This window comes from Pieris brassicae, chromosome 7 (assembly GCF_905147105.1).
Source record: "Pieris brassicae chromosome 7, ilPieBrab1.1, whole genome shotgun sequence".
In the NCBI taxonomy this organism is placed as follows: Eukaryota; Metazoa; Arthropoda; class Insecta; order Lepidoptera; family Pieridae; genus Pieris; species Pieris brassicae.
In genome coordinates this window covers 20,416,241-20,660,033 of record NC_059671.1, presented here as the reverse complement: position 1 = coordinate 20,660,033, position 243,793 = coordinate 20,416,241, and the positions used below count along the sequence as shown (strand labels likewise).

The window sequence follows — 243,793 nt, the reverse complement described above, 5'->3', positions numbered from 1 at the left end:
CATTATAATATTATTTGACTTAAGTCATACTTGACGATGAAAAAGAGTGGCAGAGTTTCTTGCCAGTTCTTGCCCGCTGTACGTCCTTGACTTGCGAACTGGTAGTTAATGTAAGTTTAGAATCAATCAAAAGTTCCGTTGACGTTCGTAAGTGTACTTACCTATGCGAAGAAAGTTAAACAATAGCAGTTAAACGTAACAATTAAAAATGAAACTCCAGTATAATCACGCATATAATTTTATTAGATCAGTAGCTAGGCTCTTCTATGATCAATTAGTTAAACATTAATTGACATTTAATATAAATTATACTTACATTACGGGTATAAAAATAAAACGTAAAAAATTGCTATCTACACAATTATTACAATCAATACGTATGCGCTATTAGGTCACTCAATTGTGATTAACTTTGTTCTTCAATCATATTATAATTGAAAATGAAAATACTTAGCTTATGGGCAACGATAAACGTTTTTATGTCATGCAGTCCTTTCAGATGCATTCAATTTGTATTCTAAATTGCACGGAAGTAAAATCAAATAGTTTTTACTCGATATTGAATAAAAAACGATCTACGTTTCTCTTGAAAATGTTCTCTATGGGGGAATGTATAACGGATTTTGAAACGATGCCATATTTTGTTTGCTTGCGATTTGTCAACAGCACTGCAATCATAGCAAGTCCACCTTTCCGGTTGACTTTGTTTTTTAAATGTGTTCATCGTTCATATGGACCTGAAAGCCTTGAAGTATATTTAAGATTTTTTAATATTTCATTTATTAACGTATCTGTTTTATGACATATACTGAAATAAATACATTTGTATTGTGTTATTTGTTTGTGCACAGGCATATCTGTCTTTTAATACTGAACACATTGAATCATTTACGTCGGTGCAAGGACTTATTGCAAATACACCGGTATAAGTGACAAAGGTCTGTTTGAAACGTTTGTGTATTAAACGCAATGAACTCGAACACGTATTTAGTCATGAAATGATTTGTTTTGCGTTGAGAACAATTTTATGTGCTTAATGAATTATTTAAGTTTTCAATAGAGATGGTTTTCCTTTTTTTACTTAACTTGGTTAATCTACTTCCTTTGTCGTCGCGAAATGAAGTTCTTTATAAAAAATGAAAATTCATTCAATTAGATTCTGGTTCGAAATTTGGATTTCTAAACTAGAATCTCAGTGTAGATATAACCTTTTATTTTTGCTCGGCCATAAGTATACACTATATTATTATAAACGTGCCACTATTAGTTATAAAGGTCACGTTAATTATTTTAGTATCATAAGTGGGATACGGCCAAAACTTTAGAGCTTTTATCGATTTAGTTTTTTGCAAAAAAAAATCATACTTATAAGTTTTTTAATCGTATTAAACATAACGTTGCTTTTAGTTCCGAATAATACACTATCCATAAGTTATATAAAACCAAATAGCTATTACGTGTAAAGAAATTACTTAATAAAACCATCTTAAGGTTTATTGTGACTTTATGAATAAGACCGTCGAGATGACGATGTAGAACAAATGACGAAACAATGGTGATTAGCCGAACGGAGTCGCGTGTCTGTGATTGGACAAGACTCTGTTGGCCAATCATAATTAAACGAATTGCTTTCGTCTTTTGTTTGAAAATTCCACGTCCAATTATTTATTGACAACGATTCTTAAGTGCATTTTATATAAACTGACATTGAAGAAATGCTTATTTTACAAGGCCAAAAACGAAATAATATAATAATAATAATACTTATTTTATAAACGCTTCTCGATATATTATTTACATAATTTGAATTATACAGCTAATCTTTTTAACCATACGTTTTTGGATATACCTTTGGGGACGTAGCTATAAGAGTTATCCAGCTTAGGGTTTTTGTGATGAAAAATATTTAGATTTCTCTCACTCAAAGACTCAAAGTTATCCGATAAACTTAAATGAAAATCCGTGCTCTTGATTGAGTTAAATGTATTATATTTCTGAATAACACGATATTAATAGAGTAAATTTCACTTTCATGGCTAATTTTTCTTACCTATCGAATAGCATAACGACTTCCTTCCTCCTTAAGATTTTATAAGTAGGTTAGGTAGGGCAAAGATTTTAATAGACGTCTTAAAATATTTCAGCACTGAAACTCAAAGCTGGGATACCCATAGCAATTATAATTTATCGTTCATTTAACATCTATAAAACGCTATCAGTCTGACTTCAACAACAATATAAAATTACCTAGATATTTAATTACATATATTTCGTAACTATATCGTTGACAATTCATTAGTAGTAATCATTTAACTATATACTAATTATGTTTTATTGTAATTAGAATAAACAAAATTTTTAATTTTGCCATTAAATTAATACAAAAAAATTAATTTATTACAGTTAGATATTAAACAATACAATATATTCAATATACCATATACGCATGAGCTTATAAAGGAAACATACAAGAGAGGAATTACAATAACATCGAAAGTGAAAAAACATTGGCGTTATCCTTGCCTCAAACGGTTCACCTTTATATGTAAATACTTACCTTCGGTGTACACACGAGGTTAATTGGGTCTCAAATTGACTACTTTGCCAACGTTATCAACTTATAATACAAAGGTCAAAGTAAAATATATACAGTAATTTATGATATAAGTAACAGGACGTATTTCTATCATATTTTACAGCAGTTTTATCATCCAATTTCCGTGTCGCGTTTCTATTTTGAAAAATATAGTGCAATACAATTCAAAATGATATATTTTTGGGAGATTTTAGCAGCGAAGATAGTTTGTTGGCTTTTATCCAAACCGAAATGCAGTCGACGATATCTGGTGGAGCTAATTTATAAAAAGCTATTGTTTCAATTCTGAATTTTATAAAACGTTACAAATTTCAATGAATATACAGATTTAACAATTTTCCATCCAACTCGAATTGAGATTGACTTGTTGTAGTTGCTTATTAAATACATACTTATATAACAGTATTTATTGTATTGGCATACATCATATTATATACTAGATAGATTCTATAAATAAATATATCAGTGGCGCTACAGCCTTTTTAGGCCTGGGCCTCAGATTACTGTATCTGATTCTTCACCATCTAATCAAATAAGAGAGTAGGTGATCAGGCTTCTGTGCTTGAAACAGTCGACTATTTGGATCTAAGGCAAGCCGGTTTCCTCAAGATGTTTTCCTTCACGTTCGAGCGAATCTTAAATGTAGACATTGAAATAAATTCCATTGTTGCACAGCCGGAATCGAACCTGCGACCTCAGGGATGAGATTAGCATCCTGAAGCCAATAGGCCAACACTGCTAAATAATATAATTTAGAAAAAGGTTTTTTTGCAAAGAATTTATTGTTTACAGAAATACATATATTTAGAATTTTTTCCATCATTACATTAGTTCTAAGCTGCCGCACGTCTTCCTCGTCTGATCTAATCGCGCCTGGAAATCATAAGGAGAGAGACTTTGGAATATCACATTACTGCGTCATTGTTATCCACGAGTCAGGTTACATGAGATAATTGTTTTACCCAAATTCAATCACTCATGTGGATTCAAAGAGTATACTTACCTTAAACTCTCAGCATTTTTTTTTCTGTATTGGGTTGCCTGAAAGAGATTGTCGCTTGTTAGCGATAATGGAACCCGTTCCACCCCTAACCCTTGTTTTTCAACAAAGTTTACAAAATATTTAATTTAAACAAAACAGATTTCAGGTGTGTAATTGTTATCCAACATATTTAAGACATTTTGCAATTTCCTAATACAATAGTAATATATAATTCTATACATTAATCTTATATACTATATATAACCACCACATAAGCTCAATACTGCACAATATACACAGCTATATTTGAGCCCTTAATTATTTATACAATTATTGTTCATATCTATAGAACATTAAAGTCATAAGAAGATTTAGACGTAATTTTACTTTTATTTATACATGTGTTGCGAAAGTGTTCGTAATTTTTGCCAATCTCGTAAAACCTATAACAGTGTTAACCTAAGACAGTTAAGCGGTAATTGAAAATGCACCGCAATTGGAATACGACAAGCATTTTTATTACAATTGTCCCATTAGTTGGTAGGTTCATGTTATATTTTCACCCCTAAAAAAGATTTCACTCTTAGCGCTAAACTAGCTCTAATGTTGCTGCATGTTGCCATGGCAACCGTTGTACAAACTATTGCTTAGATTTTAGTGTTCCTGCACTAGAAACGGGTTATGCACTAAATAGTCTTAGTCACAATGCTGCTGGGACTTTCACTGGGGCTCGAACTGTCATCTAGACGAATGTTTCTTAAATCCTGTAACAAAATAGAATTACCTTCTAACTATACGGTATTTACAATATTCGTAGACTACAAAGTAATAATTAAAAATTTATTATAAAAAAATTAAAACAAAATTAATTCATGTGACTTTTATGTTTTTGAAAAAAAAAATACGGGTTTAGTAAAATTCTAATAGTTGAGGCGGTACATATTGGACTCATGAAATTATTGCATCTCATTTTTCATGTTCAATTCTTAAAGTATTTCTTGGCACACGTCATCGGGATTGTTGGATATAGACGTACAATTGGTGTATCGCCGGCATTCAAACGTAGGACAACAGAACAGTTGTTCGCTGACAAGTTATCAATGAAATATATTTAAGGCCTAAATAAAATATTAGGTCCTTACATATGAAATTGGCGTTTTGTCGTACTGGCCACTTTGACCTCAAATACCTACTCTTTGGTTAGGAATTTCAAATTCAAATTTGTACAGCTATTTACTTATATATTTGTGCTTTGATGACCGTCATTTGTTTTTTTGTTCTGTTTTTTTCTGTTTGCGTCACTCATTTTACAAAATGGAAAACTTAAAGTATCGCATTATTTACGAGTACGAGTTCCGCCGTGGCACTAGTGCTGCGGAAACGACTCGAAGGGTGAATGATGTGTATGGCGGTCATGTTGCAAAAGAAAACACAGTTCGTTTTTGGTTCCAACGTTTTCGTTCTGGAAATTTCGACCTGCAGAACAAGCCCCGTGGACGGCCTGAGACCCAAGTTGATAATGAAGTATTGAAGGCTATTGTGGAAGCGGATCCATCGCAAACCACGTCCAAGATAGCTGCAGGCTGCGGTGATAGTGTTAAAACTGTTTTAATTCACTTGAAGCAAATTGGGAAGATTACCAGTAAGACTTCTGCGTTAACTTACTGAACCGGCACAATAATGAAGGTATTTTAAACCGAATCATTACCTGTGATGAAAAATGGATTCTTTACGATAATCGAAAGCGCTCAGCGCAATGGTTGGATCCTGGCCAGCCAGCCAAATCCTGCCCCAAGCGAAAATTAGCCCCAAAAAAGTTACTTGTAAGCGTTTGTTGGACTAGTGCCGCTATTGTTCATTGCAGCGTTCACAAATCTGGCCAGACTATTACGGCTGATGTCTATTGTCAGCAATTGAAATCCATGATGGAAAAGCTAGCGGCTAAACAACCTAGGCTGGTCAATCGCTCCACGCCACTGCTACTTCACGAGAACGCTAGACCACGCACTGCACAACAGACGGCTACCAAATTAGAAGAGCTTCAATTGACATTCCAATAAGACATCTTCCGTACTCCCCGGACCTTGCTCCAGCAGATTACCATTTTTTTCGAAATTTGGACAACTTCTTACAAGGGAAAAAAATTTACTCTGATGGGGCAGTCCAAATCGCCTTCACAGATTTTATTGATTTCCGTCCGACTGTTTTTTTAGTAAAGGGATCAATGAACTATCTATGAGATGGCAAAAGTGCATAGAAAACAATGGTACATACTTTGATTAATTCAATATATTATATTTAAAAATATTCGACTTTTTGTTCCTCCCATACAAAACGCCAATTTCATATGTAAGGACCTAAAAATACAAAAAGGGTAGTACAACTGGTGGTTTGAACTAAGTTACTTTTTTTCAAATATAATAGGAAGCAAAGGGGCAGCTTTTAAGAATTGGTACACTATTGAAAGGTTCACGTACATTTACACATGAACGTCAATATTAGATAAAGACGAAAAGTACGGTAAGAAAATAGTATAATGGCCAAGTTTGAATTTCAGAGTATTAGCCATGAATTCGAGTAACCAATATTCTACAAAATATATAGTTTTTGTTCTTATGTCATTGTAGTATGTTAAAAAAAGAACAGTTGGCCTAGAGGTTTACACTTTTTTTTTGTGTGCAACTGTCTATCCTGAGCTCGTTTGTTAGAATCACGACTTGTACTAATACAGAATGTCTTGCTCTATTAACCTCTCTTCTTATGGATGCTTTTCCTCTTTAAACTCTTTTAAAAGTCTCCTTGTCTCTCTTTAAATTTTTTTTTACAATATCCTGTCTTGTTCATATATTTTCTTTTGTATTTAATGAACCGTAAGATTTAGTTTTTAGTTTAAATTTTATTTTATTTTTCTAAAATGTATAAATTTTTAAAGAAATACAAATAATGTTTAACTTAAAATAATTTGTTTAGAAAAATCAGGGAATAAAAAATTAATATGGGCAACCGAAATGACTGAGATCAAAACGGTAACGTCCCAATAATTGCTTTCCGAAATGCGTTAGGCAATCGTACGTAAAAAGGTTTCTCTTTGAGACGATATTAAATATTTTCCAACTAATAAATTGAACTGGTTTTGCACATACAATGCTATGTCATCGAAAAAAGATATTTACTTCTGTTGGATATTCTCCGTTTAACCAAATAGTTAGGTGTAGTATTAGGCAGTCGCGTCCACATAGATTCAAATCCAATAGATACTATCAACTCATATTTTATTACAACACATATTTAGAGCTTTAAACGGAAACTACAGCCTAGATTTAAAAAGGCTGTTATAGATATAACCATTCTCCCATTCTCCCTGTATGTTTACGGAAAGGATGGAGTCGAAGCTTAAGTCAAAGATTCATAAAAATATTCATAACTCGAAGTTATGAAAATAACAATAACTAACGTAAACTAAGTGTATAAAATCAAAACTAATAGACATCTGATTTGTAATTTTTATAGTCTAGAATTAATTATTATTATTATTACCATGTAAATCTCGCGTTAACCACGACTTATACTCGATATGCTCAACAGGGGCTGAAAATAAAGCAAAAGACGCAAGGTAAAACGTTGTATGCGATTGTGTTTTACAAACCTGTGTCAACCCTGTTTTTATATCTCAGTTGCTACAAATAAAGTTCTATGAGACGACAGACTTATTTTATTATTATAATCAATCTTTTCGCCGTAATTTTATTTTTTATTTTTATGTAATAGCAGGCAAACGGGCAAGAGGCTCACCTGATGTGAAGCGATACCCATGGACACTCACATTGCCAGAAGGCTCGCAAGTGCGTTGCCGGCCTTTCAAGAATTGGTACGTTCTTTTCTTGAAGGACCCTAAGTCGAATTGGTTCGGAAATACTTCAGTGGGCAGCTGGTTCTAACCTAACACTATATATAGAAAGGATTTCTTCATGTATATTTAATTTAGATAATCTGAACGGTTAGACTTTCTATCTTCTATCTATTTCCTGATATCAGGAAATATAGTAGGTACTCAAGGTAAGATTTAGAATTTGGAATAAGCACGAACTACAGCTTTCATATTGTACAACGTTTTGTCATACAACAGTTACGCTCAGCACAACTTGTTACCCTCATTGTTAAAAGCAAATAATTTAATAAGTTTTGTAAGTGTGTAAATAAATGTACAGCTGTGTCGTGTTGTTGTTTAACGTAGAACAAATTACGTTCAAATATACAGAAAAGGTTTGAAACTATAACTAAAACAAACATTTGTCTGTTATGTTAAACGTACTTAATAATTAAAACCGGACGCCTGTAAAATATTGCAATGCTGATAAATCCATAGCAATTTTAAATTGCCACATTTTTGGGTGTCACGTAATATCCAATCAACACACGTTGTACAGTATCCAATCTGTTTATTGATTCACCATAATTGCACAAATCATTGTATGTAACAATAACTCTTCGTGTAATATTTTGCGGAATTGAGTAAAAGCAACAAAACAAACATTGGTTCAGGTCGGCTTCAGATTTTTATATGTTGTCTAATAGACAAGGTCCTATCTTCTTGTGAACGTGAACTATCTTGGCTCGATAACGGCAAAGAATTGATGCCTTTGAGATGTGGTGCTGGAGGCGAATGCTAAGAATAACGTAGAATAACTCGCATCAATACATCGCTCCTGAACCATTTCCGTATACAGACTCGCGTGTCTACCGTATTCCGACAGCGAGTTGTATCTTATTTCGGCCATACAACGCATAGAGGCGTTGAGAACTTGGAGAAACTGATCGTGGTCTGTGTTACCAAAACAGAGGGTAAAAAAATCATATGAACGTTGCAGATGGACCGATCAAGTGACGACTCATTGTCCTCAAAACTATACACTGTCAAACATGAGCCGCCGACTAAGAGAGAGTAGACAAGTAGGTGATCAGCCTTCTGTGCCTTACACATATCGATATTTGTGCTTAGGACGTGCCGATCACGATGTTTTCACAGCTTGTCACTGCCAGTTAGTAAGGCGCCACTGAAAGACAGTTTTGCTGATGGCAGCAACTAAAAGCTGATTTGGGCCCATTTTTGAATGGACTGATTATATATATATGTCAGAGATTACGTAATAAACGAACCTGATGCAATTCGTTTTATTAGAATGGGAACATCACGAAATCTTACAGGTTGTAAGTTGTCAATGTGTTAAAGTCAATTTGTCAGTAGTGCGTAGAATCGATCGTTGAGTTCAGACGGTAGTAGCTCTCTGATCGGCGCCTGCGCCTGTGTTTAAATATTAAGTTATAATGTCGGACGACGGTAGTAACACCAATGCGACACATATATGTGCTTTAATCACATAAATATTAAACTTATCTAAAAATCAATGGTGCACAATGTACTGCCTAGATATGAATGCACGACCTCTTGGTTAAAATCATGCTTAAATTATAGTCCAACCCTGCTTTTACCACTGCGTAATTGAATAAAACTCTTACCCGTGAAGTTGCTAGCCGTTGCACGACAATTTCTAATCGGTCACCCGCAGAGGCAATCAAAGGCACAGTCAAGCAGCAGTCATAATCGACCGTTCGTGTACCATTCACCTGTTCAGAAATAAATAATTAAAAATGGCATTTTTTCGTAAAAATCAGATAGCATTGCGCAAATTACATGTTTTGTTGTAATTTTATTGTATGATTAACTGTTTCTTTACGCCCCTCCCCTATAACTACTTGTGTTTATAAAACCTAAAAGAAACAGTGGTGCTACAACATATTTTAGGTCTAGGCCTCAGATTTATGTATCTGTCTTATCATCAATCTATTAAGCAAGTAGGTGTCATCAATCAGTCTCCTCTGCTTGACGCCGTCGACTTTTTAGTTCTAAAGCCGGTTTCCTCACTATGTTTTCCTTCACCGTTCGAGCGAATGTTAAATTTGGAGTGGTTCGGGGAGTGAACCTACGACTACTACGACTGTATTGTAACATTGCTCTATTTAAAATGAAATCAGTCGTAGTTCACAGCTTAATATCTCTTATTACCTAATTATTGGGGTTGTATAATTAAGTTTTTAGCTTGTAAACAGGAATGAGTAAGCAATGTATTTTCATTTCAAAGATAATAGATAAAAGAAAACAATATCGCCTAGCTCTTCAGGGCCTTACGAAGTACGCTCATAATTAGAACGTCAACTATGGTGATTGGTTTTGATCACTAATATGTGACATATAAACACTTCGAACGTTTATAACATAATATATAAAGAACACGTTTTATATTGTAGTAGAGTTTGGGGGCGTTAGGTATTTTTTGATATTTCATAACGACTCCCTTTGACAAACGGTATGGAACGGAGTTCAGCGAATACCGTTGTTGAAAAAACCGTACGAAATATTAACCTGACGTTCAGTTATTAAAACTCGCCGGCAGAGCATGTAAAAGAATTTTAATTTATTTTATCTATGACAATTTAAAATATTATATTTAATTTAATATATATAAATATAATATTTATATTTTCATATGACCATTTCGTTCCTAAATGCGTTCCTTCAGGTCATAGTTTTGATCCTCGGTTCTGCACCAATGGTCTGTCTTTCTATGTGCATTAACATTTTCTCGAACGTTGAAGGAAAACTTCGTGAGAAAACTTAGACTTACTCAAGTCGTCGGCTTGTTAGGCACAATGAAACAGATACAAGGCCCAAATATATTTTAGGTGATCAAAACCGCGTAATTTGCAAACCTATGTTTTCATCAGTTATCTATATATTTTTTAACAATAAAACAATATTTTTAACATCTACAAACCTCACCTTTAAACATATTTAAAATTTCAATATTTTTAATAGGCTTTTTGCAGTATTCATTTCCGATAGGAGCAAAGATTATAAATATAATTCAGGTCATGAGAACGATTGATGTAATTAATAACGGCTGACGAGTCATGGAAAAATAAAGCAACAATTTCAACGCATTAATTATTGAAGATAAATTCTATAATGATATTAAAAATGCGTAATTACATTTAAATGTTATGGCATAGTAGCGATCCTGACTAAAAGAATTTCTTGTCCTCATAGTTCTGTATCTGTTTCATGATCATTTGTCAATCTAATAGGCAAGTAGGTGCTTGGACACGCCGTCGACTTCTTGGATCTAAGGCTTGCCGGTTTCCTCATGATGTTCTCTTTCACCATTCGAGCGAATGTTAAATGTAATAGAATGAAATTCCATTGGTGCTTAGCCGGGTATCGAAGCTACGCCCTCAAGGATGAGTGTCGCACGCTGAAGCCACAAGGCCAACACTGCTCATATATATGACTCTCTCTCTTGAATCTCTTGTCTTCTATAAAAATATAGATAGTATATAATCCTCGCTATGAATGACCACTGACCTGTAAAATCCTGTCATACGGACGTAACAGCCCAACGATATCTGCTGGTCCACCTTTACGTATCCTATTGATGTAGACCCCCCTTTCATATAGACCATCGGAGACGGAGAACCCATAATCATCGTATATTGCATCCTTATATAGTATAACGTGATGAACAGAACCCCGAGCTGGTGATAGCGTATCGCTGCTGTAGAGACCTTAAATGTTTAACAATCATATTAGACTGAGGTGGTATACTTAGGTAGTAGGATAATGGAAACCCTTGCGTCCACATAAGGACAGGATGAACCTGAGTGTCTATAGACTAAGGACAAGGAATGATGGACTCGAGCCCCCTGTCATTGCAAGTGTCCATAGGCCGCGGCATCATTTAACATGAAAAAATGAAAGGGAATGACGAACCTAGATAAAAACCTATTCTAAAAAGGCCAGCAACGCACTCGAGTCCTCTGTCATTGCAAGTGTCAATAGGTGGCGGGATCACTTAACCTGTATTACGGACAAGGAATGTCGAAACTAAACAAAAACCTATTATAAAAAAGCCAGCATCACAGTCGCTAGCATTGTGTCATTGCGAGTATCCAAGGCTGGCCGGACCTAACATAAACTACGGACAAGGAATGACGAACCTAAAAAAAAACAAAATGGCCACCAACGTACTCGCGAGAGTATCACATAACCTCAAGTTAGCCCTAAGTCATTCTAAGCAAAATCGGCAAACTTTCAGAACGTCGCACAATAACTTCTAATTTCAATATTAAGTTTCCACGTAAGCATTAGATATTTATTTTGTTGATTGGCAATTGTTTAAAAGGTCAACAACGAAACTTGAAACTCGAACTTGGAACCTAATTTTCTTAGTTTCGTGGTAGAGATACAATTAGGTAATGTATCGTATTTCATATCCAATAATTATTATCGGATGTTATTTTAGTTGCGTGATCTGCCATATTTAATTACTTCAGTGGTCAATATTTACCAAACAATATTGTGTACTCTACATTGATATCAATTTCTATAAGCGGTCATGTTTTGTTAGTTTATACATAATCAAAATTAATTTCTATAAAAAGCATTAAAATTTGAACTATTATTGTATATAATATATACATTATATTATATATCACCGCTATGAATGTCGTCAGTTCGGTGGGCGGAGAAATTGTGACCAATTAAATAAAAATAAAAAGGCAAGATGTACTGTTTCTCTTTTTATAATTAATTAATAAATATTTGTGTACGAGTTGTCATGAAAATGCTATTTGTGAAGAAAAACATTGGAACAGATGTAAAATTGTATATATTTAAAGGTGATCAATATGTGTATGTTCAATAAAATATAATATAATTAGATTACTAAAAACGCTTACTAATTATCAAAATATTATATTTTCAAATACAGAGACTTATTATTAAAATAAAGTTACTGGTTTTGTAAACCAGAAGTATATAATCACAGTCATTCATTATGATGAAACAGAAGATTTAATAACTGTTACTCTGTAACACACCCACTCGCCCACACATACACACACACGCACGCGCATACACACACACAGACACAAACACACACCAAATTTATTTTTACGACTCCGTTTCCATTTTTTTTTCCTTTAGCACTTGCTTATTTTCTTCTATTGTATCTTATGACAATGACCTGATTGTACGTGTTCCGGTCCGGTGGTGGAGAGCCTCTCCATCACTCAGGCTATCTATCACTCAGGTCTCCTGTTACAGAGACCAGTCTCTCACATACACTTCCAAATGTTATCATCTTAGTTTAATCATAATAATCTGATATGTATGTATATGTGAGAGAAGAAATAAAGATTATTATTATTATTCACTTGTGATGATATACTTCTGTGATTGATGTGTACAAACGTTTTAACTATATAAACCTGTATTTTTACTTTAGTAATAAGTCTTAGTCGTCTTTTTTCTTTAACAGTTGGGAGAGCGGAGGATCCTGCCTACTCAACCATACCCTCTGCTGTGGTCTCTGGCAGAATGACCAGCGCTGTGGAACAACTCTGCTCCTCAGCATAATGCTGAGCCAGGGCCAATTACAACCACAGAACACACGCATTACACGATTGAACCTTTCTCTTTAAAAAAAATTGTTATTTCTCTATTATTATTATTTTTTATTTATTTTTATTTTATGTGTATCTCTGTGTGTTTTTTTAGTAATAAATGTTATGTCTATGTCTAAAATAATGAAAGAAAAAAAAAATAGTGAACACATACCTGGGACATCGTTCTCATAAATAGGACTATTCGAAAATTGAAAGCTGGATCCCGCCATGGGTTTCAACGGCGACTTTTGCGGGGTCGTCACAGTATATATACCGTTGTAGTCGTTATCCCAGTTACGCCGGTTCGGGGAGACTATACTATAAGGACCCATCTGCACATAGTCACATTTGCATGACGACCTCTCCATGTTGTGCAGCTGGCAATCCTTCATATTCGAAGTTAAAATTTCAATTTGCTGAACATCGTCCTCTCTTGTATTCGTTTTCTTCAAAGTCTCGGGGATAATGCACGTATTCTCGTAGTGAAACGTCTTGAGTGAATTATTGAGTGAATAATTCGGCAAGGGTAAGTCTTGAATGAACGAATTGAAATTGGAGGCCATAAGTTTATCTTCGTCTGTCGGTGAGTACGGCTGTTTATCTATTATTCGGGACTTGTCTGGTACAGCGTACTCTATTACTTCGGAATTGCCTGAAAATTGGATAAATGAGAAATGAAGGTACGTGAGACGTTACAAATAAATATGAGCTTTTATCAGACTATAATTTACTATTGCTAAGATATTGTTTCTGTCTATTATTTATTTCGATATATACAAATACTGTTTAAGTATTAAAATTATGAAATAAAATTTATTAGAGATGGGACATTTAATTATTAACAGTTCGTTACCTTAAACATACATGTTATTGAAGTTATTGCGCAACATGCGGCATTATCGCTAACGAGCGAAGTACAAGAGGTAGATTCAAAATTCAAAAAATTCAAAATTCTTTATTTGTTCAGATATATGTACAATACAATTCAGATAGAGGCCTCCCTAGTAAGTCAGAGACCTGTGACAGGGAAGCTTCGCTCTTCTTTAAATCAACCAACACAATTGGTTTAAAAAAAAAGAAAAATAAATAAATAAAAATAAACAAATATATGAATATATTATGATGACTATGTAATGTGTTTGTGAAAGACGAAACAAATGTGTGCGCGTGTTGCATGAAAAGATGGATTAAGGAAAAAATTATATTAGATGATTTAACAATGCTTCTGTTTTGTTGTAGTTGAGTGTACCGAGCCAATGGTTTAAAGTTATTTTACATTTATGGTATGTAAGATTATGAAAGCTAAGGGTTTTATTTAAACTATTATAGAGATAAGCTGAGCGATTGTTGTATTGCTTACGTGCAAAGATTGTCTTGCAAATTGTGTAGCTTATTATATTATGTTGGGTCCTTTTTTGAGGTGTGTCTGTTCTATGTGGAGAGGTTGCGTGTCTCCTAAGGACACAACGGAGAATATAGAGCTGGCGTATGATCAGTAGTTTGCAAGACTTGTACAACTCTTCAGTTAGAAAACTTTTATTTTTTAGTAACATTATTTTTATAATTGCTCTCTGAGCTCTTTCAAGTGCTAGAACTTTGGTTTTCGCACAACCACCCCACACTGTGATACAGTAGGTGATAACAGATTGAACTAATGTTTTATACACGGTATATATGATGTTTGGTTCCGCTACATGACGTAGATTGCAAAAAATCGAGCTTAACCTACGTATCCTTTTTATTACTGCATCAACATGCGCGTGCCAATTTAGATTTTGGTCAATAATCACACCTCAGTATTTAATCTGTTTCACCCTAAGCAGCGTACATAAATTATAAACAAAAAAGCCAAATAATCACACTAACTATTTAAAATATTAAAGAAATAAGTCTGAATAATCGAATCAATTAATGCCATCTACTCGGAAGCGTTGAGAATATGAAAATGGTTTACGTTATAAATATAATTAAACACTTAAAATATTAGTTTCGGTATAATTCTAATAAATTTCAAAGAAAATTAAATACACTTACAGCTAGAAGTATTTAGGGCGATATGTCCAGTAGCGGTAGAAGTATTAACTCCTATTTAAACCTAAAATATTAAAGTACTAACCACAATTACCACTCGTCCTCACGGGCGTATTCTGGTCCCAGGACTCCACAGCACTGTCGTTTGAGAGCCCTGGACTTGACGTGGAATGGCTAGAATCCCTTGCACTCGATTCACCGCAGTCCAAATGACCTATCAATACCGTACATAATGCAAATATAATTTTTAATTATGAAAATGTTGCTGTAAACAGTTAAACTAAAAATATTATAGATTTTTCTCCGTCATTTCATAAAAAAATACTATGATGTTGATTGAAATTGAATTGCAATATGAATGAGACAAATTATATCGCGAATACTTTTCCGATAAATCTGCACTATTGTAAATCCTTTTTGTAGAAAATCGCATACAAGCCGGGGCAGCCATCGTAGCCAATGGACCCACTTTTGTGAGTGCGTTGCCGGGTTTTGATGGAGGGGTACACACTTTCTTTGAACAATTGGCGATCATATCTCCAGGTAAGATCCCAACTGGAAATCGATTCCCCAGTTCGCTAGTTCGCAAATGAAGATGTTTTAAGAAGCTGACCGTGGAAGACTTCCAGCCATCAAGGTGATGCTGATGAAATGTTTAGTTAAAATGCCTTAAGAAGCGCTATTACTACACTCACCAGTGACTTTCCTACACATTTGCAGCTGAATTCTTTGCCCACTTTGTTGTAACAACTTGATTGCTTCCGATAAAGGTTTGTTTAGGACGCTCTCGCCATTTATACTGAGCAGCTCATCTCCAATGGCCAGTTTCCCACACTTTTCAGCCAAGCCACCTATAATTAAACTCTATTAGAAATCTTAATTAATATTCGGAATCAGAGCAGTGCTGGCCTAGTGGCTTCAGCGTGCGACTCTCATTCCTGAGGTCGTCGAGGTTCACTCCCCGGCTGTGCACCAATGGGCTTTCTATCTATGCGCATATAACATTCGTTTGAACGGTGAAAGAAAAGATCGTGAGGAAACCGGTATGCCTTACTAAAAAGTCAACGGCGTGTGTCAGGCACAGAAGGCTGATCTAGGTGATCAGCCTTGCCTATTAGATTGACCATGATACCGAGACAGAAATTTGGGGCCCAGATCTAAAAAGCTTGTGCCGCCACTGACTCATTTTTATCTTATTATTTTTATTGCAGATTTATGGGACAACTGATAGATTTTTTCGATTCAGTCGTGTGACATCCGTTTGATTTTTAAATAACTTATATTTTGGATTCATTTTTTACTCATAAAATTTACACATATCGTGCTCGACTCTTGTTTTTATGTAGCCTAGAATTTCGTATTTTAATATATACTTGCTTTTTAAAACAGATACACAACAAAGTATGTTAAATTAGTTACTTGTCCATGTCATTATCACTTCGTATTCATATTTAAATTTCGACAGTAATTGACAGTGAATGCATAAATAATTTTCTATAAAATTATATTAATTTTGCGGATATGTTTTAACTGGCATTTAATAATAACACAGTTATATCACCTACCAATACTAATTCATCAAAGAAAACTTCTAACGGTAAGACTGTTATAATTAAAAATTTCGTATTTTGATACAACGCAAACATACAAGGTACTAAACAAAAAGCAGTCTTTATCTTCACTTTCAGAGGTTTTTTTATAACCACTTTCTTAAAAACAAAATTTTCACTATCGATTCAAAACTTTATATATATTCACTAAACATCTTAAGCAGTATCTGGCACATGGTGACACGAAATAATCTAACAATTATAACTAATTATACAATGTAAGTGTTATCTAGAAATTATTATCTGAAGTACGGTTAACATGTCAACAGGAAGAGACTGACTTTACTATCCACAACATAGGAAACCTAGTGTGGGGTATAGTGCACTTTCTCTTTTAACTGTACATGTATTTTTTTTAATACAGTTTTTTGGCTGGTAACACTATATAGAGTGTTGTTAGGACCAGTATATTTCTATCTCTGTATAAAAGTCATGTAGGTGATCGGAATATCACATAATGTCAAACTTTTGGGTAAGATAATTCAGTTCCGTGATGTTATCCAATCGTGCAAAAATCAAATAAGCTTAACGAACAAAATTCCTGTTAGTATTGTCTTTTGTTTGACCACACACGCTGAAAAGCACGCGAAACGTTGGAAAAAAATTAAGTTTTAGAATTATGTAAATAATTATAAGTGTTTTTCTTAAAATTCCTGTTCCGAAATTAAATACTCCTTTTAAGATTTTTATTTTTATGGAACAGGAGGCTTAGCTGATGCTTAGTGATACCGCAATCTCAACGCCAGAGTGCTTGCATGTGCGTTGCTGATCTTTTAAGAATTGGTACGCTCTTTTCTTGAAAATATATTTTGGGAAATTCTTCAGTTTTCCAGTTCACAAAATCTTAATGATTATGATTAAGAAAATCCTAAGCTCACAAATATAGCTCACTAAGCATAATGCCAATCCATTTTTAAATCAAAACACCAATCAATAGGTTTTCAGCCTAAAAAATTATATTGGGTGTGTAACTGGTAACGGTGACTTGATTCCGCTTAAGCATTTTCATTCTTATATAATTTAATGTAAAATTTACTATCACTATCTACTACTATCTTATGCTAAGAAGGAGTATTAAGAATATCTATGACGCTAGATCACCTGCATCATGAGCACACCCCACATACACACCCTTACGTACATATCATCACTTTCACACCATCACACAGCACAGCAGAATTAGTATTGCTTAGTTAAATTTGTTTAATATTTTTTATTGATTATTTCCTTTTGTAAATGTTTGACCCTTTTTGTATCATATGAGTCTTTGGCTATATTATTAGTATAATTGTTTTATCTTAGTTGTAAGATTACGAAATTTGTAAAGACATACGTACCTTCAATAAGCCCGCTCAGTAGTATAGGCTGCGTTACATCCTCGCTTCCAGCTATTGTTAATCCCAGCGGCCCACTGTCTGGTCTTATGATTTCTACCATAAAAACCGCGTCATGTCTGTCCTTCCCGCTATTATTAGGACTGTCGGTATGCCCGGAGTCCTCTTCACTGTGTATAACAGCTTTTGTTTCCACGCTACTAAAGCTTTGCAAAGTGAGTTTTGCATTTTGCTTGTGTATGTTCGCCCAGTCGTCAGTCAAATCGCGTTTGCGGATTTTTAATGTTATTATATCTTCAGGTGAGTTTTGAAGGATGTTGAATGCTGTGTCCTGATAAATAATAATTTAATTTTAATACAGATTTTTCGTGTTTTAAAAGATCGCGCGCGCGTTCGCATTTTTGGCAATTTTTGATTACCTCCCCCCCCATGTAACGCGTCGTAACGTTTTACTGAACCTACCTACCCTCTACTGAAACATTTCTTGAACACCAATTTTTATCTAAGTCACAATGATGTGAGCGTAAGGAACCGAAAAGTCGCTAATATACATTTGTTAGTATTTAAATCGCGTATTAATATTATTAAAAATCTCCTTTCCGCCCCTGTAACACATCGAAAAGGTATTACAAGGTAAACGCTGCCTAAGCAGATACTATTTATATATGAGGATTAATTTATTAAATCAATACATACTGAAGATAATATAATCTTCCCTCTTTAAACTCTTTTAAAAACAGGTTGCATAATTTCTACATGTCCGCAAATACGCGTTATTAAGCTGCTAGTGTGTTTATCTACATAATAATAGTAAGTTAATATAATATCAAAACGATACAAAAATTCAGTACATATATTTAAAATAAATGGTGACTTTCACCAGTATAATCCTCGAAACCGAACCAATCTAAGCGTAGGTCAAACCAGGCTCCAGAAGATAAATCACTCCTATGGAAGTTGGTTTTTACAACAAGCTCCGATGTCGTTAAACGTAAATTATTCAATAAAGCTTTTTATACATTTGACTGATTGATTAGCTCCAGTTCAAACAATTTGTATAAACTTGGCGATTAAAAGAGAGTTTCTTGCCCGCTCTATGCCATTGACTTGCGAACTTGTAGTTAATGTAAATTAAGAATCAATTTAAAGTCTTTTCTGTTGACGTTCATAAGTTACGTATATGAAGAATGTTATTCTGAGTTTGAGTATAAATAAAAACTTTTAAACACTCTGCCATGCAATTTTTCAATTATTTTTCTCGTATAAAGTAAATATATGTTCTTGTCTGATAAACAGAATAATTAATTCTATTCTATGTCATTACTCTACAGTCTACCACATGACAATTAATAGCATAAATAATGTTTGTGCAAAATTTAACGTATTATTATGTAAATATTAAGGATTAATAAGGCAGTCATTTCGATTAATATATTACCAGTGACAAATTATGTAAAGGCTGTCCATTAATAGCCAGGAGATGATCCCCCGGAGCCAATGCGCCACTTCGATGGGCCACTGAACCTGGTTTGATATCTGATATCACCATTGGTTCCTCATTACTTAATAGCTTCTGTTTGCAACCTGCAAATATGTTTATTATTCAGAACACAGTAAATAACTTTTAATGAAGGACATTTCTTAAATACTCAAAGGCGATGAGAACTTGGAGAAATTCATCGAGGTTGCTAATCACGGCAAATCACGTGGTTCAATGATCAGATGGACCGATCAAGTCTAAGATAGTTGGCTCCAGATGTTTCATCGCTGACCACGACTGAGCTACCAACTGAAAGGATTTGGCATGGTAATAAAAATATATAAATAAATATCTTAACTGACAAGAAAAGAATATTGTTAGTATACCTATATATTGAGTGACATTGATGGAATAAGATAAAATTTGATAATCTGGGTTTAATTGGTGTATAATTATGTTTATATATTAAGATTATAAATCGATTCAGTAGTTTTTGATATAACTAATTGATATATATGTATATATATAATGGATCACAATTCTGGATATGTATAAAGCCGGGTATCCACTATGTTCGCGAACCTTCGAGACGGTAACGCGTATCTCCATAAAAACACGCCTGCTCGCGTCCACGAACAGACTGAGCTCCCCTTTGTGTTCGCCCAATTTACCGCCACCCGTTGGAGCGATGAGCACGGAGCGCGCACCGTTCACCCTCCACGTTCGCAAAGTAGCAATAACGCAACAGCTCCGCGTAGTGGCGTATCCACTACGCGGAGCTGTTGCAAGTGCGCGGAGCGCAATGTGTATACAATATATATACATTGTACGCGTTAATGTGTTGTAGCGACAACAATCTTCCGACTGCTAAAGATATATACCACTTCTACCATAACGATTGGGGCCTTTGGCCTGCCAGTCAGAGTGGTCAAAGTTCCATCCATTAGGACGTAGGAACTGTTCATCTGTTCCTCCACAGATTTTTTCTTTTCATAGGTATTTGAACTTGTTTTTACCTGTGATCGTAACTCCAAGACCTGCCGTGGTCTTCGCAAGCTTTACAGTAAAGACCCCACTCGACGCCTCAATAGTATTGGGCATACTGAATTCAACGTTCAAGGTCAGATATTTTGGGTTATGCGAATCATTTCTTCGCTGAAGAATTTCGTTTGCCACATCAAGAGTTAGATTCTCGTGACCGTTTATAGACATCACTCGATCCCGCACTTGGAGACATCCCGATCTATAATAGTAAATTTAAATTATTCGTTGTTTGATTTGTTGATTAAGGTTCTGTCATATTTTGGCTGATTGTGCCCGGGGTATAATAACATTAGCATTGTCTCTCTCTGCAAATTAATACAAGTACAAGATAGAGTGTTTTCGGAAAGAAAACGTTCGTGGTGGTTACGTAAACTAATATGATTTTTTAAATACAAAACAGGATAGACGTTTGGCCAAATTCCACTTGATGTTAAGTGAGTACTGTTTCAGGAAGATGGAAAGAGTGCCACTCCTTTGCTGTTTTTACAAGAATCAACAACCCAAATCTTTCCCCAACGTAGGGGAAAAACAAAACTTAGAACTTATACAAAATACAAGGACATAAAAATTCAAACAAGCAAAGAACGAAACATATCTACGCGTCCTTTTTTTATTCACAAAAGTTATTTTAATTTTATGTATCGAGATTCATGTCAAACTACGTAATAGTGGTGTCAAAATAATAACAAAAATAGCACAGGTCAAACCCTAAATACCACGACAGTTCTCTTTCTACACAGACTAACTGTTGACATTTTGGGTACGTTTTGGGACACTAGTACAAAATTTATAAACGTAATTGCTGAGCAAAGGTCTTTTTATTATAATATACAAAAAATTAAAAATGCTCTCTATTTCTGGTTCGAGAAAGTTAAGGATGACTGGTGAGGCTGCTGAAAGCCAGCCATTGGCGGGAAGTGGCAAAGCTTTGGATTTTTCACGTTTTGGAGCACATTTTGGATCCCAGAGTCCGCGAAGTAAGACTTATACTAAAAATCTTAAAATCTAATTAGAAATATAGCAATTGTAGCATAACTTAGAACGAAAAAACTTCTTCAATTTCTATACAAAAAAAATTACCAACTTTGAATACTTGTCATTTAGTATTGTCTTTTGTTAACATAGCTTTTACACATTAAGAAAACACTTTTTAAACGTATTGAAGCTATGTATTATTACGATAAACTTATAATTATTTACATAATTTTAAATTTTTCCGACGTTGACCACGCACGCTGTAAAGCATGCGAAACTATATAAGTTTATAATAATAATACATAGCTTCAATCCGTTTAATAAGTGTTTTCTTACTTGTCATTTGCTTTGTTTAATATCTGCCATAATACCTATAGTTGGGGAACAGGAAATAAAACTTTTAGCTGCTAGAAGTAAAAAGTACAACGAAAATGTTTGAATCTACTTAAAAACGAACCTGTAGGCTGGTGACTGTGGCGCAACATGTGATATGACTAACGTAGCATTATCTTCGTGTACTAGGAGTCCGCTGCTCTGCCCCGGAGGCACTTCCAACTGTATGTTCAGAGATTCCGTTCTACACACGCCCATGCTCATGTAGTTTTGCTGGTTGTCTGGAAAAATATTATCTTATATTCATATACAGGAAGTGAGTAAAGCATCTAAAAGCGTTTTAAAGACACTGGTACTTTGTAATTTGGTATTTAAAATTAAAAGTTAGTGAAATATATTCTTGAACAGTGTTGGCCTAGTGGCTTCAGCGTGTGACTCTCATCCCTGAGGTCGTAGCTTCGATTCACGGCTGTGAACCAATGGAGTTTCTTTCTATATCCGAATTTAACATTCACTCCAACGGTGAAGGACCCTTTCCCTGCGACCCAGAATGTCAACGGCGTGTGTCAGGCACAGGAGGATGATCAACTACTTGTCTATGAGATAGACAAATGATTATAAAACAGATACAAAAATCTGAGGCCATGAGCTAAAACACCTAGAAAACTAAATTGGGAAGACACTATTTGACCAAATTTAAACAGATATAATTAAAACAAAAGACGAATTATGCCGCGGTTTTGTTTATTGTGATTGGTGATAAAATATGGATATATATATATATCGTATATTTTCGATTGTATTCGAAATCAAAGTAAAAGTAAAAAAAACAACCTCAAAAACGATTAACTTTGATACGATTTGCGCTAACATTAAATACGCTTGGACGACTCAATCTCCATTACAAAGGTGTCGTAAAACATTTACAAAGTATTCCCAAACATTACCAAGTTTTTGTTCGAGGTTTGGACTTCACAATAAACAACCCCATAGTACGATTATGGGCCTAAACAAATATTGGGGGCGTGAAATCTCAAAGTTGGTTCACAAAAAATTGTTTGAACGCTTTTTGCTACAAAACGTTGGTGAAATTGTTATTCTTGGCAATAAATTTTCTAAATTATTCCTGGTTTTCCTGTTCTTTATTTAAGCGTATTTTTATTGTGATTTATAGTGATATGCAGTTAGATATTACATGGAAATTTCATTTTAATAATATTTACCAGAACTTACACGAAAACGGCTTTTGTTTTGAATTAACTTAGATAAGATAACTTAGAGAAGAAGCTTAATCTTATTGATTAGCATACTCTTATCGAAGAGTAATCATGCCTCTTACACAGTATTGGCCTAGGTTCGATTCCCGGCATATATATAGGTATATAGAAAGAAATTATTTCTATATACGCATTTAACATTCGCTCGAACGTGAAGGAAAACATCGTGAGGAAACCGGCTTGCCTAAGACTCGGTCGACGGGGTGTGCAGGCACAGATGGCTCCTAGTTACTTTTTAGATTTAAAAGATCATGAAACAGTAACAGAATTCCAGACCTTAAAAGGTTATAACGCGTGCTTTATCATGCCTCTATTAATAAAAGGGCAGTGTTAGCTTAGTGGTAAGCCACGCCAGCACTGATGTCGTCCATTCGACTCCAGCTGTGCACGAGATTAATACTTGCTTAAAACTGGTAAGGTACAAAAATGAACGGCACGTTCAGGTCCGGCCCAGAAGGATGAGGAAGCAGAAATGATAAGCTAAGATATAAGCTATACTGTTTTTTTATCCATCTTGGACTTAGATTAGACTTCCTTTAGAGAATCTTTTATGCATAACATATTATCAGTATCGTTAATAATTTATTTTATTTAATGTATTATAGTATACTCTGCTTGATAAAGTCTTATTATTATCTGGGTATCTATTTAAAAGCACTTAAACCATGCATTTTTTTACTCAACTCGGGGTAAAGTGACTAGAGAAGTGTTTCACAACCTATTTGTGTCATGGCCTTAGCCATTCCAAAATTATTATGCCCCAAACTCATAATTTGTAATGTATAAAAAATATTGATCACTTGTTTAGTGATAGGTTTTAGAAAGAAATTGTTAACTAAACACGGTAAGTACAATTTCAAAACATATAATGAAAATCTTTCAGTTTTTCAAATTACAAATAATTTTAATGAACTTTCAAAGGACCCCGTATTAAAAAAATTGCCCCGTAGTGGCACGTGGGCCTCACGATGGGATACACTGAGGTAGAGGCTCACCTAATGTTAAGTGAGTTCCATGGACTCAATGCTAGACGGCTCGCGAGTTCGTGGCCTTTAAAAGGTTGATGCATGATTTGAGCTTTCACCCCTTTCCCGACAAAAAGGGCTCGTAGGAGGCCCCGACACATTCTAACGGATCCGGACGATCCAATTACTGTAGCAAACAATAAATTAAATGCCGCCCGCGCGGCCAATAATAAAAATAGAAATTCACAGATTAGGGTAAAAAACCGCCTTCACCGGGGAAGGCGAGGACCTTTACTTCGCACTTCGCTCACTCCAGTGACCTTCCGTCCTGCCCTTCAGGCGATTGACCACCCCGCGACGGCCCAAGCCGAGGTTCGAGTCTCACAGGAGACGCCCTTGCGCTAGCCGCGGTATAAAACGCCATTCTGGCCGAGCTACGCTCGCCAAAACAGCCCGAGCTGAGCTGTAAAGGCCCTTAAGGTCAACAGCGAGATTCCAAAAGAGCTTTCAACTCAATATTAGAACATAAGAACTATGAAAAGGTTTTTTCTTTCCAATATATGGAGCAGTTCTTTATTATTCTTTTTTAATTATTGATAAAGATTTACAGCTTAATCTGGTACACATCCAGGTAACAAAAAATAATTTTAATCTAAACATCAATATCTATAAAAGAAAGAAAAATAAATTTGTAACTAAAATTTGTTGATTAAATAAATTAATTTAATGAAATATTATTTAGAAGATAGTACTCACCAAAATCATCCTGACCACCCAGTTTAGGCATGGAACTTTGTCTATATCTTTGGCGTTGTTTCTTAGGATTCAGCGTACCGGATATTGAATTTTCTGAAACAAAACATTTTCTAATGGCACGAAAATGTCATATCCTGACATGTGACATTGTAATAAAATTATAATATGGCTTATCAGTAGACATGTATTAATACTTGCTTTATAAAATTACATTTAAAAATACATTACATTACATGTATATATATATATATGTAATATAATGAAAGCTATTTTGAAAATAATTGATTTTTGCTTCATCTTATTAGACTAAAGAGCAAAAGCGTTTTACGATTGTTTCAGTGTTTAAACATAATTACAGATGACACAGCAACGGCACATTACGACAGTAATTTTGACGAATGTCTAGAACGTAATAATGTATTACCACTATTTTCGCGGTATTATTAGTGAATCGGTGATATATTATGACCACTTATATGAGTATTTGGTAGAATAACGTTGTTGCGATCTATTTTAGGAAAGTAAAATGAAGTAAACTAGTATTACTGACACTGTTAATAAAATAATTTCCTTAAAATAAAGAAATCCTCGTGTTTCTTTACGTTTTGCAAATATTCTGATATTCAGTTATAGTTAGGAAGTCAAAAATGAGAAAACATTAAAACAGTCGTAATAGAACTCTAGGACTTTGTTTCCCGGGGCAAAAGATATGGATTATACGGTCGTGCGTTTGAACTCGGCTGTGGTAAAGGAAAACATCGTATAGAATTTATTTCTAATTATTATTGACGAGGGTCATATGAAATAAGGTATTGTTAATTTTTAAATATGATTTGTGAATGAATTAAGTTTTCTCAAAATAATTAAATTAGAAAATGACATTAACATTCATAGGATTGCTTTAACGTAAAAACAAATTATAATTAAAGTGACAAGTACATTGTAAGTCTCTGTTTTTATAAGATAAGACAACTTATGTATGTATTTTATTTTTTATTCGTCCGATTGAAACCTTAGATTTAAGCCTTATTCCCAAAAGTTCCCAAAAGGATTTATGGTCGGATTCTAATGTAGAGCATTCCCTTAGTTTCCGTGTCTATGGTGAACTTAAAAGTGTACTAGGTTTTAGGCCATAATCGTAGGTTATTTACCTACACTATTTATTTATTACGTAATCCTACAGGTAACAAAAATAATATTTAATAACAAACAATTATACTAAAAACATAGCCAAAGATGGAATACATAATATTTACAAAAATGTCAAAACATTTGCAAAAGCGAAGAAACAATAAAAATTATTACAATACATTTAAATATACGTATGTAATACCTAATTTGGCTATTCATAATTTGTGGCGTACGTGGACGAAAGGTGACTCCTATGGTATTATTACGACTCCCGTATGTCAACAACCAACAAATTTTTGATGTACAGTTCATACTTAGTTTATGTCTTTTCAGACAAACCGATCGCAGGTTTTGTTTGATAGTAATTTTCTTGTTCAAAATGTTTTATCATCTTCTTCGTAGTCTTCATTACTGAAGTGTCTGTCTTGAAAAGCTCTAACCGATACACGTTGACTTGCTGTCTCCAATCTATTACCAGCTTGTGTTAGTGCAGGGATGTAGGGTCTTTATTTTGTAGGCGTATCGACCCCGATCCTGCCATAACTCCTCCCCGCCATTACCAACTTGTCGAGACTATTTTGTAGGTAACCTCCTGGCAACATGGCTAAATTTATTGTAAATGATTATTGACAGTCTAATTGTGGTGATCTTTAGTTGGTTGAGAATGGCCTCATTATAACTAACTAGTTTTGCAGTCCATGGTATTCGCAACATTCTCCTCCAGCACCTGATCTCAAATCCCTCTAATTTTTTTCGATCCGCTGCATGATTTCACCAGCACTCTGAGTCGAAAATACAATAGTTCTAAAGAGCTTGCTTATAGTACTTGACACGTTTCAGTTGTGCCATATTCTGGTCAGTTTGCTCACTGCTGAAGCCATCTGTGTTCGCCTACGGATTTCACCGTCACATCCTCCTTTATGAGTGATCATAAATATACAAATTTGTCCACAAATTAAAAGTCTGCCAGTTCGCCAGAACGTGTGTGGAGTCCAACCCGTACGAATAACATGACTTTTGTCTTTACCCTATTAATATTTTTTTTTATAAAACAAACGGGCAGGAGGCTCACCTGATGTTAAGTGATACCGCCGCCCATGGACACTCTAAATGCCAGAGGGCTCGCGAGTGTGTTGCCGACCCTTTAAGAATTGATTCGCTCTTTACTTGAAGGACCCTAAGTCGAATTGGGTTGGAAATACTTCTGTGGGCAGCTGGTTCCACATAGCGGTGGTGCGCGGTTCTATTCCATTAAAAAAAAATTAAATATTAAATAACATACCTCTAGGAAATCTTCCACCATGTGCCAGGATATGTCGCGGAGCTATATGAAGTCTCGTAAAACCAGGTTCACAGTTCTCCAAGTAACACATCACTTCTTCCGCTGTGTAGGTATTGCCATCAATGACGTGGTCGTCAAATGCTAACAGCTGGTCGCCAGGATGGAGGGCACCACATCTAAAATAGGGTAGAAGTAGTACATACTTGTTTATATTTTTTCTTTTTCACTTTTTTTACTCATGTAACCTATTTGTATAGAATAAACATTATATTCCAGGCTAAAAGTTGATGTTTAGTTCATATAATTTAAATAGACTGTATGAAATCAAATTTAATAAATAAACTAAACACCGACTAATATTACATATACATATTTAAATAAAAACAAAACTTTAATATCACGCCATTATTTATTATTAACTAGCAGTTGATTATTTATTTTATTTTTTATTTAACAGGTCGCAAACTTAATATTAAGTGATACCGCCGCCGATTGACACTCACATTGGCTCAAAGCTCGCTCGCATGTTCTTTTTTTGAAGGACAATAAATCGAGTTGGTTCCGAAATACTTCAGTGGGTAGCTGGTTCCACATGATAGAGGTGTGTGACAAAAACTGCTTAAAAAAATGACGGATGTCTGACATAGTCGCCAAATTTGTTTAAATTTACATTAAAAAAGCACCACTAAAGGTAGCACTTCGTCGTAGTTTCCATTTTAACAATGGTAACGAATAAAATATTTTAACTGTTTTATATTTTAACTATGAATTTATAGTATGAATAGAACAATAATTGTTCAGTTATTAAAAATTGGTAAACTTTTATCACAAAACAAATATAAGCAAAAGTTAAAAATGTCACGAGCGTACGTACCCGCGAACACAGGAAAAAGTCAAAAGCTAATGTTAAAAGCTCTACAACAAACTTTCTTGCTAATTACAGAATAAGTAAGTGCGCATTGTTTTTTTTTTCATATTGAACTTTAAAAAATAAAAGTTTTATAAATATTATTTTTTAATCACTATTACCAAACTCATACTCAAAATAACTTTATTCATATTGGGAAACAAGTACACTTATCAACATCAGAAAAGAAGTTAAATTAATTGTAAATTTACATTTACTACCAGTTCGCAAGTCAAAGGCAAGAAGAACTGGCAAAAAACTTTCCGCCACTCTTTTTAATCGCTAAGTTTTGAGTCATACAAATTGTTTGAACTGCAGCAAATACATGCACACCTTGATTATATTACGATCATTTTGGTTAACAGATTTCGTTTAAGCATTTTTAATATTAAAAAAATGATACTTTAGATTCTCGATGAATCTATACGATATAATGCTACTAATATGACATTTCAAATGTGTTTTTTATGTCCCTCACACTAACTATGCAAAAAACTCAGTTTTGTATCGCCCGGCCTGGACATACAACGACCATTATTCTAGTCTCGACTTGATGCGAAATATGCTTAATTTAATGTATTAAGAATATTTATAGAGCACACTCCACACACACGCCCTTACTTACGGTATGTACTGTCACACACCACAGCCGAATTAGATATTACTTAGTTAAATGTATTTAACAATTTTTACAGATTATTTCCTTTTGTAAATATTATTTGGAACCTTTTTGTATATATTATGTATTCCATCTTAAGCTATATCTATAGTTTTTTTTGTTATTTATAATATTTGTTAGTGATAGGAATACGAAATAAATAAATATATGCTTGAACAAAATTAACACCACTATATATAGATGATTTATGATTTCTATTTAAAAAATATTCACCTACCTGTCACTAATACTCGCAGGTAATATACTGTCAATGTAAATTGCGTTACACGTCCCAACCCTTTGGTACGTGTCAGATCCAGAACTATATACATCGTCAGAATACCGCTGATTACTCAAGAAAAGCCCCAAGTCCTCGTTACACGGCCTTTCAATCTCGATAAGTAAGGGCCCACTCGCCAACTTAACAGATTCCATGATAGATACATCATACTCGATAGTTAGGCTCGTCACTTGCGGGCAATTCTGGAGTATTTGATGGACTTCTGATAGTGTTTTGTTTGTTAGGGATATCTGGAATAAAGATAATAAGTCAAAGTCTTCTCTATATAAAGGTTTTTAGGTATTTTTTGAGAGCGATGCTTTGATACTGTATAGTATAGAAGTTTGTATAAAAAAATATTCTTTCGCAAGGAACCGATTCGAGTTGTAAGGAAATTCCCCGCAGGAACCCATCGCGATTATCTTTTTTATCAGTCTAAGAAAACAGCTGAGCTTGACTCACTAAGATTAAAGGTAATCTGTTTTGTTCAGGGTAAAAGGCATGTTGGTTGAAGGACAAAATATTATGAAATGGGTTAAGAACGTTAGAACGTCCACTCCGGACGGATACTGCGACTGCGAAAGAGTTTCTGCATCTGGCACAGGTCAAGACACGCTTCACTAGATGGCCAACCTCTAGTAATGGAGAGGCACCAAAAGAAGAAGAATATGTTTGTTTACTCACATGATCAACTTTCAACAGCCGATCACCAGGTTTTATTCGAGATGTATTGTACGCTGCCCCGCCAGGTCTGACATGAGTAATGACCAACGGTTGCGCATCCAGAGATCTGCTGTTCAACACCAGATCAGCAGTTGGAGCCGCGTTTTCCGGAAGTCCTCCACGTATTGTCACTCCTAGCGATCCACCAACTTTCTCAACTGGCACTTCTGCTAGCTTCGTTGTGATGTACAGGGAATTTTGTGATGCTGAAAAAAGTATTCTCAGGTTAAAAGTATACTAGTGGTTGTCTAAGCAAAGTAAAAGTCTGTTATAGCCGCGGTACAATGCAAGAGCAACCTCGGAGCCTTTGCCACGCGGCTTTGTAGGAACTGCAGGTGGTTTTAGTGTGTATTGCTCACCAGGTCACTGAATAGCAGATTCTGTGGGTCCCACATCCCCTGCAACGAGGACAGGGGATGCACAAATGAATTTACACCTCGGATATAAAATAAAACAGGTGTATGTTATAACTTGGTAAGAAGATTTAAATTCAATTAAGTTGTTTAAAGCTAGAAATCCAGGATAGCTGCCCTCTTGTGTAATATAATTGTTAAGAAAAACACTTTTTGAACGGATTAAAGCTATGTATTATTATTAAAAACTTATAATTATTTACGTAATTCTAAATTTTTTCCGATGTGACGTTTCGCGTGCTTCACAGCGTGCGTGGTCACGGTGACTAAAGACAAAAGGTGTTAAATGTCAAAAGTATCACAGCTGCAGAGAAAGTTGTGTTATCTGTATTTAGTTGTTATAATTGTTGTTAATGGTTGTGGTATCTTTGGATTATATAGATGATAATCTTTATTTTAATTAGTTAAATCGATGTACGATAGTTTGAGATGAAGCGGCTGTGGTAGCCGGTTAGGTTAGTAATGTTATATTTTACTTTTTTTATACAGTTACTAACAAAATACCAACGCGCGGTTACTTAATAATTAACATGGAAGTTTGTTGTGGTAGAGTTTTTAACATTAGCTTGTTGACTTGTTGTCTGAGAACTGTTGTTGTTGTTTTCTTGTGTTACCTACGCTCGTGACAATTTTAACTTTTTAAAGTTACTTTTTAACTTTCCCTTATATTTGTATTGTAATAGGAGTTAATCAATTTGGTCTAGTATTATCACACTGTTTCAGATGTTTTATGTTTTTAAATTTAATTAAATTTAACCTATAAAACAGAGTGAAATGATAGAAAATGATTTTATTTATGTTAAAAACACTAACACAGCATACTCCACTCTCAGCCACACAAATCCATCAGTGAAACAAACTGAATTACAGAAAAGCTGAAATGGCGGCAAAGGTCCCGTACAGAACAAAACGACTGTGGTCCATCGTTATGCTAGTGAAGCCTCGGACATGAAAACAAATGTCAAATAGAGAATTAAAATTATGTGATCAATATTATTTGTTTAGATATAAAATAATAACGTGTACTGGTTTTATTACAATAAAAACTATTTTACTTATTTGACAAAGCTGACTCTATAGTGTATAGTTATTTGTAATTCATCAATTATCTCACTAGGCAAATAAATAATTAACTTTTTTTTTTATGTAATAGGAGGCAAACGGGCAAGAGGCTCACCTGATGTGAATCGATACCGCCGCCCATGGACACTTACATTGCCAGAAGGCTCGCAAGTGCATTGCTGGCCTTTCAAGAATTGGTACGCTCTTTTCTTGAAGGACCCTAAGTCGAATTGGTTTGGAAATACTTTAGTGGGCAGCTGGTTCCACATAGTGGTGGTGCGCGGCAAAAACTGCCTTAGAAAACGTTCAGTTGTGGAACGACGGACGTCGAGGTGATACGGATGGTATTTTGTATTTTGCCTTGACGTCCGATAATGAAACTCAGCTGCGGGTATTAGACCGATATTAATTGAATATAAATAGTAACCATGTAATATGTGCGGTCTTAAAAAAAGTTGTATATTAAATATCTTACCATAGTTAGGCATATAGTATTCAACTTCCAGAGATGCCCTCTCTTCAACATTGTCCAATAATCGTAGAACTTCTTCATTAGTAAGCCTGGCAGTGGAGATGCCATTGACGCTGCAGATTCTATCTCCGGGAGCCAGCCGGTCGGATTCATGGGCTACTGAGTCCTTGGTAAATCCAACAATCGAAGGTATTACACCTGGTTCTGAACGACCTGAAAACAAAATAGCTTTTAAAACGAATCCTAATAACGAAATTATTTCAATATTTGTTACTTTCTGACAAGTGGTGTTTACGCTATGATAAAAAGAGACAAAACTGGTTAAAACATTAAATTGTAATTCATTTAGTTTTGATGAATAAAGTCAATTCGTTATAGAATATCGAAGGTCCCTACGTACAAAGCGACATGTCGAGTAGAGGAAGATAATGAATGTTTGAATCTCTATAGAAATTAATCTATTCAGTTTTCGATATTATTTTTTTCTTAAATGATTTATAAGATATTTGAAATTTATTATTCTACTAGCTGCCTCCGCAAATTTCGTTTCTCCTTAATGTGGTTTTAGTTAGCCTTAATACCGTGACACGAAATAATAATTTCACTGTATTATCGTCACTATAATTTGAATTTGATTTTCACTTCGGTCTAAGTAACACGTGGTTGGCTATGCTAACACCAGAATTTTAAAAAGTAGAAAGAATTGAATTTCACGGTATTTCCTTAACTACAAAATAAATTTAATTTATACTTAGCCTCAATAACACGTGATAATCATGATATTGAATTGTAGCTTATATGACACGTTTGTCGGTTTACCATAGCAGTGCCATCTATTGATTACTTACTCAATCCAGTCGAAAAGTATCTACATCTCTTAGAATGTTTTGGAGTTAACAGATAATTGTGACTGTCAATTAATTATAGACAAATAATTTGCAATAAAAATAAAATTGCGACTATAATTAAAGATCTAAGCTATCCTATCTCTTAAGTTGAAGTCTTAACCGATTTAATTTAAAATCGGTTAAGTAGTTTAGGAGTCCATCGCGGATAAACATCGTGACAGGAGATTTATATATATTAAGATTAACCATTTGTATATTTATACATGTTTTCATGAAAAACTCGATATATATATATATAGTTATATACTATATATTTTAGACGTAGGTGATATCAAATCAATAATATCAACCAGTTTTTCTTTATATTTATTTTTAAATGTATACTTATGTTATTATAATGAATGAATATAATATTTTGAGATTTTAATCCTATAAAGTAAAAAATATACTTCTCTAGACATATCTCTTTATACGTGGTAATTTTTTATTAGAGTACGGGGATGATATAACGACTATAATTTTATCTACTTTTAAACAGACAATAAAAGTGAAACTTTATATAGATAATAACGGTGGATTTAATGCTTAACAATCAACTATTTTAAAAAGAGATTATATAAAAATAAACTGTTATAATATTTTAACTATCTGAAAATATAACTAATCTCATTATAATTAAAGATTCATTCAGACTGATTAGGATTATTATTTAATTTATGTACTAGTTATTTTTTCAACATAAAAATAAAAATAGTTCATTTCTAAGTTTTCTAATTTATCATCTTCGTCATCACCCTGGCTTAGTAAGATTAAGGTTTTTATAAATTCATGATACTTTTGTGATCATATCTTGTCACATAATGTAATCAAGTCCTTGTACTTTGCTACAGAATATACATTATAAAATAACAAAAAAATGTATATCAACTTCTCATAAATACAACATGCACAGCGAGTGTAGTCGAAAATACGTATTATAAATTCCTTATATGGAGGTCTCTTTAACAATCTAAAGGCCTCTAATTAAAGTTCACTTGCCAACCGATGTATTATGCACAATGGAACACGTGAATGTTGTTAACAGCCCAATACATGAATCAATAATTCATCTACTAAGAGGTATATTGGTGATTAGTACAGGCTATAAAGGATTTTTTATAAAGGTGTTTCTTGCCATGATAACCATCCTTACGAATTAACTGATCGCTACCAATACTCTAGGTGTCAGTTCCTTTACGACAGGTTCGTATGAGCACTCAGGACCCTTTTATCTACTAATATAGCTCTCAAAAGATATGTGTTATGATAAAACTGAATTATTCAAATTATTACAAATGCTATAGTATTGCAATTTTACAATAAAAGTTTGTTTCTGGATAGATATTTAACAAATGAATCGAATTAGTACCTTGTATATAAGTTATCATACTAATATGACGAGTGCATATTAGTTTAAAGTATTAAATCAATTAAATCTTCAAAATGTGCCATTAATCGACGTCATGGCAAAAGCTGTTGGCAATGAACGAGGGTACTTCAACGAAGATTTAATATTTTTTTCATTTTATAAAGAAATAAAAAAGCACAAAAAAATCCTTCGAAATTTCTGCATATTATTTTTAATGCAGATTATGCATTGTAATTTACTATCTGTAAATGCCTTTACCGATAAATAATTCGCTTCTATTCACTAATAACTATATTATAATTGTCTCATTCAGTTACTCAGTTTTTTTTTAGAATTATTTAAACTCTTGTCAATTCTCTTCAATTAGGTTAAACGTAATGAAACATCACATCAATAAACCTTATTTCATTACGTCAATAAAATGTGTAATAAGATGTAAGAAATGCGCCATCTGGTGGCACAAATATGCATTTTTTCTGAGTTTTCCGTTTGCCGCTGTTACCAATAGTTTTATAATAACAATGGTTGATTACTGGTTTTGTGTTGTAATCGTTTTTTATGATAGCTTCATTCAATCTTGAATATATATAATGAGATTCACAAAATTTTAAATAGATTCCAAATATTGTAAAATACTATATTTGAAAAGTGTTTCCACTGATATCAAATCAAAATTTATTTATTCATATTGTCACGGTCACATATGTTAATTTAAAACGACAATATTAAAAATTTAATGAAGAATTGTTGCTTGAAACAATAAGATAAATAGGCCAGGCACTGTAAATTTGTATCAGAATAAAGCTCATGTTATTTTATTTGGCTCTGGATGGCTTATAATTCTCTCAAGCATAGACAACGATTATTGAGCTACGAAGGCGGTCCTATTTGAACGTACTTTCCTCATCCATAGACAATAATATAAATAATTTATATAAAACCTAACAGCAATTCTTGATGTGGGTAATGGTTGCTTAGCGATTTTAAATAAATAACATATTCAGTTCCAGTTCAGCAAAGATAATAAAACATTATGGCATTTTTTTCAACGGCAACCCCGCGCATTGTCATCCTAGTTCGGTTAATTTAAAATAACACCGACGGCCGAGACGTATGTCTCTATAAATATTATCGCTATGTTCACTTGTTTCGCAATCATAACTCATTAAAAAGAAAAGAGCAAGAAAAGACTTAATTGGGCGCATGAACGAATTTCATAACCAATTTCAGTTATGGTTACAAAATACAAATCGACTGAGGTCAAAAGGTAAGTTGGCAGGGACGAGAATAGCGCCCGCGCAGCCGCGCAGCACAAAAAGGTAACGTCGCATGAAAAAAATGTCCATACATTGTATTTTAACTACATACAAAATGTCATTTGTAATAAAACTAATAAAAATTATTGTGACGAAACGGCTTACTATAACTGAAGTTTTGCAAATAACTTAAGATAGTTGAACACTAAAATTTTATCATGGCAATGGTATAAACTACTAATTAGTAGCTTAAAAACTTTTGTTATTTTATAATCAATCTTAGAAAATACAATAATCAGATCTAATAAAAAGACTTTTAGCTTGGAGCTTGAATGTGATTGGTGCAAAGAGGCAATAATACGATTGTGTTAAGTCTTGACCTAACTATACCCTGCCCAGAGCCGAACAGCAGAGCAGAACATTACAATTCGCAATTTAGTTTCATAAATATTTTCTCCATTCATTTTTATGTAAATGTACAAAATTGTTAAGTTTTCAAGAACCATGATTTCTGTACGCCTTATACGTTAACAATTAACAATAGTTTTAATTATTTAAAATAAATGTAGTGTATTTTCCAGCTTTTAAGGAAACGGGTTTCTGAAATTCCATTTAAGCTCTATGAATAATTTGTAGATTCTAAGAAATGAGGAATAACTAAACACCTCGTTGTCCTTCTACCTATTGCATGAATAAACGAATTAGTACATAAACGAATTAGTACATAAACGAATTAGTACATAAACGAATTAGTACATAAACGAGTAATATTTAATCAGCAGAATTCTCATTTACAAATTGTATATTTGTGAACATTGGCATCTGATATTTTATAGAAGTGAAACTACTTTTTCGTCGTTGTCAAAACATTTACCGTCACATTTTTCGGTTACGCGTCACATTTTTGGGTTACGTGTCACATTTCTCCGTTACGCGCCATCTTTTCCTTGTCCCACCAGGGTTGATGCAAAGAGATTCAAAGCCATTAATAACAAAGATATATAATAACGATACTAATAATTTTATTACAATTAATGAAATTCTGTAATAATCTTAGTAGTAAGAAGGTAAAATGAAATTATTGTATTATTTGTATTCATGTCTATGATAATAAAAGCCTTTTGTTAAACATTATCTAATTTTATTTTATTGAACCAATTTCTTTAAAGTTGCATTTAGTCAATCATTTTTTGAAAAATAAGGCCATAATGAAGTCTCACTTCTTACGTGTGTACACTAGTACACGCACACATTTTTTTCTGTTTCATTTATTGGCACTCACTCCAATGACTCTGCGACACAAAAAATGTCTTGGCCTCCGAAATGACTGACTTCCGCTAAATGATTAACTTTTAGCTGCACAGTGCTTCCGTCACTCTGTTGATCCAGCAGCACCTAGATCGACATTCTCTTACCATTTATTGACAAGGGCCTATTATTAATTATCTACTTAGATAGTCAGACTTGGCTTTAGACACAATCGTTGGGTCTAGGGCTGAGATTGTGAGACTTTATCGTCAGGCGGTCGGGTCCGTCCAAGTCAAAAGCCAAGTTTACATAATGGTAATGAGTTACATTGTTCTTGACGGTTATCCCTAAGTCTTGTTTCTATTGTTTTTAGTATGATTACAAAGAAAATATTTATTTTAGATATAATATCTATAATAACGGAATAGGAACAATTAGTAAAAATGCTATTAATATCATCCAAAACTGCAAGAATAATTATTTTTTAGAGTAGAACTGTAACGAGAAAATAATTTCAAGTAGTTGTAATGTTTGTACCAGACGGGCATTAGAACGTTGTAGTTCATCAAGTCAAGTTACAGTATCAATATATACCATCTTTATATACAGTGTAACCTCTATATAACACTGAAGATACTGTGCATTTCATGGCTTTGGAGAGTTGTCACTAAATGGAGGGACTAAATCCAAAGCGTTTACCAACATCACTTATCTTCTCTTCCGTTTCTATAGCGCATATCAGCAAAGCAACAAAACAACATACACAGCTGCGCAGTTTTTACTAATATTAACTTAAAAAGTACTTTATTGGTATATTCTTTATTCGATCTTCGTTATTGAGATTGGGTGTATGCTGTGAATTGTGTATTGGGGCTATGTAGAGTGTATCATTGTATGGGATGGAGTGTATCAAGCTAAACCAACCAAAGCCGAGAGATTTTTCGTTCGTTGATAAATCGAGTGACGATACATGGAATTTGGTCACTGAACTTCTTAAACGGCCGATTTGTATGAATTTTTTTGTATGCTTTTTGATGGTGCCTTGGGTGGTTAGTTTCAAATCAGCCCGGCAGATGGCGCTACAGTAAATAAACAGTCGGTATGTATATAAATCTTCTGTGCATGTGTTTGTAATTAAACTTCTAAACGGGTGGACTGATTTTGATAAATAATTTTGTATGTATAAGTGGAGTCTAGAATTATATACATTATTAGATTTTTTTACACTTAAGACGAGTGTACATGACAACGTCTTTCGGGTCCGCTAGTCTATATAAATTAATACCATCCAATTATTGTTTATTTTGTACATTTTACTCTTAAGGATAATCGCATCTTATAAAAATAGGTACAAACATAACCGTACACTGCTTGTCGTACAAGCCATCATCAATATAACGATGCTATTAAGCGAGCGTTGGACCTAGACCAAACTGCACTTCTCGACCAAGCGTGAAGCCATTAAGAATAGTATGTTTATTCAGATATTTTTTTTTCAAATAATTTTTTTTAAAATCCTTTAAAAGTATTTGATTTTGTGTTTCCGTCGAAGTAACCAAAGTTTCCAAAATTCTATCGAATTAAATACTTAAAAAAAAAAATTCCATTTGGTATTATGGAATTCATATAATAAGACTTTGAGATGGACCTTTGAATAAAACAGAAAGGAGACGGATGATTTTAAGCAAATATTTACCACTGAGGTACCTATTTGCTTTTCGGCATATTGACTTATACATTTATAAGTTTCAAAATCATATAAGGAAGGTACGGTACGGACCAAAGTATACGTATGGATTTACGCAAATATAAAAAAATTTCAGCTGTCCTTGTGTATCCACTTTTCTACTTAATAAATACGAAATACGCGTTACGAAACTATTTATTCTTTTATAACAGAAAGCTAAAGTATGTTCAAGTCAATGGCATCGCCAATTAGCGTTATCAAACAGTTCCTGAAGCAATAAAAACTATTGGAATTATATAACTGGTATCAGTTCACAATAAGACAATAGAACAAAGAGAAAGTTATTTTATAAGTCGCGTGTTTCCTGGAAAGCAATGAGAATAACGAACAGTGGCATTTCAATACAATTACAACACTTATAAAATCTGTTAACTGTTGTTATATACTCGACTCTCATCCCTGTGGTCGTAGGTTCGATTCCCGGCTGTGCACCAATGGACATTCTGCATATGTGGTTACATTGCTCGAACAGTGAAATAAAATATCATGGGAAAACCGACTTGCCTTAGGCCCAGAATGTCGAATGTGTCTGTTAGCCATAGGTGGCTGATTCTGGCTTATAAAATTGATTTTATCACTAACCCGATACAGAAATCTAAGGCCCAGACTTAAAAAGGTTGTAGCGCCACTGATTTTTTATAGAACATAATGAAAACGGCAGGAGTCTCACTCGATATTAAACGATACTGCCATCCATGGAGGCTACACCATAAAATTCGTAAGCGTTTAAGAATTGGTACGCTCTTCCCTTGAAGGATCCTAAGGCAAATTAGTTCGGATAACATATGATTTGTACTTAAACATGTGTTGTTTAATATACAAAATATAATTAAAAAAATATAACTCCATACTACCACTCAACTATTATTGTATGAGAGTTAGCTATAGAGCTTTTGGTTTTGTTCAACTGTCAACATGACAGTTATGTGACAATTGGAAAGAGCAAAACATTTAATAGCATTCATTAATCTTTTCTAAGTATTTTATGTATAAATTATGTTTACATTAAACAATAGTGAGAATATTGATCACATCATCTCACCTGATGTTAAGTGATACCGCCCATGGAAGCTCACATTGCCAAGGCTCGAAAATGCATTCCCGCCCTTAATATAATATTTTTTTATACATTTGTCTTTATTAGACATCATGGAACATTACGATCCAGCCTAACTCAATACTAATATGGAATCTAAGTCAACCTAACTAATAAGGATTAAAAATTATTTAATTTTAACAAAATTAAATGTCAAATACCTGAATTAAATGTCAATAACCTACCAATACTTATAGTCGCTATTAAATAGAAGATATTCTGGTCTTGTGTCCTATTTTTTAAAATATCATTCACTAATTCAAATGTTTTTGTCCTTTTCTAGATATAGGAATAGTTTTTAGTTAATGAAAATGGACATATAGATTACCAGAAACTAGGATTCCATTGATGATTTAAATCGTACTCGAATGCGACAAAATATTCAAATCTCCCGCGCATTTACATACGAAACGAAGATCTACATATACACTGATTATTCCATTCGGTTGTAATTAAAACATGTACTGGAAATACGAAAACAGCGAATTTACTATTGCATGTGATAATTTATGAAACGTTTCTAGACTTTGGAATTGGAAGCCTGGTGTTGCCTATTACTGTTGAAATACAATTAATGATGGAACGTCATTGAAATAAGGCCCACATTGGTATAACGGGAAATGAGAGAGCGGAATCCTTAGTAAAAGAGGCGCAGGATACATTGGGGACGAAAATGGTATACGTAAAGATACCACTTTCTTACAGAAGAAAGAAGAAAGAAAGTTATTCAGAAAACGATAACAAACGTTACAAAAAAAAACCGCTAAAACAAAAAAATATTAGAAAAATATCTAACCGACAAATGACTCAGATCTTAACGGGACACGGGGCGTTTACTGAATACGTGCACAGGTTTGGCTTGAAATCAGATTTGTGATGTACGTGCGACCTTCAAACAAGTCAGACATTGATGCATCTCATTATAGGAGACCAGTATTTGGAGCCTCCAAGTGCGATCTGGAGTGACAAATCGATATAATGGCAAATACTGAGCATTTACCCGAAATATTAAGAAGCTTCAGAACGCGCTTACAAGAACAGGATTAGTAATATATATATATATATATGTCGGAGAATGAATATTTTAAAATTCCCGCCACTCTGAAGTTAGTAGTGGTATGGTAAGGTAGAAAGTCAACGTTGACAATTGACAATGCCTAGTCTGTGTGATCTACCAAATGTCAGTGGCGTGACTATTTCGTGGCAGTAAGTGAATTCTCTAGTCACTTGAGTTTCGAACGTCGCCTGCACCGGAGGTGCGCACTGACTGTGTTATGTCGGACGACGGTAGTAACACCAATTTTGCAATTATTAATCGCGTTGAATCTGCGACATATATGTGAAGTTTCTTACTATGTATATATATACAAAATATGTGTATAAAATAATGCCCGACGTCAGGGATATTAGGAAATTTATACAAAAAAACAATCATTCCAATCAACTTTGGTTGATTTAAGCGACACGTTAATCATCAGCGCTAAGTCATCGCGACTATTTTTTTTGTCTGTCTCTTTACAAACACAGTGTAAACTTAATGAGGCAAAAAGAAAAGAGTAGTGTATATTAGTTAAAATTTTAAAATACTAAGTTTTGTATGAAAATTTAAATATATTAGGGTTATAATTGGCGTTGGACCTGTAGACCATTTCACGAACTAGGTATTTTGACAGTACCAAATTTATATATCATTGAAGCGGGAATTTTTAAAGACCAGGTGCCTTTATAGTTTCGCGAGTAATATAAGTTCGACAGTAACTTATAATTATGACATTGTGTTGATGTTTTTATGACATATGAGTTTATGAAAATTATATGACATATGCATGCCTATTTTTATATGGCTAATTGTGCGGATTTTTATAATTGATGGATCTAAATGTACCACTATCAAAATGAATAAATCATTTATTTGCAATATAAAGAGGGCCGCCAGTTGCCCTTCTTTACATTTAATTATGTCCAATGTTATGTTTGTGCAACGTTACAAAAAATAAATAAATACATTTATTTCTTATTTAAATAAAGAGGAAAGATTGTGATATTTGTAACGAATAAGTTCAAAAGTAAAAACCGATTTAAAAATTAGATACACCATTAAAATCTTACAATATGAGTAATAATGTTAGTTTTAAAATATTATACGTCTAGATTTACGAAGTCGGCTCAGACAGTATTGTGAATTAGTATGTACTAACATAAAAATAATCGATATTAAATTTAATATATACATACACTAGGAATAATGTCAAACTGTGTTGACTATAACTATATTGGGTCTGTGAACGAAGGATTGTGTAGGCACACCGAACTACAGTCTAACCACTGAGTGACCCAAAGGCTCCAGGCTAAAGGCCAGAAGTTATGTATATGCTTAGCGGTTGGAAATACTTCGTTAGTGCGATTCAGGGTATGACATCGTCATATTATCAGTTGAAATTCAACAGAATTAGTAACATCTATCTTCAATAATATGATTCATTAATGAAAAAAACAACTTATTCATAAATTCTTTTTTATTATTCAATAGTAAGTGGCATATAGTTATAGTAGGGGATCCCAAGAGGGGATTTCGGGATTTACTACAGCGTGGCAGATTAATATACAGGAGGATACCTTGTACCCAGTGAAGTACCTCCACCAAATATGAGCCTCATATATATGGTCGCCCGTCACGGATAAATGATCAGATTAGTAAAAAAATATTAATCATCAGTTATTCTCGAGCGCGTCAGATTAAAGTAGGTTAAGTTAATTACATGCTGTAAAGTGTATATTTCACTAATCTGACCATTTACAAGTGACGTAAAGAAAGGGGAGGGCTGCAAAGTTGTAAAAAATACGTCATTTTCGAGCTGAGCCGATCCTTTTTTTTTTTTTTTGAAGAAAATATTCAAGGATGACGAAAAATATATAACATGACGGTTTCCTCAAGCGTAAGAACGATTCGTCGATAAAGTTTAATACGTGAGGCTGCATGATGCCTATTTTCTTTTTAAAATATTAATTATGAGTAATATTAACACTAATATCGATCTTTCTTCGCACTCCTCTACTGCTTCATTTAAGAATAGGTTAAAACAACTATTCGAGTAGTAAACCTTGTACCTTTCTTCTTATTTTGGCTACTAGTATATCTGTCGTTCTACCGATTTATAAACTTTGTATTGTCTACTTAAATATTTTGTTTTGCTTTATATCCTTTTTTTTATCAGTGAAACTTTTTGTGGATATATCCAATGCTTAAATTCTTATGTTTATATTTCTTTTCTGACTTATACTTTTAGAGATGTATCTGTCTGTTTCCCAAATGAATAAATGAATAAATAAATGAAGTATGTATTTTGTGGTGAGACTACTTTGCAAAAATCAATAAAATTTACATTACAAACATTAGAAAAATATTTTTAAATATCGTCGGTTTTTCCAAGTAATGATTTTTAAAGCATTTTTAAAATTATTATATAACAGATTCTACTTGAACAACATACACTTTTAGCTATTTCCTGAGCTTATCAATCAAGTTCAATGATTATTTTTTTTTAATTATCAGATTAGGTGAATCCCAAGAGATGATCGTCATATTATGAGATATCACGTCTAGGATATATATGGTCTAGGACATAAAGATGAACCATATATATCTTAATCTGACGCGCTTGAGTAACTATAACGGCCGCGACTTCAGATTATTAGATGAGATCGTTTTTTTAGGTTCACTTAACGTCACTTTATAAAATCTGACGCGCTCGATTATTTTTTTTTATCATTACTCGGTACTCAGCAGTAACGTAAGGGTTCAATCCTTACGTACGAGCCCCATGCAAACAATCAGATTAACATACGTAAATTATTATAAATATGTGGGACATGGATGCTTTAAATACCTGACGCGCTCGAGTACGTCCATGGCACAGTTTTTTTTACATTTTTGAAAATCCCCACCGATGAAAAGGCATAACTTATATTTAAAAAATCCTATTATTATCTAAGCTTCGCAGCCCAATAGGTCTTTATGACGCTCGAGTAAATCCCCATTTAGCATCGTAGGCATAGTAGGGGGGGGGGAGTACTATTACGCACGAGATAAAAACTTTTTTGTGAAGCGACAAAAAAAAGAAACATCACGTCAGCCATAATCTTAATATATACATATCTCCTGTCACGATGTTTGTCCGCGATGGACTCCTAAACTACTTAACCGATTTTAAATTAAATTGGCACACCGTGAGCAGTCTGGTCCAACTTAAGAGATATGATAGCTTGGATCTGTAATTGACAGTCACAATTATCTGTTAACTCCAAAAGATTCTAACAGATGTCGATACTTTTCGACTGGATTGAGTAAGTAATCAATAGATGGCACTGCTATGGTAAACCGACAAACGTGTCATATAAGCTACAATTCAATATCATGATTACCACGTGTAATTGAGGCTAAATAATAAATTAAGTTTATTTTGTAGTAAACGAAATACCGTAAAATTCAATTTTTTGGTGTTAGCATAGCCAACCACGTGTTACTTAGACCGAAGTGTAAATCAAATTCAAATGATACTGACGATAATAAATTGCAATTATTCTTTCGTGTCACGGTATTAAGGCTAACTAAAACCACATTAAGGAGAAACGAAGTTCGCGGGGGCAGCCAGTTTTATTATAGTTTTCTAATTCCTTCATCATGTTAGACATGCATTTTTATAACTTTGTAACCCGCTCGCCCAATACGAATGTTCGGCCTTATATCGTGTATATGACGTGTAACCTACGTGCCTATAACTGTACAGTACAAACTTATTGATGATATTTAAGACTCTAAAATTATTAAATAGAAATCTATTAAAATGGTTTATTTATTTCATTGCGTACCAGTCTCTAGCAATTAATTACGATAAAATTCGTTCATTAATTAGTAAACAGAATTGACCAATGTAGAAAAATTAATTAATGACCTGGTATTTCACCTTCTTTGATAATAATTCTCTACTATTTTTGTTCATTAATTATTAAATATTCCAGTTTTGTAGCCTCGGTGGCATGTTTTCTGTCGTGATACATATCCATTGCACCTCTGACTCAACAGCATCATAAAAGGAAGCGGACAACAAACATCTGGATGGACAAAGAGATGGACCGGTCAAATGTCATATTAGTAGTAACTCTAAAATATAGATTATTGATCGTGTTCCTCATATCGGGCCGATTCAATTGTCATATTTAATTAAGTTCAATAATTATTTGATTTAAATATAATTTGTTTTTTTTTTGGGATTCATTTCTGGCCACACTTTTTTTATAGAACAGGGGCAAACAGGCTCACATGATGTTAAGTGATGCCGCCGCCCAGGAACACTGAATGCCAGAGGGCTCACGAGTGTGTTGCCGGCCTTTTAAGAATTGGTAGGCTCTTTTCTTGAAGGACCCTAAGTCAAATAAAGTATTGGTGATAACCGTCGATAAAGTTTATTCGATAGTTTAGAATTTATCACGTAAATAAAATTAAAATAAATCAATGACGCTACGTTTCATGAGCATTTGTCAATCTAATAGGCAAGAAGGTGATCAGCCTCCAGTGCCTGTCGCACGCCATCGACTTTTTGAGTCTAAGGCAAGCCGTTTTTCTTACATGTGTTTCCTTCACCGTTTGAGCAAATATCATCATATAAAGAAAGTCCATTGGTGCACACCCGGGGATCGAACCTATGATCTCAGGGATGAGAGTCGTACGCTGAATCCACTAGCCCAAAACCTTATAACGTAAATACATTTTATAATATTGTTACGAAGACGGGTCGACTGCAATGTTTCTAGATTTTTCTCTAGTTAGAGAACTTTTCAGCAGGCTGTAATATGATTTCTGACCGTTTCAGGAGAGGGTCAATCACATATTAGAAAATTGTAATTTCCATAATGTTACCCTAGTTTTCAGGAAGCTGAAACCTTTTTTCAGTCAGTTTCAGAACATGTGTAGTCGATTGGTGCAGTTTTCAGGAGACGCCTTTTCAGGCGTTTTCAGGCCTAGGTATACCCCTTTGATGAAGGAATATTCTAGACCAAACTTTCTAGGTGTGAGACAAGGACGAAATGATACGAGAGAGAGAGAGAGAGAAGATCAGAACTTTCTCGAAACTAGACTGAGCACTCTAGAACGCCGTACGACAAGGACGGAGCAACGTGCGAAAGAGACAAAGAGTGCGGACGTTCTAGAATTGTGCAATCGCTACTCAGTAGCAAGCCCGCCTAGAAAGTTCTCGAATATTGTTTAGAATTATTCCCAGGGATATATAAGCGAGCCGAAACGCGACTAGTCACCTTTAGTTTTGAATGCGATTACACGAGAGGAACACCGAAGCGATAAAGTGAATACAAGTGATAAAGTACTGTGTGAAGTGTGGATTAGTGAAGTAATAGGTGATTGTTTTTGTGTGTGTAATTAGTGCATCTCTGCAATTAATTTGTGCCCATAAATTCCTCATTGATTACCAAGAAATAAACCCTTGAATAAATCTACGGCATTTTCTATCCGATCCCCTAGCTCGTAACAATATGTAAGGATTTTTGTTTGCTGACTTTAGATTTTCGAAATATTGTCGTTTATCAAAAGAATTTAGACGTTATTAAATTCTGTAAAATATCAGTACATTTTATTCAAAGGCAACAATACCCCGCGCAGCGTCGTTGGCGCTGATACTTTTAAAGTCGTTTAACTTCTATTGTAAACGTGTAGCGCTTAAAGAGCTGGTGTGGTGAGATCTTTTGAATTAAAGATAGATCACGTTCCAGCCCCGGGGTGTCGATTTATTTTTAAGTTGACGCTTTAGTAAATGCTGAAATTTAAGCTTGAAATAGCATGAAATTCCAGGAAATCGTATAACCACTTTTATCTCACGTGATGAATCAGATATTGTCACTATATATGTCATAGGAAAGTAGTTAAATCAGAGAGTTAATTGAATCTCTAGACAGTTAATTAAATGTTAACTCTCTGATTTAACTATTTTACTGCGAATAAAAAATAAAATTATGTAGGAATAATTCAGTGGCGCTACTGTCTAAGATCTTGGCCACAGATAATAATATTTTTTTATTGACAAGTCATTGATCAGCTATCGTCGCTTGACATTTTTTTTATATAACAGGAGACTCGTTATGTTAAGTGATACAGCCATCCTAATTACAAGCACACTAACGTAGGTCACCAGGCGGAGTGTGGACAGAATGCTACTGGCGATATAAAGAACAAGACTAAATACTGAAAAAAAAGAATGGGAACCTGAAATGTCAGAGGCATGATTCGGCCCGGAAGAAAATACCCTGAAGGGTCTTACCATCCCATAGGCACAGAGGCCGAAGGAAGGTGAGAGTGGAGAAAGTTGTACGGCGCCATTAACACGGCCTTCAGAAATGAAGAGTGCGACTGAAAAGGACGAATTCGAGTTGACGTGGACAATAGTCAGTTGTGGAACGACGGTTGTCGGGGTGATACGATTGATTCGTTTCTGTGATATGTCGGTTTCCTCACGATGTTTGCCATTATCATATGAGTTCATTGTGCACATATAAAGAGCAGCCGTAATTCGAACTCACGACCTCAGTAATACTGCTTTATTTGTAGTAGCCTACGACATTGACAAATAGTTTTAAGACATTTAAATCCAATTAATATTATTATAAATTTATTTTAAATATTTCTTGTAAAGATTACATTTATTTTACAAAATAAGTTAACATTACAGATTATTGAATGCGCTAACTATTTACATCACATACAAAACGAGACAACATCAAACACTAATAAACTAAAATATTTACAAAAAGACAAACTATTTCTTACAGTATAGAAACTGAAGTGAAGTTTTATCAGTTCACTTAACGGACAATTAAAAACGTTTGTTATCTATGCAGTTCATTGTTTCCATACATTGTCATGTGTGGCCTTTTTGGGAGGCTAGTTTTCATTATGGTACGAATAGTAACGGCGGCCCATGTCACCTCCTAATGTCATTCATTCATTCATCAGGCATTCTGAGAGACATAAAACAGTTAACTTAGTAACAAGCAGAAAACAAAGAGCATCTCAAAATAGTAGACACACCACAGACATTTTCGTACCTATATGAAAATGAAAGATAGGTTATAACTAGAAGAAATAGGACATGATAAATTTTAGAAATACTGTTACTAGGGCAACTGACAGCTTTATTGCTTTCGAGCGATAGCTCTTCCAGGTTAACACTGTGAGAAGAGATAAAGATAAATGAACGTAAAAAGCGCCGGAATGACTTCCTATGACAAAAGATGGGAAAATGATATAAGTGGAACCGCTGGACCTATGTGGCTACGTAAAGCTAGACACCGAGAGGAGTGGAAGCTGTAAGAGGACAATGTAAAGCACAAGCTGTAAAATTGAAATTGACCGGCTTGCCGGTATGTTATTGGTGTTTATAGTACTTCACAATTTTATGTACATGGATAAGTATTTTACAGCAATAAAGACTATTGTTATGATTATTATAATAACTTAGTAATACTGCAAACACTCGTTAATCTTTAATTTACATAAAATTGGGACTAATTTTACAACGCCACAACTCATAACGCAAAGTAATTAAACCCTAGCCATAATTAGATTTTCAACACGGGAACTAAAAACTGCAAAAGTTGACTCATAACTCCTGGAATTGCGTGACTTGTATGAATCAGATTGGGGTTCTAAAATACTTTGATTATTTGTACCACAAGGAACGGTTCGGAGTTGACACACCATTTATTTATTTAATGTGATTAAATGTATAAAGGCAAGGTACTGTTATAGTGAAGAATTAAGAACATAAGTTCAAAAAATTATTATAAATAACTTAAAGATTATTATTATTATGACATTATAATAAACATGTTTATTATTTTTGAGAAGTATGTTGGAGTGTAACTCGTCTGTTTGGGCTCCGCAAGAAGCTAAATACTGCCTTATGTTGGATCGCATATGCAATAAATTTGCACGACACCTCTATAACAGACTGTATGGCGTCTATCCATACTACCCGTTAATGTATCCAACATTATTTATCTAAGGGATGGTGGGGTACACTAATTTGGAAAACAGACGGGACTTACAGTTGGCCTACTACGTATTAAAAGTCTTGAGTAGTGTGTAGTGTGTAGTGGGTGTAGTGTGCAACCAAAGTGTACTCCAAGAACTGGGTTTCTTAGGCCAAGGCCTAGGCCTAGGTTATTTGTGATACCAAGGGCAAAGACCAGTCTGTTGCACAGATCCCTGTTATCCAGGACGTTGTGACTACTGAACGCTGTCTCCGACGTTATCGATATATTTATATGTTCGCATAGTGAATTCACAGTAGCGATATTGTGTAAATTATGTGTTTAATATTATATATGTACTTTATTATATTTTTATTTAATGCTTCTCGGCATAGTCTGTAAGGATAATGTATGTACTTCTGTTAAAATAAATAAATAATATGACATACATACATACACAAGAAATATTAATACAAGAATGGTTAGACTGTTATTTTATACTTTTCCTTTCAGTACAGATACAAAAAGTTCACAGCATGCAAAAAACACTCACGAAATATTGTATTCGTCGTTAATAACGCCTCGACTCTGGTATATTCGAAGGAAATAGGAAATTGATCTTTAAAAATATATAAGCACACACACTTCCACACATTACACAATCCCAAATTATTAGTACATTGTCTTTGTTACTATACACACTCCTGTATAGTAGAAGCAATCCGTTTTGACAATATTTTACTCTCTTGTTAAAGATAATTTACAAATTGTTAATCTTTAAAACCTGTGTAAATAAATAAGTAATAAAATAGTGTTTGGTAAATATCAAAACAATTGCGTGCGTCTAAATAAGCGATTAAAAAAAAGCTATAGATTATGAAAAGTGACATGACGATCAAACAAAATTATTTAAAAAAACATTACGAATATTAAACCTGTTTTCTATTTTCTTATAAATTATAATTCGAACAATATATGTTTACGAAACAATAAAAATGTTTATTCGTAATTATAAAAACAGATAGACTTTCTTTATTTAAAGCACGTTGACTTTTGCACAGCACTATGTATAATCATGAGTGAAGCTTCTAGGTTACATGGCTTTGTTTGGAGAAATCGTAAAGTTTTCAAGAATGCTTCAGCCACAAAATGTTTATATTTGCAGTTATAAAAATGTTATTTCCAATATATTATGTTCACCTATGTCATATCAACTGAATCGAGTCGGTTAAAAAACATTCCTGTTTCTATAAGCAGTGCCCGAGAAACAATTAAAATAGCTTTTACTAACACCAGGTCGCGTTATCGTTGATTGTTTTTTGTTTAGGGTTCTAAAACCAGGGTCTGCGAAAAAGTGTCAGTCTGTTATTTATCCAGCACATTTTCCTGGTAGTGCAAAATATGTTAAGGTGCATATGTATTGGCTGACCTATAAAAACCTTAACCTATAATATATATAATAAATGTATGAACGACTGTGTTAGAATACATAACATAAAATAGGAGTTTGGAAGAGTTGGTCTAGTTGTTTCAACGTGCAACCTTAATTCCTTGGGATCGTAGGTTCCAACCCCCGACTGTGCACCACCAATTTATATGTGCATAACACTCGCTCGTACAGCGAAGGAAAACATAACGAAGAAATCGAAATGCCTTCTTAAACATAATAAAAAAGATACAGAAACCTGAATTCCAGGCTTAACAGGTTGTAGCACCATTGGTATATATAGGAGTTTAGATATAGATACATGAAAATAAGTATTTTAAACTATAATTTAAACTAATTTATTTAAATTTATTGCTGTCATTTCATCAAATATCCAATACCAAATAGTTTACAATAAAAATGCTATTTTAACAAAATGCCGCAATGCAATTTTGTTTACTGTGTATATATAAACAATCTGAATGACCCAGGTAATGTAAATACTGTTATATAATAATAATGTTAATGTGACTGTTGTTTAACAGATAAGTCATATATAATTTTACTTTCTCACATAAATTATTTAGACAAAGGAACAACTGCGATGCAGATCCTCTCTCTTCAGTCGTTAGTTCATGTCTGACCGACGTGGTCAGCAGGAAACATTTGGAGCGGACCATCTGTTTCCACCTCTTATAACGTCGTTTTGGGAACGGCGAGGCTTTCACGTGTTCTGTAAATCTTGTTCGTGAACGGTTACCCGATCTTTTGCCTTCTGTATTACAAATCAGATTCTCCAAGTTCTATATTTTGTTGACATAGCTGTTACATATTAAGAAATACACTTTTTGAACGGATTGAAGCTATGTATTATTATTAAAAACTTATAATTATTTACATCATTCTAAATTTTAATATTTTTCCGACGTTTCACGTGCTTTTCAGTGTGCGTGGTCACGGTGAATGAAGACAAAAGGTGTTAAATGTCAAAAGTATCACAGCTGCAGAGAAAGGAACCACAAGACAAACAATCCGCGAAAATAGAGGACACCGTGAGTCATTTTTGCAAAAACCCGTCATCTTTTAGTCGATATCAACTTCGGGGCAATAAATACAGATAACACAACTTTCTCTGCAGCTGTGATACTTTTGACATTTAACACCTTTTGTCTTCAGTCACCGTGACCACGCACACTGAAAAGCACGTGAAACGTCGGAAAAAATTTAAAATTATGTAAATAATTATAAGTTTTTAATAATAATATATAGCTTCAATTCGTTCAAAAAGTGTTTTTCTTACCAAGTTCTTCTAGACTATATAATTGAAAAAGTATAAGGCATATAAAACATGCAAATTAATATATTAAATGGGCGAGTAGTAATTGCAATAATTATTGTTGACCCTACGAAACACAGATGTGTTGGACGTAGGACGATGCCTAGCTTAACATTAGAGCAATTTGAGTCTAATTGCAACTAGCAAAGATACAAATTAGTTTGTTATTTTATTATTTGCTGTAAAACTTAGGAATGTTAATTAATAGCCAATTGTATAAAGAGAAAGTGTAGCTGATAAATTCAATTATTACAATGCGAATGGCAACATAGGTGTCGTTTTATTGTTGTGGTTCTATTAAGGGATTAAATATTGAGCATTATTTATTGGCTATAGTGGGTTTTACATTACGCCTTTCTTAGAAACAATCTTATTGGTGTAATAAAAACATTAAAGCCTTTTTGCATCTAAACATTATAACATTGCAGCATCTCCTTGATGGCTGAAAGTCTTCCACGGCTCGCTTGACAAGATCTCTTTTCCGAATTAGGGAACTGTGGAATTGACTCCTGGTGGGGAGAAACTACCCCCAATTGCTTGTAGAAACAGTATACTCCTCCCCAAAGGCCGGCAACGGACCCACTAAAAGGGGTGTCCATGGACTGCCCGTTTTGGGAGTCCCGTAGGCTAGTTTGCCCCCCCCCCCTATTACATATAAAAAAAATTCTATATGCTGCACTATAACTATTAAAAAAACGAAATGTTTTAGTAAACAACAAATAGACATTTTTTTTATAAATTACGTAGACAAGAGTAAAATTAAAAGGCAGTCACACTTGAACTACAATGTTCTGCCTTTTACCATTATAGGATAGAAAAAGACAAATATTTCATAAAATACAAATCTAGTGGTAGGAACTGCCCCAGGACCAGGAGCGAAAAGTTTCTCCTTTTCGACATTTTACTGGAGTAAAAAGAGTAGTATTTTTTTATACAACAGCAGGCAAACGGCACGAGAATCATCTGATGTTAAGTGATGGACATCATGGACACTCTCAATGCCAGGCTCGTGAGGTTGCCGGCCTTTTATAATTTGATACGCTCTTCTTGATGGACTTGTAGAATTGGTTTGTAAATTTTTCAGTAGGTGGTTCTAAATAATTGTGGAAATAATTATTTTAGTAATTAATAAATATCCTTACCTGTATGTGCATTTAACAACACCTCAACTATTTCATACGTGTGTTAAGTATTTACTGTACTCATAAACAACTTTAATCGTTAATATATTTAATCTTGTGTCTTGACGATTTATAGGTAGCAAAAGTTTGTCTATCATAAGATATTATTAATTTAACTTTCTACAGTTAATCTGGTTGGCATTACTGTGACTTATAAACAAAAATTACACATATTCGTTGGTCAACCTGGCCGTGAAATTCCAAAACCAAATACGGTTACGGTACGGTACCCATACATTTCTTATACTAGCTATTTAGCTATGTATGGGTACCCAAACTATAAAAATTACGGTAGGACCTAGGATGCAATGTAACAATGTATCAATAAAGTAGTAAGCTGTATCTCCCTTTCTGGTTTGTTCTATATATTGTTACGAGCTAGGGGATCGGATATAAAATGCCGTTCAAGGGTTTATTTTTTGAAAAATCAATGAGGAATTTATGAGCACAAATTAATTGCAGAAATGCACTTATAGCACACAAAAACAATCACTTATTACTCCACTTATGCACACTTCACACAGTACTTTATCACTTTATTCGCACTTTATCGCTTCGGTGTTTCTCTCTTGTTATCGCATTCAAAACTAAAGGCGACTAGTCGCGTTTCGGCTCGCTTATATCCCTGGGAATAATTCTAAACAATATTCGAGAACTCTCTAGGCGAGCTTGCTACTGAGTAGCGATTGCACAATTCTAGAACGTCCGCACTCTTTGTCTCTTTCGCACGTTACTCCGTCCTTGTCGTACGGCGTTCTAGAGTGCTCAGTCTAGTTTCGAGAAAGTTCTGATCTTCTCTCTCTCTCTCTCTCTCTCTCTCTCTCTCTCTCGTATCATTGCGTCCTTGTATCACACCTAGAAAGTTTAGTCTAGAATATTCCTTCATCAAAGGGGTATAACTAGGCCTGAAAACGCCTGAAAACGGGTCTCCTGAAAACTGCACCACTCGACTACACATGTTCTGAAACCGACTGAAAAAAGGTTTCAGCTTCTTGAAAACTAGAGTAACATTATGGAAATTACAATTTTCTAATATGTGATTAACCCTCTTCTGAAACGGTCAGAAATCATATTAAAGCCTGCTGAAAAGTTCTCTAAGTAATGGAAAAATCTAGAAACATTGCAGTCGACCCGTAACGATATGTTTGACATAGACATTTTGTATGAAGATTTGATATTTTAAAAAGTACCGAGAGTTTTTACGCCGGCTTTATGTTTCGGCTTTTTAATGAGTAGGTATGTCTGCGACACAAATTTAATGACGTGGAATAAGTGATACCTGTATCTTATATTCCATAATAAACATATTATATTTTATTTTTATCACCTCATCAATAGAGCACTTCATCGATATGACTTTTAGTTTCTCATGTATTTATTTCTTTAAGTTCATACATACGTACATACATATAACATTAAATTTAAAAGTAAATATAGTAAAAATATTAAACTTCCAATTTTAGATTTTTCTTTAGAAGAAGATAGCGGATTAGTTATCTGATAGGACATTTAACAATGCTTCTGAGTTATTTGTGGACTGGCAACCTAATGTTTATATTATCATCGGATATCACATAACCTAGTACGAGAATATCTAACATAGTTTTCATAATAAAAACAACTTTCACTTCAGTGACATAAGTCCCCAGTGGCTATTTCATTTATTATATTCAAAGCGTCAGAATATTATGGTTTAGTATGCTCATCACGCCTTCATTAAATAATTATAGCACTAGTTAGTCGAATAATTAAACTTATTGTACACAGCGTAGAAATCTAAGACAAATATATTTATTAAGTAACTTTGATTAGTGAACGTCGAAAACGTGAAGTGTCTACAAATTTACATTTAATCTTGAGGCTACGAGCGACTATCTCTGCTCTTCGTAATTATAACTTGCTATATTTGCCGTGGATACTCTCTCTACTAAAAGTAGTAGTAGTAGTCTAAGCTAACTTTTTTTTATGAAGGAGGTAAAAATGCACAACTGCAGGCCTGCGAGCGCATGCAGTCGCTATCGCGGGGACTGTGGGGATGGTTAACTCTTATCCCTCTGCTAATCAGAGGGGAGAAACCTAACCCACTAAAATTTCCTCCTGAACCCTCCATATCGCCTGCTATGCCGGACACATTCATTCTGAATGAATGACGTCCGGCACCGCATTGAGTCCCCCGGGGGTCGCACTAGGCATTCAACCCAAGGAGCTCAGGCAAATATGACTGCATACGGGCTCAGCGAGGGCGCAGCGGGACGCTGTTGGGCAAACGCTCCTCCCGTCTTGCCTCCTCCCAGGGGGGAGTCCCCGCCACGCACGCCGCCTCGAACGAGACGGTCAGTCTAAGCTAACTAACCCGACAGACGTTGTCCTGTCTTAACTATGAATATTGATTTCAAATTAGTATAATTAACTAAAAATGCTTTATGATATACAACATTGAAACTGGCCATGTGCAAAACATGGATTTTCAAGATTAATTCCACAAACAATCAGCCACTGTAATTATTTTATGTGTCTTTTATAAATATAATTACTCCGATCGAAGCATTTGTTTTAAAAGAAATTCATTTTTCTTACGATATTTGCAGCATGCATTCTGTCAATGTTATGTCAAACGCCATTTACGTCAAAAAAGTTTGAATTGTAAAAGCGCTATGCACTGAAAAAAAAATTGCTATCGTAACAAAAGTCATGATTACTTAATATGGTGGTTAAAATTCTTAAATTTTCTAAGTTTCCGCCAAATTTACTTATTTTTTTCTTTGATATGAATATCCTTCTTTTGAAGATAACAAACACAACAATAAAAGAATTAGCGAAATCGGTCTAGCCGTTCACGCGTGATGCCGTGACCTAGGGAAATATGGATTCATTCATATATATATATATATATGAATGAATCCATATTCTTGTGTGTATATATATATATATATATACACACAAGAATTGCATTATTTATAATATATATATATATATATATTGTGAATTGAGCCAGTGTGCTACTAATATATCTGTCTCACTTGCAATATTATCCAGGGTGCGCTAGACACGCGTAAATGGCGCTTTCCTTATATTTACGAGATATGTTAGAATAGATAGATATATTTTCTTGATTTTCTAATAGTAAAAGCTAAATATTTCCGCATATACGACCCAATTCGAAAATAAAAATAATTGACTGAAGTTAGCCGCAAAGTTAAATATATTTCTACGACACGTTGCCCTCTAGGAACTTTGATAAATTAAAATTGTTTAAGTGCCTTTTATTAATATAACTAATTGTACAACATTCGAGTAGTGTTGGCCTAGTGGCTTCAGCGTGCGACTCTCCTTGAGGTAGTAGTTTCGATTCCCGGCTGTGCACCGATGGTCTTTCTTTCTATGTGCGCATTTAACATTCGCTCGAACAGTGAAGGAAAACATCGTGAGGAAACCGGCTTGCCTAAGACCTAAAAAGTCGACGGCATGCGTCAGGCACAGAAGGCTGATCACGTACTAGTTTATTAGTTTTACAAATGATCATGAAACTGAGGCCCAGACCTAAATAGGTTGTAGCGCAACAAAAACAACTGCAACTGTAGAACACATACCTAATTATTAAAATTAAAAATCCGTTCTTGGCTTATAAATTGTATACGGCAAACAGAACTGGAAAGAAAACAGACGCAATGCATTTACGAGCTTTTCTACGTTATGATGTAAACGTATAATTCGGATATTATATCTAGTTAATTACAAGCATAACAACTGGGCGTGGCTCAGTTCAATCTTAATTTGTTTTTAAGCTAAAATGATAATCGTTTACACAAAAGGCCTCTTTATCTAGTTCTCGTGTATTTTGGCAATATTTTTTGCGAACCGTAAAATCTGTTTTTTTAGCTTATCGCGTTTAAACAGATACACGCAGCCGGAGAAGTACATCCGTAACCGTATCAGGATTGTAGACCTTTTACGGATGTATAGGAAGAAAGAAACACAAAGTTATTCCATAGTTATATTACTTAATAAGATGACAATTCACAGGTCACACACAAAACTCCGAATGTGAATACGCTCGGAAGGGACAAAAGTCACAATGTCAAGCAAGCCTTCGACTGGAATCTTAAGGCAAAAAGATACGTGGCCAAACAGACTTGGAAACGAAGCATTATTGCAGAGGCAGAGGACTCTGGAATGACGTGGTGTGATATTAAAAAAAGCCGCCCAGGACTGCACATGCACATTTTCTAGGTTGAATATCCTATGCCATACTTGAGAGACTTTATTTCAAGTCAGTCGTTTAGCTACAGGAGTATAAACAAAAATAAATTCACCATTTCTAAAGTAACATTTCCCCTCACACAACTTTGTGTCTATTATATTTAGTTATGTTGGCCTGTAGTGACCAGCTGTTACTGAGTTTAAGTACTCTCACTTATTTTCAACTAAAGCTTTCCTACAAGTTCTCGGGTAGATGGCTCAATGGTTAAGTATTTAAAAAATACTTTTATTCCTACAGGTGCTTTGTAAATTGTCCATACATTTTGTATGTTAGATTGTGAATCAGATAAAAACTTTTCAATGTTTTGTCCAAACGACCAGTGTTATATTAGAAATGATTATGAATAAAATGTTAAAAACCCTTAGACCACAATAAAACGTAAAAAATGGTTCTATAAAAGTCTATGAATAGTTGAAAATAATAAATAAAAGAGACATTGAAAAAAGAATGTTAATACTTTAAACTATTTTTTAGCAGACACCAAATATATTTTGTTGCGGTTGGCGAACAAAAATAGTCAATCAATTCGCCAAACCAGCAATTAATACAACACGATCTTTTCTTTAAAGAACTTAACTCTTATAGTTGCAGAGATATGTATATGTAGACGCAGGAAAAGTCTTAAAATGCAACGATAAATGTAAATGTGGTGATTAAAATCAGTGAGCAGTGTTGGCCTAGTGGCGGTGGTATCACTTAACACCAGATAACACTCCTGCCTGTTTGGCTCCAATAAAAAAAAAACAGAAATGTCAGGTCTAAAAATGTTGTAGCGCCACATTTTTTTAAAAATTCTCTTCAAATCTTCAATTCATCTTATTAGTGTAATAATAATTGGTCTAAAAGCAAATCATAACGAAATTAAGTTTAAAGACATCTAGGTCAAGCTAGCTCCAATTAGGCACAGCTGGCGAATTGGGTCTAGACTTTATTTATTATGTTAGGTTAGGACAAGAATGTCCGTACTAATTAATCATTTATCAAAACTAATTTTATTTCGTATTTTTCTTAGAAATGTTTAGTTTAATTAATTAGAAAAAGGAATTTTCTTCCCAAAAACTAGGTCGCTGGTTAGTCCATTCAATAGTTTGTAGATAAAAATTAAAGAATGCTTAAAAAAATTATCAGTCTAATTGCACTATTTTAAACAAGCCACTGTGCATTACAGTGAAAGGATTCAACTATCTCTATAAAATGTTTCATATATATTTCAATAAATTTCTGTAAACGCTGTTATTAAATGGAAATGTGTATCTCTATACTACATTATTTTCTCACTTCCGACTTAACCGTGAAGCTATGAATGTAGCTGAGTGAGTAATGTAATTAGTGTTTGATTACTCGCGAGTAATATATATATATTATGACAGTTTTTTAGCTGTGTTCAAAAGCATGAACTCAGGGTTAAGTCCTCATCAATCACTAACATTCCATTTTTATACACGCTTTAGGCATTGAATACTGATCTCACTTACATCTATACATATTAACATATTTACATGCTTTATCTTTACAGTACTAAGCCAATACGATAATGTCGAAATTATAAATAAAATATATAATATTAAATACATACGATACTCAATATCGCTACTGTGAACTCATGCGAACACAATTAATTTTCTAGGCCAACGTATTTCATCTAGAATAAAAAAAACTATTTTTAAAAATAATTCATTGCTAGTAAAATGTTCTTTAAATGTGAATATTCAAAAGACGTATTCAATAACTCGATAAAAAGGTTTTCCTCTGAACCAAAAATTAGATTCCTTCGCTTCGATAACCAAATGAATAATCCATTTACAGCGTGGAGGTGCCCGCGCGAATCAGTGAAGAAATTCGGAATCGAAGTGGGTAAATTATAAACAGTAAAGGTATGTATGTGTGGACTCTGTTTCCGCACTTAGACGCTCAATAGGTCCATTGTCCGTAAACAGTAAAGGTATTGTTGTTGATACGGCTGCCAATCGTGGACTTACACCACAAAAATAAAAAATAAAAAACTAGTAGCATGACAGAAACCAATGAGAAGGAGCGTACTAAAAATAAGAAAAATACATAAACTAAAAAGCGTAAAAATAAGTGAAAAAAAAAGTGATAGATGCCTTACAATATGGCCTAAAACAGGAGTGGCAATGGGCAGGCCATATAGCAAGATACACAGATAAAAGCTGGACTTTAAAGACAACTGTATCGAAAGGACCAAGGGAATAGGAGAAAACGGCGTCCCAAAAAAAGGAGGATAGAAGAAATAGAAGCGGTAACAGGAAGCGAATGGAGAAAGAAAGCCATAGACAGGGTCAGAAGGAAAAAGCTAGAGAAGGCCTTCACCCGTGAATGGATTCCCATCAACGGTACTGAAGGTAGCTAAGATATAGGATATGTAAGATAATAAGATAAATAAAATGTAAAAAATATAAGCTGTATATTATCTTTTTTGTCATGATTGGAAATGGAACGGGCTTCATTATTTTTTTTTATGTAATAGCAGGCAAACGGGCAAAAGGCTCACCTGATGTGAAGCGATACCGCCGCCCACTCACATTGCCAGAAGAATTATTATAGATGTTGTTGTATACTAAGTGGTCAAATTATAATAAAAACAATATTTAATTATTATTATATTTGTCTTTACAACCTTTTTTGTTACATCTGCCTTCACTGAGACATACTGAGGCATCATGGAACATTACGATAACCTAATTAAAGATTAATAAGTCATTTAAGCCATACTTGATTTACTAATAAGGGAAGACACTTTTTGTGTTAACTCTGTTCTTGTGTCCATTTTTTCATGTACAATTGTTTAATACTTAAGACCAATGTTCACTTACACTAATTCAAATAATTTTGTTTTCAATCTTCAAACTAGGCCCGTGGTATCAACTTGGTAAATACTCTTACAATTCACGTGATAAAGTTCTAACAATATTTCTAAATTGACAAAATAATTGTATTCATTATGTATAAAACAGATTCAAATAATACATGTGTGTGCAAAATACATACAATATTTCTTAGGCAAGCTTTTTTTATTGTATTTACTTTTTATACATTAAAAATCTCGTGTTTTTCACGGAGTCCATTAGGAAAGGTGAGATTGAGTGTCACGAGGAATTTTTAATGCTGGCAAGAATGTTCGGTTCGTGACTCCTACTTGAATATTTAAGTGTCTGAGGCGACTGGGAAAATGTTTTCGCAGGGTTGCTAGATGCAATTCCTTTTTTGAAATAAGATAATTTACATGAAATAGGGGTAACGAAACTGTCAAAATGTTAAGATATGTTTATACTTTTAATATTACACGTCATGTTCCTCACGTGACATGACCGGGCATGCCAAAAGAGTTGTTCTTCATCATATATTCAATTCAATCGTACCATTTCTTAAAAGCCCTCTGGCAGTCATAGTTTCCAATTGCGGTGATATTACTCAATATCAGGCGAGCCTCCGGTCCGTTTGCCCCCAGTTCCATGAAAAAAAAACTTCAACAAAAACGTGTAGATTGCTAAACTAGTATTGGTAAAACTTGACACACCAGTTAATGCAGACCACAGCCAAAATCTATTTACATATAACCAAAAAAACATGGTCCTGAGATATCTAAATATATATATCGATATGGGTTTTATGATAATTTTTAACGGGCAAGTAAAAGCGTTGATGGGGTTTCGGTGCCTGACTGACACCGTCAATTTTTCGGTCTGACACATGCCGGCGTCCTCATGATGTTCATACGAGCGTGTTTCAAAGCCGTGATTCAAACGTACAACCTAATGATCGTATGTACTATATGCTAGGGCAGTAATTAACGAATCCAATAATATTTACATAATTGTAAACAGTTGCTGGAGCCTTATATCAAGATATACTTGAGTTTAATCTACACCCAAATGCTTTAGATATAATTTATATCATTATACTCTTTTATTTTTGACTCACAATGTGTCAGTGAATAGGTTTAGTTATTTTAATGTCTTGTACGAAAAAACATGCATGATATACAAACATTTTAATATTTCCGAATTTCTGAAACGACGTTGTTAAGAAATTACTTCCTTAATTATAGAAACAAAAGCTAAATTACTTTCGTCTCTTTTTATTAAATTGCTTTTATCCTATGATAAAAAGAGATACCCATTTATAAATGATAAAGATTACCTTCACGACAGACTTGGTAGGTAATCTAGCGTAAAGTACGTTATATACTTTTTCTAATTAATTCAATAAACAATCCTTTTAAAAAAACTTGCTGTATGTATCAAAGTAATATTTTACGCGTTATGATCGGTTTATATTCTTTCAGATTTATCAGAAATGTTGACGAAGTGGTGACCCTGTTTCGTGTAGACGTTTAATTTTAAACTTGGAATGCTTGTGTCTAGGACAAGGTGATGTAAGATGCAGTAATTTTTATTTATGACGGCTTTAATATTCTTAATGAAGTTATATTATACAGAAATTATTTACTAAACGGAACAGGGATGTGTCTACAATATTTTTAACTGAATTCAAAAAGCACGCTCTCAGTATGTGCTGTATGTGTGAAAGCGCTACAGCCTTTTTAGGTCTGGGCCTCAGATTTTTGTGTCTATTTGCTTGCTGTGTGCTTGACACACGCCATCTACTTTTTGGGTCTAAAGCAAGCCGGTTTCATCACAATGTTTTCAGCATTCGAGCTATTATTAAATGCGCACACAGATAGAAAGTCCATCCATGTCGGGAACTTGTGTTAACTTTAAGATAATTGCGGTTTTTATGAAGATAGTGTATTGTAGCGTCACTGTTTACTATTATTAGTTTTAACTTAATATTCCGATTTATATTATATCAACTTTAAGCTAACAGCGTTTAAGGATTTGCATCAACTAATGAATCAATTTAACTCCTGTTCATTCTTGGGCTTCAATTGCACAAGATATAAATAAAAAATTCAGTCGGAGCCTGGTATCGGTGACCTTAGAGAGCTTTCCTCGTTCAACGAATAATTATCGCAATACATCGAGGAACTGCTGCCAGCGATAAAGGTACACTGCCACAGGGACCAAATTTTTAAATTTGTTTGTGTCTTTTTTTATTTTTTTATTATTTTTATTATTACTATGTAAGAAAATGGTAAATAATGTATATTTGTAATATAAAATCTGTAAAATATAGAATATGTCGAGGTTCTCGCTGGACACGATACGTGGAGTTATGCAAAGTATTAGATTCGGGAATGTATCCGTTAAACAGTTTTTATTTAACTGCGAGATTATATACAATATTGGAATATTAAGTATAAGTAGTTCCAACTATAACATAATTTAAAACTAAAACTATATTTTGCTATTTAAAGTACATAGGTTGCTAAGTACATCCGATGTACAAGTACAATACAACACAAAGCCGGTAAAACTTCATACAGCGAATGACCTGAATCACCAAGCTTAAAAGTAGGGCTGTAAAAGAGGACCTGAGTACCTCATCATAAACCCAATTAAATAACCCAACTGATTTACCGACTCACTGAAGTAGTAATAATTTGAATCCACAATGCGTTCATCCAATTACTTAGTACGAATAAGCTCATTCTTAATTCCACATTTTTCAACAAGCAGACTTTTTTATAATTAAACCTTTAAGGACTAACAACAAACATTAGTTTTATGAAATATTATGTAACACAGTTTGGTTTAACTCATGGTATTTACCAAACATAACTTTTAAATGGAAAATTTAATATTATTATGATCAAGCAACCAAACTTTTAAATTTATTTTAGTGATATTATCCATTTTATATAGTATAATGTAGATTTCAATTGTTAATAATTTAATTAGAACTGTATCAGTATCGGACTAAAGCCAAACTAAAATTTCACACCCCAAAGGATCCTGCAGGGGAGTTTCATCATTGGACTTCGAAGTAGAATACAAAATTTCTCCCGTATCACCTCGTCCTCTTTACCATTAAAGATCATTTTTAAGGTGTTAATTCCGCACACCAAGACTATGTGGTACCACTGAAGAACTTCCGAACCAATTCGACTAAGGGGGCTTCAAGAAAAGAGATAACCAATGCTTAAAAGGATGGCAACGCACTCGCGAACCCTCTAGCATTGTGGGTGGCCGTCTTTTTTAACATCAGACGAGTCTCCGTCAGCCCCAGGGGACATAAATACGTCATGCAAGCAAGTTAATGATTATCTATTTTTTTCAAAATCCCATATTCAAATAACTGGGTAGCCCGACAGTATGCTTTCAAGAAAACAATATTGAAAACACAGTGTTAGAATCAGAAACATCAAGATATTTTCCATTTTTGAATTCGAGTAAAATATAACGGGTTGAAGTCCCATCTTAGAAATTCGTGACAAAATAGATTTTCAAAGGATCCCTACGAATGTTTGTTCACTCGCCTGATAATCGTTTTATCCACTCTTCACTTGCTTCAGGAATTGCGCGAATTTATCTTGCAACGTGCTCATATGTCAGATCTATTTGTAATTTCCTTTTCATTTCCTTTTTTAGATAGAGAAACCCAGTTAGAAGGGTAACATCTGGTTAGTTGGAAGTTAAATAAAAGTAACTTTAACGGCTTGAAATAAATGTAAACATTTATACCAATAACCTTTTAGGTCTGGTCCTCTGATTATTGTATCTGTTCCGTGATCATTTCTAGCAGCCATCTGTACCATCAACTTTTTTTTAAAAGATTCCGGTACCTTGCAACGTTTTCCTTCTCTGTACTAGCGAGTGTTAAATGCGAACATACACAGTAAGTCTATTGTTGCAGGTGGGGATCGAATCTACGCCCCAAGGATGAGAGTTGTATGTTGAAACCACTAGGACAACCCTGCTTTGTAAAGACTTACGCACTTCATTCCAAATTTCAAAAACTGCATTATCGATTTTGTTGAAACGTGGACTGGTTCGAATATATAATTAAGAACTATCGCTTCTATATGATAATGGTAACTTAATTTCCGAGAAATTTGTGGACTAAAATACACATGCTAAAGTTAGCACACGTGCTAGGATACCCACACATATTCAATTATTATCAAATTCAAACAACTTCACATGCAGGTCGTACGTATTTAGTGTTTAGTCTATATGTTAGGTATTAAATAAATATTACAAAAAATACAGAATTGTTATAGTTTTTGTTTGTTCCAGCTATTAATATAACGTCTAGTAAACTAATAATGACGATATCACTCAACAGTAAGAACTATAGATATCACTCCTATCGTATGCCAAGTGCGTCAGGTCATAAAAAATATTTTCCACACTTCTAAAGTTTCCTATTTTTGTCACAGTTTCAAGAAATTAGGCCCGTGAATAAATAAATGTATGCCAGCGACGGTCACTGAATTATTTTTAATCCTCATTTCATAGATAGCCTTGTGTAGGCGTGTGTTTCTTAACTCTAAGTTGTGCCACGGTACCACGATTGTAGACTAATGCATTTTCTATGTGTATATGTTTTTACATAGTATCATAAAGAACGGTTTTGTGGCCGTTGTTAACTTAAAATACACATTTGGTACAAACCTCGCTTTGACATTATAAGACGAAGAAAGGCACACAATTGTCAGACGTAAGGATAAGGATAAAATTAGTATGGGAATAATAGATTAGAGTGATAATATGCTAACTAATAATTTGCCTTTAAATAGTTTACAAACACTCACTAAAAATACTAAAATTAAGGACGTAAGTAATAAATAATATTGGGAAAAATAAAATAAAATTTAAACTTAACCCAAACAAACCAAAAATAAGAAATCAAGTGTGACGATCGGCTTATTAAACAATTATGTATCACCCTCATCAAATTTATTAAATAAAAATATGTTTTTTGAACAATAATAATTAATTGTATGCTTTCCTTGTTAGTATTTTATCGAATCAATCATTATAATGGTGATGATTGATTCGAATGATGACAAATGGGTATATGGAAGTGCAAGCGGTAAGCAGGTATTAAAAATATCGCCACTATTTTGGAGCTGATGAAAAAAAACTACAAAATTTTGTAGTTTGTTAGTAGTTGCAGAGCATACGGCAGAGCGATGTCTCATCGGACGGATATTTCCAAAAAATCTGTTCTCAAAGTCTGACGTTTTGTATTGAACAAAGAAAACACATCCAACCTTCAATGCTTAATAGGTCATCTTATACGAACTTATTTAATTGAAAACTACTACACTCTAACTCTGTGCCTCGGCCAAGGTATTATAGTATGGTATAATAGTATGGATGGATAGCCATTATCAAGGTATTATAGTATGGAATAATAGTATGGATGGATAGCCATTATCAAGGTATTATAGTATGGTATAATAGTATGGATGGATAGCCAATATCAAGGTATTATAGTATGGAATAATACCTTGATATTTATATTACAACAGTTTTAAATTATGTGCGCTAATTTCTCTTTTGTTAACTAGGATGGATTAAGTAATCTGTTTTTAATATATTTTATTATTAATATCTATGTGGAGTGTAATCTGAACGTTTTAATTCTTTATCGGCGTAAAAAAAATTACGGTCACATTTTTCGGTTACGTGTCACATTTCTCCGTTACGCGCCATCTTTTTCTTGTCCCACCACGGTTGATGCACAGAGATTCAAAGCCATTAATAACAAAAATCTATAATAACGATAACCACGATAGTAATAATTTTATTACAATTAATGAAATTCTGTAATAATCTTAGTAGTAATAAGGTAAAATGAAATAATTGTTTTATTTGTATTCACGTCTTTAATAATAAAAGCATCTTGTTAAACTTTATCTAATTTAACTTTATTTAACCAATTTTTGTAAAGTTGCATATAGTAGATCATTTTTCGAAATATAAGGTCGTGAAGAAGTTTTTCTTCTTACATGTGTACACTACACATTTTATTTAAACTTCGTTACATTAAAATAAAAACAAATAACATAAATTATTAGAGCAAGAAGTGCCTAACCAAAACAACTAAAATAAAATTACAAGATTGAAAAACTATACAATTAGCAAACTTAATCTAAATTAAAATAAACGCTATTTAATCTAAGTAAATTTTCTAACGAATTAAAATTTGTTTCAGTACACAATTATATAATATGTATACTATATCATATAATTGTGTAATATAAATTAAACATGCTTTGCGCCTTTTGTACAATACTTTGGTAAGAAAAGTTATTATAAAAATATAAATTTTATAATAAGCATCTGTCTCACTGATCTAGACATGCGAAATCATGGCAAGATCAATAAAATAGGAATGACGCGGCGGTCTTGGTAAATTGAACATTGCATTTGTCGCAACTTTAACTCTGATATGGTATATATTTTATTGTTTAAATTTGTGTAATATACCATCTCAAATATTTATACATTTTTTAAATAAATTTTAATAATAATAATGGAATCTCTATTACAATAAACAATCAAATAGTTGTTAATTTAGAGATATAGTCATATTGGCAAATCGAATAAGCCGTTTATCAGCCACTTTGAACGAATTTGACTTTGACATTGTAATTGATCAGCTCTTTGACATATAATGACAATGACAGCTGACAGTAACGCCATTGCTCAAAATATTCAGTATAGAATTCGAATTACATTCAAATTTCTTTCGTCAAAACAATTATGACTAAATAGTTTCTTCCCGTTTTTTATATCTATTTTTTTTAAATAGATTCGATTCAATCATCCAAAACACCAAGCGTTTAGTAACCACGTATTGAGTCCAACTCTCTGCCATCAAACATAAATCCATCCAAAGGTGATGTCTAATCTAAAATAAGCCCCTGATCCAGCGGTCGGTAATGGACGTCGCTGGTTTCTTTCAGTTTCATCCCATTAAGTTGATATTTGAAATCTCGGTTATAAATATGATAATGTGTTTCTATCGGGGAACGATTTTTCTCAGAAAACTTCGCCGACAGCGTATATACATATAAATGTGAGATTATTGGATAGGGCTGAGACTTGTTTGATTTATTTTTCGTTTCTTATATAATACAGGACTGCTTACTTATACTTGTTAATGATATATTATTCAGGCGAAGTCAAAAATAAAAGGGTAGATATATAACTATAGGTTGCCTGCTGTTTCTACAATATTTCGACGACTCATGTTTGCATTTATCGCGCAAGTAATTGCAGATATTGAAATTTATGGCTCGCAAGTGCGTTGCAAGCCTTTTAAAAATTTGTACGCTCTTTGTTCGGTAATACTTAAGTCGGCAGCTTGCCTTGTTGGTACTTGGGTTAGACGTTGATTTATGGAAGCGTGCATAGTATACAAAATAATATAATCTAAATGAAATCCAAAATTAAAATCAGTTATTAAAATGCAAAGATTTTCCACAAAGTAAATTAATGAAAGAAATGAATCGCCCTAAATTCTTTATGAAGTACGATAAATTGTCTAATTTATCAACACGCCAATTAATTACTTAGATGGCTTAAAATATTTTCATAATTTTCTTTTAGAAAAACTTTTGATAATTTCTTTTGATTAATTTTTCATCTAGATGTGAAAGTTGTTTATCGTTTGGCGACGAAAATCACAAAATATAACTTGAAAATGGCACAGTTACTAATCTTTGAATGATCGTTATTGAAATGGCTATTGTAAATTTACTTTGTTTAAAGCAATTGACAAAAATAAAACCGACTTCAAATACAAATGTAGGTAATATTATACATGTACCTCCAGAAATGCGTGTATACGTTATTATACTAACTACTGAACTGATTTTGAAGGTCTTTGGTTGAATTTCTCCTGAAGTTGGAAAATGACTCTAATAAAATATGAGGTCGATGATATGGTCTATGAACTTTGAAAATGCAGACTGTAAATGAATTTTATGAGGCCGAGGAAGCTTGGCTTATATAGATATAAAAAAAATCCACAATAGATAGAGTATTTTCAGTAAAACTTGAATAGTAGTTTTAGAATTAAACAGTAAGGAAAGAAAAAGGTAATATTTCGATATTTTTTTTTTTAGTTTCGATGCCATAAGGCTAACAATTCCGTTCACTCTTTTCTTGGACACTTAGTAGAAATTGTTTCAAAAAATCTTGACGGTCAGCTGGTACCACTTTTGGCAAAAGTGAATTATAATCATCAATTATGATTTTTATGTAGAACAGGGGGCAGAAGGCTCACCTGAAGTTATGTGATATAGCCAGTTGTCGGTAAAAAACTATTAGTTGTGGAATGATACAGGTGGTTTGTATTACCGCTTGACGTTCGATCAAGAAACTCACCTATAGGCATAAACGAGAACAACTTCTCTGAACACTCTCCTAAGTAATGCGGTAGAAGATGCAGAGAGGCCCCATATCTTTACGCCAAGGGATCAAGATAATAAAATTGTATTAAAGTATAGTTATATAATAGTTCTTTAAGTATATAAAATGGAAGAAGACGCCTGGGAAGATGCAAGAATTTGGAAGACTCCACTCCCTCGGAAGTCATGTACTAATATTAAACATAATGACATGAAATCAATGTAATCCGCATTATGTATTACTCGAATTAAGGATATTTTTATTTATATTCTTTTAATTAAGAGTCAATGAACAATAAAATTAATATATTCGGTCTGTCCAAACAGCGGAAGCGGCATACGCTCTAATAAAACAGACGTGCTTACAAATACACGCTATTTATAACTAGTTAGTATTTGAAAACCATTCACTGTTCTTAGCTACTGATACGAGATAGCTTCAGATACTATTTTCTAGTGAATTGCCATCTCGTTGTTACGTTTATAAATATTGCTCTGAAATTAGTACGAACCTTACGATAATTTTTCCCACACAACTTGTATATTATGTATTATATTCGTACGTTGCAAGGATCAATTTAGTTTCACAAGCTGGGGCAGCCGCAGAGCAGGTAGAAAATTATAATCGGCTCAAATATAAGAGTCATTCCTCCAACTTCGATTTTGTTCCATTTGGAGTAGAGACTCTTGGGCCATGGGGTTCAAGTGCATTAAATATTATTAAATATTTAAGTTGGTGCCTGGTGGGTAGTACCAGTGAACCTAGAGCTGGTGCAGCGAGGATATTCTGCCAGCGTTAAAGGTACACTGCAACAGGGATCATACTTTTTAATTTTCTTTTTATTAATTTTGTTATATTATTATTTACGTTACGAAAATTGTAAATACTGTATATTTGATTGTTCTGTTCCGGTTTTAAGAAACTACTAGTACTAAACAACCATAATAACATATATGATACCATCTTTACTGTATCATCATGACGTTAAGATGTTATATGAATCATAATTAAATAATAATTTAAGTAGTACATTATTCTGGTAAAGTAATCAACAGTCGCTGTTTTTTAATCTGCGGTTGACCATGGTGGGCTTTCTGCGACCTCTTCAACAAGTCGTTATATTTCAGTGAATTTATATAAAACCATAATGAATTATATATTTAAACTTTCCTCAAGATTCATACAATGTGTTGGTGAAAATCATTCACAAATCTGTTCGGCAAGTTTTGAGTTCATCGCGTTCATAGAAACAAAGATGCGACAGGGAAGTTCTTCATAATGGGTATTGATTTAGCTGGAATTTGTACTTCCTACCAAACCTATAAGGTATATCAAACCCAAATTCCGACTTTGATATACTTCTTCCAACATAGTGTTGACGTCGCTAATAAGAATGGAATTGGAAAGGCTATAATAAAATATGTGGTAGCCTGACTAAAGTCTAAAGGAATGAAATACTAACACATTTTAAAGCAGAGAAACCATATCTTGTAAATACTTGTGTCAAAAGGACTTCATTAGTTCATTACCTATAAACTGCATGGTATACGTGGTAAGCCTAAAATGTTCATATGTAAAGCCATGTAAAGCCTTGGAGGCGGTTCTAAACTTGAACAAGCCTTCATTAAGCTGAATTTACACTTGTGCCTTTGATGTTTCGCGATTTAAACTTAGAATACAATATTATCCGTGGGGTACATTTCAATTGATTGACTCAGTGTATGGCATAATATATAGTATACAGAGCCATACAAAATGAGTAATCATCGAAACTTATTTGTCTTTATATCAATATATCTATGACTTTATGTTTTGATATTTCTAAGTAACTGGTAATATTTTGTAAACATAATGAGTGGCGCTACAACCCTTTTTAAGTCTGAGCCTCAGATTTCTGTATCTGTTTCATGATCCATTGTAAATCTAATAGGCAAATCCACTGTGCCTGCCGACTATTTGTGACTAACGCCGGTTACCTCACGTTTTCCTTCAGCATTCCAGCGAATTTTAAATGTGCACATAGTAAATTCCATTGGAACATAGCCGGGGATCGAACCTACAACTTCAGGGATGAGAGTCGCATGTTGAAGCCACTAGGCCAACACTGCTGTCAATATCTTGTTACAGCAAGTGTTCTAACGATACTGATACATGAATGACCTACAAGTTTATTAGTTGGATATATTTGCGGTTTAGTTATCTATTTTATTTTGAAATCGAGATACGAAATATCGTTTGTTCGTGACATGATAAAAGAGGTCTAACCCTTTATCTATAAAGGCTAAATCAGTTATATTATCAGATTTAATATTTCATGTTTTCTGTCAAGCAGTTGGTGTTATGAAGGTCCATCGATATCATTTCCCTCTTATTATGCAAAAACCCGACCAGTCTTACAAAAGTATTTATTATTTTTACTTCTAATCAATCACACTAAAATATTACTCATTCATTAAACAATATAATAACATCGTCAAACTTACGTCTTTGATGCTTCGAGGGTACTTTCGGAGGTTTTCTAAAACCATAACAATGCACATCTTTCTCTTTATGTTTCACTTTGAAATTAAACATCGCACGATTCACATCACGGCCGCCATTTCAACATACGTGCGTACGCGCAGGCGTCTAGCGTGGGACTTTAGATCTATGATATATATAGATCGCGTCTGTCCCGTTTCAGTTTGGGATATTATGGTGAAATTTTATGATAGCATGGTTTTTCTTGTAAATACGCTATTGAAAAATCGCCATGAACTAGGTTTTGGTGGACCACCACCGAATGCTGAATGTGTCTTTGGTGGACACCTAATGTGGGATGTTACAAATTGTTCAAACCTACCTTCAAACTTTTAGTGGGGGGAGGGGTAACAACTCCTTAACAAACGAACCTATAATGATTAAGTTTTTTTTAAAGTTTACGTTATCAATATAATCGATAGGTATAAATTATGAAGATCTGTTCAGATATTTCTAGCAGTGTTGGTCTAGTGGCTTTAGTATGCGACTTTCATTCCTGAGTAGGTTCAATCCCTGGCTGTGCACCAATGGAGTTTTATACTATGTGTGCATTTAACATTTGCTTGAAGGGTGAAGAAAACCATCGTGACGAAACCGGCTTGCCTTGGACCCAAAAATTCGACTGCCTGTGACAGGCACAGGATTATCTACATGGGCGGCGGTTTCACTTAACATCGAATGAGCCTTCTACCCGTTTCTTTGTTGTATAAAAATATTACTTTTTAACGTTTAACATTTTTAATATGAAGGACTTAGTTTCTGGTGAGCGAAAGCTAAAAGAAGTGCAAGTTAAACAGCTCTGACGTAGCTTATTTCGGGAGCGCTATAAAATCTCCATTAAGCTCAAACTTTAAGCTTTAAACTAAACGCAATGTTTCGTGCATGATTTACGAACATCAACAAAGTTTTGCTTAACTCTTCATATGTGTACACGATAACTGTGTCTCCAACTTTCACTATTAAATAGGCCAAAGGAACTGTTTATATCATTTAGTCCCTATGGGACTTCGTACATGTTCGATAGATCTACTAATGGCGCGGGCTAGTGAATATATATACGTTTATATTAAAATTGTGTGGCTGATTTTATGAATACATAATATTTTCGTAATAGTTGTTCAAAATATCCTATCACAATATTTAAGGTACTTTCAATTGATGTCCGGTAGTCTTGGGACGGCCCTGTATAGAGTATACTGAAATTATTGTAAAATTGGAGTAACTATAAATAACAAACTGTATTTATTAGACCATAGCGCAAAAGCATCAAGAGATAAAATTGTATAAACCCAAAAATTTATAACCTATCAATCAAACTAACAATCAGTTCAATTACACCGTTTCAACAAAAGCACTCGTCTGTGTCATTTCATCACAAAGTTTAGACGGAAAGACATTGACGGCAATGTATTTCCGTCAAACGTGAAAAAAAAGAGTAAAATCACTCTGACTGAGTAACATAATCTATATTGTTAGTATTTTAATAATCTTTGTGATTTTGTACTCATTTTCAGTTATTGTTGAGTGAAGAGTGAATGATGATGGAACCCCAGTACAATATGTCAAAAGTCAGATCGAAATCATTCATTTCACACGTGACTACGAATTATTACCAAACCATTTAAAAAATCTCCTAACTGAGTGAACGGGGCCTAGTGGCCCTAGCTCTGGCCTAGTAGTTTTTTTCTACATTCTATTTTATGAAACACGAGTGCTATAAAAGAAAACAAATAACTTGGCGTTAGCGTAAATAACAATTTGTAACAAGGCCGTTACCGTGTAACGAAACGTAATTTGCCATATACGGGAATCTACTTCCGGGTGACTTCCGTCTTTAATTGGGGACAGGAAGAGACTATTCCAACCAAAAAAAAAAAACACAAAAAATATTGCTTCTGTTGTTTCGTGGTTAACAAATATAAAACAATAAAATTAAGTGTATACTAAAAAAAGGAAATATCTCTAACACCACAGTCTGCCTGATTCTATTAGTAGGAGGTTCCAGCTTCCTTACGTCATGAATGTGTATATACGAGTACGATAGACACATATTATATAGATTGGCGAAAAAGTCGTGAATCAAACGCACTTAGGGGTTAGATGGATCATTAGCTGCAAAAAAAATTTCTAGACGAGGTCCTTAAGCTCAACGCCTGCAGTTACCATTTAATTTGGGTTTTTTATAAGAAATTTGACTTTTTTTACTAATTTTTATTAGAATTCTATAAAAATCCTGTATTTTTTCCATACTATATACTAGATTGGTACTGGTGACTCCTAGCGTTAGACATGCTATTTATGGTTGTTTATTGGGTATATTGAAGATGATATTAAGTTATACGATACAAAAAAATCTCAAATAGAAAAAATTACCCCGTATTACAAGTTTTTGGTGCATTTAAGAGGGTTTCTGAAAAATCATTACATTAATTATACTAATATCTCTCTAAGACGGAAAAACAAAACAACGAATGTGAAATAATTGTTTTAAACGACAAATAAAACTTAATATTTCAAAGAAAAAACTAGTTTGTTATTGTTAAGCAAAGATGAAGTCTTTCCTTACTTCAAATATTTCCTTGGTGATGACCAAAGATGATATGGTGAGGTGAAAATATCGACATCCTCATAATTAGTTTAAACAATTCTTAGTTAGATAAAACCCGAAATATTGGCAAATTATGCACGTATTTTAGTTTCGTACGATGCACATGGAATAGTTGTAGAGGGGAATTAACGACAGCAATTATCATACGCTGAAAAGTTTAAATTGAATAAAAACATCGCAATTGCCAGGTTTTATTTGCTACTATAAATTTATTTTAATTCTAATTTTGTGTACTTCATAGAAATACTATTGCAACATAAACCTAATTACGCTTCAAGTATTATTTGTAAACATTGATTACGAAATCGGTCAAGTTGATTTGTTTCGAAACAAAATCTAAAATGTACCGCGGCCTGACTCCGTGATTCACTCAGGAAACAGGCGAAAATAGATTTGAAGTCTATAAGTCAAAATAAATTACGGTTGCCAAGCGGTTCGGAAGCTTTGAGAACAGCGGTTTTATCGTGAGGTTTTCAAAGTATTACAATGGGACTGCGTAATATAATTGAAAAATAAATTTTAGTTTCCGTTGGAATATACCTATTAATCGGTACCTCGTCACATGACGAGAGATAGCAGCTTGAAATGGACAAAAATAATTACAGAATCGCAACCACGAGATGGAAAAGAGAAAAGAAGAAGACAGAGAAAGAGATGGGCAGACAATATAAAGAAAATAGGAAGCACAACTTCGATAAGAACCGCTAACATTAGAAAAGTCCGATGCATCTTATGAATTAGATTAAGTTAGGTTATGTAACTTAAACAAGTGTTTGTATATATAATACTGGGTGTCAGTAATAAAGGCTTGATACTAATAATGATCTTTTATGGATTGGCTATTTATTGTCTTCAACGTGAGACTCCAACAATGAACTTTCTTTCTATGTACACAATTAACATTCACTCAAACGGTGAAGGAAAACATCGTGAGGATAGCGGCTTGCCTTCGACCCTTAAACTCAACAGCGACAGTCAGGCACAGGTGGCTGATGACCTTGCCTATTAGATTGACAAATAATCATGACACAGGCACAGAAATCTAAGGTCCAGACTTATAAAGGTTATAGCATCGCGGATTATTATAATTATATTTGTGGATAAAATAAGATTATTGCTTACTATAATATGTTTTATAAATTCAACATGTATAATGTTCAAAGATAATATAGCTAGAAAGTGGTTGTCCAAGTCGAATTATTTAAGAAACAACAATCAAAAACTGGTACTAGCTTAAGCAAAAACGTGTTTTAAAAAAAATAGTCTTCGGATAACGAACGGTATTGTAGGTAAAGCAACTTTACCACAACTTGAAATACGACACCGCCCGCCCAAACTATATGGGCGGAATGGCTCATGGGCAATGCGTCCATTAAGTACGTAATTAAAGTCTACCACACGTCCGGTCATTCTACGTCCCAGAGCATTGAGTAAAGGTTTCAACTTTGGAACATACAGCTCTTTAATGCACTTTAAACAAAGCGTTTTAATTCAATGTATTTATAATATATTTTATTTTGATATTACATAAATATAGGCAAATCCTATTTTTTACACCTTCTTTGATAATTAACTCAAACTCAAAATAACTTTTTTAATATAGGTAACCAAGTTCACGAATGAAAGTCAACAGAAAAGATGTTAAATTTATTCTAAATTAATATTAACTACCAGTTCTCATGTCAATGGCGTAAAGAGGGCAAGAAGAACTGGTAATAAACTCTCCGCCACTTTTTACTCGCCATGTTTGAAGTCATACAAATTGTTTGAACTCCAGCAAATCAATCCAAGGATTAGGATAAGATTAGGATAGGAGAATTTACGTATAACGTTTTGAATTTATTCAGTGCTAATTTTCTAATTTCGCTTAGGAGTTTGTTTTAAAAACGAATACAATTTCCTTATGGAGTGGTTTATCTTCTGAACTCCGGCTCATCATACCCTTTAGATTAGTATTGTTTCGAGTATTATACTGGTGAAAGCCACCATTTGTTCTAAAAATACTATTGGATTTAACCATCCGTTAATATTTATATAAGAAAGCTTTAAATAATACTTTACCATAAAAATATGTTTGATTTTTCTTGAATAGATTTAGCTTTAGATTACCTGAAAAGAAAGTTAACATGAGTATGTTAATAAAAAAATTAAAAAATATTTCTTGCAAACCTAATCCTTAAATAAATTACACTAATTTTATATCTATTTCCTAATTATTTTGCGGAAGGACCAGGTATCTCAGTTTTGGATGAGTTGCATCCAGCTTTATTAATTCATTAATAATCTAAACATTTTATTATCTTGCACTGACTGAAATAAACATAGGTATTTAAAATCAGAACAATCTTTTAATGGACAATTTTTCACGTCATACAACGCTTCGGTATCGTTCAAAATTTGCTCCTGTATATTTCCGCACGATACCTGTCCAACCGGCATAATGTTACCTCAACCGCGACTACAGGTCTTGTGTTACGGGTAATAGCGGCGTTGTTACCGTCAACTATGTGCCCATATAAGTGAAATGGCTCTGAATAATGCACTTAAACAATGCTTTTGACTTCTGTAGAGCTAAATGAACGGCTCTAGCTCGACCTTTGTTTTTGCAATTACTTTCTTTTATGACTAGCAAAGTACTTGGGCTCTTTAGTTGGGATAAAATAATACAAAGTTGTATTGCGTTAAGGAAAATGTTTTTGTTATTCTTTATGTTCTTGTGATTCCACGTACGGGCTAGGTGGACTTGGATAATGTTTGAACATTATTTCCAAGTCTCATATATGCGATAAGACAATAATAAAGTTCACCGTTAGGTATGTTATTTTTTATATAGATTGAATTTATGATTATTTGTTTTAACTGTAGGCAAATTAAATTATTTTAAACTAAATTAATAACAAGCTGTAATGTCCAAGATTAATTCCTGCAAATGCTTAGATCTCGCTGGGCCTAGCTGAGCGTGTCAGTTGATTAAACCTTTGGAGCAGAAACTTTTGCGCTGTGGGGTTCAAGAGAACAGGCGTTAATTAAAGATCTAAGTTGGCCTAGAACATAGAACCGGTAACCTCAGCTGCCCATACTCTATAACTTCCAATTGTGATTCTAACTTCAATATTCAGTTTTGTACCACGAGTTCACAAGTGTCCGTTAAGTTACCTACATTCATAAATTATATTTTGATTGTTTGTGACCTCAACGAGCAGCGTTCAGCAACTTTAGGACCGCTGCCGAGAAAGCCCGATTAGAATGCAGATCAGTAAGTGGAAATGGATAGGCCATACACTCCGAGGAGATTGGAAGCCGCAAGAAAAGCGTCAGCATGGCTGTCCCAAGTAAACCTGGCGTTGTACAGTTGTATAAAAGGCGAAGATAGACGAAGTACTTGGAGCTAAGTGAAATAAGAGGCTCAAGACGGAACGCGATGGATACTCATTTTGGACGCCCTATGCCCCATCTAGGGGTTATAGAACAATAAGTCATATTAGTACCATTTTATCTATTAACAAAATCAATGAAAATATGGTCAAATGTAGCTACGGATTGTCCGAACGACCAATCAGAATGATACAAATACCTTTAGTCTTTCATTTTATATTTTGAATATACTGAATTTGAAATAATAATGATTGGTAATTACTTATTACAAATCTTTTCTTATTACAACACGCACTGCAAGGATGTCCAGTTACACTGGTTATTGGGTTGCCTAATCCCAGTCACAGCCCAATCACAGTTTTGATATTAAATCGCATACACGTGAGCATGATGTAGATTAAAAATTGCAAAACATTGTAACCACGGAATGTATAAACAACTCTTTCTTGCTACAAAGCCTCAAGAGGCTAACCATTAAGTGCTCAACTCAGATCGATTCACTTGAGGCACAGTATAGTGTTGAACAGTTGGGCTATAAAACTACAATAATTTTAATACCATGTTTTTATATTCAATCGCTGCTACCAATAAAATAAGTGTGTATAATGAATTGATATCATTGGTATCATATCATGATGAAGTTGATAGGAGAACTAGGATGTCATGGAACAAATTCTGGGGATACAGAGATGTACTGAAGGCAGACATGTGTATATTACCATGTATTTCTTACGGTAGCCAATCATGGAAATTTGACTCGAACAGACATAGAAAAATAAAAACTTGTCAACGAAGAATGGAACGCAGTGTACTAAATTTAAAACTGAAGGACAAGATTAGAAGTACAAAAATTAGACCCGCCCTCTTCGCCCTCGATGGGCTCACGAGCTTTAGAAAGTTGGTGGAGAGGATTGGGATAAAAATGCTCAAAACAGAGAGAGATGGAGCCAATTGGAGTAGGCCTATACTCAATAAGAGATCCTTGAAAAAAAATATATAGATATATATTTTAAATGTGTGTATATTTTGTAAATTTTTCAAGGAGTAAATGAGGCTTAATTATTATTATTATTATCTATCACGTTTTTAATATATATGTCAATTAATGTTATTATTATCAAGAAATGTTTTGATGTTAGGACCCAGTCCGACTTGACCGTTCATTTGTACCGTTGCTTTGGTTAATCATTGTGATTTCTTCTATTACTTTATAGAATCATAATTTGATTTGATTTTTTTCGTTATTATGTTTAATAGATGGAAATAATGACTTAACTACTAATATTGTTACGCTCAAATAGAGCAGTGTAGAATGGGACAGACAGCGTACAGCGAACGTACTGATTCCGTATTCAGAGGAGCATCGTGGTGATGAGACGTTGGATCGACAGAATCTGGTAGATTGTGATTAAAAGTAAACTGCTTGTGCATTAAACCTGCTGCTCGTTATAATTTTAGCTAGTGACAAAAGGAATCAGTCTAAAGTAGGATCATTATTCGTGTCTCTTTTGTTCTTTACCCACATGGCGGCCATTAAACTGGCAAATTACGATGTCAATATCGATGGAGATATTTGTCCGACATATATAAACTTATTTAAAAACGACACTGTGCGTTTTTAAGGCTGTAATATTAGTAATGATTATGTATGTTGACGATGAGAGTAACGTAATCCGTTGCGGGTAAAAAATATTGGATATCTCCAAGTATTACAACTAGGCGACGCTTATAAACTAAGAAAAGTCTCATGAGAAATAACACTAGAAATGACAGAGCCTTGGGTCGTGTAGGCGTTTTTTTTAAGAATTACTATTCACTTTTCATCTGTGGCCTTTGTATTCATACCATTCAAGATACAAGCATTGTGACTGGGTATTACAGCGAACATGACGACTGTCCTTTGAAAAATCTAGGCCATTGTGTATCGAGGGGATACTTAATAACCTAGATTAATTAACTAGGGTTCTAAATGAGCTTAAATTATGTTTGCGTATCTAGCAAAGTAGGTGACCCATTTGGATGGGTTTTGTTATTTTTATAGCCAGCAGCATATAAATGATAGATTTTCAGTGTTGTTGTGTATATCTTGATAATGACTGTGTTAGACTAAATCTAGTCCAATTTAGCCCCAAGAAGACTCAAGTCGCTAAAAACACCATTTGTCGCTCGCTTAACATCGGAGTACTGGGCGTTGACATATCGAATGAAGCTTCCAAAAAGCTTGGTGTGATCAGCAAGGCGAGACGGTACTTGTCTCCGGGTCACTGCTTGCAACTCTATAAAGCCAGTTCCTTCCACTTGGCCGTATTCAACGAAGAGCGATTCGAATCGTCGACGACCAATCACGTTCCGTGCGGCTTGATCCCTTTGCTCTGGCTCCCGATGGCTTCGCGTAGAGAAGTCGGGTTTCTCTGCATCTTCTACCGCATTTACCATGGTGATTGTTCAAAGGAGTTGTTCGGTCTAACACCTGCAGCTGAGTTTCATCCTCGACGGCCGCCGTTCCTCAACTGAGCGGTTTTAAAGGAAGTTTCTGCCACTATGGGGAACCAGCTGCCCATTATGTATTACCGAACTAATTCAACTAAGGGTCTTTCGAGAAATATGCGTACTAATTCTTTCGAAGCCGGCAATTAGCTCGCGAGCCTTATAGCATTGAGAGTACGCGGGTATCCCACCCGATGAATCGGGGCTTAACATCAGATGAATCGGGGCAGACTATGAAAAAAAAAATAGTTTTGGGGAGAATTGAAGTAATTTACCTATGTTAACCACCGCTAAGCTATGGTCTGTATAAAATTAGATTAGATAGATTTATAATTTTGTTCAAAACCTCTCTTGTTGTTTAAAACCTCTCTTAAAATATGTGAATATGTGTGGCTTCTGACATATTTTAAGACTATGAAGTTCAAGACTTAATAAACTTGTCTGAAATGATTTACCGGCTGTTAGGCTGCCATAAGTTTGTAAATTAATTAATATGTGATAACTAATTATTTTAAAATGTTCTATAATATTTATTAATTACGCAGCACTATGAGCACAACGTATTATTTTATAAGAAGGGTTTTATTTATTTAACTTTACACTTAGTGTTAAGTATTGGTTTAAAAAACAATATGGAGGAGGGTTTTACCCTAAAACCATACAATACTAGATTTAACTTATTTTTTTTTCCCAATTTATACTCAACCAATAGTCATATTAACAGTTAACTAACCAATTTTTTTCATGGATTTTATTTGTTCAAAATGTGTTGGACACATGTACCTTACCTACTCTCACATATGTTTGCCAAACGTTGACCTACAATACAAAAATTAAAAACAAACTAGTAGCGAGCCAGAAGGCGAAAAGCAAAAGTTATTGAAGCCTTACGTTATGCCCTAAAACTGAAGTGACAATGGGCGAATGGGTAGAAACGAAACTGGGCGAACTATGAGTCCCGTATGTGAAAATCCTATACATTATTGACGTACCAGAGCCTGACTAGGAACGAACAGGGAATACATATGTATACCCTTAGTACCATTACTTGTCTCTTATCTCGTACTGCCCATGAAATACTATATACATTTTAAGCAAAGAGCGAAGCCCAAAACGTTTACAAACATAAAACTTAAACGCCAATAAAATTAAAACGATGAATAAAACTTACAAATTTATAGTCACAATACGGTCATAAGTCGATCATAAGGCAAAAGTTGCTATCGAATAATTTATCATACATAATATTGCTGCACGATTTTGACCCTTTTGCTTTTACAATAAAGCCCAGGGCTTACTAAAGGAGCTGTCACTGGCAAAAGCCATAAATTTTTTCCTGCCTTTTGAACCGACTCGTGTAAACAACGTCAATTCTGTTTGTTCCAAGTTGAAGCTTTTATAATATTTTTATGAAAATGGAATATTTAATTTGAATAACAATTTTACAGCGCTCAACATAAAGTTGATGTTTTTGACAATTCCGGGAAGTTTAATGCCCAATTACATGTTATAGCATTCCACAAGGCACCCGTCTAGTGCCATTATTATTTATGAGTTTCGAGTTTCATATAAACACTAGATAAAGGTAGGCAAATTCAATGTCCCAGTTCAAAGCCTTGAAAGTTAAACGCGTAAAGAACTTAAAGCAACAAACGCGAATGTCATAAAAACCAAATGTAACATGAAAAGCATTAAAAGATCAAAGCGGGTTATATTAGGGGGGCGTCAAAGGTTGCGTTATCGGAATAACAAGTATACAAAACGGTCGCTTATTATACATACTTTTATATTTTTATTTACTATATAGAGAAGAAGAGATGTCAAGACGAAAACTTTTAAGAGAATTACACAAAAGTATGAACGTCAAAGTTTATTAATGTAAATATTACTACACTAACTATCCTTTCACAACAAAAAATGAAATAATCTCGATTTGAATAAATAATTGATTTTTCGATGTCTTTACTCGGATGTAATAGACCCAAAAATAAATACAGAAAGCTAAGTGAATACTAAACCCATAAAGAAAAAATAATTATGCAACGCCGTTGAAAATAAAATATTTTTTCCCTTGTGACAAATACGTTGTTTAATGCTAATGAAATCATAAAAAAATATATTATTTAATTGTCAATTATTAATGTGTACAATCGTAACTATAAAAGTATTACGTACGAGTCATTAAATTCTATATTTGGTGTTTGTTTTTAATTCGTCTCACTCACAGTACACATTATCGACATATCTTTTAATCTTTACACAGAGAATGTGTGCTTAAAACGAGAGAACACAGAACTCATAAGTAACGTGCACCATTAAACAAAGCTCTCCTCCAAAAACGTATCCCCTCGAATTTTTCACGCGTTTTCCCCTAAGCTGATACTCTTGATAATTCAATGCATTAAGTAAATACCATTAGATATGTGTAAAGGCTTTTCCCATACAACGTTTAATGAGCAGTGTTTTAATAATAATAATTTATTTTTCTTTAAAATATTAAGTATTAACTGTCGTTTTTTTAAAGGTTCATTTCAGTTTTTTTTTGTCTATTATTGTACTTATGTTTTCTGGTTTATCAATGTTCATCTGAATCAATGAATGAATCAATCAGCTTTGGCTTTGTATATTATCTAAGTTTTTTCTTTTCTAATATGGACATGTGTTAGCTGTAAGATTACTTATAAATAAATAAGTAGTTATGTGTGATGAATATCGTATATGTGAAACGTCAATGTGATATACTTCAACACCCGTAACTAATCTAATTCCTGAATAGTGTTCAAAGTTCAATATTAATTACGTCTTAAAGCATATTAAATAACATTTATTTATAACATATTATGTTGCTATGACAGATATTAGTACAGAACGAAACGATTGTAAATTCTCTGTAAAAAAAATATACAATAGTGACACGATTGCTATTGAAGTTAACTAGGCGTTAAAGAATCGTTGGCCGAGTATTGGTTAACTTTTGAAAGCTATCTTTGATAAACTTAATTATTGTAGTAAATTGATTGAATTGTACAGATTGAGAGAGATGGAAAATGTAGTGGTGATACGATATTGTTCCGTTGAATTCGTGTATATTTATCCTTAAACGCTTACGTCTGATTTATGGTTGTGTCGAGCCAACTTTAGTCCATTTACATACTCGCATAGAACACAAATGTGTAACAACATTACTTTTTTTCTTTGAAATATTCGTAAGAGTATAAGACAATTTGTTAAGGAAAAACATTGTTGTGATAGTTGAGTTGTAATTTATCTCAAAAAGAGAATCAAGAGAATATTTTTAACTTCAAAAACCTAATAGAGATGTTTACCAATTTTAATTCTACACGTTTATATATTTTACAATTTTTAAGGACCGAGGCTGATCTACTACACTCTGGATCAATCAAATAAAGGCCTTGCAGGTCTTACCATGAACCATGCGTAGAGAAAGAAAGACAGGGTAAAGTGGAGGAAGTGTGTGGCGCCACTAGCAAGACCTTCAGAAATGAAGAGTGGGACTGAAGAAGAAGAATAATTATTAATAGATAACTTGAACGTCAGTCGTACAGCAAATGATAGGCGTAGAATGCATAAGAAGAGCTAACTCCTTTCAAACATTTATCAGCAGGGAGCATAGCGAAATAGAAGGATTAGCATTAAAGTCAGAACAAAATGCAAACACAGGGTTCAACGTGAAAGTGTATGGCGGTTGAAACATTTTTTTTAATGCACCAGGAGGCGAGTCTTTTTGAAACAAGTGATAATTGCCGCCCATAGACACCCGGAACGCTACGCTCTTTTATTCAAGCTCTTAAGTCGTATTGGTGTATACTCTACTGGTACCTGGTTTCACAGAAAGGCACAGAAAGTGCCTTAAAAGCTGCGTTGTAGATCTCTCGACGTCTACGACGAATTATTAGAAATTAACTTTTATGATTTTATTTCTGAAATAATTATGAGGATGTTAATATATTTCACTTTACCAAAGGAAAAAATAAAGTATGTAAGGAAATATTTAAAGAGGCGGGAAGACTTTGACTTCGTTTAGCAATAACAATTTAGTTTTTTCTTTGAAATATTAAGTATTATTTGTCGTTTACTTAACGTTAAAAATCAATTTTCTTTTATACTTTTTCTGTTTCATACATATTGTTTATCTATGTAATCTGTTTTCCTTTGTTTATTGTCTAAGTGTTATGTTTTATAATATGTATGTTAGTATGATTACTAATAAATAAATATAGTATTTTAAATTACAATCTTCTATTACGTAAACAATATTTTTTCATTCAACAGATTGAAACGAGCCAATATTAAAATCTACCCATAACTCATCAAATCCTCACATCTGAATCTGTCGTTTTATCATATTAAATCGTTTGTGAAGTCATAAACATGGTTTAAATATATCTGCAGAACATTATATCTGAAATACAGGCATCATAAAATATATTTCACTATATTACTTTTTCATAAAGCTTTAAAGCTTTTTACTGATTTAAAAAAAGAGCTTCAGTTCAACAATCAGTGCTCTAGATAAGCGTGTATAGCTGTCGGTGCTGGGCCTGGTCTGTTGATACCTTGGTTTTAGAGTGATGGAGACTAAATAAGAGAGTCCAGTCCATCTTCTCTAGAATATTAATTTTTATTTATGTAACAGGGGCCAAAAAGCTTATATGATTTTATGTGATACTGACGCCATAAACAGTCACATTGCCAGAGGGCATTGCCGGCCTTTAAAGAATTGATATGCTCTTTTATTGAAGGACCATAAATCGAGTTGGTTCGGAAATACTTTAGTGGACTGCTGGTACCACATAATGGTGGTGAAAACTGCCTTAAAAAACGCCCAGTTGTGGAACAACGTACGTCGAGTTAATAGAACTGGATCTTATGATTAAATTAAGATAAGCATATTAAATGCTTCCGTTGTACGACAAAATCTACGTTAAATTGCATTCCAAAAGTGACAGAAATGCTATTTTACACTAAGACAGCTTCATTGCATAACGTGTGAAGCACATAAATCTGATTCTGAAGCTCGGATGAATTTTAATCTCTTCAAAGCGATGGAATTCTATATTCATATGAAATATCGTTTTTGTTTCGTATTTATTTAGTCCACAGAATACAATATAAGAGATTAAATTTAAATTTTGTTAGTTTTATTCTAACAACAGACGTCAGAAGCGAGACATATACATATTTAGGATGATTCAAAATGTTGAGTCACTTTAAACCTGTATCACAAAGACCACCATGTACCACCAATACAAGTACAAGTTGATAAAAATAACAATACCACCAGTTGTACTTGTGGTGGTACAAGTTGATAAAAATTTTTATATTAAAACTAGCTGACCCGGCAAACGTCGTTTTGCCATATTATTTATAGGAAACATTTTTTTAGTTCATTAAAAATAACTATATGCTGTAATAAAAATAGGGGTTGATCGTAGAGGGGTGACAATTAAGGGTTGTATGTTGTATCATTAAAAAAAATAAAAACAAAAAAATTGTGTAAATAAAAATTTGTGATAATGTCCCCCTTATCACTTAGGGGTTAGGAATATAGATAGTAGCCGATTCTTAGACTTACTGAATATGCATAAAAAAATCAAAATCGGTTGAGCCGTTTCGGAGGAGTATGGGAACGAAAATTGTGACACGAGATTTTTTTACATATAGAGATGATTATAGCCTTGAGTACACACCGCGTTACCATTCTTAACATGAAAGGCACACAATTGTGAGTCGTAAGGATATGGAGAACATTTGTTTGGTAACAATAAGAGAGGTGACTGATAATAACTACTAAAACTTTGCCTTTAAAATAATTCCCAATAAAAAGAAAAAAAATATCTGTATTTTGAACTATTTAAGATAATAGACTTTAATTTATATCATTGTATAACAGGGGGCAAACGGGCAGGAATGATGTTAAGTGATACCGCCGCACTTGGGTACTGTTATTACCGAGGGGCTCGCGAGTGCGTCGGTGGCCTTTTTATATTTGGTACGCTCCTCTTCTATCTTCAAGCACTCTAAATCTAATTGGTTCAGAAATACTTCAACTCCTTCCAAATCGTGGTGGTGCGCGGCAAAAACTGCATCAAAATGCGCTCAGATTGACAGCAGATTGCATTTGGTTATTTTTTAAATGGGCCTTATGTGCTTGACATACCCTCAAGTAAGGCGTGCCTGAAGCAGGTGTTTTAACTTAATTAAAAGCAATGCCTGTGCTTTAGTATATAGAAACGATCGCTATTGGATACAAATTGAATTAACTAACTTTGAGCGCAGTTTGCCAAAGTAGATTCAAAACAGTATTTTCTCGTAGTTGAGAGCGTAAATAGAGTAAACATCCATAGTCGTGTTTAGAAGGATTCTGATCTGATACTAATACAGTTTATAATGTTAGAGGTACCAATTTATGAAAAAAATATTTTCACACTTCGCTGCAAGTATAAAGGTAAGCGCAAGTAGTGCAAAAATACATAAGAAATATAATTATTTAGATATAACATATGTAATATTTAAAAAATGAAAAGGACTTATATAAGGAAATATATAAACCTTTGTTTAAAATATAGGGTAAATTCTTCCTTTGGTATGCGTAGGTATAAATGTATAACATTTTAGTATTCAATATTAATCAAAACAACTACCTAAATATATGAAGGTAGTTAATAGTTAAATTTATTCGAAATCATTAAATTTTTCCTCTTCTAAATTATAATGAATAATTAATTATTCTTTGTCACAAAGGAAATTTCAATTCGAGACAGCAGAAAATTCGACTATAAATCAAAGTGTTAAAGCAGAAAATCCCTCATACAGGCTGTGTCGTTAGTTTTTAATAATCCTTTGAAAAATTGAGACGTCAATTTTTATTAATAGCGAAACTGTTGAATATATTTACATAATCGGGCTGGTTTTTGCATAACCCTACGTATCGATGTACTATTTAAAGTATAAAAATCATTTTTCTCTATACTCTATACTGTAGATCTGTGCTAGTTAAATAACGAGACATACATTAATTCATTATGTATTAACGCAATCAATAACTGATCATGCAGTAGAGGAAGACATCGTGAAACTTCCAGATGGGCTACTAACTGCTTAAAAACGGCATCACACTTATAATCCTGACCGCCTACTTTGCTATACTGATAACATATCAAGTACGGGACTCGATTTAGTAAGATTTAACATAATAATTTAGATCTAAACCAAATAAAATTGATTCATAACTAAAAACAGTTATGAACTTCTCTTACTGTCAATTGTCAAATCTAGGACGAGACACTCTCGAGCATTCGTTATAATCGTCAACTATTTTGTTTTTAAAATGCTTAGAAATCTTAACTATAATTCCAATCATATGTAATGGCCATGGCACGCCCTTACATTGTGTAGCATCAAACACACTTAACAAAACAGCAAAGGTTTACCGTTGCTTAACGATTATTCATAGCAACAACTTTTAAAAAGCAACGTAGTACGAAAAATCGTTATTTCGGGCAAAAGCTGACAGTAAAATTCTTGTTATTGACGCAGGACATAAATCAAAACTCCTATTGATATGTCGGTGACATTGACTTTATTACGACTCCCTCGTCATGTCATTTTCGTTCTTCAATTTTTTCGTAATTGAAGGCTTTCGTCCGATTTTGTAAAGGGTTATACATGTGCATATGCTGTATGAGTTCGCCAACGTATAACGGGTGATATTAGTTTCTATTTTAATTTTGGCTTAAGTGATTTACAAGTCTAGAAATTAAATTTTTAACATTCATTTACGGGCGTTTTTAAATAGTGTATATATGTAATGCCTATGTTACCCAGTAAGCAGTTTCGGCCTAGTAGCTTCAGCTTGCGACACTTATCCCTGAGGTCGTAGGTTCGACCCCCACCTGTACATCAATGGATTCTTCTTTCTAAGTACGCATTTGATTACTTGCCAATTAGATTAAATAATTATCAGATACACTAATCTGAGGCCCAGACCTAAGCAAAGCCTGTAGCGGCACTAATCTAGTTATTTTATTTAATGTTACTCAGAGTTAATGTAGCATTATAATGGTGAACAAAATTGGAAATCTTTGTCGAGTTTATTCGTTACAAACACACAAAACTGAGTATTATTTTTTGTGTGTGTGCATTTTATGTATACAAATCCTAGCGGATTTCCCACAATTTCATAATTTTAATTTAACTAAAATTATTATTGTATCAGACACCTCATGTTCGGCAGTATTAAAAATGAATTATCCATAGAAACTCGCTAAATTAAATATAATTATAACTAACGTAGTTAGAAGCTACAAAGCATTATTGCAGATAGTAGTGCCGTGCTAACGAAATTAACTTTTTTTCCATAAAAAGTTTTCCAATTAACAAAGTTGTTCAGATATTACGAGGATTTATAACTACAATAAAATGAAAAATGTTTTTATAGAGATCGTAGCCCTCTCCTGATGTTTGAAACAACGTTTGACCATTCGTTAAATTTATTCCATCAAAAATATAAATAAATAATTGTTTCAAGTTGGCATTTAGCGTTTAAGCTATGGTTTAAGTGGTACAAATATTTAAAAAAAACGCACATATTAATTATCATAATGTCATAATAATTAAGTTATTAATTTTTTTTAATAATTGTTGTCAAAACTTAACTCTCTTCCACGCTTTAAATGCATATAAACAAAACATATATGCAAGTTTTGCAGGAAAATTAAACTAAATATTTTTTTTTAAGTAATTGGAGGCATACCTGATGTTAAGTGATACCGTCGTCTATAGACACTCATATACGGATGGTATTTTGTGTTCTGCCTTGACGTCCTACAAGCTGCAGGCATTAATCCGAACAACTCCTCTGACCACTCTCCTTGGTAAATGCGGTAGAAGACGCAAAGAAACCCTACATCTCTACGCAATGCCAAGGGATGCCAAAGGACTCTAAAATTTGCAAAAGGCTGACAGAATTTATACCAACTCGTGCAAAATATCTACAAAATATAACAATATTAACTTCCTCACATGTAAAATTCTGGAAATACATTTTTTTTTAACAACAAGTATTGTACGATTCCCTATATTTCCTGCGCCCGTAACAATTTTATAGCAAATATTTTGTTCATTCACTATTTTATTCATGAATTATAAAATTCTATTTATAAAATATTTTACAAAGTCTAGTAAATGGCGCTCTTGTAACGTCCTGATGAATACCCCATACTTCGGGGTAATAAAACATATCAACGCTGTCTCAAAAACAAAACAAAATGTAGTACATGACTACTAATATATATAATAAGTTGTAGATTATTCAAGTAATTATGAATCAACTTCAGACGAAGAATATGATCGGGGTTATAACACAGAAGGCAGAAGATCACGCGGCCGTTTATGGTTGATAACACTCTCACTCATTGTCCTCAAAACTATACGCGCCGGACATAAACCGATAGAAACAGATTGTTCGCTCCAGATGTTTCCTGGCTGAACTCGACACTCAGACATGAGCTACTGACTGAAAAGAGAGAGAGAGCATAAATCAAAGACAATATCGTTTCTGTTTTTGTTCATTTTATAGGTAAGCTAAAAATGTCGTCACATGACTGCACAAGTCAAGTGGTCTAACGGGATTGTAAAACGTTACGCTTAAGATTTCATTCCGACAGAAGGCCATTGCTCATGTGTACACATTTTCAATACCTTACAGACATCTATGTGTATGTTTGAATGCAGTAAACTCAAAAGCATCTGAAAGGAGTCATGAAACTAAATAGAGACTCCTGAGAAATGTATATAATTCGTTATAGTTTTCTGAAAATGAAAACAATTATGGCTGAAGAGGTCGAAAAAATCTAGGTAAAATACACGAAAATACAGTCAAAGCTGCGGGAGTAGGCGGCAGCTATTTACGATAAAAAAACACTCGCTCATTAAAAGTGCACTTTTAAAATTGCTTCCATACATACAATACATTAAGCGCAACTCGCATTTTTATCATAATTCAAAGTAGGTCAGTTAAATTCAACTATTAGTCATGTTTATTGCAACTTATCATTCTTTTTTATGGCTTCGCTGGCCGTATTTTAATAAGAAAACGTTGTTTTTGTAAAGATCTTGGTAACAATATTCAGTTCACTGGTTCATTCGTAAGTACAATTTACCTCATTTCTAAGACAACTATATCTCTGGAATTACTCAATCTCGCTTCATACATTCAATCAAATCAATACAAACTCATTTTCCCCATTTCATCCGATCGCAAGACAAAAGGCAAAATTTGATTTAATATTGATATATGGTACATTTAATTTGGGCTTTTATAAGATAATAACGAGTGCCGCTTCAATCCTTGGCTTGCCTTAGAGTTTAGTACGTATTTCGTAATAATTTTATTTAATAGGCAGTTAGAAGTCCATTCTTAACCAACTAAAGATTACCATAAGACTGTCAACTATCATTTACAAACGGGTGCGTGGCTACTTTGTCCATATTGCCAGGGGAGGACTATATGGTCTCGTAAAGAGAGGAGTGATGGCCGGAGATGTCGGGTTCGATCACGTACACGTTGGTGTCCGACCAATGTGTACGTGTACGTGTGAAATAAGAACAATTATTATGGGTTTCAACATCCTTAAGGCACTGAGGAAAGCTGAGAATAGAGTCAAGTAGAGGCAAGTTGATGTATCCGTTAGGTCTTTTCACGCACACACGGCACGGCCTTCAGTAATAAAGACTACCAAGAAGATTGATAAATTCCCAAAAATTTCATTCTCGATTATTGTTTCGGCTGAGACACACCCTATAACCACACAATTTCAAAATCCTATCCAGGAAAATTTTCACATAAAATTTATAAGCATTTAATAGCAGCGCACGCAAATCGCGTAGATTGTGTCTGAATTGCCTTCAAAATTGCCGAAAGATTCTCAAAGATAAATGTAATGAAATACATTTACGTAGAACGCTGTGTTCTAACAATTTTCGTATCCCTTTTTCCTGTCTTAATACGTGCGATTTAGATCATTACAGCCTCACTTTTGGAATATATAGAAGTCCCTCAAGTTTATTTATACATATGTATTTCAGAAGACATATGTTGGGTGTCGCTATCTTTTAAATATCGCTTAAAGATGTCATGTAGAACATGGTGTAATGGTTGCAGCTCCTCACATACATTTCGTAAAACGTGGCGATTAAAAAGGGTGGCAAAGAGTTTATTGCCAGTTCTTCTCTTCCATTCTACGCCCTTGATTTGAGAACTGGCAGTAAATTTGAAATTAGAATCAATTAATATGTATTTCTTTACTGACGTTTATAAGTGTACATTGTATTTGAGATTCCCGAAGAGATTTATTCGTATTATGGTGTCGTGTGTGTCGAAACATGCCCAATTTAGGGATAGTGTTATATATACAGTGTATATAGAGTTCAGTTATATGCTTTTACTTTTTGTTCTGATTAATTATATTAATTTATGTATGAACAATAAGTTAGAGAGGCTGTACCTCTCTATCTTATTGTTAAAAATATAAGACGATAAAAACATCTTTTTCGCTTCTAATTTTTGTCTTTAATTTATTATTACCTAATATTTTAGTACATTTAACATCTAGATATATTTTCACTATAAAATAAGTAACAATAATTAAATCATATCAAAAGAGTCTCATTTTTGAAGCTACAAAATTTCGAAACGAAAACCTGTTTTCCATTGAAGAATCGATCACCCCAATTGTTTTTATTCAGTTCACAAAAGCCTAAAGAACGTTTAAAAAGAGCTTAACAAAAATATCCAAAGTTTTGGGAACTTGGCCTGCGTCCAGGCCCCCACCTTTCGGAACCCCGCATTGTGGCGCGAAGTTCGATGCCAAAACGCATCCTTTAATGCTTTTAAATATTAAACGTCCCACAACATTTCCTTTATACATTATTAGAATAGTTTTACCAAATTGCGAGACTTGGAATATGCCAAATGTATATCATATACATTTGGCATTATCGTTTAATCAGGTTACATGAAACTAAATACAAGCCAAGTAATACGTATATAAGTGGTAAGTCAGTAAGTTTGAAAAATGAAGTGAGCGTTACAAATTCTTAGAATAGTCCCTCAGTGTCAAAGAAATACTGTTTTAAAAACTTAAACAAAAATCTATATATTATTTCCAATGAAAAAATAATTTTGGTAATACTTAGAGTATGGACTGGATCTCCAAGTATACTAGACGGACTCTGTAAGTGAGTAATTTTATCTTTTTGTTTGTTGCAAATGTTTTATGGAAGAAAATAAAGAAATGATTATTATTATTAATTAAAATTAGTATATTATTTGTAGCGGAAGTGGTTCTTGAACCTTGTATGGCTTATAACTGTCATAGTCAGCGAGACAATGTCATAAATTCGCATTTAATACCATTAAAAATTATTAAATATGTTTTACCTAAACCTGCCTATTATCAAAGTTATAATCTCCATAGAGTTCCAAAATCAAAATACTTCATAATACGCGAAATTAATTTTCCAATCGACAACAACGAACGTCTAATGTTAGCCATATAGTTTTAAATTGTTACTGTTAAAATCACTTTTTGAGAGTCACTAAAGCTATGTTTATATCCCAGACACCAGAACTGCAGCAATAACTCACCAAAAAGGTTACGAGTCCAATATTTTACACTACAACTTCACAAAGCCGACCATAAAACTTTAAATTATCCGACCTCTAAACAAAATGGACTTCTAATTTATGATAAGAGCGAAAACAGCTTCAGAATAGCGTATGAATAAAATTTGAAAATGAATAGCTTATATTTTAAATACATAACATTTTATGGAGAATTTGACTGCGTATTTTCTTAGTGTTAAGATTAGAGAATTAAACTCACTTCCAAAAGCCTTCTTAAAAAAAAAAGGATAAACCTTTAGGCGCCGATTTTAATATGTTTTCGATAATGACGGATTATATAATCAGTACACAATATCAGGGATAGGCGTAACTTTAGAACTAAATGACGTAAAACCAGTGGCGCTACAACCTCCAAGTCTTCGCTTCAGATTTCTATCTGTGTCGTGATCATTTTTTTATAGAAATTGATCAGCCTTCTGAGCCTAAAACACACGCCTTAGTTCTAAGGCACGTCGTTTTTCTCGCGACATTTTCGTTCACAATACACGTAGCACATAACTTTTAAATTGGTCAAACAATATAACACAAAAAAATATTGAATGACAATAGGTATTTTTTTCTACTCAGCAGTGTGCTTAGTGGCTTCAGCGTGCGACTCTCATCCCAGAAGTCGTAGGATCGATCCCCGACTGTGCGCCAATAGACTTTCTTTCTACGTGCGCATTGAACATTCGCTCGAACAGTGAAGGAAAACATCGTGAGGAAACCGGCTTACCTTAGACCCAAAAAAGGCGAATGGCGTGAGTCAGGCACAGAAGGCTGGTAACCTACTTGCCTATTAGATTAGAGGATCATGAAACAGATACATAAATATGAGGTCCAGACCTAAAAAGTTATAGCGTTATTTATTTATCTTTATCTTATTTTTTTTCTAATATAGACAATTATAATATAGCCAATAGTACTTTTAATCGTTTCAATTCAAGACAAATAAGTTCTGAAATTAATACATTTAACCAACTCTAGTTCATACTAGATAAATCGTCTTAATATTTTTATAGATTTGGGTATAGTAACAGATTTTTTAAAAGATTAACAAAATACTTTTCAAAATGTCAGAGCTGACGTAGCATCGTAAAACTTTTTATTCAAGGTTTATACCCCATAACAAGAGAACGTGAGTTCATATGAGTGAATCAGAAGTTGCCAGGATATATTATAAACTGGAGGATATTTTGAATATTTAGTATACGTATTTTTATCAAATTATTGTTGCAGATACGTTTACAAATAATTAAAATACGCATTCACTTCCTGTTTTTATTGTTTAATATTATAAAAGTATCCTGAAGTTCTGCGTTCTTTAAAGTACAAAACATACAGATATAACTATAAAAATAACATTAAATTAAAATATACAAACAAATGTATGTATTTGTGCACTGTGTCAAATAATTTGATTTGATCCACCAAAATTGCAAAATGAGTTATTATTAGGTTCTAAATAATTTTGTAAGATTTTATATACTATATTATGTTACTAAATCAAACCTATACAGATAAGTAATAACGGACCTTAAGTACATTCCTATATTTGATACACCTTAAGATATTAAAACATAGAAATAACGTTTCACAAAAAGCTTTTATTAGATCACCGCTTATCTCATAAGTGACTGAATCATTTATTAGATCTAACAACAACTAGACGAGAATATTACCATATAAAAAGAAATAACACGTCTTATCAGAATGGCATTACGTTTTACCGCCTCAAAAACACTATCCCCAAATTAACTCAAAACAAAATCACTCAAATATTGGCGTACGTCCAAACTGGCCGGGCGACTCATCTGAAATTCAAATAGAAATTTTCCGCAGCCAATTTCAACCTTATGCAAAGGTAATAAGGTGACGGGGAAAAGAAATCGGGAAAGTTTTCACACGTTTCCCGAAATGGGCGTACGTTAATACTCGAAGTGAACATTTATGGTGGGGGCTCTCTGAAATGATCTCAGGACTTTTGACAAGAGATGGTTTATTTATAGCAAGTTCTATATCTGATAAAACGTAAAAGGCGAATAATAAAGTCAAAGTTAGCAAATTTAATTCGGCTTTTAATAATCACTATGGAATCGATTATTTTTATTTACAGGTCCGCATTTACTATGGAGAGTGTTCAGAAGAGTTCTTCGGTCAAATACCTGCAGATGAGTTTCTTTATCGGACGTCAAGGCAAAATACAAAGTACCATCCGTATCACCTCGACGTCCGTCGTTCCATAACTGATCGTTCTCTAAGGCAGTTTTTGCCGCGCACCACCACTATGTGGAACGAGCTACCTACTGAAGTATTTCCGAACCAATTCGCTTTAGGGTCCTTCAAGGAAAGAGCGTACCAATTCTTGAAAGGCCGGCAACGCACTTGCGAGCCTTCTGGCAATGTGAGTGTCCATAGGCGGCGCTATCACTTAATATCAGGTGAGCCTCTTACCGGTTTGCCTCCTATTACATTAAACAAAAATTACAGGTGGAAAGTTACGAGAAAAAACTCCAGATACAGTTCTGTGTGATTGTTTTTTTGCTATGGCCGTCTGTTAGGCACAGTGTTCAGTCTATTGTCTGATGGACAAGAAAAAGTTCAGTCTACCGGTAAGACTCCCGGTTGTCAAAATCTTTCATGTATATGACATAAGGGAATCATAGTTATATCCAAATCTCGATCATAAATATAAATCTAAGGCAAACAGAATACATAGAAATGCATGGTTTAGATTAACTACTAGTCAAAATGTTAATACAATTGCAATATTTAATATTCCGTTTGCTAGTGATCTATTGAATTAATAACGATTAGAGTGATTTCGGCACAGTCAACTGCTCTATGTGTAATACATATTTTTTAAATTCTGTTTACAATCTTTCTGTTTGTCGCAGATTCAATGAGATTAATATTTCCAAAGTTGGTGTCACTATCGTTCACTATCACACTATCGTGCCCTATATATTTCATTAGCTTTTTATTCTAAAAATTTAATATTTCAACAAATCCAGCGCGCAGGGACCAATCAGAGAGCAACTAAACAACACTGCTGACAAAATGATTTTGCAGATTGACATACATAAAGTGTATATTATATTGCGAGGTGTTGCCATTCTAATAAAACAAATGACTCGAATATGTATATGTTAATCTCTGACATGTATATATTCCTTAAACTTACCTCCTTACTTACTTATTCATAAAATAATTCTGTCTAATGGCACTAACTAAACTTTCGTCTCTTTCTATTAAATTATGTTAACGCTGTGATAAACAGAGACAAATGAGTGCTTTAGTTAAAACGATGCATGCACTTATTTATTCTTAGTAAAGGTTTTATTTCTTATACATTTCCGTTATCTTCATATCTATTACGAAATACAATAAATAATTCTATGCGTCGGGTTGTCTCTCTCCCTAAAATATGGCGAGGGGGCCGACGGCTGGCCATGCGTGATGCTCGTGAACGGGTGCTACTTGTGGTGACTAGTCGTACTTGAATTCGTGTATGGGGTGATGTTAGTTATTTCGACTATATATTTTCGTGTTGTTCCCACAAGAATTTAAGTGCGTGCTCCTATTTCGCCATGCCTCCTGCTGATACAGAATCTTTGACAATCTGAGACAAAACTTTGTTTTTAATTTATTTTATTACTATTTATTACTTAAGATGTCATTTGGAACATGGTGTAATAGTTGTGCAGCTCCTTATAAACGTTGCTCAAAACAAAAACTTGGCGATTAAAAAGAGTGGCGGATAGTTTATTACCAGTTCTTCTCTTCCCTCCTACGCCCTTGATTTGAGAACTGGCAGTAAACATTTTAAAAAAAGAAGCACTTAATGTATATTTCTTTTTTGACGTTCATAAGTGTACCTAATTATATGTAATTGTAGTGCTTATTTGCAGTGCAACTTCAAAAAGCAATAAATGATTCCTCTGTATCAATTCAAAACACTATATATCTTAGACTAAATACGTGAATGCTAAGTGTTAAGAAACTTATTTTAGGTACTGACAGGTCTACAGTTAATTTTGTTTCATCATATTTCATTTAATGCAAATATGACAAAAACTTGAGTGTCATGATTGCTCTTTCATGTTTGACACGAGCCAGGAAACCTTAACAAATATTTTCAATGAAGATTATTAATACGGTGGAAAACAAATTATATATTTTAATTTTAAAATAATACTTCTATCTTATTATCTCTGTACCAATAGACTTTCTATGTGCGCATTTAACATTTGTTCCAACGGTGAACGAAAACATCAAGAGGAAACTTGCCTTAGACCCAAAAGCGCATATCAGGCACAGGAGGCTGATCGCCTACTTGCCTATGAGATTGACAAATAGTCATGTAACAAATACATAAATTAGAGGCTTAGACCTGAAAAGGTTGAAGCCCCATAACCATAATATACATATACAGCATTTTCTCCAGCTGATATCATGCTAAATATTTTTTCAGGTCACTTTATAAGAAATAAAATCTAAAAAAGTCCAATCTTGAGAAACTCGCGAACAAAACGAACAACCGTCTTAAAGCACTTAGTACAAACGCTGTCTCGCCCATAGTTTTTGTTCAAATAATTAATTCACTGTACGCGGCTTTTTAACGAAACGAACATTGATTAGCGTAAGTGAGCGTCGTCTGGCCCTCAGCATTAGAATTGCAAAAATACTGAGACAAAATAAACCGAACCTCATTCAAACCCTCCACACGCTTTCAGACAAAGCATTTTCGTAATGTAAAATAACTCGACCACGGAAATTCCTTGAACCATAAAAAATATTTAAAAAAAAAAACAATTCTCACCATAAATATTAACAAAAGAGAAACATGTATTTATAAACATTATATAATAACAACGGCCTCGGTAAGACGTAAAAGCTAAAAGCTAAAACAGGTTCTTCCAGACAGCTCATTATTAAAAAAGTGTAGTAAACTGTCTGTTTTCAGGTTGATCCACTTCTTGCGCATTAGAATTAATCACGGAACAGATACAGATATCTGCGGCTCACATCTAAAAGTAGCGCTACTGGTGCATACGTACACTATATTATTTCTTCAAAATTGAAATTTTAACCATTTAAAGCTTATTTAAAAACGGAATGCTCGATGATTACTCGTAGCATCGATTTGAAATAAACTCTTAATGCATACATAAGCATTTTACCGTGCTCATATAAGGTTTTTACAGTAACCGTTTGACTATAAATGTTGAAATCTGGGCGACAACCTGACTTCATCAAAATTCAGATTCTTTATAAAGAGGGTGGAATTTCAAATGCATGCGCCTCGCCGATCGACGCCGATTCACTAATTCGATTTTCTTTGTAGTGGAAAATTGGACAAGGCTGGTTCTTTTTTCTGACCTATTATTTTTTTTATTTAATATAATACAATGGAATGTATCACGCGTAAAGTTTTACCGTGATAAGGTATTGTAATGAATCTCAGGGAATAAAAATCATGTGATTTTTTTCCCGAAAAGAACTTTTCTAAAGAACTAAAGTCTTTTAAACTAAAGACATTTGTCATTGTATGTTATAAGGTCTGGATATATATATTATTTAATTAATGTATTTTTAATTGTATAATTACCGGTAGGTATTAGTAGTAACTGTTAAGATGTGTAAAATAGTTTTACTATTGTGATAAAAACAGATAAAGTTTTTAAGCGACTTTTTCAGTCAACAGTTATTTATCAGTTATACTACAAAATTAATTATACACCTATTCTATTTTCAGGAATTAAAAACTGTCTATTTTTAACAACTGTAAAAATATCGTTCACTAAATTTTAGTTCATTACTATTGTATAGACGGAAACAGCCAGAGGACTTCATTTTGTACATTGTGAAAGAATTGTAAGATAAGAAGAGAACAAACTGAAAATTCTAATAAATCTCAAAAAGTATTGTCTTTGGTTAACATAGCTTTAACACATTGAAAGAAAACATTTTTTACTTCACAGCGTGCGTGGTTACGGTGACCACGCTATAAAGCACGTGAAACGTCGAAAAAAATATAAATTAAAAATGTAAAATAATTATAAGTTTATAATAATACAAACAGCTGTAATCCGATAAAAAATTGTTTTCTTTTAGATCTCAAAAAGTTGTACAGGTGCGCGGTTTTTTTTATAACAGGTGGCAAATGGGCTCATCCGATGTTTAGTGATATATGATATGATGCCCATAGACACTGATAGTACGAGAGAGCTCGCAAGTGCGTTGCCGGGTTTTAAGAATTAGTACGCTCTTTTCTTGAAGGAATTGGTTTTGAAACACATCAGTGGCCAGCTGGTTCCACATCACTATGTGGCGCTACCACTACCACTACCACTCTAGTGGGCGTCAAATAATTCCTTTAAATAAACTCAGTTGTGGAACGGCGGACGTCAAAGTGATACGGTACGAATTTCGTATTCCTATTATCGACGTCCGATGATGAAACACAGCTGCAGGTATTAATCCGAACAATCCTTCTGAACACCCCATGGTAAATGCGGTAGACGATGTTGAGAGACCTCTACGCAACACCAAGATATCACGCCGTTGAGAAAGTCATCAGTCGTCAGGTCGTCGACGATTCGTACCGTTGAATTTAGCAAGTAGAACCGAGTGGAACAATATTATAGCTCATTGCTATAAGCCCGAATGACTAATGAACGAATAATTTAAATTTAAATTAAATTTTCGTCTGTCCGTGTATCCAGCTTACCGCTTACTCACCCAAAGTTATAATGGGATATGAAAATTAGCGCCCAAAGACGATTATGACGATCCCTGAATTTTTGACACTTGACGGATTTATGGTATTAGGATAATCTGTAAGGTTGGGTGACTTTGTTTTGTCCTGAACCACCATTTTGAAAAACTTCTAAAACATTGTTATGTTATTCTGTTATTAAGGTGATAACAATCATGAGGACCACGTTCAAATCATGGATCTGCACGAGGTCTATCTTTGTATAAAGTTATTAATACTAACTGATACTGATACTGAACTTTTTAGGTCTGGGCCTCAGATTCTGTATCTGTTTCATGATCATTTGTTAAACGAATAGGCAAGTAGGTGATCAGCTACCTGTGCCTGACGCACGCCGTCGTCTTTTTGGGTCTAAGACAAGCCGGTTTCCTCACGATGTTTTCCTTCACCGTTCGACCTAATGCTAAATGCGCACATAGAAAGAAAATCCATTGGTGCACAGCCGGGGATCGAATCTACGACCTCAGGGATGAGAGTTGCATGCTGAAGCCATTAGGCCAACACTGCTCAATACTTACTGATACTGTGTAAAATATGAGGAAGCCACCAAGTGTAAGGGTAGAATGGACGGCGTCACAGACAGAAGGATTAGGAGGAAAATCAATTTTATTGGTCTCTTTACAATATTGCATTTTACAGGTTTACATGCTTAAGGTATTGATTATCTTTCTGAGAGGCACCTATATAGGATTAAGAAGTCCTGAAGAAAATGTACAAAACATACCACCATAACCACAGTTATAGACAAACTACAACTTGGCTGTGTGAATTAAATGTTAATAAAATATATACTTGTCTGCGGACAAGACCAAGCATCGCAGTCTTGATATAATATAAATTTGCATTGGTTCTAAAATCATAAAATACGTACATGTATTATACTCGGCATATCGCAGGGGAGCATACAATTTTGTTTGTATTAACGTAAAACTGAGTACAACTACTCATAAATTTTAATAACGAAACATGAAATTCTGTATCAACATTCATAGATGCCGCGCTTTAGCACCCCTGCGGTGGCCACTTTTGTTTTGCAAAATATAAGAGAAAATTTCGTGTGAAAATGAAAAGACTTCTGGGTGTTGATTGTTCTTCATTTGGCATTTTAAGGTTTTGAATATTATGTATTTACATTAATTCCTATTTCCTTGTCTTATTTATAATAAACACCTTGTATTTCAGATACTTTACTTTTAATTACATTAATATTTATCTCATATATTAATTCCTTGGTGTGCGCCTTTTTTGGCAAAGGCCTCCTCCCAATCCTCTTTTCCGTTTATCTTGTTCACCAGTTCAATACGTTGTTGCTCCTCTTCTCTGTTCCTCTACCTTCTTTACCATACTCCAAAAGCTCTTCCAAACTGTCGTTATTATTACAATTTATTTTACTGTAGCATCGGTCGTGGAAAAGGCTAAAACACGTGGATCTCAATAACTACCTAAACGATTTTGGTGAAACCTAGATCGTTTTGGAATATTCCTAATTCACAGTCCATGTATTGTGAATATACAATATATATATAATTTGCTACACCTGCTTGTCACCTAAATTTATTTAATAGGAGGCAAACGGGCAGGAGGCTCACTTACATGGCCAGAAGGTTCGCTAGTGCGTTCCCTGCCTTTTAAAATTTGTACACACTTTTCTTAAAGGACCCTAACTCGAACTGGTTCAGAAATACTTCTGTGGGCAGCTGGTTCCACATAGTGCGCGGCAAAAACTGCCTTAGAAAACGCTCAGTTATGGAACGAAGGACGTTGAGGTGATACGAATGGTATTTCGTATTCTGTCTTTACATCTGATAATGAAACTCAGCTGCAGGTTGTACTAACAACTTCTCTGAACACTTTCCAGTAGATGCGGTTATATTTTGTCTTTTAACCGATTCATAAAAATGAGAATAAAACAATTCTGTTAGCACCAAATTACCGTCCAGATACAATTCAGTTAATTTAAGCAGGTCCACATAGCGGCATTTTAATTAACTTTCCCGAAATCAACGTGATTTGAATTATGTGCTTGTGGCTGAACACAGTATTTTAACATTAACGGTCATCATTTTAGATTTTATGCATTATTTACTCGTGTACAATTTGTGCACTATATGTAGAAGCAAGAACGGAAATGTTTTGCTATATATGTATATATTAGTTTCCAATATTCCATATGAGTGTTAAGGAAAGTTTTACTTAGTATACCACTGTGTGGAAGAGTGGGTTAGTGATACCTCTAGTATTATTGTGACTATTGTGGCAAACTAATGAGTAAAATCAGTGAATACGTTATAGCCGAGTGTTGTTTTGTGTAGTTTTCAAATTTGTACGACATTTTACTCACATATTTTAATATAACCAGACACAGAAGTTTATAAATATAAACAGTAAAGAAATTCATTACATTTCGTCGTAATCTAAAGTTTAGTGGCTAAGTCTAGTACTAAAACCAGGGTTATACGTTCTAACTGCTAATTTGAGGGATTTTTTATGTATATATATGTAACATTCATATGGCGAAGAAAACATCATGATCCCAAAATCGATTAAAATTACATACGAGGTAGAACTCCTCATGTAAGCGTTAGTTAAAATCCGGCAACGCACTCGTGATTCTTAATTGACAGTATCCACGGGCGGCGAGACCATGAGGTGAGCGTCTTGCTTGTCTGCCTTCCGTAACATAAAAATAAATATATTTTTTTACACATGTAGAAGTTAAGTACATGTTTTGAGGTTTGGTTTATTATCATTAGGAAAGTCCCCAGGCTCGTCTATTATAATTGGTCACGGTGACCACGCACGCCGAAAAGCACGCGAAACGTCGGTAAAAAATTTAAAATTTAGAATTATGTAAATAATTATAAATTTGAATAATAATACATAGCTTAAATCCGTTCAAAAAGTGTTTTTCTTAATGTGTAAAAGCTATTTTAACAAAAGACAATAAAATAAATATTATTAAGATTTTAAGCAAAGATATAGTACATACTGTGTATTCCAGTTCCGGGAAACAGATGTCGCTAGCTGGCATTAACTTTGGTAATTCAAATGAGAATTATCAGTGTTCGTCGCCTATGCGGGCTTTAAATCGCGCTAGTTTGCAATTCTATTTTAATTGTGAAAGCTACGACACGGATTTCCTTTGGTTTGCGCAATATTATTACACAATTAAACAAATGCAGCAATATCAGTGGCGCTGTAACCTTTTTTTAGGTCTGGAACTCAGAAGTCTGTTCATGATAATTTGTTAATCTAATAGGCAAGTCGGTGATCAGCCTCCTGTGGCTGACACACGACGACTGTTTGGTCTAAGGCAGTAATTCCGGCGATGGTTCACAGCGCACATATAAAGAAAGTACATTAGTGTACAGCCGAGGCTTGAATATGACCTCATGGATGAGAGTCACACGCTAAAGCCACCAGGCCAACACTGCTCCCACAAATACAGTTATAGACATAACATTTATTACTAACAAAACACATACACAGAAACACATAAAATAACAATAATCAAATATAAAAAGAATATTAATAGAGAGATAACATTTTTTTTTAAAGAAAAAGGTTTAATTGTGTAATGCGTGTGTGCTGTGGTTGTAATTGGCCCTGGCTCAGCATTATGCTGAGGAGCAGAGTTGTTCCACAGCTGTATAGATGATCAGATTGGTATCAATTACTTTGATTCAGCATTTTTTAACCACGATTCCTGCAGATTTAGACTAAATCTTTATGAATTATAATTGATTGTTCAAAACTTTTGCGCCCGTCAATCGAAAATCGAGCTTTTCGATTTTATAATATTTGTTGAAATTATTATATTTATTACTATATTGTGTTTATTAAATAATATAAAGGTTTTTTTTGTTTTAATATGTGTAAAAATATGTTTTTTTTAAATGTAATTATTTATTTTAAATTTCATAATTTTAGTATTACTTTCTACTTTTTTTACTAAGGTTGACTGGAAGAAATCGCTTGTTAGAAATAAAGCCGCCCATTGCCTCTTTAAGTTATGTTATCTAAATGTATATGTACCAAATGTTTAATGCAACAATATAAATAAGATATACTGAAGGCATACAAAATTATCATTAAGTACGTTCCATTACGTAATGTTCAGAGTGCATTAACACCTTTGATGTTAAAACGGCAGGAAGTCTGCAAACTAGCGACTAATGACCTCGCGTGACGAATCAGGGCGGTTCGCAAGTTGCCTAATAAATTAATTTTACGATCGCCATATTTATGAGTGCTATTTCGAAAATTGACTAAGAAGTACGTCTATAATGATTGCTTTTTTCTTAGGTTAATTTTAAGTCTTGTTTAAATTAAACTACGAGTTTACAAAGAAACATACACTTATATATAGTGAATGAGTTTATATTTAAACACGAAATTATTTTTATATACGCCTATTTTCATTTTAAATAATTTTTAAACTGAAAATAGGCCGTCTGATGGCTATATGTATCTCGTTTGTATTATAACATTAAGATTCTCATGTAAAAACAAAATTTTTCATGAGAAATAAAGTTCTTTAAACGTTATATTTAATACAAAAATAATCCAAATGGGAATTGAATTTGTGGTTGCCGTGTTGGCGATTAACAGAACAGAACACTGTGTCTCGCTGTAACATAAGGATTCAACTATAGATTACCTATCCAACTAATTACGAATTTTCAATTCAACAAATTCAACAAAGAAATTTCAGCTTTTTGTACGTTGACTTTATGAACTGAGAATCGAGTTATAATGAAGTTCATGCTTTACAATCCGTCAAAAGTTAACTCTTAGATCGAGTTTAACATTGAAGGATGGGCCAATATAACCGATAGTTAAATATTGGCTCGCTCATCCATCACTGACGATGTCCGACAACCTTTGAAACTTTTGTATAACTTTAAATCCATAGATTTTATACTTCGTAAACTAAAATTGATTTTCATTTTTTGTGACGTTGAAAACTGTCGCTAAAGCCCTTAGACTTTCATTTTAGTTTGTTGGAAAGCAATTAACCGAAATAAGATTTATTGAAAACATGCACTTTCTTGAAATTATATATAAATAAAAATAGCCTACTACATGATCGAAACTACGTTAAGTCCATGCCACCACCAAATTCTCTCACTTGTCTCTCGTCCTCGCCAGTACTTTCCAGTCCTTCCCTTTTACTCCATCTTCCTGCGTCTGGTGGGAGGCCTCTTTTTTCATTATTATATTTATGTCACAGGCAACTAGCCTAATTAGCCGTTCAATTAACAGCCTAGCCTTTTAACTAAATGACACCGTTTAACTAACGGCCTGAAAGATATTCAGCCGTAGCGTTTGTTACAACATTTAATAAACTGGCTGGCTAATGTTTAGGCCATTCGTAATGATACTGTCATTATTTGGCATAAATAAAAAATATGAAACATGACATTAAAATATATATCTTTTAAAATTAAATTTGTGAAGTAAAAATCACATTATTATTGACACTACACTCTTCATTGTACTTGTTGTATTCCATGAAACTTTGGAAAACACCATCAAACTTGTGGATTGCCGACGCCATATTGACAGTTAGAAGAGTTTCGTTTCGAGTTTGACAGTGGCAGAAAGTGGAACTAAATTTAAATTAACAGTCAACAGGCTAGGCAAGTAATGAAACATCATTGATCCAAGTAATTTGCCTAGCTTTTTGATCATCTGCACATCTTTCAGACCGCTGGTTAAACTGCGCCGTTTAGTTAAAGGACTAGGCTGTAAATTGAACGGCTAATTGAGCTAGTTGGCTGCAACATAACCAATATAATGAGATTACATAATTTATACAGTTCCTGTACTTACTTTCAGTGGTACCAATACGTAAAATCTATTTTATTAGCTATTCCATCACACATATTTTCTTTAACGCTTCTAAATTGTATTATAAAGTTATTTTATAGAAATATTTAATAAAATAAACTTTTAGTTGCTACCCTCGAACCTGCTGGTGTTAAAGTATGTCTATGAAAAATGTCTTAGTCACATACTACAAATGTCAGAGTTCACACTATACCACACCCATCCTTACACTCGACTCTGTCTTGCAATAAAAGTGTAGAAGGATGGGACCATTACACATGCACGATGCAGAGTAGATTTACAACCACCAACCCGTTGCTTCTTTGCTTTTACGCTTATGCTTAAATAAATTTGTGGTCTTTACCCTCAGAGACAAGTAAAGAGATGGAAGGCCAATGGTGAGTGGTTTTTCCATATTTTTACGCCGCATTCACCGCTCGGTCTACTTTTCTTTATCTTCGCCGCTACAGTAAGCGAAAAACGTGCGATAAAAGTTACAAAACGCCGAAATTATGTTTGCAATTTTGCCGAATAGCGTTTTAACGAAATACTAAAAGAGATCATCCGACATCAATTAACTATTTACGTCAACAGCCGTAAAGTCGAGCCGAAAACAGTTTCGATATTTTGATTGCAATAAATCGGAATTCAATTTGCAGTGTTTTAAAATTTTCTACAGAATGCATTGTCATACGATTTTCAGACGTGTGTTCCGAATATTGCGCTTTAAAAACGCTTGTGATACTACTATATTATAAATCACTAGATTTTAAATCTTATATCCATAGTGTAAAGTTCGGTGTTGCATGAGTATAGTACAATAAATACCGGAAGTTTTATATTATGTTTTTCGGCAAGAGCATATTAAGAGTAAATAAAAGGCATATAGAGTACCATGAGTAACGCGCTCAGAAGTACTGATATTCAATAGTGAACAATTACGCTTCTCTTTGTATTGAGAATATCTTGGATAGTTAGTGTAGTTATGAATCGTGTCAGATACTATTGAAGTTAAGAACTTGCTATTTTAATAGAGTACCGAGAGTTTTTTACGCCGGCTTTTTCTCTCGGCCTACACCCTCTGTCTTCTGTCGATGAGTAGAGTTATCTGCGATACAAATTAAATGACGTGGAATAAGTGATACCTGTATCTTATATTCCATAAAACATATTTTTATCCGTACCACCTTGACGTCCGTTGTCTCTCAACTGAGGCAACTTTAAGGCATTTTTTGACGTATTGCGGAAACAATTCAAGATCCTTCAAAAAAAGAGCTTACCAATTCTTATAAAGCCTGAAAGGCACTCGCAAGACTTCTGGCATTGAGATGCCCGCGGTTTTTATTCCGCCGCCCATGGCATAATTGCATGGGCGGCGGTATCACTTAACATCAGATCAGTCTCCTGCCTGTTTACCTCCTGTTACATTTAAAAAACATATATATATATATATAAGTTAAGTTCATGTTTTTCATCTGACTGAACTGAAATAACGATTATTGATGAAGAGGTTTCAAAAACCTTGTAAAACTAAACAAAATCAAAAGTGTAAAAGGATTCCTCATCAAACAGCCAATGGGGATCATGTATATGACTCACGCATCGTCTTACTTTATAGTTTAGACGTAAATGTGTTTTTATTGTCATTTGTATTTGTATGCCATTTTTTTAAACAGTCGAATGTGTTTGTATGTGGTTTTCTTACATTGTGTAACTTTATAGCTAAAATAGGTAGCTAGCTGTGCAAACTAAAATCAAATAAATAAATTGTTATATAGTTTATATTTCTTAGCACTTCGTTGCAGCTATATAATACAATTGATATAGGCGGCCTCAACGCTTTCGAGCGATCTCTTTCAGGCAACCTCTATGTATACACTATATAATACATATATCATGTTTTCTATCCGTTCCATCTATGATCTCACACACACACACACACCTAGCTACAAGGTAATACTAGTGGTGTTTTAAATAAATGAAAAAATAATCTACTGCTATCATAAAGTTCGTAGTTATAACGTTGAAGTTAACTAAGAACTGTCATAATTCTGAACAAAGTTAGAATATGTGACTTCGGTCCCCATTACTATAAGTAACTGTAAGTAACACTCACCGTCTCGTGATTTACATATTTTCTGGAGAAACTTTTTTACTTCACGATTGAAATGGAAATTTTAACACTGTCAATCGATTTGCATGTTTACAAAATTCATAATAACTTTATGATAAAAAAAAATTAAACTTCAAAGATGAACGTAAGTTTAATATGTGTATGTCTTTGTGTCCCTGTTAGATTTTGGTTGTAATATATTTAATCACACTTATTACATGTAAACATAATATGATAATGACATCAAACATATCACCATAACAATTAATATGAATACACCCTAATTACAACAAAGTCGTTGCCTCAACAAATATCGCCCGCAAACATAAAAAAGTACCAATGGGAACCATTTGTACACAAATAACAGGTGCGTTGCCAGTCAGCAAACAATCAGAGATATTAAACCCGCTGAAATTGGCAAAAATGTTATTCAACATTTACGTACAAAATTGGTATTACACTAACTCCTTTGGGTCTTAGCGTATCTATATTAAGCTGGATTCTCTAGAAGAGATATTACTGCGTCAATATTATTTTAGGCGATTCCCATAGCGGATTACTTCTGCTTAAATGAAATAATAAAGACCGTGAGGTAGCTCAGTCCTGGTCTAATAAAGAAAATGAAAACTTGCATTCATGATCTGCACCAGTGGAACTTTCTATCGAGTGGGAGACGTGTATGTTTTACTCCATTTGGCGATGCAAGTTATAGTCATTGACATGCCTTACCTAAACAGAAGAATTCTGGAAGAATTATATGCCAAAATATGCGGTCCAAATCCATATTGGCCAGAGCCATCCTATTATGTAAAAGTTTTAATGTGTTACAGAGTAAACGGACATTTACATAAATAGTAATAATAACTGTGGCGGCGCGGGATGTTAAATCTATCTTTATACCTATTTAATTACCTATCTAAATTAATATATAATAGTTGACTGCATTTATTTAATTTATGTTTGCTGATTATTTGGAATAATTGGCAGAGAAAGAAAGAAAGGAATCGGCACAGTACCTTCAACCTCGTGGTTTTCTCTCGTGGCTGGATTCCTTCTTCTTTAAACTAATTAGTTTAATACTTCAAGGTACTGATAGACGTGCTCAAAAAAAGCATGCTAATAAGCTTGCTTAAAATTAGCATGCTCTGCGAACTGTTCACATTTTCCAGAAATAAGCAAGCTTGATTTAAAGCATACTCCTAAATAGGCATGCTCAAAGCAAACGTACGGACAGACGTGCTATTTGGCACCAGGCTCTCGGCCAAAATGGATGTACAAGTATATAGTGACAGTGCTTTTCGTACAGAACTCAATAAAATAAACATATTGCTTGCAACGGAATTGTGTAAGAACATTTTGGTGAAAAATAATTTTGGGTTCGTAATTGGATAAACAGAAGAGAATCATTGGGAGCAAGTAATCGATTGTTGGCAGAGATGCGAAGCGAAGATCTCGACAGTTATAAAAATCATTTGCGCATACTCCCACACAAATTTGATGAGCTACTTTCTAAAATTATTATTTATTATTATATAATAATTAGTTTTTAGTTTAATATATTATTATTATATAGCAAAAACGAAACACTTGTATGCGAGATGCTATTCCAGCTAAAGTAAAACTAGAAATTACATTGAGATATTTTGAGATTTTACATTGAGATAATATTATTTTTATATAAAGGAGAATGTGTGTTACACAGACATTCGTTACTTCTATAATGTGACGCAAAAAGCAAAGTTTTTTCTTCTCCCCGACATATTGCGGGTTTAATTTTAATTAATTACATCAATTAATTGCGTAAAACAGTCGTCCGCCGCAGATCGAGACAAAATGGATAATAGCATGCTAATAAGCAAACATGTTCAGACGTGCTCGGAGCACGCCCCCCACCTACCCGCGCCTCAGGTAGCATGCTCGAAAATCAAACGTCCTTTTGATTTTTGAGCATGCTCTAAATAAGCATGCTCATTACATTACACACCTGCTACTAATGAGCACTTGCTCAATAAAAGCATGCTTTCGTGCTAGTAATGAGCACGTCTGTCCGTATCTTCACAGATGTAGAACAGCACTGTATATAATTGTTAATAACAAACAGCAAATTTAAAAGTTAAAAATTTTAAAGAAAGTGGAGCGAGCGTGCGTCGTATAAAGGAAAAAACCAAATTGCGGGTCGTCAAAATTACAACTACCGTCTGCTTAGTTCTTTTTTCTTAAATGTAGACGCATCATCGCGCGCGCCACCTACAGCCCGTTCCGGAACTAGTACCTCCATAGTATGGGAATGATTATAGGTGTGATAAAACACGCATCTAGGAAAATTAGGATGTATATATTGAGCAACTATTAATATAAATGCGAATTCGGCGCAACTACTCTGGATATTTTAACTGAAAACTTTTTATACTTTGATAAAACATATGTAACAAAAAGGATAATACGATGCAGACATCATTATGTTGACATATCATAAATTGAAATCAAAATTAATTAATATGAATTTCTTTTGAAAAAAAGAATAAGCGAATTATCTTTAAAAGGGTTTTGACAAAACCCTTGTATATAATATAACATTTTATTAAGGAACAACAACTAACAAACAAAAGATCTTTTGATATATACCAAATATTATATTAACGTGTTATTTTATACCAAAAACCATTTTTCTTCAAGTTATTCGAATCCTTAAGTAGTCGAATTCAAATAAGATATAGAGACTGTTTCAAACAATTTTGAGGGAAATCAACGACCCTCGACTTCCTAAGATATCTCTCTAGTAATTTGTATAAGTGCTCTCATTTATATTAATATTTATTTCAAAATATTAGTCCTTCTTGTAAATAGCTATATTGTCTTTTATAATATAATTTCAATATAAAGAATATTAAAAGATTATTTATTAGCTTCCTGTTAAAATGGACTAAAAAACCTCTTATTGGTTCTTTATCTTTTTTATATTATGTAAAGAATTCAATAACGACAGGCCACTGCGATTAAAAAGTTTTGCACTTTGACCTCAAATCATTTATAAATGATTCTACTATTAGTTATCTTGTATACACAACGTTTTTTTTTTAAATTAAATTCATTCTTTATCGACAATTGCTTTGGCCTCTCGCCTTCATCCATCGTCTCATTGTCGGGCTTCCTGTCATCTCCTTTAAATGCATTCAACATAAATTATTCATAACATTATAGACGCACTGCTTAAAAGCTCAATATAAAATCGTATAAAATACACCGATCAATAAGCTTAACGAGGGACCTTGAGTCGGCATCGAGTTGAGTATTCTTCAAGAGAAGCAGAAGAGAGCAGACGTCAGCTTCTGATTCCACTCCACACTTGATCTGTGTCAAGTTGTCAACCAACTAGAGTGACTACATTTTACGGTATTTAACAATGATATTCCATGTAAACAAGCGTTTGAGTATAAAGTTTTAAACAAAATCTTTATATTTTAAAAAATAAGCATTTAAAATTCGAATGGTTGTAACAAAATATCTAAAAAAAATCTAGAAGTTGGCTGATCTATGATTTTAGTCAAGATGACGACTAAGCTTTTTTAATATAATTTATAATCGCCTACTTTTATCAATTATCTGTAAGGCTATAAGCAATTGTATCTAGTTTTCTAAGTCCAAATTTGTATTACGTTTAGTCTGCATATTTCATTACGGTTTATAATTTTCTCAATCCATGCTCAGCTCAACTTCATTACGTAAGTGAAAATCGAGTGGTGTTGATTAAGTCTCTGATAGACTTGACTGCATTGCAGTTTTCTCACAGATTTAACGATACTGCATCGCCACATTTCAAAGAGACTGTGAAATGAATCTCGCAGAAGCAATTAAGATGCGCTTTACACAGAAGACAAGATGTGAGGTAATCCTGGATGAATAGCATACGGTAAGACTATTATAATTATAACTTATTTAAAAATATGTCACTCCGGTCGTTAGGTATCGTTGATAGTGGCAATATCTTATAGGTGAAATGAGCTTGACCATGTGTAGATCACACAAGTTTACCCTTTAAACAGAGTTACAATTTTCATTAGGCCGATTTGCTAAGAGTAGCTAATTTCTATTGATGACCATGCACGCAGGAGTTGTTAAAGACTACACGTGTCCAGCCAGTATTCTTGCCTAGGTTGCAAAGCATTGACACTTCCATTAAAAACAAAATAACTATCACCTGTCAGTAATCGAGGAATCCATCAAATAAACTACACACATATTTTACTATGAAGCCGGAACGGTGAAAAATTGTATAACAATTAAGGTCGACAGACACAAAATCAATGAAAGTGTAAAAAAACAATGGTAAGGGTTGGTCAGTTATCGGCACTCTATTTAGCTTTTAATAAAAAAACGAACTCTGGTTTAACGGTGAAGCCACTTTACCAACACTGCTTTAACAAAATTATTAATAATAAACATAACCTTATTTATTAAAATATTTTTTTATTATTATATTCTAAAACGTACATTACACGGAAGCAGCTTATGAAACGATTTTATCGCAAATCATTAAATCTAACAGCAATAATACCTATTTATCATTATTGAAATCACGATATAAATCAAAGTTAATATCTCACGTGAACATCAAACATTTAACGAATATCAGTTGTTGATGCAATATGATTCGGAATCTCTATTCAGTATCTACAATTTACGAAATATGTATCGTAATATATGGAGATATTACGATTTGTAATATGTATTGAATTTATGCTATAATATAAGGTTATATTGTTCGATTGTTCTTCAGTGTCCATTCGAAGAATTTTAAATTTCATTGACATTCTAAAACAAAATATACCTAATTATTGCTATTTATTTACCTAGACATTTTGTAATAAAACTTTTTAAACTTTCTGCATATTTATCGTATTTACCATGGGGAGTGTTAAGAGTTGTTGGCAATTATACCTGCAGCTAAGTTTCATCATCGTCGAGGTAGAATACGAAATTCCACCCTTTTCAGCTCGAGTCCGTCGATCCAAAACTGAGCATTTATAAGGGAGTTTCTACCGCCACCGGCGTATTCGCTACAATGAGGGACTTTAAAATATCTTAGACGACGCCAACATCGTCCAATTCATAAAATGCAACAGGCTCAAGTGGCTGGAACATGTGCACCGAATGGCGAACGACAGAACCCCAAGGTCCTTACTAAAGTCACAACCCAGTGGCTAGAGAAAACCCGGTAGACCGAGGCTACGTTGGTGGAATGGAGTTGTGAAGGACCTCGAAACAATAGGGGTACGCAATTGGAAACGGGAGGCTCTGGATAGATTGCGATGGCGAAGTGTACTTGAGGAGGCTAAGGCCTACGAAGGGCTGTATAGCTATGGATAATGATTTTACCGCCACCACTACGTGGAACCAGCCACTGAAGTATTTCCAAACCAATTCAACGTAGGGTCCTTCAAAACAAGAGCGTGCCAAAAATAAGAATTTAAAAGGCCGACAACAAACTCGCCAGCCCTCCTACATTGTCCATGGGCGGTATAACTTAACATCAGGTGAGCCTCCTGCCCATTACCCCTGTTCTATGAAAAAACAAACAAAACTAGACAAGAGGCGTTTCGAGTGATTTTTAGCAATTAAATATTAAGTTAATGTACCACTGAGATTTACAAAAAAATGTTTCTAAAACATTTTTATTAGTTAATACTGCAGATAGCTTTATTAGAATCAAAGCAGAATATTTATACGTAATGACGTTAATACCTTGAGAAAGAATTCTTTATCTGCTTAAACGATTCATTCAATATTTATTTAAACGATTCAGTATTAATAATGAAAATATATTTACTTTTAAGACTGCAACGTAGTTTTTATATTCAACATTCATATTTCATTAATATTATATCATAGATATTTGAAAACAGCTAATGTATCGAAATGTCTTTATTAAGTTCCTTAATCTTTAAAACCCAAAGTTGTTAGAAATACTTTTTTTATGAAATAGATTACTATAAGAAATTTTAACTGTATTATATTATAATCTATGTAATGATAGTCACAACAGTGGAATTAAAATGGCAATGGGCTGGATATGTAACACGATACCTGGACATTATAGACAACACAATGGAAGGGGCCACCCGGGAAAAGAAGACTGGATAGGCCAAAAAGACGATGGTCTGATAACTTATTAAAAAGAGCAGGAAAAGACTGGAAAACTATTGGAAAATATAGAGTAATTTCGAAAAGGTTGGCAGATGCCAAGAGGAATATATCTACAGGCTATACTGACAATATTTAAAATGGAAATTATAAATATGGAAACAAAATAAGCCTTTATTATTATTGTTATACTCGAGTACGTTACGATACCATATCGAGTACATTAATATTGTCAGTGTCAGTGATTCCTTTTCATAGATATCTATGGACCTATTCCATAGATATCTGGATTTATTACAATGTTTTATTACATTCCCTTATATTATTCTGTGTCTGACATACGCCCATCTTAAGACTTACAATTAACATATCCCAACAATTATTATTTTTATACAACCATGTGTACTTAATATAAATAATCAATTGGATAATAGACAGGTAGTGTGATTTTGCTCATAAGATTTTTCCTCTTTAAGTCTTTTATGTTAAATTTATGTCACTTTTTCGTCAAATTGAGGAATGAAAATGCAGTTGAAGCTCGGACCTTTACTCATTTTTGATATGCACGACTCTCCGAGTACTATTTATGTATTATATGAAGTCACCACCTTATATATCGACATTTTCTATGGTATATGCTACAAGCTATCTATTCTAAAATAGATGACAATTATGGGAAACATAAATTTTACAAATAAAAATATGTACACAAATTACACCAGTGTTTACTAGTTATTTTTTGCTTTACAATGCATTAGATAAATAAAATTAAATCTAAATCTATACAACTGAATCCAACAGAAATATAATCCAATAGAAATCGCTCTGAGCCCCGAGTGTACTTCTGATTACTGACCGAATAGACAAAATCATCAAACGAGTACAAATAATCGCTCACACAGATAAATTTCTACAAAATGCTTTCACTTAACCAAACGTACAGTACTTCAGACAAGGGATTTAAGAATATCAGAGAATCCATTAAAATAAATTATACATACCCAAAAAGGTCTTAATGGAATCGGTAAATGCTGTATACGTTTAAGGCAGGATTATATTTTTCTCAAAGGACATAATATTATCCTTCGCCGACGCGGTTTAATAGGGTCTCTGAGTGCACCTTTATTTTTAAACATAGTGAGTTATATCGTTTATTCATAACTTGAGCATAAAATCTATTAGTATATATAAAATAAATCAATGGCGCTACAACCTTTTTAGGTCTGGGCCTCAGATTTCTGTATCCGTTTCATGATCATTTGTAAATCGAATAGGCAAGTAGGTGATCAGCCTTCTGTGCCTGACACATGCCGTCGACTTTTTTGGGTCTAAGGCAAGCCGGTTTACTGACGATGTTTTCCTTCACCGTTTGAGCTAATGTTAAATGCGAACATAGAAAGAAAATCCATTGGTGCACAGCCGGGGATTGAACCTACGACCTCTGACATGAGATTGGCACGCTGTAGCACGCTGTAGTAGCAGAAGTTTTTCTTCAATTGAAAGCTGTAATTTCACTGCTGGGCTGGTTTTAAATGATCGTTTATATCTAGAAAGATGTAAGTGTAATAATGTTTGTTCTTTGTTTGCAATAAATAAATAAATAATAATAAATTTTCCCTTTTATCTGCAGCACAGATGGCTGACTTATAAACCAGGTTTTTTCCTTTCAGTAAGATATACGCTTATAATATAAATAACGTATCAACTGTTTCTAGCATAAAATTGTTGCGTTGACAAAAAAAAATCAACTTGGCGATTAAAAAGAGTGGCGGAGAGTTTATTGCCAGTTCTTCTCTTCCGTTCTACGCCCTTGATTTGAGAACTGGCAGTAAATGTAAAATTATAATCATTTAATGTATTTTTCCTTTTTTATTGACGTTCATAAGTGTACCTATATGAATAAATTATTTTTGACTTTGACGTTGACCACATAATGCAAGCGTAATAGCAACAAGAAGCGTGATCTCGGATCGGCGTGGGAGTAGGTGGAATGGTCCTCCTTCACTTGGCTATGGCAAGAGCCTCGCATTCTCTAAACATAACACAGAATGTTATGTTTAGAGAATGGGTGCGGTAAGGACAGAAAACGTGTCAGGCATGTCGATAGGTGCCTGCTTGGATTGCGTAAACAATGTCAGTTTCGTTATAAAACAATAAATAGATTTACACATTTCTAAATTTTTTACGAATTAGGTGATGTGCTTTTCAATATAATGTTATGTGGTGATTCAGTTTTTTAAGTTAGTAAGAAATTAATTCACTTTCAGCTAATAGGACCACGAACTATACAATTCAAATAATCGTGGCAAAGAAAAGACGGAGAGAAAACTCAATGTTTTTCAAAACCGTGGTCCTATTAGCTGAAAGTGAATTGATTTATTAGAAACATTGTATATAGACTGGGTAGAAAACGTTACTTGGAAGATTAATAGATCGAGCAATAATTTATAAGGTGAAGGTAACGACGCAAGACATTATTTGTGTCCCTATGAGAGACCTGTCTTGGGCCCATTCTGTTTAAAGATTAATCTTCAAGCTGTCTGACCGCGGCCTTTCTATTATAACGAATAAGATGCGTCTTTTAAGTGTTCTTTCTATTATAATAAATTTTCGTAACATTTATCATCATACATATATATTATAACGAATGTCCAAGGGCTGCGATGACTGCCCTTTTTGGGGACACCCGAAAAGGTAGTAGGATCGTTTATTTAATAAAAAAGAAAATACAAAATATTATTTATACATAAAATTGTTATTATTGAAATAGGGTACATAGAAGAGATACAAGATATATTCATAAATCTGTCCTAGATATTTTTTTACACATAATATAACAATAAACAAAATGTTACTCTACAACCGTACTGTTACTGTACATAAAAAAACACAACATTCACAAAATGCTCAATGTATTCATAGTATAATGATATACATATAGCCTAGATCCTACCCATAAAGATATTCTAAGATACATGTAAATCATAGTCAGTATCATGTTTTACTGAGATGAGCACGTTGACTTAAACAATCTTCTCAGTCTCAGTAATATATTTTTTTTATACTGGACAGGCGTTTGGTCAGAATCCCACCTGATATTAAGTTAAATATGGACTAATGTAAGGCACACATGTCCAGGAGATGCTTGTTTAACTATCGCTTGAATGAACCCATATCATACTGCGTAGAAAGATGAAATTTCACTTCTTTGCTGTTTTATACGAAACGTGCCCAAATCGTGCTAGCTGGGGAAGGCGACAACGTAGAAATGCAACTGCGTGCTTCTAGATGAGCGTTGTTTCATAATTAATTAAAACATCTAAAGCTATAAATCTACAAATTTCACATATTGACAGAAAATTATATTTTTTTAAAAACCTGAGCAATATCAAATAAGACTGCCAAACACTCACATCATTCAAATCAAATCGAATTCGATTACTCGTATCTTATCTAAGCCAAAATCGATACCTCTCTTCGAAGGGGCTTCGTATTATTTATAAAGGGTTACAATCTCGCTGCAGCCGGAGGATATTCATCTCAAGCTTCTAAGAACATATATGTAAGAACGAGGTCAAGCTTGAAACTGTATACAGGATTCAGATAACAGCAAGAATTCTTTGAACTCAGGTGAATTTAAAACGTGATATAAAAGGCTACTCAAATTTAATGTTACCACAAGCTGAATTCTCTTTTCCCTTTATTCACGTATCGTTAATTGCGTAAATGAAATAAAGGGATACTTAAATATAATAACATGTCTACGTGCTACGCCACAATAATACAACAACGCGTTCTACGCTTCCGTAATGCTACGTACTTTGGCTACAATATGCTACGGAATATTTACCTGGCTACGCGATGCCAACAATGCGTAGCTTTAAACAAATCTGCTTTGTTATATCTCCAACACTTCAGTAAAAGTTATTTCAACAATATAAAATGAAAACAGTAAAGTCAGAAATATTCTGAAAGCTGTTTTCAAAAGAGCAATACCAACAACACTGACATTCAACCGAATCAATATCTAGAAAGTTTGAACCTTTCAAATCGCTAAGAGCTGTGTAAAGAGCTACAAAGCGGTAACGTAACGTGAATATCTAGACATTATTGTGTCGACATCTCCGAGTATATATTTAAAGTATTGCATTTGAATGGTTGGTCATGTTTTGCTGATCTCATATTACAAAAAAATAAAATTGCAAAATTCATATTGACGCGTTCAAAGATGGAAACAAATTGTTTGTTTTTTAACATAAACTGTGATACATATATAATTCGTAAAACAAAAATATTGACTGCAACTGACTGATTGATTTACTTATTTTGCTATAGTAAAACTAAAGAGTTTATTTAAAGTCAAGTTTCATTATAAATAATGTCGGAATAACAGTAATTGTTAACCCTTTTATAGTATTAGTCTATATAAGTATATCTAAGAGATATTGGGATTCTTGAGCGAGCAGAGAATTGTACAATAACTTTGTATTCTTTTTGTCTTCATTTTACGTCATAGACTCATAGTATCCTTACATTCGTAGAATTTAAATACCAAACATAGTAATTGTCCGGGCACTCCTGTATGCGACTTAACGGGCCAAACTTATGGGAGTAAGTCATCGATATGACTACGTTTTCGAGATATGTGCGGGTAACATAACATTTATCTATTTATTCATATAGGAAACAAAACAGATACATCTCTAAAAATAAAAAAAACAAAAAAATAAAACATAAAATGACAAAACACACATATAAATAATATCCACAAAAAGTTTCACTGATAAAAAATAGGATATAAAGGAAAACAAAACATGACAGCAGAATTTCCTTTAAGTAAGCAATACAATACAAAATATTTAAGTAGACAATACAATACAAAGTTTATAAATCAGGAGAATATAGTATTGTCTTTGGTTAACATAGCTTTTACACATTGAAAAAAAAAACAATCTTGTAACCGGATTAAAGCTATTTGTAGTATTATAAACTTATAATTACTCTAAATAATTTTAAATTTTCCGACGTTGCGCGTGCTTTACAGCGTGCGTGGAGACTGAACAGGTTTAATTATGTACAATAATTATAAGTTTATAATAGTACAAATAGCTTTAATCCGGTTAAAAATTGTTTTCTTTCAATCAGGAGAACGATAAACATACTGGTAGCTATAATAAAGAAGAAAGATACAAGATTTATGAGTTTAATAGTTGTTTTAACCTATTCTTAAATAAAGCAGTAGAGGAGTGCGAAAAAATATCGATATTAGTAGCAGAATCACAGAAGTAGAACACATCCTGTGAAGAGGCTCACGGAACCCAATGCTGGTTCTGGGAATCGGAAGGTTAAAGGTTCTGTGCCAGCGTAGAGAACTGGCAGAAATATTGAATCTTATGAGTTCTAGAAGATCTGAACAAGTTAGTTCATGTACGTATATTTTTCTTCTATCAACGCCTAGTACTCAAAGAAAGTAAATTATATTTTGTTAAAATTCCTTACCACTATTCGTGCGACAATTTAAAATACGTAAAAATTTATTTGTACAGCCTCCAGTTGTTTGACATATATAGCGTAGTAGGGATTCCAGATTGGACAAACGTATTCCAACTGAGACTGCACAAGCGTCTTATAGAGGTGAATATATGTTTTGTCTTTGAAAGGTTTGAACCCCAACATACTGTAGGCTTTATTAATAATGAAGCCTATGTGCTTATATAGGAATAATTTACGAAATATATCTAAACCTAGAATAGAACATCATACTATCCTGTTTCAATAATATCACATACAGATCAAACAAATGATGACCTTCTATTGAAGTCGGTGTCTATTATATTATGCTAATTTAAGTTGTCACGAATTCTGTATAAAAAGCCAGGACCAAAAAGTATAAACATAAAACAAATCAGTGGCGCCTTTTTGGCGGTCTGGGCATCAAATTTCTGTATCTGTTTCATGATTATTTGTCAATATAATAGGCAAGTAGACGATCAGCATCTCGTCTACGCCATGGGTCTAAGGCAACCCGGTTCCCTCACGATATTTTCCTACACCATTCGAGCAAATGTTAAATGCGCAGATAGTTAGTCCATTGGAGCACGAACCTACGACCTCAGAGATGAGATTCGCACGCGACTAAGCCGTATACACACTGCTGTATAAAGCAATAGTATGAAAACACAAAATATGCTACACTTCGTATTAGATTAATGGTCTGAGGGAAAAATGAAGGAGAAACGCCACCTTACCGCGTGTCGTCATTTATAACCGAGCTCCATTATTGGTGATGTACGGTGAGTTTTAGCCAAATATTTGCGGAATGCAAACAAATTTCGACTTCAGATACTGACGAACCGGGAAGTTATGATTTAAGAACCTCTAGGATGTTAAGATAAAATTAATTAATTTGTCCACGGTTTTGCTATGTTGAACATGAATTAGGTAATTAATTTTAAATTAAACATTTGTAGGCGTTTTAACCATTTATCGCTCTTTGGAAATGGTTTTCTGTTTCTATAGGTCGTAAATTTTAGGAACTTCGTATTGATTTACTATGCAACCCACACATAGAAAGATTAATAAATAAAATATAATACACTGGGGTATGAATCCATGCATTCAAGGTTATGTGACAGGCTTATCGTCACATAACCGTGCGACGTCAATTAAATCATCAATTTTTTTAAACTCTTTAATTGAATAAAGTTTCATACACTACTATATAGGACGACCGATATACTTCCGAACTAATACGCCTAAGGGTGCTTGAAGAAAAGAGCGTACAAATTCCTAAAAGACCACCAAAGCATTTGCGAGTCCTCTGGCAATGTGTATTTGGGCGACGGTATCACTTAACAACAGGTGAGCCTTCTGCCTGTTACATAGAAGAAACATATTAAACTGTTCGTAATAAGTTCATTTGATTTCGAAAAGTACCTCAAATACGAACAAATGAATAACTAAATATATATTGTCGTAACGTAATTATGCAAAATCCAAAGCTCACAGTGAAAAGACAGTTATGAAGTTTTAGTAAACACCTAAACAACTCAAATCGCAACACAAAGGTTAACCCACATCTCAGGATCAGTCCCTTCTTAACAACGAGAATAAACAGCGAAGTTCAGAACAAATCCTTTGACGACGTTTGGATTCGGCACGTATGTAACACATTAACGCTCTGAAGTTTGTATTTATCTGTCAAATTTCCTCATGCTGATTAGCTGAATACAAAATTTTATTAATTAAGAATGAACTCCTGATTGCACAGTTTAAATAAAAAGCCTCGTTAATTATGGTCTCGCCATCACAGCGGTAGAAGGGCTGTAGGAAAAATAATAGTACGCTTTAATGGAACGCAAAAACACTACAAATTTGTTTTAATAGACATACAGAGTCAATACTTAGCGCTAAGTAGTGTCTACATCAAACACGTATTAGATTCTGTTATGCGTAAGTGTTCTTCGATCCTATTATTATTGAAACGTAAAGTCTGTTATAATAATTGGTAGAGTATTTTATTAGTCAGGTAAGAAGTTCTGTATTTATTGATTATTAATAACTAAATAGATCTTCTCTAATTGTTTACTTTGATATTTATGACCGGTTGGGTATGTGTTGACCGGCACTGTACTTTTTTTCTTTCATTTATTGTTTTAATAGTAGGTCTATAAATAAAGGTTCATAAAAGTCACAATACTAACCTCAGTCCCAAGAGGGACAATTACTTACTAAAATATAACAAAAATAATATATTATGTCTAAAGTTGAAAAACACGCAACATCGCAATAAAAAAAAAAGACAGAAAACTGAAAGAAGCCAAATTACGAAAATAACTATACTTAACATTATTGACGATCAAAGGTAATTCAATCATCCGCCAGTTAAATTCTGAGAAACATTTTGTAACATGAAATAACTGAAATTATATAATTTACCTACCTACGATCTACTTTCGCGTATAATTTTCAACCATGAGGTCGTAAATTTAAATGCTTCATACAGCTAATATCGTGAGAAATTTATGAATGAATGGCATCTATATCTATTCCAATATTATATAGAAGAAAGTTAATATTCGCTTCATTTCTCGATATAAATGTTAATAAAGTTTTCAAGTGTATGTCAAGGTTTCTTACGAGGGTCGTTTTTATTTGTAGACATCGTAAATTTTATTTTTACTGCCTATATTTTAGTATTTTATATACACCGTTATCAATAATATACTGCTTATATTCGTCTGCGTATTAGAACTAATAATTAGAAGTATATGTTAATAAAAAAACTTTGTTGTAACAAAGATTCACAGCCTAAAGAAATAACTCAAGAGTTGCGAGTGGCATGCTTATGCCACTAATCCAAAGTTTCTTAAATAAAATAAAATAGAAATGAAGTCGAGAAGTTGTCCAAATTATATTCAACCATTGCTGTAAATTGACGAATGTTGAATTTGAAATTTAATTTAATAATCACCGCAAACTAAGTTGGATTCGACAATGGAGCCAGGGTTTATTGGGAATTAATAATAGGAAAGCTATAATTGCTTCCACGAACATATTGTATAAGATATTAATATTCATAAATCAAGATGGCGGATCTTAATCGTAACCTGTTAAATGGAAGATCAGATTATATGACAATGAACTTAAAGTGTTAGATGTAGACAACACAGTTTGATTTCTTACGTTATGACTAATACAGGAATTCGTGTCGAAGGTACTCCAAGGACATCTTCAACACAAAATATTTTTATTTTTTAAATTATTTTTTTCTGGAAAAGATAGTTTCTAGGAAGGCCAACTGCACAAGGTAAAATTGATTTATCCAGCGTTTACATTGATTACTGAGTCTTGTTTATTGTTTTGTTGTGTTCAACGAAGTGCTAGTAATAACATTTATAGCGCAAGTCGATTTCATATATTTGTATCGTTGATAAGAAACAACTGAGCAGTGTTAGGCTAGTGGCTTCGTGCGACTCTCATCCCTGAGGTCATAGGTTTGATCCCCGACTGTACACTTATGCACTTCTTTTCAATGTGCACATTTAACATTCGCTCGAACGGTGAAAGAAAACATCGTGAGGAAACCAGCTTGCCTTTGCCACTTTAAAAGTAGTGCAAGATACTTTGGAATATAAATGCTAATACCTTACATATATTATTATTTCAGATAGTTTCGGAGCTCCACATCATCCCTGGATCAGATTAATAACGTTGAATGTAAAATTAGTTTGGGCACCGCGCCCCTGAGTCCCACCGGTGTAAGTAATAAATAATATTATATTGCGGTCATAATGCTGAACCTACGTTTAATTAGCTTATAATTTATTGTTGTTAAAAGTTTGAAGATACAAAATTCGTGTCTCATAATAAATTAAATTTAACATAAATTTGTTAATAATACTAATATCGTTAACAGGTCGATTTCTAACATGAAAATCTTACAGATGGGAGAGGATAAAACACCTATAGATGATAAGTGTGCTTTAATGCAATTCGGAGTACGCAAAAAGGTTTCCTACAAAACACCCTTGCTTTTGCCTCAAATAGTTTTTCTCGAAATAAAGCACACCATAATCTTCCTGATGTTTATTGATGTCGCCAGCCATGGACACTCTTAATGTCAATGCTCGGAGTGAGTTGCCTTTAAAGAATTGGTACGCTATTTTTCTTGAAGTACCCTAAGTCGAACTGGTTCCACATAGTGTTGGTGTGCGTCAAATGATGCTTTAAAAAACGTTCAGTTGTGGAACGACGGACGTCGGGTGATACGGGTAGAATTAATATATATAATATATTTATACATTGCTTGCTTGATTACCTATTTAAGACATAAAAGCTTAGCAAACAACTCCCTTACCGGCCTTTTAAGAATAATTACTATTACTGTACGAGTCAAGGCTGTACATTTTGCTGATTCAGGCTTTGTTAGTTTTATAAGCGTGGCGATTTCCTAAATGGTCGGATACACGCCCCGAGATAGCCAGACGTAGAAACTCTCTTCAACTGTTACATTGCATTAATTTGTTACATAGCAATTAACATTTCACTATTTCGCTTATATTCTAATATAGTGATTAATGTAGTGTAAAACTAAAATCCTCTTTTATTTAAAGCAACACGATGACACAGGAACCGTACAATTACTTTAATTTAAATTTAGTCATATATCAGAACGCGCGGATTTATTATCGTGATTCCAACTTGTATTTTTTTACTTATACAGTGCAGTTCAACGGAAAGAAGACATATCATTTTTTATTTTATTTCATTAAAGTATTCCTACAGCTACTCATTAAACACAAAATCCAAAAATGGAATACACATTCAAACATAAACATAAAGCACAGTTTTACCTATTTATACAAAAAACATAACAAAGTACAAATTCATACTAAATTCCAGATTATAAGTTCTAAGTTCTAAGATTCTTTGATCATGATAATAAATATTTAATATAAATGAAGAATAACAAAGCCATTATTAATAAAAGATACCAGAGTGTTTTTTATATATTTTTTTAAGCATTCCTTAGTCACATTAAATATATCTATACGTAAATAGTTTATATTTTTGGGATTCTAACAAAAAATACTAATTTTTTTCTAAAAAACTTTCACTTTTGGAATTATACACCACAGCAGTACTACTACAATATTTTCCAAATAAAAACTGGACTGCTAAACATTCATAGAATTTAATAACAGGTATATCAAGTCTTCTACCACGCATTACGGTTGCAAGTACAATTTGATGTGAGATTTGTAAATCATTAAATTCGGTACCAGAATACCGGAATATTAATTATTTTGCATTTGTGAAAATCGAATTTAACGTTTTCCATATAAACAAAACATTGAGTAACATACATCATTAATTTATACCGATGGTATTGGTTTCGCAAAATGAAATAATATATTTTTAAAATGTTGAAATTGAATACACCTCACGTTACTCAGACTTAATTTAAATTGTAAAAGAGTTTTTAAAAGTGGTCGTTATAACTTTAAAAAATATAAATAGATGAGATACTAAAACCATATTTACGATTTTCTTAACCTCCTTAGTAACAATAATAATTAGAAAAATAATATAAATAGAAAATTAAAACAAATTGTACAGTTTGGTCCCTGTCTACCGATAAACGCTGGCAGCTCCTCGCTGTATTGCGATACTTGTTTGTTAAGCGCGGTAAGCAACAGCTCTGGGGTCACCGGAACTATGTACCAGGCACTTGAACCCCACGGCCCAAGAGTATCTACTCTAAATGAAACAAATATAAATAGATAATAAAACATATCACTCATTCCAAATGGAAACAAAAAATGTCTTTTGAAGAGGACAAATATATTATTTATTAGCACATTATTGCATATATTACTATAAAGATTATGGAACATATTATTTTATTTGTTTGATTCATTTATTGAATAACAACACTTCGTTGTTTACAGATATATACTACAGTTGATACATAATTAAATGAAATGAAGGGCAACTAACGCTTTCAAATTATACGTAAACAATGAGCAATATTAAAAAAATTAAAAGTGCACATTAATCACGATACTTTTAGATCAGTTATTATTACTCATATTTATACAAATAAGTAGTATTTAACATTCCTGAAGAACATAAGTTATATTTATTTCTTTAGTTTAAAATATTAGATTTTAAACTAAAGCGGCCTGTCCAAGTGTGAGACAGGCCGGACAGGCCGCTTATTAGTGCTTAAATATTCCAAAGCAAAATTAAGTTCTTGTTGTTACTTACGCAAATAACACTTATACTGTGTAATAAGGTTCGGTAGTCGGCATGTCTTAAATATCAACGCTAAGGAAAAAAATGTGTGCGTGTACTAGTGTACGTCAGAGCATTTAAAAAATGTGTGCTTTGTCTCAAAATTAACTAAAAAATGAAAACCAGACATATTATAACCTTCAATTATTTACTATTAGTACATATGACTAACATGCGTGGCAATACTTACCATGATTCGTATTATTACTTTTAAAAATATTAAAATAAAACCATCATTTTGGTACCTTTCCGTGGACCGTTTCCAGCTTAGGCTTCGAACTTGATGAACAAAATTGAATTATAGTAATTTAAAATTATATAAACTTTACTAACCTGAGATATAAACTTTATTACATTGAGGTATAAACTTTATTAAATTGAGATATAAACTTCATTGAATTGATATATAAACTTTATTGAATTGAGATATAAACTTTATTAAATTGAGATATAAACTTTATTCAATTGAGATATAAACTTTATTGAATTGATATATAAACTTTATTGAATTGAGATATAAACTTTATTAAATTGAGATATAAACTTTATTCAATTGAGATATAAACTTTATTGAATTGATATATAAACTTTATTGAATTGAGATATAAACTTTATTAAATTGAGATATAAACTTTATTCAATTGAGATATAAACTTTATTAAACCAATCTTACAGAATTAAAGAAATTAATCTGAACTTAACAGAATTACACATATTAATTGACGGCCTAATAACGTAGTACCGAAACAAATATATGTTCTTGGTAATTGTAACTTTTATAAGCCAAGATTTAAAGGATGACAACAGTATAAATGTTACTACAGTGAGTCATGGCAAAGGTGCTCCTTGCGGAGTAGATGGTTGCATCAAAAAGCTATGTAACAATTCGGTCGCAATGAGTAACACGGATTATGATTCTCTTATGTCATGTTTAAAAGAAAATTATGAAGGTATAGAGATTTAAGCAAAAGAAAATCCAACTGTAGGTCTATACCTATCCTATGATATTCAAGAAATGGTCGTCAAAAATAAAATGAATCATGACTCATAAAAGGCGATTTAAAATTCACCAACTTTCTTAATTTCTTAAATTCTGGTATGACCACGTATTTTACTTGTAAGGAAGCTTGTGTATCTCGCATGCAAACTTCATTTGTAGCACAGACAGTCCACATTTTGAAATTGGCCAGATAAAGTTTCCATTCGATGATACGCGATCACATAGTCACGCGAGTTTAGCTGATGCAAGAAATATATCCTCGAGAAGTGTAGACACTGCCTATGCTTCTACAGTTTCTTATAGGTCAAATCTGGTTACACCTGAAAGAAACAGTTTCTCAGGATCCCCCTTCACTTCCCTTTAAGAGAGATAGATATATGTCGTTTTTAATGTGAAGTAGTATAATACAACCAGATTGTTTCATTCTAAGAAATACATCGTTTTTTTAAGTTTAGTTTTTTTTTTACTTAACAGAAATTGGGTAAATAAAGTTACATTAGATAAAGTTTTATCATAGACATGAACTACTACTAATATTATTACAGAATTTCATTAATTTAATTTCTTCTGTACAAACATTACCTGTCCACATCGTATCCCGAACTTTCTTACTAACTACTAACTGACGTGAGACTAATCTTAAATTATCGTGATTTATGTGTCTTTTTACTCTTTAATGTATCTTTAATATTTTATTCCTGTTTAGTTTTGTTTTAATAACTGTGTATTACATGTATTTTGCACGACTTGCCTATCTTATTTAATACATTTATTTTTTTCTTTACTCACAGTGGTTGCCTGGAAGAGATCGCTCGTAAGCGATAAGGCCGCCAGTTGCCCTCCTTTTGATTTAATTATGTTAATTTTTATTTTTATTTTGTAGTGTAACGAAGTGTAAATAAATAAATAAATAAAAATAATATAATTATTAGTATCATTGATGTAATCGTTAGTATATATTTTTGTTATTAATGGCTTCGAATTTCTTTGAATCAACCGTGGTAGTTACCAGTAAAAGATGGCACTTAACGGAAAAATGTGACGGTAATATTTTTTCCCAGGCCGCTAAAGAAGTTTCACTTCAAAAATATCAATTGACAATTATATACACAGTTAAATTTTAAGCTATCATTATTTCTAGAGAGAAATCTTAAAACATATAAAGAAAAACAATGTCCAATTGTGAGGACCAAAAGTATTCACTATATATCTCTATCGCGAAGCCAGGGGCGAAATCAAACAAGCTCCCTAATTAAAATCCACAGCCAACAAGCTCCAACTTTCACATTATCCACTCTCATCCAAGCTATTCAAAAACTGTAAAAACAATACTTAAAAAACTTGTTAAACCGCAAAACGTAATCCCAAGTACAGTTATGCAGAAAACTGTTGTTCATAAACGCTCGGTTACTCGCCATTTTACGAGCGACATCGTGTATTTTTCTCTCGGTTTTAAAGTCTAACTACAAACGTATCTCGACAGCTGTGTCGTGTTAAGTGTCACGGATAAGTGTTACTAGAAGTGACTTGTTTAGGATTGTTTGGGTGGCGTTTTGAAAAGTGATGGAGTAGATTGGTTAAGTTTACGAGATGTATAATGGATATAATCTTTAAAAGTGAAACTGTTAATGGAATACGCATTGTACAATTACGTATATTCGTAGTCCTCTTAGTAAACTAATGTTTTGAATGTTTAGGTATATAAGCATTTGATTGAATTAAGAATAAATATGTTTTGTACTATATTTTATATTATTTAGATTATTCAAACCTAAAATTACACAAACTAAATAACTATAAATAAATCAAATATACAGTATTTACAATTTTCTTAACCTACGTTTAGTAATAATAAAAACATAAAATCAAAACGAAAATTATAAAGTTTCGTCCCTGTGGCAGTATACCTTTAACGCTGGCAGCAAATCAATTTTTTAATATTTTATTTTATTATTTACTCACTTGCGAAACTAGTGAAGTCAACCAAATTTCAAAATCGTTCGGGTTTATATAAAAAACTGTTACAGAATCTATATTCACGGCTTGATTACATTCAGTCCATCACAAATTATATATCAGAATTAATTCCTCGCAACAAATTTTCAAGTACAAAAAGGTTAAACGTATTACTAAAACCAAATCACCTTACAATCTTTATTACCAAACATAAATTACCACCGCATCCAGACAACAATATCTATGTATAACCACACGCAACTATTTTTATTACCTCCGGCATACAAATTTAGCCTCCCTCCTGGCGTCGCGATACTAATTGACGCTTTAAATCCATCCTCGCCTTTGGACGACTAAATTATTTTATTTGAACGTTATGAGTTATGCGCGCGAGTGTACTCTTACTTTTCCTGTTTTGAGAGCTTAATGTTATATTGGAAATGCAATAAATAATGTATGTCAAATTGGATTTATTTAGATGACATGTTGGAGTCGTATTCATTAATAGTAATTGAATATTAATTTAGAATATAAACTATGTATGTGTAGGCAGTGTTAGCCTAGTGGCTTTTGGCTGTGACTGTCATCCCTGATGTAGTACATTCGATCCCAGACAGCACCAATGAACTTTCTGTCTATGTGCGCATTTAAAATCAAAAATCGTGAACAAACCGGCTTACTTTACACCCTAAAAATCGACGATGTGTGTCAGTTACAGACCGATCACCAACTTGCCTATTAGATTGACAACTGATCATGAAACAGATACATCTGCCGCCCAGACATAAAAAGGTTGTAGAGCCACTAGTAATAGTAATAAATATGTAAATGGTGTATAATGCTAAAATTTAAGTTTTGCGTTTGTGTTGCATTGCACCTGGCTGTGTTCGCATTCACTTGCTTGAAATCAATTTCAAATTAAAAAAAATCCATTAATTTTTGGGTTTACGTTCCATAAAAGTATAGTAATACTGGAGGTTTATAAAAAATACACAAATCTAAAATCAAGACGCATGAAGCTTGTCAATATTTCTACGCTTGAAATCAAAACACATCGATTAATTCAACCCGACAACCAATAAATATGTAAATAACTAGATCCTACAAGGAAGCTTCGAGTTGCTAGAGTTATGGGTTGATTTTTGTAATTATATTGCACGGGATAAATATTGTGTTGTTAGATCAATACATTAGAATGTATTAATCTATCTTACCTGCCAGTTTAAGCCCGATCCGCTTTCCAGGAGGCTTGATTAGTTCTATATGTGTTCTCCGCAGGCCTCGTTCAGTGCACAGCCCAGAGTCAGTTGATAGTGACGTCTGCGATTTGAACACTGTAACAACAAATAAACAAAAAATTATACACAATATTGGTACAAATGAATATAAAAGAAAATAATAAGTATTTATTCATTTGACAACAATTCATTTGTCATTCATTCAAAAAACTGTTGACCAGCTCTTCCATAACAAACTTAGTAGTAAATTCCATAATATAATTTATTTCATTAGTTCTTTTTTAACAGTTTACAACAAGCTTAATTGTATGAGTGTGTGTGGGTGTATATGTGAAAATGCGTAAGCGTGTGGATGCATGTGATTTAATTAATAAGTGTATCGCACGTGAGTGAGTGTAATGAGTAATGTTTAACTACATAATAGGTCTCAGGAGCATCTCCAACTCTGAGTAAGGTGTGGTCATACGCCAGTCCTTGGGTAGATATTAAGCTGGTAGATAATAAAGTATTTTTTATAAATAAATAAAAATATCGAGTTATAAACGGGTTTCTTAAGACTAAATGCATCTTTGGTACAGTTTTAGCTGAAGTAGTAATTCGTCTCTTTCGATCAAGTGAGTTATGATAATAATGGGGACGCAATGTTAAATTGAGATTCTCAAAAAAATCATCACAAGTATTACAATTATAAGTTTACTAAAATAAGTAGGATGTCGTCTTAAATAGATGGTATCATAAATTCACATTCAAATTCATTTAGGTAACGCAATGTACAATTATGAACGTCAATAAAGAAATACATATTGAATGCTTCGAATTTTACATTTACTGCCAGTTCTCAAATGAAGAGATTCGGAAGAGAAGAACTGGAAATAAACTCTCCGCCACTCTTTTTAAAGCCAAGTTTTTTGTTTTACTAAATGTTTGTAAGGAGCTGCAACCATTACAATTTGTTCTACATGACATCTTAAAGTAGTGAATAGTTCATTAATAATAAACATAAAAAAACACAAAGATTGGTCCTATATTAGCAGTAGGCATGGTGAAACAGGAGGACACAGTTACATTCTCGTGGGAACAACCCGCAAATACATAGTCGAAATAACTAACATCACCGTATACACGAATTCAAGTCCGACCGGTCACAAGTAACAACCGTTCACGAGTATGACGCATGGCCAACGCATCGCCCCCCTCGCCATATTTTAGATGGAGAGACAACACAACGCATGGACGCCACCACAAGCAATCCATTTAAGCGAGCATGACGATCCTTGAAATGTGAACATGGTAGTCCATGTTAATATTAACATTAGAAAATAATAATAACACTAATTATTCTGAAATAATTTGATACATTATATATATTTAATATAGGACCATATATTTTATATACATACATTATATATAATTAAAATAATATTAATTAAATGTCCATCCAAAAATAACAATTATTCGTTTTCCATTTTCGTTCGCGTATTAGTTTTGTGGGCATTAGGAGTGATTAATATACACAAATCTTGTTAAAGCCGGTGCGCTGACATTTACGTCTGTGTAATAAACTCTTGAATACACGTGGCAGCTGTAAGCAACACATCAATACTATAAATTGAAGATTTGACCTTCGAGTAGGGCATGGGACAGATACTCATGTAGCAAGAAACTCGGGATTTATGAGCTGCATAAATTGAACTTGGCCGTCCAAGTCTCAATAAAGTACAAATTTTAATACGCTTAAATATTTTTAATTACACAACAGATTTTGTGTAATTGATGTGATGGGTATACACAGTTATTCTGCAATGTTTACGCATACTACACGCGAGATGACTGTTTTCACTATTAAGGATAGGTGTTAAAGTGCTGCGTCACAACATACTCAAACTCAAAATAAAATTATTCATATAGGTAACTAAGTAGACATAGACCTAACATTTATTACTAACAAAACACACACACACAGAAACACATAAAATAACAATAATCAAAAAATAAAAATAATTAAAAAAGAATTATAATAGAGAGATAACAATTTTTTTTAAGAAAAAGGTTAATTTGTGTAATGCCCTGGCTCAGCATTATGCTGAGGAGCCAGAGGATGCCAGAGACCACAGCAACTAGTTTGCGCCTAAGTCGCAAAAAAACAAATAAGATTCTAATATTCAGTAGAAACAAATACTAATAATAAAAGTTACCAGTGTAAGCGAAGAAGAAAAAAAATGTAAATAAAAAAAATAAGAATAGTTGTTATAAGTAGATAAATAAATATTTTTGGGCGGATGAGATTTTTGTTGAGTAAGTAGATGTTTTTTTTATAATTACACTTATGAATGTTAACAGAAAAGATGTTAAATTAATAATTCTAAAATTACGTTTACTAGCAGTTCGCAAGTAAGGGCGCAAAGCGGGCAAGAAAAACAGAATCTCTGTTTTTAATAGCTAAATTTTGAGTCATACAAATTGTTTGAGCTGGGGAAATCAATTCCAAGGCTTAGAATCATTTAATAGTCGTCAAATTTATAAAAAGCTTTATTATTTACTTTACGTTTAACATATATTTAAATAAATAATACACCTAAAGGAATCGTAAAATCTTTTAATGTAACCCTACAAAACTCAGTCAGTTTATCGCCTTCCGACAGGTAGAGGCGGCCGGGACTTCATTTTAAGTCATGAAAAAAATTAAATAAAGTCTTGTGTTTTATTAGTATAAAATACAGTGTAAATCGCTGTCTACATCATACAACTAAACCCGAAAGAACTTAAATCAAAAGAAGTAATTAGAATCGTAATTCAATGTATCAGTTATATTATTCCCATAGAAGCGGTTGCTTATTAAATCTACCAATTATTCCTAAGCGCATACTAAATTGCTAGATGGTCAGCGTAACTAGGTTAGATTAGATTGCATTATCGCCTCGTAATATTGATTTCCGATGGTGTGGAGTGCCTGAGATTATTAGTTTAATTCTAAATATTAGCATAAGATATATGTCAAAGATGAGCGAACAAATGAGCGTCAAGAAAACCTATGTCTAAAAGACAAAGCTATATTTATGTTAAATTCAAGTTTAAATTATTGTAATCGTCTCTAGTCTATTCTTTTATTAATATTTGATAGAGAAATGATTGAGAATTTACCGTAATCCCTCATAATTAGACATTACGTCTATTTTATTACTATTTATAGGTATTTGACGACGACAGGGGAGACTGGAGGAAGTTGTGCCACTATCACGACCTTCAGAAGTGAACAGTGCGACTGAAGAAGATGAAGAAGCCTAGGTATAGCCGCTTTCTTATGTAGTAGGCTATTTGTCTACCAACCTATAAAAAACTGATGCCGTGATTCAAACCCAGGTACTCTAGGTTATACGTTGTGTTACCTACTAAGCCTGTAATGTAATAATAACTACACTTTATAATGCTTTTGTCGGTACAATTGTAATTATGTCACTACAATACAATAATTAAATAATTCAAAGTATCAAAATCGAACCTTTTAATAAATATGGTACGCCTTATATATATTATATTACCATTGCGTCCTGTGTGGAAAAGTTTTGTAAGTTATACTGACATCCTTCTACAGCAGATTCGCTTTGGTAAGATTTTTTGTGACCTCATTAACAATCAATATTTCAGTAATTTTACAAAATTAATTAATTATATATATACCTACCAATGACGTTACAACCTTTTAGGTCTGTGCCTCGGATTTATACATCTGTTTCATAATGTAATAGGCATGTAGATAATCACTCTTCTGTGCCTGACTTTTTATGTCTAAGACATGCCAGTTTATTGAGACGTTGTATTCGGGTACGATCGAGTATTAAATGCGCACATTGACGTATAGTACATTGGTACACAGGATCAAACTTACGACCTCAGAATTGACAGTCAACGCTCCCCGTGATACAAAACTTCACTATGTGTATGTGACATCCGTACAAATTTCGTTCGTTATATTTTGAGTTTAAAAACCTTTGAATATATATATTTATAAAAACTACAAAATAAGTGTACAAATCGCGAAAAGCGAAAAAAACGTATACAGCATAGTTAACGAAACTTATTTATTCAAACATTGCATGGACTTGTCAAAATGTTTTAAAAACATTTTAATGTTACGCATTTCCGCTCAAGCAATACATATCACAAACGTGAAAAATCCGGAATAAAACGTGACCTAGAACCGAAATATTCTAACTGTATACAGTTTTAAATACATACCTTTTAACTGAGGTCTCTTATGGTTTAAACCTTTATTTGTAAGTCGTTAGCGAAACTCGACATTTCATTTAAAATAAGGATTACTTTTTGTCTGCTCCTAATTCGGGAACGGAAAACTTTTTTGTAGTATTGTTTTGTATTGTCGTAAGATGATTGATCATGATGTTATAAGGGTTTGCATTCAAAGCAAAAATAATATTAATAACGTTTATAAAGTACTTATTTATTATTCTTAGTACGATAGTTAAAAGTATGAGGAATCTCTCGAGAGAATAAATAATAAGATAAAAAATATTTATTTCTTGCAAAATCAAAGTAACTTAATCTTATTATAATTGTTTAGTCATTTTTATTTGAACTATGAGAGAATAGTAGTTGATTGTTGGAATGAATAATTAAAGATAACACTTTTTTACCGGATTGAAGCTATGTATTATTATAAACTTAATAATTATTTTAAAAATTTCCGACGTTTCGCGTGCTTTACAGCATGCGTGGTCACGGTGACTTGAAGACAAAAGGTGTTGAATGTCAAAAAGTATCACAGCTGTAGATAAAGTTTTATTATCCGTATTTATTTCCCCGGAGTTGATATCGACTAAAAGTTTAATAATAATACAAAGCTTCAATCCCAAGTGTTTTCTTTAAATGTGTAAAAGCTATGTTAACAAAAGACAATACTATGAAAATTTAACTTTTGTTTCTGGATATTTATTAACTACATACTTGTTTACACACACATTTTTATAACATTATTATTGCACGGAGTAAAATAGAATGATTTACGAGGAAGTCTATATCTAATAATAGTAATAATATTTATCTAGGAAAAATTCTACGAAGTGAATCTCAAAGACAAGCTGAGTCGTATTAATGAATATTACAAATAATGTTTTCCTGTGTAATGTAGTGTACATAAACCTATTTTAACTGTTAAAATATTGTATTGTGACCGACAGCCCCAAAGAAAGCAAACAAAAATTAAATGTAAGGGACATTATTCGTATGCGCGTCATAAAAACAGAAAAACAATTCATTTCCAAGAAAATGTCTTAAACATTTGTTTGCAAATTAATGATATCTAAGTTCCTGTAGAAGCCGTAATTCACGTACACAACTTTTGGTATATAATCTGTTTGGAATAAAAAAAATATTCTTTTTAACATATGATTGATGTTCTTGTATAGCATAATATATTTTTTTAACAATAATTTGTTAATTAGTAACTATAACGATACCTATTTCAACTTAATAAGATATCGTGCCAGAAGATCTGTTGTATTAATCCTTTACATTTTGTATCCAACCTCTGAACTGACAATTATAAAAAAGTTTAGGATGTTTGTCTAAATTACTTTTTCAACATTGTTAAATCTGTTTTAACGATACATATATTAATTAGAAATAAATACGTATTAACGAAATTGATATCAAATAAATCCTGAATTAAATTGACGAAAACCGCAGATTCTCAATTAGAAATATTTTTTCTATATTGTAATTTTGTTTTAGTAAAACTTTAACTTATCTGTCTCATGCCATCACTTTCAAAATTCACAAGTACGACTATATGTACGTCAAATCATTCCTTACAGCCTGATTAATTAAAAAAACAATGATAGTTATCTTTAAAAATAACTCTTTTGTATTAGCTGAAACTTTTAGTCTTCTATGCAAATCTAGAGAGCCCTAACGCGCTTGTAATGTTAAGTAGTCTACTTTTAGGACGTCGAACCTGATCTAAGTGGCTCTTGAAAATCCTTTGCGTTCATGAGAATATACTTTTAAGCTACGTAACACAAAGCCTTAAAAAAGATATTGATTTTCATATTTAACTTCGTTTTTTTTAATATCTCTTTGAACACAAAAAATGTCGTAAGTAATTTAAAAGAGATGTTTCCTAAATAAATATTATATTCAATTTAGCTACTAATTTACTTCCGGATCATATATATAGTATATAACAAAATTCATTAACACTCGGTCGACTGCGTATTATAAAACATCATTCTTTTATTTCTCTGGTAAAAATATAAGGTTTTAATTGCACTTCAAAAAAATCTACTACAATTTTACTATATGACCTTATCTTTTTTGTGAACACAAGCCATTTTAAAGCTCCCAAGTTCACTCTGGGCTCTACCTTAAAGTGGCCTCAAACGACGACCTGGTGGACGATCCATTCCACGACGGCCCTAGCCCTGTCTGGCCAAGCTTTGAACGCCAACAACGATAATCCATACCAAAGGTACGGTAATTAATGAGCGCAATTAGATTTCAACTTCTACATACAATTTTGAATTAACAGTGTCCTGATATATAAAAGAATAATATTTTCATAAATTGACCATTCCTTACTTCTACCAAAAGCGGAACCTGGTCTCCTAAATGTCAAGACCTTCTTAAACAGCCATTAATTGGAACTACAGAATACGAGATCTTAACAAAAAAAAATCCAGATAAAACTTCCCACTCATAATTAACGTCGTGACGTAACATCCGGTAAACGAAAGATTTATGGACTAAGGATTCTATGAAATTATTTTCTTGAGTTTTATGCGTAGGTGGACTAAATTGTTATTAACAGAGCTCTTTGTCTATGTTTGTATATCACTAAATATTATTTTATATATTAAAAGGTATAGAATTAGAGAAAACAGATCAATCTTAATAATTACAAAACGGATCAATCTAAAACAAAAGAAAGGAGGTCTAGTAAAACAAACAAATGCTTTAAAGTCGAAGGAATCTAACGCAATTTATTAACAACGGCAGAATCGTTCTCACGGCCAGGAAATCTCAAATTAATTTACATAATTTAATATGAAACCGTACATCTACTGACTAACTCTGGACGACACTTTATTGACTGCACTTTGAAGTATGAGATGGTAAAGCCAAATTATAATGAACACTCTCCAAATACGCAAAATATAGATTTCGCAATGTAGTCATTCTGGCTGACTGTTTATTTTATTAAATATGTAATAGTTATACATAATTGTAATCACTGTAATCACTTTGTAGTTTTGACAATAATTTTCGCAGCGTACACGAAATAGGGATAGGTTTTTTTTCTTTAGGTTTATCTTTTTACCAATACCTTTTCTTATAAATATTGTATTGCCAGCCTTTAATTAAGCTTGACGGCTATTATTTCTAGGTAAACAGGCAGGAGGGTCACCTGATGTTAAGTTATGACTCCGCCCATGGACAGTCACATTGCCAGATAGTTTGCAAATGCGTTGCAGGCCTTGATTCTTTTCTTGAAAGACCCTAAGTCCTGCTGGTTTCACAAAGTGGCGGTGTGCGGCAAAAACTGCCTTTAGAAACGCTTAGTTGTGGAACGAATGTCGAGATGATATGGATGGTATTTAGTATTCTGCCTCGGTGTCCGAACATTGAAACTGCAGCTGCAGGTATTAGTCCGAAAAACTCCTCTAAACACTCTCCATAGTAAATGCGGTGGAAGATACAGAGAGACCCCACATCTCTACGCAACGCCAAGGGATGAAGCAAGTATAGAAAAAAATATATGATCCGCCTACTCTTTTGCCTCCTGTAAAGCGTATGTAGCTAAAAACTTTCCGTGGATAAAATAGAAAGCTTAGTTTAATAAACAAAACTTAGCGGAGCAGCGTTACACCATCCGCCGTAAAAATGACTAGATTACACTTTTAAAAAATATGTTGCAAAAATGTTGCTGAATTTATCTTCAACGGGAACACGCTCCATCACACTACTGTATAAAATGAAAACAGAGCATGCGTTATATCGTCGGATGGATGCGAAAATTGGATATGTTGTGAAAATTTAACGAAATGTTCGGTCATTTAAACGGAAAACTTATTCACTTAACTCAAGGCATTTGTTTCAACAAATTATATTAAATATTTCCCATGAAAATGTCAAATAAAGAATACAATACACGCTCCGATTCTGATTTAATTGCATTGCAATGTGTTGGTATTACTAAAGTATTTTATATTATACTTCAATTTGATGGGTTCATAGTAAAACGGAAATGGTATATTATGTTTTACAAATTCATTTCAGCATATGCTGCCCCTGTTGCTGCTTAACTTCACATTAAGATGGAGTGATAGGAATCTTATCCTTTTATTAAGAAATTGCAAAGACAATTGACGGAAAACCAGGGTAAGCCTGGCATAGAATACAAGGGATGAGAAATATAAAAAAATAATAACAGTCAAAAAAGTCGTTAATTTGTATATAGTCATAAAAAGACGCCTCAAAGCTTTTGAGATGTGATGTTACCGTCACAAGCATTACTGACTGACTGTTAAAATACGGAAAGTCGCATATCTCGTACACGTTTTGCTTGATCGTTGAAACGACTTGTTGCAGCTTATAATGATGGGCAAAATTCAATGCAAGAGAAGGCTGGTAGTAGGAAGAATTCTTGTTTGCGGAACATACAGATGAAATGAAAAAAAAACATAATTCTAGTAATATTGGTAATTGGAATGGTTTTAAACTGATTTGACGATGAGGCTGTTAATTTATAAGTTCAGTGACATATTACGTTTATATTAGATTGTCTCGTAATTTTTGAATAATTTTCACCATGTGATATTCCAGTGATATTCCTTACATGTACAATTATTAACAGCTATATGAAAACTGAAATTAAACTATCATTATTTCTAAGGTCTCAAATAATCTTGTCAAAAATCAGAAACACCATGCGAAGGAAGTTGGTGTTGAAAGTCACTATTGCTTTAAACGGAAGTTATTTAAAAGCTTTGGCAATTCACCCTATTTCAAATAGATTTTACTTTTAAATAAAAATATAATTCATTATTAAAAGTTATATGACCGTTTAGACTTATAACGGTAAGTGAAACAAATAAATCAAGGGCCTACAATGGACAAAAATTGTCCATAAACTGTATTGTTTTTAATCTCCATCTTAGTAAAAATTAAGAAACCGCTAAGCCTCTTTCAGTAGTAGGTAAAATAGGAGGTAAATTACATTTGAATGGCAATTAGTTTACATATTTTTTAGTAGTATTTATTTAATACGTTACGGCTATATTTGAATTAAAAGATTGAAAATTTTATCTTAAAAAATGATGTGGTTTGTCAGTACAATGTTAAATAAAAATAAAAGTATATCTAGTTTTTGAAAGAGCCCATATTCTATAATAGTTCATGATATTAGCAAGCACTTTAACATAAGTATAGATTTTTGTAATTGAAAAGACATTTCCATCAAGAAGCCTTTTTGCTGAAGGAAGTTATATAACATTGAATGCCATTATTCATTACTGCGTCTAACAGTGTACGCGGTTTCTATTGTATTTGCACAAATAGATTCAACCATGATTCTTTCATTGGATAATGTTTTATTACTTTCTCATTTCAAAGGTTTTATCTATAAATGTACTAAGTAAAAATATTAACTTTATTCTTGGGTTTTCTTAAAGTCGATTTAAAAGGATTTGTTTTTAATAAAGAAAATATTTTTGGTTCAGAAATACTTTATTGGACAGCTTCCATATAGTGTTTACCGACTTAAATTACAAATGGGTTTTATTAATGCGCCACATTTTGCATACATCCTTCATATGGCTAAAACAACTATTAAAGTAATGAACAACTCTGAGTAGGGTTGTTAAACTTTTCCATACAAACAAACTCAAATTAATTAGGGCATTAAACTTTTTGGCGCAATACTCAACAACACACGTTATAGCATAGTAATAAATCACATTATCATAATTTATTCTCTATCTCTGGTATCTTTGTGTATCCAATCCTATAGTTACGAAATGAGAATTGGGATCGGATTAAATATATATATAGTCGAGAAATAAGTAAATTAACATTCAAACATACAATACACTCAAGAAATTTAGGTTACTTACCTAATTAGATCATCATTGTCAAATAGCTGATACAAAAACAAGCATTTTAAATACGTATAATTAAAATAGTCTTCAACACGTTACACTAACTTAACCATGTATAACTAAAGTGACAAAACTCGTGTGGAAGCGCGCTCTTCACTAATTTAGAGAATTCCGAATTGTGCTCACATCTGTATGCAAGTATGTTCATACCAAACACGGAAAATATGTTAAGATATTGAAATGCTTAAACCTTCTGCTATTGTCTCGATTTCACTAAGTTTCATATTCTCAAATACCTTTTCTATATTTGAGATGTGATGAGATATCCTTCTGGATCTGGTGTCTATTGAGAATGTTTTTAGACGAGTTAGTATGTCGAAAACACTTATACATATATAAAACAACGGAAAGTTGCTTACATACCCTTGACCGGTACTACCCTTCAATAAATTATCATGGGTCAAATCCAGGGTAAAAGAAGTGTTGGTAGAAGGGGAAATCAGGGAAGTTAGGAAGTGGATTGGTTTCTTCATCTAGCAAAGGACAAGATGGCAAACATCCAGTAATGGAGAGGCACCAAAAGAGAAGAAACACCTTTTTATTCTAGTTTAATTATAAACCATGTAGCATCAGCTTCCAGGTCCACCCGCATGATTTTTGTGTATCTTGGCCAGCTTTTTGCGACTTTAAAAACAATTTTCATATTTCAGACAATTTACAGAAAGCCATAAATTGGAACTTATCTCGTTCACAGAGACCCAGCTGGGGTCCTTTTTTTGTTAAGGAAGTAAATGTGATTTTGTATTGAATCACCAAAGATCCATGGAGCATAGTATTTTTCTCAAATGATATTTAGTGGCCAGTAGCTAATCTGTTAAAAAAGAGAACCAGCTTTAAATTTGTTCACAATATACTTTTCTAAATTTCGAGCACATGGTCGAGGTTTTCGGTTTAAAAATTCAACATAATTTTACCATAAAACGAATCAGAATTGAGAATCATATTTTATATCTAATTAGAATAATATTAACTTTCAACAAATTATTTCTGACAATTCAAAACAGAACTTACTTTTCAAACTTACTTTACAGTCGGAGCTACAGATTTAGAAGTTGGAAGTTGTCAGAGTGAAAAAACGAATGTTAATTTTAAAAATTCACGAGAATTTTAAGCTTATTTTACGTAACAATACCAGCGTATTCTATTTTATAGACGGACTTCTAAACAGGGCCGAAGTGTTGTTCAACGTAGTCCCAAAAGCAATATGAGTTGAGATAACACAGGGAATATAAAAATTCTAATCTTAATTTTATGTTATTTGAATTAGTTCTTAAAGTAAAAGCAAAAAATGTATTCATGAACTGATATAACTACATTTTCGTCTGAAATACTCTCTCGTCTCTTCTTGATAAATTGTCTTTTAGCTGTAATAAAAAGACACGAATGTATACTTTAATTGAATTAGTGCAATTAGACTGATAATATTAAAATATAGGTTGACAGAAAAAAGTAGTATGAAAAAAATTCATTGTGATTCAAATGATAAAAATTCTTTCGTAATTTAATAAACATGTATTTCATTATAATCAAAGAAACTATTTCATGGACATGTCAACAGGCTCAAATCACATGATTGAATAGTTATCTGTCAATCAAATTGTCTAGTTAAACAAGTGTCGTGTAAACCAAAGATGATATGGTTCGTCAAACACCATTGACGTCGCATTCTAGGGCCTCTCATGCGTCTAAAGTGAATTCGACCGAGTCCTTATAAAGTACCTAAGAATGTCCGCTATTCGCAACCTCCTCGCTCGGGCTCTTTATTTAAAACCATTTTCTACAAGTGTTTGTAATTTATTAAGACAACTCTCGGAACGACGCGAAATTTCCATTTGCCATTAGATTTTCTTAATTCAAAGCTGATCTTTTCAACGGAAATCCGGGATTTGTTAACTCTATAATAAATTGAGTTGTTTATATGCTGTATAAAGTCGTAATATTGTTTTATTGGTTTGTTGTAATTAATTTTGTTACCTTTACTATAATATATATAATAACCAATACCAGTACCCCTCTGACGCAACACTGTTATAAAAGGAAATGGACAACCAATATCGGCAGCTTTTGATTTGAATTTTCATCTTTAATTAAGTCTCAATTATTGTACTAGTAATTAATTAAAGTAATATAAATACATTTTGTTTTTTTTGGGATTCACAGCTGGTCCTCACTTAATTATTTTCATAATATTTTTTCGTGTTGTATGCACAGATTGAATTTGTAACCTATGTATAAAATATACAATTGTGTTTAAAAAATACAATTATGACATTTTTGTGTGAATATTTGAAAGTCCATGTCTAATATTTGGCATTTCGAGATATATACCGTTAGAAGAAATTTCCTTTCTTTTCATTCAGTTTTATAAAGTATTTCTACATTGCTGATAAATTAACAAGTAGAATACGCCACTGCGTTACAATGATTTTAATTAAACAGTGCCTTAACAATTTGTTAAAGTAAAATTATAATTCTGTAGTTTGAATCACTGCAATTATAAAATGTGTACTGTCATTTGTATCCATTTGTATGTGTTATTATAAAGACTTTATTGTTTTATCATCAGTATCTAAACAGAATAAAATTTATTTTTAAGTTCGAAAACAAATGCATGAATAATAAATGCATGATACAAGAAAATATGGCATTACAAATTTTACACACATACTCTTAAATTACATTAAAACATAGAACTTACATGCAAGCAAGCAAAAATTTACTAAATCTAAACAAAAACTTAAACCTCACGAAGAGAATAAACAAGTAGAAATAATTATGAATTTCATGAATGTTAGTATTTTTTTTAACAGGCGCCAAACTGACCCATAGACACTCAATACCAAATGGCTCGCAAGTGCGTTGCCTTTTAAAATTTTAAGTAATTAAACTATAAGAGCCGTATTGCATTTTTAAATCATTAGAACCAGATCAGCTCGTATAAAAGACTTATGTCTAGTAAGTCTAGCATTATAAAGAAAGGATTTAGCTAAGGATAAGAAAAAGATTGATACCTCGCTATAATTAAAAATATGTTATTGTTAGCTTCTAATTAGTTATATTTGAATGCACTTACCATCTAACTCATAACCCTGGCCGCCCCACTGTGGCAGGTCGTGGGGATACCCTTTCGAGTCCGTCTTGCCTATGGAAATTTTAAGGCTTTTCCACAACTTCATCTTGCCACCATATTTACTTTATCCACCTCACATGCCTCACTAACACTTCGTCACTAGATCTGCAAAGATGGAATTCATTTAAAAATTTAGAAAGATCGCAGTCTATTGTGCATAGTATACGTTTAGTCATAATCGAAGTCTTCGACTACAGTATGTATATTATTGGCTGATTTTAGTATTATAATCTGGTTTTATCATAGTCTTATTAAATAATCTAGCGAGAAACAAAACCTTTTTTCGATTTCATGCTATAATTATTTTAGCTGTTAGTCAAATTAAAGCAATCGATTATAGAATTAGGTTCGTTTAATTCTGATGATTAATTTTATTTTATTTATTCTACACACAATCAGAAATAACGAACACAAACTGGACACAGTTTTTCTGACCATCAGGACGACGAAGAGTGTAAGTTATTTACATATAAACTTAGGCCAATGACATACATAACCTAACATTATAAACATGGTATACGTATTGCGTGAAAACGTCACAAATGCATTCAAAAATCGCGCATCAGCCAATGCAAGAAGCCTGTTTTCCACGAGAATTCTTATTATAATTTATTCATATGGAAATTTTTTTATTGTTTTTTGTTAGACCATTACGAAGTTAAGGTTTTTTTAATATGAGTAGAACAGGCTCACTTGATGTTAAGTGATAGCCATGGACACTGTCATTCCCAGAAGGCACGCCTTGCCGGCCTTTTAAGAATTGGTACGCTCATTTTTTGAAGGAGTCTAAGTTGGTTGGAAGCTTATTAAATGTTGAATAAGATACTAAGTCTTTGTGTCTTTACAACTAAGGCTCAGTCAGTCATAAAACTATTGCGGAGTATCTTTAATAAGTCATGGTTAATTCATGAGTATTGTGTGCGGTGAACCGTGACAGATGCGATTCATAGAAACAAGTGACCCGTAACGAACGGATGTTACTTTGAACTGATTTCGTGACTTTCATGTTTTGCTGTTGAACTAAACTTCATTACACATATGGGGAATATCTTAAGACAATCTATACTAATATTATTAAAAATAAGGAAATGTTTTATATAGCGAGAGGACTTTGACATTATTAAGCAGTTGTAACAATTTCTTTTCTCTTTAAAATATGAAGTTATAGTTTGTTTAATGTAAATTACATTCAAATTTGTTTATCAATTTTTGTTACGTATATTTTGTATAGTCAAAGTTAGTTAATTATCCATTTTATGATAGGTATGTGTGTAGCTGTTAGATTACTTATAAATAAAAAAAATATATGCAGGACTTGCTTGTTACGGATAAACACAAAAAACTCGTTCTATATAATATATAAATATTTATTCAATTTTTTCTCGAAAATTATTACCTTCCGTAAGTTTGTAATGCCCAGAATGGTCCAAAGTAAAGTTATAAAGGCCCGTTAACGTAACAAATATGTACTTGTTGAAATATAACTTAATAGTAACAGCACTTGGAAGATAGCTGCCATTATCGACAAGAAACAAATGCTACATGTCAAGACATCGTCTGAACGAATAACAAATCTAATTTGTATCACTGACGACCACCACTCCAAAACGCTAATGCTAAGTGATGATTTGCCGAATATTATACAAGAACGCGAAAATCAGAATACGTTTTTACGAAACTCGCATTTGTATGAAGCAATTGTACCACAATATAGATGGAAATATTTTCGCGCTCCTGAAAATAAAGCTGAATATTTTATTGTATATGTATTCTTATAATTGAATTTAATAAATATATAATTAATCCAAAACACAATTGGTACGTAAATTAGGTGGGTAAACTTTATTTTACACATTTTCTAATTACAATTATTGATATTGAAATAGTAAGTGAAAACGAACTATGAACTAAAATTGTTGTATTGATGTATAGAAATTCTTTACGAAACTATAGGACAATTGGTGCTAGACAGATAAGCATTTAAAAGCGACTATAAGGTATTCGAGAACTATATTTATCATTCTTTTTTCTCTACACTGGATACAAAGAAAACGGTAGTCCCTATTCACTAGACGCCAGGTGAGAAAAATTCAAATACGGAGTACGTAGAAAAATTATTAAAGAGGGTGTCAATTGTCAGGTCTCTTAAGAGGGAGGGAGAATTTGCGCATTTTGCGTAGAATTCCGTATATTAACTACTCTTTAATTGAGATAGATATAAAAGAGAGTGTGTTGGCTGGTTTATTATATAATAGTGACGAATGGACAGAAATCTATAATTTTAATCATTTGTTTCGTAATTCTACAGCTAAAATGATTTACGATGGAGAGACTAGTCAGAAGGAGCGATAGAGAGACAAAGACAGACGGAGAACGATTGTTTGAATAATGTCTCGTAAGCACAACCTGAATTTTAACAAAAACGGGACTTGTAGATAAATTGTTGGAGGTAATGAGATCAGAAATACTGACGCCATAAATTAGTTTGTTGGCATCAGCCGTTTAATTTCGACATTGGAGTCTACTTTTTAAAGGCTTCTTCGACCGCTCAATCGAACTGATGCCGCATTTTTTTAAAATGTAATCTCAGTGTTGGCCTTAAGGGCCTTTACAGCTCAGCCCGAGCTGTTTTGGTGAGCGTAGCTCGGCCTAAATTAGAGCCCTACCAACCAGTTCCTGTATTTATAGCACACAATTTTGTTATAAACAACAAAACATTACGTGTAGTCGTTCCACGACCAAACCCGAATCGACTAGAGTCAAACGGAACGAGGCACGAGTGTCAAAGATTACTTTAAAATTTATTATCAATATGTTTCAAATGTTTAAAGTTATGATAAATTACTTTTACCACCATTGAATAGTTGTTAATTTATACATCTAGTAATATTGGCAAATCGAATAAACCACAGAACAGTTATGAACTAATTTGACTTTGAAGTTATTAAATTATAATGACAATGGCAGCCGACACTAACGCCTTTGTTCCGACATATGTATTTATAAACAATTATACTAAAGATATAACCAAAGATAGAATACATAAAATATATATTTACGACGGGTAAAAGATAGTTAAAATAATTAAATACATTTAACTAAGTATTGCCTAATTCGGCTGTGTTGTGAGATGATGTATTACAAAACCAAACGAAATACTTATATTATGTTGATCCAGAATATCCAAATTAAGAATTATCTCTCATCTCCTACGGAGACGAATATTAATTTATTCTTAAAATGCTGGCAACGCACTCTGGCACGGGGAGTGTCCATGGGCAGCGGTATCACTGAACATTAGGTGAGCCTCCTGCCCGTCTTCGTCTGATTAAAAATGGAGAAAAGATAGATATTCAACTTAGATAACAGGATCCTTATAGTTGTTGTTATAAAAATTAAATTGTATTTAATAATAATATATATAATTAGATAGCGTCGCACCTACTTGTAGCAGACGAGAAAATCACAAACAAAGACACTGGTGGAATAATATTAGCGTCTTAAGTTGTTCTAAATAACGGCAATTTCAAATATCAACACATTTAATATCCAAATTGTGCTGTGTGTACTGAGTATAACTATACTTATATTATTATATATAAATAAAATTCTCGTATCAGCGATTTAACTTTAATTTCTTAAATTCCTTCAAGAAAAGAGCGTACAAATTCTTAAAAGGCCGGCAACGCACTCGCAAGCCCTCTGGCATTGATAGTGTCCATGGGCGGCGGTATCACTTAACATCAGGTGAGCCTCCTGCTCGTTTGCCCTCTTTTTAAAAAAAAATCTTCTGAAACGGTTTGACCAATAATGAAAGTTTATTGAATAAAAAACTCAATCATTTTTTTCATTAAATTTTGTATAAGCCTTCTGCCACCAACTACTACTTTCAATGCAATTAAAATTACTTGTAGTTTAATAATATTTATATGGCAAAAGGTAAGTAGAGCATAGGTTAGTTAATCATCTTATAATTATTATTGTATATTTTAATGTAGATTTATTGTTCCCTTGTCTATTAAAACTTTAATAGAGGAGAGGTTTTTAATTCGACATGTTTTCCGTTACGTTTCGTGTTGATTATTTATACAATTAAAAACATTTTTTACTTAAATATCTTTTTATAAGTAAAACTAAATCGCTTAACAAAAATAATCTAGATAGGAAGAAAATTTAACCAACTTGAAGTTGATTATAATTTACATTCGCACTTAAACAGACTTAGCCATGTGAATACTGAGGCAATCCATCTTCTTAATACAACAGGAATCTGAACCGTTTGAGTTAATAAACCTAGTGTACTGAATATAAGTGTAAGTGCAGTATCTCGGACACACGAAAGTGTCATAACATAGAACACTAAGACTGTTAATGAACATTACCTTAGTTTAAGATATTCATTAGAATTGTAGAAAATTAAGTCAACAAAATATTACTTATTAGCCATAATGAATGTATAGGCTAGATTGTAATTCATGTAAAGTCGTACTTCGTCGTCTCTAACTGAAAAATAACTCTACTGAAAAATAAGTAAAACTAAATTGATTTGCAAAAATAATCTAGATAGGAATTAAATTCTTTAATCTAGATAGATAATAAGGAAAGCTTTAGTTTGAAAATCTTTTACATCAATTATCAAGTTATAATGATCGGGAAATAAAGGTTAAATCTTAATTTTATTATAATAACCTCGTCAACGACCGTCCGTGCGGCTGGATCCCTTGACGTTGCGTAAATATGTGGGAATCTCTATACATCATCTACCGCATTTACCATGGAAAGTGTTCAGAGGAGTTGTTCGTACCAATACCTGCAGCTGAGTTTGTTTATAGGACGTTAAGGCTTCTGCCTTACAAAATATCATCCGTACCACCACGATGTCCGTCGTTCCACAACTGAGCGTTGCTTAAGGCAGTTTTTGCCGCGCACCACCACTATGTGGAACCAGCTGGCCACTGAAGTATTTCCGAACCAATTCCCTTAAAAATTAAAAAGAAAAAGGACTAATCGTAAAAACAATTAATTTAAAAGAAAGGGTGATATTATATTAATTCTTTAAGTCCTTAACTCGAAAACTAATTATTAATCTATTAATAGACAACAAATTTTTGCGGTCCCGCGGCTAACGAACCTCCTCTTCGATAACTAAATTTGCCTAAAGAAAGTAAAGAGTCCCGTACCTAACTTAAGACGATAATTGGAGATCGTCGTTCGTCGTAACTAATACTCTGGATTTGTGCCAAATGGTTTTTTTAGTTTTAGAACTATAGTTATAACTTTGAATCACTTTGTGAATAAGTACTTAATCAGCTTTTACTTGGCGATCTCTTGAATTTGATTAGAGCTATTTCTCTTTTAAAGATATCATTTTAGTTATCAAGAAAACCAGTTGTTCCACATAGTATAACACTTTTTGAATCAATTACATGGAAGAGATATATATGTACTTCAATCTTCTGGGAGTATATTCCACGGGACTCCGAACCACTTGGTGTCTCCGCAAGCTGCAAAGCTAATTTTTATTTCTTATTTGAAGTTGCTGAACTATCCGATCGCAAAGATTCACCGGGTACATTATGTGTTTGGCCAAAATAAAAGCTTTTGTCCGAGCAACGTCTTTTCTGCTCTAGTTCGGACCTGAATGGGGCAATGCCGTATTAATATTGATCAGAGATATTAATAAAAACAAATATGTATACTTAATGTTAAAAACATGTAAAACAATTATACTGCAGAGATTGAATTAACAATAATAACATTAGCGCAGCGCACAACAGAACATTTCTCAAAACATCTGCGCCATTAGGTCGCCGATGTAAACACCAACATCCATTTATAACTGTCTTGTTTGCTTCTTGCACTTAGTTTAATAATAAATTGATAAAAAATAAAATAAAGTCATAAAATATAAATAGAACGATTTTCTATCATATTTATTACCAAAATGTTTGTTTAAAAATTAACAGTTTACAATCCTATTTTTGAATTTGGCAGGATTTGCTTTTTGCCAAAATTTATATTTAAAAAGTTAATAAAATTTAAATGTCAAAATTATTGCACAGGTTGATTTAAACATAGCAATATGTTAATTTACTTATGGACTTTATTATCTGTGTATTTGCACATTGGCTGAATTCACAAGAATTGCATAATTTATAATTAGTTATAAAATGGTTTAAGTTTTTACTTGTTATGTTTATATTATGTTTTTAGTTTAGTTTATATTATAGTATTAAGTTACTGTAAAAATAGGAACTAAGGAAATAAATAAATCTTGTAAAAGTGATAAATAATTTTGCCCATAGGCGCACTGGCCTTTTAAGAATTGGTACGCGCTTTAGCTGCAAATTTAAGCAGGTCTAGCAATCGGATGAAACCTTTAATTTATTCATTTCATTAATAGTTTCGATGCTAGTCTAGTTTAATAATGTAAAATTGTATACTAGAAATTGAGAATTTTTTTTTAAAGATGGTAAAGTATAAAAAAAACATTTTATATACTACAAGAAATATGGTGACAGCAAATATATACCACTAAGTGTTCTAATTGGTCAAAGCGAGATGAACGGCAGTACGCAATAGATGAACCGAACTATGAATACCCACAAGACTTAATTGTATGCCACACATTTACAGAAATTAATAAACTAAACCATCAGAATTGTATTTGTTTTACGCAAATACTAATAATTCAATTGTCTTTAACGGATACTAACGTGATTTATTACTTTATGTTCATACCTGCCATGACTGTGAGTGCTTAGTGTAAAGTGCTAAACAGTGGTAAGTGAAAAAAAAAACAGTACAAGAGAACATAATGTATTTCCCTTAATAGAGACTGTATGTAGTGTTAGTGGACACTTTCTTACGTTAAATATCCTTTTTAGTGAATTAGGTTAGTTTTAAATAAATTATTAGTCTTAAGTTAGGCTAGAGTGTAATAATAAATTGAGTCTTTGTACAGAGAAAATTTATAAAAAAAATTGCATACCCAGAATTTGACGTTTCGATTTCGATTTTCTAATATTTATAAATTATTTTATACAGACATTAGTTTTAAATACGTCGTAATGCGTCAGTCTCTATGTGTACACTGTCAATGAAAAAATACAAAATAATTTGTATTTCATTGCCGCAGAACACGATTAAGATTATTGACAATTGACACTACGGTGTACATACCTTCCACAGAATGCTAATCATCTATATCTCTGTCTACCCCTTGTCTTGATTATTCTGTATTACCCCTTACGATTTCCTAAAAGCTTTTGAATCAAAACGTCTATTACAAATATTTGTGTGGAACTAAAAAGACCTTTTATTCACTTTATCCTCGATATCTTTGGCTATTCTTTCTTGGTGGCGTGCTCAAGTGGGGAAGACGGATATTTAAAGTGATCCGATACTTAAGTTCCTCTCTAAGATGATGCTGATGTAAGGGTAACCTTAATGAGCTCAGTTGATTATATCGGTTAAGAAATATTTTCATTATTCGTTTTATGTCCTGCTTGGTTTTAATACTACGATTAATTGCTGTTTAACCAGTAAAAAAACGAAGAAAGAATGAAAAATCTTTTATTCCCTGATAACTAGAAGACTCCCCAGGTTATCAGATCTTACAACACCAGGAGGAGTAAAGTTAATTCTTCAAACATACATAGACATAGGAATTATAGCACACTTGAAATCGGGAAGATTATAAAATTTATAATCTTAATAACTGACAAGTTTCTTTTCTTTATTAAACTAATTAAAAAAACTGAGGTCCGATTTCCGATTCCAAAGGCGTCATTCCCTTTCCCGTACTAACCTTGAGGAAACCTTGTCATCATCCCATCTCTTAAAGCCTAAATAATTATTCTCAAATATTATGCAATTCCAAGTATCACATACTTATCTACATATAAGAGTGATAACTTTACTGTTAATTAAAAATCATACAAACATTGATTTCCTATTTTTAAACAGAAGTATATCGTACTTGGATTGTAATGAAACCATACATATATATCTGCAGTGTGAGATGAGCTCTCAAAGGTAATTTGAAGCGGAATCACTTTGAGCCTTTATGAATACTGTATACTGCAGATTTTTTTTCTGTCCGGGTTGTTCTAAACAATACATGTTGTAGGAAATAAATGTTATTTTAAATAAAACCCTAGAACCTCCTTTGAAGTATGCGCGACTTGGGTATATAAGAATTAATTATAATCAGTGTTTTTCCTGTGTTTTAAAACAAAGCTGTCACGTTTTGAAACTAAGTTCCCATTATTTGTTTTCCACTACATGTAGTTACAGTTGAGCATCATTCATATTTGTTTCCTTGTTCGGGTTTATTTTGTTTGTTTTAAAAATGGTTGGTTAAGATAAATGCATAAACGAGCGTGGCCATACATAGTCAGTGAAATAACCAAGCAAAATAATAAATAAAAAAGGCTATATTTGAGTTCGACAAGGATTACATTAAATTTAAATATATTTTTTTAATTACAGTACACGACATCTGACGGAGTGACGGCCTCCTTCAAATACATCCATTTGCCTCTCATCTTCCCCACTATTTTATCTAAATATTATTATTATTACGTACGTATAAAATGAACCACGTTTATACCACAGAGAAAAGTATGTGTGATTTGTTCCGTACAAAGGCCAAATACATATCAAGTCTTAAATATATTTAAACAAACTACAAAGATAATGTTACATAGCATTACAGTAGTTTATATATAATTTATATTTGCGTTCTTACTGGCTTTTATAGGAATTTATCATCATTTATCCCATATCACGTAATATGACGCCCTTTTCCTTGGTCTGGTGCGTTTAATATAACTTTACAAGATCTGTGGTAACTGGTCACCCACCCGAATCTAAAATAGGGTATCTACACTGATATTATATAGAGGAAAGATTAGATTGTTCGTTTGTTAGTATCGAATGGTCTCTAAAACTTCTGGACCGATTATCGCGTATACTGCGAAAACTATTCACACTAGAGCAAACTGATGTACTACAGTTGAATAGGAGGCATCAATATCTACATACCGCGATACCATGTCTTACATATATAAAATAAATATCTAGCTGTCAATTACCGGAACACAACGGTACTAATATTTTAGAAATAAATTTTAAATCTTAAGGACAATAAATCAAACTGATTTTTTTTAGTAACTTTTCCATACAATGCATGGTGCCGATTATAAGTAAAAACAAGTTACTTAAAACTCTTCCGTAACTTATATGATAATATATAGGTGTGTAAATCGTGGACTATATATGGATGTGTAAGTGTAATGTTATGTTAAAGTTATTAGATACTCCATTTCTATAACAACTTTATCTCTAATATATCAACTACATATTTGATAAATATAATTATTGAATAAAACCAGCCTTATCTTCCTCAACAATGTCTCTTCGATTTTGAGGTGATTCGTTATAAAAATATAAATCTATAATCATATTAACATTAATAACAATACCTATTATTTATTCACAACTGTTAACAGAATGTGTACATATATACAAATAAATACAAGTTATAATCAAATAAGTTTTTTAAAAACAATTAATTTACTTCACAGATAAGAAACAAATGATAAAAGTAAAAAGTCGTATGATGTCGAACCGTTTTCTATATAATGATTGTCACTAAACACTGTAGGCCAAAGAATGAACACTTAATTACACAAAATCGATAAAGGCCTGTCGACAATGTCACCCCACACTCATCTATCAACGATTATATTTCGGTCACGTCGAAGCTTCAATTTTAATTAGATTTGCTCCCCCGTCTTGAATTTATTTTTAGGCGCATCGATGGGTTAATTTAGGAAATTTTTAATCTTAATCGAACTGATATATCGGCGATTTATTACTAAGACTTTACGATTACTTTCAACGAGGTACTTACATTGCATGGTGGCGGTGTTTGAAGGTCTACCTCATAGTAAAAAGGCCAAATGTATAATTCGTTATTGGAGAAAACAAATAAAGCAATTGTCATGTTTGTATGCACCGTAGAAGCATTGTTTAAGAGCACAAGAAAAACGAAAAGGCCGTGATTTGACAGACGGGGGTTGAGAATCGCACGCGTAATACAACGAAAACAATTCTCTATAAACATTTTTTTTATAAAGAAGCAAAAAAACACGGTATTTATTGTTTAATAAACTATGTGATCAACTTCTCGAGATAAAATGAATGACACGCAGAAATATATCAGTTCAAGTCAACTATAAAACAAAAGCTTTTTTTCCGTTTAAACTAAAAATAAAAATTATATAACGTGAAAATTCGTTCAAAATACAATTGTCGAGTTTTCGCTTGGTCCCGCTGCAGCGAACTGCGCAATAACAATCGCTTGGAGCTCGTTAGACCCAGTCACTCGTTAGAACTGAACTAACTTAGTTACAAATAACCATTGTTAAATGAATTAGTTTTATTTCGATAGAAAATTGTATTGATACAATAATATTTAACGATTCTAAGTCTTTCAGAGTAAAAATAATTATTATACTCTAAACAATGTTATAATGTTCATTACAAATAACGATCCACACTATGATGACGCCAAAAACCCAATATGCGGGAAAATACAAACATTTATTTTGATTCTGATTCAGTGTCAAAACTACGCTATAAGTAAAGTGTGTCTCAGCGTGGATTTTAATCTTTAAACACAAATTTCTCGGTAACCCATGCGGCTAGCGGGAGGAGAGTGGTAGCGTTCGGTAGGTAAGGAGATTTTTTAATCGCTATGTCGGATTGGTCTGGTAGGCACTGCGCGTACGCAGTTGAGACATACTTTTTGTAATGAGTTTTCGATGAGGGAAGCACAAAGCAAATTTTGTACATCGCTTTGAAATTAGCCGTTTAAGTGACGCCCCAAGCATTCCATTAATTAAGTCGTGGGTAGAAAAGTTCAGAGCTACAGGATGTTTACTGAATCATTATATTCGCCCACGAAATGGACCTATGCGATCGATTGAAGCCATCGACCGCGTCGCAGTCGCGGTTGCACAGCATCCACGAAGATCAGTTAAAAAACATTCAGCTTCTTTGAGCTCAAGTATTAAACGAATTTTGGCCTTAGACTTAATATTACATCCTTATAAGATCCATTCAAAAAATCAAACCAGAAGACATCCCATCGAAAAATTTACTGTTAGAAGATGTTAGAGATTTTTTCAAAGGAAAATGGAACGAGCAATGTTTATTTTACTGATGGGTCACACTTTCACCTCGAATGGTACGTCAATCGTCAAAATTGCAGCTACAAAAGCAATCCAAAACAAAAACATCAAAAAGCATTACACAGCACCAATGTTACTGTATGGTGTGAAATGTCGGCGGTGATAATCAGACCATTTTTCTTCGAGATGGACCGAGGTGCAATGGTTACAGTGACGAGCAATTGGTGGTTTTTGTACCGCAGCTGCAGTAAGAGGATAGTGACAAGTGAAGTGTATGGTTTCAGCAAGATGGGGCCACAGCCCACACAGCCAGGGACTTTTTGGACACACTAAAAGCGTTGTTCCGGGAAATATCATAAGCCACTTTGGACACCCAGGTCTCCCGACTTAAGACCACCTGACTTTTTTGTTATCTCAAAGTAAGAATTTATGAATTGTGAGCAGTTGTAAACTAAAATATCGACAGAAATGAAAATTCGCTAGTTCACTTTGCAGAGTGTATTCACCGTGATGGAGACATCTTAAATCTTTGGCATACCTGACTCTAAGATTTTTATTTATTTATTTGACCCGTTGAACTTATTTGACAATCAATATACATACATTACACCTTTTCTATTTTGACATTATTCTATAATTTTAAAATCTTAAATTCACCACTGTTCGAATCCACAATTTATCTTGTCGATTCGAAACCTTAAACATACGTTCTTTGAGGAGAGAATTTACCGTATCAACGAGGTAAACATGAAATGTTTGACAGTTACGAAACCCATAAGCATTTTATATTGGATTTTTTTGTCAATATTTATTATGCTATTCGGAACGGATTTAGCAAATTAAAAACCATAAAAATCGGCCCCGCTGTTTTCCGACCGTACATCAATAGGAATGCATATCCGATAACCAAATTCATACACAAAATTCAAATAAACATCACAAAAAAAAAGTAATTAATTAGGCAAAGCCAAAAACAGATGTAGATTATGGTCTCTCTACCGATAAAGCCTCACGGAGATTGGCTGGTCGTTGACGTCTCACTATAAGATGCATTCATATGCAACTGGATTTGGTTTTAGTAAGTAGTCTAGTAAAGTACTAAAATATGTAAAATATAATATATAAATTATTTAAGAATTCCAATTCATATTTTTCGTGAATTATTTACTGTCGTAATTAATGGATGCTTATTTTTGTAGTCATTTACAAGCAATTGAACCATTCCAAGAATCCTAAACACACATTAACTTTATTAATTGATTGAATTGATCAGTAACCCACATTTTGACTCAATTGATAACAGACAATTAACTTAGGGTTGCCATCAAATCGGTTTAGGAGATTATTGGACTTTAAAAACGTCAAAATGACAGTGGAGACTGGAGTATATGACAGAGTGAGATAGATAAGAAGAAAGGAATAATGAAGTCAATGGACGGGAGAACAAGCGAAGACAGACAAAGTGGACAGAAAAGGAGAACTAGACTCAATAACGAGAAAGTACGACCTGGACTTTAACAAAAACAGGTGCAACGGTTAAATTACTGAAAATAATTTAATAAATCAGCAATTCGACGTCAGTAATGTTTGTTTCAGCCGTTTAATTTCGACATTAGAGTTTAGTGGTTATCGCAGTTGGTCTTACGGGCCTTAACAGCTCAGCTAGGGCTGTTTTGTCGAGCTTAGCTCGGCCGGAATGGGTAAGAGCCGCACCAACTAGTGCTTCTATTGACAGTAACCTGAATTTGTGATGAACAAGTTTCTTTACATTTCGTGTACTCAGTCCGTGACGGATCCCGAATCGACTACAGATTCAAATGGCAGTCGTAGGAATGAGTGTCAAACGATACTTTAATTTTTATTGACTTTAAGTTTAAAGGTTTAAAGTTATAATAAATTATTTTTAATAATAATAGTAACTATGGTATTACTATTAATAATGACCATTGAATAGTTAATTTATCGATCTAGAAATAATGACAAATAAAATAAACCATCAGTATTAACTAACGGTTTTGAACTATTTTGGCCTTGATGTCATGAGATAATAATAACGTTGGCAGTTGACACTATCGCCATTGCTCTGATATTATTAATAATGTCTATGAAATTAATATAACTACATAGTATCAATTAGTTGTTATTACTAGAGTATTAACAGTTTTGAACTAATTTGACTTTGTTGGTATTAAATTATAATGGCAATGGTAGCTGACACTGACGCCAGTCGTTAATTTCAAGCAAATTTGACAAATCAAATAAACAACTAGTATTAACAGTAATAAACTGATACGTTTCTGCATTATTAATTTACGAGTTATGTGACATATGATGAGAAATGTATATATTAGGCAAGTATTAGCAGTTCCCTACTTGTTGGGTCTACTAGAGAAGGGTTAAAGGTTAAAAGTTCCCATAACCAATGAGCATACATGGTGTAGGAAGGAAGGAAGATTAACTTTAATCTGTTACATTTAGATTATTACTACAATGACTATGCTCTTCGAAGATATCGCAGCCAATAAAAATCGTATATTGTCAAGTAAGTTGTCAAAAGTTATACCTTGATCTTAGGTGCGTGTGTTTGCTATTAAACTCCTTTCTAAACAGCTGGACAGATATTTGTTTTTGTGTGGATTAGAGAATGCTTTGGACTTACAAGTAAATTAATTTGTATTTAAGACGTTTACAGGGAAACCTCTATCCTCTAGTAATCCCTATAATAATTACAAGTTTAAAATAACTAAAATGCATTATATAGTGTCCTTACTCTAAATTATAATATCACAAACATTACGTGTGCAATAATGGCCTTTATCGCATCGCTATAAAACCCTTTTACTGTCAATAAGATTTCCAATTTGTGACGCTATTTGGCTAAATGCATATGAGATGTTTTGATAAAGAATTTATAGAACTTTTGTCCTTATAACGTGGCATTAGAAGATATTATTCCGTGACTTAGACTGTAATAGTTATAGGATTTTTATTAAATACAGTCCCCATTAATTCCGTATTTGAGATATAACTTTATTATTAAGACATTAACGTTAAAGGGGCTTAAATTTTATGTTTAAGGGGTGGATTATAAGCGTATATAATTTTAATTAAGACATTTTGAATAATAAGTACCCGTAGCGACAATAATTCTGTACCCGTAGATCACAAATAGACACGTGTCGCAATTATTACTAAACAAATATAATATAAAGCAAATACGAAGTAGTGATGTTGTAAGGGTTGTATCCACATCTAAATGGCGGTAGGCAGGCCACATAGCGCGCATGGACAAGAACCGATGGACCAGCAGGCTCCTCGATGGAGACCTTTCCAGAACAGATGACCGCGCGGCCACTCACCGACTAGGTGGACTGACGACATCCGTACTAGGTTAGCTCCCAGTTGATACAGAAAGGCCAGTGGAAGCTTACTGGAGTTAAGCCGAGGTGGCCTACATCCAGATATATCAAATAAAGAGGATGAATTAGCATCTCCTTGATGGCTGGAAGTTTTTCACGTTTTGGCACCAATGACATCCTTCAAGAGGCACTAAATCAAGATGTATAAAAAGTGTTATTTTTATTAGATACTTTATATAATAATTATAAGGCGTGCAATTCTCATATGATGTAAATTTGAGCTTTTATTCTGCGTCGATAGATTTCTTTACGAGTATAATTTGTTCTTATAAAGAAACCATTGCGAGGAAATCGGCCTATTTAAGAACCAACGATGATCTACAAGTCTATATACTTGTTTAGGAAAAAATGGGGGGATACTTAGAAGAATGCCCCACAGAGTTTCTCATTTGGAACATATAAAATCAGTTTTCTACAATGCATAAGATTTGGGTTCCATTAAGCAATTATATACAATTAATTCGAAGAATTGGTATTCGTAGGGAAAAGAGATGGCAGGATAAGTCGGGTTCGATCGCCTCCATTGGTCTGACTAAATTAAGACGATTATCAACATTCCCAATTACAACCATCCCATTAACAAGATAGAGTGGTGTGGAGGCAGTCGACCTATCTGGTTAGGTTTTTTCAAGACAGGACAAGACTTTCAGTAATGAAGATTACGTAGAAGCGAGGAGATTAAGTTCCAACTATGTAAACTTTTCTTTAAATATAATTATAACGTATTTATTTTAATGAATCCGATTGTTAAGCAATCCGTGCTCTGCAAATATAAGACGAAAATAGCAGCAGATGCGATCAGTCACCGCTAACATCCGGACAAAAAGTTAACCGCACGTTTTATTGCGCTCTCTGAGAACTATTTTCGGTTCCTTACTAATTTGCTAGAGGGTTCTAATTATTGAATGCTTTTGAATTTTCGAAATTGCAAATTGTTAGTGCCTAGTTAGTTGAACGGTTTAAATGGTGTATTTGTGTATGAATATTTTATTTTGCCTATTAAACTAAATTAATTCAATGTTAACATAGATTATGCAAGTACTAACTTCGTTACGTATTTATGTGGTAAAATATTAGTAGGTAGAATTGAATATAAAGTTTATTTGTTAATTCGACAAAACGCTGTTGTTCTCAATATATATAGCCCCTATTGCATTTATCTGTTGGTATATAATAATGTCTATCGTGGTTATGTGATTGTGATTAAAGATTTATTTATTTTCCAGTCAAATTGTTGTTAAATATATAAATTTAACCCCATTGATAAAATAACGTTTTCAAAAAGTGAAGATACATATCTATTTCTTTTCGTCACAGGCAAACACAATTCAGTAGAAAGAGACGAGTAGTACCTAAGTTTGAATAGTGAAATTAGTACTGTATTTAGGAAATACAATTTTAGGAGGAACTAGGTGACTTAAAAGTTGTGTAAGTATCTCCTAGAACGGCATCAAATAATTTGCCTGAAATCTGGGAATATTCAGGAAATTGTCGCTTTGTCTTGATCTCCCTGGAGATACCGAGGGACAGAATGTGACGGACGAATTACAACTGTAATTGGGGATAAATGGGGATTGTTCAAGACAAATGAGAGGATAGTAATTGGAACCAAACGGTAGAAGATATATTGATATTGGAGGTAGCAAGACTTACATACAGCGAGTAACGTTTTCCTTCTCTTGCCGGCTAGGAATGAAATTTTTAAAAACAAAAACCTCACATTTTTGTTTTTAAAATCTATTGTTTTAACGATATTCGTAATTTAAAAATACGAAAGTTAGATATGTTTTCTAAATCGCTTCATGCAAGGCAAATTTTTGCAGCAGTCTGTGGAAATACCCCAAGTCCATAGTTGACATATTAGTGTGAACATTTTGGCAGGAATTTCATATCGCCAGTGTATATATCGAATTAAATGTAAGGAGCTGTTTCATGCATTCTAAATTATACACCTAAGCAAAGGGTGACCTAATTACAATTTACGTGAATTGAGTAATAATGAAACAATCATGCTAATTCTAATAATACTATAGAACTTACGAACTAGTTCCCTGTAGAATTGTCTTAGTAGGTGAGGTTGAGATTTTTTTTTATGTAATAGCAGGCAAACGGGCAAGAGGCTCACCTGATGTTAAGCGATACCGCCGCCCGAGGACACTCACATTGCCAGAAGGCTCGCAAGTGTGTTGCCGGCCTTTCAAGAATTGGTACGCTCTTGAAGGACTCTAAGTCGAATTGGTTCAGAAATACTTCAGTGAGCAGCTGGTTCCACATAGTGGTGGTGCGCGGCAAAAACTACCTTAGAAAACGAAAATATACGAAACGAATAGTAAAAACACGATACTTGTAGAATTACTAATAGCTTGGCGTCTAGGCGGGATAGTCAAAAATTTAACTTTTGAAACAGACACCCATTGAAATCTTTGTCCAAAAAGTAATCTATAAAAACACGAGTGCAAATCACCAGAAAATAATAATAAACAACCCAATTTGGGTTTACTTTTTATCCGGGAGCTGGATACATCGTAAATTCTTAATCCGGACAAATTGCCGGACGGCGGCGCGTTGTTGAGCCCGATATCGTCCGGATGAGACCCGGGTTTCACACTTCATTTGTTTTGATATACACCTCCGAATACTTATGTTGAGAAATATAAATGTAACAATAATCCAAAAACTAAAATGTAATAGTGAAAGTTTATTTATTTTTCGTTTTTTTTTTTTATTTTCTCTGTTTCAAGCTCGTTTTCTAGAAGAGATCGTTTTAGTGCTATGAAATTAAAATGTACAGATTACTTAATTATAAAAAAATGATTTAAACTGTAAAAAAGTCACTAACACATTAAATGTCTGATAGTGATTTAAACATATACTTTTTAATATTTAATTGGATATAGCATAGTTGCTTTAACAAATGTTAGAAATAGATTTAGTTTGTGAGACACTTATCAGGCAGCAGTGGCGTGATGAAGTTCACACGAATGTTGGTATTCTTTTGGATGGTGACACGGACGTGAAGCAAGATTAAAATAAGAACATCAAACCCTTACAATAAGATAATACTGGACTAATATTTACTAATTGAAATAATACATTTCATAAAGAAACCGCCTTTGCCTTTCTATTAATTCAAATAGATATTGAATCTAACAAATTGAATAAATAAACCCAAGTCAATAATGAAATGTACAGTATGAATGTATTTAATTACAAATTTACTATTCATAATTAACACATGACAATTATGAAGAATACAATACAAACACAACAGAACTAAATAACGCATGTCAGTCATTTACCATTCAAACAAAACATTATTCCACTAAGAATAATGGAAAGCAATTCTTAACACTTAAAATTTCAATAAGTTGCAATTCACCGATAAAACTGTTCCAAACTTACTTAGCAACTTGTCCGCTTTAAATAACTGCAAACCTCTATCAGAAGTTTCGTAAACAACGTAGCAGTAAATTGCTTCTATAGCTTCTAAACTAATAGCAATAAAGTCGAAATTGCCCTGTATGCTTGTGTCACGGTTAGCTGACTATGCTTCAGCAAAATTCGATAGGTGCGTCTTGATAGAACTCTATTTTGTCTACACTACGCTTCGAAATGTCTATGGTATAAACTCTGTCAAGCAGAAATCGCGTCTTAATTTTAAAAATGTGCTTTTTTAACATAGAGATGAATTTTTAATCTGAATGGAGAGAAGGAGAAGGGAAGACGGTTTCCTCGCGATGCTTCACAGGAAAAAGAAAGTCCATTGGTACATGCCGGCCATAAGATCGAACCTGCCGTCGGTTGTCCCCGGAATGAGAGTCGCACGCTGAAGCCACTAGGCCAACACTACTATAGAACGATAGGAGATATTTCAAAAGAGCATTTACAATTTTCTTAACCTATTGTAGGTAATAATAAAAATTATTAAAACGAATTAAAAACGTTTGGTCCCTGTGGCAGTGTACCTTTAATGGTGGCTACATTTCCTCGCTGTATTGCGATACTTATTCGTCGAGCTAGCACCAGCTCTGGGATCACCGGTACTATCTACCAGGTCTAAATCTTTAATTAGGTCTTGTGCACTTGAACCCCACGGCCCAACCAACCCAACCCCAAGAGTTTCTACTCCAAAGGGAACAAAATGGAATTTGAAGAAAAGCCTCTTATATTTGAGCCGTTTATTATTTTCTGCCAGCTCTGCGGCCATCCAGCCGCTTGCCACCGTCCCTACCGATATAATTAACGTCATTATTGAATGTTAACGAAACGCATTAATAAAATAAACCGTTAATTAATGAACCGCAGAAACCTCGTACTTAGTCATCAACAAATATAGCAACGGGGGATAAAATCGCATTCGATTGTGTTATAGTAAAAAACTACCTATGCTAATACAATTCAGGTCATATTCGCGTGTTGTGTTTACAGTACATGACGATTGCACTGTTAAATGTATTTGTGGCACTTTATGTTTTAATCCTTGCTGTTTAGCACCGTATTAGCTTGATGAAATAAATAAAATTATTACTATTAATATGACTCATTTATGATAGCAATTTCGCGTAATATATTCAGACTATATTAACATAATTAGAACTGAACTATGTTGCACCCTTCTAGATTATTTTGACACAGCTGTCTATATCGACATAAATGGATGATAGAAGCGTCAGTACTACACATATAAAACTTATATAGCGGATATAAATGTGTATTACATAACTCAAACAATAGGATAAGATTCAAAGTCGTGACGTCATGAATATTTGAATGAATTTTGAGTACTAAGGTCTCGACTTGAATACTGTAAGGGTCTCCCTGACCACGCTGTGAAGTGTTAAGAAGTATTATTTAAACATATCGTTCCCTTAAGTAAATAAAAATAAATCAGTTACGCTGCAACCATTTGTAGGTCTGAGCCTCAGATTTCTATATTTCTTTCATGATTATTTGTCAATCTAATAGTCATGTAGATGATCAGCCTCCTGTGCCTCACACAACGTCGCCTTTTTAGATTTTAGGCAAGCCGGTTTCACCACGATGTTTCCTTTCATCGTTCGAGCGATGTTAATAGTGCACATAGATGAAAATCCATTGGTGCACAGCCGGGGATCGAAACTACGACTTCAAGGATGAGAGTCATCATTTCCTTACAAACTTCTACTCTAAATAAATTTCTCGATTTTATTCGATAGTCTTTTCGTATTTCATTACTGAATACCTTGTGTCTATTTTTCGAAAGCATCCTAAGTAATGAAGCTATATTGGTTATTAAATAGTTGACAAGAACATAAACCGTTTTAATAAGGATTTTTAATGGTATAGATAAGAGAGGAAAGTCTAGAACCTCATTCAAAATCGTCTAAATAACCCTCAGTAAAAGACCCCTGCGAATCATTTAGAGACAATTTAGATTCCGCTCGTAATAAAATAACACTATACGAAGCTGGGGTGAGAATTATTTATTATTATTTCAGCTGAGATTGTGAAGTGTGTCTAATGTGGAGAAGAATATCTAATGTAATATGCAAGATTTCTTTATAGCTTTAACGTACCAACTACAGGATCAGTAACAGTAGGGGTCGTTGGTTAGATAAGAAGTGAAGAAAAAAACGATTTTCCGAACGAAATGCATTCATGATACTTTCATGAATGTATTTCTCTTTCAACTTTAGTAACCGCAAGAACTTCATACTTCGGCTGCGGCTATAGTTTTTGTTTGCCTCAATAATTACATAATAATATGAAATAAATCATTGTAACTGAAATATTACTGAAAGTCAAATTCAAAGTCAAATCATTATTTCAATTAGGCTTTATAAAAAAATGCCTTTTCAGTTTAAAAACAATACTAGTTGCGCCTTCTTAAAGAAAAATGCGCAAGAAACGCCATATTCAACTCTTTTAAAATAGTTTTTCAGTATTTATATACATTGAGTTGATAATTGTCTGTGAAGACCATGTATGGTCTATTAATAAATTTTTATGTTTTATTTAGGAATAAATTAAACTGAAAATTAATATTTGAGAAAATGAATAATGATCACTTACTACCGAACTTCATAAAATAATTTCCAATAGTAATTCTTGAGTAATTAAAAGTGTTTATTATCTATTAGCGAGAGATCTATATTTTATATCATAAAAGTAATTTCTCTTATTTTTGTCAATCACAAAAACAGCAAATATCTTCTAAAGCGAAACCATTAAACACTTCAGCCCATTAACAATAAAATTTCGCCAACAAATTGTACATTAAAATAACACTTAGATGTCGTAAAATATATCTGTTATCTCCCCTATAATAATAAATAATAAAGGCGCACAAACAACGTGGATTCCAAGTGATATTGATAATAAAAATTCTTTCTCCGACCAATGAATGGCATTCGGGCCCTCGGATGCTTCGATACACGTTCTATTATTTATTTATTAAAGGTACTGAGATTAATATTTTATGAGTGACTAGTCGAATTTAACATACACCACACATAATATTATTTTAGATATAACTTCGTAAAATATGGTGTTTTTATTTGCTTGTTTGACATTTAATAATCAATAAATTTGTGTAAGATTATTTTTTATTACTTAATTGTTTTAATTTGTTGAAGGATTAGACGCCATACCTTTTAGTTGAATATTTACATTCAAAGTCTAATAATATATTAGATCTTTGTCACAATTAGAACACCTACTTGTATATGCTGATATGAGTGCAGTTTGCCTAGTTTTGCTGAGGTTACGTTTATACATATTTTACAAGTGTAAAGAATCTTACAAACTGTTGTTCGTGTTTGATGTTTTAATTTTATTTAATGAATTTTAGGTAATTCTGCAACCTGGGAACGCTGTATTCAATGCACAGGGTTTATACTGGATGTTACCTTACCACTTAATTAAAGATTTCGTTATTAAAACCCTATCGAAATTCCAAGGAATATATAACGGGAGCAGTGTTGGCCTAGTGGCTTCAGCATACGACTCTCATCCCTGAGGTTGTAGGTTCAAACCTAGGCTGTGCACCAACGGCTTTTCTGTATATGTGCGCATTTAACATTTAACGAGCTGTGAAGAAAAACATCGTGAGGAAACAGGATTGCCTTAGACCCAATAAGTCGAAGGCGTCAAGTACAAGAGGCTGATCACCCACTTGCCTATTGATTATAAAACAAAAGCAAAAATCTGAGGACCAGACCTAACAAAATTGTAGCGATGTAGTGTAGTTGTAGTGGTTTTACTTTTTATATTTTTTTATATGGCGCAAGGTTTCAGCTACATGCGCCAAACACAAGTACAGCCTTTGATGATGATGATTGAGCTCAAGTGGTGTCGAGTTTCCACAAACTTGAAATTAAAAGTATTGGACAATATTAAGTTATCGTTTAACCTTTAATTGGAGTTAGGGTCCTACAGAAAAATGGCGAACCAAATCTCAAATGGCCGGCACTTGAAAGCCGTCCTCTAGGCATTTAGAGCGTCCATAGGCGGCGAAGATGACCGTGTTTGAGAGAGTAATCAAACAAACAGTCTCGATGTGAATAAAGTCTTATAGAAATATTTTATAACTCAACATGTCCGCATTACTGGACGTTACACACACGCGATAAAGAAATTTCAACACCTATGAAGTACCACAAGCCCTTAAGTAAATTTAGTAGCAAATTACACGTAATAATTAGGATAGCGATCCATATATCACAGATGCCATCAGATAAATGATTCACACCGTATCATCAATCACGTCACATAATTTAGGTGTAATTTAGGCTTGATATAAACTTATGTATAAGTTTTCATCGTTTATCGTAAAGTGAGCAATGTGTATTTTAATGTATTATTATTAGTAAATTAGAATAGACTTTTTTCTTTTTATATCACAAAGCAAATACAATTTGACAGAAAGAGAAAAGAGGAGGAGAATTTATTTATAAATAATATGTATTGTTCAAATTTATCGCGAATATATTGAACAATGATGATTATGATGACTCTTCGAGCGGCTTGATCATTTGGCGTTGCGTAGAGATGTGTGGTCACTGTGCATCTTCTACCACATTTACCGTGGGTAGTGTTCAGAGGAGTTGTTCGGAACACCTCCATTTCATCATCGGATGTCACGCCAGAATACGAAATTACACTCGTATCACCTCGACATCCGCCGATGAACTGAGTGTTTTTCAAGGCAGCGTTTGCCGCACACCACCACTATATGGAACCAGCTGCCCACTATTTCCAAACTAATTGGACTTAGTCCTTCAAGAAAAGAGCGTAATTTTTTTTTAAAGCTGGCAGAGGGCGTGTCCATGGGACCGCCGCCCATCACTTAACATCAGGTGAGCCTGCCCGTTGGCTCCTGTTCTATAAAAAAAAAAAAAAAACATGTGTGCAATTCACACGTGTTAGAAGTGAAACCTTCAAAAACAATGTTTTTATTATTAATAATATGTAAATTGGACGTTTTTCAATGTCTAAAAGTAGGATAAAACTTTTAATTAAAAAAATAACACACCACGCTATCTTACTAAAACGCTGTAATACGCAGCCGCATACAGTGTACAGTAAGCTCACGTAGTTTTCACATGCACTACACACGTTAAATGCTCAAATACAAGCACGTATTAAACAGTGTGCAATATACATACACACTGACATCTGCTCTCTCGCTCTGGCTCACAAATTACAGGCGACTATGCTTAGAAGACGGGAGTGGGGACGCTACGAAGTATGGCACAAAGAGGAGAGACCGATAATATACAAATTGTATGTATATTTCTGTCTCATTCTTTCCCCTGGCTTCATCCTACACATTTTTGTATTTGTGTCTCTTACCTGTCGTTTTTTCGTTGCATCCGGTTTGAAATCACAACGATTCTAAAGAAGTTTCACTTCAACAAACACTACTTATCCAGATCTTAATATATTCGGTAGTAGGTTTATCAATATTTAAAATGGAATTTTTCTGAGGTACATCTGATACCTTATCCGCTACATAAAAGTCAAAAACCGGAAGTGTAACACTTTTTTTACTTTAGAAAACTAGCTTTTAACATACACTGTAGATGTAGCATAATATTACTATATATAACTTAATTAAATAAATAAACATTATGGTTTAATAACAGATCGGCGATCCAAACCTCTAGCTCCCATCTATATTATCAAATCAACTCATGTGTAAATTCCCTGAAACAAACGAAAATAAACACTTTCCGAACATTTCACCGGGACTTTAACTATGTTTCAACTTCTAGAAACTCCCACTTGCATTCTACACTTGACTTAACATAATATATATGACTATAAAACTAACTGCAGGGTTATCGTAATGTTCGGAACATTTTTATTGGCGCCTGTAAAATGTTCGCTCGTATTTGAATTTGACAATTGCTTTATTGATGGCTATGCGTTTTATTACGTGATTTGTTGGACTGTGAATAGAACTGTGAAAGCAATTTAACGTTATGTCATTTGTGTAATTAATTATTTATTGTTAGCAACCGCGACCAAAATGAACGTTTCCGGGTACAGGTGTATTTCTATGAATAGTATCTAAGATGATGGCTAGTCGAACTTGGATCGGTGTTTTTGCACGGCTATGTTTCTGCTTTCATTCACCTTGGTAGATACATTTCTATGAATAGTTGAGAGTATGAGTTGTTGTCTAGTCGGAATTGGATGGATATACACGGCTATCTATGTATTATTTTCTGCCGTGATTCACTTTGTATACTTTATGTTTGAGACTTGTTACCACAGATATGTAAGTGTATGTTCTCAATTCAATACTTCCGGGTAAAAGTTAAACTTTGAAGCATTCATTGTTGACTGACAATTAAATTACCTAATCACCTGATTGCTTTTCATCTATGATCTATGCTGCTAAGTGCTACAATCCTTTTGGACGACGTAGCTTCGTAATCCGTTATACATTTTTTAGCATATATGTGTGCGTACACACACTTGGACACCCAGAGAAATAATTTAAAAATACCATAACTGAAAAATGAAACCGAGATGAATGTTTCCTTTGGTATTTTTAATGCGTTTGTACAGAATCATTCAATATTTTGATTGTAAACAGTTTGGATTTAGATATCAAAGGTGTTGTATTCAATTGTTTAAACCAAACATCGGCGAATTGCCATTTTAATGTATAAATAGTTTTAACTTTAATATATTCATACATTTTAATGTATGAATATATTAAAGCTTAAATACATCTATATCGCATGTAAATGCGAATAAGATTATTAACATATATCGATATATTTTTTTTATTTTTTTTTTATATAAAATAGGGGGCAAACGGGCAGGAGGCTCACCTTATGTTAAGTGATGCCGCCGCCCATGGACACTCTCAATGCCAGAGGGCTCGCGAGTGCGTTGACAGCCTTTTAAGAATTTGTACGCTCTTTTCTTGAAGGAAGTCGAATTGGTTCGGAAATACTTCAGTGGACAGCTGGTTCCACATAGCGGTGGTGCGCGGCAAAAATGCCTTTGAAAAATTATTATTATTATTTTTAAATAGTGATAAGCACCGCCCATAGACGTCCGTAATACCAGGACTTTGCATTCAACCTCGATGTCCGATGATATAATTAAGCTGTGGGTTCAAATCTGAACAGTTCCCACCCCCACACCCCATGATAAGTGTGGTATATGATACAAAGCCAAATGATTGGCAAGAGCAGATTCGCCTCGAGCCCTGCGTTGGATAGGTTCAAATGGTAGGAGCAGGTACTAGGGAGCTCCGTATATTAAGGCAAATGGAAAAATAGGGGGGAGGGGAAAAGTAGAAGAGGCACCGGGAATCTCAGTCACCGCAGGAAACGCGAGTATAATAGGATACACCTATTGCGTCACACCGGTGAGACAGTGGTCTCACATAACACATGGTATAGCATGGCACCCTCACCGTAAAAACAATCAGGCGCTTTTCAGCTAACTTTGTTAACGAGAGACGCTAAAAAAGCGCAACATGTTATGAAAATAACGTAATAATTACTTAAACCTGTTAAATATGTAGCACGTAAATCAAAGCCTCAAATCTAAAGCATCAAAAGCGCTTAGCAATACAGTTCTAAGTTGCAGGCATATGCCAGTTAAACTGCTATCTAGTTTAACAAGAACAGATGAAGAAACTTTGTAAAGACATCTATCAGCGACCAGCATTGTCAGCGAATTGGGGTAAACATCTAACAAGCAATAACAACTGTGTCAAGCTCGATACTGATCTAATCGTTTCGAGGCTCATATTTTTATCATTCTATATTATCATTTATACAAGCGTCATCTGTCTGTATTTATTAATGCGTAAATTATATTATACAGATTTACTTTGCTCCATGACCGCTACAACCTCCTGCAATTCATTATAATAGGTAAAATCCAGTGTAAACAGCGTGTTGGTAGAAGGAAAACATCAACTTCGCAACGTTAGGGAGTGGACGGGTATCGCGACTGCGGAGGAGTTGCTTCATCTGGCATAGGACAAGACACGCTTCACGAGACTGGCGGCCAACCTCCAGAGACACCAATAGATGATGACTCATGTGAAGTATTTAAACGAAAAACAATAATACTGCTAAAAATTACAGACGCCTCTTGTCCATATAACACACTCGCATTTCGTGTAATTTTATTTTTCGTTTTTCTTCTTGTTTTTAAATGTCTTGTATGTTACATATCCATTCATTCCCTTTGCCCCGCATAGGGAATACCTGTACCCTCCTTTTTTTATTTTTTTTCGTCAGGAAATGCTTTTACGCATATCCCTACGGTATTTTACACCAGCAGGGATTATGTGGGACTCAGACTTAATAAACCCTACCCACTAAAACCTGACGGATGACTTCAGCTCGCCAAAGGGCGACGGCAGGTAACAGCTGAGCCCTATCCTTACCCCCGCCAAACGCGAATGCCACAATGCCACATGACTCCTCTCACACACAAATCTTCCAAATCTTAACTTAGCAGACGTGCGAAAACACGGCGTCGCTGCCCCGGTCGTCGTTTTCTTACTGGCGGAGCATCTGAATCATTTTCACGCTGACGCTCCGCATTCTCTTTCTGTCTCATGACGGCCTCACAAAAAGCCTTGAAGGTATTCCAAGGACCGTCATTGTCAGCTTCCACCATTCTTTGAATAATTAGTGGAAGCAACAGATTGCCATCAATGCTATCAGCAAGCACCGAGCAAAAGTAGTCCCAAGCCGGACACTCCTCCACTGTATGCCTCACCATATCATCTATACAGTCACAATGATGACAAGCGGGTGTCGCCTCTCTTCCAACGATTCGATGCAGATAACTTCGAAGCATCCATGGCCAGAGAGAACCTGCACGAGCCGATAGGAAAGTGATCCCCACCGTCGGTCCACCCAGTGTTTCAAAAAGGGACGAATAAGATCAACGGTATGTAAACCAAACCGACATTCACTTAACTCTTCCCTCCATTCTTGCAAAATTAAGCGGCGATACTCCTCCTTCCACACCTTGACCTCCTCCTCCTTCCACACCTTGACCTCCTCCTCCTCCTCCACCTCCAGAGGTGGGTCAAAACCACCACTCCTGGCTTCAGCTCTTCTCCAAAAAATGTCTCCAAAAGCCAGAGCTTCCAAGTGCCAAGGTGGAGTGGAGGCTATGACACATGCTGCAACACAGGTACTGTACGGTATGTCCTCGCAATTCTAATGGCAACTTTACGCTGTGACCGGCTCAGTATACCTTTGTTGGAAAATGTCAACTTATCCGCCCATATCGGACAACCATAAAGAGCTTTCACACGTACTACACCAGCATAAAGAAGCCTACAGCCCTCGCCTGGCCCACCGATATTTGTCATTATACGACCCAAAGCCATTGCAGTTGACTCAAGCTTGGGTGCCAGGGCTGCAAAATGAGCTTTGAAAGTCCAACGGGCATCGAGAACCAACCCGAGGTATTTCAAAGTCGACTTTACTGCCATATGAATGCCATCTACAATTATTTCAGCGCCTCTAGGTGGAGACCTCCTAGCAAAACAAATGACTTCAGATTTTTGTAAAGCCACTCGAAGACCAAGTCGCCTTATACGAGTCACTACTTGTTCTACTCCAGCAGCAGCTAACAAACTCGCCTCTTGATAATTACATCCCTTGGCCGTCACAAGGGTATCGTCAGCATAACATATTAAGCCTACTCCTGGCATCAGTCTACCTCGAAGGACTGCATCAAATCCAATGTTCCACAAAAGGGGCCCAAGAACCGACCCTTGGGGAACTCCACATCGCACCTGATAACATCTCCAACCTTCCCGATTTGGATATATGATCAATCAATCTTCAGATATCAGAACTCATAACACGTAAAATCCTGCAAGTCGTCACGATCTAAACACTATTCAAAATATGTTTGATAAAACTCACCAGTACTAAAAATAAATATGCATAATTGTTTATAAATACGCGCGAACGTGGAATACTGTAAATAAATTGAATTTAGTTCCAGTTAAAGCAATTTTCCAGTTAAAACGTAAATTGTCCAATTGCCGACCTACTGTTTTAGTTTAGTCCATTTGAATTTCAGAACCGGTATCAATTCTGTTAGAATTAGTCTTTCTGTATTTTCTATAACACCCTAAATATGTCGGGATGTAAGTTTTTTTTATTAAATGGTTTAAGAATAGGCTTAAATCGACAAAGAGCAGTATTAGACGATGACGATTTTCTTGATAAAAGGCAAAATTTAGCATTTTGCCATTCAGAAGTCGGACATACAAAAGAGAAATCATTCCTTATAATATTAGAATAATAATAATAATTTATTTGCAAGAATATGGTACAAAAATATTATGCATCTAAAGTTCGCATATTCTGCCACACATAGTGACGCCTGCCTGACGCTGTCTTAAAAGGCATGTTACATAGAAGTTACATACATGTTTATAATGTTTTTGGTAAATTATTGATTGCCATACAAAAGGTGATTTTTCTATACAATTCCAGATATCATTTTGGTACAGCCCATTTCTCCCTATATCTACTTCGACAGATGACCATTGATTCAAAAATATTTATGTTTTTGTGAACTCAAATATAAATATAGGGAAGAGATATAATTTTGAGCTTCTTAAACAAAGGCACGCAACTATCAGCAGGTTGTTCCAGAATTTGCTCTAATACATTTTTTTAACCTTAAATTCCTTGGACTGAATTTCTCTTAACTATAACTCCATATCGTAGTATAGATTAAACATGTGCATGATAAGCAGCTAACACCGAATCATTATTAACAGTTTCCCTTTCTATACAAAAAATAGTATGAGATTCACAATTATTAATTTAAAAACTAAGATTTCCGTATGTCTATAACGTAAAAATCTTGAATCTGAATATCCTTAGACAATTGATATTCAGATTACCAATATATCAGATTCTGAAAGTATGATCACTATAATAAATTTTGTAATTGGCAAGCCAATATCGAAAAATTAAAATTACAGAACAATATTTTTAACTTTATGTGTTTGACATTGAAAAATATTGGGCAACAACAACAAATAAGGGGCAAACAGTGATGTTAAGTGATACACCATGGACATTGTCAATGGCAGACAGCTCGGAAGTGCGTTGCCGGCCTTTTAACGATTAGCGAACTTTCAAATAACGTCCGTTACTTTATAATCTACGATGTTTTCCTTCGCTCTGCGTACGTATTACGTAACTTCCCAGGATTTTATCAGGGTTTGAGATCTTAGTAAAACACACTGAATCTATAGTCTTGCTTAAATAAAATGTACGGGTATTTACCGGACCTATTTAGTCTGAAGAGTCTATTAAATTACGTAACTTATTCTCAAAGCACGCACTCAATCGAATCTAATTAGTTACTCAAATATGTTTATACTTATCTAAGAACATTTGAGGTCTAGACTGAACTATAAGCAAGTCGCTCAAACGAATCTTTGCGCTGGAGCGTTAAGAAGTGAAGATTCGGCGTATATAGTTAATTTTCTCCGAACATTGATATATTTTGGTTTCGTTGCCTTTACTTTTAAAAGTGTGATGTCTTGTCAAAGAAAAATGGTAGCTCCTATCAATACCTATTAATTATTTACCAACAAGGCCACACTTAAGTAAAAAAAAATATATGGTCTCGGAATAACGAAAATATATAAACAACTGTAGAATGTAGTAACTGTATTCTAATAGAATTCCCTTTCTATATTCAAATATATTTTTTTAAAGAACATGGGGCAAACAGACAGCAGACAGCAGTGAGACCGCCCATGGACACTGAATGCCAGAGGGTATGTAAGTGCGTTGTGTTGTGCGTATTCTTAAACCTGACCAAGTACACTTATAAACGTCAATTGAAACGATATTAAATTTATTCTTAATTTACATTTACAACCAGTTCGCAAGTCAGGGGCGTAGAGCGGGCTAGAAGAACTTTTAATCGCCATGTTTTGAGTCATACAAATTGTTTGTAAGGCAGAGCAGCCAAAAATATTTGAACTGGAGCATATCAATACCAACGATTAGGATCATTTAAATTTTAAATAATCAAATTTATAACTAGCTTTATTGATTAATTAACGTTTAACGAGGGTTTTTCATTTATTGAGTGATAATTCTCTAATTTCGCTTGGGAGTTGAAAAAACAAATACAATTTCCATATAAGGAGTGGTTTATCTTCTGGAGCCTTAAGACCCAAAAGTTGAATTGCTTAATAAACGCTCAGTTGTGGGACGACGGACTTTGTTCCCCTTGTTTTGATTGCCATAAGTCCAAATAAATGAAATAAACTGTTTGTAATTTTAGTTTAATGAAGATGAATGCCATATTTATGTGGTGATTGTCGCGTTACTTTGATGTAGACCGCATAATTCAAATGCAACGTGAATTTGCGGTCACACTGGCCAGAACAATTGTGTAGATTGAATCAAATGCGTTTATTTAAACTATCATCAATTTTGAGAAGTGGTTACATGCATGTCGAAATAATATGGCGTTATAGCATATCATATCATCTGGCTATGTATGATATCAAATAAAAAATGTTTGCATGTAGTGTACACACGTAAGAAGTGAAACTTCTGTATGACCTTATTTTTCCAAAAAAATATCTACAACATTACAGAAATTGGTTAAGTAAAGTTAAATTAAATAAAGTTTAACAAAAGGCTTTTATTATCATAGACCAGAATACAATTAATACAATTATTTCATTAACCTTATTACCACTTAGATTATTACAGAATTTTATTAATTGTATTAGAATTATTACTATCATTTCTATCGTAATTATATATTTTTTTTAACCGTGGTAGGGACAAGAAAAAGATGGCGTGTCACATTGTTCCATTACGCGCCATCTTTCTACACCGAAAAATGTAACGGTTTTTTACGCCGATAAAGAAGTTTTACTTCAATAAAAAAAAACATATTATACTAAATATACTTTATTATTTTATTAATATATAATAAACAATCTAACCTAACATATATAAAGTAATGCTACAGCTAACACAACAAAAATAACTTACCTTAAAAAAGAATAACTAAAATATTTAATTAAAAGGAGTCCATTCAGGCCAGGTTCCGAAGTCACTAGCAGCGTTCCTCCTTTGAATAGCTTGACTAATTATTTGTCCGAAGTAGCTGCCAGCTCATCGGTCTCCTGTGATGCGACTAGCCTTTTTGGTATTTATTACCATAAAAAGCCTTATAGCGCAGGGCTAAGGATCTCGACACCGAACGAGACAAAATCATATTCTGCGACCCCAGTATTTGTATACTTTATATATATTATATTTAAACATATTATAAAAAATATATTATATTATAGTTTTGTCTTTATAGCAGCGTTGGTGTTTTTATACATAGTTATTTATTTATAATATTTAGGGATAATTAAACAAATTCTAGAATGAAATTAAACGATCTTAGTTTATGGATAAAGTGTATATTTTTCATTTTTTATTGTGACTCTATTCTATAATTGTATGCAATACATGTCGCTGCGCTTATTTACATTATAAATATAATTGTGAAGTGGAGATGTAACTGATGTTAAAATATATAATGATTAGCAAAAATGCGGTCGCAGAGCAGTGTTTCCTCCAACTTCGATTTTGTTCCCTTTAGAGTAGAGACTCTTGGGCCATAGGGTTCAAGTACACTGGCACAAACATACGCTAATTAAAGATTGAGGTCGCCTGGTAGATAGAACCGGTAACCCCAGAACTGATGCTTTGCTCGCTCAACGAATTAGTATCGCAATACAGCTAGGAAAACAGCACTTTACACTGCCACAGGGACCAAACTTTTTAACTTATTTCCAATTTTCCACAAATTTTTTTTACATGTATTATTATTACTAAAGTTAGGAAAATTGTAAATACTGTATATTTGTGTAAATATAAAATTGTTATGATTAATGTTATCGTATAATAGATAATATTATTTCTGTATCAATCCGGAATTAAATTAAAAAACCATTTAAAATAAATGTAACACAAATAAATAGTGTTTTAATTATAGCATTTAGCATGCCCAATTTATTTAAAAGCATTTAAATCCCGATAATTTAAGAAAATTAAACAATTCAGCGTTTCACACAAGGGGTGGAAGACCGGGAGACAAAGTGGGATTCCACAAAGGATCTGACCGGAACAAATAGTAGTATATTGCCGGATGTCGCGGCTGAATTATGGACTTTGCGACAAGTTAATTCTTGCTGCTTCAATTCAAAAATGTATAAATATTTTATTCGGGTTTTTTAGGTTCGGTACCTTGGGTTTCCGCTAACATTGAAATATTAACATGTAAACATGCTTCAGAATAACGCATTGAAACATATTCAAAACAGCCCGAAATTCCTTTAATCAATTTTCTAATAAATAATAAAATTTGATTTGGTATGCATTATATTTTCTTTTGAAGTTTTATCTAACGATGGTGAAATTATTATGGATTGCCAATTGTACGTACGTAAAAAGAGTACTAAAAATAAGAAAAATTAAAAGCGAAAAATAAGACGAAAATTGAAAGTGATAGATGACTTACAATATGTCCTAAAACAGAAGTGGCAGTGGGTGGGGCAAATAGCAAGATACACAGAAGACTTTAAAGACAACTGTATGGAAGGGACCAAGGGGAAGAAGGAGAAACGGGCGCCCCAAAAATAGGTGGACAGGAGAAATAGAAGCGAATAGAGAAAGAAAGCCAAAGACGGAGTCAGTTTCAAAAAGCTAGAGAAGGCCTTTAACCGGTGAAGTGGTTCCGATCGATGACACTACAGGTAGCTAAGATATATAATATATAGGATAATAAGATAAATTATATTTTTTTGGTCATGATTGGAAATTGAACGGGCTTTATTATTATTATTATACGCAAATTTATTTACCCGATTAAGTAAAGTGTTCAAGTTCATTTATTTTTGTTGGACCAACTATTCACGTTTGTTATCACCTAGTTTTTATAATAATTTGGTCATTACTCGGTACTGTTTCTACCAAAGCGTCAACATAACTACACATAAATGGACGACAAATTTAGAATTTTATATAAAAAAGGATATTTTTATGACCTTTTCAGTCGTGAAGTTGTGACAGTATGCAACAGCACGTGTTATTTACACACCAATAAACAATAAATAATTCATTTTTCAAATCAAGAAACACTTTCTCATTTGCATATGATATTGTATATATTTTGAAAGGTTTAGTTTTCGTTAACTTGATAAACCCTATATTTGCCATCAAACCCCGGTTGTGCCCAATCCAATATCAGCCCTAGCTAAGCTGTAAAGGCCCTTAAGGCCAACAGCGAGATTTAGATTTCAAAATTTTGTATCATAAAGGCCTGTCTCGCCACTGCATTGTTCTTATATTAACAAGGAAATAGAATAACTGAAGATAACTTAACCGCATTTATTTATAGAACAGGGTACGAACGGGCTAACCTGCTGTTAAGTGATGGACACTCATTGCCAGAGGGCCTCACGAGTGAGTTGCCGGCCTATGACTAAATATTTATATAGAAATCTAACATACGGAAGACACAATGGTAAAATTGTTATCAAAAATCAAAAGTTTTTATTTCAAATAGGCCTTTGCAGGCTCTTATGAAACGTCTAGTTGCACGGTTCCAAAAAGTGGGTCTCATGGAGAAGAACCGGCAAGAAACTCCATGGACACTCTTTTCAACAATGGTTTAGCTTACTTACAGTTATAGATTATACAATTGAACTAAGATTATTCGGAAGCACCTCGCCCGGTGCGCCATAGTCTTTATCTGAAATGGTAATGTTCTTAGTGCACCGACTAGGCCATTTTCAGTAATGCACTATTAGAACGTGGAAATTTCAGGAGGAAAATCCAAACTGTTATCTTTGAGACATTATCGTTGTTTCAAACGCTTTATAAATGTCGAAATTTTCAGTTTCAATAATGTTGCATGTTTTAATTAAAAATTTAATTAATTGATTTTAACAAGACATGTTTTGATGAAATATACATTTATCGTTTACCTATGTATGACATTTTTGAACCAATTCAACTTATGATCCTTCAAGAAAGGAGCCAACCAATTCTTAAAAGCTCGCTACGCACTCGCGAGCCCTCTGGCATTGAGAAATCGGTGGTGAAATCACTTAACATCAGGTGAACTTACTGCCCGAGTATCCCTGATCTATATCTTCTTTATCACTGTAGAAAAGACATTCAAATCAAAATATCATTTACCGATATCGATTACATCACTGAATAATTAAATAATTCTAAGGTATAAATAACACAAACACAAGGGACACAAGGTATAATAAACGCAAAAGAGGAAAACAATTTAGAATAGATAGACGAGGTTGAGGAAACAGGAGGTTGGCAGAGAGTGGTACAGTGCGGACAGGAATACGGGATTTAGAGGAGGCCTTTGCCAAAAAAGGGCACACAAATACCTAGGAATTAATAGATGATAGAAATTTAGTATTAATGTATAATTTACAGTCAGTGTCGGGCGAGATTTTGCACGCTTCAAAGGATAAATGAGAAAGATTGGTAAGAAACTTTATTATCCCTCTTTCTACATAACAAGCTTTTCCGACTATTTTTATCCGACAAAAAAGACATAAAAAGCTTTACGGATGAGACTATTTCGAAACGATTATATATATTCAAGCTTTACGGCTTTGTGTAAACATCAGTACTAAAATATTAAAATAAATTTAAAAGGTTTACGTATAAGTCGAACGTACGCAATGGACAATAGTCTCAGATAAGAATAATTTACAGAGATACTGAATTAAATTTCAGATCCGCTTTGAAAAACACCTTACATTTTTTGTATCTGTAAACCTTATGTTATTTTTCGTATCTGTATATAAGTGTAAAGTACAATTTCAACATGACTAAAAATGGCAGAAATTGCAAATAACGGCAATCCAATATACGACCGTCCCACTATGTAAGCTAGGAAGTTACAATAAAAATATAGTTTTGATTAGACAATATTATTTCAAATCACCACAAACATACTATTGATTAATACCTTTTTTAATTAGCGCTTTTTGCAATAAACGGTGCATTACAACAATGTACTTCAATTAGCTTGAAGCGTATTGAATGTTTTGTCTTTTTTACACTTGTAAATAGACTGCAAGTCAATAAACGTGGCAAATTTCTCAAAGTAAGTGAGGCTTTTAGTACGTTTATTACTAATATATTGATCACAAATGATTATATAAAAATATTTGAATTTTGTTTTACTTTGTTTATAATAATGGAATTCTACTTGACAAAGTCTTTATGGCGCTGAACCCTGGACAATACGGACATCTGAAAGGAGAAAAATAGAATCTCTCGAAAAATGGTGTTGGAGGCGGATGCTCAGAATTCTCTGAACACTAGGAAACAAACGTGTCCATACTAAGAAGGTTACATATAAAAATCTTTGGACACTTCAGTTTCAGCACACGTAACGCGGACGAATCCAAAATCTTATCGTGACTGGCAAAGTGGAGGGCACCAGATCACGAGGTCGATTCCTTACTCGCATGACCCTCACAGAATTTTACCATTACCATGTCCCAGAGGCTGAAGACAGGGGAGAGTGGACGAAGTTGTGCGAGTCCAATAACACGACTTTCAGACATGTAAATCGCGACTGAAAAGAAATCTTTAATACTCTTTAAAATAACATTAAATTGAAAGCACTACTGTAAATTATAATTACACAAACAAATACTTTATAGTTTTACGTACATAACATATATATAAACTTCACTTAAAAATGCACATTATTCTTGTCTCTAACTTCCCAAACTTATTTTCCAGCCTATTTAAATTCTCGAGAATTGTCATAATATTTTCTTCTAACCGGAAAACTTTAAACCATGTAATATATTCGCAACAGTACAACCTAGTTCTCAGTCAATATGAGACACACTATCACAATATCGTATTGAGAGCTTCTTGAATCTTAATTATATGATATTGATATTAAATTCTAACACGAGGAACATGTATAGTATTAATAATACAATAATTGACCTATCCGCTGCATTGCTTAATTTGTAAGTGCTACTTTGTGCCTATTTAGTATAGTAGTTTTATTGTAGGAGTACATTGTCTTCCCATGTAATTATTTAACTAATGTATATAAAATATTGTTAAACCTATTTTAAAAGGGTAAGTATGGAGTTTCTAGCCCATTCATCTCCTTCTCTTTTGGAAGGGGCAACTAGAATCATCTTTATATTTTATTCAACGTTCAAAAGTTCAATTTTAGGTGGTCTAATTTTGCTTTTTTCTAACCGACTATAAGACACCGCAAGAAGAGGTTACCAATTTGAAGAGTAATTGTTTGTATATTCAGGCATAGCTGCTCCGGCCGTGGTCCGTTCTGAATAATCGAGATGTCCAATGATTCGGAATTGCTAAAAAGATTGACTATTTAAAATATCGTAATTCTCTCGGCTATTTTAAAGGAACTTTTATGAGGTACAATATAAGTCTCATATCATAAAAACTAAATCAGACTATTTGATCTGATTTAACTACAGCACTTTGGTACCTCTCTGTCAAATATCAGTATGTTCACCTTCTACTTCCTATGTATGAATACTGCACTAGAGATTCTGATACACTATAACAGCCGAGGCCCTGGTAGAATGCGAGAGGGATCTTGAAGCCTGAACGCGTCTTTGTAAAAATTACTCCAATTTGTTTTAGTCAAGTCTCAGAATATGGTGGTTTGGCTGGAGGCCTACCGCTACAACTTACGGAGGAAAAAAATAAATTAGCCTGATTTTCATTAAGGCATAAAGATATATACACACGCTTTGTAATTGGAATAAAATATTTAGTTTTAGCTAGTGTCCAAAAATATGTCTGGATGCAAAATACGTGTCTGTTTCGTGCCTGCTACGCAATCCAGTTTTATTATTCTTTGTTCTGTGTACAGAAAAATACCAGAAAATAATATCTCTAAAGAGACATCTACGTTTCGTAGCAGTTTAATATAACAAAAAGCAACGTATCGCCCGCGTGGATATTGTTTTTTTTTTGTTGTTTACAACATATATTTATATTAAACCACAATGAATTATAATATACTGTTTTCTCTGAATCATCACTTCATCGCATGATCTATTATTAAAAAAGATCAAAGATATCTTCGATAGTTTTTTTTAACTTACGGATTCACACTGATCGATAGACAGCTGAGAGACCTTTTTTATAATATCTAAGTATGTTAGACGTATTGTAACCTATAGCTAGTAAAAGTGGGGCTAATTTAAAATTATTTGATCGAAGATACGGATTAGTAAGTAAGCCATATATGGTTGTAGTGCCATTTTAATAAAAACGAGTAACTAGTCACTAGACTTTTATAAACGGAAAAAATGTCTGAGTTTCAGTGTAATATTGTCGTAACAATAACGTACTTGCAAGAATATAGTACACAAGTGTTATGGTGGTACAATCTATGTATGCATCTGCCACACATAATGTCGTGCAAATTTGTATTAAATGGTTGAATTATAAATAGAAGTTACAATCAGAAGGAAGCAAGTATTATTGAAAAACAGTTATTTATTCAATATATATACAACGTGATTTTCACATCATCCTCAGAGCCCAATACGCGTTCGGAATTCAATTCAATAATCACATAAACCCACCAATAACGAAACAATTTAAAGATACGGAATGAACCGGAAATACGATCAATTTGGTTTAAATCATCTACGAGATTGAGATTCAACCTATTTATTATATTATGTAGCTCCGGGGAAATAAATACATATAATATAACTTTCTCTACAGCTGTGATACTTTTAGACATTCAAAACCTTTTATCTTCAGTCACCGTGACCACGCACACTGTAAAGCTCGCGAAACGTCGAGAAAAAAATTAAAAATATGTGAAATAATTACAAGTTTATGATAAATAACACATAGCTTCAATCCGTTAAAAGAGTGTTTTCTTTAAATGTGTAAAAGTTACGTATAATGTAAAAGTTATGTTATATAATAATGATTAAATTTTTACCGCATCGATTACATTGATATAATGAGCAGTGTTAGCCTAGTGACGTCAGCGTGCGTTCTTGTCCCTGAGGCCGTAGGTTCGATCCCCGACTGTGCACCAATGGCATTTCTTACTATGTGCGCTTTCAGCATTCGCTCGGACGGTGCAAGATAATATTGTGAGGAAGCCGGCATGCTTTAAGCTCAAAGTCGAGAGCCTATGTCAGCTCAGAAGATTAATCACCTTTTAGAAAAAAAGAATACGTACAAAAATCCGAGGCAAATATCCAAAAAACCCCAAATGTATATGGTATGGTGCTAAGTAGCAAATCAGGCAAATTGCATGTATTTTACCTAACACTAAACAGACGCAATATACAGCTGACTTCATCTACAATAAGTTTAATACTTAACATTTAGCTTACTGTCCGTATTATGAAAAAAACGTTTTAGAACTGGTTTCTGAACACACCTTACGCAGACCTGGCTACTAAGACCTAACATGTAGTTGATTCAAACAGAATACAGTCACTCATTCACGTGTGTGTTACACGTCCCGTATGCTGTTAAAATTAGGAGAAGAATTTGTTGTAAACAGTTGAAGAAAATCTATATTTTAATTATTGTATTGAAGAGCTGGAAATCCTTATACAAATAGTTTTACTTAAAAGGATTTCCAAATCTTAAACATTGCATATCTAGCTATAATTAACAAACATATTTTGAAGTGAACTGCTCATCTTCTTTCACGAAGATGAGCAGCGTTTTTGTCAAAGAAAAGGGAGATAACGATTGAGACCGATTAAGATAGAGTGAGAAGGAAGAATAATCTTATAGAAATAATATTTTTTAAATTAAATCTTCGTAAAGAAAATTTATGAAATATTAGTATTTTACATTTTATGCAAAATAATTTATTGAAATCTCAAATAACGAATTGTAAATTAAAATGCCACGTGTTTTTAGTACCGAAGAAATAAACTTATAACTTGTACTAATATTCGACACTTTTAATATTTTAATGAAAATTAAATTCTAAAAACATGTTCCTTATCCTAACCTATCTTAACCTTCCCTCTAAGTTACGGAAATCTAAAGTTTTATATTTTTATAATACAAGACGTGAATACAATACACACAACGAGACTGTGATGAATATCTCCATTTTCTATAATTAATTATTATTATATTTATTCAGCCAGCGAGTATATGATACTATCAAGGGTATTCTGACCCATGTATTGTCTGTCGTCGTAAGCGTAATATCCTATTTAACATTTATAAACATAGCTATATTAGTTTATAAACCAAAATACAGAAAGTAGCGACTCGCAATTGAGTCGTTTCTATAGAAAGAAAGATTTTCTATAAATCTAACTATCTAATCTATCTATCTATCTAGGCTATCCAAATTTTTATGTCAAAAGAATGAAAAAAATAAAAATTGTATTTAGTTACTATAGGTTCGATTTTATAGAACAATTCACATATCACAGTTTTTAATGTTATTATAGTTTGGAAGCTTTTATTTCATCGACTAGAAAGATATGACAAAATTAAACGAAAATATGATATGATGATTCAATTATATATATATTACCTAAAGTTGAAAGACGATCAAACTGCTGTTACAACATAAACCTAGTATTTTTTAATGAACAATTACATATTTATTAAAGTCTCAACAAAACATCAAAAATATATTCTATTTGAAACGGTCACTATACAGCATGCTAGCAAGTGGACTGTGAAATGTGTGTTTAATCTTTATATGTATTAATGTCAGGAGTATCTGTATAGTATATGTAATGTATGTATGAGCAAGCTGCACTAGATAACTAAATATATGAGAGAGTGTGATGTAAGAACCTAACAGCCCTACGGATCCCTAAGCCCTACAGATGTACCCTAACACATAAATAGTGAATATATAAATAATTACGGGATGTCTGCACCAAAAGAGACCTAAGGTAACAGACGGAGCCCTACGGGTAGGATTAAAGGTTCGAGGTGGTGGGATTATCTCAAAGCTATCAGGCAGGCTCACCACGATAATTAAGGGCTTGAAGTAGTCTTCGCCACTTTGAGAGGAAGCGAGAAATGAATACGACAGAGCAATATTCAAATCTGATTTATTGTTCAAAGACAACATCTTAAATACTACTTACACCTATTTACACATAATATTATTTTAGTGAGCTTTTGGTGTATTGTGCACCTTCAGCTATTAACATTTTGGAACACACGTGACTCGTGTCAGCAATTGATCAATATTCGAATAAAATATAACAAAATTACTCTTCAGCTAATAATATTTGGAACACACCTCAGCAGTTGGTCAATGTTCAAATGAAATTTGAACAGCCACCTTTGACTTTTAGACAGGCCTTTAATCTGTTTGGCCACGAATCTATGGATTTACGCCCTGTTTCCAAGGCTAATTTCGCCAATGCTTGCTCCAAAGATTTTTTAAGAGACTCAATGACACCGTGTCGCTTAGAGCAGGTCATGTCCATTTTCGCTGAAGGTTTCACTCATTTTTCACGAGACACGCCCCACCTTCGTATAATGACAGACACCATTTTGATCGATCAACTCTTTAATTGTTAATATTGATTTAGTGCATGTACTCTATATCGACGATAATCACCGAGCTTCGGGTCTTGCTTCATAATACGCGTTAGAATCCTAGCGGGAATCTTCAATTCTCGCGATAAGATTTTTTGCTTCCTAATCAAGTTTCGACGACTTCTGGCTTTAACAGCATTAAAAAGCCTTTGCAGTTCTAACGGCACGCGGCCGCCCCGAACTTTTCTGTACTTCTGCAGATGAAGTATTGTTGTATGTTAATAGTACAATATACGTACGTACGACTGATACTAAGCTTTTGAAGTGTCTGGAATACGACCCGCGATGGCTCCATACTTTGTGAAAGCCAATCACTGCAATCCTATTTTCTTTAACACCCCATTCCATATTATAATTTGATAATGAACACGACAAAGTATGTGAAATGGAGCAAAATCGAAAGAAGTTTTTTCCAGTTCTAGTTCCAGATTTAAAATTATTAAAAAGTTGAAAAGATAAAAAAGTTTTTATGTAACAGTTTATGGCCAGACTAGTTAGCTCTCAAAATCATAATTTTAAATATGGAATTGTAGTGAAGTGCCTATGTGTACGAAGGATATGTTTCTTGTATATCGATTACTTCAAAGCAAATATTGGTCGATAGTAGTTTATTATTAAATTGGTGAAACAAAAATAATGGTAACTTGAGATATTATCAGTAATAATATCTTTAGTTTTAGTTTTGTTCGATATTATATTGAAGCAAAGTATACAGACACAAGGGACCCCTAGCACCTTTACAAGTACGTTATTATTTCAAACATCAGGCCAATGTCTTCGAGCTCCCTTGTGAGACAAGAAGATATTTCATTTTATACGGCAAAATGTACGTTTTAGAAAGATTAATAACGTAGAGTCGAGTTTAATCACGTTTCATATTAGTTTGTTCATATTTTAAGCGTACAATTGAAGTAAATTGGAAAAGGTATTTTATTCAATAAATTAATTTTTACCATGTCCACGGTTAACCACATAGTGCATATATATAGATTCTGTCAGACAAAAAAAAATAATCCGGTGGTGGTAAATTAAGTGGTTTTGCATAAATTTGCATCCGGCTTTTGCATAATATGTCTTAAGAATATGCTATCCTGTCAAATCTTGACATTTGTAATTCTTGTATTTATTATTATTGTTTTGTATTGCATCGCAATTCATGAATCAGTGAGATTAGATTTTTGGTTTTTTATTAATGTTTTTGTATACTATTTTAGATTAAGGTTCTATAGTTTTTTTTTAAGATTTGTTCATGCACTTGCTGCTTGCAAGTTTCCTTTTTTTTTAATTTTCCCTTACTAGGGTTGCCAGGAAGAGATCGCTTGTTAGCGATAAGACCGCCCGTTTCATCCCTTTATATTTTTGAATGAATATACAAAGTGTGAATAAATAATATAAATTAGTACATAACTAACGCTTAATTGTTTAATAAACAACAACTGGCCTACGGTGATCTTTACATTAAACATTTTCAATCTTTTTATAAATTATTTTTATAATATTTGAAAAAATATTTTCAATTATTTGCAACTCTGAAAGCGGTACTCGATAAAATGACGCTGAATGTTCTCTTTGTGTAAAACCAGAATGAAATGCTAAAACATGGATGGATGGTATATATTTTTTACAACTAATATTAAACAACCGCCCGCTTTTTAATAATATAATCGTATCACTGGAGCTTTAGTGTTATTTCCCATATAAATAAAAAAGCTTAAAGAGCTTTAATATATGAACTATTATTATGAAACAGCTATTATAGTGTCTTATAGCTGGTTATGGAACTCGTCATACTGAGCTTTTTCATATCCTCTATTTTAGTAGGAACTATACTTAAAACAATACACTTTTACGTATTTTAAATAAATATAAGGAGAACAGGAGTCTTCATATAATCACCATACACGTATATTCGAAGTAAAATATAAGATAGGCAATATATTATCTGTTACTTTAAGGCAATAGGAATGGAATTCCAGATCACCTAAAAATAGACACACACATACACCCTCACACATTTCTCATGCACACACACACCTCACTAGTAAATTCATTGGTACATTGTCTTTGATAGTATGTTCTTCGTATATAATGTGTAATGCGTTTTGGTATATTTTAATTTATTAATTGTAAATAGAATCTTTTTAAACTGTTAAATAAATGGAATAGACTTTAAGACTGGCAATGTATTGAAGATGGAAATATTTAAAACATATTCCAAACATACGAAGATTATAAGATAAAAAAATACGTAAAACAATATTAAAAATAATAAAATAAAGAGCTTTAGAATCAAATTTATAGTTAAACATTCCGAAGTTCTCCGCAAACAACACGTCATAACAACAGCGCTTAATCCAATCATTAAACAACGTAGACGCCAAATTGTTCATAAAATTATGGCAAATAAACCCCCCTGCAACATCACGGGTCATTATGTAACAAGTCATTGTTGGCTGTCAGAATGTTCAACGGAATATATGTCGGTTTGTAGAAATTTGCGTGCGCATTCGGAGCAAATTGGGCAAATACCGAAATTAATGTTCGCAAACGACTGCTACTTATCAGACTTGGCTATCGCGGCCGCTATTACGTCTTGCCATATGCAGTCTATTGGAATGATTATTATATTTAGGCAAAGGCCTGCAGAATTTTTATGCTCTAATAATTTTAAACTTCGAAAATCAAATCTTTTCCGCAACAATATAATGTATTATATTTTGTATTGTTTGTTGTTTTGTAAGCTTTTTGCATGTGTTCTGAATTTGAAAACCTTAATCATAGAGGATGATTCCCAAATTTATGGTTTACTAAATATCACACGAAAATAATTTATTTAAATCATGTATACTACTGAGGAAACGTTCCAAGTTTTAAAAGTTTTCATGCTTTTAACACATTTCTGGAGAAATGTATATCGTAGTAGCTAGGTAAATAATAAATTATATAATTTTTATTACTCATTATTGGACAGGTATTTAAAATTGGTTTTATTTTTATTTTTTTCAAATTACTTTTATTTTGATAATTAATTATCATATTACAAGTTATTTAGTGTAGCCTTCGTACTAAAGAAATGACAACTCAAAAGTTCCAAGACATGAACGTGAATGAAGCAAGAGACTATGGATTCCTTTAGGAAAATGACGTACTTATTATCAACAGTATTTTTAACACATTATTTCGAGCATATTGTTCTATAATAATATAGAAACAATTTACTATTTAACATTTTTATATCGACATCAATTTACTCATATTAAACAACTATTTAATATTGACGATGCATAATATCACCTGATCCCTATAAAATACTTCAAACTATTTACAATCCCCATATAAAATGGTTTATTTGTAAATAACATACACAGTACAAATAGTTATACACGAATGTGAAGTAATTTGTTTGCCAATTTGCGTTTATACTCAACTCAAACAATTTATTTCACAAGAAAACATGGCTTTACATTTTCCTCAAAGCATGTTTCGTTTAAGAAATATTTAATTAATGTAATTTCTATTATATCATCGCAATATATAGTTCAAATCACTTTTGGGTATAATAATAATATCTGGTTTCCGTCTGGCTATAAATGAAATCGGTTTGTTTGAGCGCATGAACTCAGGGTCTAGTCGTATGCTTAAGTCACTCGGCTGTTACTGTTCTAGTATTTATAATCTATGAATTCTTCTCAGTTGACATTCACTCTTTGTTTCTTTGACCGATCAATAAGTTTAAAATACATATGTTACAAAACTAACATTTTTTTTTGGTATTAACGAATTCTTTTATTCAAGTTATTGTCTCGTACAATCCCCGCTCGCAATAATAACATCTCTGTGAAGTCGTAATAAAAATTGTCACGTTCCGCCGCGGGTGCAGTTGAAATTGGAAAAAGTTGGGGTCAAACTAAATCTGAGATTTAACTTGTATTTTGTACGTTGGTGTATTTATTACATTGTCTGCACAGGGCTTTTCTCGTTTGTTTTAACAAAGTGCTTTAATACGATTTAGTTGAACCTGAAGGCAGCATCAAAGATGGTCATAGACTAGTGCAATGTAGCCTTTCAGAACATTCTAGCGGTACTTAAAGTTGTTCATTACGAGCAAATGCCGAAGCCAATTAGTAAATCAAAAGCTCATCAACACAATCCTTAAATTAGTTGTTAACTAATTGGTCATATATTTAGGTTCTACACAGTTATCTATTTAATTGTTGCGTTGGAAGGTTTGTTTACCATCTTATAAATAATATTATTCAACAGCTTACGATAAGTCTATAATTGTATTATATGTATAAAAATATAAACGTAATATTTGTAATTAAGAACTTTGTTTCACTATCAATAGTATTTGTAAGTAAAATTGTGAATCTATTAACAAAATGTTTAGTTTATCTAATGTATAGTTTATCTAACGCAGGTTAAAATCAGGACATCCAACTGAACCAGGTATAACGTAGATAATATATTGAGTATGCAATTACCTCAACCTGTGTCGCATGAGAGTTAATAAAACACACTTCACCAAGATCAAACGTTAATGCGGTGTCCTCTAACATTCTCATTTTGAGGTTAAAATTTATGCTTATGAATAAATCTTGTGCACACATAACAGCACACATGAAATAAGTATTTTCATATGTTATCGGTATTAGCTTAAATAAGTGACAATCGAAAATTTAGTTGATTTTAGTTAATTTCTACTTATAGATAATATTACCGGAGTAATTATACCTACGTATAATATAACTACTACCAGTTACGTTACTCTAGATAAATTTATAAAAAACACTAAAAGTTTATGTAATTTCATTTGAATTTTAAAGCCGGTCAAAAATAGATAAGTTTATTTATGTTTTGAACTACTTTTACTCTGTATGTGACAGTGTGTATCAATGTAAATAAATAAATTTTGATTCAATTACACATACAATACAAGTTCCCAGTCGCGTGTTTCTGCATGTATGAACGCGATAAACTCAAAAATTAATTATTATTGGCAAATATTCTGGTGTAAAAAGTCATGGAAATCTTACAAATATACAAAATCTACGGAGGCGAAAATTTTACTTAATAACATTACTTATTATTGTATTGTTATTAGGTATCCTTTATTCATTCGCATATAAAAGCATTGTTTTTCGTGAGCATGACCGATAAAAAGGCAGTATGACAGGAAATAAAACAAAATTAATAGTTACCGAAAACAATAGCAAAAACAGGCGCTCAGTAAACCAATAACGCAACAATGATACGGAACTGACACGCGAGTAACAAATGTTTTTTCTAAGATTGATGGAACTCATAAGAGGAAGGAAAAAAGAAAATAAGGATAATTGATTTGCCTCTATAGAAATGATTAAACAATATGTTTTCGTAGGTCAATTTTAGCCATGCCGTTGAGGCGGAAGAGTGCGGCCCTGGAGCCTCTGTAATATGTATTTGTAGGAACTATTCTAGGTGTTTTAGTGGGTATTGCTTGCCCAGTCTCTGAATAGCGGAGATTCTGGTGTGGGTCTAGTCGCCCCTTTCGGGAGCAGGGGATGCGCAAATGCATTTCCATCTCGGATTAGGAAAAAGGTCGATTTTAGCCAATAAAGTCAAAATTATTTTAGTTGGATATTACCTGCTATGCGACTGTGTGGCGGAGAGTTTATTGCCATTTATCTGCGCTCTGCGATTTGAGAATTGGCAGAAATTATTTTGTCGTACATAAGTGTATAATACCTTAGCTACATGAATAAATAATAGTTTGTCTTTGTAATTGATTCGTTTCTTTTAATTTAAGCCAAAAAGATCTAAACTATTCTGGGAAGTGAAAAAAACGAAACGATAGCTTCGTTTCGTTAGGTTTTGATTGGTCTACAGTATCTTTAGTCCAATCGCAGACACGCGACACGATCCTTCGTACCGTTTGACCAATTACAATCAAACAAATCAGTGTGTTCATGTAATATTGAGTCTGTCGAGATTAGTTCGCTATTTTCATTGACTGTTACTCAGGTTAATAAAATACATTCGCCAAGTTTATAAAATTCATATATGTATATTGCAGGTATATATAAAAAAAGTTAAAATATAACTACGGAGTTATATGAGAAAAAAATATTATTGAATTTTTGAAATAAGTTTCCGGGTCTTCGCTGCAAGATACATCCTCAAATTGTTTAAAGAATGAGTATGGAGGTTTGAGAAGAGTATACTTAAAGGTCGGCATCGGACCCACTAAAATTGGCTATTACGACTTTTTTGAGCGTCCCACAGGCTCGCTTACCAATAAAAAAAATTAAACAAATTTACCAAATGCAATTTGGTTTTGAAGCAGATAAACACGGAATTGGTTTTTTAACAGATGCAGACTGATGAAAACCACTCCAGTTATTTGATATACGGAAATATAAATGTCTAATGTATTTTGAAGCAATACCACTTGACATAGAAATGATGGCCGGCTCGGCCGGCTTACCCTGTAACTTCAATAGCGTGGAATTTCAATATTGAGTTTTCCTTCAACAGTTGAGAGCTAGGTTCTTCTTATAATAGGTATTTCTTAGAAACGGCACTGATGTTATAATGCTCATTGCATTATTGAGTCTATAATTGAAAACCTGTTTTACAGAATAGCGTTGCTGTTTTTATAATACTTATAAAATGAAAGTATCTATACAATGAATGTGTATGTACGTTAAATTAACATTATTTAAGTGATACGCATTATATTTAAGTTTTATTATTACGTCTTATAAAAAGCTTTTTTAAGCGAAGCTAAGCGTTTATACGAGAGTTTATTACATATATATAAAACAGGGGGAAAACGTGTAGGGGGCTAATCTGATGTTAAGTGAGACCGCCCATGAACATTCTCAATGCCAGAGAGTTCGCGAGTGCGTTGCCGGGTTTTTAGAATTGGTAGGGGAGGCCGATGTTCAAAATGTTCTGTTGCTATTATCAATGTAGCTTTTATATAACCTATTCTATTATAATTTGATGTGCCTTTATGGGGTTTGGCGTTCATAGTTCCTCTAGTGTGGGGCTAGTGGTTCCGCGGAAGAATGTGTCCCGTAATGAAACACGAAAATAATAAAACTAATACTTTGTTTTAGGATGAAAAACTATAAACGGAAAACCGAATGGGCACGGTTTCGATAGATCTTATACAGCGGGCTGCTGATGCAGCTGATTCTGTTATTGAAGCCGGTTGTAAGCTTAAGACGGTAGCCCGGGAACTTAAGATATGTCATATGAGATTATTTCGCTACGTCAAAAAGCTTAAGACCGGTTTCACACCAACTGTCAGTTACTATTCTAGACTGGTTCAACTTCGACCAGGAAAAGATGACGAATCGGCAAATTATTTCTTCAAATATGCGTGAATTTATGTTGGTCTCTTGCCAGAAGAAGAGAGGAAATTAGCATAATATAACCTATGCCTAACATTCAAGTCTCTTGGCATAAAAATAAAGATGTTGGAGCTGATTGGTTCACGGGTTTTCTGAAATGAAATCTGTCTTTATCCATAATATGTCCAGAAGCCACAAGTGCAAAAAGAGCATCATCTTATAACCGGCACAATTTGAATAGACCGTTTTAAACGTATTCTTACAAAGCTCAAAAAAACTTGGTACGTTATAATCCAGGCAAGACCATGTCCATTTATGACATACCTGGAAATGTAAAATATTCATGGGCTCTAACAGCGACTCAAAATAACATTATGAACGCTTTTTAGAAGGCATAAGTCTATACAACCCTCAAATATTTATAGATATTGTTCCATCGTAACATAATTTCGTTAGAAATTGACCTATTTCCGACACAAATATTTCAAATATGGAATCACAGCTCCAAGGAATAGCAGACCCTGAAGAGCCTTAGGGGGATCATAATATAGAAGCCATCCCAGGTAGCGAATCTCTTCCACTAGCAAAAGGATCAGCAACTAACAAACCTCAACGAATTGTCTAATGATGAGAAATCTGCAACTTAAATGTACAGTATCCCAGTCAAATGCAATACAGATAAAAGGAATTTAAAGAAAAGTCAAGTGTTGCTTTGATGGCAGACACTTTGCATGTTGAAATCTTCAAAAGGAATAACTTAAAGGCGAAACGATCTTTGTTATTTTGATATGTACACTTTATATGCACAGATTATATAGTACAGTACGATTTATAACGGATGCCTCGTGTTCGATTATAAGAAACAGTATTTCAGTTTCCAAATCACGTCACTTTGATAAAATTTATGGTCAGGATGTCTATTTAAATTATAGATTTTTTTATTTATATATACTCTTCTCTTTTAGTATATTTTTGACTTAACAAATATACAGTATTAAAGGAAAATATATAATAATTAATAAAACAAATTTTAAAAGTTTGGTCACTGTGGCAGTGTACCTTTAACGCTGGCAGAATTTCCTCGCTGTATTGCGAGACTTATTTGTTGAGCGAGGAAATCACCAGCTCTGGAGTCACCGGTACTATCTATCAGGCGCCAACTTAAATCTTTAATTAGCGCCTGAGCACTTGAACCCCACGAAGTTCAGAGGGATCAGAATCGAAGTTGGAGAAAAGACTCTCATATTTGTGCCGTTTTTTTATTTTACGGCTGGTCAGCGTTCGCCCCAGCTTTTTTGCTTCTTGTAGGAAGGTGAAACGGGCAAACGTGTCCACTTAAGTAACATCCCATAATCATCATCCACCTCTTTTAAATACATTTTTTACATGAAAATAGGTAATTAAAATCATCCTAATAAATTATTATACCTTTTTTCATACAACCAAGCCTAAAAATACTTACTTATTTATAACATATTTCTCATTTATAATAAAAAAAACTAATTAAATATTTTAAGTGATAACTAATTTATTTATATAAAAAAGGTATTTATTAATATATAGAATACATTTTTGGAAGTCGGTGCCAAAAATCAAGTATTGATTGTAATAAAAATAAAAATTGAAATGCAAGGTTGTCAAGATTCGTCATATCTGAGGTGACACTCAATAAATAACGGTTCCTTGGTTGCTTTTGACAGACCTCAGCGCGTTTGGACAAATACATCAGTACTTCGTCATGTCCACAATTAATCATGAAATGTAATGTAAATTATTTATTCTTAATATACTTATAGAAACTCATACGATTTTGAGTTTCACCATCGAACGTCGAGATTTACCAAATTCCACCCGTATTACTTCGACGTCCATCTTTCGATAATCGACCGTTTTTAAGGCAGTTCCGCGCACTACCACTATGTGGAACTAGATGCTCAATAAAGTATTTCCAACTCAATTATTAAAAGGACGGCAACGCACTTGCGAGCCCTCTGGCAATGTATATATGGCTAAACATTAGGTCGGCCTCCTGTCCGTTCGCCCCCTTATATATAAAAAAATCTCAAGTGCATCTGTAAAACTTTTTTGAGTTAATAAATAATAAATGGAATTCAGGATCTTTGTGATTCAAGTATACCACTATCTGACCTTACATCTGTCCAGGCGATTTTCCCCAAACTTATAACGTAAATAAAAATATTTTTATTTCGTCCAAATGTCGCATAACTTTTACAGCATTCATGTTTCGGATCATTTACCTTTCAAACTCCGTGTATTTACGATGTCTCCTAAAAAAAATCATAAAAGGACTAAAACATAATAAGGTTGTAAATTCACGATATGGCAGTACAGACACAGAATAGAATAATCGGTAGGACCTCGGAGAAAGTGAACGAACAACGTATTATGAGGAAAGCAATTTTTTTAAATGCAGGTCTGTTTTTAAATAAAAATGTATCTCAAAACATTTTGCTAAGTTCGAAACTAAAAGACGGCTGGACCAATTCGATTCATTTTCAATTTTTATTCTTTGAACGCAAAGGAATATATAAAAACATCTATGTTGCATAGCAAACAATTTCATATGTTGGTTTAAAGCTACTAAAAAAGGTAGTATATTAAAACGAAACATATTTCGGGTGAAAAGCCTTTCAAATGAAAGTTTAAAACACGTTTTTCTTTATAAGGAAACACTATGTCCCATTGTAGTAACTGATGGTTTAACACCAACAATCAAAATTAAGTATTTCTGACATTAAATCTAGCATAACATTACTTTTTTATTAATTTAGGTTATTACGTGTTTCGATTCAATGTTATAAAATATATTAGTATTTTACGAACTTTCGTCGAGTATATTCATTTACAAATTTCTTGTCTATGTCGTTTTGAATAAAAACAATATCAATCTATATGAGACTCGTATCTCAAATCTGTATCTCAAATTTGGGGGCCAAACTGAACATTTATTAGAGGACGCAATTTAATTTATGGGACATGTACGGGGGGGGGGGGTCCTTACCATCTTAAACCCAAGTTTGTGTGGTCGGCCTTGACCCCCGGCCGCCATCTTGGAAAAAGGGGTGAAAACACATTTTTGGCTAAAGAGATCCTCTACAAAATTGTTCTGATATAGTTTTTTGATAAAATCAAAAGAAAAAAGTTATTAAGCAAAAACGGTAAATTTTAATGAAATGTTTTCACTTTTTTTCTTCTAACTTTTGAATTTTGTATTTATGATAAAAAGTTACAGCAACATAATTGTTGGCAACAAGCAATTTGCTACAAAATATGTTTTCACAATTTTTTTGTACGATGGATAGTTTAGGAGATATAACCAAAACGGGATTTCACCCCCTTTTCCAAGATGGCGGCCGGGCGACAATTATGCAAAAAAAGAAATTTACGTTTAATACAAGCTTTTCAATTAAGGCTAATTATATTAAAGATAAATTACGTAATCTTGTGTTGGACAAACACATTTATTTCATAGAAAATGTTTTTCTATTTATAAAAATTTCACAAGTGTACAGTGATATTTGACCAGGACCAAGTGAGAAGGAAATGTCTCTGCTAAAGTGGCTATAAAGAACTACTAACCATATTCAAGTACAAGTTAGGGAATATACATATCCGAAAATGCAGAAAGGAGTGAGTGTCATCATACTAATATTATATTAAAATAAATTTCATATCCAGATTACCATTAAAATAAAATAAAAACCTTTGAAAACCAATGATTGTTGTATAATGAAATAATAACCCTGTGGCAGGATTTTAACACCATAGAATCCCAGTCATTATCTAAGATTAAAAAAAAAACTTTTTTTTAATTACAAGCGCAGATTGTTGAGTACACATTATTCGTTTGGTCAAGCCAAAGCCAAAGCCTCTTTTAAGCATTCAGATTTCTCTTAATTCCAACACTCGAAAAATTTACTTGTCTTTGGGAACCCATAAACTTGGGTTTAAGCTTGTAATGATCCCCCCTACATGTCCCATAACTAAAATTGCGCCCTCTAAAAAATTTTCAGCCAATGTAATATTTCAATGGACTAAATACTTTTTTAGTTAATACCTTGCTTCATATTGGTTCGTACAAGTTTATCAACTGTTTTTAACACTCTATGGCCCGGATCGTATCAGTTCCAAATAAAATCATACATCATAAATTTTCCTTTGCGAGCCTCTGATTGAGCATACCCTTTTAAGCTCGAATAATTAATGTATAGGAAACGCTTATTATTTTTGTAACTAAAATACACAAAGCGAGTAACTAAAGCTCGAAGAGCAGATTAACAATTTTACTAGGTCAACGGTCTTGTATGTTAATATATTTTATATAAAATCCTAAAGTATATTTAAGATAATATTTTAGGGTTTGGGTTATGAATGTAACCGTAAATTAAATCACAAGAAAACTTTACTAATGTTATGGTGTATTCTTTCGGTGGCCAGAACAAAACTGTTTTTAAAGAAATTGTATGAAGCACACGACTATGACTTTGCATTTCTTAAGAAGTTGTATAACAGGAGTCTATCTAAGGAAGTCTACCTTCAAGGAATTCTGACCTTTTCTTTACGATTGCGTTACAGTGCAACGCCTTAAGATGTCTCGTGTAAATAACCATGTCATCAAAAACTTTTAAAAAAGTCTAGCAGCGTCCACAGCGCAACACAGTTCTTCCACGGCAAAATATTCGTTTAATTTATTCAGTCCCTACTTACCGGACCTTCCGTCTCAATTTATTACTTAATTAGATAAGCTAACGACATCGCATACTGACCATATCAATATTACAAATCATTATGTTTTAAATAAATAAACTGTCTTATTCTTTAGGATGTTAGGTACCAATTAATAGTTTATGGGTTAGGTACCCATAAACTATTAATTTTACGATTATAAAATAAAATAACTTTATGTAATTTAAAATTCCTTAATATTGAATCTAGATATATTAACTGCGATAGGGACAATGGCCGCCCACTATGTTGTAAATAAACATATGTTTGTCCTTTGCGCGACGGACCTTGTGCAGAGGCTGTTTCAACGCAGAACATCACCATTCCAGAACGATGTGGGAAATCAGACAACAAGTGGTACTGGAGTTCATGGCTCTGGTTTCCTAATGACTAGAAATCTTGTGACAATTAAAGTCGCTCCGTGATGCCTGCTAAGACCCCAGGAAGCTACTAGCTAGCTAAGTTTCTGAAAACAGCTATTCTGGCTTAATTCGCCGCGACATGCCAAATGTGCGTCTAATTGTCTAGTTACTACATATTAACTGCGATAGTCTGGTTGCGTTTACGTTTTTAATTAGTAAATCAAAAGTTTAATAATCTTTTTAAAATCAAAATGTACACCCGGTTTTAGTTCAGATTTGGTAAAATACCACAGTCTAGGTTTGATAGTTTTATTCCATGGATTCGAATATGAGACCTAAAATATTGCGTGAACGTCGTCTTGCGTTGAATTTTTTATTAAGCAAAGACGCCTACGCCTTTGAAATTATATACTAAATAGCCCCAAATTGATACGAGTCACAAATGAATTGAGGTCAAAGCGTTACAGTCCAGTGACTTCAATATTTTTTCGTTTCTGAACAATATTACTAACAATGTCATAAAATCGGGTTCAAAGTTCATATACAGTATAAAGCATCTGCAGACGTCTGAAAGATAAAGGATTTCTTGCTCCTGAAATAACACTAAGATTATATTTTACTAGCGGCCTCGTCTTCGCGCAGTTGGACTTATATATATAAGGGAGTTAAACTCAAATGTGTTGCAAAATCTTTACTTTAAGGAGCAACACTCAGAGTTTGCTATTTCATTTGAAAATCACTTTCATCCTATTTCTTTTATAATCAATGCAAAATGTACTCGTAACAAACCTATTCAAATTAAAAACGACTGACACATACATAATAGACAAACAAAAGTAGTGACTTGTCCACAGACTAACTAACAAAACTAAATGAACATCTGTAAAAACAAAACAGATAATTAATAATCTAATTTAAGAAATATCATTATTTCTTTACCTTTTATATATCTCTACTTTTTTTATATATATAGCCCATATGATTAAAAAGCTATAAATTGTTATCAAACGTTCAGATAGTACAGATGAAGCATGTTCTTATTTTTCGTTACTTTACAATTCAGACAGTAATATAATAGTTAACTTTCTTGATTTCTCTTCTCAAAAAGTTACTTTAACAGTCAACCTTATAAAACTCTTAAATTTTATTTTCAAATATTAAATTACAAAATTAATATATTTAAAAGAGAAATTGATAAAATATTATAGATGAGAAGAAATGCACTCCAATTAGAGTATAAAAATTAAAGTAAAAGTAACTGTGTGTTAATTTGACTCAAAGGCCCAGAGGTGGTTTCGACACAAAGTCAACAAAAACGAGTGATCACCACAGTTTCACACTCAGTACGGTTTTAATTACTAAAGGGTCCAAGAGTGTTATTAACGTAAAAAATCCACCTCCCGTCTGGAACGCCTGTTATTAATACTTCGTTGAAAAGTGTCTTTGCTTCACGAATGCTTTTTGTGACGAGGTAAATTCACTTAGAAAATTATTATATCTTTTACACTGTTTACACATGTTTTAATTGATTTGCTTTGTTCCTTTGGTTTTGTCTCATGTAATTCTCTTCACTGCTTGCACTTATCTTATCTTGCCTATCTACCTTATGTTAATTGTAGTATATTGCTGTATACTTGCAACGAAGTAATAAATATATAAAAATAATGTTTTCTAAAATTCACGTTCATGAGACATGTTCTCCTCATTACAAACGAATTACTGATACACATTCTTTGTTCGCTAATTATGTGACACTAAACTTTTATATGGTATAGTTAGAAGGATCTTCCGATAATGTGTAGAAGCCCCGACTGTGAACCTGAAGAAAAAATAAGGAAACCAGCTTAACATCGCCGCCATTGAACAGGTTAAACCGCAACTAGATTTCTGATATAAATACCTTCATAAATATAATTTAATAGTTATATTTTAAAAGATTCTAATGAATATAAACTTCAGCTTTAAGATAAGTACTAATCAGTGAGTCTTGGCATCAATCTAGCAACCGAGACTTAACCGCTGACAAATTGATACAAGCTTTGGTATTAAGTACAACTCCTAGGGCTTACTACTGGCCTAGTATATCTCAGCATAATCATTGTAAGTACAATTGGTATTAATATTACTAAGCTTGATTATTGTTTACTCACGCCAGTATTTATTTAAGGCCTAACACAATCAATATCCACGCGTAAAAACACAATAAAATACGACATTACATAATTTTAAACACGTTAACATCAATTATATTAGAACAAAAGCTTAACAATTTATAAAATTGTTATGGAAAGCACACAGAAACAAGGAAAGATAATTAAAGGTATTTAATTAAATAAATCTTATGAAATTAATATTCATTATTTATATAATTATGTACCAATGACATTATTAACAGAGGCAAGGCGAGAAGTGCGGAAGTATCTCCCCGTCAATCTTTTTAATCGTCAAGTGTTTTGTTTATAAGGAAGTTTAAAGGAATTGCTGTTGATACCTCGCTTCACTTGACCAATCGCATAATAATAAATTTTTAACAAATATAAAAACGAAAAATATATAAAGAAGGTTTTTTAATCAGCCAAAGCATATAGTTTTAAAAAAGTTAAGTTTCATGTTAATCAAACAGAATAACCTAACAACATCAAAATGTTGATTTAAAAATTGTTAGACTTATGAACTATATACACGATTAAATTACATAATGAAAACTTTATAAAGATAATGTGAAACCTTTAGACATTCAATATCTTAAAAGAAGCCAGCATTCAAACATGAATTGTTATTCAAATTCTGAACTAATAAGTTTGCAAAACTTTATAAACAGAGAATTGCTTTGGCCTCGCAACTTCTGATTTCAATACTTTAAAAACAACTAAAATATTCTTTTTACAAAGAAGACAAGCATTGTGTAAAACTACGTTAAGTCTGGGTTGGCCATACAGAACATTTTAATATATATTTTGTTGCTTTGACAACACAGAGTGATGAGAAAATTATGTGAACCGTTTTTAATATACGAGAACGCAACACATTGCTTAACATAGGTGACGTGGATTCTCAAAACGTCAATTGACTTAGGCGTTTTACGAGTTTTGTTTAATAAATACGATACGTTGAAGCAACAATTATTTGTAAGTTTCTTATTCGTGCTTGTAACTTAAGTGTTACATTTAAACTCAGATCTGATCAACATTTTGTGTTTAGATATCGTCACTAAGGCTAATCTAGCAAAGTTTCAAATGGTGTAGAATACACAGAAGACCAACTTTAAAACATTTAATTTGTTAACAATCTCGTCATATCTCTCATGTTGCGGTATGGTTTTAATTTTAAATAAAAAATTGAAATAATCCGTGAAGTATTCTAAATTTCAATCATCGGATCGGAGCAATGTAAAACGCTTCTTAAATTATATTCACAGGACACGAAAGAAGTCGAATAAGAAATAGGCCTTGAACTCAGTTAACCTGAATTCAGACACATTTTAAGGGTGCTCGGTTTTAGTAATTTCTAGAGAGGAGAATAAATATTAGCACATTTTTCGCTCGAGGATTTTTGGTGAATTTAAAATGAACTCTCCAAGACATCGTAATGTACTTTTAAGGGGCGAAATGTTGAAGGGTTGTTCTTAGAGAAAATGTAATAGTTAAGGTAAAATTGTTAATTAAACTTGAGTAAGGTAATGGATAACTTTAAGATGTATGTAAAATATAAATCTCGACGCATTAGGTTGCTTTATCTTGTCTTAATTTAAATAATAGTACTTCAGAATATAATATATTTGATTGGAGGTGGCGCAGAACAGGGAGCGCTGAATGTTTCTCGTTTCGGAGGGCATGACGCAGAGCCAGCAGAGTGTGTGAGTGTTGTATATTACTATTGCTTCATATTATCTTCAAATACTAAGAAAATGACGTAATATGACGACGATAAATATATGTTGACGTAAACATCTCGACTCAGCTTCCCCTTTATCTTACCCTATCGGCCTCAGATTTTTGCCTTTAATAGTCATGATTTTGCGTTATCAACTCAAACGGTTATTCTTTTGTCGGAAACCAAGCCAGCGAACTGTTATGTGGTTTGATCACTAAGTGACTGAAGTAGCAGTAATAGTGTGAAAATACGTGATAAGACCAAGTACATAATAAATTTAATAAGAATGGTTGTAAATAAAATTTAATTAACTCTCAAATAGTGCAATCAAAGAATTCTTGGCTATGATGTTAGCTAAAATTATCCGCAGATATATTATGGAGTATTTCAATGTTAAGTGCTTAATCTCTTGCATTATGCTTTTTTGTACTTTAATTTATTCCTTAATGAAACAAAGTTTATCTTTTAATTAATAGGAATATACTTTAATATATGAAATACCGAATTTTCATATTCACTTTTTAATAAGAAAATGCACCGTATTTTAATGTAACAAAACAAATGCCAAACGATGATTTATATCTTACTTACAAAACATCACAAACCTTAATCAATCCGCATCAAAAGTCAACACTTAAATCACTGAAAAACACGATTCACCACAGAGTCACAAAATGCGTAATACTATTTTCGTAACAGTTAGCGGTACGGAGCGTACAACTTCCCCTCGTCACGTCAGATCGCGTACTGCCGAACGCCTAAGTCCGACGAACTGAGAATTCCGTACTTCGTCGACACACAAAGGGCAAAAACTGAAGTTTTTGATGCTGAATTGAATGACTGAACATCGCTTTTTTTTTCAGTCAAAAATGTAATTTAACATTACGCCCACTAATGACGCAAAGAAATAGATTTTTGTAACTTAACAATGTGTCCAATAATTTGACAGATTTAATAATTGACAATTGACAATATTACAGATGGTTATAAATTATTTTTCTAAATTCTAAACAAACCTACAGGACATGTAGTCGTAGTAGCAGCATTCTCACATTAAATAATTCTCTTCTAGGAATTAATTATTGAGTGTAGTCAACCGAATATAATCGCATCGATTCTGTTTACCTTTGAACTTAAAGTTCAATGTACTTTAGGTGTGAGGGCCCGCTTTAAATAGAAATTTATATGCGGAAGAAAAGTTCTATTTCAGTTTTATCGGTTTAAACTTGATGAATTTGTATGAAAGATTACAACGATTTGGAAAATTGTTACAATCTATTTAACACAAGGGAACAATGTGTCACGAATGAACAATTTCAGAGGGGTCTTATCGTTTCTAAGCGATTTAGAAAAATATTTTTAGATAAGCTTTGACGTTATTCACACAAATAGACGTTTTGAATTTAGCTAAGATGGTCAGCGAGTCTCACTTTAAGATGTTCTATGCAAATGTTTATTTACTATCATAAATAAATATAATATTCTAGAAATTCTTAATCAATCACAGATTGAGAGACATGTTATATCAACAACGTGTATGTAATGCTATCCGGAGTAAATAAATATCTACACAGTTTAATTGATTAATATGTAACCTGTTATTTATTATAAAAACATTATTTTATAGGATAAACACAAGGCACCCTGGACAGGACCTGGACCCTATTTTAGTGGTTGCGATGCTGGCCTTTGAAGGATGAGTATGCCTATGCAATTAGAGGTTGTATATCACCGGGAAGGTTCTGGGTGTCAATTCCACAGTTTGCAGGTTCAGGCAGATGGCAGGCTTTTCCAGCCATCAAGGTGATTTTGAAATTTTGAGTTAATATGTCATGAAAGTGATTGAATGAAAACTTGTAGTTCATTATATTAAGGAATCGCCTAAATAAGTATTTTAGTACAAGCTGTCAAAACTTATTAAAATATACCAATGTCCACTCCCCGCGGGCTAAGCCCCTAAAATTGTCATTAGACTCGGCTGAAATTTAAAGCGATAGAATTGTAATCATCGTTTTTATCCAATAAACTGGGTCTTTTGGGGCGTTCCTATAAAATATTCAAGAGGTCGAAAAGTAATATTCTCACTAGTTAAAGAACGTCAAAGTTACGAGAGAATTTCCGAAACCTCATCAAAATGTATTAACATCAGCCTGTAGGAACTATCTTAATAAGATTTTTAATACAGTCCTTTGTCTCGTTTCTGTACTTTTGTTTTTTAACTTTCTGTCCAAAAGTGTACTTGTGCTTTAGAAGTCGTTATGGACATCTAGTTAAAACTTAGTTGTTCAGGTAACGTTGTAAATAGAAGAATACAAGTGTATGTTGTTTGATTGCAATGATTTATTTGTCTCTTTCTCTCGCTTTGAGATTATTGACGGCCTTGTCGCATTGTTGAACATGCCTGTTATAATAATGTAAGTTCCTCCACCCTATAGGGAGGTATTTGAACCTAACCAATGACTAGCTGAATGCTCCAATGTCTAGGTCGAGGTGTTGTATATCCTTACCAGTCAGTAAAACATTATTTACATTACGCGTTTCAGAGTATTGGTATTGTGGTTGTTAGCTACAATTATATGTTTTTTTCAGCAAATATCACGTTAAATTTAAATAATATACAAGCAAACAGAAATATAACTATGTGTGTCTATTACAAAGATTTATTAAACTTAATTGAAAAAAGTCAAAAATTTGCCAAGTATAAATCTCTCTCAATATTTTTAACATTGTATATACTCTTCACAATTATGAACAAATCATGAAAATAACATTAATTTAATTATCTTCGCTTCAAACGGGAATCCAAACCAAAATCTCAGTGTCGGCTGATAATAATCTAACATCGCTAAACGAAATTAGATGTCTCATAGTATAAAGCAAACGAGCTTTCGGGACGTACAAAAAGGGATATCATCGCAGCCCAAGGACACCCAATACAGTTGATGCATTTCCGTCCTTTGAGAAACGAGTATACTCTTAATTTATACAGGTGGAGGTTGTAGGAGATTTGATTCCATAGTTCGCTAGTTTGCAAAAGAAAGTGTCTTGTGAAGTGGACCGTCGAAGACTTCCAGCCATCAAGTTGAAACTTTTAAATTCAACTCGCACCGATCGATCAACACAAGCAACTCTTCAGAACACTCTCCACTTTGTGGAATACGCATAGAGACGCAATGTCTAAAATAAAAAATGTATTAGGGATAACGTTTTCAAACCTTCTCTTTGAAGAGGAAGTCATACTAACTATGCTATAACTTTAAGAAAAACACTTTTTGAACGGATTGAAGCTATTTATTATTATTAAAAACTTATCCTTATTTACATAGCACTAAATTTTAAGTGCTTTTCAGCGTGCGTGGTCACGGTAACTGAAGACAAAAGGTGTTAAATGTCAAAAGTATCACAGCTGCAGAGAAAGTTGTGTTATCAGTAAGTTTTTAAAAATAATACATAGCTTCAATCCGTTCAAAAAGTGTTTTTCTTAATGTTTAAAAACTATGTTAACAAAAGACAATACTATATGTTATAACTGTTTTGTTATTATCATAACATAGAAATACAGCAGTGTAACGAGAGCGCGCCCTTTTCTTGGAACGTAACGCATGATCGCTCACAATACTTCAATAATAAAAACGTATGAATATGAACGTTCGACACATCGCACGACAATACCGTTCATACCATACCATACATATAAAAATTACATTGAGGGTATACAAATGCCGCTACAATCTTTTAGGTCTGGGACAGAGATTTCTATGTGTTCCCTGATCATTTCCATTAGGCACAAACGTTCCTGACCATCGACTTTTTGAGACTCAGGCATGTCGGTTTCCTCCCGATGTTTTCCTTCACCGAGAGAGTCTTAATGCGCACATAGACAGAAAATCCATTGGTGCACAGCCGGGGATCTAACTTTTTATTTTATGTATCAGGAGGTTCATCATTCCTCTCTGCCATGTATGACCTGCTGTTTCTTTAATTTGGTCTATGCACGTTCTAAGTTGTCTTCTTTTTTTCGTTTGCCGTACCTTGGACATTTTGATACTTTTTTGCTCCACTTTTTCAGTTCAACTTGCCATGTGCCCCGCCCATTTCCACTTTAGTAGAAGTTAATAATCACTAGTAAATTTTCCCTATTCCATACTTAAGTACCGCATTGAGCGGTTTAAAAGAGGTAAACTTAATAATTAACTGAGTTTGTGAAGTTAAAGACTAGTTAAAAGTCGGTTCTTTGTTTGGGTTTTAAAGTGGAAACAGCTTGGCAGTTTTCAAAGACGGCTAAAGGAGTCTTGGTAATACTTGCTATATTACTTCTTAATTAAGAGGTGTCATAGTTAGAGACTGCCTGTTTTCTCACTGTTTGTAAATAAATAAAATCGACAACGTCAATTCTGTGCCTAAAATAAAACAGAGGCGTTAGAATATTGTATCGTTTTTATTTGATTATTTTGCTCTTAAAAGGCAAGTAGGTAGTTCTGTACCTGAAAAACATCATGGGTCTTTGGTCCGAAATGCTGGTTACCTGACGATGTTTTTCTAACATCATGACAGACAGTTGAATACAGAAAAAAATCCATCGTTGCAGAGCCGTGATTCGAACACACGACCTTATGCTTCAGACACAACACCAACACTGGGTTACTTGCCTATAAAATAAAATTATCAGTTGATACAGAAATACCTTCATATACATTAAAATTATCAGTACAATGTTAGAATGTTTTTTTTTCAATTGCCTATTGAATTGGGTTTGATGTGTGATTTTAGTTCTGTGTGTAAAACGATGTCGTTTTATAACTTTTGTAATTATATCTTAAGTATGACTAGATGATTATTTCAGAACGAAATAAGAATATTTTATCTAAGCTTGTCGAGTGACAAACTGTTAATTAGTAAAATAATTGATTTATGGAATTAATTAGAACATGTTGGAGTAATATAAAGATCTAAGTCACTACAAAAGAGTTATTTTTATTATTCCTTACATATATCATAAATTTATTGAATTTTGACGTACATCTCTACTTCAATTTTTACCCTTAGTATATGCGTTCTAATATAAGTTTGAATAGTGCACTACTGTCAAAATATTAGATTTAAATATTGAGTTTTAGTACCCCATAATTGTGTAACGTTTAGCGGAATCAGGTTTCTTCTTTAGATGACACTTGGATTTTAAGGTACAAGCCAGTCAATTATAAATGAAATATTTACCAGAGGTAGAAAAATCCGTCATGAACTTATATTCATTGTCATTTTTAGTTTAAAGTTTTACTTTGATTAATATCAACGCGTCTGAAAATCAGATACAAACTGAGTCCCATCGCGTGAGTTGTAATGCTGACAAATGATGCTGGTTTGCTGCATGCGATGACTCATAGTGTTGGACTGGTGCCAACACGACTGTTAAAACTGACGTTTGTTCCGTGGATTGCTTCTACGATGATCCATACACTTAACATACAAAGGACGGCTTTGTGAAACATATACGGTATATTGAATATACTTGAATATTTTTAGCTTAAAGCAAACTCAACTTCATAAACTCAAATAAGGCCGGCAACGCACCCACTAAAATTGGTGTCCATGGGTGCAAGGACTTCCACTTGGTCGTTGGCTAATGCTATAAAAAAACTTTACCGTTGGCAAATACAAGGCTCAATTTCTACGATTTGTATTGACAAAAAAGTATATCATATCCGTCACCATTGTAACACTACAATAAAAATATTTATTCAGAGATTATGCATCAGAAAGTACACTTACTTGTAATAAATAATAAACGTTACATTTACCATGAAAAATTGTAATCAACGAAGATTTTAAATAAACCCGCTGACTCTACATTGGCAACCGCACAAACCATAAAGTTACGGAAACGGTAACAGCTATTTTACTTATGTAGTCCATCGAGTTGCCAAAAGCGTTCATAGATCAATCTGCATTATATTGGTTCCGGTAAAATATGTAAATAACATAATGCCTGAGTTTTATTTGAGAATCTTGATGTGTGCTTCTGAGCTGCTGCTCGTTGCACTTAGAGTGAGATTCAGAAACACGAGAGATTTTTCACATACTGGTGTCAGAATGTCTCAGAATGTGGTTCTGAATGTCAACCCTAGAAAGAATTCATTCCACATTTACATATTATAACTTTACTGACATTGCTCGATGTCGACGGATGCGTTAAAGAGAATATGAACATTCTTTTACAATACTATGTATGATAATCATTGCATGAATGCAAAAGTACCACACGGATCGTCACCGTCGTCTTCTCTGTCGACATCCACAGGTGTCGAGGACTATTTGGTTTATCTTATAAAAACAGCAAAGGAGTGAAACTTACCCCCTTGTACCTTCCCTAGACAGTATAATATGTTCATTAACAAGGTCAACATGGCATCTCCTGGACAGGCGTCTCCTCCAATAAACTAAATCTTCCTTAAAATCAGGTGGAATTGTGGCCAAACGTATGTGCAGTTTTGTATTGAAAAATACTAAAATATTTTGTTTATAATCAATCGGTAAGCGCACGGACCTGTTACCCAAAAGTCCTGGATTGAATTGTCAAGCTGCACAGACTTATGAATTGTGGACTCAGTTTCTGCTCTTAGACTCTCAATAGGTCAGTTGAGCATAAAGTCATGGCTAACTCCTTCCAAAGCCACAGAAACCTCCCTCTTCACAGGCTTCACGGTGCGACCTCACTGTTCCGAGGATTCCAGCACGTTGTTTAACCACAGCCTCGCATTCCAGGACTACGTGGGTGACTGATTCCTCTGCGCTGAAACAGCCTCTGCACAGGTTGCTGTCTGTCGTACCTAGGACAAAAAGATGTTTGTTAAGGAGACAATGGCCCGTAATTGTCCCTATCATTGTTTTGAGATTGGTTCTGTTTATGTTTAGAAGTTGCTTTGTCATTTGCGGTTAACCCGTGAGGTATGAGTGATCCAATAAAGAACATTAATCACCAGTGCATACTAACTTATATAAGAAGGGAAAAGATGTGAACTTATCTGTCTAATTACCAATACCTATTAGGCGCGATTAATCCTTAATGTCGTTGCACGCATGCATAATGTACCAAACATTATCCTAATGCTAGTTTCACTTGTGAACTGTTAATCGCCTAGTCTTGTGCAAACAGGCTGACAAGAGCCACAAACCAATGCATCTGCCAATATCAGGCTACGGAAGATTCTTGGTGGTTTATTGTGTGATCATTTGCGTGTGTCACTTTAAAATTGTTACCATTATAATCCATCTCGCGATATTATCTTTCTTAAAATTCACCACATCATGTATAATGCTATATCTACAGTATATTTACAGGCACTTTAACAATGTTTGTTTTTTAATTGATCAGCGCATAGTTTCCCTAACATTTATATTTTTCGACATAATATTTATATATTCACAGTTATATTATATATATCATACAATCATATTACTATTCTTATGGGCGGAAAGTTTCATACATTTTGTTTATTAATTTAATCTGTTTTGGCTTTGTGTATTTTTTACTTGAGTTCCTTTATAATATGAATACTTGTTAGCTGTAAGATAACTAAAAAAAAGTGCGTGCGTACACGCAAGTGAAACTTCTTTGTAAATTAATTATTACTAAGTGAAAAGCCTCAATAGTTGATCATTTACTGATGATGATCACTCCATGTACATCTATTTTCACACTGTATACGGGCTAGTGATAATATAAATTAAATATAAAAAATCTGCTTTAATTTTATCTACTGCACAAGACGTTATGCAACAGAATTGCCATCATAAGTTCTAATATGTAACAACTAAACGAATACATCAACCAATAGCGTGATTTTTTCTCGATATCCCTTTGTCACTTTCTCTCAATCGCTCTCTCCCGTTTCACAAAAACGCTGCACATCTTAATGACGTTTCCGTCAAAATTTTACCCTTATGCGCCTAAAGAAGTTTCACTTCAAAAATAATTAAATAAATATTATATAATAACTAGCAAACTCAACAGAGTAAAACAAATAGATCTACCTCCATACGAACCTTATTGATTACATGTATCGGATGAGAAATATGAATTGATCCGTGAGGCTCACAATTTAATTTCAATATAATATTTAATGATATATAATATTTAATAATATTTAATGTTCGTTCTACGTTGGTAGAATCTCGTGATTAATTTCACGTAAAGACAATTTCAAATGCTCTGGACTTTGAAGAGCAGGGAGTGAGTTACGAGCATGTCAAAATATAACGGATAGGTGGACCTAAGTAGTACTAAACGTATGTCTTTTAGTCGAGTAAATATAAAAACTCAAAGGTCGGCAGAGCATTCGTCATCTGTGGCACACATCCGTGACCGAGGACATCTGTTAAACTGATTAGGGGCCAGCCGTGATTGATGGTTCTGACGCTCGCTCGATAATCTCTGACCAGTACTTGAAGGTTCGATTATATATCAAACATATGTTAGATATAATAATATAATTATAAAATAATTATAATCGGATGCTAATATGAGGCACTTATAAATTAAGTATAAAAAAATTGTGATCTTGTAACTCCATTTGACTAAAAATCGATTTCTAAGAAAACCTAACTGTTTTAGAATCTGTCGTTCTATTTATTTTCTTTCAATGTTCAATGAGGGAAATTATATTGATTGAAATTTTATAAAGTAAGTCTGAGTTTTGAATTAAGCGAGCACCGTAGGACAAATTATATATATTATTTAAATTCATATATTAAAGCTCCAATCAATGGGCTGTGTAACACAAAAATGATTCCCAATTCATAAAAATAGTTCGTAAGATTAAGTCAAATTAATATTATATGATAAAATACTATACTTTGAATATATACTTTCCTAAATATTACATTAATTGACCCCAGTATGATATCAGAATGACTCATTACGGCCCCTTTAGAAATAATTTCATGTTATTCGCAATCTAGATCAATCAAAATTTGTAACATTGTTAGTATTCACCCCAAACCCATTCGTGCATTCACCCCTGGAAAACAACAAGAATATTATGTCTGATAAATAAATATTGTTAGACAGTATTAGGATAGTAGCACAAATATTAGTAAGTATTTTTTAACTGCCTCATTGCTTCTTTAAAAAACAGGGGGCATCGACATGATAAGCCCATGGAAATTTTAGAGGCTCGCAGGTGCGTTGCTGGTTTTTTAATTGAACGTTCACTTTCATGTTCTATCTTAAGCTGGAAACTGGGCCTCTACTTGTTTGATGATGGATACTAGTCCAGAGCGCGTGAGAAATGCGGCCAGCTATTAACACAGCGGTATTTACACTTATAACATAAAATATTTAAAAAAATTGTTTTGTATTGTTTACAAAATACTGACTTACTGATGATTTTACTATGAATTTTAGGTTTCCTCACGATGTTTTCCGTCACCATACGAGCGATGTTTGATAAACAAAATCCTTTGGTGTATGGCCGTGATAACAACGCATAACGGGTTTATATAACTTCGATAATAATATTTTAAACAGCTACACAAATAAATTGAATTACAATTGAATCCAAATTAAACATTTATTTGAATTTTTTTTTAAATTTCAGTGAAAATAATTTAATGAAAAATAAAGTTTATACTGTAAATTGAACAAAGCTTTTCGTCGATCTTTTTCGACGAATCGAATCAAAATCATTTTATTTTTAATTAAAAAAATCTGAGAATAATTTGCGATAATATTATCAGGGTTACGGCGAAATTATGTTTTAATGAGATATGTAAGAAAATTTACATAATATACCATTGAAATAAATATTAACTCTAACTTAATGCTATTTGTCCTTAAATGATAAATGATTATGCGGTCAGAAGACATGAGTAATGGTTGACCGGTCCAACCCGGTCAATATCGGTTTATTTGTATTACTATAGAGAATAGACGTACTGAGAAATATATAGTGGGATGGTATTAATTGACCTAGAAAAGGGGATGGCTTGCGGTCAGAAAGTTCTTTGTTTCGAATGTTTTGATAATTTGTAAGGATTTTCGGACCATTGAATGTGATTTATAAATATAAATCTATTTCCTAAAGAAACAAAACATTTCATTAGTTTTTTAAGTAACTGTTTTTGCGGATACGGCTTACGGTATGAAATACGAAATGGCGTCAACGATATGTTGTTCATTGTTGCGTTTATAAATGTTGTCGGGATTGTTGTTCATTGTTGCGTTTATAAATGTTGTCGGGTTTTAAACCCATGTGCTGCCATAATGATCATTTACTTCTATGTACCTACTTCTCTTTCTGAAGACCTTGATACCTATATCTTTCTTGGTCATTTGTTATCGTACCTCGTACATCATTCATAGTACTGGATACGCGCGGAGTTCGTAGTTAAATACCAATGTACTAGCTCGTGGACCTCTCCATCCTTCTGAAAACCTTGATACAGTTCTACAGCATTCTTGGTTCTTTGTTATCATACCCTGTACTACATTCACAGTATATATATTTATATATCAATGTACTAGCTCGTGGTCTTCGCCATCCTTCTGAAGACCTCGATACAGTCCTTTTACTCCTTTAACTTACCCCGTACTACATGCATAGTATTGGTTACGTAAGAAGTCCTTTAATAAATAAAAAGGCCGAAATAATAAAACCTAAGTACTAACGGCTTAACTATTCTAAATCCCATAAGTCACGTATCTGAACACGAGCATAAAGCTGAACATGGAAGCATTTACAACTAACTTTATTGGTAACAAGTTGAAATCGCTCTCCCGGCTACAGCAAATGTCCCAACTTTGACCAGTACTTGCTGTTAAATTATACGAAGCGTCAAGGTAGTGTTAAAAATTGAATCGGCTTTGGTATGTATACTATCCTCTGTTATTAAATATCCTCTGTTATATGTTATTAAACTCTCGCTACAACCGTTTTAGGTCTGGACCTCAGATTTCTGCATATGTTTCATGATCATTTGTCAATCAGCAGCAAATAGGCAGCCTGTGTCACACAAACTGACTGTAAATTTTATTGGTTTAAGGCAAGCCGGTTTCCTCACGATGTCTTCCTTCACAGTTCGAGCGAATGTTAAATGCGCACAAAAAAAGTCCATTAATACACAGCTGGTGATCGAACCTACGATCTCAGGGATGTGATGTGTGTGTGAGTGAACACTGCAGCCCCTAGGCCAACACTGCTAGTATCCAACTGTTATAGCGCAGAAAATTTTAGTTTTTCAAAACGCGGTATAATCTAGCGTTTCGGTACTAAGGTTATGAATTTCACTTTCTATCCGCTTATACTTCTCTCATTTCCTTTAAATATCTACTTATAAGTATTAGGTACTTGTCCATATTATAGACTTATGGCAGTGTGTGTCTATTGGCGGCGTTATCACATAAGCCCCTATGCTCCATGTTTTATAAAAAATATAAATAGATGCTTCGAGCTTATTTAATAATGTTTTAGTTAAGTCTCTTATTTAAGTTAAATTTATCTTTTTCCTGTTTTGCTACAACCCTTTTAGGTCTGGGCCTCAGAGTTCTGTTCAGTATCTGTTTCATTATCATTTGTTAATCTAATAGGCAAGGTCTTAGGCAAGTCGGTTTCCTCGCGATGTTTTCCTTCACCGATCAAGCAGCGAACAGATAATAACATAACATAGAAAGAAAGTCCATTGACGCAGAGCTGGGGATCGCACCTACGACCTCAGGGATGAGAGTCGTATGCTGGCCAACAGTGCTCCCGTTATATGTACCGTGGAATTTCGATAGGTTTTTATTAACGAAATCTTTAAGTGGTAAGGTAACATCCAGTATGAACCCGCATCGAATGCCGCTTTCCCGGGTTGCTGAATTACCTAAAATTCATTAAATAAAATTAAAACATCACATACGAACAGTTTGTTAGATTTTTTACACTTGTTAAATGTGTATAAACGTAATAAAGTCACAAAAAGAGTTTATTTTTAACATTCTATACGTGGTGTAAAGTAAGAACATTCGTCACTTGATATTTTTACCTTTTTTATCTCCGTAATGGATACTACATCTGTATACACTTTAAGTCGGGCCATTAAAGATTTATAATTGATTTGTAGAAAAGCGTTCTGTCCTCTTTATGACGGTACCAGTCATGCAAATTGTATTTTATATAGATTAAATACCTTTATTGAATACCGAGTCTTGATCCACGAACATACCTAACGTAACATAAATATATGTGTACAGAGCGATTAATATTTGCCAAACTGTTATCACTGTTTCACTGTATCACATTTTTTTTGAAAGCAAGCTAATGCGCCGGCGCTGGTTGATCAGAAAGCCACTAAACTCAACAATCGATACTGACAAATTGACTTTGACAAATTGGCAATGTGTAAGATGTCTAAGATATTGCGTAGTGTTACCATTCTAATAAAATTAAAGACATCGTGTACTCTTATAACATTATAAATAAATAAAAATCAACAAAATAATCCTCTTGTCTTAAACGTATTTATATATTTTTATAAGTTTGAATAGAAACTTTTAACCAGATTCTACAAATAAAAAAATCTACATATTAAAGAATGGACATTTTTTTATGTTACAATGTTGACTATGCTAACTTCAGGGTGTCGGTTTCTTGTGACGGTGTGCACGTTTGTGAAAACTTACACTCATATTTTTTCCCTAATACGCCAATAGTATAACTATAAAATTTGCTAATTAAAATTGTCGTATATTTTGTTAAGAATCATTAGAAATCTCTGTCTTTGTAATACGCTTTTCTCTTAGCCCTTCGTGTCCATAGCGTTGAATATAGGCCAAGTTTGTACGACAAAGTTTCTGAAGTACTGGAACTTGAAGCTTGAATATATTCACGATATCTGTACACCGTGACGTAGCCAGCCGAAGAATATCATTTTATATAAAGGTACAATGATTGATACGTTTGTTAGACTACTTTAGCAATATTGGAGATTGAGATCTGATCTGATCTGATACTTCTGATTTAAACATTATAAAAAAAAATGGTTTCTTATGATTAAATCGCATCAAATAAGAAATCATATATTCATCGTGGTGTTGCTAGCAAGAATAACACTGTAACTCCAGCTACAAAATTGTAACCAGCGTTATAACGTAAAAATCAGCAGAATATTAGACAGTGATGTCCTTAAAATTTCAATTAGATTGATCATATTATAGTCAAATATTTAACGATCAACTAACTATCTGTAATATCTGTCAAATGGAAACGTCAAGCTCATTAAATAATATGTTAAATTCAAACTTATTTGCGTTAAATATTTTTTTACGCTTTTGTAATAGATTAGTTTCTTTAGTCTGTTAAAATAGTACTTGAGAGTCTTTTCAATCCCTGGCTGTTGACTCTCTATGTGCTCGTAGGGTGAGGGAAATAGCAAATACTTGGTACGAGTACGGTCTAGGCGCTATCTTGACTTTTGACAGTGTGTACATGGAACGCAGGACAGTACTAATTAAGTATTCAGTGGAGCATTGTGGTGATGAGAAGTTGGGCCGAGTTGAGTCTAGTAGATTGTGATTAAAAGTGATATTGGAGTCTTCAACTCACCGCGCTCTTTATAATTTAAGCGAAAGTGTTATTTGTAGTGTGTAGAATTCTAAACCAAATATTTTACAGTAATTATTCGTGTCTTTTGTGCTCGCATTTTACCCACAGGATGCCCACTAAAACGAAATGACGATGCCAATATCGATGGAGTCACGAGAATTCTCCTACGTATTTATATTTAAAATCATATCCTGTTTAGGATTGAAAATAATTAGTTTTCGGTTTTCAATTCCAACACGAACCGTTTAATTGAGAAGTTCGCGAAACTACTTCGGAATTTATCTCGGCTCCAATCAATGGTTCGCGGGAAATTTGACTTCCAAAAACTTTGAGATTCCTTTAAGTCTCCGAGATCGTGTTTGCAAGAATTTCGCTGGAACTTGGCGCGATTTGAAGCGATCGTCTATTGCTTGTTATGCAAGCGTAAATCTACAAATTGATAAAGTGCATTCTACGTTGAATACTTTTTTTTCAAACATATTTTTTTAAATAAGATAAAAAGTAATCTAAATCCTCCATCACAGTTGGTCTGTAATATCAGCATAAGTAAAATTGTGACTTTTAAACGTTTGCACAGATCAGGATTATCTGGGTACTAACATTACGAATGGTTATGCAGTATTGGACTAGTTGCTTGCAATCGCCAAATATTATGGGGAGCTCAACACACGCCAATGGCCGGATTAATGACCGATAAACTACTTGCCCATTCAAAAAACGGTGAGAAAGAGGATTTTGGGCTTACGCGTCACTGTATTTTTTAAAGAACAGCTCTGTCTAAGGGGCTGGTGGCTCACCTGGTGATATATACACTTTCAATGCCAGACGGCTCGCGAGGTACGCTCTTTTCTTGAAGGACCCTAGATGAATTGGTTCGGAATTACTTCAGGTAGCGGATAGCTTGTTCCACACGACCACTAGATCGTGCTCGGCGATAACTACCTTAAATAAGGATTTTTTTTATTTTATTTAGGACACTTTTTAGCTTCAATATATAAAACTTAGCCAAAAACCTATTCATAAATTCTACCGTACAAATCGATGTTTTTTTGTGTATTAAGTAAAGAAGATAGTGTTGTTTCATTAAGGCAATGCACTGTATCACAAATGAAAGAGAACGATGGCAGAATTCCGTGAATTGCTTCGGCATCCAGCGTATCCTCCAGATTTGGTTCCTAGCTACTTTTTCCTGTTCTCAGACCACAAGATAATTTTGCTCGCTGATAGAAATTATTCGCTGATGAAGATTCAAAAGCCGTAACTGAAGCTTATTTTGGGGCTAAAGACAAATCGTATTAAAAATGGTATCGCAACTAAATTAAATAATAAAATCAAATTTTGTTTAAGCAGTAATTTAAAATATTAATTATTATTTGCTGTTTCAAATGTTAAATTTCAGTTTTCTTTAGTTTAATTTTTTTCAATTTAAATATATTTTGTCTGTGAATGTACTTACTTGTTTTCTGTTACATATATATTGTTAATCTGTTTTGGCTTCCTGTATTGACTAACTGCTTTGTTTTATAATGTGTATGTTAGCTGTAAAATCAAATTCTATTCAGATAATAAGATTTGTTCTATGTTCACCTAGGAACTTTTCAGTCCACCCAATACAACCCACATAAGCTAGTTTGGTTTATAAGACAAAAACGCCCCCCCTGAATCCATCAATTCTCAATAATCCTTGGCCATGTGTATTAACATGTTACGAATGTACCGTTTTTTGTTTCGTCCCGATGTCACGCCTCGTTATTAGAAATTAATTACTTGAGAGTCGAGCAAAAAATAACGATAACATTTAAGGGTTCAAGTGATAACAAACAAGGCATTATATCGGGACATATCTTCGTTAAATTTTTGGAAGGAGATAGATTAATTATACATTAGTGTAAATAAAAATTATTATTATTTCATATTAATTCCAACCTACCTTATCACAAATACCGCGGTTTCCTCACAACGCATTAATATGATAATTTGCCCTTTGACTGGGAATCAAACTCAAACTTTGATTCCTTTATGAAACCGCTTAGTAGTTTATGAATTCTTCTGTGACGATATTACAGCAACCTAACACTAATACAAATTTTACGGCATTATACGACAACAATGACGTTATCATAAAATTGTCAAAGTTGATTATTGACCAGAAAAACGTCAAACGTCATCTGTCACCTAAGATTTGGTGAATGAATAACATCGTCATCCATTAATTTTAATATGTATATGTACTGTTATTAGATTTTTTGTGATATTGGAAGATCATTAATCTAACACAAATTACCAACACACAAGAGACCCTATAAAATATCTTTCTCTCAATTATTATTATACTTTGACAGATAGCGTGCTGCACGCTGTGGAAATTGACAATGTACTTTGCGGCTGTGAAACTTGTTAACAGACGGTATTGAACCTTATTTAAACTCATCACGGTGTATAATCAAAGTTCTAACGTAAAGCTAAACTTGTCTTTGATAAGTCCGCATTCAAACCACGTACACTTGGCATAGAGTCTGAATAGATATCTTGTGAAATGATACGACTCTCCCGATGCCAATAAAGCTGGATTTACATAAAATGCCCCTGAATCATTATGTAATTGTTTAATGACAATTGTGTACTTTAAGGTTTTTGCTTTTAATCATAGATTTTAAAGCCGCCAATTTTTGTTACTATAGCAATATGTAGATATTACAATACATAATAATCTCTTGGCTTATTCGGTCACGGCGGCTAATTTCTACGGAGATTGGAGTTCACCGCAGGGGATAGTTGAAGGTAAGATTGAGTTCAGTTCGCTCAGTTGTGGAACGGCGGCCGTCGAGGTGACACGGATGTAATTTCATATTCTGCCTCAACGACCGAATGTAACTTGCAGGTCCGAACAACTCCTCTGAACACATGGTAAATGCGGAGGAAGTTGCAGTGATACCCCACATCTCTACGCAACGCCTTGGAAAGTGACTGGTCGTCGATGATGCGAATCGCTCTGCATTGAATACCGTGAAGTGGAAGGAGCTGGTATGGGGGAGCTCCAGCATAGAGTTGAGAAGAATACACCACGTGGGGCCGAATTTGCGCTTCAAAGAGTTGCATGCGGTGGTCTGAGACGAAAACTTGTGTCTTCTGCGGGATAGAAACAGTAAATTGTGTCGACTCCGATCCGAGACTTAAAGTAGTAGAGTTTCTACTACCCACAAAAGATTGTACTGGTACTGATCAACAAATGTCCGATAGTGTATAGAGTATGAGGGATCCTACATGCTGTTATTGTTGCTATACCCAAATACTAATTATGAGTTAACTTTCTTCTTAATATCTTATTGTTAAGATGGATAATCTAATAAACAAAATACGAATATTCAATTCACCGGATCCAACTATAAATGTTAATGTAAGAAAAATTTTCTCAAACCGTGAGAAGCAATAAAGTCGCTTCGCTGTAAACTGAAAAATAACGTCGGCCTTATTCTCAGCACATAAAATTTTTCAATTTTATAGGTTATGTTTATTTAATTTTTTATTATCATTAAACATTAAAATTAAAGAACAATGCCTCACCTAATTGCATGTGTTTGCATCTGTGTCGATGTTTTGAGTCTAATACAAACCAATCTCAAAAAATCATATTGTTCTATGTGACAAATGTATTATAAACAACACATTATATATAATACATTTGAGGGAGCCCTTCTAAGTAAATTGAAATATGTGTGTACACATGTAAGAAGTGAAACTACTTTATGACCTTATTTTTTCGAAAAATTATCTATTATATGCCACTTCACAGAAATTGGTTAAATAAAGTTAAATTAGAAAAAGTTTAACAAAAGGCTTTTATTATCATTTACATTATTACTACTAAGATTATTACAGAATTTCATTAATTGTAATAGAATTATTACTATCATTGTTATCTTTATTATATATTTTTTATTATTAATGGCTTCGAATCTCTTGGAATCAATCCTGGTAAGGTAAAGATGCAACCGAAAAATGTGACGGTAAATTTGTTTCCAACGCCAATAAAAAGGTTTCACTTGAAAAATACCTGTGTATCCTAGCTCATCCATAACAAACTTGTTAATAGTTAATGCCATACAATTTTTTGTCGCTTTTTCAATTACAGTTTTGATTGTTTTCAATCGTAACTAGATGAGTATTTATTGTATAATAATAAATTAATGTGTATAATATGATTATTACTGATGTACCGCATCATCCTTTTAGGCGGTTGTTGGCTGCATACACTTCAGTAAATTATTTTAGATAAAAAGCCATATTTTGTACCCGATTCAAGTTAGGACAAGACAAAGCTCAATAATCGACTGTAAGTTGAAAGTACTGTTGTTATACCAAAGTATTAGAAAAGGGACACGCTTGTTTTCATTGCAGATATAACAATTTATAAAACTAAAGTATCAGAATAAGCACCGCAATAACCGTGGATTATAGTGCATTTCAGCGAAAGCTTGCAGTTTTGATTTGCGGTAGTTTATTCTTTAGACTTGTTATTATTACATTACTTACCGCTTTGAGACGAATGAAAGATGATTTTATTGATCTAAGAGATTTTTAATGTCATATATTTTTCCTCTAGTTGTGTTTGCAACCTGGCACATAAAGTAACATGAAATACTTTATTTATATTCGTGTATATAATTTGCTTTGCTAGAGGTATTATTGGTCTGAGGCTCAGCGTACGACTCTCATCCTTGAGATCATAGATTCGATCCCGGCTGTGCACCAATGGACATACTGTCTATGAGCGCATTTAACATTCACGTGAACCTTGAAGAAAATTATCGTGAGGATACCGGCTTGCCATAGACCCAAATAGTCGTTGGCGTGTGTCTGGCACAAATAGGCTGATTACCTACTTGTCTATTAAATTAACAAATGATCATGAAACTGATACAGAAATCTGAAATTAAGATGTCATGTGGAACATGGTGTAATGGTTGCAGCTCCTTGCAAAAGTTGTGTAAAAGAAAACACCTTGGCGATTAAAATAAGTCGCGAAAAGTTTATTGCCAGGTCTTCCGTTCTACGCCCTTGATTTGAGAAAAGGCAGTAAATGTAAAATTAGAAGCATTTAATGTATATTTCTTTTTTTGACGTTCAAAAGTGTACATTGCGTTACCTACATGAATAAATGATTTTTGGCTTTGACTTGACTAAGAGGTTGTGGAGCCACTGGTTTGTTAGATTTGGTTTTAGCAAGATGTATTTCCCACGTATGCGGTATTATACGTAGTCAAATTATTTTATAATATTTATTACATAATCCTACAACATAAATTATAAAAAGCAATTATACTAAGGTCCAGCTAAGGAATATATTAATAATCGAAACATTTATTAAAAAATATTAAATACGTATAACTAAGTAGTACCTAATTTGGAGGTGTTGGACGAGGATGTGACGTAAGGTGTGCTTATATTGGAAGTAAGTTTTGGATTGGGCAAGACTATTTTGGTGAAATTTCATGATAATGATTTATTTATAGCTTTACAAATATTTAGCATTTCGTGTTACTAACTTTGTTTATGGTCGTACATACCCAATGAGGCGTTCGCAGACACACTGAGTATGTTCTTCCTTCACTATTTTCAGAAACAACAAATAAACTCACAAAGTCAAAAAAACGTTAGAATAATGTTTTCTAATGACCCATACTGGTTACTGACACTAAATAAAAATAGATGCGTTTATTCTTCATGTGCATAGTAGATACGAATAACGTAGGGTTAAAATCAGAAAGTAGCCGTTCCCGAACCGGTTAAGTCATCGAATAATACGACCGTAGAACTTGTAACAGCTCGCTGCAGTAAATTAAACTATGTAGAGCAGATAGTAAATCACAGATAACTTAGTAACTTAGGAACTGCAACTCTCTATTCCTGTTGACACCCGGTTCACGACAATTATCTTAATCGAAACAGTTAATATTTATATAGTTCTAAGCAGTAAAATTTTATAAATTTACAAGTTATATTTGCGGAAACTGATACTGCTGCTGTTTTTTTTATAGAGTCGAGGCGAAAGAGCCTACGGGACGGAGGGACTGGACTGGACTTTAACTATATCTTGTTCAACCTGAGCAGGAGACTCACCTGATGTTAAGTGATACCGCCGCCCATGGATTGCCCATGGATGTTGATGGTGCCCAGGATCGGTAGTGCGTTGCCGGCCTTTTACGGATGACGTAGAAGGACACAAAGCTTTACCACTATGTAAATCGTAATGCTTTGGTTAAATTGTTTAAGGTACTTTGGTTTTAAATCCATGTATTAAAACGTTTTATTTCATTTTTTATCCATAATTGAAAAATCATATTAATATTTATAATATATAACACACACTGTACAATAAAGGATACGTCTATCGTTATATAAACAAAACAAAGACTAAGCTCTAAAAAAGGTTCCAATTAACATAAGCCCTTAAGGTATTAAATATAATACAATTAGTTCTCTTATAAATTGGGTAAATTAATTCAGAGAAAAAAGTGGGAAGACCTATGATTAAGTGGTGTTTGAGTTCGGGTTGGGGTCCTTTCGACCGTTTAGTTAATATCCGCAGTTTTGGGTTAACTTTGTTGTTTTTAATGCCTTTCGCGGGATGACACTTTGCAAGGGAGATTAAGGGGTGGCTTAGTCCCGAGGAACCGATTATTTCGTTACGATTTGCAAACTTATTTTGGCTGATGATCTTTATATTGATTTAAGGAACAGTAAAATTTTATACACAAATTGTATTCGTTAAATATGAATTAACGACCAATAAATATTCAAACAAATGATTAATCCCCTCTCATAGTAACGCTTAATTTCACTGCTAAGCAATAACGTCAGTGTGACGGATATTTTAGTTAAAAGCTCTAAGGCTGAAATATTATTTACAAGTGTCAAGTTCTAATATATATACTTTGGCAACGTCCAATTTTCTATCAGAATGGGGAAACACTACACGTTACAGCATGGACAGCAAAATTTACTTAAATATCGATCTAATGTTTGTATTAAAGAATATTATTTCTTATATATTAAACTATTACATTCAAGTGATTTGTGATTTTCAAATAAATATAATTAATAATTTATATATGCTGGCATTTATAGGTATATATAATGGCCTCACTATTATATTATTAGGTTAGTTTTAGGGTATATTCAGTCAAAAATATAAAAAACGTTGCACAAATCACCACAACAATACCCATTACTGTTACCGTATACACTCCGCCACTCTTTTTAATCGTCAAGTTTTTTGTTTTACAAAATATTTGTAAGGAGCTGCATCCATTACACCATGGTCCACATGACATATTTCAGAAATTAATAGTTAATTAATAATAATAAAATAATTGTCCTCTATCAGCTGTCCAGTATTCAGGAGTAGCAGGATTCTCATGGGAACAACACGCAGTTACGTACTAGAAATAACTAATATCAAACACAATAACCACAATCTAAGCACACTTAACCACGATCTGGCTTCTCTTTTGTGTTGTTATTAAAGAAAAGAGAAGCAAGTACCGCATCATGCTTTCTGTAAACGTTCAAAACATCATTAAGATCGATGTTTGATATTCAATCTAAAGAAACGAAAACTCTGGTATCTACCCTGCTACTTATGCGTTTGGCAGAATTCACAGAGCCCAATCCTCGTCAGAGGTTATATTAATCAATTCATAATTTATTTTTAGTGGACATTCTTCCAATGTACTCAAAATGTTGGATTTGAAAACTTTTATTAGCAAAATAATCGCATGCAAAAAAACACATGACATGCTAATATTTGTAATTAAGAATAAATAGTGATAATAAATATTTACCTAAATAATAATTAAATATTCTTATAATACGCATCATGAATTATTAAAACTAAGTTTACCGGTTGTTTTTGAACGGGAACTAAACGCAAGTCTCCGCTTTTGTGTATTTTGGCATAAATGTTTGCGACAACTTTGACAGAGGGTAAACTGGCAGGAGGCTCACCGGATGTTAAGTGATACCGCCGGATTACTCATGGTTTCAATGCCAGCCTTTTAAGAATTGATACACTCTTATATTCGTTATATTTCAGTAAAACCTAAAACTATAACAAATTATACCTATAATCAGGAATCACATCTGACTATGCACACAAAATAGAACGAAAATGTGCTAGGAAGTTAAAAAGATGCTGCAGTGTACGTAATAATAGAATATAAAAAACTTACAACTAAATTTATATGAGACATGAGGCAAACCAGCAGGCACTTAGAATTATCATGAATACCAATACAAGGAAGCTTGCGCGCGTTACCGGGCTTTAAGTAATACACTCTTTTCTTAAATGCCCCCAAGTCGGATTTATTTGGGAACACCTGAAATTGAAACTAGTTCGTAGAAGTCTGTCGAGGAGAGTAAGGTCCAGGTGGAACGAGTAGAATTTCATATTCTATGTATATTTCAGCGTCCGAAAGAAAAGTTTTTTGAAAAGAGAGTATCTCTATGATACATCCGATAGAGATGTAGAGGAGGTCTACATAATTTAAAAATCCTATTTATTTATTTCTCATTTTTCCTTTCTTTCATTGGTCTACAATGGCATTTCCAGTTCGAATGACCAAGAAAATAAAAATATGCCTACCGGAAGGTTACTTTTGTAACGTTAACGATCGTCCTCGAGGGAGTTCGTCGTTTTGTCTTAAAATCCTTTTCGTGCCTGTTGTGAAAAACCAAAGCCTTTGTAGTCGACGAAGACATATTTCGGCACGTTTTCACATTGAAAATCTAAAAATGGTCCTTCGGATATTCTGTACAAAAAGCATGACTTTTAAATTCATGTGCATTACTATATTTGACAATGATCGTGGTCAAATCACTGGTCCATAAACAGCGCAGCAGCAGAAGCTTTTTAAATATAGAGAGATAGAAATATATTGTTTGGTATGAATAAATAAAATCAATCAGTAGCGATACAGCCCTACCTGTTTAGGTCTGGACCTTAGATATCTGTTATCTGTGTCATGTTCATTTGTCAGTCCAATAGACGTATGTGAGCAGCCTCCTTTGAGACACGCCGTTGACTTTTTGGGTCTACGGCAAGCCGGTTTCTTCGATGTTTTCTTTCACCGTTCAAGCGAATGTAAAATGCGCACATAGAAAGAAATTCCAGTGGGGTATCGAACCTACGATGTCAGGGATAAGAGTCGCAAGATGAAGCCACTAGACCAGTTTAAATTAGTTAAATTATATTTTAAAAATAAGCAATGATGACTTTGTACTTTAAATGTCTAAACATAATCGATTTTAAAGCTCCATTATCAGATTATCTCAGTGGGGGTTACATGGGCGTTCTATATATTACGACTATCATAAGCGATAAATCTACTTGCAAAAAGAGAACTCTATAGATCTTCTTGTAGCCAAGAACCATTTCGACCAAGTCAGCTTTTTAATAAATACCCACCATCATTGGTTTGGAAGCTAGGATGTCGTCGTAATTTTTTTCTTCTTCAGGGGTTAAGAATTCTATAATTACAGTTATATTCGATTCCGGAATGAAAATCTCTAAGAATAGTTAAAGGATATACTAAAATGACTTCAAAGTATCTTTATGATTCTCTTTGACTAACATAGTAATAAAATACGCTTACTATGTGTTATATCTGTATGGCACTGTTCGTAAACTGCCGAGCTTAATATCGGATAATAGAGTCTTTATGATTGAAAATAGGTCGGAGTAATTAGACACGACTAAAATATAGTAGAGGAAGTTTAATTTATGGGTCTTAAGTATTTTTGTACATTCAAAAGCTAGTTTCAGATTCGGTGACTGTAGTGACATAATTATCAAAAAATATTATTACTTAGATTGACAGAGGTAATATTTTGAGGTTTTATCCGTTAAATCTCTTTAGACTTTAGAAAGTTCGCCATAGTTCCTATAACCAAAACAAAGTTATTAAAAAAACCCACTTCAAAATAACTGTCTAACTTTTTATCTTTATTAATATAATATTCCGATATAATTTCCGATTTCCGTTCGGAATATCGTAAAAACTCAACTGATTTCAACGAATGTTGGACTGTTTTCTAATTTAGAATAGACTTGTCCAAGATTTTAAGGTTGGGATAATTTGTAGATGATGATTAGCTCACGTGCGTGGAAGCCTATATTCTTTGTAGATCGTCGAACGTCGATCGTATGTTATCTGATTCCAACAATATCACATCCTGTATGAAACCGATTACGTTTTAAACAGGGTAACATTAGTAATAGAAGTAATAGAAATCCTTTAACTTGTATTCAATACTTTTATTTTAAAGTATTGTTATTTTTATCTTTCTTGAACTGAGACTCTAGGTTATATTAAACGTCAAACATTTGTTAAAACAATAGAACTTGCTATGTATAATTTATAACAATTAAAAAACATGTATTGTAACATTTTAAAATTAAGAACTTTCGTCCATGTAACAGTTTTACAAAGATGCAAGGAACGAATAAGGTATGTTTATCCTTCCATGCAACATAATTTTTTAAGTTATAAGCTTATCCAAAAGACAAACGCAATTTAGAAAAAAAAATTGGTAGACTGAAACACTACACTACTTGAAGGTATTTATAACTAAGTTATACCAATCATAAATATTAATTGGGTTGTAATTTAAAATTGTTTATATTTGAACGAAAGCAAGGAAGAAGTCGGTTTAAAACTGGGCCATTTCTCAACGTAGATTTATCTAATTCTAGGTGGCATCCGAACTTTGTTCCGTTGTATTAGGTAAGACAGCCGTCCAGGTATCTCCGAGTACTTAGTTAATTTGCTGAGTAAATAGAGACTTGACTTGAACATGAGTGAAGCCTATTTGGACCGCATTTAAGTGAATATTTTGACCGGAATGTTTTTGAAACTAATATTTATTGTATATTTAGGTTTATAAGCTAATCGTGATTCTAACATAGGGCTAAGCTTTTGCCCAGGAAGTTTACTGAAAGAAGGTCCGGTTGTTTTAGAATTAATATACGTATAATATACCCAGATTAAAAATGTTAGCAGGTATTTATGTATGATTTTCTAAATGATACTAGTCTCCTTTAGTTAAAGCAGTATAAGTACGCAACTTACGAAACTAAACTAGTGTAATCAATACCTCGCCATGCACAATTAACTTGCTTAGACATTAAAGAAAAACGAGAGGAAATCATGATCCAAAAATCAGGCACATGCATTTTAGCTTATAAAAAACAATTGTGGCGCTACAACCTTTTTAGGTCTGGGCCTCAGATTTCAGTATCTGTTTTGTGATCATTTGTTAATCATTAGATTGCCTATTAACGTAAGGTGATCAGCCTTCTGTGCCTGACGTAAGATGTTGACTTTTTGGGTCTAAGGCAAGCCGGTTTTCTCACGATTTTTTCCTTCACCGTTCGAACGAATGTTAAATGTGGACATAGAAATAAAGTCCCTTGGTGCACAGCCGGGGTTCGAACCTACTACCTCAGGGATGTGAGTCGCACCCTGAAGCCTCTAGGCCAATGCTGTTTACGTATTAGCTTATATATACATAAATATCCACACGGGCACGCCACGTCTTTAATTATTACTATAATGAAGAATAAAAATTCAGCACACGGAAGTTGAGACCCTTATAAAAGTGATCTTAAAAGTTTTGCCTAAAAACTGTAATCCCGCGCTCGGATATTTATATTAAGGAAAATTATCAGAGCAATGCAGGCGCCTCTAAGCTGGCTTCGTCATTAAACCGATTAGCGGCTGAGGAGCTTCCATTCGCTTATTATTTCTTGCTCACTGCACTTTAATGCTCCTGATTGCATTTGTTTTCTTGCTACAGTTATTTACTTTCTATTTGATTACGATTATATTCGGAGAGCAATTTTCTCATGTTTATTTTGTATTTATAAATAATTCAATAGCGCTTCAACCTTTTTAGGTCTAGTCGTTAGTTGTCACATAGTCGAAATAACTTACATCACCGCATACACGAATTCAAGTCCGACCAGTCACCACAAGTAGTGCCCGTTCATGAGTATAACGCATGGCCAGCCGGCCTCCTCGCCATATTTTAGGGAGAGAGACAATATAATAAGTCAACTGTTTCGTTCTAACGCAAATCGGCTTCCTCACAATGTTTTCCTTTACCGTTCACCATTGTTACACAGCTAGGGACGGAACCTACCACCTCAGGGATGAGAGTCGTACGCTGAAGACTAGGCCATCAAAGCATTATTTTTTTTATTTTGTATTATCACATAATTTTTGAACGGTTGACCAATGGATTAATGCGTCTGTTTTGAGGATCAGTATGATTGGCATTTACTTTGTGATTCTTTTGTAACAGATGTCGTTAAGCTCATAGAAAGTAACTATTCGTCCTCTACCTCTGAAAATTCATTCACTGGTTTTACATGCCGTGTAAGAAGACGTTGACGTGGGCAAAGAAAAACAGCGAGTAATACATTATACCCAAGAGGCGTCGTCACTCGTTCATCAAATGAATAGCCCAAAAAAAAATTAAGTATCATTACAATAAGAATTTATGAACTACAACCTTACTTAATTAGACATTTTAGGAAGTTTTTCAATTAAACAGACCCCTTGTTTTGAATTGTGAAGTCAGACGTTTTCTAGATCGTGGATCAAGATTATTTTCTTATTAAAACCTCCCTTTGCTTTGTTTTAGATAATGTTTGAATGGAAATAAAGAAGCCAAAAGTTTAACTGAATTAAGATTAACAATGTTTTTGATATGTAGTGGTCTAAGCTAATAAAGATTATCAGACGATTTAATTGTATTTGATTTTCACGATTATAAAACATTAAATATATAAATTAATTTTCTATTATTATAGTTTCATTCGACGAGAATTGTTGAAAGAAACAATTACATGAGACAAATATGAAAATGAGAGTTTATTGCCAGTTATTCTATCCGCCTTTCCCTCTTTATTTAAGAATTGTTAATGTTATTTAACAGTTTTTTTTTCGCAGACATCTGATAGATGCGCTTATCTATAGTTAAATGCAAATACAGTTTTCTAGTTTTTTTCACTGGACGAAGCTCTGGTAACTTTTTGATATGACCTTCCTAAGACACTCCACTGGATCTGTGACTGCTGTATCGCCTCCGAAACGAGAATCTTACAGCGCTCGGCTTTTAGGTGCAACAAATCCTCCTGCACTTTGTACCTGAGGTGGCGTAGTGGAGAGAGATCAGCAGGTCGCAGATTACTCCGCTCGATCTAGGTGTATGCCCATCTTGTATTCACCTATAATGTTGGGCTGGGCTAACAACTCTTCTCAATTATCGGAAGTTATTTTAAGAGTCCTAAATGCAGCAAGCATAAAATATTATAAATTACCTAATAAATTAAGTCCCTATTAAATTATTACAAGCGTTTCCCTCATGCTTACTCGTACTCTATCTAAGTTAATCCATGAGCAAATAGGATCAAGTAGAAAGACAAATAAAGACCCTGTTAGCTTCACCGCGACAGACAAACCACAAACAGACTGGGTTTTTGAAATCGCTATTAATGTGGAATCTAATCTGCAAGTCTTTAGTGAGATTTTGCGATTATACAATATAGTCTTCCCATGATTCATTAATCGCCTGCTATTTTAAATGGGTCCCCCTTAACCCCTTTAAAATAACAGGCGGTTAATGAATTTGTTTATTGAATTGTTGGTTTATCCATGTCCTTATGTATATGACAGTGCCCCAATGGACTTTCTGTCTTTGTGCGTATATAACAATCGCTTGTATGGTGTAAGAAAATATCGTGAGGAAACCGGGCATGCTTTAGATGCAAAGTATCAGGAATGTTGATCACTAATTTGACTATTAGAAATGATCACGGAACAGATCTGACTGAAATCGAAGGACCAAAACTAAAAGATTGTAGCGCCATTAATAAATACATATACCTTTACCACACTTCATTCAATCATTCATCGCCTATTACATAGGGGGCGTTATGGGGTTGATATTTTGGTATAGAGACTTAAAATTCGAAAAAGAAGAAGAAGATTTGAAAAAAAATTCAATGTCGACCCTAGCGAGGTCAAGTTGGCGGTTTTGATCAAGATCCTATGTATTCACGTAAAAACAGCGTAGTTGAAGCGAAATTGTTAATATAGCGTAAAATAATGGTTATTGGTTGTCTCTAGTTATGCTTAACGTTCGCTTGAACGTTGTTTCACTCCTTAGATACCACAAAGACATAAGAGAAAAGCCACAAGTGCGTTAGTTTGAGATTCATTGCCATCACTTCAACATGAGTGCGTAGTCCCTTTGTATATTACATTACTACCGATTTCAATAACTCAATTAGTTAATAATTGGCTTAGAAAATGAACCTTCATGACGTCATCTAAAGACAAAGTCCAAGTTTGTTTTCGTTATGTCACAAAGTATGTATACCTGTAGAATATATTAAACGGCTCAAGTATAAGAGTCTTTCCTCCAACTTTGATTTCGTTCCCTTTGGAGTTGAGACTTTTGGGCCGTGGGGTTCAAGTGTACAGGCGCTAATTAATATTTAATTTGATGTCTGGAAGGTAGTACTGAAGACCCCAGGGCTGGTGCTTTCCTCGCTCAACGAATAAGTATCACAACCACAGAAACTAAACTTTTTAAATATTCTATTTATCAATTTTTTACCACTATTAAGTAGTACTTAATTTAATAGGTTACGATTATTATATTTGTGTGTTGAAAATTATTTTATACTCGTACTAATATTTCAAATTCCACATCTCATAATTCAGAATATAAAAACAAAATTCAAAGAACATAAATAAATATCGCACACCTTTTAATAAAACACAAAATTTGCGGGTTGCGTTTAAAAATCATTTTCGTACAAAAATATATCACAATAACCTTTAATTAAAACGCGAGCATTAGTAGAAATGGAAGTTAGATTAACGCGCAACGTGTGCCGATTTGAAATTGAAAATATGTCGAAATTGGCAATTGTAGCGGTTGCAATCCGCTTGATAACGTAAAAAAGCATGAATAGTCGAGCGTTTCGGACAGGCTTGATTTGTGGCTGAGGTCGGCCGTAAATCAGACATTTCCTTCGGTCACGACACGATGAGGTTTTAGATAGAATAAATGAGATACTTATTATAACTCTAGACGAGGCTTTTATAACTCTATTACTTGTCTACTGCTCGCCTAGTAGTTACTTGTTTGACCTGCGAAGACAGCATATGACTCCTCTGTCTCATACCTGTCGAAACAATAATTGTTTTGGATGTATGGTATCTTAGATTAGCTATTAGGCATGTGGCAGTTGCATTTCTGACCATCTCATTAGTTAAGCGCCTACCTCTTAGACACGAGAATACATTTTATTAATTTAGCAGCTTGGATCACAATTTGTATCCTGCGTTATTCGACGAGATATAAATTATTTGGATTAAAAAACTCAACAAAGAGTCATATGTGTAATTAAAAAGTTATGATACGTACAAAATGGTCGTTATAAATAGAAATGTCCCACAATAAGGCTTTTAGGGGTAAAAAGGCAATAAACATAAATAAACGTTAGCAGTTAACTTAATATCACTAACATACATTCTGTTGTGAAGTTTAATATGATTTTATCGCTGTTTAGTATTTATTATTATGTTTGTTGGTAATACAACGAAAATTGTATTTTCGTTAATTACTATTTTCAAACGAATTGTCATGGTATACATCAAGTTGGCCTTCACCCGTGAAAGGTTCTGATCGTTGGTACCGAATTTAGCTAAGATATAGGATAGCAAGATAAAAATAATGTATAACATGTAAACAAGCTGTATATTACGATTTTTCGTCATGACTGGGATTTAAAGGGGTTTTATTATTATTATATTACATCAAGTATTAGGTTTCAGGTACATTGTGGTTGGGAGATTTAGAAAAATGCGAGTAGATTATTCAGTATTTCACAATGTCTTTGCGACCTTTTGTTTATAGGCCTCCGAAACTACAGAGCGAAAGCTTCTTTATATGCTGTACATAATTTATACTGTATATAATTTATAGACAAAAGAAAATCATTTAATGTAAACTCCGAGAATGCTCTTGAGGGACATCTTTAAATGGGAAATGTTACCCTTTCGCCGTCGAAAACTGACAAAATTCTTAACTATTTACACACACATTCATATGTTCAAAACGCTTTTCACCTTCATTCTGGATAAAATATCATATGATTTATGTCGCTATGAAAATGATTATCCTCTTAAAATATTTAAATTATTTCCTTATAGCGTTCACCTCAGTGAAATTTTATTCATGGTATTCCAGTTTTTCGGAAGCAATTTTCTTTGTTATCATAATTTAGACGTCACCGTAGTTTAGAGGCGGGGCAATTTATATCCGCCATTTGCTTTGTACTTTACAAAATTTCTAACAATTAATTAACTAAAAGGATTTCCAAAAGGATTTATTATCTGCGTTATTTTATTCGAATAGAATATTTATCAATATAGTATATCACTAAGATATTCAAAGGCCGGCAACGCACTTGCGAGCCCTCTGGCAATGTGAGTCTATTGGTGACAGTATCACTTACCTTAGGATCACCGGCAAGTGATAAAGCCGCCAATGGAAACCCAATGCCAGAGGTCACTCGAGTGCGTTACCGACTTTTTAATAATAAGTTTGCTCTTTTCTTAAAGGACTCTAAGTCGAATTGGTTCGGACTACTTTAGTGGGTACTTCCACATAGTGTTAGAACGCGACAGACCTACATCAAATAACGCTCAGTTGGGGAACAAGAAAAGTCGAGGTGATACGACACGAGGTGTAACTTATAGTAAAAATGTATTTTTGTATGTTTCTTAGTAGGACTTTCCTCTCTCTGGAACGTTCTAGAATAGTTCTATCATATTAAAGTACCTATAGTAAAACATTCGCACGGGAAACAGTTGCTTATGTATATGAAATTGTATCAAGTTCTGCAAAACATCGAACAGCCATAATGAGACAAAGTTGTTGAAGGTTGCGAGCTTGTTTTCCATTTCTGATAGAATTAAAAAAGTTAGAATGAGAAGAAAATTCCTATATTTTCTCAATTATGTGGTTTAATTTTATTCTAATCTGGTTTTGGATTATTTTGTCTTTACAACACCTTGCTCTACACCACAAATTCCTGATTTGAATGATATTTAGAATTAATCAACGAATTCAGTGAATAAATATTATTTTATTTATTTTTAAGTGGTTTGATTTTTTTTCATTTTTCCTCCCTAACAAGTGGCTGTATTCTATTTACAAGATTTGTATTTTCCAAATGGTAGGTATATATATATTTTTTTGCCAGATCGAAGTATTTTCATGCTATTTTGATTTCTCAAATATATATAAGAAACAACCCAATTTCACAGCCTACAATATTGCAGACAATTCCTTCCTATATCCATTTAAAGTCAATCTAAACATTTTGAAAAGTGTCTTCTTGAGTCGCCTTATTACAATCACGTAATGCCTATATTACTTCATCAAATCGTTTGAATTTAAGATTCTTGTCCAGTCTGGAACCGTGCCAATATGAGTGATTTTGTTTCATGTTTATTCGAGGGTAGTGTTTTTAGCGTTAAAATGTTGAGCTAATGTAATATTGTCTTTGAGTGTCGTTATTATCTAGAGGCGCACTGAAAATAAAACGCTGTCGGACGCAAGAGGCAATAAAGCTTACCTTTCAAAAACACACCATAGAGGAATTATACGTAGCATAGCATATATAGGTATATAGCAGATGAGTTGACAGGAAACTTTTGGTAACATCTGCATTCTCTTAATGTATTTACGTAAACTTGAACAAGCTTTTTTAATAGTAGGTCAAACTTAAACTGTAAGAGACTGCCTACAATCACGGAAACTAAAGCATAATTGCAACTAGATGGATTTTAGAAGCAGTCTAAGCACTCAGTCGGTCTCTTTCCTACCATGCTTATACTTACAATTAACGTTTTTTTTTTCATTCCAATATGTCGAGCAACCGTAATCATTATCGCGTTTATGACAGCACAGATTAGTAGAAAACTAAACGTCCAATTATGAACACGTTTTAAAACTTAGCATGACTAAAATCATGACAAAAATTGCTGATATTATTATTACTAAGTTTTAAATTATAAGAAATACTACTTACTATAAATTCATCTTAACAATTGACAGTTGACCATAATTTAGATACATACGTCAAACTTCTATAGACAAGCATAGATTAGTAGAAAACTAAACGTAAAATATAGACTAAAATTATGAAACGTTTAGTAATAAACGGTATGATAGTGGTAAACGATTTGCGGTTTATCGCAGTGCGACCATCTTAGTGTTTCTCTACCTTTCAGTTATTTTGTAACAATTAACTTGTTTGTTTGGTACGCTTACAATGTTGTTTAGTTGAAATTGAAAATTATTAGATATGGTCTCCTGTTGTGGATTGTTATTGACTTTCGACTCCTTAATTTATAACAAATACAGAATTAGACTTAATTAACCTTTCTAATATCATTTGGATTTAGTTTTAAAACTGCAATAAACTGGTTATTGGTTTATCGTATAGAAGATTTTACAATGCATACACAAATACTATGATAGAAATGAGATCTCTATATAAAAGAATGCAACAGCTACTAATTGGCAGTCCCTGGGAATATGGAACTAACGAACAGGTCAGCAAGTGGTAATTAACGGGCAAAAGCCATTCAAAGAACGTATAACATTTCTCTCTGCGACGGATTTTCAGATACAATTACGCGACGTAGCTAAATTAAAGCACAATACGACCTGGTTAACATTAATTATAACATCTCAAACAAAACAAACTTATCTATTAATACAAAGGTCAAATTCAAGAAGTTTGTCACTTATAAATTTCTATTATTCTGTTTTAACGGCGCGCCATTTCTTTAGCGTTTGAATATCAATGATGCGTCTATTATATAACATTGTATTAGATACAATCTTGATTTATGTGAAGATAAAGTCGTATATAAAACTGCATATAACTAGTTTTTTAAAAAAACAAGACAAACCTAGATATAAACCATAAATTCCCTTTAAAGTTCGCTATGCAAATATATATTATTGTTGTTAAACTTAATAAACCAAATATTGCCATAAATTGTATAGTATTATTTTCTTTATTTGTCGTAAACGTCATATGGAAATATTAATGCACTACAACTCATAAAGGACAGGTTAAAAAAATGTCTTAAATTGCTTTCTTTGACAGCTATATTATGTCGAATTATGTATAGTTTGAATTGGCATTCACTGTATATAAATGTTTTAAGAAAAAAAAAATTTACTCTCCGACTGAAACGGAAGAAAAATAAAAATCCAACACATGTTCGTCTCATAAGACGGTTATATCTTTTAACGCTCATTACCCGAGGCGCAGACCTAATTTTATTTGCACATCAAAGGGCTTTGATGTTATGTATTTTCTCTCTTGATTGTGTCTGTCATTTTCGAAAATCTTAAACGTCAATTTTCTTTACTTAACGTAACCTAAAGGGACGGTGTTTTTAGATTTTTTCAAACACATCCTGCCCTAAGGGAACAACCTGAAAATTTAATATCAAAAGAAATTAACTATAATTAATTATCTAAAGATAAATAATTATAGATAATTAAAGGCACTCTTAAATTACTTCACATGAGATTTCCTTATTTTGTATTCTTACAGTAACTTTATTCCATTCAAGTTTTGTATCGTCCTAAAAAGTAAATATCAATTCCAGTAGTTTTTGAGTTTATTCACTATCAACACAAAAATTTTCTCTGTGTTATTTATTATTATATTCGTAAAGACAAATACATTTAAAAAAGCTTAAATCTTAAAAGTTTCTTTACATATAGGTCAAGAGCTTCATTATTTTTTCTTAAACACTCACTCTAGGTTTCCCTAAATTACCTACCTTTTCATAAAAACCTCTTGACAACTGCTGTCAACAAAGTTAAGGTTTACGTTTATATAGTATTATAAATAGGTGTATAGCTTAAAATTGAAACATCATTAATTTGTTGGTTTATACAGTAATATTAAAATAAATGTTATGGTATAATTGTAACAAATAAACGCCTGTTTGAACTTCATGTATTCATTCAAAGGCTAAGGTTTTCCCTTAAGCCACGAAACTGAACGTCGTTCGACTACTAGGTACTACATAATAATCGATATCGTATAATATAATATCGATTATAATGTATATATATAAATCGACTATATTAAATATTGCGTGTTGTTCCCACGAGTTCACCATACCTACTGCTGATAGAGGACAAATTTTAGTTTTTTATTCTTTTTCGTTTATATATATATATATTTTAAATATTATTGTTAATTACTTAACAATGCCATGTGGAACATGATGTAATGGTTGCAGCATTTTACAAACATTTTGTAAAACAAAAAGCTTGGCGATTAAAAAGAGTGGCGGAGAGTTTATTGCCAGTTCTAATCGTCCGTACTACGCCCTTGATTTGAGAACTGGCAGTAAATGCATAATTAGAAGCTAAACGCTTATATGTATTTATTTATTGACGTTCATAAGTGTACATTGTGTTATATAATTAATTCGAATTAAAGAACTAAAATATTATTTTAAGACAGCATGCACATACTTATAACGACTATAATCAACATTCTACAATTACATAAAATGTATGCATGATATAGAATTGGCATCAAAATTAAACTTTGGTACATAATCTAAACAGTAAATTCAAATGACAGTTCCACATGGTATGGTAAGCTACAAATAATTGGCGGTAACAATGTTTTAACTGCATTAATTAGTTGAGCACACAGTATGCAAAGCCTATAGAAATTTAGTTCGCTGTTTACAATTGTGTTTACTTCACTGATTGATGAATGAGAGCTTTACGATTTAAGCTACATATTATAGAATGACGTCATATGATTTTGACGTTTTTATAGAACAATGGCCAAAAAGCTCGGCTTATGTCATTTGATATGCTCATAGAAAACAATAGGCTTGCAAGTGCGTTGCCGGCTCTGTACCAATATGGGTATTTAATGCCAGTAAAGCTTGCGCGAGCCGTGTTGGTCTAGCAGCTTCAGTGTGCGATACTCATCCCTAAGGTCGTACGTTTCCCGATCCCCGGTTGTACACCGGTATCTATTGTTGTCTTTCTATGTGCGCATTTAACACTCGGTAATACGGTAAAGATAAATATCCAAAAAGTCAGAGTGTGACAGGCGGAGATGGACGATATTTATTTAACCAACATAATGGACATAAGTCAGATTTAATATTTTAAATGTTAATGTAAATAATGTAATAATTTCGCGTGTACAAGTTTCATTTAAATATAAATACGTTTCAAGAAAGGTGCAAAATTCTTGCCAATTCAATTCTTGTGGCCAGAGAGCGATTAATCTTCAAACAAAATGTCCTAACGACAGGAACCTTATAGGGGACACAAATAATGTCCGTTCGCGTCGTTACCTCCACCCTACTACTTGTTACGCGTAAGATAGATTTACGATTACTAGTTTTTGGGGTAAAATAGTTAAACAAACGAAAATACATTACGTAGAAAAGAGAATTAGATTATTAACATATATATTTTTAAAAGAGCAGTGTTGTGAGTGGCTACAGCGTGTGACTCTTATCCCTGAGGACGTAGGCGCAATCCCGTCTGTGCACCAATGGACTTTTTTTTTGTATTTCATTTAAAATTCGCTCGAACTGTGAAGGAAAACATCGTGAGACAATCGGCTTGACTTAGACCGCAAAAGTTCACGGCCTGTGTCAAGCAAAGGAGGATCACAGTTACAGAAATCTGAGGCCCGGACCTATAAAGGTTGTAGCGCCATTGATTTATTTTGATTAATTTTATATTAAAACCGTTATTTGCTAATAAAAATGCCATCATTGCGAGTCGTTTTGACCAGTCTACCAAGAATTCAAATTCAAAATGTATTTATTCATTTAGGTAACACAATGTACATTTATAAACGTTAATACAGAAATACATATTAATTGCTAAATGTTTCTAATTTTACATTCACTTCCAGTTCTCAAATCAAGGGCAAAGGACGGAAGAGAAAAAAATCAATGGCGCTACAACCTTTTCAGGTCTGGGCCTCAGATTTCTGTATCTGCTTCATGATCATTTTTTTTAAACGAATAGGCAAGTAGGTGATCAGCCTTCCGTGCCAGACGCACGCCGCCGTCTTTCTGGGTCTAAGGCAAGTCGGTTTCCTCACGATGTTTTCCTTTACCGTTTGAGCTAATGTTAAATGCGCACATAGAAAGAAAATCCATTGGTGCAAAGCCAGGGATCGAACGACCTCAGGGATAAGTGTCGCACGCTGAAGCCACTAGGCTAACACTGCTCAGGAACGGAAGAGAAGAACTGGCAATAAACTCTCCGCCACTCTTTTTAATCGCCAAGTACTTTGTTTTACAAAGCGTTTGTAGGAGGCTGCAACCATTACACCATCTTCCACATGACATCTTAAGTAATAAATAAATAAAAAACAAAAATTTTCTACTACACCAATTTAAGTCCGACCAGTTACCACAATTAGCACCCGTTCACGATTATGACGCAAGCCTAGCCATTGGCCCCCTCGCCATATTTGGTGGGTGAAAGACCACCCGAAACATGGACGCCACCACAAGTAATGACATTTAAGCGAGCATGACGATCCTAGAAATATAATCGTAGCTACATAAGAAAATAATAATAATACTAATCGCTATATGGGCGAGCGGTATAATCCTATCATCACCATTCTTAACTAGCTAAAAATTGTTTTCAATTTGCCATTTCCAATATTAATATAATAGTTTACTGAGACATTTATTAGGTTTTCCATATCCCTAACTTTCGTACTAACTGATCTAACTGAAATTATAGATTAGTTTTTCCATCCTTTTCAGTCAACATATATTTAAAATACTTTGTTCCGTGATTGTTTATCTAATGTAATTTTGAATGGTTATTGACATAAATAATGCCGCATGTTAACGCGTAATGGACGAGAATGGCATTGCCCAATCACAATTAAAGAGAATGCATTTCGTCTTATGTTTAACAGTAACAACCATGGATACTCTAATAACTTCTAATAGGGATTACGATCCAGACGTCGTTCGGGTTCGCTATTGGAATTTACTGAGTAGTAATTGTATATATTCAACCACAATCAAAAATCCTGGTTTTATCATGCCATATTTTAGTGAAGTTTTTACATTTTAGAATTTCGACTGACGAAGGTTCAGGAAGTCCCGCGATGACTGGACCCTCAATATTTTTTATCTGTAGTAATCAAAGCTCCACGCTTCCAAACTGGGAATAACACTCGAACTGCTTACCGGGGAACTGTCAAGACTCTTGAATATTGTTGAAGAACCAAATTCGTACCAATTGAGACGCCTATTTTAGATCTGAACACTGTGATGACCCAATTCGGAAATTTTGAGGGTACTTCATCTTTGAGTTGACATTACTCAAATCCTTACTCCTTGTCAATACCACTTCCGTAGCACGTGATTAACGTGCGATTCTATTTTTGTTTCCTGGAAAAACAATAATTGTTTCGGCTTAATCACGTATGAATATCAAACGTTGGGAGTTCTGTGGCTGCAAAGTACAGTTCAAGTGCGTAAAAGTTTAAATATACAGAACAGGTAGACGTTTGGCCACAATCACACCTGATTTTAAGCGAGATGCCTATCGGAGGGCATACCTGTCCAGGAGCTGTCAATTTACTGCCGCTTGAACCCATTTAGGTATTTCGGAAAGATTGAAGGGGACAGGTAGTTCCACTCCATTGCTGTTTTGTGTGTGGCTCTTGGGGATGTCAACAAATAAGGAGGAAATTACAAAACCAACTAAACATTTTTAATGAAATGTACAAACAATAAAACAGATATAACCTACCATAATAATCTAATAAGATACGATCATCACCTCGACGTCCGTCGTTCCACAACTAAGCGTTTCTTAAGGCAGTTTTTGCCGGGCATTTGTGGAACCAGCTGCCCACTGAAGTAATTATTTCCAAATCAATTAGGCTCCTTCAAGAAAACTGCGTATTCATTTTTAAAAGGCCAACAACGCACTTGTGGGTCTTCTCGCAATGTGAGTGTCTCACGGCGGTATCACATAATATCAGATGAGCCTAATGTCCGATTGCCTCGTCTTAAAAAAAAAAGAATTTGAATACCTAATTACATTTACATAAAATATGTGGACTTTCAAACCTAATAATAAATTAAACCCAAAGTTATTTTCTCCACATTTTGATTACCGAACAAAGGACCATTACATAAAACATCGCCTTTGTGTGAAAATTCTCTAAACACGTTAGCATATAATAAAATATGAATAAAATCAAATAAGTAGATCCCGACCGGATAATTGGTGATTGATGACACCACCTTAGGTTCTTGAGATATTCATATTCCTTTAAGGAATATAAATGTGTTTGTCACCTTTAATATGGACCCTTAATAACAATGATAATAACCCTTAATAATAACATGAGCTTTGAAGTATATAATTGTTTATTCGATCGAAGCTTGAAAATAAATAAACGGTAATTATAGTGTTTTATTTGTACTGGATAAAACATGAATGTATTTTTATTTAACTCAAATACTTCTTATGTAATTTATACAATGAATTCCGATCGAATTGAACAAATAACAGGTCACTGTACAATATAATACCAAAACGCGTAAAGTGACCGCGGATACAGATAAAAATATGTTTGCCATAGACTACAGAAAACATTACGGGCTTCCAATGAATTTTAAAAACAATGTTTGTTTGAGCAATGAACTCATAATGATTTATTTTATTTTTATATTCTGTGTATGAATTGTTATTACAAAATCAATTCGCCAAATAGTTTCATTAAAATAATTTATAATGTGTTATATCCATTCATTATTTTGTGAATTCGTTATTAAAATATTGGTTTCATTTTTTAAGTTAGACATTTTTCAATCAAAGTTATCTTTTTGAAACTTATTCTACATTATCAAGAAAAAATACAGCAACAAAGTAAGCCAAAATATATTACCAGTTTCCTAACTGAGCCAGTATTTCATACTTTTTTTTAATAAAAAATCCACGAAAGAGAAATGGCGTATCGTTTAAACTTTTTGCGGTGGTATTTTCTCTTATTATAACTTATTTATTTTGATAAAAATTATGTTTGACTTAACATTAAATATTTTGAACGATGAATGCGATTTTTTTATGGTTCGTTTATGGACATGTGTTAATATTGACTACGATTTAAACTATAAAATTTCAAAGATACGTAGAGTATATAGGTAAGTGAAATGAGATTATGTTTGTATATAAATCTGTTTATAGCATTAATAAAAGATTTCAGATAAGTATCAAGTCTGCCTTTATGTCCACTATTTAAAGTTCTTCCATCCATGTGGGCAATTCTCTATAACAGGTTGATTTTGCACTAAAAGTTAGCCACATCTAGCTTCGGAATACTTGGCGTTGGCACATCGACCAATGTTCAGTTTCGCGGTCATTTGGAGGGAAAGGGTAAATTAGCCTCCAAAAAGCTAGGTGGGATCAGCAAGGCAAGACCCTACTTCACACCGGGCATGCAACTGTATAAAGAGCAAATTCGGCCCCACATGGAGTACTGTTCTCACCTCTGGGTAGGAGCTCCCTAGTACCAGCTCCTTTCACTTGACCTTATTCAACGAAGAGCGCTTCGAATCGTCAATGACCAATTCCTCTCCGAGCGGCTCGATCTTTTAGAGTTGTGTGGAAAAAGCTGCTCATTGAAAGATTTCCGAACCGACTTAGAGTCCTTCAAGAAAAGAGCGTACCAATTCTTATCTAACCTGTATCTGATGGATGGTGGGAACTCTTTACATCAGAAAACCCTGCTGCCCATTTGGCCCCTATTATAGCCTAAATTGGTATCGCAATTTATGCTACTGCTTGTAAGTTGTAAAGTAAAATATATAAGAATTTTCCTTTTTAAAATATGAACCTAGCTAATATGAACACGCTGGAACATGAAATTTACGGTCGTTACATTCGGTCGGTATGAAGATTCCTGTTTTTCCGCGCTGTTTGCCTAACGAGGTGAGGGCATAACAATTTTTTGGGTAATTTATTCTGAATGGATATGATTTATTCGAATGTTTAGTTACTATGATCTATCGTCACTATCACGATTGTGCCTGAGAACTTTATATTTTAAGCGTTTTCTTAATTCTTGTAATACTTTAAATCAACTATAAAGTTAATATAGTTTAAAATGAGCTTGGTTTTTAAATATTGTAATAGCTAAAATTTATAGAACTGTCTATAGAAAGGTGAAATACTGGTTTGGTTTGGTTGTAATTCGTCTAACAGAAAGATTGAGTCGCGTGTCTGTGATTACTTCTGAGGATCCTAGTGTCGATTAACAATGGAACTAAACTGTGACGCGTTTCGATAAAACTACTTTTAATAGTCAAACCCTCAGTATTGAGACTTAGTACTAAGTGCGACTTCCATATTACAACGATTAGTAAATGAGCTTTCACCCGGATTCCAATAGGTACTATGCCACAAGGCTTTCGTGTAGTACCTATTACTACTACTAAAAAAGAGCTTCGATATCGAAAAACATGAGTAAAACTATAGCTAGTCAAAGTGAGGAGTTGTTGATATTTACAATAATATTTTCTCCTATTTAACAAGAATTGTTTTAACAGCTTAATAAAACTACCACTCAAGTCACTCCACATTATTCCCGCTGTGGGGGAAGTTACAAAGAAACTAATTATTAACACCAACATGGCGGTGTTACAATGTAGCATAAAATATCACGACACAGTTATGCTTTGGCGTAATTACAAGCTTTGTGCTTTTAACTTTTAAATGAACAAGCGAAAGGGGACTATCTTTTGTTTATTTTAGTTCAACGTGCAAACACTATATTTTAAATACTTTTGGCAATGATAACGGTTTACAATTCCTTTGAAAGATAATCACGGATTTGTTTTTTATAATCATTCACGATATTGAATTTACCAGGTTCACATGCTGCTGGTATAGACCTTTGTCAGAGGCTGGTGCCTATAATAGGATCATAGTCCTGTGGTAACCGGTCAGAAAATATACAAAACAATGACTATATACAATGACTAAACTCAAGTAATAGACAACATTAAGTCACAAACAGTAATAGTCAAAACTAAATCATTTGTGGCTGTGGGTGTGTGAATTAAACGTGTGGAAAGAATTTAGTTTAAAATTAAAAAAAAGCTTAGGCTTCCTGGCTTAGGCTTAGTGATATATATGTCGCAGTAAAGTAGTTAAATCAGAGAATTGAATCTCTAGACAGTTAATTAAATGTCGGTAGTAGGGCACCTTACAGTTTAGTACTTTCTTACTCCATTTTTGTATTCCCATGTGCCCCCTTCCACTAAAGTATACTTATTTTTATGGTAACATCTGGTACCTTAGTTGTTGTTTAATGTGTTCATTATTTTATGTAGTACCTAAAAAGATAATTAACATTAAATATTTATAATAATTAAACATAGCGTGTATATTAAGTTCTTTACATATTAGTTGATTACGAGAATTAATTTCAATGCAGTCTTAACGATCAAAGCTAACTAGATTGCAGCGAGAAGTGAAGTTAATTACAACTTTATTATGATTTAATAGGACAACATACGCCTTTATGCGCTTGTTAAGTAATTTAGATGCGAGTAACCTTATATTAAACGGCTTTCACAATTGTAAGGAACTTTTCCATTTGGGCTAAACAAATAACACGAGTTAAAAATCAACTATGAGAGCAAAAGTTAATGTGTCGCTGTGGTAATTATGTGGTCATCATCTATATATAAAAAAAAAATGAATCCCTATTTGCCTTGTTCACGGCTGAATTCTTCACGACACGTTCTTCATTGAGAAGGTTCCCACTAAAGAAAAAAAAACAAGAAAATTGCGTAAAAAATTAAAAATTTAAGAATACTTAACCACAATATTCAGAAATCCATTGTGACGATACTTTTGTTACGATAGCAATTTTTTTTCAGTGCATAGCGCTTTTACAATTCATACTTTTTTGATGTAACGTTATGGAGTTTGACATAACATTGACAGAATGCAGCCAGAAAAACTAACAAAGAATGTTGTGCATATCATACAGCATTAGAATAATAAACACTTTGTTTCTAAAATATTTTTTGTTTGTTAATTATACCAATTTGAAATCAATATTGATAGTTAAGACAGGACCGCTAGTATAGAATATATTATCAACATACATATCAAAAGGTATATACTTTTAATTTAATTTGAATAATAATATTATATAAAAAGTAGTAGCTCTAGAACTTTTGGTTTTAACCTCAGATTTATGTATCTTCGTGATCTTTGATTTTCATTCAAAATATTCTTCCTTTTCTTCTTCTGACACACGCTATCAATTTTGACTTTGTCTAAGGAATCAGGTTGATCAAATCAAGACACTTATCTCAAGTTTCCTGATGCTCCGAGGCCAGTGGGTAGAGAAGTATGGAGGCAGTAAGTCACAGTATATCAGATATTAAAAAATTATGACTATGAAGAAAAAGACATGCCAGTTTCCTCACGCTGTTTGCCACCACTGACGAGCGTGTTTTTTTTTATTCAACGAGATCCCAAACCATTGAGCACATTTTTCTATCCTGTCCTTGTTAACCTAAATAACTTTCAGGTACCTTAGGGATTAACACTAGTGAAAATACTCCCTTGATTTGAGATCAGAGAAAAAATGTATTTCAATAATATCGGATCCAATTTTTTGCTTACGTGTTGCAATTTTATGCTCAACGCTTAAGCCTACGCACAGAATGATTTGAAGAATAGGAATAGACAAAGGTCTTCTATAAAAATAAAAACACTGCCACACATTTTTAAAATTTGTTTTAATTTTTAATTATTATTTTAATTATTGTTGTTTAAGAAAAATAGTAAATAGTGTATATTATCGTACTATTAAAAAAATAAGAAAAACATTTACATTTAGTTATTTAAAGAATGAAAAAGCTTAATAATTGACTCTGCTCAACGCGTTTTATATAATCTCGTAGTGATACGAGAGATACTTGGAACGATATAATAGCAAATTTTGAACAAAAAATATACATACATATCATGCAAAGAAAATCATTTATTGCAGTAATACTTACTTTAAAAATAAAATCTTTAAGAAAAATATCCTATCTACGATATTCAAGGTACTTTCCCTAGATGGCCCATAATCTTGGGACGCCCTATATCAGTCCCTTAGAACAATCAAATTAACAGGACACTGGTATAAAAATTTGAAGCCCAGACCTAAAAAAGGTTGTAAGACCACTGGTTTTTTTCATATCTTATCTTTATAATAAACTATAACTGGAATTAGGACTCGGGAGAAAGGTACTGCTCTTATTCTGACTTAAAGGTATGATCCTCGATTAGGTGAACCAAAGGATATATCCTTAGCGATCGAAATAGTTTTGTTAACACGTGCATCGCGTGAAACCTATAATCTACTGTTCATATTAATCTGTGCCTAAGCTTGCTTGCTTGCTGAGGTGGTCTAATCTTGACCATATTGGAGTTTTATTCCTCTCGGGACAGACGTACTAGCAGAATATCTTAGTTTTGCTTCCTTTCGCAATATTGTCTGAAAGTTGAAGGGCAGCGTATACAATTGAATATTTATATTAGGAACCTTCTTTTCAAAAGCTCCAAGGAGCTTTTTCATGTTTCGTCAGTCGATTGGTTTTAACCTAACAATCCTAAGGTTTTATCCTAACCTAACCTCAAGTTCACGAGTGTCCTGCGGCATCATCTAAAAATCTAAGAGAGACCAAGTACTCCAAGTTCTTCTTCTGAGACCAAAAAAGTCTTTAGAGTGAACACATTTTTGAATTCATTAATAAATGAATAACAAAAATGTGTTATATAAATTATTAGCGCATTGGTTACTACGCAAAAATGGCATTTTATCATTTTTTTCCTAAATATGTCTAACCGAGCGTATGTTATAGGAATTGCGCATATTTTCTTTTTTGGATCTTTACATTTAAGTATTTGAAATTCAAACAATTGTTCACAGATGTTAGTGCGTTAATAATACAGGCGTTAATAGGATCTCTTGTACTATAGATATTGACAATACATGTTACCCTAGTAGGTACAATAAAATTGTTTATTAAATTATTTGATTTAAACAGATTAATCATACGTTTACTTGAACAGTTGTCAAGCAAATTTACATTAACGTCTCCACTAACAATAATTTTTTTCTTGTATTTTTGCAATTTGTACATAACCTGTTCTGGCGTTGTACATAGAGGCTCACTATGTCCTTTCTTTCTTTAAATTGAATTTTTTAACTAAGCAATATTAATGACCCACCACGTATTGCATTTTCTCTGCAGAACAAACTACCAATCTGATGATTACAAAAATTGAACATAAGTTCACTTGTCTTTAACCAGTGTTCTGTAGTACACAATATGTCAACATTATCACTGCTCAAAAAGAACTAAATTTCTAGTAATTTACTTTTCATGCCTTGTATATTTTGGTGAACCAGATTGATATTATTCTGCTTAAATTGATTTATCTTACTTACTAATTAAGCCAGAGAGACTCTGTTGTCTTAGTATCTAATTAAAATTAGAAATACTATTTCTTGGAATAAGCTCTTACTAACCAAAACCTGCTCCAAGCTCTTACTAACCAAAACCTGCTCAATAGAAGCAGGTTGTCTAGCCAAATTATTGGCTGTTATAAACAATAAATATGATAGCAAATCAGCTTCTGTCTTTTAAAATATGTAGGTAGATTATATATATCCTTCGTCAAAAAGTAATTTTGGCATTGAAATATTATTGTTATCCCTACATACTCTGTACAGACTGGCTTGAGTTACCAAACTCAACGGTGCATGTGTGGAGACCTTGATAAGATCTTCCATAGCAAGCCGAGTATTAGAGACCATGCCTGACTGGTGCCATGCCTTTGTGACTCCTGGAATTTTGATACCATGGAATACCTATTTATATTATTTATTTATGGCATATATATTCCAGGCAACCACTGTGATAAGATAGGCAAGAAGTGCAGAACTAAACAGGAACAAAAAAAAACAAACTAAACTAAAAAGATGATACATTAAAAATAGAAAGTCTCTGGTCGGGAGCTCCCCAGTACCAGCTCCTTCCACTAGAACGTATTCAACGAAGAGCGGTTCGAATCGTCGACGACCAATCACTTTCCGTGCGGCTTGATC

General features: G+C 33.4%; 1 protein-coding gene across 2 annotated transcripts; it reads right to left on the bottom strand.

Annotated features, from left to right (window-relative positions):
* Nucleotides 1-222: 222 nt before the first annotated feature.
* On the bottom strand, nucleotides 223-199,615 carry LOC123711977 (glutamate receptor-interacting protein 2). 2 transcript variants are annotated; one of them, XM_045664874.1, is made up of 18 exons: nucleotides 199,486-199,615; nucleotides 141,733-141,894; nucleotides 128,464-128,583; nucleotides 31,816-32,025; nucleotides 29,827-30,071; nucleotides 29,101-29,393; nucleotides 27,298-27,473; nucleotides 24,885-24,977; nucleotides 22,011-22,167; nucleotides 20,551-20,777; nucleotides 19,493-19,638; nucleotides 18,058-18,385; nucleotides 15,806-15,961; nucleotides 15,196-15,324; nucleotides 13,252-13,731; nucleotides 10,999-11,198; nucleotides 9,096-9,203; nucleotides 223-4,342 (listed from the first exon to the last, which is right to left on the bottom strand). In XM_045664874.1, the coding sequence occupies exons 2-18, from the start codon at nucleotides 141,833-141,835 to the stop codon at nucleotides 4,265-4,267; spliced, it is 3,249 nt and encodes a 1,082-aa protein (XP_045520830.1). In that variant the 5' UTR covers nucleotides 141,836-141,894; nucleotides 199,486-199,615; the 3' UTR covers nucleotides 223-4,264. The 2 variants fall into 2 exon arrangements, with proteins under 2 accessions (XP_045520830.1, XP_045520831.1); XM_045664875.1 differs by lacking the exons at nucleotides 128,464-128,583; nucleotides 141,733-141,894; nucleotides 199,486-199,615 and adding an exon at nucleotides 70,433-70,566.
* Nucleotides 199,616-243,793: the final 44,178 nt, after the last annotated feature.

Excerpts from the sequence above, each read along its gene's own strand:
- LOC123711977 (XM_045664874.1), bottom strand. The coding sequence starts at position 141,835 with ATGAAGTTGTGGAAAAGCCTTAAAATTTCCATAGGCAAGACGGACTCG. Across the intron at positions 128,584-141,732 it reads CCAGGGTTATGAGTTAGATG|TGTTCAAATCGCAGACGTCA; the intron begins GTAAGTGCATTC and ends TTGTTGTTACAG. Across the intron at positions 4,343-9,095 it reads AACGGCTAGCAACTTCACGG|GATTTAAGAAACATTCGTCT; the intron begins GTAAGAGTTTTA and ends ATTTTGTTACAG.